Below are 275,215 nucleotides of genomic sequence, written 5' to 3'. Positions count from 1 at the left end.
GTCCAATTGATAAAGAATCAGCTAATAACTCATAAAATCATGAGGTTGAATACCGCTGCCAATGTGCCAAAGGCATAGCATATCTTGAACGTCGCTAATAATAACTAATAATTGTGTAACAAATCGCATATTGCATTAAATCAATTTGTTCTGATTCTCTTTGTCGATTCCACCTATCTTTGTTGCCCCCATCGTTTTGGCTGTACTTATGGCCTGCATTGCATTGCAAAAAGGTGCTTTAAATGAAACGAGTCTGCATACCAAGCTTTAGAAAATACATGACTTATGTTAGTTAAAAAAAAACAGAGAGAGAGAACAAGATAACTTGGACTTTTGTCAGATGACAAATTTGGTTTAAATAATGAGTCAAAATACTGACCTAAAATTTGAAATAAAAATGAGAAGCAAGTGAAAAAAAGATGGAATTTCCTTTTTTTTTTTCTGTAATAATGGTGGTTTTTAGCCATTGTACATTGATTATATTTAATTACACAAATAAGAGTACATTTACCTAAAATCATACTAAACATATCCACCATAATCACCATTAAATTACATTCCCACATTTTTTTTTAAATAAAACTGGATACTATATATTAACCGACAGAAATAGAAAAGGAGCAACAGAACCTAAACCAGTCTAAAAAACACACCTATCTAAGTTCTCTCATCACCCACCGCCTCTTGAATAAAAAGATGTGGTTGATCAAAGATACAAAAATTCCCTGGAATCGTATGAGCTAAACTAGCTAAAGAGTCAGCGATTAAATTACAATCTCTGTATACAAAGTGAAAGTTAACTTGCCAGTCTCTAAGGAGAAACAGTTTAGCATCTTCAATGGTGTCTCTAAAAGGGTGGTCATGATTACAATCTTGAATCAGTAAGTTAATGGCCATGATTACATTCCCCCATATTTCATGAACTAAACGGCATAAAGTAAAAATGTTTTTAAGAGGGAAAAAATGCAAGCCCCTAAGTGAAAATCAAACAATAATTTTAAAAATAATTTAAAAATAAGTATATGAGAAAAATTTTGTTCCTATTTATATAAAAACACTTTTTAAAAGTGTTCTCTTGTTTAGCCAAGCACCCCTAGTTATAGAACTTTCTCTTGCTGTCACTGCCGTTTTGTGCTTCAGCCCAGTGTAAAAGCATTTGAGTCACGCAACTCCCACATTGAGCCAAGAAAGTATCACATTTTCATTAAATAAAGGTAAATTAATTTCTTGGTGCACGCAATCTGGTAATTCTGACTATACCATTTGACACCAAGTCTCCGTAAAAATGAAGTACTGTTATTTCGCAAACAATACAAGGAGAAAAAGATTGCAGAGTTAGATGTATTAATCCAAATGACTATCGTAAGGTCTGCCTGATTAAAACTACGTTACTAGGATTGGCATTCAAATACAAACCACACACAATTTACAAAAATGTCGTATTTACATCCTAATCACAACTTTGACACAATCTGGTTGTTTTAACAGCTCCAAAGCTTTGTCTATATCTGTCAATGACACTTCATGAGTTAGAAGTTCATGAAGAGGGAACTCCTGCGAAAAAGGAAATTAAACGGTTAAATATCACCACAGATTTGATAAGTAAATAGAATGTGCGTGTGTACTTGTACTGAAAATAATGCTGACCTTTTTCAGGCATTTGTCAACCACGAAAGGAAGGTCAGATTTGGGTTTTAGCCCTCCAAAAGCAGAGCCTTTTAAAGTTCGCCCAAATAAAAGTGAGCGAAAGTTGATGTGCACAAATTCTTCAGTTACTGAACCAATTACTATTGTCTTTCCTTTCCCCTGTATGAACAGAGTATGCCACCAAAAGAATTAACACATCACTTTAGAACGACAAATGCAAATAAAAGGGCCATGACAAATTGGTTCACATATTGCTTTGGCTGAAACCTGCATGCTGCGGTTGATTAAAAAAAAGAGACCATAAAACAACTTGAACTCTCTATTCCTGCAAGAACTCATTTGGAAATAGAAGTCTAAATGCGCCATACTAATGCTGGAGAGTATGCCCTTGAGGTCATTAAAGAATCAGATTTAGTCGGCATGAAATCTAGAAATAATTGCTAGGATGAGTTGAAATATACCAACTTCGTGGCTTGCAGGGCTTCAGTAAGACAAGGGGCAGCTCCAGTGCACTCAAAGGAATAATCCACACCCATTCCACCACTTAGTTCCTTCACCAATTCTGATGCTGATTTATCACATGCATTAGGATTGATAAAATCTGTCATTCCAAAATCTTCTCCTTTCTCCTTCTTCATTTCATTTTTGTCAATCCCAATTATCTTAGTTGCCCCCATCATTTTCGCTGTGCTTATAGCCTGCATTGCATTGCACAGATATGCCTTAAATGAAACCAGTCTAGTCTACATGCGCTGCCCTTGAAAACAAAACAAAAAAACGAAAAACAAAAAAATAATGTATAAAATTCTAACAACTACGTGGATCTCTTTGCACCAAATTTGACAGTTTACAAACTACTTAACTTACCCTTTATCAGAAGAAAAATTAGACTCCAATGGTGAGATGAAATAATGACTAAATTCAAAGACTATTAGGTTTGGCCTTAAATTCTAAATAAAACTGAGAAGGAAGAGTGACATTGCAGTCATTTTAGTGATTGAAAGACTAAGCTGAAAAATAATTTGCAGAAGACTTCATCTGTCAGATACTAAAATAAAAGTATTCTCAAGAAAAAGAAGCCATACCCCTAAACCAACACCACCAAGGCCGAAAACAGCAACGGATGATCCACTTTCAACTTTGGCTTCCTTCCAAACAGCCCCAAAACCAGTTGAGAACCCACATGAGATGAAGGCAGCATGGGCTGGTTCAATGTTGGGATCAACTTTGACGAGGTAATTTTCTTCAGTCACCATGTACTCTGCAAATGTGGAACAACTAAAGAGATGGAATATCTTTTGACCTCTTATGGACATCCTTGAAGTGTTATCCAGCATTAAGCCATTTAATGTAAGAGGGTATTTCAGGCACAGGTTGGATTCCCTTGAAATGCAGTTCTCACATCCTTGACATTCACCAACAGATGTTGGGATCACAACATTGCCAACTTCTACAGCTGTTACTTTCTCCCCAACGCTCTCAACAATACTGCAATATGTTCAACACTGGGAGGTCAAACGTATTGTCATCTTGATTTTTGAGCATATAGTAGATCAAGTTAGAATGGGAATTTGCTGCTTACCCAACCCCTTCATGCCCCAAAACTCGAGGAAACAAAGGCTGCACATAATATAAAGGTATTAACTTTCTCAAAGTTGATTTCTTGTAAAACGGAGAAGCAAGGAAAATCTCCCTTTTGGCAGACTCATTCACTGCTTCTTCTTCGATAAGTTTGATCGAGAATTTTAAATTCTATTATATCTATTATCTTGATATCTTCTCTTGCTGTAAACAGTTTAATACGCCAGCGATGGCGAACAGGATAAGAACATTATGATCGATATGGCAGACTTCTATGGGTATTTGATTATAAACTTTGAATTAAATCTTCCTTACTAGAACAAGTTCCAATCTCTTGCTCAATCAAATGTCATTGCAGAAGATCTTCTTGTTTTGATTAATTTCTTTGCTGACTTTCGTTTTTATGTTTCAGAAAATATTTCCTTCTTTCTGAACTTTAATGCCCCGGTTTCATAAAATAGGGGTTTATTATGTTGTATCATTTTATTTAATTTTAAAAAAATGACACTCTCTTTAAACTATCTGCGACTAAACCGAATGTTTTCGAGATGGAAGAATAAAAGGAGAGAGAAGGCGAGTTACGATTGGAAATCCTGAGGCCCTAAGGAGGTCGGTGTGGCAGATACTGGCACAGATCATCTTGACTCGAGCTTCAGTTGGTTTAGGAGGATCCACTTGTATGTCTTCCACCGTCACATCGTTTTCTCCGCCTCCCCACCATACTGCCCCTGCATTTCCAGAATCCGCAGAGCTTGTTCAGTCTCAACTCAACCAAATTGCAGAAATCAAGCAGTCTATTATGCCATTTTGAAACTACAAGAGAAAGAAGAAGAATACCTTTGCATGTAATAACTTGTGATGCTGGGGCCATAGTCACTCACTTCCCACTGAGACTGAAATTAATAAAGCAGATAATCCATATATGGCCTGTAGTTTGTGGAGAAGATGACATATAGGGATATGGGATAGTGCTTTGTTCCCCGGGGGGTCCGCGCGGGACAGTCACGTAGAAGGTTGCTCCTTAGAAAGGACAGCTGCGAAGGGAAAGCTGAGGGCGACGAAAAACAGCCATTTGGTTCTTTTTGATTGTTTGTTCTTTTACCTTAGCGATGCTATGGTACGAGTCACTTGTCTCCTTCTTCATCTTCTTCTGGTTGCTGCCTTTCCTTACTTCTGTAAAAATGTTTGGATAAACTCGAATTATAGCTTAGATAATAACTTCTTTTCTTAATAGATTTCTGAGAGAATAAATTTTATAAAGAATAAATTTTATGAAAAAGTGATTATGATAAAATAAGAATGTTTAGATAGTTGTTATTAGAAACACTTTTTATATATACAAATTACTAAAAAAAATATAAGTTAATATGATGATTACATAAAAAATATATTTTATAATATATTTTAATTTGAAAAAATGAAATTGTTAATAATATATTTTTTACCAACATAATTAATAATATATAAGATAATATAATTAGTAAATAATTAATATATATTTATAAAATATAAGATTAAATATGCTCATAAAAAAATAATTGAGAGGTGTTAAAGCCATATTATCATTGAAATCTACTCTAATAGGTACAATCATACTCTTTAATTTGAATCAGAAGCAAAATAGATTTACTTTTTCTGAAACCATGTTTTTGAGTCCAAAACCATAGTTTGTTAATTTTCCTTCCTATTTGGCAAATCTGGGACTCAAACTATGGCTTGGATCCTAAAACCATGGTTTCCTATGTTACCCAAACAGGCCCTAATTTTTTTTTTCTTGCTGCCAGACTATACAAAGCATTCAAAATGAGAGATATGAGTTAGGGTTGTGATTAAAAATATCTATTAAAAAAGTATTTAATATGAGAGATTACTTGTTATATAGAATTAAACAAACCTATGTACATGAGATTAAAGAAGTGGTATTCCTCAATCCTACCTTCATAGGTTTGTCTAATGTCATATAACAAGTAATTATTTATATTAAAAACTTTTTTTAACTATTTTTTTTAATTATAATCATAGTTCTTATTCTTATTTTTAATGTTTCGTATCAAGAACCTTAGTTCTTCTAGTCATTAGTTTTTGTTTTAGCCAGTGATTATTAGATCAAGAGAGGGTACTTCTTACATTCTATTTAGAAAAGAAAAAAAAAAAACGAAAGAAAAGCTCCCATGGATAAGGTAGGCATTTATTTTAGTTTTTAGGGGATAATTTCAATTTATTTTCTCTCTTAAGTTTATAATTAATATGAGCACTTTTCAGTGTAAACGATTAAACAGAATCTTTTAAATAAAACAAAAACACATTTTTAACGCACAAATAATTTAACTATTTTTTAACGTTCACAAATTAGTCATATATAACTCATGCATTTATTTTAAGAGAGGAGTGAGTACTTCTTATGTTTTTACTCATAGTCATTACTCATCACACAACATGCTTTTATCTTTTATATAAAATTAAGAATAATTACATTTTCTAGTATTCAATTATTATTAATTATTTTAGATTTACCAACAATTTACAATTATATCATATTCACATCCTAAATCCTAATCACAACTTTGAAGCAATCTGGTTGCCTAAATAGCTCCAAAGCTTCGTCCACATCTTTCAAGGACACCGCATGAGTTTCAAGTTCATGAAGAGGAAACTCCTGTAAATGGGAAAACAGTCAATTAATATCACACATTTAGCCGGTAAATAGTGTGTGAGAGTGTGCTTCAATTGTAAAGGAGCTAACCTTTTTCAGCCATTTGTCAGTTATGAAAGGGAGGCCAGATTTGGGTTTTAGTCCGCCAAACATAGAACCTTTTAATGTTCGCCCAAGTAAAAGGGAACGGAAGTTGATGGGCACAGATTGTTCACTTACTGAACCAGTTGCTATCGTCTTTCCCTTGCCCTGTATAAATACAGTATCTCAATAACAGAATTGACCCATCTGCTTCTAACGCCAAATCAGAAAAAGGGCCGTAACGTAGTGGTCCATGAGATTCTAAATGCACAAGATCATTAAAGAAGGTGATTTAGTATGCATAAAATCTAGAAATGCTCTTCACTGTAATAACCAAAAATGAATTGGTTTAATGAGTTGAAAATGCCAATTTTGTGGCCTGTAGTGCTTGAGAAAGCAAGGGGACAACTCCAGTGCACTCAAAACAATAATCCACACCCATTCCACCACTAAGTTCCTAGACCAACTCTGAGATTGATTTATCAGATGCACCAGGATTGATGAAATCTGTCATTCCAAAAGCCTCTCCTTTCTCCTTTTTCATCTCATTTTCGTCAATCCCACTTATCTTAGTTGCCCATATCATTTTGCCTGCACTTATAGTCTGCACTGCATTGAAGAGAGGTGCCTTAAATGAAACCAGTCTACATACTAAGATAGATCAAATTTCTAGCAGCTATGTGGAGTTCTATTTTGATTTTCAAAAAGATTGTTTCCATTGATTTGCACCAAATTTGAGAGTTAATTAACTACAAGTTTGATTCAAATTATGAGTTGAAGAAATGACTAATTCATAGACTATTAGGTTTGACCTTAAATTCTAAATAAAAATGAGACGGAAGGGTGACATTACAATAATTTTAAAGAATGAAAGACTATAAATTGAAAAAGAAAAAATGATCTGTAGAAGACATCACCTGTCAGATACTAAAACAAAAGTATTCTCAAGAAAAAGCATACCCCTAACCCCGCACCACCAATGCCAAAATCAGCGACAGATGAGCCACTCTCAACCTTGGCTTCCTTCCAAACAAGCCCCAAACCCAGTTGAGAATCCACAAGAGATGAGCCAGCATGGGCTGGGTCAATGTTGGGATCAACTTTGACAATGTAATTTGCTTAAGTCCCCATGTACTCTGCAAATGTGGAACAGCTGAAGAAATGGAATATCTTTTGATCCCTTATGGACATCCTTGATGTGTTATCCATCGTTAAGCCGCTTATTCTCATAGGGTATTTCAGGCAAAATTTGGATTCCCTTGAAATGTAGTTCTCACATTCCAGACATTCGCCAATAAAAGTTGGGATCACAACATCGCCTACTTCTAGATCTGTTACTTTCTCCCCAGTGCTCTCAACAACACTGCAATAAGTTCAACAATGGGAGGTCATATATATTGTCATCTTGATTCATAATTTAGATCAAGTTAGAATGAGAATTTGCTGCTCACCGAACAACTTCATGCCCAGATATTCGAGGGAACAAAGGCTGCACGTAAAATAGTGATATTAGCTTTCACACATGTAGTTGGTGTCTTGTACAACTGAGAAACAACGAGAATCTCACTCTTGACCAACTCATATTCACTGCTTCTTCTTCGATAACTTTCGTTGAGAAATCTAAATAGTATGATATACTATATATCTTGTTATCTTTTATCATTGTACAAGTTTAATATAATAGTGATGGCGTGTGAGGAGTAATTTTTTATTTTCAAATCATCACTAAAACTTCAAGTTCAAACCTTTTCAAAATCGGTCTCAAGATCACCCCCTATTCTTTCAATGACTCTGGATCAACCAACTACCTTACTATTCAGAATAAATAGAAAGATTTAATACTCTATATATAATAAGATCACTTCTGGGACCGAACCAATTAATCTTTGTTCGAGATGAAATAGAAAATAGGGATAAATAAAATGTGGAGAGTGTTAGGACTTACGAGGGAAAATCCTCTGGCCCAAAAGAGGTCGGTGTTCCACTCGTATGTCTTCCACCTTCACATCGTTTTCTCACGCCTCCCCACTACACGGCAGCTGCACTTCCAGTTCCAAAGTCCGCAGAGGTTCTTCAGTCTCAACTCAACCACGTTATTGCAGAAATCAAGCGTTCCATAGTGGCATTTCAAACTACAAAAGGAGGAGGAGGAGGAGAATGCCTTTGCACGTAGTAAATTGTGGCGTCGATGCCATAGTCACTCTCACTCTTACTCGCACTGATACCGAAATGAGTAAAGCGGACGACCCATAATCCATATATGCTCATAGCTTGTGGAGAAGACGACATGTACGGATATTGGACCGCCCTAGAATCGCCGTGGGGACCACGTCCCGCGGATGCTGGGAAATTGAGATTGGTCTTGTATATGTAAAACTCAAGTAATTATTGAGTTAATTTTGATATTAAATATAAAATTTATTTTTTATTTTTATTAATATTTTTTTAAATTATCTCTATGGGTACATCCTTAATCATAATTAAATAGAAAAGAAAAAGGGTATTAAGGAAGATGATTATGGTGTTTTAGGAAAAACGTGTCATATTTATTATAATTATCTAATTTACTTAACTTTTTTAATCTAATTAAATTAATTAATTAAATCTTACATTAAGGATCAAAGAAGTATCTATTTCTCATTTCACGCATCTATCAATTTTTTTAAAATTAATCTCATTAATATTTTTCTTCAAATAATCAAGTAGTAAAAAGAGAAAAAAATTAAGAAAATTGGCATGCAATCTAATTAGTGCAAATATTTGATTTCCTCAACATGTAATTGATGTTTGGTGAAAAAAAAAAAAAGGAAACATATAATTGATGGAAAATTGGTAAAAGACAAATCACGCAAATAATAATGACAAGCCATTTGCTTTTGTTGTTATCTTTCAGATATTGAAACAAGGAGTTCAACAAGCCCAAATTTATACTCCTGTTCTTTACAAAATAGTTTCAAATATTTCCACCATTCCATACAACGGAGGAGGCTTTTCTAGTGAGATTATAATTATAGTTTATACTGACCAACGCGATTAAAAAAATATTTTTAAATTTATTTAAAATAGAAATATTTTTATAATGTCCACGTGTCTAAAAAATTTCAATCGAGAGGTGGCTAGCAGTTGATATCTAATATTAAATAAATAATAAATGATTGATAATGTGGATTATTTTTGTAAGTTATTATGTTTAATTCTAAGAATAAGACTACATAATTAATTAAATTATTTAATTAATTTGTTTGCAGTAGTTATTGACCCTGATTATGTATAGATTTTTCTGAGCCCTACAAGGACTAAAATTCCTTGGTCATAACTCAAATCTTGATTAAAAGGAGAAAAAACGGGCCTTTCTAACATAATAGGAGACAATATCCATTTTCAAAACAGAAGTATTATTAGACGATGGTATTGCTTGTGTAACGTTAATTATTGAAAGATCTGCCTCATTAAACGAGAATTGATAATTTAATTTGCTTGGAAAACTCAAATACAAACCACACAAAATTCACTGAAAATAAAGTTGCTTCATACGCTTGCATGAATTGCTTTTATTTATCTTCTATACTTCATATAGATATCCTTATGATAACTTTGACACAGTCTGGTTGTTTTAGTAGCTCCAAAGCTTTACCCATCTCTTCTAGTGACACCTCATGAGTAAGAAATTCGTCAAGAGGGAACTCCTGTAAACAAGAAAATGGTCAATTAAAAAGGCCTTTAAATTTAATACTCACTTAACGCAAATTTTTCAGCTGCACAATGAGTATTTACCATTAGTGGTCCTTAGAAATTTAAAAAAAAAATTATAAATTTGTTCCTTAGACACAATTGACCCTGAAAAATACTCACCTTTTTCAAGCATTTGTCAACTATGAAGGGCAGATCAGATTTAGGTTTCAATCCTCCAAAAATGGAACCTTTTAAAGTTCTCCCAAATATAAGCGAGGAAAAGTCGATATGCACAAATTCTTGAGATACCGCACCTATTGCTATTGTCTTTCCCTTTCCCTGTATAACACAGATTATTATATCACTACCAAAATCAACCCACCTACTTCAGAAAAGAAAGAAAAAAGAAAGGGTCATCACATAAAGAGAAAGAGAAGGTATCTTTCTTTAAGAGTGAAACAGAGTGTGTATAAAATTTAAAAAAATACCCCCCTCTAATTGTTATAACCAATAATGAATTGCTTGATGAAATAAGAATATACCAATTTCGTGGCTTGAAAGGCTTGAGTAAGTAAAGAGGCAACTCCAGTGCACTCAAAGGAACAGTCTACACCCATTCCATTACTCAGTTCCTTAAGCAACTCTGAAACTGATTTATCACAGGCATCAGGATTGATAAAATCTGTCATTCCAAAAGCTTCTCCTTTTGATTTCTTCATTTCATTCTTGTCAATCCCAATTATCTTACTTGCCCCCATCATCTTGGCTGCGCTTATAGCCTGTATTTCATTGCAAAGACATGCCTAAAATGAAACCAATTACTGAATCACACAATGTTTTAGAACACAACAGAAGATCTCGGTTCTAAAAGTTCCAACATATGGGAAGGTGAAACTAAAAGAAATGATCCGGAGAAGGCTCAATCTATCACAGACCAAAATAGAAGTTTTCTGAAGAAAAAGATACTTACACCTAATCCAACACCACCAAGGCCAAACACAGCTACGGATGATCCTCTTTCAACCTTTGCTTCCTTCCAAACAGCTCCAAAACCAGTAGAAAACCCACACGAGATGATGCTAGCATGGGCAAGGTCAATGTTGGGATCAACTTTGACGAGGTAATTTGCTTCAGTTACCATGTATTCTGCAAACGTGGAGCAGCTAAAAAGTTGGTATATCTTTTGACCTCTAATGGACATCCTTGATGTGTTATCCAGCATTAAGCCATTTAACGTAAGAGGGTATTTCAGGCACAGGTTGGATTCCCCTGAAATGCAGTTCTCACATTCTTGACATTCACCGATAGATGTAGGAATAACAACATCGCCTACTTCCAGATCTGTTACTCTCTCCCCAGTGCTCTCAACAACACTGCAAAATGCTAAAAATGAGAAGTCATATGCATCATCATTATCATCTTGGGCAGTCCATCATCAAGTTAAAATGGAAACTAGATTAAATTGGGATCCATGCATTATACACAGTCCAGAGTCCAATTTGCTACACACACACAGAGATAGGCAGCTTACCCAACTCCTTCATGGCCTAATACTCGGGGGAACAGAGGCTGCACATAAAATCAGAGTTGTTAAATGATATATAGTTATTTACGTCCAACAATGAAGATATTGAAGGTAGCTACATGAAATCGGTAACTAAAAATTTCAGAGATATCAAAGATGCTTGAAAACTGAAGTGATCAATCATGTTGTTAGTTTCTCATGATCAAATCAGATATTGCGGAGAAGGAATGTGTATTTCTGAAATGAAAGAAAATCGGAAGAGAGTTTTACTAATGGCTGTCCTCTGGCCCTAGTGAGGTCGGTGTGGCAGACACTAGCACAGAGCATCTTGACCCGAACTTCGGTTGGTTTCGGAGGATCCACTTGTATATCCTCCACCTTCACATCGTTTTCTCCGCCTCCCCACCACACAGCCCCTGCACTTCCGTTTTCCAGATTCCGTCGATCTCCGATCATTCTCTCGATTCAACGATATTGCAGAAATTAAGCATTCAATTGAGACATTTGAAGAAGGAGAAGAATACCTTTGCATGTGATAACTTGCGGTGGTGTTGCCATGGTGCACTGCGACTGTTACTGAAAGAAACAGGTTGGATTCAAAGCAGATAATTAAGAAGCGCCTATAGCTTAGGGCTCTAAATAGAAGAAGTGAGGAAGATGAAATGCGGATCGCTCCGTTCTTAGCGTGGACCTCGTGGGACTTCAGATAATAATGCTTTGGGTTGCTGAAAGTGCTGAAACTGTGAAAGAGATATTTTGGTCTCTTGGAAAGAAGGGGAGTCAACACCTGTCTCCCTTGTTGATAAAAGAGCGTGGGGATACTATTTATTTGTAGTATTGATCAAAGCTTTTTTTTTTTTTTTGCCAGGAAAAAAATATGGGATGCATGATATTTAAATATATATATATATATACATATATACACACACATCAAACGCCTGCATGTCCGTCATGTAGGATTTTTCTGTCAAGCTTCAGTTGATTCAGTAAGGTAATGATCAAACAAAACTTTTATGTTAACATGGGATATAAAAGCACTGTTTTAATTAGTTCGAGACACTGAATGCATTAAAAATTACTTTAAGACATTGGGCGCAACTGGAAAAATAATTCGGGGTGCTGGGCGTGCTTTAACTCATCAAAATAATACACATCAGACGTTTACATGTTTGTCACGTAAGATTTTTTAGTCAACCTTCGGATGAATCAGTAAGGTAACGGTCAAACTTAACTTTTCTGTTAGCCCGAGATATAGATGCATCGTTTTAATTAGTTTGGGGCACTAGATGCACCGAAAATTACTTTAAGATACTAGGCACACCTGGAAAAATAGTTCGGGATACTGAACGACCTTAATCTTAAAAAAAAAGTATGCACAAATATGCACTTTGATTTTTTGCCTGTTCAGTCATATATTTGCAAAAGGACGGAAAAAAAAAAGCAATTTTATTATAAACAGGAAGATAAAAAAATTAAAAATACAAGTTGCCGCAATGAAAATGGACGGGAAATTGTTTTAACTGGAGACTGAAATTACAATAATGTTGGGTCTAAATGAACCATGAAGTGAGGTGTAAAGGTGAATGCAAGGAATTTATTAACAAATACTATATCCTATCTTTAATATAACATCTTGTTTGATTTTTATTTTGGTCTTGATTATTAGACCTCAATCCACTTTATCTCTCATATTTATGTATTTTTTTCCCCAAAATAGTCCCTCTAATAATGTAGTTCTAACCCATAAATTTGATTAGTAAGGATATCTTAGAAAAAGAAAACATATATTTATTATAAATAACTAACTTAACTTATTTTATTAATCGCTTCAAATTAGTCAACTAGCTCTTATAATTAGGATCGGAGGTAGTACTACCTCCTGTCTTAATTATAAGATCTCATTATAAACTACAAATAAAATCTTATATGATTTATAGACTATAAACAAGCTCTTATAATTTGAAGCGGAGGCAGTATATTACTCCTACTCAGTTGATTAATTTGAGAATGAGAAATGACGTTGGATCTTTGAGTGGGTTCATAAGATCTTTGTCCCTGGATCTTGGGCCTTTAAATAAAAGGATTTTCTTAAAACCTTGGGCCTAGACCTTAAATTCAGGCCCACTATCAATAATCCCAAGGCATAGTTCTAGAAGACCCTGAAGCCGACAAACCCAGAATATGGGCCCAAATAGAGGGTTCCAATCTTTAAAGGATATAATTTTGTTCCTAAGCGAAGATTTCGGGAAGATATTTTTCTGTCGGAACTTCGAGATTTTTTTTGGGACCTGAAAGTTCGTCATAATTCTACCGAAGGTAGGAAAAAGAATTAATTCCTTCAACATGAAAATATATAGGGCTACACATTAGGCTGAAGATTTGCTGGTGGTTTCTCCATACATCTTAAAATTTTAAATACTGTAATTCTTAATATAAAGCTTAATTATTAAATTAATATTAGTTTTAAATATAAGACTTATTTTTATATTTATTAATTTTTTTATATTATTTTTATTGATATCATATCAATCATAATTAAGTAAAAGAAAGTTCCATGATAATTTTGGTTTTCAGCAGTATAAGAAGTATTTCTTACATGAAGAAGGGATAATAAGTGTTTTCAATTTTTTTTAAGGAATTATAAAAATATTCTCTTAAAATTGGAGGGTGCCGTAACGAAGAAGCAATAATGAAAAGACATGGAAGATCCGATCTAACCTCCACACAGAAGGGAACATCTTTTTGACCCAAGAACCAAAATATCCAACCCCTCTTACTATCAAAAAATATCCAAGCCTCTTCGTGAGTTTACCAAAATGCCCTTCCTTTGCCACTCTATTTACGCCCCTGATGGCTACGTGTATTATCAAGAACTTTGAAGGATTAAAAATAAAGTAGGGAAAAAAACAATACAAACTATAAAAAGATAATTTAGTTTATGTATAAATGTAACGGCTATATAATTTATGTGCAAATTCTAATAAATTATATTATCTACTGTAGCTCAGTATTTACTTGTTATAGGAGTATGATTTTTTATTCATTCAAATAGAATTTGAATTAGAGATGCAAAATTTAGAAAAAATAAAAAAAATTAAAATTATTTATTTATTTTTCTATTTAAGTCTCCAATTTCCATACTGTTTAATTATGATACTCCACGTTTAATACAATATATTCAAATTTCAATTAAAATATTATTCAAATTCAAAATTAATTAATAATTTCTTCATTTGAGCCTCAAATTAAAATTTTATTTATTTATAATGTTTCCCGTTCAATTCAATACATTTAAATTTCAATCAATATGTTATTCAAATCTCATTAATTGAATATATTCGGATCCAATAATATCATACCCGACCCATTTTCAAACTAATCAGGTATTATAGTTGATAATTGATTGGTATAACAAGCATAAGATTTAATTTGAGTCGCATGAATACCAAAAAAAATAGTTTTTTTTGCGTTATTATTGATAAATCATATTATTACCTATTTATTAAATAAATAAAAATTGAAAATATTAAGAACTGCACATATATAAAACTTTCCTGCAATGATTTAACAATTTGGATGTTCATAAAAAAGGGCAGATGGAATCTACGAGAATATTATAATATTACTTTTATGCGCAATCATTATTTTTGAGAAATAAATAAATTGTTGTTGACTGAAAATACAAAAAAGGGCTGATTGGTCAAGTGGGTGTGGATATGAAATTAAAGCGCTCAACAAAAAGGACAGGGCCCCTATGATTAATGAAGAATGCCCCCCTATGGGCCATCCTATTGACTTCCTTTATTTTAAAAGGAAAAAAAAACTAGTAATATCTAAATAATAATAATGAGGACAATGATAATAATCTACACATTATATATGAGGAAACACCAATTCATTTGAATTAAAAAAGGTGAACGAAAATTGAGAAAAGTTGCATCATTTATGTTTTAATTTGTTAAAAATAGACACACACTTAGAAAGGCTATACATTTGAATCTTGTGATTGTACACAATTTTGGATCAACGATACACAGTACTTTTAGATGGAAAGAAAGTTAGGGAGAAAAGAATATTAAAAAAATATTTGGGTGAAAACAAAATCATGATTTTAAAAATAATTTTATAATATGCAAAAAGTATCTCAGAAGAGTTTTATTTTGACTTATTTGAAAACACTTTTTGAAAGTATATTTTTTGTTTAACCAAACACCTCCCAAATGAGAAACTATCTAAAATAGTTTTTTTTAATGTGCTTAAGAGTTTTCCTTCATAATATTATCTCATATTTTCCTCCCACATTTCTCTCCATCTAATTATCCTAAGTTTTAACCTTTTAAGTTGTTTTTTTATTAAAAAAAAAAGAGGAATTTTGGGGGAAAAAATCACCACTTGAATAATTGCAATTTTTTCTATAAGAATTTCTAATAGAAAAATCATAATGTGATTTTAAAAAATATATAATTATTGAAAAGTTTTATAATAAATGAATGACAAATTTTATATTATTTAAATTTTATGTGTGTTTATATTCTTTTCTCAGGATCATAGTTTCCTTTCTAATAGCCTATGAAGCTAAAATAACCAATTGTGTATTTGAATGTTCGGTAATATTGGTACTTGTTTTCTACATTTCATATTAATACGAATTGATGTTAATATTAATGATAATGATGTAAACGTCGCATAAGTAGATGGGTGGCGATGAGAGATTGTAAGAGGAGACAGCAATTAATGCCCACTAATATATTAAATTAAATTCCTTTTCTATGCCAACATTAAATTAAATTCAACAACCCTTGAATGTAAAAAAAATGAATTAATAAAGAAAACATCTTCTGCCCAAAAATCAATAAAAAATACCTTATGTTCGTATACTGAAAAGATAAGAAGCAATAAAAGATAAAAGTTGCTGGCAAAAAAAATAATAGATAAAATATTAATTGAAATTCGTTTTTTACTATACACTCCTATGTGTCGAATCAATAAAAAGCGTGGCGTAAAATAGTAGAAGTGGAAACTCACGCTTTGCATTTACGCTTTTCTATTTTTTTATTTTATATAAACTATTTACTTATTAAATACGGAAGAACAATGATTGTATAATATTTAAGGGGTATTTGGAAGGGTATAAAAGTACTTTTGAAAATATTTTTTTGTAAATCGAGACAAACTCTTTCATATATTTTTTGTAAATCGTAAAATTACTTTTAAAATCATGATTTTGTTTTTATCCAAACATCTTTTAAGCAAACTTTATAAGGGTAGTAATCAATATGGAAGAGCAATGTTTGTATAATATTTAAGCAAGCTTTATAAAGGCAGTAATAGTAGGTTGGAGAAAAAAAAGAATAGTTAAGATTTAGTCAAAAATTAAAAGCAGTAGTTAAGAATTTTAAAAACTAAAATTATTGCCTATAACTATAAAAAATAAAAATAAATTAACACTGAAATTTTTTTTTTCAAAGTAGCTATTTATTTATTTTTTAAAAAGCCGCCGTCATGGTTAAGAAATTACCTTTTTAATAATTCACAATGGTCAAATTTGATAAAGTTTGAATCTTTGTTTAATATTTTCTTAATCCATACCAAACACCCATAGATTGAGAGCCAAGTTTGCCGCCAAAGCGTGAAAAGTGCAAAACCTAATCCGAAAAGAAAAAAAGAAACTTTTAAAAAAACATCAATTTGTCCAGCTCACCCAGAGACGATGCACTTTTTGGACAAAGTTCAATCACACTAGGACGATGAAATTAATAATTCAATTTTTTTTTTAACATTAAAGAAACAACATCAGCAATCACATGGACACAGATGGATAGAGCGAGAAAGTCGTATGAATCAATGTGAATGTGGAGTCCTGTGCTGTGCCTTGCCTGTAGGTTGAGCAGTAAACACCGTTCTTTTCCTTCTTCTTCTTCATGTGAGTGAGGGACCGATAAAAAGGAAAGGCCTAACCTTTTCCCTTTCACCGAGAAAAGGACTTTGGCCCCACCTGCATTATATATCTGTTTTTTAACTCTCTGCGATGCACTTTTTATCGCTTTACTTCTGTCACGTTACCTATATACAAATTATAAACATACACATCATCACAAAAATCCCAATTCCATTATTCTCACACCTCACACCTGCACACCCACTTCCCCATAATCTAATCTACACATCCTCCTCCAATTCATATCTATCTGAACAGAGCAGAGGAGAGAGAGAGAGAGGAGAGAGAGAGAGAATCAGCAGTGTGTTGTGGCGAAAAAGTCCTGCTTCTACTTCTTCTAGGGTTGTTCTTCCCTTTGCCTTCTAATATTTTATATCTTAAATCTCTGAAAAAGAAGTACCCTTTACCGATCTTGTCTTCTCCCTGCCTTTCTTGCCTTGAGGTAATTTCCCCCTCTCTGTTCTTCGCCTTTTTTGCTTCTATCTTTCTTCTGTGTATTCGTTGTCACTGCTGTTCGTATTTTTCTGGGTTTTTGAAAGGAGCGGAAGGGGTAAGAATTTACGATTTCTCTGGTTATTGGATAAGATTTGGTGGTATTTGATGCTGTGTTATAGATGTTTCTAATTTTCTGGTCATTTAGAATTGATCTGCTTTTTGCAACCGATCCCTTAGCGTTGATGTTTGGGAAGCTTGCTTGAAAGATCAGGTTGAATTTTTAATTCAGTGAGACTTCAGCTCGAATTCTTGATGATGATGAAAATGTCCTATTTTGAGGTGAAAAAGGTGTTTTATTCCTGTGCTTAAAAATGATAATTCATCCACATCAAATTCCGTTGAAGCGTAAAATGTTTCCCCCCTCTAAATCTGAAGTCATATTGTCTGTGGAAGTCCTTCACAGGAATCAATATAATTATTTTCTTAACTATGATTTACAATCGATTGTCTAGAAAGTATCATTCTCTCTTTCCACAGACAGTTTCTGCGGAAATCGTTTTTGTGGTTTTCTTTTCAAGTCCTCCACCTTTTTGAAAAATAATTCGGATACTTTTAATTTTTTTATACTTACAAACACAAACTCTTCATTCTCTGTTTTATTTGGGGTTATCGGCTGCAACTTCTATATTGTAACCTTTTTTCTGTCTTAGACCATGACACCGTTCCTATGTTTAATACTTTAAGTTTGAAATCGTACGTATTTCTTTTTTCTCTTATATTTATATTGCTAACTAAATTGCTTCTTGGCAGCAGTAGAATTTGCAGCTTCAAATTTTTGGCACATTGTGGGAGTTCTTTTGAGTTGCAAGAGACAACAAAATTCTGCTTCATTGACTCAGGAAACAAAGACAATTTTGTTTGGTCATCCGATATTGCTGTTGGATAGAGGTTTGCTAATTGAAGAATTCTTTCTTTAGATAGCAACCTAAGAGTCATCTTAAAGATGGGTTATATATGTGACTTCTGTGGAGATCAGAGGTCCATGGTGTACTGCCGTTCTGATGCTGCATGTCTATGTTTGTCATGTGATCGGAATGTTCATTCTGCTAATGCTCTTTCTAAGCGCCATTCTAGAAACCTTTTATGTGAGAGATGTAATGCACAACCTGCTCATGTACGGTGTTCTGAAGAGAGGATTACGCTATGTCAGAACTGTGATTGGTTAGGTCATGGTCCCACTACATCTTATTCAACACATAAGAGGCCAACGGTCAATTGCTACTCTGGCTGTCCTTCAGCAGAAGAATTTTCTTCAATATGGCCATTTGTCTTGGATATCCCCTCTATGCGTGAAACTACCTGTGAGCAGGAACTAGGTTTGATGACCATTAATGAGAACAGCAACAAGAGTGCCTGTGTTCCTCCAGAAAGCCAGAATTTATCTGGTTCTGCTCAAGTAACTGATTTGCAAAGCTTTGACAAGTCTTGGGTTGGTGCCTCTGCCATACCTGAGTCAAGCTCAGAACGTCGTATTCTAGGCCCATCAACTGGACCTACCAAGGAGTGTTTGCCCAAGGTATTAACCCAAGACCATATTATGAATTTAAGTATGAGCACCACAGCCAGCATTTGCTTTGTTCGGGAGCCTCGAGGGAAATCAGTTCTTTGTCTGTTTGTTTGTCGTTTGATTTTTTTAGTTCCTGCATAGTAGTGATATTGCAGTATTATACATTGCTTTGCTTTGGTTTTTCCTACCAACTCTTTCATTGAAGATATATATGTGGAATTAACAAAAGTTTGTCTCTCCTGTTATTTTGGTGACTCAAACTCAACTGGGTACACTTGGTCAAATTTTAACCTATTTAGTGCATGCCAGTACCCAATTTTGTTGGGCAAGCAAACTGTGCCTCTAAGGACCAACTTGCCAATGAAGGATGTCACAAAATATTGTTCCTACATATGACCGAATATCATACTGTCTCCCCCCCCCCCCCTTTTTTTCCTTGGGTAGGTTGAAGGGGTGCAAGTAATTTGACTGTGTGCTTTGAGATGGATCCATTTAGGCTACTGTCCTTAGAGGCAAACTGTGTCTCTAAGGACCAACTTGCCATGAAGGATTTCACAAATATTGTTCCTACATATGAGTGAATATCATATTGTCTTTCTTTCTTCTTCCTCCTCTTCTTCTTTTTTTTTTCCCCCTGGGTTGGGTTGAAGGGATGCAAGTAATTTGACTGTCTGCTTTGAGATGGATCCATTTAGGTTACTGCAGTAGTGTAGGGGGGTATCATGTCTTGCTGAGTAAAATTGCATGATCCATTTTAGGGTTGCAAGACATTCTCTCTCGACGGGTGCAAACTGTTTCTCAAATGTTTGTTCATGGATTTCAATGACAACGGATGGCATTTGATTTCTTTGTGGAAGATATATTTGTATAATTACCCGTGTAGCTTATAAACATGATAGTTGCTCCTTACCTGGTATGCCTTTCAATTATTGCCAATTATTTATATGGTTGACTGAAGTGAATTACATGTTTTGTAGCTTCTTATGGTGAAATTCTTGTAGCCTCATCTATTCACTTCACTAATCTTTTGCATTTAATATGTAGTTATATTGTCCCAGTACAAAAGATCCTGTGCCATATGAAAATGAAGATGATGATTTGTATGGTGATTTTGACATGGATGAAGTGGATCTGAGTCTCGAGAACTATGAGGAACTTTTTGGTATGACTATTAGTCATTCTGAAGAACTCTTTGAAAATGGTGGAATTGATAGCTTGTTTGGGACAAAGGATGCGTCTGCTGCTGATTCCAATTGTCAGGGATCTATTGCTGTTGAGGTAGTCTATTTTATTTTCCTCTTCGTCTGTGATGGCCTTTTTTTTTTTTTTTAATCAATGAAGCTTCTTCACTTGATTTCCATTTAACTTTGATCTATATCCTACAGTGGGTGTTTTCTTTAAATAATATGAGAAAACTGAACCATTCCATATTCCCATTACTTTTTGATATTGACTATAGCTTTTGGTCTACAGATTCAAGCTTCAAATTTAAAATCTTAATGTGATTGTATTCTTTACATATAATGTTCTAGTGCATCCGCTCGTGTAAATTCTTGTTTGCCTGCATTCATGATTAAAAATAGGCATATAATCTTTGGTTGACTCCTTGCTTTTATCTGATAAAGGATTTAGGTCACTCTGCACGTTTTTTGCCCTCATCTCTTTTTGTTGAACTTTGAGGTTTTGGCACTTTAATTTGATTTTGGTCTGTGCTGAATATGCATGTAAACAAATTGAACTCATGAAGAGCATTTTAAACCTGTACTGTATTTTCTATCTTCTGAGAATCACTATCGTAATATGAGGGGAAAATATCACGTGGAGGTCTGAACAGTGATATGCCTGGTTGTTTGCAACCTTCAAACTTCAATTAATAGCGGTCATGTGATAGGAAATGGATAAATAATGGGAACATCAGTATTTTGGATTACGGGGGTGTTTGGAACACCTCAAAAGCACTTTTCATAAGTACTTTTCTGCAAATCGAGGCAAACTCCTCTACATATTTATTTCATATACCGTAAAAGCACTTTTAAAACTATGGTTTTGTTTCTATCCAAACACCCATGTACATCAAGTAATTTACGAAATAGTATGATGTTTAGTTTGCCTATTTTAAGGATTGACATACTTTTGGATTTTGTTTAGCTGACTTGAATTATATGACATTTTGACTTATTTATTTTTTCCTCCTTTCTCTGTCCGTATTCTACCTCAGTACTTTGTCTGCTTTATCTCTCTGCCTTTTACTTTTCTCTTTGCTTCCTTCCTCTTAGTAACTGTGGAGAGACATGGATGGCAAAATTGGGGGGGGGGGGATCTCTTGCTTCACTGTTGTGTCTAGGCTTTTTCATGTTGCAGACTGTTGAACATGGGCCTAAATTTACTCAGTACAAGGGAAAACCCAATGTTTGAATACAAGTGCATATCATGTTAGTGAGGGGTTTTAAGTATTTCTTAATCGGTTCAGTTTTGCTGTGTTTGTTCCATCAGAGACTCCTGTGAAATTGAACAAGATAGATGCTAGGGTTGAGGGGTACTATAACTCTGCATTCCTGTCTGGTCTTTTAGGGAGAATGTTGATGGAATAAGTGCCCAATTATTTGGTGAGATTGAAAAGAGTAACTTAGATCGTAAAATCAAAAAGATTCCTATTTGTGTACAAGTCCCTGTTGGATAACTGAGCTTGTGACTAATCAGGTTAGGATTGGATACTTGGATGATGTGGTTATTTGTGTATTTTCCTTCCATATGCTTTTATTTTTTTCCCTTTAAATAAATAGCATGCAAATCAGTTTGAGCAATAAGATGGTCAGTTGTTCACTGTTCAGCATTAAGTTCGGTCTCATCCTTGTCATGTAGAACTCATGCTGGAAAGAACATGTTTGTGTGGGCTGTGTTAAATGGTGCAGTATTTGTTACATTACTTAATAGTCAGAATGTGTCCAGGGTTCATCGGCTGGACTGGTCAATGCGGTGCAACCAGCATACAGCAATGCAGCATCTGCAGATTCTACTGTGAGCGCCAAAACTGAACCGATTCTTTGTTTTGCGGGGAAGCAAGGGCAATCGAATCTCTCTTTTTCTGGGGTCAATGGAGAGAGTGGTGCTGGAGATTATCAAGACTGTGGTGCCTCTTCAATGCTTCTCATGGGGGAGCCTCCTTGGTGTCCTCCTTGTTCTGAGAATTCAGTACAATCTGCCAACCGCAGCGATGCTGTCATGCGTTATAAGGAAAAGAAGAAGACACGCAAGTAAGCATATTCCGATGAAAATCTATGTATATGATAATTCTGGTGCAACTTCATGCATGGTTGAGAATAAATTACAATGGTCATAAATCCATAAGCAAGTTTTGTAGATATTCTGGTCATAAACTGTAAAGATCAAGCTGAAAATTGAGTGACACACTGGGGGTCATCATGATTATTTGAACTTGGAAAAAGGAAAAGAAATAAGCTTTCTGATTAGAACTTCTTTCTTAGCACCTGTAGTTTGTTTAGCAAGTTCACTGATGAGGCAAGTAGTGTTCCTTGCTAAATTTTAGTGTAATACCCTACATCTATATCTTACATGATGATGTTTTGTGTAGAGAACCTTTCAAATTGTTATGCTGCTATAGTTATTTAGTTTGCTCACCTTACAACTTTTGCTTCTTCAGCTGTATTTACTCACCTTACAACTTTTGCTAGATGATTGAAATGAATTGTGGTTCCCTTTTTAGGTTTGACAAGAAAGTGAGGTATGCCTCTCGCAAGGCTAGAGCCGATGTCCGAAAGCGCGTGAAGGGCCGGTTTGTCAAAGCTGGGGAAGCTTATGATTATGACCCTTTGAGCCCAACCAGAAGCTACTGAGTGTACAACTTTTAACTATCCTCTATAAAAGGAAAGAACAATCATATAGCTGCAAAACAAAAATATTATCCTTACCTCAGAAATCAAACACAATATCTGATGCATTGTTCTTAGACCGTTCAATGACAAACTATCTGGTTTGATCACAGGACCTAGACTTCTCTTCGAGGGAAAAAAGGAACATAAACGAGGTGGTCCGATGCTTCCAGACATGTAAGCTCCGGAGCGGACTCGGTGACTGTTCTTCACTCTTGAAGGGTATGCAAGATGTAATGTGAACTCACAATATCATATGCACTGCACACCTCATAGGCAATAGGTTCTTATTGCCTCTCTGTTTTAACTCCACAAATCACGCCAAAAAAAAGCAAAAAAGAATCCTCCTTCTTCAGCCTTAGTCACCCCCCGGGTTTGTCGACACATTCTATTTCTATTCTTCTCTGGTGTAGTCATAATGTTATAGACAAGCCTGCCTGTGGCATTATACTATAAGTAGCTCTACTTGGTAGTTGTAGACAAGCTACAAGGTTGTAAGTTGTAATGTTATTTTTGGTTCCTTTTTTTGCTTTGATCTGTACAGCAGATTATGCAGTTGAGGTATAATTGCAGAACAGGGGCTGGGGTTGGAGAAACTGTAAATTCAGTGGACATGTATAGAGTAGGATGAGATGCTACATCATATGCTTATAACATGGAACATGGAACAGTCTACAGAAGACTTGTACTGAATAACTAATAAATATGGGAATAATCTACATTATTTATGACTTTTAAACAGTGTGGCTTTTTTAAATATAAAGGAATACTCCAATTTGTATTTTTCCTTTCCATTCGATGATTATTGATTGAATCACTTGAACCGGGATGCTTGAACGGAGCCTCTCTCTTCAATTCTATTTTACTAGTTCCTGCGTACTTTCCTAATGATTGCATTCCAATGATGATGTACTCCTCTGGTCCTGTAAATTATACTAGAAAATGGGTTTTATATTTAAGATCAGAAGGAGTATTTTATTTGATGGATCAAAACATTTCCGTAGAATAATATTAATTTGTGAAAATTAAAAAAATTAATTAAATTAATTATTTGTTAAAACGTGGATTGACTTTCTTAAGGTATTTTTTTTTGTTTACTATTCTCTGTATAATTTTTTTTTAATATGCTCAATTAATAGGAAGGGTTTAGAAAAAAAAAATTATAAATTTAAGACACAAAATGGATAGAAATCTTACATTTAAAATTAAGATAATTTTTTTATTAGTTCTTACATCAACAATTAAACGTTTCTGCGATTGTATGTTTGGTCCGTGTATAATTTGTTGGTTTTGATTGATTAATGAAGTTAAGAACTGTTGTCACGATGTTTCTTTGAAATTGACTTGACTTTGACATGATCTCATGCTATTAACATACAATTAAATCAATCTATTTGTTTATTTGCCGGAATGAATCAATCTAATTGGATAGGTTAAATTCGATCCAATTAATCAACTAAACTAAGTCGCTGTTATAAGATACTGCTTCCCGTTTGATATTTAATTTGATCTTAAATATAAGATTTTAATTCACTTTATCTCTTATATTTATTTTTTTAAAAAAAATATTTCTTATAGAAGTTGCACATGTTAAAAGTTTTATCAAATAGCAGTTCTAACTAATACACATGATTAGCAAAGATATCTTATAGAAGACGATTTCTATTTATTACAAATAAATAAATAAATTTTTTTTTAAAATCTATTTAAATTAGTTAACTAGTTTTTATATTGAAAGAATCGGAGATAGTAACTTTTTTGTGTGTCTAACATAAATTTAATTTTAAACCATGTGAAAAAAAAGTTAAGATTTTTAGAAATGGAACAGGGATATGAGATATTTTAGTTACGCAAGGGATAATAAAATTTAAATTGGCTGGTAATATGATGAGACGTTATTGGAGTTCGGATAGAGAGAGCAAAATTGGTGAACAGAGATCTGATTTGGATAAGATTTTGTTTTGTTTTGGGTTCGGGATAAAAGCGGAGTCCAGCTTCGAGGAAACAGCATGCACATGAAACCAAAATTCCATGTGATTCTTGGATTCAACACGTGTCATATTCTAATCCCTCACCAACCCACCTACTTTTTAAAAAAAAAAAAACCACAAAATGAGATTTTTATCTTAAAAATCTTGGAAAAAAAAATAAATCAATCAAAAATTAACAAAAGAAATCGCGCGCGTTCTACATTGGAAGACAACAAATGTCGACCTACTTAAACTTATTGTCACAAATAGGTTCTTAGTATAGCAACTAGTAAGAATTGAATTTAATTTTAAATATAAAATCTCAATTTATCATTTTTTTAATTCAAATTAATTGTATTAGTTGTATATGTTAAGAGTAGTTTCAATCTAAATGATTTAAGAGGATCTTTAAAAAAATAACACATATTTTTGACAAATAATAAATTTAACTACTTTTTTTAATTCGTGTAAATTAGTTAAATATATCTTATATTAAGAATTGGAAGTAACATGAATTTTTTTCCACATAAAATTTCTTCATGCTCAACTCACTTGTGAATACTCGCTCTCATACTAAATATAGAAATCAAATACTCTTCATGTTCTTAATATAAGACCCATTTAACTAATTTGATTACATTAAGGTAGTTAGGTAAATTAGTTAATTATAAGAAAAGTGACACATTTTTCCTAAAATACCATAATCATCTTTCTTAATACCCTATCTCCCTCTTCTACTTGATTATAGTTGAGAGTATCCATAGGGGTAATTTAGAGAAAATTGATAAATATGAGAAATAGATCTTATATTTAGGACCAAAATCAATTCAAGAATTGGGTTTTTTATTAAGGATGGGAGGAGTAATTAATTTACAGAAAGTAAGAAGATCGATCAAATTTAATATTTTATATATAATAAACAAGTGCCGATTTCCTCAAAAGCAATCAGTAAGATTATTTTGGGGGAAAAAACATAAAACAGAATTGATTAATATTTTATCCTTAAGATCAAAATAAATTAATCAATTTATATTTATATTTAGAACTGAAAATAAGGTATAGATTAGACACACAGAAACACGTGAAGGGTGTGAAGAGAAAGGGCTACATGATGAGGAGATTGAGGGAGAAATTAGGTGGAGATGGGATATGTTATAATGGACAAAGTAGAAAGCAAACAAAAGAAAAGGAACCAATAATGGCTTATTGTCTCACCAAGTGATAACACGCGCGTGACACTTTAAGACATTCACGTACCCACTCTCTGTACTTGTTTGTGTTATGTGGCATTCCTTGTTTGGAGATTTGATTTCAATGGCCAGTGCGAATCATAACGTGTTCCTTTCCACCCATCTCATATCTCGTGTTTCCTTTTTAAATCCTGTATCTCATGCGATACTGTGACCATCATTTTAATAAAAAAATCCTTGGAAATATAGTGAAAAATGCCTTATTAGAAAAAAAAAAGAATTACAATCAAATCCTACATAAGAGAAATAATTACTAAAAAGTTCTAATAACGACCTCAACAGCCTATAATGACAAATCTTATAGTGAGAATGATAACTTCTGGACTTGTTTTTTAATTGTTTTCCTTATTTAGGAACTCATTGTAATTTTCCCATTAGAATATTACTTGTATAAAAACACTTGAAAATTGTGAAAGCATCAAAGTGTAATTTACTTCTAGAAGAAGCAGCTCCTTTTTGGTGATATGCAACTTATTTTCAAACTGCTATCTCCAATCTTTAACATAAAATCTACTTAATAATGTAATTTAATCAATTTTTATAAAGGAAATGACCAGAAAATCTTGAAATAGGAAATTCCAAAAAAAAAAAGTTAACACTTCTAAATGATAAGGAAAGAGAAAAAGCTTAAAGTGGACTTATAGAAATGCGGGGCAATTATCCATATGTCAGTTTAAGAAAATGAATGGATTTGATGTGAAAACAACAATATTGCAACATAGATTAATAAGTTTAGAATAGATAATAACAACATCCTTTCCTCATGTGCAAGCATATGTCCATTTGAAAAAATAACTATGGGAGTGTTTGGATGAAAACCAAACTATAGTTTAAAAGTGCTTTTAACCGTTTACGAAGTAAATATATGGAGAAATTTGTCTCGTTTTGCAAAAAAGTAGTATAAAAATAACATTTATTTAGGACAAATAACTAACTCAACTTACTTTTAATCTCCTCAAATTAGTCAACTGGTTCTTATAATTAGAACTAAAGCCAGTATAAAAATAACAAGATTAAAATATGAATTAGCAAGGTCAGAATACAAAATAACGACTTTCTTCTCTGAGCATCACACAAAGGCATATTGATTATTTTCTCATATTTTCATAATACCAGTTCAGGCTTTTCCTTCTTTTTTGTCGTTTGTTGGAAGCGTTAACTGACTTTTTTTAAATTTTCTATTTTCAAAGTTGTTTCGAATTAAAACTAGTGACGAGAATTGGATAAACCGAGGACTGCACCGGACCACCTTGACATGACGAAAGAGAATCAGATAACAAGTGTGTGTACACTTATTAAATAGAGGTATTTTTTAAAATATTTGCTGGGGATGAGGTTTTTCCATTTTAAATGCTCTGCACAAAAATTTAGGATATATCGAAGTGTTTTTCTGTAGATAATTAGAGGGCAAAATTGCCTTTAACCTTGCTATAAACGGAATACTACCATATCGTTGTTGGTGACTAAGAGAGAAAAAAGATAAAAGATAAAAAATTTGGATAGGGTAAGAAGAGATTAAAAATAAGGAGAATTATAATAAGATTTTAAAAAATAAAAATATTATAAAATAAATTATAGAGGCTGTTATTTTTTACTCTAAAATCTATTATTCTAAATCTTATTGTTACATATTATTGAAATTGTTATTAAAATTTATTAGTAATTATTTTTTTTATTTGAAACCCTTAAAACACAAGGGAAGGGAAAGGGACGCGACTTGAAAGCAGGGAGAGGGGCCAGGAACAGGTGTCACGAGTATGGTTAAAACAGGAAGATGGGTTTTGGTTATAAAAGCGACACGTATGGATGTGTGGGGAGAGTCTAATGATGTACTTATCCATAGTGGGGACCCCTCTCAGATGCCCAATCAACGATTCGTATCTTCTGCACTCGTCAGACTCTGCTCATCATCTGCACCGCCAGATCCATCCATCCACCCACTCGTCTATAATAGTAATACCGCTTCACATGGTAAGAGGGTGTTTGGATAGAACCAAATCATAGTTTCAGAAGTGTTTTTACAGATTATGAAATAAATATGTGGAGGACGTACCTCGTTTTGCAGAAAAGTGATTCTGAAACCTAGGTTTTGATTTTGCCAAACACCCCCTAAATCTCTTCATAACTTTTGAGGCCCATTCACCACAGGTCATGCTTCACGGAGTATCTGAATAGAGTTAAAATCATGATTTTAAAATATTTTTACAATGTACAAAATAAATATGTGAAGAAGTTGTTTTGTTCTGTAAAAAAGTATTTTTTATATGCTTTCAAAGACCCTTTAGTATAAGAGGGGCGTTCAAAACGTTTTCAGAAATATTTTTATATAAACTGAAACAAATTCTTTTATATATTTATTTCGCATATCGTAAAAATACTTTTAAAATTATGGTTTTGTTCTTATCCAAATACTATCAAAACTCTCTTTTTAATTTGCAAGGCATTATCAATCTAATTGGATCTAATAGAAAGGCGCTAATCTTTTTATAACATGACAAACTAATATTAAATTATAGTTGAGACAGAAATCCCACAACTCCCGTGTAATACCTAATAATATCTAAAATAGAATTAGAATTGTCCTAATAAAAAATATTTATACAGAAATTATAATGATTTCTACCGTTTTGTCATTTTGTTGTTGACCTCTAGTGATAGACGGGACTGTTGGGAGCGAAAATACTCCTCGGTCCTAATTATAAGACCCAATTGATTTATTTGAGGAGATTAAGGAAGTAAGTTAAGTTGGTTATTTATAATAAATAAGTGTTGTCATTCCTAAAATATCCTTGCTAATTAAGTATATTGGCTAAAACTATTATTATTAGAAGGATTATCTTGGAAAAAAATGCATAAATATAAGAGATATAAATGGATGGGGTCTTATAATTAGGACCAAATAAAAAGTCAAATTGGGTCTTATAATAAGACCGGAGGAGTACTATGCAACATATGTGGATATTTTGTTGAACCGTCAATATTAATTAATTTAATAACCGTATCTCTTTGCACAATTTGAGAAAAATTATGTACATTTTCGCATCGCGGACATGCTTGTAAAATAATCAATAACATTTAATTAACTTAATGACCATATTATTTTTGCATTCATTTTAAAAAAATTATATGCATTTTTATACCCGAGAAAATTGATAACATAAAGCGTCCATGATAAAATACTTTGAGTAGATTTCTACGTTGAGCTCTTTAAAAATCATGTAACATTTATATGAATATATACTCCTATAAGTCTTATTTATAAATCAATCCTCATTTTGCTCATATAAATATTACCTCTGATCCTAATTATAAGACTTTATTTGTAATTTATAAACAATATCTTATAATTAGACTGGAGGCAGTATATCTTTAAAAATATCTGTATTTTTTCCACATCAACATTGAACATAGGTAAAATAGAAAAAACTGTAGTAGATAAATAATGTGGTGTCTTATATAATAAAGAACCACATAGCATATTTTCCAAGTGTTATATAAGATTAAATTATATATATATATATATAAGGTACGTATGGTCAACAATTATTCTTTTTATTCACAAAATTCGAATTCAAATATTGTTCAAGGAGAATGAGTGTTAAACTACGTTAAATAAATCGTAGTTGATTTTTATTTCTATGATTTAATTTGCATATTATTTATATATTTGATTATTTTAATTTTTTCATCGTTCCCTTTTTTTTTAATAATTTCTCTTTCTTCCCAGACCCACCACCGTGACTGGTCATCCAAGTGTTGCACAAGACAACGGGACACCTGTCCTTACACTTTTAATTGATGACGTTCAGAAGATTCCCCAAATATTGAATATTTTGTTTTATTCCTCAAGTTATATGTTTTCAAAAAATAAAATAATTAAATAGTCATCTTTGATTTCTTTCTTTCTTTTTTGGTTACGAACTTAATTCAGCGAACTGTAAGAAATAATATCTTCTTCTAAAACAAATTGGCTAGTTGTCATCTTTAATTTCTAAACAAACACCCACGATGAAGTTTAAATATACATAGTCCATGAGTAAGAGCTGCGAACAATTTGCCTTGGACGCTAGCTGTATTTATTTTATATTTATTTAATCCAATAATTCATGTACGTATGTATATCAATATATGCCAATGAAAACGTTTAATATGGCAAACGTTAATTCGGTGGCAAAAAAAAAAGTATAAAAATTTCTTTAGTGTATATATACTGAAATTCATAATCTTTTTGAAATCTAACAAGCACCACCAAGATATAAAGGTATCCGAGACCATCTTCTCAAGTTTTGCATTGATAGTCCCGAAGGAATGTTTCTCATAAATTAATTTATTATAATTTTTTCTTTTTAAGCAGAAACGTCCTTAATATATACACACTACCTCTAATCCTAATTATAAGATTTTGTTTATAGTATATAACATAATCTTATAACTATGACCGGAGGTAGTGAATATATAAAGATGAGGTTAATTTAATTTGTGCCACAATTGTCATTGTCTTATTATCACAGCCTTTTTCAATACTTACATTACATCTCTTTCACGATTTAGTAGAGTCCCCGTCATCAATAAAAGGTTCTGAAAAATGACCTTTTTTTTTTACAATTTTTTCTGCCAAATTTTTTTTTTTACAAGTTTTCACGAATCAATTATTTTAAAACTTAACCCAAGCCAACTGAATATAGCTAGTCAGTTTTATTAAGAGTTTTGAATGAGTTAATTGAGATGAATGTCATATTTTTTTCCTCCTTATTAAACTTGTAATGACATTATCTTCAGATAACTAAGAAAATAATAGTCTGTCAAATTTGTAATTCAATATTTTGACCAAAAAATTTTGTACTTCAATAACTCTATCTTGCTGCATTATATATGGTTTAATTTCATGCTTAAATATTTTATTTACTTGTGAATTAGTAATATCATTTATTTAAATATTACTTTTCACAAAAAATATTATTTTTTCCGGGTCGCATATGGATTATTGACTCTTGAATTGAATTATTATGTTGATTAGTTTAAAGATTAGTCCAATTTTTAATGTCCTAAGATTTTTGTCAGAAGAGATGCCAATATTCAGTGCTAATAGATAAACACTTGTTCTTTTATTTTCTGTTTATTAATTACAAAATGAATTAAGGGTAAATTTGCAATGTGAAAATTTTTTTTCCATATGAATTATATTTTTTAATATATGTACTGAAATCTCTTAAAAGATAAATATAATAAAAAGGAGAGATTATATATAAAACGATTTTGATATTATGCATTGTTTGAGCAACCCGCTTAACAGAACAGGAAAGGCGAAGGAAATGCACAAATTTCATATTTCTGTTCAATATTTTGATTTGTTTTGAATATTTTTTAGTAGGGCCTGTATAAATACTTGCTATGGATTAACTTTGTATTCCATTTACTTTTCTGTTATATCATATCAAAATTTATTGGATGTGATATGTATGTATAATTTTATTAAGTAGATCATAATTTACTTCAAAATGTAGTAATAGTTTCTGATTAATCAATAATCATCCATCAATTTAGAATATAAATTTCATAATGAGTTGTATGATTAACAAACTTTAAATAGTATCTTTTACTTGAATTGTAAATAATATGATTTTTTCTGATTTCTTCCTTCTAGTTATTTAAAAAAAGTAAACTTTAAAAAATGTTGTTGGATTAAATAATTTTTGTGCTTTCTCAAAATATATTTTATTAATCAAGTGCCATAAATATTTATGGTTCATAAAATTGGTTCAGGCGGTGGCAAGGAAAAAAAAAAAATTCAGGCACCTATGGACCCATTGAATGAACTACTTATTGCTAGCTGTTAACAAGGTGATTGTCTAACCAATTGGAGTTGAATTTACTTGGAGGGATTAATTTGTTACAACGTGATAAATTAAGATTATAATTTCTGCAGAGAAAGAGGCTTATATTTGGTAAATAGCAGTGTCTTGAATAAGTTTGTTTCTAATAAAAAAAATTTGTGCCTAAAAATATATTATCTCCTGTCTTTAATATAAGATTTGCTTAATAATTTTGTTTTGATCCTAAATATAAGATTCTAATCCATTTTGTCTATCATATTTATCTATTTCTTTTAAAGTAGTCATTATAATAGTTATATATATTAAATATTCAATCAAATAGTAGTTTTAGTTAATACATATGATTAGTAAGGGTATTCAAGGAAAGACAATACTTAATTATTACAAATAACTAATTCAACCAACTTTTTTAATTTATTAAATTAATTAATTAATTTTATATTAAGTATTGGAGGTAGTTTGATAATTATGTAGCCTTTCTCTAGGGGAACCCTTTTCCTACCTAACTGCCAAATAAATACTATATGCGTGTCTTTCTTTGTTTGTTTCTTTGTTAGTTTATCTTTCCCTTTCTTTCATTATTACTTTTTCACTTCTTTTTACTTACTTACCAAACGTTATTAAAGTAAATGTTTACCCAAATTTAGAACTAATCCATCCCCCGTTTAGACAAACTAGAAGACAAAAGAGAACATGGCAGAGACAGAGACAGCAGCTAATAATAATAATTATTATTATTATTTATGACGCAAGCTTACCTTTTTAGAGTAAAATTAAAAGTTTAAGACAGCGAGAAAATACCAAATTCTATATTTACAAGATTTTGGACAAATTGTATTGTCAATAGCTATATATGAACATAATTAAAAAAAAATCTTTGAATTTAGCCCTGTATTTTTTTCCCATTAGAAAAATGATTATTTCTCAAAAGATGAAAAAAGCTAGGAACTAGAAGAAGCAACGGATGATGGATGATGGCTGATGTCATAAAGAGGCATTGGTTCTTGAAAAAGGTTTCAGCTTTAACCATGGTTAGTGACCACCATGCCTGGGAAAGCACGATGCTGTAACCATGGTTAAACCTCTTGGGTTAAACTCAGCTATTATATCAATCGCTCGCTGCCAGCGTGGGGTTCTTCAGTAAAGCTTACCCAATTGCCCATTATCAGCTATCATCCTCTCTGAGTTTCTTCATTGAGGAAGCCTAATCCCTAGCTTCTCTTCCTGCTTACCCAGAATCGCAATCTTCAAATCTTTCTTTTGTAAGTCTCGAAATGTATTCCTTTTTCTTTTTAATGTCTGAAAAGCTTGCGTTTCCATCAACCAAAATTGTTCTCTATAATGCTAGATCTCTTCTTCGACTTCTGGTGTCAAAGTAGGATTTATATTCTCTGGAGTGTGTCATTTCTTTGATTCTGCAACATTTTCTAGATTTGATATAATTAATTATTGGTTTCTAGTTCCTGTTGTGCTTCATAAACTTTTGGTCCGTGGTAGATCTCGATGGTGATGAAGCCAAGCTAGTTATTATCATTTGATTTCTGTTCCTCATCTTACAGTTTCGACCCTCGGATGTAAAGTTAGATATTACTTGGGCTTAATTTTGTCTAGTTTTCGTTCTGTAATAACTTGCTTGTTCTTGTTTGTTTTCCGGAATCCTGATATTTGTTGCTCTAATCTAATTCGGTTTGTAGATGAATTTTCTGAATAGTTATTCTTTCCCTAGAGGAAAGAAACTATCATTCTGGATTTCGATTTTAGTCTTCCTTTTTTGGGGTGAGATTATGTTCCTCTTGATCATCCAAATTCTGAGTTCCTTTGGAGACGTTCACGTCCTTTCCATCACGGTCTATGCAAATAACTTGTGCGATCAGACACTTTAGCTATTTTGTCAGTATTTAACCCTATGCTGTTTGTTACTTCGATGCTTGATTTTTTTTTTTTTAATTCCACTTCTGGTATCTTTCCATTTTAGTTTTTGCGTGATTGATCATGATTTTGACTAATCTTCCTTCTAATGTATTTTCAGGTCACAGAAAAAAGAGACTCAGAGACTCCGGTCTTTATGCATTTCCATGTCTGCTGATCCTCCTTGACTCACTGATAATCCTTTGCACAGTCTGTCAAGTTTCTCCTGTGGGATAGCATTTATATCAGAAATTCATATCTCTCTGATCAGAATGGGCCTCTCAAGTCTGCCAGCTCCATCTGAAGGGGTACTGTGTGTGCTTCTGGTTAACACTGCATTTTCCATATCCTTAGTTAAAGGCATTGTTAGAACAATCCTTCACATTGTTGGTATCAGTCTTTCATCATCTCCCACCACACCATCATCATCAGAATCATCCCCTTCTCAAGACCTGCCTGAGTCTCTCCAGTTTGACCTCTGTTCGCCGGAGAATTACATCGAAGAGTTCAGAAGCCGGACACCGACAATCCGGTTTGACAGTTTGTGTGGTTGTAAACATCCTGAAGAACATGACTGCTCTGTATGTCTGAGTCAATTTGAACCAGAATCTGAAGTAAATCGCTTGTCCTGTGGTCATCTCTTCCACAAGGATTGCTTGGAGAAGTGGTTGGGCTACTGGAACATTACATGCCCACTTTGCAGGACTCCATTGTTGCCTGAAGAAGAGGTTTCTTCTTGCTTTTGGTAAGGGACATGGAGCGAGAGCATCATGCGTGCATATAAGGAAGAAGAGCAAGTTTCCTTGTACAGTATATATATTGGGTGTGTAAATATTGTGAGGTTTTTGGTGTTACTGCGAGTCACCTGGCCTTTTTCAATCTTTTAGCCTTCTATAATCTTGAATGGTGGAGGCTTGTTTGGCCACCCCTTTGTTTATGGTCTTTTACATCAACTAAGGAATATACTTTTCCGTGTTGTGTTTATCTTCTTCTTCTTCTTTCTTTGTTTCTCCCTTCCACTTTCTGAGGCCTAAACCTAAATTTCACGTTGGTATATGTCTCTCTCTGTGAGGATACGGATCCTTGGAGAGATGCCCCAACAGATGGTAGATAAATTGATATGGTTACCTGCATCCAATATTTTATTGAGCGAGTTTGTCAATTCCATAGGGCTAGTGTTAGGATTTTTTTTTAATATTACTGTACAAGATTGAATTATTGTTGCTCTGTGAAAGTACTTCTAAATACAATATCCTTATACTAATATGTGGAAGGGTTTATATTTAAGACTGGAGGAGTAGTTTTTAAATATGATTTGCTTAAACATGATTTGCTGGCAAGAAAACAAGTTTTTTAAACATTATTTTTTTAAAAAAAATCGTAAAGTTTAAATACTTAATCTTGTTTAACGAAAATAGAATCTTCCTCTTGATTCATACATCATGATATTTTATTTATCACCCGATGATGCAGCATTAAAGTGTTGTGGATGTTAGCACCGTTTGAATAAACTGTTAAGAGTTGTTTTAATTTAATAAAAAATCATGGGTTTGATCCTTTATGAACACAACGCTACAGGTGGTAAAGTCGCTATCTGTATGGGTCTCACCATGAGTTGATCCGGATTTGTCTTATATGTAATTTCCTCCTACTGTAATCCAACTCAGATGAGCCTGGTTTGTAATTTCTCAGTGAGTTGACCAGTGCATACGAAAAAAAAAAAAAGTGTTGTGGATGCCATTGGCAGCTTTTTTTTTTTTTTTTTCCTTGTGTGAAAAATTACAAGAGGCCCCTCTTTAGAGTTATGTGTGTGCGTATTAATTTTTGTATTACTCCTCCTGTCCTTAATATAAGATATATTTAATTAATTTGATTAGATTAAAAAGTTAGGTAAGTTAGCTAATTATAAGAAATGTGACACTATTTTCCTAAATAGTAAAATATCATAATTATCTTTCTTAATACCCCATCTTCTTCTTCTACTTGATTATGATTGAAGGAGTATCTATAAGGGTAATTTAGAAAAAATTGATAAATATGAAAAATGGATATTATATTTAGAACTAAAACTAACTCAATAATTAGATTCTATATTAGGGATCGGAGGAGTATTTATTAAAAAGTAAAGCGCTAGTTGCTTAATGAGGGCGTTATGGACTAAACTTGGCAATTTACTCAAAAGAACAGCATTTTGTTGCTTGTAAAGTTGGCCTCTTTTTTCTTTAGCCAAAGATGCCAGACGTAATGCTTGTCAATTCAACTAAACCGCGTATGAAGTTTTTTTCCAAGGGATAAGTCGATCAAATTAATTGTAAGTAAATGTATAAATATGTTATTCATATGCCACTGGGATCATTAGTATAGTTACTTGTAGGAGAAATTTTTTAATTTTAAATATAAATCACTTATAGAATAAGTTTAAATTTTTTATCAATTTATAGTTTTTTTTGTTATGAAATTACGAGTGATTTATTAATTATAATAAGGATCAGAATGGCAGTTGTTTTTGCTAAATTTTTTCAGTTATTGTATATTTTCTAAATTGAATACTATCGTTTTAAAATCGCTTCATTTTTGTAATTTACTCCCTCCACCTTATTATAAGAGACAAATAACCGAATTACGTTGTTAAAAAAAACAGTTAAAATTAGTTAAAAACAATCAATATGTAAAAGTATAATTTTTTTTCAAAAATACCCTCATTAATAAGAAGAGAGAGTATGAGAGAAAACAATGATAAATTATTTAAAGAAAGAGAAGTGGGAAGGAGAGAGAGTGTGAGTTGGAGAAAATAAATATGGATGAAATAGGAAATCAATACAAAAAAGTAGAGACAACTTTTAAGTGTCTCTTATATATAGGAACATGCCATAAGCATCAAATGTCTCTTATAATAAGAAACGGAGGGAGTATTTTTTTTTCTCCAGCCTTTTTTTTTGTAATTTATAAGTCTACGGATATTAATAATTGGTTCATTTCCAGCCGTGTTATCTAATATAATAATTGCGTTATTCGTACTGCCACAATCGTATGGTTGACTCTGTTCAAATTCAATTAAAATTTTCAATTATCAATAAGATAATGGCTCAAATAATCACAGATATAATCTTTAGATTTTGGCGTCGATAATATATTTAGAATTAAACTAGCAAAATGAATTTTAAATTTCTTTTTTTTCTCTCTACTCCTTTAATTTTTTTTTATCTAATGAGGAGCAAGAATGAAAAAAATATTTAATATCATTTAAATCTTGTAATATATAATCCTTTGATTCTATTTATAGGGCAGAGAGAGAATGTATTTTTGGTCCTATTTATACGGTATTGAGAGAGATTTTTTGTATAGATGTACAATTTTACCTCTTTTTTATTATTGTGTTGATTTTGTTTATACGAGGTATAACGTATCTTAAATAGAGATAAAATTAGAAAGTCATTAAATTTTAAATGAGAGTTAATGAGATTTAATATTTTTCTTAGTCTATGTGAAACATGTTCGAAGTGCTTTATAAATAGGATAAGAGAAGTATAACTTATATTTTAGATATGTAATATATTCTAAAATGTGACTTGCAATTGAAGACAAAATGCGGAGCATCCAAAGTAGCACTATTTTTAGATTTATCGAAAATAACAAAGAAGAAAAATCCAAATCCATCATGCACACTTTTCTTAAGAACTACCTCATGGGAAATCAAATCAAGGTATATGTAGGCTAAAAAAAAAAGCTGTAGAAGATCAACCACTTCCACAAATGTCAATTACTAATTGAATTGAAGGCATCTAACAATATTTGCACATCCCAATACAGAAATTGATGATTCTATGAACAATTAATTAAGCCATTAGTTACTAAGTAGGTGAATCAATTTGAAAGTAATAATAATTTATTGGAAGCTGCCAATGAGTAGGCCAACATAATGGAGCTCAAGGAAACAAAGCAACACAAAAGGAGGAGGATTGAGGGGGACCATGTTCCTTCCTTCCTTCCCTATTAATCAAGGTATCATTTTTTTTTGGATTACTCCATCCGGTATCCCAGGATAATAGGCGTCTTTCAGACGTGACAACGACCCCAGACTAGTCCGGATTCGGGGGCTTGTAAGGATCTTTTGACGGCTCCCCCTGGCCCCTTGGAGTGCTGTGTTCCCACGTCTCGAACCCGAGATCCGTAGTTAAGTTAGGACAGCCCCAGCCAGCTGACCTAACTCCACGGGAGTAATCAAGGTATCATTTTATTGTACACTGAATAGTTTGGTGTTAAAATGGCCATTGCCTCCACTTGTTTATTTCTCATATGGCAGCTTGCTATCTTACTGTTTTCATTTTATTTATTGGGAAAATTTATCTGTTTAATTAAAAGAAAGCAGTGTCATCTTTTCAACAAATGTTGGCACGTGGTTGTAAGCTTGTACCATAGAAATTTAATTTAGTATAAATTCAAGCAAGCGTGGCCATTCTAAATATGTCCTCTTGTAAGTTCTAGACCCCCATGTTACAAAAATGGGGTACGTGGTGCTTGGGTTCCTTGGTGGGGAAAGTTTTAAAGTGTCCACAATCAACGTGGAACTCTATCAAAATTATCATATGGATCAAAATCAATGAATGGTATATTTGAAAATTAACTTGATAGAGGACAACAATATAGTGTAATTTATCTAATTAACGCCATCTAATAAGATAAAGCTTGATATTAGTATTGTGGGGAATAACATTTGGGTTTTCTTTCTCTCTTTCTTTCTTTTTTTTTGCTAGACAAAAGTATTCTGGTTTGAGGCCTCTCAAATATTAAATGTGACACCTCTCTCGGTTGGAATTTAAGTCTCTATCCATCATGTGGTGAATGATTAATTTTTTTTTATTAGACTGGCCCCTAACATTAACATTCAGGCTTTCATATAAAAAATTTTGAAAATTTTATTTATGATTTTCTTGGGCCAGATCATTTATGACCTCTTGAAAGCAAGGGCCACAAATATTGTTGTGTTACCTTTTCAATGGAGACTTGACAAAGTGGGGTTATAAAAATATGTTAAATGTTGTTGCCCCTTTAATAGACAGCATTTAATTTAAAGATGGTTATCTTCTAGAGAGGAACCAGTTACGGGCAGCGTGATACTAATTGCTGCCATGAAATCTAGATTTAAAATTTTTAACTAATAATTTTTAAATAAATATTATTTTTTTATCTAAAAAATTAAATTTTGGTCGTCCGTATTAAATTGAAACAGTTGAGATTTGATAAGCATTACAGTACTTATTACTGTGATGAGTACTGAAACTGGTTCGGTAAGAGATTATGGACCTACAACTTCCATGAAACAGTTTTGATAATTATGGCATTCATGTTGGCCAAAAAAAAAAAATCATTGTATTCACATTCCAATTAATGAGAGTAAAGTGCATTCTAGTTTTCAGAATCTTAGGTATAGGAAGAGAAAACAATTTATGAATTAAAAATTGCCATGTTCCTGTATATATATAAAAAAAAAATCAATAAAAGATAGATAGGTAGATATTATTCATTGATAATGGCGGTGATGTTTGACATGGATCTTCTGTCATCTCATCTTAAAAGGCTATATAAGGAAGAATGACAATCTGGAACCCTTTAAAGGAATAAATATAAAATAAAAACCTATTTACAACAAAATTTTCAAATTTTACATGATTTTTAATTGTCATTCTCCCTACAAAATATTTACCGTTAATTTTTGCGTCTTTTATAAAAGGATCAAAACACTTTAGTTGCCTTGGTTAGAAAAATTATTGAATAATTCAAAAGCATCATGTCTTTAACCTTATAAATGTTAAAAATATTCGAAATTATGTAAATTAAAAGTATTTTTAACGTTATTTCTCTACCTTTGAAATGTCACTGTGGATGATGAAAGGAGATTTATCTTCAAGTTGACTTACTAATTTTTTAAGGAAGAAAAAACTAAGTTTTTTTTTCGTAATTTATTCTGACTAATGGACCCGTATTTTTATTTCAAAGAAGTCGCTATTGGGAAAAATTTGAATGGCCTAACGTTATTAAAAATATATAATACTCTTCCGAATCTAAATATAAGACCCATTTTGTAGTGTAAAAATGGGTTTTATGTTTATAACCCGAGGGCGTAATTTCTTATCCTACCTATAATCATGAAAAAGTAAAGTTTGAATGGCTTTGGTTCATGGCATGAGCAGCACATGGATAGTTTTTTATATGAAATTTTGCCAATTAAAACTTAACTTTAACCATTTTGCACTGTAAATTTTTTAATTTGAATTTATTCAAACTAACAAATAAAAGATTAATTTACTTTATGTTATATTTCTTTTCGAATGAGGTAAGGTATGACTGGTTCAAAAATTAAATTTAGAAAGCTAATCACATAGGCAATATTTATAATCAAACGGATTGAAGTTTGTTCCGTATTTACAAAGAACGACGAAATGGAGCCCATTTAAAAGCTAATGATGGGCCAATCCAGCACATACTTCGGACTTCAAAAGGCCCAATTTTCCCTGTGGGCCTCCACCGGAGCCCAACACTTCAAATTCATATTTACTGTTATTTAGCACGTAATAAATACAGGCGCCGTAGTTTGCAAACTGAGCCTATTGGAACAATTCCCTCTACTGTTTCGGTAGCAGATTTGGGACCACCTCTGCTTGATTTGCACTATCTAATTTTTGAAATTTTTTAATATTTAAAAATTAGTAGTATTTTAATTTCAAAAGATGATCGCATATGATAGAAAAACAGATGATATCATCTGAATGTCTAATGTTTAATTTGAAACAAAGCACAAGGTTTGTGAAACTCATGCATGACAGTTCGTTAGTCACTGTTTACACTAAGCTTTAGGTTAGATTTTTAATTTTTTTAATATTAACATTATTATTTTTATTACTGTTTTTAAAATGTAAGTACTTAATTGCAAAATTATTATTTAAATTTGTTGAGTTAGCATTTTTTCTTAAAAACACAAGTACCCTTAAAAATTCAACCGTCTAAACTAAAACTTGTACTCCTTTTGATTCCTAACGTAAGAAGTCGGTTAACTTTTCCAACATATCAAAAAATGAAAGTTTAGTCATTAAATTTCTACTAGAGTTTTCTTATTTCACCCCTAAAAATGATTGATTTGCCTTTAATGCTATACTTTTATTATCTTTCATCTCTCTTATCCCTCTCTCTCTTATATTTAATACGGGCGAAAGTAGAAAAATGACATTTGTCCCAAAAATGTCTTGTATTTCCGACCATAATTTTCTTCTAAATAGCACCTTATATTATGATGCAGAGAGAGCATAAATTTAGCAGACATAATTCTGTAACTAACATGGGCCCACAAAGTATCCTCTACATTTTCTGCACCATACTGTCAGTTGACAACTGAGATGAGGAAATCAGGTGATGCCAACATGCATTATTGCAGTTTAAGCCAGTCGACAATGAAGTTTGTGAAACTCCCCATTAAAGTCCAACAAAAATTGAGTGGAACAAAACAAGCATGCAATCACCAAGCATAGATAAAATTCTTAGATGCCTTGCTCAAGCATTGCTCGCACCCTCATTGGAAGGCCATAAAGCCGTATGAACCCAGCAGCATCGGCTTGATCATAAATCTGACCACTTCAAATGATGAAATGTCCTGCCTATACAAGCTGTAAGGGCTCTTCCGTCCAGTCACAGTAACAGAGCCTTTGTATAATTTCAATGTCACAGAACCTGTTGTAGTTGCTGTGATCTTCTCCATGAAGGCATCCATGGACTCTCGGAGAGGATCAAACCACCTTCCGGCATACACGAGCTCAGCATATTTAAGAGCTAATGAATCTTTGACCTGGATTGTTTCTCGGTCAAGTGTCAAAGACTCCAACTCCCGTCCTGCGGTGAAAAGAATGGTTCCCCCAGGAGTTTCGTAAACTCCTCGGCTCTTCATACCGACAAGCCGGTTTTCAACCATGTCAATCCGACCAATTCCATGCCTTCCACCCATTTCATTAAGTTCAGAGAGTAAGGATGCTGGTGAAAGCCTCTTCCCGTTGACTGCAACGGGTAGTCCAGATTCTATCCCGATTTCCACATATCTGACAGATAGAAGAACATGTGCTGTAAAGTGTCAAGTCTGGCAGAAACATGAACACTATGAAGCACCAACATTAAAATAAAAAGCCACATGATAAAATATTCAGTATCTAGTTGCAATTCCAAGTGTCACGTTGCATCTGATACTTGTGTGGGATGCTCATCAAACATGATCCAATGTTGTTTTTGTAACTTTTGGTGCTTCACAACATAAGAAAAGCATAAGGATATGCTTACTCTGCTTGATTTGGAGCATCCTCTGGATCCACAGACATCATGTACATATCCTTTTTTGGCTCGTTTGCAGGATCTTCCAAAATATCACCCTTTGCCATCACATATTTCAAAAGTGAGAGACAGAAATATCAATACACACGTCAATCATAATTTCTAGTTTTGGAATAAGAATCAGGTAGCGCAATCAATTTGATGATTCAGATTCCAAAAGTAATCAAACCATTGAAATACACGATCATCCCGTAAAGTACACTTCTGATGACTTCTGTTAAAATTTCGTATACTCTATTCTATTTTCAAAAATCATACAAACCTATCATAAAAACAAAAACTAAATTACATAAACCTCATGAATTTGGCTAAAATTACACATAAAAGCCTGCTTTTTAAGAGGGGTTGGTATATATTTTAAAAATAGATGAGAGACTTGCACAGTTTCAACAAGATTCAATTGAAATTTGCGTCAAGCACTCTTTCTTTCGAGGGAAGTCCATGCAGGTTTTGATTAGACAGGAAATTCGTGTAACTTAAGCAAAATTCAATGAACGTCATGCAATTTAACTAGAAAACACAGATTAGCATATTCTGCAATAATGGGGAGAATAGCCATGACATGTCATTTGATGCAGCTAATTTTCACACTAAACATTTTACCTCGTGGCTAAGGTGCCAAAGGTTTCTGTCTCTGCTGTATATAGATTTCTTGGTCACAGGAACAGGCACATTATGCCTCTTTGCATACTCAATCGCATCTTCCCTCCCTGTAATGTCCCACTCCCTCCATGGAGCCACAACATTTAACTTGGGATTCAGAGCGAAAAATGTGAGCTCAAAACGAACCTAAATGATACAAACTCGTGTCAGAAGGCAATAAAATGGAACAGCTAAATCTAAGTGTAATTGTAAACATGCCTGATCATTTCCCTTCCCAGTACAACCATGAGAGACAGCATCTGCTCCAACTTCTTTTGCAACATCCACCATAGCCTATCAGAACATATGGATTAGATCATATTTGTTACAAATAAAGTATCCTAGAAGATAGTTCATGACTTTTTACACTTTTTGCCTAAAGACTCAAGACTAAAAAGACATCAATGATGCACTAAAAGCTAACAACGATGTGACACTAGAGAAGAAAATTGAAATTAGAAGGTCAATCTTTAATGTAGGGGCTAAAGTTTTATCAACTATTAACTGCAGAAATGTGATCATAGCCAGTACAATATTTATTTCTAAGACAAAAACTTATCAGCTAGATCAAACTTAGAAGACAGAATGAAAAAAATACCTTTGCAGTAACTAGAAAAATGAGAAACATACCTTTGCAATAACAGGGCGAGCCATTGAGGTCCCCAGGAGATACTTCCTCTCATATATTGCACCAGCACGCAAGCAAGGGAATATGTAATCCTGGACAAATTCCTCCTTCAAATCCTTCACCACCAACTGAGAGGCTCCACTGGCTTTGGCCTTCTCTTCTAAACCTTCAATTCTTTTAAACCCTAGTCATAACTTTACAACATCAAGTCATCATTTTCAATAACACAATAATTGTCTTGAAACCAGAAATTGAGGTCATAACATACTTGGCCAACATCCGCAGTGAAGCAAACAACATCGCAGCCATAATTCTCTCTGCAATTCAAAGGTCATCAAAGAAGGAAATGATGTTGAGAAGATCGTATTAAGCATAGGCCTAATACATAGGCTTTTAATTGTAAATACTATCATTAAAAACATCTCAATAAAAATATAAAACACTGAATTGATAATGTTATCTAATGTTCGTTATCCCAAATTACATCCAAAAGTCCTTGAAAAGAAAGACCCCCCCCCCCAAAAAAAACCAAAAAAAAAAAAATGTTATCATCTCATGCTTTTACCTGCAGAACTACAAGTCTATAGTCTCTTCTAGCGTCTATATCCAGATACTATATATAAAATCATAGCAAACCATATTTTTCACAGATATGACTCATTTCTCATATTCCATGCAAGACAAAGGGAAATGCACCTAGCTCTTTTTAACAAATCAATATATTCTTTTCTAAAGATGAATCAATGCCTTAAAAAAAATTTCTCCAGCACCCTCAAAGTTATTCAAGATACAAAAAATGAGATAGGGAAATCAAATTTTGCATACTTCTGATGAAAGGCTAGCCTTTTTTTTTGGGGGGGGGGGGTGGCATATATACCTTAACCACGGGACAATGACTGACGTGTCTAAGCCACCACTATAAGCCAGCACAACCTTATTTAATTTTCCACGAAGCCCACTGCTGGCATTGGAAACTTCTGTCTCTGTATTGCTGCTTAAAACTGCTTTTAATACTGCATATAAAAAAAATACTTTTTGAGACCAACAAACATGATGCTTCAATCTTGAACAGCATCAAATGTTTTGATTTGCAATATCAATATATCAAAAAAGATTTTCTCAACTAACATTAAATATTAACCCTGGATCTAATAGTATAAAATTACAGCCAATGTAGCCCTCAATTCTCTTTCTTCCCTTTCTTTAGTGGCACGAGAACAAATAAGAGGTAAGAAGCCAAAGTGTTCATACTCATTCAGAAGAGATGAAGTGTTTGGTATATACCATCATAAACTAAATTGCATGGCTGTTATACCATGATTTTATAACAGTCAAATACCATCTTCTTTGCCAATAGCCAATGGGTTAATTTTATGAGTTTTCCTTTTTGTGACAATGTTACTTGATGAGGAGTTATATGAATTTTATGTATGGGTAAATATTACTTGAAGAGCAGTTACAGAGACAGAAAATCCATCGCTAAATAAGGCATTGATTGAAAGCTTTACCGCTATGAGAATCACTGAAACGGAGATAAACAGCTAGCTATTGATGCGAAAGCACTGCGTTTACTTTATTAATTATTATGAAATATGAACGCATAGTAGACACTTCACCAAGATAAAAGATTAATAAAGGGATAATACTTGATGAAGAATTTATAAACTTAAGTCAACACAGGAATCTTTACAGTTACAATGAGTGGAAGAGCAATAAACCTCACCCGGGAGTTTGGTGATACCAATGCTTGTTCTTGGTGGCCTCATCTATATTTAGAAGTCCAAAATAAGACCATCAATACACACGCCAAAACATAGAGATAGGTTCAGACAAGAAAATTGTATAAAAATTGAAGGAGAAAGCTTTCAGCCCACCTCTCTGTATGATGATGGCTTCGCGTTCCATGTTCGGGGAAGCAGTAAATGCCCTATGAATTAAATTAATTGCAAGCAATTAGGAAATCGCCAAGAGCAACCACAATTCGCGTAACTAAACCATTTTACTTAAAGCTCTCAAATTTCCACCATATATGAACCATCAAACTTCAATAGCGCATAGAAGTGGAATATAATTTCTTCCCAAAAAAAAAAAAAATTTCCACAGCCCATTGAAAAAGATCGTTTAGCCGCAAGCAAAAACTTGTGGATTCTGGATTTCCAGCGACAAGGAAGTAAAAACAAGAAGACCCCACAATTTTCAAACGGAAGATATAACATGGGAAAGAAGAAATTAAAACATGCAGCCAAAATTTCAAAGGAGAGAAAAAAAGACAACATAAAACTTAACCAAACGCACCTGTTCCATGTCCCAAAGAGGAGAGACCGGAGCATGAATGAGGAGAAACTGCTTTCAACTGAGCCATTACCGCAGAATCAAGTTCCTGCTTTCAACTGGGCCTTTCTGTGACAAAGGCAACCACCGGCATTACTTGACTAACCTTGTATCACTTGCCAAAGAAATATCCACAAATGCTGACGTTTAAAAAGTATTAAACGAAGAAATCACCACTTACAACAATGAGTACGAAAAGAACGAAGCTAGAGATCAGCTGATCCTGACTGCTGAGATATGCGAGAGAGCCGAGAGAACTTCTAAGCAGGAGAGAAAGAGTGGGAGGCGAGGGAACTTCTATGCTGTGTCACACTCACGATGTTGGTAAGGCTGCTGAGCTGAGAAGAGGGAGAACCCAAGTCGAGTAGTGAGAGAGACTGCCGCTGCCGCACTGTGACAAGGCGGCTGAAAAGAAAAGGACAGCGAGGAATCAAGGAAAGGGTCTTATCCCCTCCCCGGGGGGGGGGGGGGAAGGAAGAGGAAAAGTGCCAAAAAGACATAAATACCCTCAATCTTACCTGATGAAAAAATTGAACAAGCATGTTAATGGGTGTGTTTGGATGAAATCAAACCATGGTTTGGAGAATAATTTTTGAAGAATAGATTTTGAAAAGAATAGATTCTGTGAAGAATAGATTTTGTAAAAAAGTAATTCTGAGAATTAAGAGTGTTTAGATAGTTGTTATTAGAAGTATTTTTTATATATACAAATTACTAAAAAAAACATAAGTTAATATGATAATTATATAAAAGATAAATTTTATGATATATTTTAATTTGAAAGAATAAAATTGTTAATAATATATTTTTTACTAACATAATTAATAATACATAAGATAATGTAATTAATAAATAATTAATATGTGTATATATGTTTATAAGATATAATGTTAAATATGTTTATAAAAAATAATTGAGAAATATTAAAGTCATATTATTATTGAGATCTACTTTGACAGACACAATCATCTCTCCAATTTGAGTCAAAAGCAGAATGAATTCACTTCTCTTGAAACCATGGTTTTGGATTCCAAAACCATAGTTTCAGATTATTGACCAAAAATTGATGCTGTTTGGATGACATCTCATCAAAACCATGGTTTTGCCTCCCAAACCATGGTTTTGAGGGTTACCCAAACAGGCCCATATTATTAAAGGCAGTACGAAACGAGTACAATTGATCTTTAAAAATAAAATTATTAAAATATACTATTTAATAGTAAAAAAATATATTAGTCAAATAGATATGAAATATTTCTTTTATTACATAAGTGATAAGCATAAAACAGTTTATCAAAAATTTGTGTAATTATAACATTTTTTTGTTAAAAGAAATATCAGTATAATAAATTTTTAACAACTTTAGGACAGAAGGCGAATGCAACTAAACTGGAAATAGTAATAATAAACGACATCTTGTCTCGCTTGGATTTTGAGCGCTTTTTTATCAATGAGAAAAAGAGCATGTTTGAAATTTAACACATTGAATGAGGATATATTTGACTCTTTGCATGGAAAGCTCCACCCCTTTTTGAGAGGAAGGCCCTTTCCCATTCCCAGATATTGTTGCACATTTACAAAAATGAAGCCCATTAAAAATCAAAAGATGAGCTTCGGGGTTGAAAAGGTCCATTTTTCCTAGTGGACCTCCATTACTGCCCAACACTTTTTTTTCCCGCCACAAAAAAAATTTAAGTGAGTTGAGTCCGAAGACTCACCAGGACTAGAACATGCCTCCAGGCTCGGAGAATACTTACAAATCACCTACCAACAAGGTCCTCATATCTGCAACGGGATTTAAATTCACGATCTTATGAGTTATGAGCCGACTCATTACTAATTGGACCAACTCTTAACATTTTTATTGCCTAAGCAGTTTCCATCACCCACTTAATCCGAGTTCAAAAGAGTTCAGACATGGGAAGCAAGGAACTGCAAGTAATAAACATATGCTTCGAGCTTATTGGCCTCTTCTAGGTGATAAGGGAACTACATTATTAGAATATCGCAGAAATCTCAGCAAATAGAAAATGACAAGCTTGATTGTACTATGAAAGAAGGCGGAGACTGTTAATTCTCTGGGAAGGAGTATTGGCCTGTTTCCAGAACTATCCAAATGGGATGTTTTTCAATAAAATTTTCTGCTTCTTGTTATGTGAAATTCAGGATTTGGTTCATTTCTTCACTTTTGGAGCTGAATAAGAAATGTTTGAATTATCTTATTCATAAACTAACATACTTAATACCATTTGGAGGAAGAGAAACAATTTACAATTTGCTTCGTGAAAGGAAAAACGATTACCTTATCACTATGAATCTATGATTCAAGAAATCAAAACACTCTTTCTTTTACAGATTATGCTTTTGATAATTTTAAATCCTCCTACTGTTTTAGACAGTACCCTCTTCATGATTATTCTCGCCTGAGTCTAACAAAAATAGTTGGATGTGTTGCTTTTAAAACATATTGTCATGGTACTATTTGCTATGAGGGGATGCCCCTCAAAGAATTCTTGTGACAAAACAAAGTTTTTGTAAGATCTTCTTTCCAAGCTACTCTTCTATAGATTTATAATTCCAACCTACATATCATTACAAATAAGCCCTTTGTACAAGTTTATTTTGTTTAAAAGAGATTTCTTCAGCTTCCTCTTATTGGCTTTTTGTCCTCAACATCATTTGGTACTTGTGTTTTATCCATAATTTCTCTTTTTTAATATTGTTGTTATCTCCAAACCTTATTTTCTTAGTTTTAATTCCGCTAACATAGAAATGTGTATTTGTGAATTGTAAATATTTTTATTATGAATGTCATGTTTTTTTTGGTTGAAACAAAAATGGCTTCAAATCTTTCAAAACCAGACTTGAGTCTCTCTGGGCTAAGAAAGGCGCGGTTAGTTAAAATGATTTATACCGGCCATTCTTATTATGCGGTCAAGCTCTTCAATATGAAGACTGTTTTGAAGCTCGCAGAAGGACATCATGGGAGATGTATGATTACCACTAAACTGTTAGGTGACAGGAAGATTATCCACCTATAAGTTATGATCTCAAAACAATTTAATGATCAGCAATTTATTTTAAATTATAGGAACAAGCGGCAATAATTTAAAACCAACTTTAGTGTTATTAGACTACAATATCATTGATAAAAGCAGATGTTTCTTGTCAGTCCTTTATGACGCATCCTCAATTTGCAAGGTCCCACTCCTCACTGCTATAAGGGTGTTGGTATAATTTGCAAAATTGTCTATAGCCTTATATTGGACATTATCAGTATTCAGTAGAAGTCTCATAAATTTAATCTTGTATTTTTAAAATTTTTATTCTATAGCTCTTCTCTATGGTAATTATATTAAAGCTCAAAATTAGTTGATGATTTCGTTTTGATAATTTTAAAGTTTAATTTAGCCTTCTTTTGACCAAATATTTTTTTTATAGAAAAAATGACATAAATAGAAATTAGAAATTGTAATATTCTAATGCCAGCAGCTAAGAGTTTAAAATCTAAGAGGAGGAAATGGTGTTGATTTGATATTTTACAAATATAGTCAAATAACTAAAATACCATTATGTCAAATTTTAAAAAAAAAAAGCTATCAAATTTGCTATTACTAGTATGTTTCTTAATATGTATTATCGTCAGTTCATAATTTGTTAATAAACCTTTTGATACAGGGGTATTTTTATCATTTAACTATATTTCCAAAATACCCAGTTAGGTATTACTTCCTTTTCTAGGATTTGAGTCGTAGATACCTTGACTGAAATATTGCAATTTTTAACTTGTTTTTTTCATTTTCCTTTTTATTTGTTCACCTTCCACTAATAAAACTATGACCACTTTTGTCAAAACAAAAAAACCATGGCTACCTTTTGCTCCAAAAAATAAAGAACCATGACTACTTTACAATAAAACTTACTCTAATTAAGATCCAATGATATTGTTTTCATGAAGAAATATTAGGAATACAGTATTCACTTACCAATATTTAACACAAAATTAAATGAATAACTCTTCATATTTTGGCTATTAAATTTTAAAACTAAAACATAACATGTATATGAACCTTTACTAAATCATATGATGACTATACAGTTTAACCAATAAGTTATATTGAGGTAAAAAAAAAGTTTTATTTTATAAAATTATACAGTTGTCAAGTTATTGTAAACAACTCGTATACTTGTTAAAACCTGATGAATGGAAAGGCTCATACTTTCTCCTGGGACGCCTGCCACAGAAGGCGCCAAGCAACCCATTTGCGTATTGCAAGTAATCACGCTGCTTATCTTTTCCCTCTCAGAACAGCGCCTATCTATCTACAGTTTTAGACTCTATCCAAAACACTATTTCTTACTCACTAATCTTAGCACCAACGTGCCGAATTCTATTTTCCTCTTATTTTGTTCACTGAAGCATTCTTTTCTCCTTCATGTTTTGATTTCCTAGCTTCTCCCAGTTCAAGCTTCAAGTTCAAATGAGGAATTTGAACCGCTTCTCATGCCTACTTTAGCAATTCCTCCTGCGGGGCTCATGGAAGTGGCCATTGCTGAAGTTTGTTTTATGGACCACTTTCAGCTTCTTCGTCGGGACAGTCCCTTCTCTTGCTCTTCGCTGTTCCCCTTTAAGAGGTCTCTGTCGCTGTAAGTTTGCATGGCTCAGTCGCTCATCTTGCTTGAAAAGTGATAACGTTTGTTAACTAAATCTTGTACTTACCCATTTCATTTGGGGGTGTTTTTTGTACTTGTTTACTGTCATCTTACGGAGTTCAGCTTAAGAGGAAAAATTCCTTTCTTTATACCCGGTTTAATAAATGTCATTATTTGGATAGTAGAAAAATTGTATGGGCAGATTTCAGAATCCAGGTTTATTGATGGTTTCACCTTTGAAAGATAGGATATTTACTGATTGATTTGGCATGTAGCTCAATACATCTAGGAAGGCTTCACATTCTTTGCATTGTTTATTTGTCTGGACTCTTAGCAGCACTTCGTATGATAATGTTGAGACAGGCACATATACCATCAAGTGCCACCTCGAAATATTTTCAGATTCACATGTTCTGTGAAGAGTCGTAAATCAGTCAGAAGACTGGCTACATTATCAACGGGTAACTTCAATATTTGCACTGTTAGCTTAGCTCTTTCCTATTAGTTTATTGTGCTCTTTCTCCACTTATCTTTGTGCATGTGCATGCCCCTCTGCACATATTTTTTTTCCTTTTAAATATCAGATAGAACTCCCTTAGGCTTGAGTTTTCTTGCAATATTGTTCATTGCTGTTGCATGCTTACCTCAACTGTTCATCTGTCTTTAATCTTCTCTGCAGCGTATGTCAGTATGAAGATTTTCTCTAGTATATCTTGCCAACAGTCAATAGCATAGGAATCAGATGCTTGTTTGAATTACTTTCTTCCTTCAGCTTTATGTACTCACTCTTTGAGTATGCGGGGCCGTTTAAGTGGCTGGACTACCTGGGAATCAAGATGCTCCAGCTTTAACCCTATCTTCTGCTCCCCCTTAAGCTTGGCTTTTCATGTCTTCATGAGTTCATTAGCCTTGCTTTCTTTTTCTTTTTTTTTCTTTTTGGTATAACTTAGAGTATCCTCGAGTTACTTTGGGCTTGAGACTAATATCCTCAAGTCACTTTGCGCTTGAGACTAATCTCCTCAAGCCGGGAGCGCAACAAGTGCGCTTCTTGGAATTTGAATTTGTGTTCTCCTCCTTGCGGAAGTGACACCGTTTATTGTCTCAACCAACAGCTTGTTGGTAATTCACCATGCTTTCTTATTCCTCTATTTCTCTGGAGTTTAACACAGCTCATGAGTGAAATATTAATGTAATGAAACCTCAAAATGGTTCCTACATTTGTTGAAGTTCAATCATTGAAGCCCTTTATGCTCCAACTTCACCAATTTAGTCAATCCCCCTGCTGTGACTTCTGATTCTATTTCTCAACAAGCATCCAATCTTCCCATTTAGAACAAGCTTTTCATTAATTAACAACAAGAATCTCCTGTTCTTTCCCTGTTCTTTTCTTGAGCTCCCTTATCTCAAGTCTCAATCTCAACTCATCACTTTTGCTTCTAACTGCGTTGAACTAATAGGTCATTTTATGTCTTTTCTCTTTTGAGACTATTTACTTGTTTCCTGCCCTTTAGATTTTGATTTATGCATAATGAATATGTTATTGCCATTAATTTTTAATTACTTTTTTCTCATATTTTGATGCACCTAAAGTTTCTATTGAGTACATGTAATGTCCAAAAAAATGGGTATACGTACTTCCTTAGCTAGTTATTGAAGGCCTTAGACTCTTACAAGTTAAGTCAAATACAGAGTTAACCAGCCTCTCGTGAGTCAACTTTACTTTAACTTACAAGTTTGATCACAATGCTTAATTAAAATGCAAAGGTCAGTAGTTAGATTGTATGCTTGATGTTATATATATAAATATATATATTCTCTATTCTTGTAGTCATATAATTGCCATGATATATCCTTCTCCTGCAAGGTGCAGTGAAGAAAAGATTCAATTTGATGGATTCCTCGGTGTATAAATCATAATTAAGATGATTATATGAACTATGTTTATAAGCAAAAATCTTCATCTGTTACATAGAGTGAGATATAGACATATCTGCTCAATTGTACTTCAAGCCAAAATTATACAAACATACCGGCATTATTCTTGTTTGGACAACATTAATTCTAAGCAAGTGTCTATCAGAATTGAACATCCATTCTCTTTGAGCATTACATCTTATTTTTAACCCAGGCTTCTCTCTGTTACTGCATTTTAGGGTTTTCATGTTTCAAGTCATAAATTTCAAATGTATTTTCCTGTATTTTAGACTTGATGATGAATCAGTCGACAAAATTTTTCAGGCAAGCCGAGCAAAAGTGCTGATAAATTGTGCAAGATCATCTGGACCATAGAAGCTGATTTAGAAGATGGTCAGGTCCTTTACATTACTGGTGATCCTGCTGTACTAGGTTGCTGGAAGTCAGACATGGCTTTACTGATGTCTCCTACAGAGCATGCTAACATATGGAAGGCTGAGTTCAAGGTAATCTGAATGGATTGTTTCTTTAAGCTCATTCATAATTTTTTTTATTTGTCTTGAAAGATAATTTAGTTTGGAGATTCTTCTATGTACAGTTTGTGTTTACCTTTCGTATTGATCCTTCACAGGAGCTGAATGACTTGAAATATCTTATGCCAAAAATTGCATGCTTGCAAACACAGAAATAAATGAAACAAAAAATATTGAGATCCATAAAGCTACCCTTTTGATGGGAGTCTGACTTTCTACAGCAATACTTGTAACTTTCCTGTGGATCACCATGCAAATAAGCGCTATAAATGTGACTGTTGTCTAACGTGTTATTAAGAATCAAAAGGATATGGTGGAAGTATATGTGTCAAGAAGAAAAAGACACCCTTGCATACATCTTGGAACTTTAATATTATTGAAGAATTCTGTTCTAAGTCTCTAGGAGAAGGACTTTATGTTGTCAAATCAGGTATTGTGTCTCGTTAATGATTTGGATAATACATATATTTTCAGGCATCTTGGACAATGGCACTGCTGATATGTCTTTTGTGTCAAAACCCAAAAAAAAAAAAAAGCAAAAAGAAATTAGACATGTGCTGAACATGGGCCAAATTTGTGCAATCCAGGGCCCGAAGATAAGGGTAGATTACCATAAAAGAAAAACAACCAGAATGGGAAAGTAGGAACCCATCTTGACCATCTCGAGATGCTTAAAGTTATTTCTTGTTCTTTTGTTGTACATGATTTTTTTGGTGAGACTTGTACATTTATATTTGAATAATATAGTAACATCTTAGTATTCACTACATTTCTTCTATAAAATGATTTTTTAAGATACTTAGAAATTAGGATAACATTTCCTGACTGAAAAGCTGTTATCTTGGAATATGATGTGAACATCAAATTACACATTCATAAATGTTCATTGTAACTCAAACTGTTTATTCTTGCAGATTGCATGTGGCTTGAATTTCAAATATAATTACTTCGTTAAGGGAAAATCAGGCTCCTCAAGTGACATAATTTGGAAGCCTGGACCAGAGTTTTTTCTGTCAGTACCTCCTACTGTTCATGGAGATGCTCCAATTCTAGTGAGGGATTCATGGATTAGATCTGATTCCCAGATATCTGCAGCTCATGCATGTGCTCACTATATAGAAGAAATGTATCCTCCAGAGCACGCCCCCATATCTTTACTAGTCAAAGGTGTTTTTCCCTTTTCTTGTCCATTTATATTAACTTCTTTGCATAATATTTTTCTGAACACTCAAATGTTTACAGTGGTTTGACAGATGAAGCAAAGATTATGAATCAGCTTGAAACTGACATAGTAAAGTTGAAGGCACTTGGGGTAGAAGATCCATTCTATTATGACAATGAGGATATGGTAAACGCAATCAATATGGTTTCAAATTGTAGTAGCATCTGTACTGATAACTACCAGCCTATTGAGGAACCCTGGTTGCTCTATCTGCCTTCTTCCCGAGTCTCCAAGGATAGATTAGAATCTGATGAGGCAAGAACTGGTTCCACTGTAGAAAATCAAGTGAAGTTAGCTGACACAGACAAGTTGTTGCCTGAAGAAAGTAGTGATATTATTCCAAAGGACCCTGTATCTACCGTTATACTGATTAACTCTTCAATATGTACCATGCAAAGGATTGCTGTGCTGGAAGATGAGAAACTGGTTGAATTATTACTAGAACCAGTGAAGAACAATGTGCAATGTGATAGTGTATATATAGGGGTCGTCACAAAGCTTGTTCCCCATATGGGTGGAGCTTTTGTAAATATTGGTAGTTCCAGGCCTTCTCTAATGGACATAAAGCATAACAGGGAGCCATTTATATTCCCTCCATTTCGTCAAAGAACAAAGAAACAAGATCTGCAGGCTTCCTCCTTTCCCAATAAAAATGATTTCATGTCTAATGATGTTGAAGTCACTGATGGAATGTCAGACACACACTCTGAGCATGGCTCTTTACAATCACCAGACAATGACTATGATGAGCAGGAAGGAGAAGATGATTTTGATATTTCAGAAGTCCTTAAGGAAAATGTAAATGGCAGCTTGGTTGATGATGGTGAAGTAGAAGCTGATTTTGAGGATGACATTGATGGAAATGAAGTCCATATAGAAGAAGAAACCAATAGCATGTGCCTTTCCACTGGCATAAATGGGTCTGTCAGTTATCAAGTTATGCAAGACAAAGATACAAAGGGAAAACACGCACCACCTGAAGAAAGCAAATGGACTCAAGTTCGGAAGGGCACCAAAATCATTGTACAAGTTGTCAAAGAGGGTCTTGGTACTAAAGGTCCCACCCTTACTGCTTATCCAAAATTAAGAAGTAGATTCTGGGTATGTTTTTACGCATGCACCTGCCCTTCAACATTGCAGTTATATCATTCCTGGTCTTTACCCTGGATTATCTTTCAAATATTACTTGTCTGAACTAGACTTTCTGGCTCGCAGATATTAGTGACTCGTTGTGATAGAATAGGCATCTCCAAAAAAATTTCTGGTGTTGAGCGCACAAGACTGAAAGTTATCGCAAAGACATTGCAGCCTCAAGGCTTTGGCCTCACTGTAAGAACTGTTGCTGCTGGTCATTCATTAGATGAACTGCAGAAAGACTTGGAAGGTTTGCTTTCAACTTGGAAGAATATAATGGAACATGCAAAATCTGCGGCACTTGCAGCAGATGAAGGTGTAGAAGGAGCTGTTCCTGTTATTTTGCACACAGCAATGGGTCAAACTCTCTCTGTAGTCCAGGATTATTTCAGTGAAACGGTTAGTTCTGTTGCTCATTCGAACTCCCTCTCTTCATCCATCTCTGTAATATCACTTATAGAAAGTGCAGTTTATGATATGTCTCCTAATTACTTGTGGCTATGATGTTATCTTCAGGTTAAGAAAATGGTGCTTGACTCCCCGAGGACATATCATGAGGTATCTACAAACTTTTTGCTGCAAATGACTATGTTGCCAGAATAGGTCTCGACCATTTCTATCTGTGTGTGAACTTCAAGTTATGTTCCCCCCAAGAGTTTATATCTTTACGGGGAGAATTTTTTTTTACCGTGAGCTTGCTCTGCCCTGCTTTAACTTGGGTTCTCAAATTTTGGTTTACTATAGTATCATGTTAAATTTTGATCAGACCTTGATTAAAGCAAAGATGTTAGGAACTGTGTACTGTGTTTACATTATTATGATAACTAGTGTAAAATTGTTACTGATGGTCATAAGCGTGCTTATTTTATATCATCTAAGGCTGCTATATGAATGGCATATTTCTGATGTAGTTACAGCACTTAGATCAGTAGCTTATTGAAGATTCCATGTACAGACTTTCATAGTTCAACTTCTGTTTCGGTTCTTATCCTCTTCATTTACTATTCAGGTGACCAGTTACCTCCAGGAAATTGCCCCTGATCTTTGTGATCGAGTTGAGCTATATGATAAAAAAGTTCCACTTTTTGATGAATTTAACATTGAAGGAGAAATTGACAATATCCTTAGCAAAAGGTAAAGTTGCGTTATTCTTCATCTGCCTATAACTTTCAACATTTTCATTGCATTTGGCTTTGTTTTTAGATAAGCTTCTTAATGATTTTTTTATCAAACTGGTTACACCAAATTAACATTTGTGGAATGCTGTAGGAACATTGATAAAGATTATATGAGGACCATTTGCATTGTAACGAGAAAAGACTTTAGGTTTCCATTAAGGATTTTATTGGGGTTGTTTGGAATTCACTATGCTTCTAACTAACACTTGGTGTTTGAAAAAAAGTGAAGAAGGAAAGTGAGAGATAAAAGTGAGGCAGAACCAAAAACAAATATCATTCAAAGACCCTAGAGGGTGAGTATACCCTAATCTTTATTAATACTAGGCCATTTAATGACTCTAATATCCTTGGCATTGGTTGTGCTGTCATGAAATCCTTTCTCAGTACATAGGACTGTTTTGAATGCTTATGCTCCTTAAGAATTGGAAATTATGGGTTTATTAGTTTTAGAAAAATGTTGAGAAAATTCCAAAGTTTCTTAAGTCTCTGAAAATAAAAATTACGAATGTTTCTGGTAATTTTTGAACAACTGTGTGTAGGGATCCAGGAAACTCATATTGTCATTGATTGATACACCTTACATTATATACACTGCATACATTTAAAACAGAATGAAATCTAGCCTAGAAATCAGGGAGAACAATATCAGATCTTATCTGACTATTTCCAAGGAGAAAAGGAAATGGAAAAAACTTAGGTCAAGTTCCTTAGATCCATCATGTCAAGTTCTTCAATTACACATGGCCATGTGTCCCTTTTTGTTTCATATGAATTTGTAATTAAATGCCATTTAATGTTAATAGTTCAAAAATATGACACGTGGTCATATGTGATGGGAGAACTTGACACAGTGAATATAAGGAAGTTAATATAATTATTGTCCAAAGGAAATAAATACTAGCCTTTTGTTCACAAAAAGGAAAAAAAATGCCTTTTAAAGCTTATAACCATAGGGATTTCCACAATAACTTTAAAAAATAATGTGCCCTATGGTTTCAACTTTCAAGCATTTTATGTCCGCAACACTGGTCTAATTAATTAAGGTTTGCTTCTATCCCCCTTTTGAAATGAATTTAATCCAGAGGACCAGGAATCTCATGAATGTATAGAAGACGCTAGAGAAAATCAGCATGCATCACTCGAATGATCTGAATTTTTCTCAAAAGAATATTATAAAACAACAAAAGCAGGGCCTTGTGGTGAACCGAAAATAATCTGATTGAAGAACATGGTTTCAAAGGTTCCATCAGTTCATTCCAGAAATACACCATAACAAGTCACAATTTTTCCTCTTTGTGAAGGTCTGTTATTTTAAATCGAAGAGACTCTTTAATTATACCTTCTTGGTATCAAGTTCTTGATCTTTTACTCACTTTAGTGGATCAAATTGTGGTTTTAAAGACCAACATATCGATTAAAGAAAGTCACTAGATAAAACTGTAACTCAACTGACAGTCTCTTTGCCAACTCTTTCCTGAGATGTGAATTGTTCTGGCCTTCTTTGCAGACTTGGTAACTTGAATGACTTTCCTGCTTTCTTTTAATTTTTTTATTTTGTAGGGTTCCACTTGCTAATGGAGGTTCTCTAGTCATTGAACAAACTGAGGCATTAGTTTCTATTGATGTAAATGGTGGGCATGGGATGTTTGGTCATGGAACCTCACAGCAGAAAGCTATCCTAGATGTCAATCTTTCTGCTGCTAAACAAGTATGTTGGTTTCTGAGCTCTATATTATTGTCTATTTGCTGATCGCATAGACTTTGATAAGATAAATATTGGCATTATTCTCTCCTGTTCTGTGAAGACGAGTATGGATATTAGTAAAAGGCCTCCAAGACCAATCCCAAAACCAGTCTGATAGAGAAGTTCTGTAAATAAAGACTTTCCATGAGAAATCATAAACACCACGTATCATTGACCTTATCTGTTGTTTCTTTTGCGTTTCTCTTGCCACAAGGCCTTATATATAGACACGTACCCCTAAAAGTCATTTATGTTGATAGTTTCACCCTTAAATCCCAAGATTTTTCTTTTCCTTTTCCTTTTGTGGGGGCCAGGGGGAATTGAAGATTTCTTTCATAAGAATTTTAGAAATATTTCCAGTGTTTTTAATATTTATTATTTGTTATTAACGTTTGAGTCCAATTCACTGTCACTATGAAACTCTACTGTAAATAAACAGGAAATTATCACATCACCAAAATAAGTAAAAACTAACTTGCGATGTGCATGATAAAGCTCAAACAGCATGGAGTCCCCTAAAAAGGGGGAGGGGAAGGCCAAAGAGAACATTGAGCAAGATCTTTCAATTCACAACGTACCCAAAAATTTAACCTTGGATAGAGCTCAATGGCATCATGTGATCGATGTAGCCGACCCCTCCTAATAGGATACGGCTTTGTTGTTGCTACTGCTGCTACTACATGGTAAAACTCATGATGATAATCTTTACAGTAGTTGAAAGGTGCTGTTTCTCAAGGAGAAAATCTGAACCATTTAGCATGCAAAACTATATCCAAGTACAGCCTTTGCTTGTATCTTATCACTGAATCCTCTAAATCACCTCCTTTGATAAACATTAAAAGAGTGTAAATTTAATAAACAAATTATAAAAATAAAATGTCAAAGGAGAGACAAGAGTAATACTTTGCTTATGGACCTGGTGTACACAATTTAGAGAAAGTTTTATTTACTCTGATCATTTTGTGTGTTGGATGATTATGTTGTTGTCTTTCAGCCATAGTATTGATCCTAATGTTCTTTCACTCTTGAAGATAAATATTTACTGGTGCTTTTATCCATTACAAGTTGTCTGTTTAATAGAAACAGTATGTTGCAGATTGCTAGGGAGTTGAGGTTACGGGATATTGGCGGCATTATTGTAGTTGATTTCATCGATATGACAGATGAGGGTAAGTAGAAAACGTTCCCTTGTTTCTGCAATTCAAGTACATATCAAATAATGAGTTCCATTGAAGATAACTTCTTCCATTTACTTTTTATCTGTGTCTTCTGTTTTATTATAATGACTTTCCAAAGATCTATATAGTCCTATGAGGAGGTGTTATGTAATTATAATTATAAATAAGAAAATATTTAAATATGATATAAATAGGATTTAGATAGTATTTAATTATATTAGTAGGATTTGGATAGGTTAGGATATTTAGATAATATTAGGATATTTATCTAGATTGATATCTATTAGGCTTTTACTTATAAATAAGTACCTACCATCCTTTGTAACTCAGTTTCGGAATGTGATTAGAAATTATTCAGTTTCTCTTGGTCTTCTACTCTTCTACTCTTCTCTAATTCTCCTCTGTTTCTATTACTCTTTTCCCTTTCTCTTTTCTCTTTCTCTCTCCTATTTCTTTACTTTCCATAGCAGTGGTATCAGAGCCTTGTGCTTCTTGGCCACTATCACTCAAAATATGGATTCTATTGCCGCTGCCATACCAAAAATGAATTCTATGGTGGAACAAATCCAAAACATGGTTCGACGGCTTGAAAAAATAAGTGGGGTAGGCATGAAACTCTACCAATCTTAAAGCAAGAGGTAGCAGACTTGCGAAAAGATTGGGAAGCTGAAAAGGCAAGAAAAGCCTTAGAAGATCAAGAAGAAGGTTTGGAAGTTCAAGAAGCAAATATGTCGTACCAAGAAGAGTCCATCAAACTACAAGAGTCAGTAGGATTCAACAATCAACCAACGACCACCACCCAAGAAGTGTTTGGCAAAGTGCAAGAACCCCTTGAGCATGATAATAACGTCAAGAAAGATTGTCCATGCGAGTATGGAAGTGAAAAAGAAGGTTCCGATGATCGAGCAAAAGACTTGGCAGTTCAAGATACGATGAAAACATCCTCCACCATACCAATGACAGAATTGATAAGCTTTATAAAGGAAAGTCAAAGACACAACTCCCAACATGCAGAAAAAAGTACACTTTAACAGGTTTCGCTTTTGTGGGCCTTGTCTCAAGAAAAGAGCCACAAGTCGTTGCTACCATCGATTAATTGGGTTTCTCTTGTTCATCTTTCTCCTACAAGATGCTTGGTTCGAATTTGGTCTAAAGGAAACTTAATCAATATGCTTTTTGGTGCTGGTGCGGGACAAATTTTTGTGTACTTGACCCTTGAGGGCAAGGGTCTTTTAGGAAGGGGGTATTGCTATGTAATTATAATTATAAATAAGAAAATATTTAAATATGATATAAATAGGATTTAAATAATATTATTAGGATTTAGATAGTATTTAATTATATTAGTAGGATTTGGATAGATTAGGATATTTATTTAGCTTGATATCTATTAGGCTCTTACTTATAAATAAATACCTACCATCCTTTGTAACTCAGTTTCGGAATGTGAGTAGAAATTATTCAGTTTCTCTTGGTCTTCTACTCTTCTACTCTTCTCTAATTCTCCTCTGTTTTTATTACTCTTTTCCCTCTCTCTTTTCTCTCTCTCTCTCTCCTATTTCTTTACTTTCCATAACAGGAGGCTTAAGGGCAATAAACTTTTAAGGGATATTTCCTGAATATATGAGAATTCGCTGCTTGTTGTGTTCCCCTTTCAAGTTCATCTATCAGTATTATGTTCTGCTATGCAAATTTTATTCACCTAACTTGAAGATTATTTATGCTTTTATGCCTATAATTGTACTGTAACATGGTGATGACGAGAAAGTTAAATCATTGCCTATTGATCAATAATATTGCTAGCATTTGGCACAAAATTTTTTTATTATTATTATTGAATTATACTCTTGGGTTTGCTAGTCTCTCGCTGATTAAACAATATTCTTTCAGTTTATCAAATAAAGAACTTTACTCAAGGTTTCATAGAGCGAATAGGCCTTTTTCCCCCCTCAAAACCGACAATTATCCAAGTATAGTAAAGGACATTTTCTCTTTCTCTGCTTCTTTATCTTCGTGTGTTTGTGTTTATGCGTGACATGATGTGACATATTTTGGCTAACTTGAAGTGCAATTTCCTCAAGATGGCTTCTAAATTTTCCCTCCGACCATCTCAACTTGAACTTCTGAAAAATTGCAGAAATTGCCTTTCTTTTTTTTTTTTTAATCAAAGAAATTGCAATTCTTATTCTGACTGAGTTCCCCATTTTAGTTGCCATGTTACACATCTTTTTGTTACACATCTTTTTGGCAGAGCTCATATCCTTTTTCTATGAACCACTTGACTTAAGAGATGTAACTACTAACCAAGGTCCAAGAATGATTTTATAACTATTAATTTGGTCCTTCAAGTGCAAATCTTTCCATAAATCATGGACAAAGCTGAATTGTCAATTGCTTAAGTCATCAAGCCTCTAGGTAAATCTCCCGAGTATAGTAAATGTTTTAATTGGTGCAACCATAACTAGCTTAAGAATGCAATTGTTGGTCATTTTCTTGTTACTTTGAAATGGAGCCTGTTCTTTGGTGATCAGTCCTAAAGTTTTTGTCAATACGTTTGTTTATTGAGCCTGGATTCTTTGTGATCAGCGAATAAAAGGTTGGTGTATGAAGAAGTCAAGAAGGCAGTTGAGAGAGACAGATCCATGGTTAAAGTCTCTGAATTGTCTAGGCATGGACTCATGGAAATAACACGAAAGAGGGTATATTCCTCAGCTATAGTGTAGCTTCTTCTGTTGATTGTTTGCACAACTTCCAGTCAAATTAAATCAAGATTAATTAAACAACCTAACAAATGGTTACTAATATTCAACAGGTTCGACCTAGTGTAACTTTCATGGTTAGTGAACCATGTTCCTGTTGCCATGGCACTGGCAGGGTTGAAGCTTTGGAGACATCGTTCGCAAAAATTGAACAACAAATCTGCCGGCTTCTTGTGAGTACAAAATTGCATCTTTTTTATTTCTCTTTCATACATATAATCACGACAAATAGCAATACAAGTTTCAAAGACCTTAGAAAAGATAAGCCATGATATTGAGCTAAAAAGCATTGCTGATAATTAATTTAATTTGACAATTAAAGGAACCCACACATCGCATGGGATTCTAAAATTAATAATCTTGATAAAACATACCAACAAAAAAAATGGTAAAAAATTCTTATATTTATGAAGGAGATATTTTGTAAAAGTACAAATTTATGTCTTATTCAGTATACTGTACTTAAAATTTTCCCGATTAATATGATGTCTTGCATATTACCTGCTGTTATTTCTTCTTCCAGCTATTGCCGAATATCTCTCTCTCTCTGCTTGTTTTTCCCCACCTTTCTGAATGTTTCTATAATCTCTAATGTACTGACTTGTGATTTCTTGTTTCGTCCCACCCTTTTCCCAGGCAACAATGGATGGGAAGCCAGACCCAGAAAACCCAAAGTCCTGGCCAAAGTTTATTCTGAGAGTTGACCACCATATGTGCGAGTATCTGACTTATGGGAAAAAGACGAGACTTGCAATATTGAGCAGCTCTCTTAAAGTCTGGATTCTCTTAAAGGTAAAGCTGATTTCTTTGAACCGATTATGCCTGTGCTGAATTTATGGTGGAACAGTGAGGCATGCTGATGGTGATTTAGCAACATGGGATACTAAGTCCCACATTAAGTAGTATAGGATGCTCAATGAAGTATTTAAATGAGTTGATTCTCACACCCAAACAGTTAGCATTGGGGTTTCTTATCCCCTTAGCTACCCATCACTTGGTATTGAAGCTAGGTTGTTGGCTCTTTAGAGAGCGCTCTCCGTGGATGGTTCTAACTGAATCTTCATAAGAATGAATAAAACAGAGTGTCTTTCAATTCAAGTGGACAATTTCTAAATTCCAGCTTCCAATAATCCGAGCCAAGTTCAAGCTTTGTAATTCGACAAGCTCACAGAATTGCCTTTTTAATTTGGACATTCACATATAGATATTTTTCAATTTGATCCCTTACAAATAAAACTAAATATCTAAATATCATATAATAGTGACTAGTTAAAAAAGCATGCAAGAATACTCTATGTCTGTTGACTTCATTTACAGTAGATTGACAGAAGACATCATTAATAACGTATTTGTTTGTAAAGGACCAAATTGATCAATACTACTATGAAAGATCGAAAATGGGTTTTTAGTTAACGCTATGCTGCAGTCTCTTGTGTGCTCCGTTAATGAGGACTACTTCTTAGGAATGCTTCCTGTATATTATTATTCTGCATAATACACTGTTGCATGTGAATGATCCATTAAGTGATGCACCGCCATATATACCAACGCTGGGCTGTGATTTGCATGATGAGATCTCTGTGTCTTCTTATTAGATTGAAGGAGCAAAATCTAAAATGAATATGCTTTTCGATAAATTAATCTTTGCTTCAAAAATAATTGACACATCAATTATCATTCTGGGATTTATCAACTAAGAGTTGGCTGTTTTAAATTGGCTCAGGTTGCTAGAGGTTTCACCAGAGGAACATTCGAGGTGAAGCCATTTACAGATGACAAAGTGGAGAAAAATCGGCATCAACATCAAGTCGCCATTTCAATGTTGAGATCTTCCGAGGCCAGTACCAAAAAACCTGGCCAAAACGTGACCCTCGTTCCTGTCAAGAAATTGAAGGGTAGGAGGAAATAAAGTAGTCATCGTGATATGTACAAAAGTTCTTTTTTGAAATAGCAGGCAATAAATCAGTCACCCTGATCTGTAAAGTAGTTTTCTTGAAATTGAAATAACCCTCCTTCCCTTTTTTCCCTTGTGTTCTAGTTTTGATTGTTTGGGATGGCATACATAGGTTAGGGAGAGAAAGTATGGAAGACCAGAAGTTTGAGGTTTCATTTTGAGAGGCCCAAGGACAAACTTCTGTATAAATTCTTTTCCGACTGAAAATATCAGAGGTCCAAAAGTTCTTTAGATTTCATTTGTGCAATGTACTCTAAGTAGGTTTTAGTTATTAATTGACATTTAGAGAGAACATTTTGTATTATCCAGTCATAAAAGTATTGAAATACAGAAAAATGTTTATACTCTTTCTTGTCCTTAATATAAGAGTTAAATAATTAATTTGCGAATATTAAAAAAATTAATCACATTATTTGTAATAAATGAGTGATGTCTTTTCTAAAATATTATTATTAATCATGTGTATTACAATGGAAGCCTTTTGATGCATGCAATCATTATAGGGACTATTTTGAAGAAAAGTATAAATATGGGAGGCAATATAGATTGGAGTTTTATATTTAAGATAAAATTAAATTCCTAACTAGTTTTTATATTTAGAATTAGAGATTGTAATATTTTATGAAGTTGATATGAAGCACCCTAAAAAAAAAAAATGCTTGACTTGCTTTTTCACTGTAAATCAGAAGTAACCCATATGGCCATGTCCATGCCTCTTTTGATTTCATTGAGATATTTTACCAGAATAAAAAAAAATGAAAATCTCATAATATGAAGTTAGGCATGAAAAATGTTTGATATGTACCAAAATCAAATATTTTGTTTTATGGCACTTGCTAAAATAATATAAGATCTACTTAATTAATTTGAGTAGATTAATGAAGTAATTAAATTAGTTAGTTGTCAAAAATAGATATTTATTTTTTTAAAATACCCTCTTAAATTATTTGGATTGAAATTATCCTTTGACTCAAACTCCTATAACATATGTAATTAATAGGGTTAGTTTGGATAAATATAAGGAAAAAAATAGATTGGTGTGTTATATTTAAAATGAAATTCACTTCCATACTACCTTTTTTTTTTTTAATTGAAACTGTAAATCATTACAAAAGAGCCAGAAAACAAAGCAGTTCAACCCTTCCTCCTTTTTCAAATAGGTGGAGGGTGGTCAAAAATACAAAAAGGATTATCTTGAGTATGAGACATTTTAGCCAAAAGATCAGCTAAAGGAATTTCTTCCCTAGGAAAAAAGGTAGGTAAGACCCTCCAGTTGTAATTGAGGAGTATCCTAGTGTCCTCAATAATGTCTTGAAATGGGTGATTCTAAGAACAGCCTCTCAAAATGAGATTAAGAGTTTCAGTACAATCAGAATAGAGAATGACACTTCGAAAACCTCTTGACCAGTAAAGCTTTAGGTCTTGAAACATGGCTAAGACTTCAGCAATAGTTGAGGGAGCTGAACTGATTTTACAAGTGAAACCACGTATCCAAGCTCCTTCACTTTCATACTATCTTTTATATTACGGATCGGAGGTAGCTAGTCATGAAATCATTTGTCTTCTCATGGTATATTGTAACTTTGCTCTGTATCAAAGGGAAGAATAATAATATCACAGGAGCCCAATTGATCACGAGAGAAGGAAATTCCGTATTTGAAGATATTTATCACTGACATAATAATAATAATAATAATTGATTTTTATTTCAAAATGCAAATAATATATTTTCTTTGCGAATGTTTTGAAAAGAAATTTATTTTCTTCATACCTTTTCTATTATGCACAGACCAAAAAACGCTACTCATTGGCTGCTATCAAAAAAGTCCCTGTATAATTATCCACGCAAGTATTCAGTGTTGTTATCTGAGGTAAAATCTAATTCTTAATAGTTAGCAGACGCTTTGCAATTGCAATCCCCTTTTGATTTTTTTTTTTTTTGGGGGACCAAATAATCCCCTTTGAATTAAGAGAAAGTAGTTTAACAAAACAATAGCCTAAAATCATTGAGCACGGCCCATGGCAATGAAATTCTAGAAAAAGGACTGACTACAAGTCCTTAGTCCAATCATAACGAGGTTGATCACACCGGCGGATAACGGATCTTTTCTGTGAAAAAAGGTATCAAAATCAATATCTCCACCAAGCCACCTCGTGTGTATGAGCCTTTATTTTCTTAGTCAGATGGCTTTCACTACGCAGGGGGGAAAATAAACAAAAACAACACGAAAAAGAAAAACATAGCAGACCCGCTAATATAATCTTTATCGGGAAAATTGGAGTGAGGACCCCCCATAAAAACTTTTACAGGTAGTGCTTTTGTACATTTTGCGTTGTACTATACTTTGCTCTACATCCTTCTCACTAATAAAATCTTAAATATGGAAAATTTCCCCAATTTCCCCAATCCTTATATAGCACGGGCTCTCACTCAGAACAAAAGAAGGAATATCCTATGAAAAGAAAGCGACACAGTAAGAACAAAGAGACAATACACCTTAATACAACCTAAACAAGAGACAGCAAGAAAATAAGCAATGTTACTTACTAGCATTACAATCGAAATAAATAGTAGAAGAAGCAAACTTGAAGATCCTCAGAGAGGAAACACGTCAATTCAACCTGTACGCTAGTTTTATTTTATCTACTAACAAAGCTTTTCATGAAGAGAATGATGGCCCATATTAGGTTTTTGAGTGAGTAGTAAGACCATAAATAAAAATACAGAAGTTGCATCTTTCCAACCATAAACAGCAGATTATACAGATGAGATTCAATCACAGAACAAATTTTAATCGAGTGGGTTCATAACTTCTGAGGAAGCACTATTCTTACAACACAAAACTGGATGATTTTACTCCTTACTACAACGAGTTGAACAGACAAGCTACAATATATCGAATGCAACACAGATAACAGCTAAGAGTACAGATGCCGGAAATTCCACTATATGAAACAAATTAAAATCTCAAATGTCACAGAAATCAGTTGGTTGCAACGCTACAGGTATTGATTCCATCCTTGCAATCATTGGTCAAATCGTTGAAAGTTTCAATCTGCTTTTTCCCCCTCAAGAACACTTCAGTGTCAACAGAGACTCTCATGTAACCATCGAATTCTACAGGAACCCCATTATTAAGCTTTGTTGTCTCAGAGTACCATTCGCTATTTTCATCCCAAAGATCCTTGTATTCATCAAGAAAATGAGTGGCATACTTATCTTTCAAAGGGTCAAAGAAAGATGTGTCTGGTTCATTTGTTGCTATGTAGAGGTTCCTTCCATCATCAACCTTGTCCCGCAAGGTTGAGAGAAGTGCATCAGGAGAGGTATCTGCATCTAGATTAGGCCAAAGTTCCTTGTTTCTTGCCTTTTCACCTCTCACAATATGAACAGAGTCATAGTCCCAATTCAACCTTGCTGCTATTGCCGACACTATTTCCATCAACCGCTTTGACTTCCATATCAAATGCCATGGCCTTTGAACAACAGATTCAGTCTCTCCTTCACAGACCCTATACCAGTAGTTATCTGGCTCTACAGATCCAAACTTTCTCATAATCAAAGCATCTTTAACTTCTGCAAGTTTCATGGGGGTGATCCTGAAATCCTCCACAAGATGAAGATTCAACCTATCTTTCTCTTGCCATTTATTCCAATCTGACCAAAACTGTTCCTGGTCCAATACAGAGGCTGCCTCCTTCAAATGCTCAAAATCAAAGTAAAACCTGAAATCCTTGCCTTCCTCATTCTGCATTGAAGAAGTATAAATCGAAGAAAGACATATGCTCAAATCCATAACCAATGTCCGATTAAGGTATTGAGCTTCACCAAGAGCACACAAGAAACTCCAAAGATAGTGATTCATGCTCTTGCACCTATCTCCACCACCCACATAGATCAAGTACTTTTGATGACTAAACGAACTTTCAGACTCAACTACAGGAAGGCTATCATTAACAATCTCTCCAACAACAGGCATTGAGGTCATTTCCTCTGGCTTTGACCCAGGTTTCTTATGCTTCTTTCTTTTCCTTGCATTTACACCTGTATGGTATTCCCCAATGCTAACAATACTAAGTGTACAATTCTCGGACCTAGAAATCTCAAACCTCCTATAATCCTTATAAAATGCAGCAGCTTTCCCTTCCTTGGGCCTGAACCGCCATGCCATATCACAAGTATGATCATCCGATCCTCGCACAGGTTTCCCAAATCGGTAAAAGTGAATATCCTTAAACTTTTCAATAGTGGTTGTCATCATCAAATGGAACACCTCAGGGTCCTTACAATCGATAGGAGCATTGACATCACAATCAGATGAGACAGCCTCTTTATTTCAAATTCAACTGAGTTATTAACATCTGTTATATTAAGAGCAGTGCCAAATGCAGTTTCGTTGGTAGCCATAAAATCCTCTCCGGTTTTGACAACAGTGTCATCAGATTTAAAAGTGGCATTGGATTTGGAAGTGAGGAAGTTGGTGATCTTGGTCGAAGGATGAAACAAGGGATCCTCAGGTTCATAAGTGGCAGCAATAATTGTAAAGACCAACACTCCAATAACAAACAGGGAGAAGCATACATTCCCAATCATGGCCAACGCATTTTGGCCCAAATTCTCCGGCCGGAAATTTCCGGTTCTTAACGCCGCAGAGCGACCCCACATTCCTATCTCCCTATCAGATTACTCCCAATATTAACTTCCCTACATAAACAGGAGAAAAGCAAAAATACCCAGTAAAATAAAATGACAAACAAAGCAAGTAGAGCGTCAGGAAATTAAAAAGGAAAGGCATTATAAATGGTGACATAATTTTCACCAGTCATTTATGGAAAACGAAGAAGTTAATACTAGATCCGCAACCACAGCCTTCAATATCAACCAAAAACAAAGATCGCCGACAAACACACTTATCCAAATTGCAAGACTAGCTCTGATCTGAATGCAAATTGAAAAATAATTCACAAACCTGTTAACTTCCAGAAATGCAGCCGTGAGCGTCACTGCCAGCTTCCCTGTCTCTGAACCCCAATCTCAGTCTGTGAGTGTCGGAAAGTCTGATTTTTATACTAAACAAAACTAGTAAGTGAAAACAGAAAAATGGATCTATCGTCGGCGGTGATGATTATTATATTGTAAATGTTACAGTAAGCGGTGGGCGCAATGCGCACACAGAGTAGAAATTTATGCCGACGCACACGACGAAACTGAAGTGGGAAGGGTTGAAGTTGAAGCGGTGGCGCAATTGGCCCTTGTCGCCATCGAATTCAATCCTTGTATTTTTCTGATAAATCAATTTGTTTCCAGGAAAAAAAAAACCAATGAATATGATAATGAATAATGATATACATAATATTTATAATATTGTTTTTACTATTTGAAGTCAAAATTATGAAATTTATAATTAAAAGTTTACAATTTAAAACTGATTTATGTTGTTAAGCACGTAAAGACATTTTCATTTATTTATTTTTTTCCTAAATATCATTAGCCGTTTTCTATCATGTTTTAATAATTTAATGTCGGTGTTCTTTTGCATCTTTCTCCTCATATTTGCCACATCTCAATCACGGTGACGTGTTTGTGACCTACACTTTTTGTATCTCTGTGGTATACAACTTTTGCACTCTTCAAATCTTTTTTCTATAAAATCACATATAAACACATTTTATATAAACTCAGACAATTTTTATTTATATTTCATAAATCATAATTAAAAAATTACTTATAAATCAATTTAAACGAGCCGTTAATCTCATGCACATCTTACACAATGGTATATTTCTGGCTAAAATATATTTTTAGTTCTCTAACTCTAAAAGTGTTAACAAAAAATAATGATATTGAACTTTTAAATGCTAATAAAATATTACTAAATACTTAATATATTAAGTTTAATTTTCAAACTGACTATGATTGTTACAAAAAATCATGATTTAATATTAACAATTTCGGAGTTCAATAACTAACAGTCTAAAAATATATGTTTTAAAATTAAGAGACCAAATTAAAATCTTACATAAAATTAAAAAACTAAATATACATTTTAACCTGTATTTCTTTATGGAAAAACCAAGTCAAGGATAAGAAAACATAAGATTACATTGTTTACAGACCACAAACAATCCAACTTAATTCATCGTTGCGACATGAGAAAAACAAATTTGTCGTGCGGGCAGTCAACAAATTTTCTGTGTCAGATGATGATAGACTACTGTGCATCGTCCGATCTCTCAACTATTTTTCTCTTTTTTTAGCCAAAAAAAAAAAAAAGAACAGCGAAGTACGAATGACTTTACATACAGCCATATTGCAGGTCTCAAGTCTAATCATAACATAAACAGGCGGTATTCATCTACAAAATGAAATCTATATGTATTAATTTCAATTGCCCAAATAATTTTTTAAATTTTTATAATCATTCTCTAACTTAGCAGCTTCAATGGTTCCATTCTACATTATATTCTCTTAAAAGTTAAAAAAAAATAAAAACATTAAAATAATACAGAATCTACATTCCAATGTTGTAATCAAAGGCCTAAATTTAGATAAGCACTGTCTTGCTCATCTTCAAAGACCAGGCAAATTATCCCAAACAATTCATTCCCCTAAAACTAACAGGGAAAAAGCTGGAGGGGGTTAATAAATACTGGCCAATCAATGAGGGAAATTAAAGGGATATAATATAAGAAATAATTTCACAAACCTATTCCTATTCCCCACAGTCTTCCTGAGTGCCACAGCAACAATATTTGCTCCAGTAAATAATTTTCTTGCTATCAAAATTCACTTTACAGGTAAAAGACAAAAGGCGTCAAAAACTTTCCCCACCAACCTATACCTTCCCAACCCTATTAAACAAAAAACAAAGAATGAACAACATTTCTCGCCACTCAACACTGCTCCTAAATAGAGAGTTCAAGGCCCTCAATAAAAGAGAGGGGAAAGGGTTGGAGCTATGAAAGAAAAAAGAGGGTTCATATGGTAACACAAAATAGCAGGAGCAAGAAAGAGAAGGCCTGCATATGTTTCTACCTTATCATCTAACTTTTCAATGGTTACAGGCGGACTGTACCTTTCATGTCATCAACCCAAGCAATCAGAAGGTTACTGGCAAATTTTCCAGCTTCTTACACTCAAATTGCATCATCCAATTGCCATGTCTTCCTCGTGAAACTCCGACTACATTATGGAGTTTCCCAAAATTTTTCCCCAGAAAGGACTCAAAATATCTAGCAGTCAGGAAGATGTGATATCCGAGTCCAACTCAGTAGTTACTCGGCCAATTCATTTGCGAATGCTGAGGCTGCTGATAAACACTGCCTCCAGGTCCCACCATGTCAACTGCTCCAGCAATTGTCTGCGACTGTTGCAGCAGTGGATGAACCGTTGTGGCTGGTACTGCTTGCGCAGGGTGGTAGATGCCAGCAAAGGTGCCATGGCCAGCCTGCGTTGGGGCAAAAGTCACATGCTGACCTTGAGGTGGAAGGCTGTAGAATGAGCTAGTTGGCAAACTGGACATTTCTCTGCCAGGCGCTGCCACCCAAACTGCTGAACCTTCGCTCTGCAATGAAAAGGCATCACCAAAGTTGATTTTATGGGAAACAAGAATATAGATAGAATTTATCATAGCAAATTTAATTTGCCTGTTCTTCTAGATCATTATGCTAAACTAAAGAGATCTCTCAAGTGTTGCTGTTCTCAAGTGAAATAAAAGGCCGTATAATAGCATAACATGCTAACTAATCAAGTTGCCAAGATAAATGCCAAAGTCAAAAAGGATTAAACCTGCTGCCCATTGATGTATACGTTACTTTCCTTGAACTGGGAGGGACCTAGATCTTCATTAGAGTTTGAATTTCCTGCAGTTGCTGTGGAACTAGGATTATAACCAACTGGAGAGGAGCCATAGGCTCCGTAGGCACTCGGCAATACAATGTGACCTGGGTTTGTAGCATTGGTTCCGGGTTTGTATGGAGGAAGTGGATATTTCATTCCCGCCGCAGCAGCTGCTGGAGGAGGTGGATATACAGGACTAGCCTGAGGTTGTGGAGGAAATGCACCATTACCCAAAAACTGGTGGATTGCTGGAGGGGGAACATAAAATGGGGAGAAATAGTGACCATAGGGAATATAATTTGGGGGATAATGGGATATATGAACCCCACTTGGGGGTCGAAAGACAGTGACAGGCTGCTGAGTCACCGCTATGGAGCTTTGCATCAGACCAGCAGCTTGAGTAACAAGGGGGGTTGGTCCTGCTGTAGAAAGGACACCACCCTACAACCATAAAATGGCATAAATTTTCAGCAAATCAGTCTGATAAACAAAAAAGCATAAAACATGGGATAGCTATCACAGAAAGCAGCAGCACACGGAACTAGATATGTTTCAGGAAAACATAGCCAACACAGAGTGCTCGCATCTAGACTCTAGAGAATACATTTATAAACAGAAAGAAAACTTGATGACCACAATTACCCCAGTTATATAACTTGATATTTCGTCAGCGTCATCATGAGTAGAGCACCATAGCACCCACAACAAATGATGACCTTCTAGACAGTCATGGATGATTATTTGGTGCTCCATTTCTCATATAGATATGCATCCAATGATCCAGAACATTGCATACGAGATTTAAGTGATGAAAAAGTATTTTATCATATTCCACCAATTTGACGGACTCGTGTATGCGTTGAAATGTAAAAAAGTTAATACAAATTTTGGTTCTTCAAGTTTGATCCCATTTGAGTTTTGGTCCCTCAAGTTTCAAACCATAGGTTTTGGTTCCTCAAGTTTCTTTTCATTTAAAATGTCGGTCCCTATAATCTAATAAAAACTTGGACCATTTTGCCTCTTGAGGGACCAAAACCTATGGTTTGAAAGTTGAGGAACCAAAACCAAAATGAGGACAAACTCAAAAAACCAATGATTATATTAACCCAAATGTAAAATAGAAGAGGATGGAAAAACTCGTGTGCTGAGAAAAAACAGACTTCAGCCCTAAGCACCTCCTGGACATACAGATAAGTGATAACTACTGCTAGGCTATGATAAATTCCAAACTATGAAAAAATGCCAAGATTTATCCTGCACAACTGATATTTTTCAACACTCCCTCCCCAAAAAAAAAAAAAAAAAACAAATATTTCAGACTGTACAAGTAAAATAAAATAAGAGAATAAAAAATGTCATCCCTTTCTCTAACCCAGCCAAATAGTCACCTCAATCCCCTGAGCAACATAAGCTCACCATCACAGTCAGAGTACTAACACTTCAGAAACAGCACTATCAGCAAATGTGAACAGAAGCAATCACATCTTCTGGCAAAACAGAGAACAGAGAGAAAACTAAAGACACTTACAACACAGATATTCGAGCAAGATGACAGCACAACACCCACCTCATGCACAGAGACAACAGGACAGCAAGGCAACAGGGGCATATAAGAGTACATTGAGTACTACAAAATGCACTATTTTCAGTTTGTCTGGCAGGGACACTACATTTTTGATGGTGGAGCCAAATCCTCTACTTTTATGAACAGAGGAATAATGAATGAAGACAGCAAATACCAGTGACACAAACGAATTGGATAAGCAAACTAAACGAAGGAACTAGTTTGAAGACAAGGCAGGAAAAAGTCATGCTGGTTGAAACTGTTTCGATACCATGATGAAATTTACAGTAGAAATAAGGTTGTAAGAATTTAGGGACTGGAAAAAAAATATTTTCATCTTTTTATACCTATAATTTTTAATATGCTGAGAAGAATTTAACCTGAAAGGTAAACTAGAAATGAATATACATAAAAACTGCAGGAGTCCTAGATACTCATGAACTTCTAATATTCCTACTTGATTAGCATCATCCTTGAATAACTGATAAGTTTTTAAGCAGTATGGTCTGCTTGATTCCAGTCATTTCTGATTTTTTCAGATAAAAGTAAACTAATCATGGAATAATTTTGACTCCCATTGTCGTGATAAGTTATTTAAATGAAATCTATAAAAATTTTGTCAATACTCGTTGCTCAGCCTCAGCATTCGTAACACACTCAATGTTGGAAATATTCATAAATACACCCTGGAATGAAGCATTTCTGTTACTCTGTCATATCTTTTCAAGATGCATTTTTAATCAGATCATTGCACAGACAATTAAACATGATCAGATTTACTCCAGAATTATAATGTCTAGCTACACTATGGATATGCTTACTAGGAGCGCAAACAAGAGGATGTAAACAAGAGAAGCCATCTAGGCACATTAAACATTTGGCAGTTTGTCAGTTTCCACTCCTACTTCCACACTAACACCATTTTCAATCCTACTCCAACAAAAAGAACAATGCACCTAACAACAGAGATTTCAAGCTTGACAATTGGACAGATGCTCAATGGAATGAGAGCTCAGGAGAAGTCTTAACAAAGAAAAAAAACACTCGACAATTTATGGATGGATAAGGGCACTTAAGTTTTTCACCAAGAATAATTAAATAAATAAATTGAACAGATAATAAAACATGAAACGTTTTGACAGTTAAAGCCACAGACTAAAAAGATAAGGCAAAATATCAACCAATAGAATAATCAATGACTCTTCCAAGATACAGCCATGAAACAGAAGAACAAGATACATTTTCCAGCAAGGACATTTGTCAAATGATATTCTAATGAAAAGAGTAAGCTGCAAAATATTTAGCTCATACAAGCCAATCAAATCAAATTTCAGGTAAAAGTAAAGGCCACAGAAATAATATTAAGATCAAAACGGATGCTGAAGATAGAATAGCAATCTATATCATTTCATAAGGTTTTTCAGAAATAAAATTCAAATAGAAAAAATGTTGTATAAAAATACAGAACTCTATCTGCAAAGAAACATATATCTGCCTATGAAATGCAAACCTCTTGAGGAGACTGAGAGTTTGGTGCAGGAAGAACTGTAACATTGCCACCATACTTGGCAGAGACCCCAGCAGACTGAAAAGGGGAAAGACGGCCATCACCATCAGCACCTGAGCGGTAAAACTGGGCATAATAACTAGTTGGATCAAATGGTTGATGGACCTACAGCAACACAAAAAATAAATATAAATTCCTTTAACCAATCAAGAAGATGTAAAGAGTATGCAAATAATGTAGAAAATCTAATAAACACATCTAAGGGCTCACAACAAAGCTTGGAAGCCGAGAAATATCAAGTGCTTGAGACTCAGAATTATCAAATGGTGGAAGTTGGGTTCCCAGCATCGGGGGCACAAAGCCAAAACTGTAGTTTGGAGAAGTCTGCGCTGCTGAGTGTTGATGTCCTCCCGATGGCAAAGCAGCATCTTGCTTGGATTCATTGTACTCCTGAATAGCGCTGGATGACACATCCACCTCACTAGATGGCAAGTTCTCGGGTGCATTAGTGGGTGATTGTGCATGGTCAGGATAATCTCCATCCTCAGCAGTAACTGCAGCTTTTTGACTGCAGAAACAAATCGCGTGCCTTTTAGAAGCTCAAAATGGAATTTATGAAAAGTTAAAATAAAATAATTTCAACTGCAGAGGTTTACAGAATGTAGCAGGTATATGCAGCTCGGAATGCATATGGGAAACATGAGTCATCTGTTCCAGTAGAAAACAGTCGAGAAAAAGAGATTAAAAACAAAAACAAAAAAAACAAAAATTCAAGGAGTTTGCAAATTTTACCTAGAGACAGTCCATGAAATGCAATTTAGCAGTTTAAACATTTTTACTTTCACCATTAAAATCCTTTCATGAACTTACTTTTAAAGTTATGATACACATTCTTTAAGTTCTGATTTCAAGTCACCATTTAATTAAAAAACAATAAAAACAGAGCCAAAAAAATACATCGGAATTAGATTCCAAGCTTGAGACAAATTAAACACAATTAGCATTAAAACCTTGAGGTTTGCTCATCCGTGGTTTCTTCAACACCCTGTGATGTTTCTGAAAGAAGTGTAGAACTCTTCTCACTATCTGGGGTGCTAACATGGCTCGTATGAACCCCAAATGGTGTTCCCAAACTCCCAAAACTAAATTTTGTCTTCTCAGAATCAGGGACAAAGATATGATTGGGTAGTATAACATGAGGTTGTGGAAGATGTAAATCCTCCAGCTTCCTTCGTAGTTTAGAAGAAGCTTCTTCAGAGTCAAGAACACAAGGTGCTGACTGCAGCTTCCCAGCTTCCTCAGCCAAGACAGGAGCAGCCTCAGATGAACCGGCTGCTACAGAACCCTGATTAATTGTATTTGTTGGCTTCGGTTTCCACTCTTTGTTAGAACCAGCTGTAGAAGACAGTTACAAATCTTGCAAACCTCAATCAATCATCACAGATGGTTACAGCACTCAGCAAAGCAATACACATAAGTGCATCAATAAAAGCACGCTCCAACAAATATTTAAATTTCAACATACCCATTAATCTAGTTACAGATATCAGGATACAGTCATTAACCAGATAATGGCAATCATTGCAGTCATGTTATAACTGGCAAAATAAAGATATAAAGTAAACATTAAAAAAAGTAATTATTAGGCATTGGAAATTGGAAATATGAAGGTGTGAATGCTTTAATACCAAATTAGTAAATGCAAGCATCATCTTCAAAACAAAACGAACTTCAGCATTATAACATATGATGTCAATGAGTGCTTAAAACATAAACATCAATCAATTTACATGAATGACAAATTCAAGGAAATAATGGAATCAAAATAAGAAACAGTGAACAGAGAATATGCAGCAGCTAAAAGCAAGCTAAACTGCAGAGACATACCTTTCTGAGAGCCAAGTAATTGTTGTGAGCGATTGCTATAATTAGATGATGGGCGACTATTTGAAGTGTTTGCGTTTGTTGCTGTCGTCGGAGATGGGGCTGACTCAGAAAGGTGATTTTTTGTCGCTCCAGGGGATTTGCCAATAATTTTTCCTTGCATAGAAGAGCTAACAGTCTCAGAAACTGGCACACAGTTATTGAGTAGGAAAATTCCTGAGTTAATTCCATTAGGAAAACTTTGAAATCGATAATTATTAAGTAGGAAGACGTAAAATGTCCTAACCAGCGGTTGCCTTGTTATCAGCCAAGTTACCAGCATAGAAGTCACCAGGAGGCCGTTGGTTTCCCACTTCATGTCTAATGGCACCAACAGCACCAGAAGACCGCAAATCATTGGGAGGAACCAGCACTTGACCTGAGGGGTAAAAAAACCAAAGATGGTGCAGAAGTGTAAGCAGAGCAGTTACTGGAGGAATGCATTGATCAACTTCCAAAAGCAAGTGCAGTACCTTTGTTTAAAGTATCAGAAGGTAAATTACTACCCAAACTATTTTTGCCACCAAAAGATACACCTGTTCCTTCACTTCTACCAGATGAGGAGGAATGATTCACGCTGCCAGTATTTCCAGAAGCAACAATTGTAGGACCATTGGCAGTAACAGGAACAGAGCTACAGAGACAAATCGTTATGAAGTTTTGAGCACACTCTCTTAAGACATTCATCCAAATTGCAGAAAGATAATTGGCGATCTGAGAGACAGCTGCAAGTTATTAAAACAAGAAAAAAAATTATCTAATTTACTCACTTAGCTTCAGAACCTCTTTCTTTGTTCTTTGTCTCTTGAGAAGCTGGCAATGACAGTGCACTTTTCTCAGTGACTTGATTGGTTCCATTATCTTTGCCTGTATCAGAACTCTTGCTTCCAACAGCATCTGAGAAAAGGTCCATGGAAGACAGTTTCTGTTTAATTATTCTGATTGGCCATCATAGTAATTGAATTTAAATTTCAGCAATAAAAAGGAAAGCAGCAACATAAGCTACAAGTTATAGATGCAGGGCCAGGAAACAACGTCCAAGACACACAAGATCAATGGGCTGAAAATAGAAGATGCATAAGACAGCCAAATGTAAAATATTGCTCAGACTCATCCACCAATTTCTCATTTCATTGCTAAACACATAAAACCAAAGTAGTCAAAGGAAAATACTATTTGATTTGGCACAAAAGCAAATTTATTTAACTCGTTGAAAGGATGAAGGAAGTGAAAAGGGAGATGTGGGTAATAAGATGCAAAAAGAAAGTATAACAGGCAAATAATGAAGAAAATTGGACTAGTTGTAGTTAAGAAAGTTAGTTCACCATGCGACACATGATGAGATGAAAAACTTGCTCGACCACCCCCACCCCTAACACCCCGTCCTTGAGTGCCAGGTTTCCAGCGTGACTCCCCAGACTCTCTGTTGTTAAGATTCTGCAAAAGGATGAAGAAACGAGATGAAAATTAGTCAACAAGAAAAAAAATAAAGACAATCTTTCAAAAATAAAAAAGCAAAAAGCGGCATGCAACTTTAGAGATTTACCTATAACCCCATCTATCTTAGTACAAAAGAAAAAAAAATAGTACATTCCTTACATGCCAGAAATGAACAATTAACAGAGACAGGAAATGCTCCTTTATCAACAAACTGAACTCGAATAAGAATATTGGAACAAAATAAGAAACAAACACATAAATCAATTCCCTAGCGCAGTTATGTTCTGCAACCAAAAACATTTTTACATCATATAAAAAAATGGTCTTCTTAACAAATAAGAGGTCCAGTAATACCCTGCTAATCTGACGCATAAGGGTAATCAGTTAACAAACAGCACAGTCTAAAACATGGTTAGGAGATATTATATAACGAATATAATTTAACTCTGTTTTGGACATAACAAAGACTTTTTGCATGATAATGGATGGTAACATGACCAACATGATTACTACAGTTTGCTCAGGAGTAAGAACAAAAGAAACAAAAGATAATCAACCAATAAAACCAATGAACAGTCGAGAACACAACTGCCTTACTTTAAAAATATCTTACCTCCTTTCTTCTGTCCTTTTTCTTTTGACCTCGTGAAAAGTGTCTGCAAAATGGATATCGTTGTCACTTTCTTTGCGGAGAGATATGAAAAGAATAATAAATACAAAAAGGCCAAAAAAAAGGTACAAATTGAATAGCATTGAGGACTAATAAGCACAAATATGATTCATGAATGACGGGAACATCCAAAAGTTGAACCTTGAAAACTTAAACTATTAGTCCCAAAGGCAATGGAATGTTTCAGCTTCAAAAAGGTATTAGTATTATAACAGCCACACGAGAATGATGAATGGATCTCTCCTTAGTAAGCAAAAAGATGACAACCTCATATTGCACACTTCAATTGAGAACTTAAATCTTAACCCATAAGAAGGCAGTAAAATCTTGCAGCTACTTCAATGATGCATGAATGGATCAAAACAAATACAACACGAATTTCACACTGCAACCACTAAGTCAAAATGGGATAGAAGCTTTTCCAGCAGCAAATGAGCATTCATAGAAACAACACTATCAAAGATGAAGTTACCCTGCACATTCAACAAATCTGATGATGTAAAATGAACCAAGTTAAAATCTTAAGTCCATCATTTGGCCCAAAAAAAAAAAAAAAAAAGACACTCATTCATGTGCAACTCGGTCTCATTTGAAATAAAGGCAAAACTGACAAGAATTTCATCATATTGTCAAAGAGAACTAGCATAGTAAAAGAATTTTAAGCTCATTTACACCACAGCCAGGGACTCCAAATGGAATATAATGCTTTCGAGATAGTCAGACAATTTTTATGGATGTATTAATGAAGTAGAGCCACTCTGATAAACCGGCAAATGTCCCAAATATAATGAAACATACATGTGACACTGGGGCTGAACCACTCAAGTAAAATGTAACCAAATTTCAATGATATGTCAGAACTAAAAATAAAGAACATGAATTGGAGAAAAAAAAAAGATAACTATCAGAATGCTCAATAAATTTGCGACCCTCGCTGTATTATTCCCAAAAAGACTGGAGGTGATTGTTGGGTGTATTAAAAATGATCAATTTCCTGGTTAGACAACATCAATGGGAAGCTACAATTTCCTCTCTTGTGACAACAGGCATGAGTAATGAGAAAGGGAACTATCCAACAGTCAGAGTAAGAGGTCTGGACAGCACTGATCAGTCATTTCAAACAACCTCAAGGATCGGCGGAAGTGAAGCATACCATAATTCCATCACCATTGTACTGTATCAAACTAGTAACCCTTGATTAAAATTTAGAATGCATTCGTCCCTAAATATACTATTATCAAAACATGGAATATCCTCTAGATAAAGACCCAATTTTAGTGGTACCTGCCAGAACTTTAGTAAGAAAAAGCAACCATTATCAAGTACCCCATGCCAGTGCTTTGCCCAAATGATTAACACTCCAAACTTAATAGGAATCAAAAGAGCATGAAGCAAAATTTAACATGGGCAGAAGCGAAAAATTGTCCATGGAATTTTAAAAGACAAAAGCATCCCAATCCCAAATTATTACTACAGAAAAAAGTGGTACTGATGGCCGAAGTCTATAACTCGGAATAATAAACGACGCAACAAACGCATTTAAGTATGAAAGCGGAAAGCTTTCTACAGGCAACACTACACGAGCTTTCTCAAAAAACCGGAGGTGCCAGTGTACCACAAATTATAACTTATTCTAACCAAAATCTTCTCAACAGTAAAAGGTCATCATAGCAAACTCAATCATACAACGTCCTACTCCACAGTGCCAAAAAAAAATCAATTTAAAATGAAATCCCAACAAAAATTTCTCCCGGAGCAAACAAACCCAGGTAATAAAATGCACAGCTTAGACGAAGGATCAAAACAAAACAAAAATTAAGATCAAGATCGAATCCACTCAGCAAAGCGGTGGAACTGGAGAGCAAGAAAAGTAAATGAAATAAATCATACCCTGAAGGAGAAGCTTCTGGGTGGTCTCATCGGGATCCATAGAACATTCCGTAAGCATTGCATAAATCTCTTCTTCACTATGATTACCTGTGATCTCCTTGATGTTCTGGATCAGCTTCCTCGTATTGTTCGGAATCGAAGCCCTAATCCCACCACCGCTCATCTTCACAATACAACCCAAAAAGCCACAAACTTGCAAAGCAAAAAATAATGGGCAAAAAGGAAAAGAGCGAGAGGGAGAGGAATAGATGAGAGGGGTCAGTAATTGGTGACAGAAGACACTAAAGAAGCATATACTTCATAAATAATCAGGAAGCATGATCTATTTCGAATGGCTTTTAAATTGATCTATATGAAGTAGAAAGGGGAGGAAGAAGGAGAAAAGGGAGGGTGAGGGAGGAACCGAGGAAACAATAGAGGAGGGAGAGCAAAATTAAGTGTGTTTTTACAGTGTAGGGCTTTTCGATTTCTATTGCTCTCATTATGTTTTTCTTTTTAAATTTCTTTTCCTTTTGCCCTCCTTTTCCTTTCTTTCCTTGCCTTTTCCTTTCCTTCCCTTTATATTATTTTTTTTTTCATTTTTTACTACAATATAGTACATGCTATTGCCCATAACGTCGTGAAGCAAATCAATCCCCACAAATTTTATTTCAGCCCCATTTGATATTGGGCCAGAAGGATAAACACAAAAGTACTTTTTTTTACTTAACTAAAGCTTAATAAAAGTCACTAACACAGGTTGAGTTTAACAAAAGACACTAGTCTTTCACAGGGTGACGAACTAATATTTGAATCCCCGTTTGAAGAAGTGTTCACATTTAGTGCCTGACAGTGTCTCAAATAAGATTGTCTCTAATAGAAGGATATTTAGCAAAAAAAATAATAATAAAAGTCGAATTTATTTTACCATACCTGCCATATTGGTTTCATTTGATAGTTTTGGGCTTGTTTAAAATGACGATTCATATAAGAAAATGTTTGCGTCAACTCGCATAAACATATTTCTGATAAGTAGCTCTAACCAAAAACTTAGGCCATTCTTGCCGGTTCTTATTTTGGAATCTCCAAAAAAGATATTTTTAATTTTTTTGGCCATTTTCTTTTCTAATGCGTCATATGATCCCAACCTTACTCTTTCAAATTTGTTAAATTGTAAGAGTTCAAAAGGGAAAGGTTAAAGTGCGTACTAACACTTGTTAACAATGAAAGTAGAGTAATTTCCTATTTATTACCAGAAAATTGTTAGTAATAGATGATCAATGTTCACATTAAAAGATAAAATTTATAGCAAGTTATACAGTTCCCGTGCTATAACAATTTGTCTCATTGATCGAACTTCTTGCCATCTAACTTTTTGTACATTAGTTAGTATAATAAAAGCAATTCAATGAAACTTGGAGTATTAGGAATATAATCTTTTTCTTAAATTAAATGCAACGTGAGTTAAAATATTGGAATTTTCTTTCTTTCTTTGGAAGGTAAGCCCATCATCAATGCTTTAAAAAATATAAAATTTAATGATAAATCAATGATAAAGATGCAATAAAATAGTTAAAATAATTATTTGTAAAAAAATATAAAATATTCTTTTTAATCATTTACATTAGAAATTACAAAATAGAATGGGTTTAGGAGAAAATTATAAATTTTAGAGATTAAAATCAAAATAACCCTCTCATCAACTCTTATATTTAGAATCGGCCAGCAAAAAAAAAAATTCTTATAATTAGAACTGTATAGAATATTTATTAAAAAAAAATATCATCACTGTATTTACCTAGAAAAAGGATACCAGATTACTAAATAATAATATAATAACATTATTTGTGAAAATTGGAGGGACAATAATTTTTTATTCTTTGATATGTGAAAGAGGTTTTGTGAGAGTAATTGGGTATAGTTCATGATTGCCCATGTGTGAATTCTTTCTTCCTATTTGGACAAACATTCATGAAAGTCGCCATTATTGTTGTTGTTTATGATTGTTTTTTTTCCATAATCATGTGAAAGAGTAAACTGTTTTTTCCAATGTCCAAAAGTGTGATAATCAATGCGTTGCCTAGAACAAGAGTCAAACACCGAATGCTTCTTTGTTAGTCTCAAGGACTACAATTTAAGACAAGTCCCATGATTGTAGCATTATGAAAAATATCTTTTTTTTTCCTAAAGAGTTTATTTTTATATTAAACATATGATTTCTCAATTTATGAGAGGGATTAAATCCATAACCTTCTACTTATAAGGAGCATCAATGCCATTAGCCCATAAAACTACAAACCTACAAGACTTTTGGCCCTTTTATTGTAGATGATTAAAGAATATTTCTTGGGAAAATTTAACCTTTTTTTCATTGATATATGGTTAATTTCATCAATTTTTTTAATATCTATAAATTAATTATGTCACTCTTGCATTTAGAATTTGGGAGCATAATTTAGACACTGCTGTGAAATTTTCAAGTTTGGCCTAAAAAATGTTAAAATTAAAGTCAAACTCACGCAAGGATTACATATAAAATAATACAAACAACTGCAAACCAACAAGACTTTTGGCACATTTATTGTGGATGATTAAAGAATATTTCTTGGGAGAATTTAACTTTTTTTCATTGATGGTTAATTTCATCAATTTTTTTAATATCTATAAATTAATTATCTCACTCTTGCACTTAGAATTTGGGAGCATAATTTAGACACTGCTGTGAAATTTTCAAGTTTGGCCTAAAAAATGTTAAAATTAAAGTCAAACTCACGCAAGGATTACATATAAAATAATATATAAACAACTCATAAGCGATATTAACCTTGTTTTGTGGTCAGATTTATGAATCATATGTCCGAGGGGGTCATCATTTGGTGCTCAAGAAAACAAAAAAGAACCGAGTCGCTGATTTAAATACATAAAAAAAATAATACTACATTATTTTTCTACTAATCAACGGCAATACTAAAATTCATTCACCCACATAGCCAATTGAGTATGAGATAAGATGGGAGTGGTTAAAAATCTTACAATTTTTTACTACCTCCGGTCCTAATTATAAAAACTGGTTGACTAATTTGAAGAGATGAAAAAAATAAGTTAAATTAGTTATTTGCAATAAATAGATATTGTCTCTTTTAAAATGTCTTTAATAATCAAGTGTATATGATAGAACTACTATTATTATAAAGACTATCTTAAAAAATTATACATAAATATGAGAGATAAAATAAATTAGAATATTATATTTAAAATTAAAATTAAAATCAAATAAGATCTTATATTAAAAATTGGAAGTAATATATAACAATAAATTCAAGATAACATATCAATGCGCTTTCGTGTGTGTCTGGGTGAGCTTCGAAGTTACCTCCTCGACTTCGGTCGTCAATGAGACTCCGAGGCATACGCCAAGAATCCTTCGCTACTAAGTTTCAACCATAAAAGATCCTATATTGTTATCAGCCATATTTTTCTAAATCCTTTTAAAAAAAACTTATTTGAAAAGTTCATTACACGTCAAAGATTTTTATAACCCTTTAAAATCACCCTTAATTACGATTAAGGATGAAGGAAATAAAGATATTTTCAAAAAAAAAAAACACGTTATACATACTTTGTTAAATTTTGTAAGAGTGTACAAATTTCAAAGGTAGCATCAAATAATGCATAGAGCCGATCTGAGTCAAAATCTATCCATGCGACAAGTTTAAGGTTTTAATTTTTAAAAAAAAATAACGCGGAGAGGCCATAGAGTAGAGGAGACTATCCTGTTTGCATATTTCCACGAAAGTATTAACAATATTCCGAGCATCACAAGTCTAGTTAATTTTGACCGGGCATTGGTCCGGTCACTTGTGTTTTTTTTAATGAAGATTCAAGGGACCACCTTGTGTCCTTCTCATTCCACTTTATGGCTTTTAATTTATTGGGATTATCATCAAATAGGAATAAAAATGACTACCTCCAATATTTAATATAAGACATAGTTAGTTAATTTGAAAATATTAAAAAAAACTAGTTAAATTAATTATTTGTCATAAATATGTATTGTCTTTTCTAAATTATCCTCACTAATCAAGTATGTTAGTTAGAACTACCATTATTACAATACTAGTTTGGAAAAAAAAAGATAAATATGAGAGACAAAATAGATTAGATTTTTAGATTTAGGACCAAAATAAAAATTAAATTAGCTCTTATATTAAGTACTATAGCTATGTTAATTCATGCGATCATGCTCACACTCTTTGATCTTGACCCTAGAGAAAATCTAATCAAAATATCAAATCAAAATATTATCTCAAATCAAAACCAGCCACTAGTATTTATTTATTACTTATTGATTAGTAACGTCACATTAATGTAACGGCTAATATATTTTTTTATTTTTTAAATTTACTTTCATTTTGATTTTAATCATGTAAGTTTAAAATCATAGGTTTTGATCTCTCAATTTTTTTCATTTGAAATATTGGTCTCTATACTTTAATAAAAATCTAAACCATTTAAATCATAAGGACCAAAACTTATAATTTGAAGTTTGAGAGATTAAAATCCAAATCTGTATAAACCTAAAGGACCAAAGATTATATTAACATTTGATATAAAGTCAAATAATCTATCATTAGTCATTCACTATTCACTAAAATAGTAGCCATGTTACTTAATATATGAGTTAACTGGGAGTTGAATTTACTTTAAAATATAATATCTTAATTCACTTTTTTTTCACAGTTATCATTTTTAACTTTTTTTCAAACTAATTTATCTTAACTTGTAAACTAATACTACCTCTAGTCCTTAATATAAGAACTGTTTAATTAGATTAAGAAAAATAGTTAGTTATTTGTAATAAATATAAGTTAATTTTCTTAAAATATCTTTTTTAATCATGACTATCCTTATATGTCAGCCCCTTGATATGAGTAAACAATAGAGATACTTTAGAGAATAAATTACAAGTTTGAGGGGACAAGTAGATTGAGGTTTTATATTTAAAATTTCTAACTAATTCTTATATCAAGGATTGAAAGTAATATATAATATAATGTTGTACATGAATATTATAAGGAGAGAAATTCACATTTATTATAATCAATTTAGTTATTTAACTTTCATGTTCTAGTTAAATTAATTACGTAGCTCTTACATTGAATATTGAATACAGGATGTATTGTTATTTTTTAAGATTTGTGTATTCTTCCGAAGAAGAATTTAATTATTAGTTGATTTAACTGTACTGATATAACCTACTAGAAACCTATTTAGTTTTATTGTAATCTTTAGAATAAGTACTCAATTAGGGTGATATGCATATCCGTAAACATTACTCTTCCGATCCTAAATATAAGACCCTTATATTAATTACTCCTCCGGTCCTTAATATAGGACCCAATTGTTGAGTTGGTTTTGGTCTTAAATATAAGACCAATTTCTTATATTTGTCAATTTTCTCTAAATTACTCCTATGGATACTCCCTCAACTATAGTCAAGTAGAAGAGAGAGAGGGGTATTAAGAAAGATGATTATGGTATTTTAGAAAAAATGTGTCACATTTTTTATAATTAACTAATTTACCTAACTTTCTTAATCTAATCAAATTAGTTAAATGGATCTTATATTAAGGATCGGAGGAGTAGTATAAAGGTCTTATATTTAGAACCCGATGAGTATTTCATTGGATATTAACAATGAATACTACCACATCATTTTGAGTGTCCTAGAAATAGTAATATTTAGTCTAGACTTAATATAAGTATTAAAAAAAAAATCCCTCGCATTCACGCTTTCAAGCATTATGTGAGATTTTGGCCTTGCTTGTCACCATATTTAAAATTATTTACAGGCACATTTTATATAAGTTGAAATAAAATTCTCTCACATACTTATTTTATAAATCATTCTAAATAGCCCTTTAATCATTTTCATTTAATTGCTTTTGTAATTATTTTGTCATATGTTAAAAATATGCAACAAATTCGTAACCAATCAATATTAAAATAACTTCTATACTTGGCAAATTAATCGAGTATATTACTTGCCTTGACAAGTCACTGTCAACATGTTTTTGACTATTGACTAGTCAACGTATCCTTGCCTAATTTCTAATTATCGACATGTTCTCATATTATATTATTGAAGATATTGCGTCTGTCTCTACTCTCTTGATTATTTCATCAACAAGCCCAACTCTGTAAGAATTCTCTATTGAGTTGATGTTTAAAATGCTAGACACAATATTGGTTAATCCAAGATATTCCTCTGACCCTAAATATAAAACTCATTTTATAATTTAAATTATATTACCTCCGGTCCTTAATATAAAATCTCATTTGACTTTTATTTTGATCCTAAATATAAGATCCCAATTCACTTTGTCTCTCATATTTATGCATTTTTTCCAAGATAGTCCCTCTAACAGTGATAGTTCTAGCTAATACACTTGATTAGCAAGGATATTTTAGAAAAAACAATACATACTTATTATAAATAACTAACTTAACTTTTTTTTTTAATCTCCTCAAGTTAGTCAACTAGCTCTTATAATTAGAACTGGAGGTAATACTACAAAATAGATCTTACACTTAGGATGGAGAAACATTTTGCTTTTTCAGTAAATGAAATTTCCTATAAAAACTCCAATCATTGGTATATACCGCCTTTAAACCATAAATATCTATGGGCAACAACTTAAAAGAAAAAAAAAACTATATAATTCAGTGCCATCCAAACTCAGATTCCGCAATCTTTTGCATATCTAACTCAAATGCAATTATCTTCTCTAGAAGGAGTAATAATTATATAAAAGCTCCCCAATTAAAGGTTACAATTCGATGCGGTTTATAACCTTAAGCTGTTAGTTTCTGGCCCTCTAACTTAAATAAAAATTAAAAAAAAAACCTCAACCATTCTCTTTTCGGCCCCTTGGAATTGTTTTTTTTTTTTACCAGCAAAGGAATTTCATTAACTGAAACGAGATAGAAGAAATAGTTCACTACAAAAGATAAAGGGAAAAGAAACCAAATGACAAGCTAACAGGTCAAATGCAAATCAATCGATCCCTTCCCTGTCATCCTCGTCAAAACTGAATTCATTAGCAACAGTGGCTTCACGAAAAATGATGTCAGCTAGAGGAGGTGGAGATACCAAGATCAGACCGTTAGGTCCCAACTCCTTTGAAGCTATAGCAGCCAAGAAATCGACAGCACCATTTCCCTCATGAGAAATGAGAGAAAAGCAAATAGAACTTCGATCATTCACCATTGCAAACAACTCAGCAAGCAAGCCTTGGAGTAGCCACAGACAAAGATGCAAAGATCTTTGAGTAATAGCAGAGAAAAGATCCTTACAATCCATTTCAATAATCACCGGGAAGTGTTGCCATTGAGTTGCTAGAGAGACAGCCTTTAGAGCAGCTAAGAGTTCTGCTTATAATGCCGATTGAACACTTACTTTCTCAGCCCAGCCTTTAATGAATAACCCCTCAGAGTTTCTACAAACAATTCCTATACCAGCTCTTCCATTAGAATTATTAAAAGCACCATCATAGTTTATCTTGAATGAGTTAGCTTGTGGTTTCCTCCACTTAAAGGAAGCTTTGGGCGCCATAAAGCTAGGTGCTTTAGGAAGCAAGGAGTTTGCATTCCAGTATTCTTGCATAGTTCAATTAGTCATCTCGATAGCTTCTTCTGGTTTTGGGAAAACCTATTCAAAAATCCATTTACACCATAATTTCCAAATAGACCACAGCATAGTACTTATATACGCTTTACCATAGTCTAACTCAGTATCGATCATCAATAGAAACTACTCAAGCCAGAAAAAGATATTCTGGATGTTTAGAGGGGAGATATTGAGGCCCATAATACTACCAAACCAAGCAACTTTAACCCATTGACAAAGCAGAAACAGGTGTTCTAAAGTCTTAGTATCATCTCTACAAACTGGACAGAGTGGGTTTGTGGCACATTTCCGTTTGAATAAAGCTTCCTTAGAGGCCAAAGCATTATTGAGGATTCTTTAGATAAAGCCTCTGATTTTTGGCATGACTTTCAGTTTCCATACAGCTGACCATATACTTGGCTCTATTTTCCTGGAGACAGAAGCTCGGGTAACCATAATTCTGCCATCAGTAGCAACATGGCTCAATCTATAACCAGCCCTGACACTATAAATTCCATTCTTAGCAGGGGCCCATAATAAAGAATCATCTCGAGGGGTGCTAGATAGGAGAATCTAGATTGGAGATAGCATGAAGATTCCATTGTATGTCTTGAATCAACTGAGCAACCATCATATCTTCATTGATAGAAGGACCATTATCCAGTGGCATTTTAAAAAATTTCATACTAGGAATCCAAAGGTCTTTCCAAACATCAATATAATGCCCAGTACCAACCTACCAACATAGATTTTCTTTTAAGAATTCACGTCCTGCAAGAATGCTATCCCAGACCCATGAAGCCTTGGATCCTTTCATTGCTTTCATGAATGAGGAGTTGGGAAAATAAATGCTCTTCAGTAATTTAACCTAGAGACTATCAGGATTATGCAAAATATGCCATGTAATTTTGGTAAGTAAAGCATTGTTGAAACCCATGAAGTCTTTAAAACCCAATCCTCCTTCTTTTTAAGATTTGGTTAAGGCTTTCCAGGATGTCCAGTGGATTCTACCAGTACCGTCCACATCACCCCAAAAGAAATTAGACACCAAACTATCTAGAGCACTATATGATTTTTTCATAAATTTGAAACAGCACATTGGGTAAATAGGAATAGCAATCATAGTTTCACGGCCAGCAAAGGATAAGCATTTCTTCCTCCATTCTTGCACTTTCCTACCCATCTTCTCATAGACACAGGCTAAAGCAGCATTTTTAGATTTACCTAAGGATAGGTAAACCTAGGTATTTACCAGGTTGTCCACCTCAGCAATATTCAAACATTCCACAATATCAGTCCTTACTTCATCCGGAGTGTTCTTTGAGAAGAAAAGGCTAGATTTATCATAATTCACTCTCTGTCCCGAAACATTACAATAATCCTGCAACAATTTCATAACCCCTTGGAATTATCCCATGTATTATCATGCTCTTTTATAAACTTTGATTAATGTACTTATTTGAAGAAAGTGAATTTTTCAATTTTCTCCATACAATTGGACAACCTTGGATTAGCAATCGGTGTGAAGTGTCATTCTCCGACCCCCCACCCTGATAAAAATGTTCTATATATTCATGGTGATTCTATCTCATAAAAAAAAAAATTGATTCACAAATAAAAAAGTAATATCATTCATTTATTTAAATAGTACTGATACTAGTTACAGAATCTATCATATAAATTTCTTAAATTTTAACAGGGACCTTTGTTTTTATTTATTGTCAAACTCAAAAAATGTTTTACGTTATGTTTGTTTGCCAACAAAAAGGAGTTTTACCTTAATATTGGCTTCTATTTTTAATATAAGAATTAATTTGATATTTAATTTTATCTTAAATATAAGATTCTAATATATTTTGTCTCTGATGTTTATCTATTTTTTTTAAAATGTCCTTGTAGTAGTTGCACATCATCAATTAATAATTCTAGTTAATACTCAATATACTTTTTGTTTCTTACAACTAATGCTTAATATTAGTAAAAATATTTTAAGAAAGATAACATATATTCATTACAAATAATTAATTTAATTAATTTTTAATTATTTAAATTAATTAACTAGTTCTGTGAAGAAACTAGTAACTTAAGTATTATAAAATAAAGCACATTAAATAACTTCAAATTAAGTTTTGAGATTACGGCATGATTTCATTTGCTTACCGCCTTACCCGTCTGGTCTCCAGCCACACATGGCGCGTGATACAACGGTCCGAACGGCCGTGAGTCTCTTGTTCTCGTTCTGCAGATAAGGTTCTCAGTTCACAGCCATGGCTGAAGCTTCAAGAAGCCTTTACGCCACCGCTGTCATTCCCAGTTTCAGCCCGACCAACAAAACTCATGTGATTCAGCGTCATCTAACTCTCCCGCGAAAGCCCCAATTTCAGTGTTTGGTTTCTGCAAGTGATGCCGCGAAAACTGCCGCGAAAGAAACCATCCCATGGGGCTGTGAGATTGACTCCCTGGAAAACGCATCGGCTCTGCAGAGATGGTTGTCTGAGTCAGGCCTCCCGCCACAGAAGATGGCCATTGAAAGGGTGAATGTCGGGGAGAGAGGACTCGTTGCCTTGAAGAATATAAGGAAGGGAGAGAAGTTGCTCTTTGTGCCTCCTTCACTAGTCATCACTGCGGATTCTGTAAGTCTTTCATTCCTTTGCCTCACTTGTTTCCTGCATATGTCTGAAATGAAAAGATGAAACGTTTAAACAAAAAAAAGGGATGGAAGTGGACTGGAACATAAGCGTTGGGTTGAGAATTTTGGTTTGTTTGGTTATTTAATATTGATGTGATTATTCTTTTGGGATTTAATATTTATGTAGGTAGTTTTAAATTTTACCGTTAGTTTTTTATAATTTAGCAGCCTTATCTTACAGTTGTTCCATTGGTAGTTACTCGGATTTGCCTTTCAGTATTTCACTGAAGCTGAACCACATTTACGTGTTTAGTATTTCCCATTCATGTATCACGTCATGGAGTTTTTCTCCGCCCTTTTACATAATTTATTGGTTAAATTTAAGGTGATATCATTTTTTGTCCAGAGTTCTGTTGCCGCTTTTCTCAACATATTATCCATTTTAATTGAGACTTAAACATCATTCTACATGAAATTTAATCATGCTCAGTTTCCGTTATATGTCATTTTGTTATTTGAAGTCTCTAAAATGTTGTTTACTGGTCGGGGAAATGGTTCTCTTAATCTTATTAAATTGTGCTTCAGCATGTGCGTCTGCGTCTGCGTCTGGTGCTTACGATTCTGTTTGTGCTTGTGTTTGTGTTTGGTTACAAGCAATGGACCTGCCCTGAAGCTGGTGAAATTTTGAAAAGGAATTCGGTGCCAGACTGGCCACTGCTTGCGACTTATCTCATCAGTGAAGCAAGCCTCATGAAATCTTCAAGATGGAGCAGTTACGTTTCAGCCTTACCACGGCAACCCTATTCACTTCTTTACTGGTAAATTATGTTCTCTAAGAATGCTTCCCTTGAATTATTTTCAGAGCTTGTCTGGAAATGACGAGAGTAATGAAAATCAACGAGTGAGGAAGCAAACTCTAAAAATGAGGGAAAAATCTTCACGGGATAAATTCTTTGCTGTGAACAGAAACCTGAGTATATGGGAGACGCATTTACCATAATTCCACTGACATTAAGCTTTTGAGTGAAAGTGAAACACATGACCATTAGTATTATGAAGTACTCAATCGCCCTCCTTAAAAGATGACTTTAACATGATGCCAGGGGTGAAGTTTTACATTTTTCCCAATTTCAAACTTCTCATATATTTAAAATTCTTCCCTTTTAATATTTTCCATCCCAATTCCAGGTCACAAGCAGAACTAGATCGTTATTTGGAAGCTTCACAGATTAGGGAGAGAGCAATTGAAAGGATTAATAATGTTATTGGAACGTACGTGTCGCTGTGCCTTGCATTCTTCAACTAAACTTTTTTCCCCTTTTTATTCATCTTTCCCATTCTTAATGTATACTTTATCTTGGGTAATTCATTCTGTGTCTTGCTACTAAATTATATACTTCTCCTTCTACAGATACAACGATTTGAGGCTCAGAATATTTTCCAAGCATCCTAGTTTATTCCCTGAAGAGGTAATTATGTGTCGTTGGACCTGGTTAGGATTCTTAGACCATGATAAACTCTTACTTTTTTGGGGAAAATAATGTGAACTGACAAGCATGAGGGCTCTGTTAGGATTTTGGTTGTGTGGAACAGTGACTTTTGTGATTTCCAAAGGTTGTTCTATTCGTTACATAGTGTTGAGATAATTTCCATCTTGATTGTGCTGATCCTTGCTAGTTAGTATAATGTTGACCTGAAATGTTCACCATTTTCAGGAATGCGTTATTGTAGGAAACTATTATGTTAGTCCAAATGATTAATTTTTATGAGATATTGCTTATTTTATATTTGTCCAACTCACAGGTGTTCAACATTGAGACCTTCAAGTGGTCATTTGGTATTCTTTTCTCTCGATTGGTGAGTTGATGTAGCTGTAGTAACATAAATTGTATTCTTCCTCTTTTGCAAATGTAAAGGCTGAAAACTAAATGAAAGGTTTTTCATCTTGTCTATATTGTTTCAACTGACAAGCTTGTGTAATATGAAGTCCTAGGTTAGCTAGTTTTGAAAGAGAGTTTGATTCCAGAACTTATTTGGATGAGTATTATAATCAATTATAAGAGCCAAAATCATGATTTTCTCGAAACTATCCAAACACCCTTTTACATGTCAAAATCAATTATGAACCCAAAACCATGGTTATCTCATAAGAGTTATCAAACACTCCTTTAATAAATCCTGAATTCATGACAGGACCAAATATGTTACTTCTCGAAACTGTAGTTTTAAAGGGGAGAATAATGACTATGTTCGCAAAATCTGGTCCATACGTAATTGGCAGGTGTCTATAATTTAACCAGTCATATAATCTGCTGAGACTTTATTTTTTCCGTTTTGCATGTGAGGACATATTATTATTTGTAAGAACGTAAATTCATTCTCTTGGTACCCTGCAGGTCCGACTGCCCTCAATGGATGACAAGTTTGCCTTGGTTCCCTGGGCAGATATGCTGAACCATAGCTGTGATGTATGATGTGGTCTGTTTCAAAGATGATGCCTAATAATATTTGCCTCTGCATGGTTAACACTGAATAGCCGCATTTTCTCTGGTTTAGGTGGAAACGTTTTTGGATTATGATAAATCATCAAAGGGAGTTGTCTTTACCACAGATCGTCCCTACCAACCAGGTGAGCAGGTAAATATAAATTGACAGATCGACCTTTTTTATATTAGGTTTGAATCAAGATCCTTGATAAGATTCATTCACTGGAAGTAGATAAGTTCTAAATTACTCCCAGGGCTTTGCCGAAATGCATTATGTTATAATTATTGTTAAATAGATTGGGTCTCTTGAAGATTTTAATTCTTCCTTAGAAAAATCAGGTCATAGTAAACTGAAGCTTGGTTTCATAGATGGTATTCTTCACCATGAATCTCAGCTCTTAAATATACAGATCTTGTGATTTATTGCTGCATTACTCGACCCAGGTGTTTATATCGTATGGCAAGAAATCTAACGGAGAGCTTTTGCTCTCTTACGGATTCGTTCCAAAGGAAGGCACTAATCCTAGTGATTCGGCTGAGTTGTTATTGTCACTCAGGAAATCTGATAACTGCTACGAGGAGAAGTTACAACTTTTGAAGAAAAATGGACTGGCAGCGTGAGTCCCCAATTTCATATTTCATGAGTACTCCTTGAACATTGAAATTTCTTTTGTATGCTGTCTTGATTAAAACTTTTTCACTGTATACATGAGCACTTGAAAGGGCACCCACGCACCACCTTTATTTTAGCTTAAATGATGGTTTTGCCACATACTTCAAGAGACATCTCCAAAACATCTTTTGTTCTACAGTGTAAAAATGCACAAAAATTTTATTTCAGCTTTCATTTCAGTAGATAAGGGAATCTTTTAATTTCTAGAGTGTTCTACTTTGAAATGCTTATACTTTTGACTGAACTTGTTACTAGCTAATTGTGTTCAATTTTAACAGATCACAGTGCTTCCCTGTAAAAGTTACTGGTTGGCCATTGGAGCTAATGGCATACGCCTATTTGGCTGTGGGCCCGCCAAGCATGAGAGGCCAATTTGAAGAGGTCTGACACTTGCTAAATTTCTGAACGCATCTGTAACTGTCGTTTAACGTAGTGGGTGACTCTTTTTAACAGATGGCTGCTGCAGCATCGAATAAGACAACTGTAAAGAAGGATTTGAGATATCCTGAAATAGAAGAGCAAGCATTGCAATTTATTCTAGACAGCTGTGAATCCAGCATATCAAAGTACAAGAAGTTTTTACAGGCAAGGAAACCATATATGAGGAACTTCTATTTTAGTTTTCTTACTGTATATGTAACTTTGAAAGACCACATTTTATCAATGTCTACGTTAAGCTTGGCCTTCTCTGCTTATCAAAATATCTCATCAAGTGCTTATATGATTCCCACAGGAAAGTGGATCACTTGATTTGGACGTGACTTCTCCAAAACAACTCAACCGACGACTCTTTTTGAAGCAACTAGCTGTGGACTTGTGCAATAGCGAGCAAAGAGTACTATTTCGCGCTCAATATGTAAGTAGCCAAGGCACGTTATGCTAATTTCGTCGGATACTTCCCCCACCCCACTAGGAAAGATTAAAAATGCCACAGTACATCCACATGTCCTTCTTTCAGCACTCATTTTAATACCGTAATTTCATCAATCTGAACTCTTTACTGTCACAGAGATGACTGCCTAAAGTGCTGTCAATGAAAATGCAGGGGAAAAAATTATATAGACCTTTCTTTCTAGTTAGCGTTTAGAAGCTTCATAATTTAGAGAAGAAGTAGAGAGTGACGACTAGCAACAATGAGCTCCTGAACGAACGTGATCCCTTGTTTTGAACTTGCTTCCTCATGAGTGGCATGGTCTGCGTCCATAATGGAATAGATGTTAGCTACTCTTTCTGATTGCTGATCGCTTTTATTGGCATATGCAGATACTGCGGAGCAGACTGAGGAATATGAGGACCGGTGGATTAAGAGCCCTACAAATTTTCAATGGGTTTAGGAATCTTTTCCAATGACAAATTTTCAATGGGTTTAGGAATCTTTTCCAATGAAACCAATTCTTAGTGCAATATTGTCCCCCGTTTCTAACAGGATATTCTGTCACTTACATCATGAACATTGGTCTTTGGCCTAGTCCTCACTAGATGGTCTTCTTTGTAACATGGTTAAGGTTGTCTGTAATTATACTGCGCATTGACAGAGAAAGAGAAAAGGGAAGGAATTATAGAAAGATGAGGAAAGTAATTATTGCAGCATGAGCTTCTTACCTTCTTGTAGATTTACAGTAAATAGTAATTGATTTTGGGAGTATGGTTTCTTTCTTTTTGGTTTAGAATTTGGAGAAGAGATCAAATTCATGAACTTGGAACGTGCTTAACTAGCTCTTTTAAACAGTGGAAGCCTGCAAGTGATAAACAGTTCTATGGTAGTATGGTCATATGGTGTATGACAGACTATGTAGGAGCCTCAAAAGCCCAGTTTGGGTTAACATACTCAATCCGGCGTCGCTGCTCCGCCCAAGAACCTATTTATGAACATCGGCTTCGGTTTTGACCTAAGGTGGTAGGCCACACGAGATTCTATTCTCATGGGCCGGTTCATTTCGAGATTCGGGCCAGATCTGCTTCGGACCATCCCAAAAGGCCGGGCCATAGGTCGAAAATGATGGCCCCAGCCTCCAATCTGCATTTCAAGCTGAGTAGCGAGCCCGTTTGAAACCCAGCCAAATCTGACCTATGTGGAGACCATACACTTGGCTTTCCAAATAATTTTTCTTAGGGAAGTTTTGAATTTTATTCTTACTTTGATTTTCTCAATTAAAAAGGCAGATATTAACAGCACGGAATTATAAGTGGAATGTTGAAACTGTAATTTTTAATACAGCATTTTAGCATGTTACTTTTTTTTTTCTTTCAATAATCATAAGAATAAGTGGGATCCAAGTATTTTGATAGAAAATATTTTATGGAGATACTTCAGTCACTAATTCTTAGTAACAACGAGTAGCTTAAACTTTTGATACTGAGTATTTTGAAAAAAAATACTTTAAAAACAAATTATTTAATGATTCTAGACGCTAACTAAAAAAATATTTAAAGATATTGAATATGAAAAAAATCAGTTTATGATATTAGGTGCTATGTGGTATAAGAAAAAAATTTGGATGTTATGTAACCTTTTGGAAAGTTAAGGAATATGAATATGGTGGTCCAGCTGGTATAAGACAAGTGAAAAATATTCAACTGGCACGTCGAATGTGGGAATATAGAATTGGGATTGAGCTTATTGCTGAAGCGGGACAAGATTAGATTTGACTTCATGTTGGACCCGTCTAGGGTAATCTTGAAAATCCAACGGCCAGCAGCACTTCATGTCCTCGACATGCTCTAGTTTGCGTCATTCTAGACATCACTTCTTCGCCGTCTTTCACAAGAAAAACAAGTGCCTCCAATGTAGGAAGAATTACTAGGAGGTCCCAAACAAAATATATGTGGAAATATGCTATAATTACTTAATTGATTAATTAAACATGTTTCATTAGTCATTTATTTTGTTTTATTAATATTAGGATATCATTCATGATTATATCTGAATATTATATTATCATATCTTAGAAGAATAAATCTGAGATATTAAAATTATATTGTATGAAATAAGATTTTAGGGTTAATCTATTTGCTTGTGGTTTGCCTATATAAAGGATTATTTGTATTTTCTTATTCAATGATTAATATTATTTTTAGGCTCTTTCTCAACTTTTAATCCTTCAAATTCTAATATAATATCAGAGCCAAATTTTTCCACAGCCTCTGAGAATTGAAAAAGGAAAAAAAAAAAAAAAAAAGGGACGTGCTCACCCCAATCTAGTCGCACCTATCAGTTTATATGTTCCACTCACTTGAATTCCATGCAACGATAAGTGGGACAACCTCAAGAAATTTTATCACAAGAGGACGGCCCGGGACAACCATGGTCCAGCGCCTAGTTTTTGGCCGCTCCTTTTTGAATTCTAACATGGTGCACGTCCTTTTAACTCACCTTGAATTCCAAGCAACATATAGATCCACATCAAGTTACTTTCCAAATCTCTAACATAGTTAGAAGAGGAAATAAAAGCAATTAAACCATATACCATTCGTATTGTAAGTGGATGCAGTGACAAGAAAAATCACCTCCTCACCAAGATATCTAAGTTTTCTTTAGCCGAGAGATTGTGCCAACAAGAAATGCTTTACCAGCAGTGGTTGGTCCAACATTAGAGAGAGATTTAGAAGCCTAATGTCTATTAAAAGTGTAACTAAGCAGAGTCAGCGACCTGTATTCAATTTCAGTTTGCACCACAGATTATCCTATTAACACCACTTACGTCAGTTTGCATCATGGAACAGCCAAAAACGAGGCGCTGGTGCATGGTTGCCTTGGGCCATCCTCCTGTAATAACATTTCTTAAGATTATCCCACTTTATCTCTGCAATTCCTCGGCCTCTCTGCAAAATTGAGGCTGACCACCATGTTAGATACTACCTTCGGTCCTAATTATAAGAGCCAGTTGACTAATTTGAGGAGATTAAGGAAGTAAGTTGAGTTAGTTATTTGTCCTAAATAGGTGTTGTCTTTCCTAAAATATCCTTGCTAATCAAGTGTATTGACTAGAACTATCATTGTTAGAAAGGCTACTTTGGAAAAAAAAAAGTATAAATATGAGAGACAAAGTGGATTGGAATCTTATATTTAGGACCAAAATAAAAGTCAAACAGGGTCTTATATTAAGGACTTCCGTATAATGTTATGCACTGTTCCCTTGCGGTTGGGGTAAAATATGACCAAAGCGCAATAAGAAGTTTCATCTCCTCGTCAGTCACTCAACGAAGTGCAGGGCAACGTGATGTTGCACTTGTGGTACAGCTTTAGCTCCGACAAGTTGTCCTATTTCATCGTCAACAATGTCTCTGTGTTAGATATGATTTTAGGGTTAATTTATTAGCTTGTGGTTTGCCTATATAAACGCTGATTTGTATTCTTCTTATTCAATGATTAATAATATTCCAAGAATCTTTTTCCTCTCAACTTTTAATCATTCACATTCTAAAATGGCGTCAGAACGAGGTTCTTTCTCAACCCTTATGAAAAACAAAAAGGAAAAGAAAAAAGGGATGCGTTCACCCAGTCTAGTTGCACCCATTTATTTATGCATTCCAGTCTCTTTCCAACTCGCATAGCTCTCTCCCTGTTGTGAAAAAACGACACGAAATGGTATTACCATGCTAATTTTATATCTAAATCACTTGTACGTGATTCTCATATATAAAAAAAGTATTAAATTAATAAAAAAATTTGCATTTTTTATTCAAAAAAGAATATTGAAAAAAATATGTTGCACGTGTTCTATCACATATTTCTTTTATTGCCTTCAGAGTAAAATTGAATCAAAGTCATTCACTACCCTATAAATGACTTATTTTTAGGATTAAACATTTTTCTTACAAATAACTTAGATATATCACTAAACTGGTATATATTTTGGCCCCCAAAAATTTACAAATATTTACTATAATTTAAAAATTAAAAGCACCCTCAAAATTTGCTGTTGATGCTTGAAGAGTCCGAATTAATTAAATCTAATACTTCTCCGGTTTTTAATATAAAACCTATTTAACTAATTTAATTAAATTAAAAAAGTTAGGTAAATTAGTTAATTATAAGAAATGTGACACGTTTTTCCTAAAACACCATAATCATCTTTCTTAATATCCCATCTCCCTCTTGCAATTGATTATGGCTGAGGGAGTATCCATAGGGATAATTTAGAGAAAATTCATAAATATAAGAAATGGGTCTTATATTTAGGACTAAAACCAATTCAATAATTAGTTACTATATATATTAAGAACTGGAGGAGTAGTACAGTTTTTAATTTCCTGTTTCACAATTGCGCATACCCATATGGAAGATCCGATACTTGGATAAATAACATCTTTTTTATGAGCAATTCTATTAAAAATCAGAAATTTTTTGTGGATTCCCAAAAATGTAAACCGGTTGATTTGGTTCCTAAAGTTTTCAATCAAGGGGTCATCTCCCAACCAATTGGTAAGAATCAAATTTTCCGTAACCTCTATAAACTTTGTCCCTCCCCCTCTCTCACAATTTTAAGGATTATTCTAGCCAGCTATCCGAAATTACAGAAGTTGAATTTAGAATATTGTTATTATTTTATATATGTAATATGAGAATATTTTATCATTACATGCACACACATAAGAAAATTTTTCCTATCCAAGAATTTAAGAACCTAGCAGCCACGCTGTTTTGATTTGTGGAGAGAGTTTATATAGAAATCTTTATCCATATTTATATAAAACGATTACTCTCATGTATTAATTAAACAATAACATATCAGAAAAATATTATTCAAATTAGCCCTTAAATTTATTTTCGGTAGCTTCTACTCCTTCGATCCTAAATATAAGACCCTTATACACACTAGTATTTAGGACCGGGGGAGTATTATTTATCTACTGTGGCGTTTAAATGTATGCAACTAAACAGAATACTCCCAATCAAGAGAAGCATGATAGTCAAACCTCAAATTTTAATTTATGAATTAAAAGCTTTGTGCTGATATGTTAAAATATTAATTTAATTATTTGCTTAATTGTTAAAATTAACTTAAGCAAGCTGTCCACTCTTGACACTTGACAGCACGATAACATATTAAAATGGGCCAATTAAGTTGATAAGTCATTGATTTTTTTAATTGCTATGATTTAACAATAAAAATGATATAATATATAATACGAAATTAATCTTTCCTTGATAGGAGAAACATGCAAATTTCTTTGGATTTAGGTGATCAATCTCCTAACGTGGACGGAACTTCAATTTGATAATGACGACGATTTCCTTTGGTTAATAATGTATAAATATCACTCTGAATATATACTACTTTCGATCTTTAATATAAAACTTAGTTGATTACTTTTGAGAGATTAAAGAAGTTACATAAATTGCTTTAAAATATTATATTTATTGTTGGTTTCTAAACTAATTTGTTCGACTAATAAGCTGATATATAATCTAACGTACGCACAAATAGTTTAGAGAAATCATGTAACATGTTATAATTGAGTGATTTTTTTTAGTTTCCTTAATTTTATCAAATTATTAGTTAATTACGTTTCATATCAAGGGGCAGAGGTATTATTAGATTGTAACTCTTGCTCTATATATATAATTAAAGCAACAAAATTGTGTGTGTATTGATGTAAGAGGAGGTTAAATTACTAAACAGCCCCCTTAAACCTTGAATTATTTGTAAAGAATTTCTTTAATTTTTAAAACTCAGCAGCCTAATCTTTTATTTCAATGCCCGTTGGCAAATACACATAACCTCCTGCCGTTGATTAAATTGTGAAATTATTATAACAGAATCTGCCGCTGTCTGTAATTTAAGAATAATATTTATTAATATTTTCAGATGAGAAATTAATGGCTCCAAAATATAAAAACCGTTGTCTGGTGGAGATTTGCGGTTTAAATTTTTAGTAACAATTAATCAAGCATGCTTCTCCCAAGCATTTTGAAATAGCTTTCAGTCTTTCACCACTATTTTAGATGATATATAGGAAGGGCTGGGCAAAATACTGAAGGGTTTTCCAGAAAATTAACTAATGGAGATATCATTATGTTTAAGGAAGCTTTCAACAAATATTTAATATAATGATTATTATTGCGGCGTCGATAATTAATCAAGTTGATTTATGACCCCTGACCTGTTGGCAAAAAATTAATTATTTCTGTTTTTTTAAATTTTGAAGAAGAAACATAGCGAAATAATTGTCCAATCTTCCAACTTCCCAAAATATAATATTATTAACATTATAATTCAAAATAATTCCACGTTATGAACATTAATATTTCAAATCTTAGCATATACATGCAATGTCAAGCGTATACAATTAGAATGAGCAAACAATATTATTAATTAGTCGATCACTTTGAATTCATAGTCCCAGCAAAAAGAAGAATGCCTTTCCTTTATAAATAACATTTACAGTAAACTGATATATAGGAAATAATTAATTTTAATTGTAAGGGGTAAAATTATAAAAACGTTATCTGAGAGATTAAATTAAGAAAATGAAGGATTAATTATAAATTGAAAAAAAAAAAGCTATATATGTGGATTGTAAATTAATTGGGTCTCAACCAAAACAGTGATGTCAATGTGATTTTAACAAATTCTTACAGCTATGAGAGCTCCATTTAAACAAAAGTCTATGTGCAAACTCTGATCTTTTATGAAACAAACTCTTGGAAATCCATTTGGTCTAATCAACTTTAACATTTGACAATTCTATTCACTCTTGAAAGTTTGTGTTATTTTTTACTTTGACAATAATATAATTAATATTCCATGAATGCCAAAGTAGAATGTTAGTTTAATTTCATTGCTTTTTCACATTCACTTTTACACGGAGATGTATGAACTTTATATATATTCATATACTACCTCCGGTCTTAACTATAAGATCTCATTTGTAGTTTACAAATGAGGTCTTATAATCAGAGCCGAAAGTAGTGTGTGTATGAATCGCATACGTGAGATTTAATAAATTTAATTATTGTCTAATGTAACCTCCAAAAAACCAATCATCTGCGTTTGATCCCTTCTCCCATAATTAGAAACTTAAAGAAAATATTGTCCTTGTCAAAAGTAATAATACTACCTCGGATTTCAAAAATAAGACATAATCTTATATTTAGGACCGAAAGTAATATAAAATAATAACATACATGCAGTTTGGCAGTATATAGTAAAAGTATTTTCTATGAGAGAATATCCGCATTATTTAAAAGTGAGGTAAATTATGTGGCATTAGAGAGAGCTTCTTACCGAGTGATACATAATATTTAGAATCTGATTCTGCCGTGTGAAGTTATATATATATAAATATATATATATATATATATATATATATATATATATATATATATATATAGACCCACACACACACACTCATACGTTATGATAGTTACTACTCAAAAGATGAGCAAGTAGCTTGGCTTTCTAATCCTAAAGCACACAAATTCACGGATTCCCCTTAGCTTCATCCACAAGCCACCCAAGGCTAGCTAGTTCTTGTGCTTGGTCCCAACACGGTTTCCGTATCTAGTTAGGTATTTGTTAAAATATATGTTGATTATTTAAAATATCCTTTTTTTTAATTATTTGTATTGAAATTATCTCTAAATAAAAACTTCTTTAATATATCTAATTAATAAGGCTAATTTTAAAAAATTATATTTTAAAAAACAAAATGAATTAAAATCTTACATAAAAATTAAAGTAAATATTTTAACTAGTTATTATCTTTAAGACGGGATGACGTATTATTCTCATTAGTATAATTTGTAATTCTTAAAAGTTATATATATGATTAAAATATTCTTCTAGAAGATACTACCTACTGTCTTTAATATAAGATCTTGTTTGACTTTTATTTTGATCCTAAATATAAGACCTTAATCCATTTTGTCTGTCATATTTATGTATTTTTTTCCAAATTAGTTCCTCTAACAATGGTAGTTCTAGCCAATATACTTGATTAGCAATGATATTTTAAGAAAGACAACACATATTTATTACAAATAACTAACTTAACTTCTTTCCTTAATTTCTTCAAATTAGTCGACTAGCTCTTATGAGCCGCGGGATAGTACATACATATAGTCATGAAGCTGCTAAGAATTTTGACATAGAAGTATGTTTATACTTTATATTATTATATTTATTTTTCATATGTTTTTATTCATAACAAAGAACTCTGATGATTCCCACGTGTCGTTTCGAATCAGAGACACATCCATCTAATCTAATATTATTAAATTCATTTTTAAAATTTTCTGAAATTTTACTGTACCTGCTAACCAATTTTTGTGCGAGCAAACAAAAATATCTTTATTTTATTTGAATTGCAGATCATTAAATTGCTAAATTCTTGTTAAAAACCTGTAAAATTTATAAGGATTTACAACTCAAATTTAGTTACTTACAACAAAAATTCAACAGTTTCTAATAAGAATTTGACTATTAGTAACATAAATTCGGTAATTTACGAAGGGTATTTTTATCTTCTCACGTAAAAAATTTTGGTGAAATTTCAGAGTTTTTTAAAGTCTGGCTGATATTAATTCACCATCAACGCGGTTTATTGAAAATTCTTCCATCGTCGGAAGTGTTCCATCTGCACACGCATGAAACATATGCCCGAATTCAAACCCGCCTGACAGAAGTCTCTGTCTGTATATCTCCGCATATAAGTTCAAGATTGAAACAAAGCTGGTCGATCTATCGTTCTTGTGTTGTCACAGGATTGTTGAATTCTTCAAAGAAACCTTATAATAAATCGTTGTGGCTATGGCGCATGATCAGAACGTGCTTAATGCTCTCGATGTCGCCAAGACACAATGGTATCACTTCACGGCCATCGTCGTCGCCGGCATGGGCTTCTTCACCGACGCATACGATCTTTTCAGTATCCCCAACGTTACCAAGTTGCTGGGGAGGATATACTACACCAAAGAAGGGTCGCCGAAGCCCGGAAGCTTGCCGCCGAACGTGTCAGCTGCCGTCAACGGCGTGGCTCTCTGTGGGACGTTGGCCGGTCAGCTTTTCTTTGGGTGGCTCGGTGATAAGCTGGGGAGGAAGAAAGTGTATGGGATGACTCTTGCTCTTATGGTGATCTCTGCTCTTGCTTCTGGTCTCTCTTTTGGTCACACTGCAAAAGGTGTCGTCACCACTCTCTGTTTCTTCCGATTCTGGCTCGGTTTCGGAATCGGCGGCGACTACCCTCTCTCCGCCACCATCATGTCGGAATACGCCAACAAGAAGACTCGTGGAGCGTTCATCGCCGCCGTCTTCGCCATGCAAGGTTTGTTAAAGTTAATAATTTCTCACTCTGTTCAAAATTTTGCTTTTACCAGTGATCATTCACACTTAAACTGGTCTCTTTTGGCATGTAAATGATGGGCACTTTTTTTATTTGATTGTATTGATTCGATTTCAACTATGTTGAAGTTTTATTATTATTACATCTAAATCATCGTATTTCAGTTGACCGATTATGGTTGTTGTGCAAAACAAATTGAACTCTGATTATTACTGACTCATATTACACAGATAAAAACGATTGATGTTCAGTCAAGAGATTCTTTTCCCTTACCCATGACTTTGAATCAGGATTTGGAATATTGGCCGGCGGGATAGTTTCTCTGATCGTCTCGGCTGCGTTCGACCACGCGTACAAGGCTCCGCCGTACAACGTAAACCCGGCAGCTTCTCTTCCACCTGAAGCCGACTACGTTTGGCGGATAATCCTCATGTTTGGAGCGGTGCCCGCCGCAATGACCTTCTACTCGCGAGCGAAGATGCCTGAGACGGCAAGGTACACAGCTCTGGTCGCCAAGAACGAAAAACAAGCAGCTCTCGACATGGCCAAGGTCCTCGAAGTCGAACTCGAAGCCGAACAGCCAAATAAAGAAGAAAAACCAAACAAAAGAGACAGAACCAGCTTCGGTTTGTTCAGTAAGGAATTCGCTCGAAGACATGGACTTCACTTGCTCGGAACATGTACCACCTGGTTCTTACTGGACATTGCATATTACAGTTCGAATCTTTTCCAGAAAGATATTTATTCGGCGGTGGGATGGCTTCCTTCAGCCGGAGAAATGAGCGCGATTCAAGAAGTTTTTAAGGTGGCCAGAGCACAAGTACTGATCGCTCTTTGCGGCACCGTGCCGGGATACTGGTTCACGGTGGCGTTTATAGACATATTGGGACGATTCTTCATCCAGCTGATGGGTTTCTTCTTCATGACCGTCTTCATGTTGGCTCTGGCAATCCCTTACGATCACTGGACCAAGAAGGAAAACAGAATCGGGTTCCTTGTGATGTACGCACTGACCTTCTTCTTCGCCAACTTCGGTCCAAACGCCACCACTTTCGTCATTCCGGCGGAGATCTTCCCGGCTAGGTTGCGGTCGACTTGCCACGGGTTGTCGTCGGCGTCTGGGAAGGCCGGAGCCATCGTCGGCGCTTTCGGGTTCTTGTATGCTGCACAGAGTAAGGATCCGAAGAAGACAGACGCAGGTTACCCACCTGGGATTGGGATGAAGAATGCTCTGATCATGCTCGCCGTGATTAACTTTGTTGGGATGTTGTTCACTTTCTTGGTTCCAGAATCAAAGGGGAAATCGTTGGAGGAATTGAGCAGAGAAAATGAAGAAGAAAATGATGAACATGGAGCAGAGTCGTCTTCTACTAACAGAACAGTTCCAGTGTGAGAATGTAAATTCAGTATCAAACTTTTGGAATGGTACTTGGGATTGATTTGAAGGAAATAACATCAAAAACACAGTCTGATCTATCAGCTGGCATTGCGTATGGCAGAGATGATGGCTTAGCAGAAATAAGGCGAGAATCCAAATCCATTATGATCGATCGGTTTTACTGTAACATATATTATAGGCGGACATATGTGATGAAATGCTTGGGGTGGCTTTCAAATTATTGGTTCAGAATGATAATTAAATATATATATATATATAATTTTAAAGAAGTACAGCATCTTAATTTTTCTAAACTTTTGGGTTTACTGGCACCGAGTTCTGTTTGGGAGATCACAGGTCCAATGGTTAGATTGGAAGAAACGTGTTAGCATTGTGATCGCGGAGATTATGACGTATGATGCATTGACACGGGTAATTATTAGTGTCAAATTGGACAATGAAATAATAAAAGGCATAAAGGATTATAGGTTAAAATACAAGGCAGTTTGGAGTAAAATATGTTCCCATTCATTGAGATATTCTGTTATTAGAAGCAATCTTATTTAAAATATTGTCAGATATTAATGTAATGAAAAATTAGCCTATTTTACTAAATCTAAACTTCGTTGATTCCTCTCTCAGTTCTTGTATGGAAAGAAGCCAATTGCATAAATTTTGAGGGATTTGGAGTGCTTCTGCTCCACACTATTCATTCAGAATTATGATTTGGTTTTCTTGAAGACTCTCATGGATCTCTTGATGAAATTAGAGGGAAGATGAAAAATTAAAAAAAAAAGAAAAAAGAAAAGACAACATGATACTACCTCTTGTTCTTAATATAAGATCTTGTTTGACTTTTATTTTAGTCATAAATAGAAGACCCTAATTTACTTTGTCTTTCATATTTATATATTTTTTCTCAAAGTAATTCTTCTAACAATGGTAATTCTAGATAACAAATTTGATTAGCGAGGATATTTTAGGAAAAACAACACCTATTCATTACAAATAACTAATTTAACTAAATTTCTTAATTTCTCCAAATTAGTTAACTAGGTTTTATAATTAGGACTGAAGGTAATATATGCAAAGCATATTTTTGTAGTTTACTAATATATACGTGTAAAATATCATTACTTTTTCAAAGAACCCACATACAGTCACGAAGCACATGAAGAACATCCTTTTTTTTTTTTGCCCCCGCATAATACAATTTAAACATACATATGCACCCAAATATATCAATATCATGATGGATTTTTTATTTTTTATTTTTGGCCTGAAAGTACAAGCATGACGGATGGCTGACAACCGTTGACATTTGCAAGCATCTATGGCAGACTGGGACCCCAAAGCAGCTCGATCGACTCCTTCGATATCAGACATAAGAAGCCCATCCCTTGCAGCCGACAAGATGGATCCTGCGAGGCCCCTTCCACCTCGAAAACTATTATGTCAACCTATTAAAAATATCTCATTACTTAAACATTGCAATTATATAGTGGAGTATCTAATCTATGCATTTTTTTGATAAACTCTCTAATCCATGCATAATTAATCCAAAAAAAATCTAATCTATACATAATTATATATAAAGGATTATGATTTGGCAATGCTGATGATTGGCATTCTCACTCTCACTCCCCGACACTTCAGGCTAGAATTTTAATTCTCCTTCGGTGCTAAATATAAATTTCATTAAATAGATCTTATATTTAGGACATGAGGAATACTATAATTTTAGCAATATTTTATCTCTCCATAAAAAATGTCAAAATGCCGTTTCTTTTCAATTATATTGTAGTTTATTAATTATCTTAACTAATATTATTTATATATATATAGGTTCATGTAATTGACTTGAATATATAATAGGTCCAGTCTTATCTGTAATCTTCTTTTATCCTATAAAATTAATCAATCTCTCGCTCCTATGTCAGAATGCCCTCAATCATGCAAGCATAATAACAGTCAAATTTCTTGGCCAATAATAATAATAATCAAGCCTCAAATGTTTATTTTATAAGTCAAACAAAATGTTCTCATACTAATTAATTAACACATTTTAATTACTTAATTATTGAAATGACTTGAGCAGGCTTTTCGCATGTTGACAGCATGAGTTGTTAACTTTTCTTTATTCTTTCGTGCAAGCAATGAAATATTAACTCTGACTAAATGTTTTCCCCGTGATAAAGATTTTTTTTTTTTTAATTTAAGGTGACAAGTATTAATAGTCTAAAATTATAAACGGAATCCGCAATTTTTTCACTTACAGTTCATATAACTAAGTTAATTTTTTTTCATAAGCCAGAATAATAAAATTTTATCAGATCTCTTTTTTTAATTTTAAAAAAATGTGACGTTTTGATTGAAGAAGCCCGGTGACTGACCTTGAATTTGCCGTCACACACAGGACCAAACTTAGTTAATAGTTGAAAATATTCAAAATAAAAAAAAAATTGTTCATAGATAATAAAAATAAGTTGTTACTAGTATTATTTATGTTTTTCGAAGTTATAATTCAAATTCCGTTAAATCTTGACATTTTGATAATGTTTTATATTTTTGTCTACTTTAAAGAAAAGAGTACCAATAGTAATTCAATCAATTTATTTTATAGTTCTTCACTGCAATTTGAATTCTTTAAGCTCTTTTTTTTTTATTTTCATAATATATTACCCGTTGACTGTGAGTATTATTTTTCCTAAATCATATTTTTAAGCTTAACTTTGCCACTAATAATTTGTTCCCTATATTTTTAACATTCTCTCATAAGAGAATTACAATCAAGTTCCATATAAAAGAAATAACTACTAAAAGTCCAATAACAACTTGAACAACATGTAATGACAGGTTCTAGGGTAGGGAATAACAACTTCTAAGACTTGTTTTGTAATTTTTTTCTTACATGGGACCTCATTGTAATTCTCCCTTCTCTTATCTCTCCTAAGAAAACCATGTCAACTTAAAAATGCCAATTTCTTTTTATATTTGTTTATTATGTAATGTAACCGTTAGGGAGCAAGAAATTAAAATGGGTCTTGCAGGGCCTACTGTATATGTTCAACACTTCACCTGAATAATTTGAATTTAAATAATTAATATTTCCGATGTTATTTGTTATTTTATTTTATCCTATAAAATTAATCAAGCGCGCATGCTCCAAAGTCTCTGAATATCCTCAGTGATAAGCAAGATTGTCAAACTTCAAATTTATATTATTAGAATATAAAATGTTCAGGCTATTAATCAGACTCCCTTTTAATTATTTAATAATTGAATTGACTTAGCAGGCTTTTTGCTGTTGACAGCATAAATATTAAAGTTTATATATTATTGTTTTTGTTACAACAATAAAATATTAATTATAATGTTTTGTTCATAATGAACCATGGTTTTTCTTGGGCGAACATAATAAATTAAACCATGAAAAACCCAAAGCAGAGTTCTAAAGTTGGACCATACTCTCTCTCTCTCTCTCTCTCTCTGTTTTCAATAATTATAAAGGAAAAGCACAATGAGGCTTTGGAGCATTCCTGAGTAAATGTTACCCATGCTTCTCGGATAAAAAATTAAACACAGAAACATCTCAAAAATTTATATTTATGAGGTCAAACTTGCATACACACGCACAAATTAAACTTGCATATTTATAAGTCAAATTTACTAATTTTATGTTTACCAATTAAATTTTCATATTTAATTGTAAGTGGAGTTGCATCGCTTATATAACTCAAACTAATAAAAATGGAGTCTGCATTTATTTTTTTTAATCTGATACATATGAATAATTTTCTCATTCGTCAATCTGATGTAGATTTTGATTTGTTCATTTGTTTGATTGGCTGTAATAGTTCTTCTGGAACCTCTATATGAACTTTATTGTACATAATTGGTGATTTATGTACGGGTATTAATATTTTCTATATTATATTATATATACATATATATATATATATATATATATTCGACAATTGTAGAGGGAAAAAAGGACAAGGATTAGGATAAGCCCCATGTTGTCGCCGCTGAAATCAAATTGCACTAATAAATCTGCCATATATCTCAACAAGGCCTCAAAAAATATTGTGTGCGTTTGTGTCGTCTGTCTACAGGCAACAACAAAAAAATATGTGTGCGTGTATATATATATATCTATTATATAGACACACACAATATAAAATCATTCTATAATTAGAAGCTACTTTATTCATAATCATAAGTTACGAACAATATAAATAATTTCAATTTCTATCACAAACTGCCAAGCAACATTAATTGATGGTTTTAGTAAGCAAGAGAATAGTTAATAAAAAAGCTGTAATTTTAAAAGAAAAAAATTCACAAACTTTTGATTGAATATATAAGTGATACTTTTTTAAAAATATTTAATTATCACTCTTACAATTGGCATAATTAACCTTTGAATTTTGTGTTACACATATGGTTGGCCAAAAAAAATGTAGATATATGACACATTGTCCACAAGTCCTAATTTACATTGCTGCTAAATTTAAGTTTTTTTACCACTTAATTTATGTTTTCTGGTATTCCTTTCATTTATCTAATATAAATGATGAATGGGGTTAGGTTGAAAATAAGTCAGACAATTTTTAAAAAAATAAGTAACAGATTCAAGTTACGGTCAAACTTAGTTAGACAAACAGACAAATCTATTTTCACAAAGTGGGAGCTATGGGCTAATGTATAGGATAACATGGTTATATATAAAAAAAAACAGAGAGAAAGATTATAATGAGGTTTTTTTTAAAAAAAAGTCTTAAAGAATGTTATTTTCTATTTTAAAACTTGTATTATAAGCTGCTCAAATTGTTATTAGGATCTTTTTAATTAATTTCTCTTCGGTAAGACTTGATTATAATTCTCACAAAAAAATATTTATAAATATAAAAAATTATCCATGTAATTCAAATTATACCTATGGCCTGATCATAATCAAAGAGTCCCATAGTTATAATTATAAAATGCTTCTTGTTTTCCCCCGCTACCAGCATAATTACAAGTAGGGGTGTGCAAAAACCCGGTGGTCCAGTCCAGTTCAGTCCAACCCGAAGTGGTCTTGTCCGGTCCAATCCAGTCCAAATTAACTATATAATGAAATTAGACTAGACTGGACCAGACTAGTTGGTCGGGCTTGACTGGGTTTCAGACCAAGTGGTCCAGTCCAGTCTAGGTGAATTTTTTATTTTTTAATAATTTGTAATTTAGATGATGCCTTTGATTGTTTTTAATGTTTTTAGATATTTTTATGTATTTATGATGGAGTCTTAACATTTTAGGAAGAGTTTTATATGATTATAGGTAGTTTTTATTGTCTTAATTGTACTTATCATGTTGAAATCTTATTTCTCATAAAGAAAAAAATTACAAAAAAAAGAAGAAAATTGGCCAATTGGACTGCCTCGACCAGTCCACCAGTCTGGTAGACCAAGTCCAGTCCAACCCGCCCTCGGGTCATCATTGGACTAGACCATACCACAGACTATCAAACCTAGTCTGACCAAAAAATCAGACTAGACTTCGGGTTGAGCTTTGGTCCAATCCGGTCCGTCCATTGTGCAACCCTAATTACAAGCTTCTTAAATGTACCTAGCTGTAAATTACATTAATAAATTTTATCTTCACAAATTAAGTTTGAATTGTGAAGATTTTAATTTTAAAATTAATAATTATTGAGACCGTAATTTTATCTCCACATACTTTATGGTTTATAGATAACGTAAGGTATATCGAGGCGACTTCTAAGGAAGGAGCAAGAAAAAAAAGGCATATAGGTGGCTTGGATCGATGTTGACTTTCTTTCATTAATTAGTGTGCATAAATAAAAAGTTTTGTCAAAGAAATAATTAAAAAAAGAGTAAGATTAACTATTTGAAGCCGACATTTTAACACTTTTGACAGAAAGAGCAACGAAAACATCACAAATGACTAACGTTTTTTCCCTTTACCACTTCTTTTAATTTTCATTTCTATATAATATTATATTGTTTTATAGTATTACATACGTATATTTAATATTGGTCAAATGTCTGCATGCATCACTGAGACAATTATGCGTTTGGAATGAGGGAAATGGGAAAGGAGAGAATAAATTTTTTTAACAAGTTTGAATTTAAAAAATTAGAGAAGTGAGTTGAAATCTTTTAATTAATTTTTCTTTTTTTTCTATCTCTTACTTTTTTTTATTAAAATTTTACAATCACAAAATTTTAATCTTTTTTTCAATTCAAACTCATTAAAATTTTCTCTCGCATTTCCTCCTTTCAATTCGATTTCCCCTCAAACCAAACAGATGGCAAGGGGAACTTACAACCTTATAATTGACGCATTCTAAATTGCTAATTCATTCGTTGGAAATAAAATATTAATAATTTACTGATTAATGAATGATTATTTTAGTCTTAATTGGAGTACGTACTAGGTGATAACTCTTATCTGCATATGATTATTTAATTAATACTGTCAAGTAATCAAAAACAAATAAGTGATCCGCGAAAGCCGGAAGAATCTTCATTCTTAATAATCAATATAGATATTGGACGGCTAAACTTTTCCATATTCAAATTAATTAAATGATAGTATCCATCGATTTGATATATAAAATCATTGTGTATTTTTCGGATGCGAATCGAATTTGCTATTCCTAGGATATACTATTATGTTATATTCTTTCTTCTGTTCACATTAAGCGGGATTATTATAAGAACTCTTTGGGCATTAATTTTTCCAAATTTATTATTCAAACAATTCAACATCACATACGATATAAAAGTCAGAATGCGGGTAAAATTACAATCCGCAACCAACGGGGTTAGGTTTAACTCTCATGACGTGACGAGCTAAGGTTGAATTTTCACTGAGAGAGGCATTACATTTAGTGCCGGCAGTATATATCTCGAATATGATTGACTTTAATAGAAAGATATATATACTTTAGCCAAAAAAAAAAATACAACATGCAAATTATTAAGTCCCACTCAGAGATAATATTCTTGGAATAAAGTAAAAGGTTAGAACTTTGTAAATGTATAAAAGTTATTTACGTTAGTCTTAGTCACTGTATAGTTACATACTTACATCCATGGGAGAAAAAAGCGCATTATTCTGTTATCCTATTATTAGATATTGCCGCACATATTCTTGTATTTCTTCGTCATCCTTCATCTAAGAACGGAAAAAACTCATACATCTATCATACTTACAGAAAATGAAACTTGTAATAATTTTTTACTTAAACCAAAATTCAAGAGATGTTTGGTGTCAGTTTAGCCAAACAATTCTGACTGGTACTTATATTATTTCAGTTAACCGTGCTGCACTTGCTTAGCTATTACTATCTCGGTTCTAAATATAAGAACTAGTTGATTAATTTGAATAGATTAAGAAGAAAAAAAGTTAAATTAGTTATTTATAATAAGTAGGTGTTATCTTTCCTAAAATATCCTTTCCAATCAAGTTTATTGGTTAAGACTACTATTATTAGAAGGACCATCTTGAAAAAAATAGATAAATATGAGAAACAAAGTAGATTGAGGTTTTATATTTAGAACAAAAATCAAACGAGGTCTTATATTAAAGATCAGAGGTAGTATTATATTATTCTCTATAATTCTGATATGGCAAGACATGAAGATCTTTTTAAGAATTTTATCTTATTAATTCATCATAAATTTGCCTATTTGAAGGCTCCTCACCATGTAAAAAAGTGCATATCAATTCATTCTTTCATTTTTTCCCCTCTTTATTTTTACAATTTCTATTTATCAATATATAAATCAATGGTATTGAACTACTATTGATATGAATTAGCATATAAAGAAATTTGATATGATAACTTTAATTCAAAAAATTAATAATTTAATTTGTTTTCTCCGATTTAAATGTATATTCTTAATGATGTTTGTTTTTAAATCACAATTCTTCTAGCTGTGATTCTACACGAAAGCATGTCACAATTATTTTCCAAACATAACATGACATAACTCGTTTGCGTGAATAATAATAAACAGTAATTAAATATAAATGTGTACTATTCATTGAATAGTACCTTGATTAGGGTTATGGCAAGCATGAACGAAATATATTATTTAAAATTGTGGCATTATAAAATTATTATATGGTGTGAACGCAACGTGAAGAAGGGGGTGCCCTCAAGTGAAAGGGCTACACGTACCCCAAAATTAAAGTCCAATTATTCCTTCCAACCCATAAGCTCTTCCTACATCAAACAAAATTCTTGAAAATATAATCCATGCACGCCCTCCTAAATTTAACTTATAATAAAAAATTAATTAAAAAATCCGTCATTCTGAAATTTATTACTCAAATATACCTAACATTTGTTGAAGGATCCATAATGCAACTAATTTTCAGCGAGTGTAAGTTTTTCTCAACTTTGTATACAAGCTATCTTTAATTATGTACAAAACAAAAAGCATTATTTATATATATAGGTTGAAAATATATGATACATAACCGAAAGAAATTTGCACAATAAGTTGCACCTGTTCAAGAATGAGTTTTTAAGTACTAATGTTTTAAGCAATACTACAAACATGATCTTATAATTAGGACAGGAGATAGTATTTAATCTGTAAACAAATCTTAACGTGTTGGTTGTTTTTTTTAATACACCTTCTAAAAGACACGTGTTTAGCCTTGTATTCTTCGTAGGTAGAGGTAGAAACTAGTTTTGGTAATCTTTGCAGTGATCCACGCTCTAAACTTATCATAATCATCCAGATCTGATTTGTATGGTTTAGATTTAATTTTTTTATTCTGATTTTTTAAAATAATTATTTTAACGAGTGTAAAATTTAAAATAAAGATAATCTCTTAAATATCATTCTGTTGAAAATAATTTTTATTTGAAAATAAGAATAAAAAAATAAATTTAAACCATTCAAATCAAATTTGAATGGTTTAGATATAATGAGTTTATAATTCTCATCACTCCAATGAGTAACAAAACTCGCTTGGATAAAAGTGTATCAAGCACCCCAATTTTATTTCTTAGGTAGATTTAGTATCTTGATCTTTTTGTAATGTATCCAGCACTCTGATATTATTTTTTAGTGTATTCAAAATCATAATCTTATTTTTAGTGTATCCAGCATCCTAAAAATCAGGGTGTGACTGAAAAAGTAATATCAGGGTGCTAGACATATAAAAAAATAAGAGTAGGATATTGGATGCACCATATAAAAGATCAGGGTGCTTGATATATACCTAGGGAATAAGATTATGGTGCTCTTTTTTTTTTTAATTATATCTGATTATCTGGTTAATATGGCCATATCATTTTTTTTTTCTCTTTCATGTCCCGCAATTGAACCTCCGAACTCAACCCTTCGTTCCTCGGTAAAATTTCTTTTGAATAAAATAAACCTAGGCGTAAATCTAGCAGTCTTTTTTGCCTGTGATCTCTCTCACATCGCGCTAGGGTCAAACGGAATCTAATTAATAATTATACAATCAAGGTGAATTAAAGCAATAATATATATAATTGCTTTAAATGGGTTTACCGTTTGGTATAAAGGAAATGGAAAGAAGGGGAGAAGAGGAAAAATTTTAATGAACCCGTTTTCAAAATGGAAGAAATACGGTTAAATTTTTTTGATTAATTTTAATTACTCTTTTGTTTTATATTTTCTCTTTGTCAAAATTTTATAACCCCACTTGTTCAATTTTTTAAACAAACTCATTAAGATTTTTTCTCCCCTTCTTTTCTCTCTATTTCCATCATGCCAAACAGACTCTACATGAGATTGAGAAATTTAGAATATCCTAATTAAGATAATATATATAAATATGTGTGTGTGTATATGAGATGTTGCGAGAGGGGCCACTAAAAAATGAGTAAAATAACACTCAACACTTTGATATTATTTTTCAGATGCAGTCATTATCTTGATGTTATTTGTGGCGCATCAAGCACCAGAATTTTTTTTTTTTATATCTAGTATCATAATCTTGTTCACAGTACATTTAGTATCTAACCTATAAATAAATTTTTTTTTTTTTTTGGTCAAAGAACCTATAAATAAAATTAAAATACTGAATATAACTAAAAACATAACATTAGGATATTGGTTGGGCATACGGGGAGGGGGGGGGGGAAAGAGTTTCGAATGCATTAGGATGATCGATATTACTTTACCCGGCTTTAGTTTCGAACCTAATGAAATGGTTTTTTGACTGTGTCTCTGAGAATTAAGCTACTGATCATTGGTGATCTGTTCTATGTCAGTGACGATGCCCCATAAAGTTCGTGAGGGCATTGATTACCAAAACTTTAGGTAGGTGATTCTTATTAACTCTCTAATATCATACTAGCTATTAGGGTTCCTTTAGAGGGTAGGGCTTTGGTAATAAACATTGGATTCTTTTCTAATTCTGCACGTGTTGGGATTGTAGAAACCTATGGATGGTGTGAGACAAAACCACGAATTTTAGGAATTTGTTGTGCGTGTGTGGAGACAAAATTATATCAATTTTTGATAGGGAGCTAGTGAAGACAAAAACATGAATCATTTAATTAATCTTTTATTTTTTTCCCGCTAAAACACATGTATCTTTCTATTGAAGATAATCCTATTCAAGACACTGTCGGGTACTAAATATGGACACCTCTTTTAATAGGAATTCCAACTTTAATTCCTCACAAATTAATTCGTCACTTTGTGAGGAACTAGTTCTTTTCACTAGACCCAATCTCTATTGGTATTAATCTTTTAACTTAAAAAGAAGTGTTATATGCGCGAGGGATGCAGATAGGCTCGGGACCAGAGTTTTGAAGGTTAATGACGAGCTGTAAAAGAACAAATTAAGCTAAAAAGATTAAATTGATCCAAGAACTGAATATAAAAAATAACATACAAGGCTAAGTATTTAAGTGATGATCTTTTTCTTAATTCTATTGAAATAAAATTTGATTCTTTATCTTATGTATGTAACAGGATTCATTTTATGCATCTACTTAAATTAATTGGTTGACTTGCGACTCTATGTGCATGAACCAAATTATGATTTGTAGATGGACGGAGTTATATATGCGTTGAAACAATTAGGAAAAAGAGTGATGATGAAATGATAACACATTTAGGGAGATTAATTTGGCATGTGAACACGATTGAGAGAACAACTGGCTTATAGGAATCAAACCGTTGGGCGTTTATTGACTTGCGATTAACAATAATAAAATGATTTCAACATGGGAGGAATAATCTGGGCATATGCTCTTCTTCTTCTCTCTCTCTCTCTCTCTCTGTATATATATATATATATCCATATCATATTCAAATCTCCCCCTGCATCCCTATCCCTACCATAACATAACCCGCCGGCAACGGGCTACCTCACTTCTCTCTCTCTGTCTCATCTCTCAAAGCTTCCTCTCCTTTGGACGAACCAGGTAACTCTCTCTCTCTCTCTCTCTCTCAATGTGCTCTTCTTCTACATACAGCACTTGGTTCTGGGCATTGACATGTAGCTTAGCTGGGTATGAAGGCTTCCCTGCAAATTAATTAGAAGATTGGGTACCCATTTGAAATATCTTATGAATAGCTTTTCAATCGTGATTTACAGAATACGAGATAAGTATGTGAGAAGAGTTTTATCTCGACTTACCTGAAATATGCTTATATATATTTTTAATCAGCATTCCAAATGAGCCTTGAGAGTTCAACCCTATTTGTAATTTTAAGTTGTTAGTACCTGTCTCTTTTAAGTTGAAAAACAAATAGAAAAGAATCCAATTTGCTGTGAAGTAGCTAGCTAGCTGACCAACGATAGTAACTATATGTGGGGCAAAAGAGGGAATAGGATATGAGTGGTACAAGATGTGTAAGAGTTTTTTTGGTTTTTTTTTTTTTTGGGGTGGGGGTAATCTAGATGGTGATGAGGCAGTGAAAACAATAGCTCACCAACAGTTAACCAAATTATTATTATTCCTCATGTTCTAAATATAAAACTTTTTTTGGTATAATTTATACTATAAAAATAGTCTTATATTTAGAATCGGAACAGTATTATTTTTCTCGATTCGCTAGTTGATAATGTTGACTTCTTCTTTCTGTTTCATTTTCCCCGCTCTCATCACTACCCGTTCTTGCTTTTCTTTGTTTCCTACCTTCTCGGCGACTTCATTTTCCACACTCTTGCTTCACATTCAATCATTCGAATAAACAAGAGTGATACTCTCTGATCTTATTCATAAAGGAGCTTTTTTTTATACAGTTTAAAAATTTTTAAATTACATTAAATTTTTTTATTAAAATAGAATAATTTTTAGCTTTATTTTTATTTAATATATATCTTAAAAAAATAATTATTTACACTATAGTAAATAAAGAATAAAATAATACATTATTGCTAAAAATTTAATGAAGTGATTTATAAAGACCATAAAAAAATTATTCCTCTATCTTATAGATAGGATCATAGGAGTATTAGTTTTTTTTTTATATTCCTTAATTCTTAAATATAAAACCCTTTTATATTTAAGAAAGGAAGAATCCCATCTTTATTCAGATAACTCCTTTGAAGACAAAATGGTCAATTTACAGAAATATAAAATTATGGTATATAGCCGAACCAACGACGTACAAACGCAAGGAAAAGTTAGACACAGGAGTATAGGACCATCATATGTTGCTGTTTATGTCAAAGTCTTCCCTTCAATAATGTGAAAAACAAGCCCGCCGTGAACAAGTTGGCTTCACACTAACAACAACATCAATGGCATCTTCTTTCTTCTATCCTAACAAGAGAAATAAAACAAAAGAGAGGGAGAAATTTTTTTAATAAGTTCAATTTAAAAAAATTAAAATAGTAGGGCTGTAAAATTCTAATAAAAAATATAAATAAAATAATAATAAAACTTAACTAAAAACTTTCAACTCTATTTTTTTTAAGTAGGGTTAGTTAAAAAATTTTTTTCCCTCCTCTCTGTTTCCTCCATTTTCCTCTACCAAAAGGGATTCGTTTGTGAAATTGCAGTAGCCATAAGTATACATTTGTCCCTTTTCACAGAGATCTTTAATTGACGCGCAACCCTTCGTTACCGTGTCAGGATTGTTGAGGATTCAATAGCAGTCTCGTGGTCATGGCGAGGGAACAGGCGAGTGTGCTGAACGCGCTCGATGTGGCCAAGACGCAATGGTACCACTTCACCGCCATCGTCATCGCCGGCATGGGTTTCTTCACCGACGCTTACGATCTCTTCAGCATCGCCAACGTCACCAAGTTGTTGGGACGTATCTACTACACCCATCCAGGCTCCGACAAGACCGGCAGTTTGCCGCCGAGAGTGTCGATGGCCGTTAACGGCGTGGCTCTCTGTGGAACGTTGGCTGGTCAGGTTTTCTTTGGGTGGCTCGGCGACAAGTTGGGGAGGAAGAAGGTGTACGGGATGACCCTCGCTCTTATGGTTATTGCCTCGCTGGCTTCTGGTCTGTCTTTTGGTGACACCCCAAAAGGCGTCATCTCCACTCTCTGTTTCTTCCGATTCTGGCTTGGCTTCGGAATCGGTGGCGACTACCCTCTCTCCGCCACCATCATGTCGGAATACGCCAACAAGAAGACTCGTGGAGCGTTTATTGCCGCCGTCTTCGCTATGCAAGGTTGGTTTTCCTATGACCACGTACTGAATTACTCGCCTTCATTTGCTTTAAACAATTAAACAGATACTCATGTAGCATGTTTCAAAGCGTTTTCGAAAATGCTATTTACGATTACGATTCTTCAGGGTTCGGAATTTTGGTTGGAGGAATTGTTGCTCTGATCGTCTCCACGGCGTTCGATCACGCGTACAAGGCTCCGCCGTACAATGTGAACGCAGCCGCTTCTCTTCCAAAGCAAGCCGACTACGTTTGGCGCATAATTCTGATGTTCGGAGCTGTGCCGGCGGCCATGACGTTCTACTCGCGAGCGAAGATGCCGGAAACGGCCAGGTACACCGCTCTTGTGGCCAGGAACGCAAAACAAGCAGCAGCCGATATGTCGAAGGTCCTCCAAGTCGAACTCCAAGCCGACGAGCCGACAAAATCAACCGAAAGAGGCAGCAACAACAGCTTCGGTTTGTTTAGCAAGGCATTCGCTCGCAGACATGGCCTCCACTTGCTCGGAACATGTGCCACCTGGTTCCTACTTGATATTGCTTTCTACAGTTCGAATCTTTTCCAGAAAGATATTTATACGGCAGTGGGATGGATTCCTCCGGCGGCTGAAATGAACGCTATCCATGAAGTCTACAGGGTGGCAAGAGCACAAGTACTGATTGCGCTGTGCGGCACCGTGCCGGGATACTGGTTCACGGTGGCCTTCATAGACATATTGGGACGATTCTTCATCCAGCTGATGGGTTTCTTCTTCATGACCGTCTTCATGTTGGCGCTCGCAATTCCCTACGATCACTGGACCAAGAAGGAGAACAGGGTTGGGTTCCTTGTGATGTACGCACTGACCTTCTTCTTCGCCAACTTCGGTCCTAACGCCACCACTTTCATCGTGCCAGCCGAGATCTTCCCGGCGAGGCTGCGGTCCACTTGCCACGGGTTGTCAGCGGCTGCCGGAAAGGCCGGAGCGATCGTCGGCGCGTTCGGGTTCTTGTATGCAGCACAGAGTAAAGATCCAAAGAAGACTGATGCAGGGTACCCACCTGGGATTGGGATGAAGAATGCTCTGATCATGCTTGCCGTCATTAACTTTGTGGGGATGTTGTTCACGTTCTTGGTTCCCGAGGCTAAGGGAAAATCTCTGGAAGAGATGAGCAGAGAGAACGAGGAAGAAGAAGATGATGCAGCAACCACGGCTTCAAGAACTATTAATCCAGTCTGATCATATGTGAATTCAATTAGCGATATGAAATGTTTTCTCTATCAAGGTAAGTGAAGAAAGTGAAGGTGTGTGCGCCTGCAAGTATATAAGCTTGGATGATATCACAGGATCGAAATTAGTGGCAAAAGTATAAGAGAAATTCAGTTTTTTTGGGGTATACTTTGGTTATATATGTGATTCCAAGTAGAATCAAATTTCAAATTAAAGATTATTGTAAGAAAACGTATTACTTTGTTTAATCTTGATTTTCTAATAGAGGGAGGTTTGTTTATATATTCTTGAGCTTCTAGGCCAAAGGCAAAGGCCAATATAACATGCGAGTGCTTTTTTGGGTGATATATTTACATTTACGTGTTTTGATTGCATTGACTGAATGGTAAATTTGAAATTATTCTTCCCATTATAAATATAAGACTTATTTTATAATATTCAAAGCATTAATTTCATAAGAGGAATTATTGAAAAATTGTATAAAAGGAATATGATGACTTTAGGGATATGACAATATCGATGGGTCATATGACTTGCCAGCTGGTTCGGGAAATCTAATATTTGACCATAACTGAAATCTTTTTAATGTGAAAATAGAGAAATAAATAAATAAATTCAATCTTCAATATTTTTTGATAGAAAGGCAAAATAATATACTCCTCCGATCATTAATATATGACCTAATTATTGAGTTAGTTTTGATTTTAAATATAAGACATATTTCTCATATTTATTAATTTTTTCTAAATTATCTCTATGGATACTTCTTCAATCATAATCAAGTAGAAGAAGGAAGGATGATATTAAAAAAGATGATTATGACGTTTAAAAAAAAAGTCATATTTCTTATAATTAATCAACTTACCTAACTTCATTAATTTAATTAAATTAGTTAAATAGATCTTATATTAAAGACTGGAGGAGTACTAAATAATAATAGAGGTTTTACAGTACTACAAATGAAATTGGAAAAATAAAAAGGAAGACACATCAGAAGAAAAAGAAGAAGCATGAATAACCCTAACAACTATGGAAAAAAAGTGGCAAAGCAACTTTGAGATACCTCTATCTAGAATAATAACTTTAGAAGATGCGACTTTAGATGAGAAATATATTGAGGGCAGGGCAGTCTAACTGCTAATAACTTGTAACTCAAATTTTCAGCACTAATGGTATGATGTCAGTAGAATCAAACTCGTGAGATCTTTTATAAAGTAGCTTTCACGCTAGCTGCCAGATTACAATGTCGACTGGGAGACTGTAGGGGTGATGGCAAAATTACAAAAAGGGTTTGAAGATAAGAATAGTGAGTATTCACGTGGTGCTTTCATTGTGCCATGAACTTGAAATTAAAATAAATTTAATACTCCTTCGATTCTCAATATAAAACCTATTTAATTAATTTGATTAGATTAAGGAAGTTTGGTAAGTTAGTTACTTATAAGAAATTTGACATGTTTTTCCTAAAACACCATAATTATCTTCTTTAATATCGTCCCTCATTCTTTTACTTGATTGTGGTTGAGGGAGTATCCATAGGGATAATTAAAAAGAAATGATAAATATGAGAAGTAAGTCTTATATTTAGGATCAAAATTAACTTAACAATTAGGTCTTATATTAAGAACTAGGGGAATATATTCATATAGGGGCCTAAAAAAACCATTAACCGGCATTACACAGGATCCACCAATTTAATTATACCTTGATCGCGGCACGTTCACATGATTACACCAGGAAAAAAACTTAGGTCAAGTTCATTCTCTAATCATATATGGTTATGTCTCATTTGGATGATCCTGATTTAATTTTCTTTTTATTTTTACTTGTTCAAAATAGTTATTCTAATATGTATAAAATCTAAAATAAAGATAATCTCTTAACTATCATTCTTTCAAAAAATAGATCTTTTTATTTAAAATTAATTATTTAAATTTAAATCATTCAAATCAAATATAGACAGTCCAAATCTAATAAGTTTAAAATAGTCATCAAGATAATAAGTACCAAAACTGATTTTTGTCTAGTCTTGTTTGTGATCGCTTGCCCATGACTTCTGGCTCACACTATTTTTTTTCCCCGTCATCTCGCGTATTCAGCCAAATTTCTGATGCGACTAACTAGGGAGGCGTGTAGAAAATTGAACGCATCTTTTCCCATTGTTGTTTTCTGTTTAATTCTTTGATCCAGTTATGTGATTTCATTACTAATATATATTGCACACTAGTAAAAGGGAAAAAAAGAAAATTTACAGTGGGACTTTTACCGGTGGCATTTTCGCAAAAAAAAAAAAAAATATCCCATCTCTTAAATTTTCCAATTCTATTTGGTGAAATATTTAATCTATACATAGTTTTATGTAAAGGATTATAATTTGCCAATGATGAACTGCTATGGCCGTCCACTTTCCCAGCCTTCTTCTGGCTAGAATTTTTAAATATTTTTATTTTTAATAATAAATAATATCCGTTGACTCAATTATTATTTTAATTTCGTTTCGTATTTTTAGCATTCTTTCATCTCTTGCATAAAAAATATTAACCTTTAGAAATGCCAGTTTCTTTTCAAAAATCATTTATAATGTGTGACATGTATATGTAGCCATTCTGTAATACGAGCTAATATATATATATAGGGTTGAAAAACACTTATAAAATTTAGACAAAACTTTTAAATTATGATTAAAAATTTACTTAAACTATTCCAAACTGCGGATACACTGCAAAGAGAAAAATTTAACTGCTAATTAAATTTTGAGTTCACGTAATAATCAGACTGGATTAACAGTTCTTGAAGCCGTGGTTGCTGGATCATCACCTTCTTCTTCCTCGTTCTCCCTGCTCATCTCTTCCAACGATTTCCCCTTTGCTTCTGGAACCAAGAACGTGAACAACATCCCCACAAAGTTAATGACGGCCAGCATGATCAGAGAATTCTTCATCCCAATCCCAGGTGGGTACCCTGCATCAGTCTTCTTTGGATCTTTACTCTGTGCTGCATACAAGAACCCGAACGCGCCGACGATCGCTCCGGCCTTTCCAGCAGCCGCTGACAGCCCGTGGCAAGTCGAACGCAGCCTCGCCGGGAAGATCTCGGCTGGCACGATGAAAGTGGTGGCGTTAGGACCGAAGTTGGCGAAGAAGAAGGTCAGTGCGTACATCACAAGGAACCCAACCCTGTTCTCCTTCTTGGTCCAGTGATCGTAGGGAATTGCGAGCGCCAACATGAAGACGGTCATGAAGAAGAAACCCATCAGCTGGATGAAGAATCGTCCCAATATGTCTATGAAGGCCACCGTGAACCAGTATCCCGGCACGGTGCCGCACAGCGCGATCAGTACTTGTGCTCTTGCCACCCGGTAAACTTCATGGATGGCGTTCATTTCAGCCGCCGCAGGAAGCCATCCCACTGCCGTATAAATATCTTTCTGAAAAAGATTCGAACTGTAATATGCAATATCGAGTAAGAACCAGGTGGAGCATGTTCCGAGCAAGTGGAGGCCATGCCTGCGAGCGAATTCCTTACTGAACAAACCGAAGCTGTTGTTGCTGGCTCTTTCGAATGATTTTGTCGGCTCGTCGGCTTGGAGTTCGACTTGGAGGACCTTCGACATATCGAGAGCTGCTTGTTTTGCGTTCCTGGCCACCAGAGCGGTGTACCTAGCCGTCTCGGGCATCTTCGCTCGCGAGTAGAACGTCATGGCCGCCGGCACAGCTCCGAACATCAGAATTATGCGCCAAACGTAGTCGGCTTGCTTTGGAAGAGAAGCTGCTGCGTTCACCTTGTACGGCGGAGCCTTGTACGCGTGATCGAACGCCGTGGAGACGATCAGAGAAACAATTCCCCCGACCAAAATCCCGAACCCTGAAGAATCGTGAAGAACGTCTTCAAAATAGGCTTAATGGATTGCTATTAATCTACAGTGATTAATTGATTGTTTAGAGGAAATATTCAGACGAGTAATTCAGTGGTCAGAGTAAGACCAACCTTGCATGGCGAAGACGGCGGCAATAAACGCTCCACGAGTCTTCTTGTTGGCGTACTCCGACATGATGGTGGCGGAGAGAGGGTAGTCGCCGCCGATTCCGAAGCCGAGCCAGAATCGGAAGAAGCAGAGGGTGGAGATGACACCTTTTGGGGTGTTACCGAAAGAGAGACCGGAAGCCAGCGAGGAAATGACCATAAGGGCGAGGGTTATCCCGTACACCTTCTTCCTCCCCAGCTTGTCGCCGAGCCATCCAAAGAACACCTGACCGGCCAAGGTCCCACAGAGAGCCACGCCGTTGACGGCCATGGACACGTTCGGCGGCAAACTGCCGGGCTTGTCGGAGCCTGGATGGGTGTAGTAGATGCGTCCCAACAACTTGGTAACGTTGGCGATGCTGAAGAGATCGTAAGCATCGGTGAAGAAGCCCATGCCGGCGATGACGATGGCGGTGAAGTGGTACCATTGCGTCTTGGCCACATCGAGCGCGTTCAGCACACTCGTCTGTTCCCTCGCCATAACTACCACACTGCTACTGAATCTATCCTTAACAATCCTGACACAGTTACGAGGAGTTGTATGTGTCTCAATATAATATATATATATATATATATATATATATATATAAGTAAAGTATTACTTAAAACGCTAAGAAAAGAAGGAAGATGCCAGTGATCTTGCCGGTTGTTTCAAGCCAACTTCGGTGTGGCGGGCTTGATTTTTTAGGCCGAGACTTTGACGTAAACAGCCAGATCATGGCCACCATTTTTTCTCCAACCACCATAAGAGTTAATTCAATTTTTAATTTGATATTAAATATAAGATCCAAATCCATTTTGTTTCTCATATTTATCTTTTATTTTTTTAAGATAGTCATCGTAGTATTGCACATGTTAAAGGTCTTATCAAATGACAGTTCTAGTTCATACACATAATTAATGAGGATATTTTAAGTATTACAAAAAAACTAACTTACTAATTCTATCTTAATCTATTTAAATTAGTTAACTATTAATCAAGGAAGGGAGCTAGTATTAATTTTCCATGCGTTTGCGTCATGGATTCTCCTGTAAATCATATTTTTATATTTCTGTGGATTGACCATAATATAAAGACTACATAAAAAGAAAAACTCATTCATCTTTACAGTGTGTGAATTGAAAAGGATGCGGAGAGTGAAGTCAAGAAGAAGGTGGAAAACAGAAAAGTCAGAAGAGTTGTGCGGGAGTAGTGAGAGGGACATGAAAGTGAAAGAGAAAGGAGTAGTCAACATTATCAGCTAGCGGAGGATAGAGCAAAGTAACATACATGTATTAATTTCATTGCCCTCGTCACCTTTTAGATATTATATATATATATATATATATATATATTTTTCTGGCTACTTCCCAGGGACCTAGATGTGAAAGAGAGAGAGGGAGAGAGAGAGTACCTGGTTCATACGAGGAGAAAGAAGCTTTTTTGAGAGATGAGAGAGAGGATGGAGAGGGACAAGTTTGAAGGTGATGATGATGTGGATTTATATACAAATACATATACAAAGAAGAAAAAGAGCATATACCAAGATTATTCCTCCCAGGTTGAAATCATTTTATTAGTCAATAATAAACACCCAACGCTATGCCTCCAATTAAGCAGTTGTTCTCTTAATCTTGTTCACATGATGAATTAATCTCCAAATATATATATATATGTTGTCATCACTCTTTTTACTACTCTATTCGATTCTAAATATAAGACCTATTTTGTAATGTAAATTATACTATAAAATAGGTCTTATATTTATTACACTACAAAATGGATTTTATATTTAGGACCAGAGGGGTATTATTATTTCACCATATATATATATATATATATATATATAACCTCTGTCCATGCACAACAATTTGATGCATGCACAAACGCTCGCTATAATTTATAGTTTGTTAATAATATAGAACTTATATTTTTATATTTATACAATATATGCATATGCGTATTAAGTAAACTTGAATCCAATTTTGTTTTCGTATAAAATTAAGAAAAGAGAGACCACTTACGTAGATATTTAGCCTTATATGCTTTTGACATTCAGTTCTTCAATTTAATCATTTTTTTGGGGGTTCTTTTACACCTCATCATTAGCCTTCAAAAGCCTGGCATGACCTTCCTATATTTACTAAAATTTCTAACAAAAAAAATGTAAAAATAACAGACCTATATCTGCATCCTATGCCTTCTTATATTAAGTTAAAAGATGAAATGATTCATGGTTTTGTCTTCCCTAATTCCCAATAAAAAATCCTAATTATGTCTTTATGCTCTTTATCTTTGATAACAATCATAACATGTAGAACACACACATCCCTAAAATTCGTGGTTTTGTCTCCTCCTGAAATTTACAGAAGGTATCTTATATATATAATCTTAGTTTTGTCAAAATAAACCCATTTAAAGCAATTCAATGATTGCTTTAACTCATCTTGATTTGCAAGTCAAAACATAATTATATATTCCTACTTGCCGTCACACTATATAATAATTTTATAATGCCCCTTCTCCACGTTGCATTCACACTATATAATAATTTTATAATGCCTATTTTAAATTATATGTTTTGTTCATGCTTGCCGTCACATTTATATTTGATTACTGTTTATTATGATTGAGGCAAAGTTGTTATGTTTGGAAAATGATAGTGACAAGCTTTCGTGTAAAATCACACGTAAAAGAATTGTGATTGGAATTGTTATTGGAATTTATTTTTTAACAAAAAAAATCGTTAATTAAGATAGCACTTATAAAAAAATAATTAAGAATATACATTAGAGAGGACAAATTTAAATTTTAATATTTTTTTATTGAGTTATCGTCTCAATTTTTATATACTATTTGAATGATATCTCCTTACCAGCGACTTAATTAATTAGATATAACTACATAATGACTCATCATAATTCTAATCAACGTTATAAAGTCTATAACTTTTTTTCTTCTTAATTTACAAAGTTCGAACTTTTTACTTTATTCAAAGATATTATACATCTCAAGTGGGTCTTATAATTTCCGTGTTGTACGTAACTTTACCGGCATCCTAACTCTTAATATTGTATGTGATGTAATGTTGTTATTATTCAGGCCAAACGAAAATGTTGTTATTAGAAAAATATAATAACGTGTGAAAGATGTGTTGAGTTATTTGAACAATAAACTTGGCAAAATACCCAATTATTCCTTATTGTTCCGCCTAATTTGAAAAGAAGGAATAACATAATATAGCATGTTCTATGAATAGTAAATTCGCATATGAAAAGTACACAACAATAATAACAAAGTTTTTATCTCACTAGGTGAAGTCAGTTATAGGCTTGTTTGGAACAGCTTATAAGTAGTTTTTCAATCGTGATTTACAGAATACAAGGTAAGTATATGAGAGAAGTTTTATCTCGATTTAAATAAAATGTGTTTATAAAAGATTTTTACCGCTATCCCAAACAGGCCCTATATAGATCTGAAAAGTACACAATGAATTTATATATATCAATTTGACTATATCCATCAACATGGCAATTATCACTAAAATTAACTTGAATATATGGAAGCTTAATTCTGTCGTCCGATGTATTTTGATTATTAACAATGAAGATTCTTGTGGCTTTCGTGCATGTATCAATTATTGTCTTTAATTACTGGACATTAATTAAGTAATTATATACAGAAAATAGTCATTATCAACTAAACTAAGACTAAAATAATCATCCATATTTGACTGTTGCTTGCTTCCTTAATGGCTACATCATACTTGCGTGCCATTCATATTATAAAGAATTTTTAAAAAGGAGCCAAGCTTTTCTAAAGTTTGACATTTTTTATGCTAGAGTATACATAAAGAATGCCAACAATAGTAAACGAAATTATAGGTCGTGGAGTTAAAAGTGTTCAAAAATAATAATTGAAAGTGGGCGATTTGTAAATACCTCTATAAGAGTTTTCTGAGCTTGGAGGTATGTCCTGACCCTGGTGAGCTCCCGGCTCAACTCACCTAAAGTTTTCCTTTCACCAAAAAAAAAACATAAAAAATTTTAAAATTTTTATCCAGAATCGCTGAATTTATTTTTCTTTTAAAATTACAGCTTTGTTATTAAAAACTCTTCCTTACTAAAATTAACCGATTAAAATAAGGGAGTGGTTCGCTAATAGGTTAGAAGATAAACGCTAACGACAGACAATTTTGTTTTGCATGAACTGTGAAACGCGTAGATCAACTCCGCGTAGAATTTGAGACGTAAGTGTTAAGTTGAACAAAGACCTAAATGTATATATCACTATCGAAGAGTATAATAATACCGTGCTTGATATAAATCAGTGAGGTTAATTCCTCCTGTCTTTTTCATAGTTTATATTATTACTCTCACACTCTTTTATTCTCCTTAATTAGTCATTGTCCAAGGCATTGCGTCTTTTTCACAAAGTGTGAAAACTAGCTATTTTGGGACAAAAATAAATAAAATAGAGAAATAATATACTGCAAAATGATTTTATAAATGAAAATATCTTCTATATCATCAAATTGAAAATAAAAAAAAACAAAATGTATATAGCACGGGTGGTGCACATTCCATATATCAATTTGACTATATCCATCGACGTGGCAATGATCACCAAAATTAAGTTGAATATATGGAAGCTTAATTCAGTGGTCCAATGTATTTTGCTTATTAACAATGAAGATTCTTGCGTCTTTCGTGGATGTATCAATTATTGTCTTTGATTACTGGACATTAAGTAATTATATAAAGACAATAGTCATTATCAACTAAACTAAGACTAAAATAACCATCCATATCTGAGTTTTGCTTGCTCCCTTAATAGCCACATACATACATGCATGCCATTCATATTATAAACCATTTTTAAAAATGAGCCAAGCATTTCTAAAGTTTGACATTTCTTATACGAGAGTATACATAAAGAAGGCCAACAATAGTGAACGAAATTATAGGTAGTGAAGTTAAAATAGTATTAAAAAATAATAATTGAAAGTGTACGATTTGTAAGTACCTCTATAAGCGCTTTCTAAGCCTAAAGGCATGCCCTGACTCTGGTGAGCTCCCAAGGCTCAACTCATCTAAACTTTTCCTTTCATAAAAAAAAATTAAAAATTTTAAAAATTTTATCCAGAATCGCTGAATTTATTTTTCTTTTAAAATTACGGCTTTGTTATTAAAACTCTTGCTTACTAAAATTAACCGATTAAAATAAAGGGAGTGGATTCGCCAATAGGTTAGAAGATAGACGCTAACGACAGACAGTTTTGTTTTGTATGAACCATGAAACGCGCAGATCAACTCCGCGTTGAATTTGAGACGCAAGTGTTAAGTTGAACAAAACAGAGAACTAAATATATATCACTATCTCATACTACCTTCAGTCCTAAATATAAAAGTTAGTTGACTAATTTAAATAGATTAAGAATATAAGTTAAATTTATTATTTGTAATAAATGTGTTATTTTTTTCTAAAAAATCCTTACTAATCAAGTTTATTGATTAGAACTATCATTATTAGAAGATTATCTTAAAAAAATTAAATATGAGAGATAAAGTAAATTGAAGTTTTATATTTAGAACTAAAATAAAAGTTAAACAAAATTTTATATTAGGGACCGAAAGTAGTATAATAATACTGTGTTTGATATGCATCCCTCAGTAATAATTTTTTTACTTATATATTCCAGCACACTCCCTCTATATAATACTGTTAATTATTGATGAGAGAATCGTACAGTTGAAGTTATTATTGGTATTATAGAGCTCAGCTCAGAACCCTGACATTTCTATCATGTTACCTCTAGTCTTTAATATAAAAGTTGGATAACTAATTTAGAAATATCAAATTTTTTGGTGGGGGAAGATTTAATTATTTTCTTCTCCATGAATAATATGCAAAGAACCAGTAGGGTTGTTCACGGGACGGATCGGGACCGGGATAGGCCCGTCCCGGTTCTATCCTGATGAACAGTAACGGGACTCGTCCCGGTGTTGTCCCGGTCCCGGTCGGGACGGAACGGATCCGGGATGTCCCAAATTTTTTTTTTAAATTTTTTAATAAAATCTGATTTTTTTAATTATATTTGTTTGGGCTTAGACCTTATAAAAACATCTTTTTATTTTCTTTTTTATTTGTTTGGGCACTCTTAAACAAAAGCCCAAAATATTACATATAATAGTCATTAAAAACTCTAAATAAAAGCTTTTAACACAATAAAAACTTATTAAAAATTCTAATAATCAATAATCTCAAATCATTAACAAATATAAAAACTCTAAATAAATATATCCATAGTTCCATACAATAGTCTTAAATCTTAAAATAAAAAATAAAAAATGATATTATATAAATAGGATAAAAAATTAAAAAAAAGGGAATCGGGATGGGACCAGGACAGGACGACCCTGTCCCGTGTCCCGTCCCAGTCCCATTCTTGTCCCGTCCCGAAAAATTTCGGAATGGGTCCATCCCGTCCTAATAAGACCAGGACTGGGACGGGTCGGCCTTGAACACCCCTAGGAACTACTAAGCAATCCGTTAGGTTAATTCCTTTTGTTTCTTTTTTTTATTTGTAGTTTATATTACTCTCACACTCTTTAAAAATAATAATTATTTTTAAATAACTAATTAAACATACAAAATTTTAAAAATTTTATCCAGAATCGCTAGATTTATTTTTCTTTTAAAATTACGGCTTTGTTATTAAAACTCTTGCTTACTAATATTAACCGATTAAAATAAAGGGAGTGGATTCGCCAATAGGTTAGAAGATAAACGCTAACGACAGACAATTTTGTTTTGCATGAACTATGAAACGCGTAGATCAACTCCGCATAGAATTTGAGACGTAAGTGTTAAGTTGAACAAAGACCTAAATGTATATATCACTATCGAAGAGTATAATAATACCGTGCTTGATATAAATCAGTGAGGTTAATTCCTCCTGTCTTTTTCATAGTTTATATTATTACTCTCACACTCTTTTATTCTCCTTAATTAGTCATTGTCCAAGGCATTGCGTCTTTTTCACAAAGTGTGAAAAACTAGCTATTTTGGGACAAAAAATAAATAAAATAGAGAAATAATATACTGCAAAATGATTTTATAAATGAAAATATCTTCTATATCATCAAATTGAAAATAAAAAAAAACAAAATGTATATAGCACGGGTGGTGCACATTCCATATATCAATTTGACTCTATCCATCGACGTGGCAATGACCACCAAAATTAAGCTGAATATATGGAAGCTTCATTCAGTGGTCCAATGTATTTTGCTTATTAACAATGAAGATTCTTGCGTCTTTCGTGCATGTATCAGTTATTGTCTTTGATTACTGGACATTAATTAAGTAATTATGTAAAGACAATAGTCATTATCAACTAAACTAAGACTAAAATAACCATCCATATTTGAGTTTTGCTTGCTCCCTTAATGGCCACATACATACATGCATGCCATTCATATTATAAACAATTTTTAAAAATGAGCCAAGCATTTCTAAAGTTTGACATTTCTTATACGAGAGTATACATAAAGAATGCCAACAATAGTGAACGAAATTATAGGTAATGAAGTTAAAATAGCATTAAAAAATAATAATTGAAAGTGGGTGATCTGTAAGTACCTTTATAAGTTCTTTCTAAGCCTGCAGGCATGCCCTGGTCCTGGTAAGCTCTCAGAGCTCAATTCACCTAAACTTTTCCTTTCATAAAAAAAATAAAAAATTTTAAAAATTTTATCCAGAATCGCTGGATTTATTTTTCTTTCAAATTACGGCTTTGTTATTAAAACTCTTGCTTACTAAAATTAACCGATTAAAATAAAGGGAGTGGATTCGCTAATAGGTTCGAAGATAGACGCTAACGACAGACAGTTTTGTTTTGTATGAACCATGAAACGCGCAGATCAACTCCGCGTTGAATTTGAGACGCAGGTGTTAAGTTGAACAAAACAGAGAGCTAAATATATATCACTATCTCATACTACCTCCGGTCCTAAATATAAAAATTAGTTAACTAATTTAAATAGATTAATAATATAAGTTAAGTTAGTTATTTGTAATAAATGTGTGATTTTTTTAAAAAATTCTTACTAATCAAGCTTATCAGTTAGAACTATCATTATTAGAATTATTATCTTAAGGAAAAAATAAATATGAGAAATAAAGTAAATTGAAATCTTATATTTAGAACTAAAATAAAAGTCAAACAAAATTTTATATTAGAGACCAAAAGTAGTATAATAATTCTGTGCTTGATATGCATCCCTCAGTAATAATTTTTTTATTTATATATTTCAGCACACTCCCTCTATATAATACCGTTAATTATTGATGAGAGAATCGTACAGTTGAAGTTATTATTGGTATTATAGAGCTCAGCTCAGAACCTTGACATTTCTATCATGTTACCTCTAGTATTTAATATAAAAGCTGAATAACTAATTTAGAAATATCAAATTTTTCGGTGGGGAAGATTTAATTATTTTCTTCTCCATGAATAATATCCAAGGAACCAATAGGGCTGTTCACAGGACAGATCGGGACCGAGACAGGTCCGTCCCGGTTCCGTCCTGATGAACAGTAACGGGACAGAAAATCTGTCCCGTGTCCCGACCCGTCCTGGTGTTGTCTCGGTCCCAGTCGGGACGGAATGGGACGGATCCGAGACGTCCCGAACTTTTTTTAAAAATTTTTTTTAAATAAAATCTGATTTTTTTAAAATTATATTTGTTTGGGTTTAGACCTTATAAAAACATCTTTTTATTTTTTTTTATTTGTTTGGGCACTCTTAAACAAAAACCCAAAATATTACATATAATAGTCATTAAAAACTCTAAACAAAAGCTTTTAACACAATAAAAACTCACTAAAAATTCTAATCATCAATAATCTCAAATCATCAATAAATATAAAAACTCTAAATAAATATATCCATAGTGTTGGAAATTGTGCCCTAGGGGCCAATCATTGTGTTTTGAACATTGTTAATTTATGAATTTATTAATTACGTTATCATATTATTTGCATGTTTACTATGATGACTATCCTTGGATAACTCATGGTTTATCCTAAATATCCCTGGTCGGTCATCTATGTGGGAGCAGAGATGAAATAAGACCAGTATGACTTTAAAGATATATAGAGATATAAATTAAAGTCATAGGCACATGTAAGAGTACAAGGTGTTGGACCGACCCGCTATGAGAGAGCTGCATGGGTTAAGTCATAAGCTTATCTCATATATAAACCATGTCACTGTGCCCTTTGACCTGAGATCATCATGGATTCCTACATGAGAAACGCTTAGCTTTGACCTAGTCAAAAGTCACTTTTGACCGAGTGATCATAAAGACTATGTTCAGGCTTAGTGGTTTTTCATGCAGAGGAATGTGAATGGTCAAGATGGAATTTGTCCCTCACATTCGTAGAGAGATATTACTGGGCCCCTCGATGAGTGAGTCTGAGAAATGTATGGCCATACTATAATGGAAAGGTAGTTCCGTTTCTATACTCAGACTACTCAGGGATCGAGAAAGTAACGGTCATGAATAGGAAGATGACATTCTCCATGCCTCATCCATGACCAAAATGTCGTGTGACAAAAGGGACGCGATATGGTTCTATGAAAGGTTACATCGTTTAACGATCCTCATATGATTTGGGTAGTCGTGATGTCTTGCTAGAAACCGCTTACGACTTGTGAGTCATTATAGTTAATGACCCACTGCCAACTTCATATGGGCCTACAGGATCGCACACAAAATAGCCCAACACGAGTTATGATGTCTAATTTCATTGAATCTGAGATATGTCCAGATTCAATGAATAATATAGGGTGGACGTGTATATATATAAATTCGTATATATATATTATATAAATATAAGAGATAATTGTTAGATTTAATTTATAAGGATAAATTAAATCTATATAAATTAATTCCGTCATATCTTTATTTTGAATTAAATAAATAGGTGAATTAAATCTGTGAGACGGATTTAATGTAAACCATATTTATTTAATTGTTCTCTTATCTGATTAGGCAATATTTGATATTGTATTAATTTCAGAATTAATTTAGGATTAATTTTGAAATTAAATATCATTCATTAAACCTATAGCATCCTATATATTTGATATGAGGAGCTAGGGTTTTAAAGCGTGAGAGTACCAGCAGATAAGAGACAGCCTAAGAGAGATAAGAGTGGACGGATTCTCTGAAAACCCTAGACGGACAAAAGGGCGCTAGCACGCCGTTTGTGACTAGAGAGCTATTCGTGTGGATACCGGTAGAGGAAGCCGACCGGAGTTGTCGACTTCGAACGATAAAGGAGGCGAGCAGAGGCATCCTGAATGGCGGAATCACCGAGCCACCTGGAAATCGAACACCGAAGGTAATGCTTCTTACTACCTGACTTAAACGCGATTGGTAGATCCGGGTAAGGGGTTGAAAGTTTTAAAATTTTAAGTTGATTTCCGTTGCGCGTCATCTTTCAATTCCCTTCACATAGTTCCATACAATAGTCTCAAATCTTAAAAAAAATGATATTATATAAATAGGATAAAAAATAAAAAAAATAAAAAAAGAGAATCGGGATGGGACGGACCCGTCCTGTGTCCCGTCCCGTCCCGGTCCCTTTTTTATCCTGTTCCAAAAATTTTTGGGATGAGTCCATCCTGTCCTAATAAGACCGGGACCGAGACGGGTCGGCCTTGAACACTCCTAGAAATCATTGAGCAATCCGTTAGGTTAATTCCTTTTGTTTCCTTTTTTTTTGTAGTTTATATTACTCTCACACTCTTTAAAAATAATAATTATTTTTAAATAACTAATTAAACATAAAAAAATTTTAAAATTTTATCCAGAATCGCTGGGTTTATTTTTCTTTTAAAATTACGGCTTTGTTATTAAAACTCTTGCTTACTAAAATTAACCGATTAAAATAAAGGGAGTGGATTCGCTAATAGGTTAGAAGATAAACGCTAACGACAGACAGTTTTGTCTTGTATGAACTATGAAACGCGTAGATCAACTCCGCGTGGAATTTGAGACATAAGTGTTATGTTGAACAAAGACCTAAATGTATATATCACTATCGAAGAGTATAATAATACCGTGCTTGATATAAATCAGTTAGGTTAATTCTGCTGTCTTTTTTATAGTTTATATTATTACTCTCACACTCTTTTATTCTCCTTAATTAGTCATTGTCCAAGGCATTGCGTCTTTTTCACAAAGTGTGAAAAACTAGCTATTTTGAGACAAAAAATAAATAAAATAGAGAAATAATATACTGCAAAATAATTTTATAAATGAAAGTATCTTCTATATCATCAAATTGAAAATAAAAAAAAACAAAATGTATATAGCACGGGTGGTGCATATTCCATATATCAATTTGACTCTATCCATCGACGTGGCAATGACCACCAAAATTAAGTTGAATATATGGAAGCTTAATTCAGTGGTCCAATGTATTTTGCTTATTAACAATGAAGATTCTTGCGTCTTTCGTGCATGTATCAGTTATTGTCTTTGATTACCGGACATTAATTAAGTAATTATGTAAAGACAATAGTCATTATCAACTAAACTAAGACTAAAATAACCATCCATATTTGAGTTTTGCTTGCTCCCTTAATGGCCACATACATACATGCATGCCATTCATATTATAAACAATTTTTAAAAATGAGCCAAGCATTTCTAAAGTTTGACATTTCTTATACGAGAGTATACATAAAGAATGCCAACAATAGTGAACGAAATTATAGGTAGTGAAGTTAAAATAGCATTAAAAAATAATAATTGAAAGTGGGTGATCTGTAAGTACCTTTATAAGTGCTTTCTAAGCCTGCAGGCATGCCCTGGTCCTAGTAAGCTCTCAGAGCTCAATTCACCTAAACTTTTCCTTTCATAAAAAAAATAAAAAATTTTAAAAATTTTATCCAGAATCGCTGGATTTATTTTTCTTTCAAAATTACGGCTTTGTTATTAAAACTCTTGCTTACTAAAATTAACCGATTAAAATAAAGGGAGTGGATTCGCTAATAGGTTCGAAGATAGACGCTAACGACAGACAGTTTTGTTTTGTATGAACCATGAAACGCGCAGATCAACTCCGCGTTGAATTTGAGACGCAGGTGTTAAGTTGAACAAAACAGAGAGCTAAATATATATCACTATCTCATACTACCTCTGGTCTTAAATATAAGAGTTAGTTGACTAATTTAAATATATTAAGAATATAAGTTAAATTAGTTATTTGTAATAAATGTGTTATTTTTTCTAAAAAATCCTTACTAATTAAGTTTATTGGTTAGAACTATCATTATTAGAAGGATTATCTTAAAGAAAAAAATAAATATGAGAGATAAAGTAAATTGAAGTCTTATCTTTAGAACTAAAATAAAAGTCAAACGAAATTTTATATTAGGGACCGAAGGTAGTATAATAATATTGTGCTTGATATGCATCCCTCAGTAATAATTTTTTTATTTATATATTTCAGCACACTCCCTCTATATAATACTGTTAATTATTGATGAGAGAATCGTACAATTGAAGTTATTATTGGTATAATAGAGCTCAGCTCAGAACCCTAACATTTCTATTATGCTACTTCTAGTCCTTAATATAAAAGCTGGATAACTAATTTAGAAATATCAAATTTTTTGGTGGGGAAGATTTAATTATTTTCTTCACCATGAATAATATGCAAGGAACCACTAAGCAATCTGTTAGGTTAATTCCTTTTTTTTTTGTAGTTTATATTACCCTTACACTCTTTAAAAATAATAATTATTTTTAAATAACTAATTAAACATACAAAATTTTAAAAATTTTATCCAGAATCGCTGAATTTATTTTTCTTTTAAAATTACAGCTTTGTTATTAAAATCTTGCTTACTAAAATTAACCGATTAAAATAAAGGGAGTGGATTCGCTAATAGGTTAGAAGATAAACGCTAACGACAGACAGTTTTGTTTTGTATGAACTATGAAACGCGTAGATCAACTCCGCGTCGAATTTGAGACGTAAGTGTTTTGTTGAACAAAGACCTAAATGTATATATCACCATCTAAGAGTATAATAATACCGTGCTTGATATATATCCCTCAGTAATAATTTTTTTATTTATACATTTCAGCACAGTCTCTCTATATAATATTATTACTCCAGTCTTTAATATAAGAGTTAGTTTAACTTTCAATTTGGTCATAAATATAAGGCTCCAATCTACCTTGTCTCTCATATATATTCATCTATTTTTTCAAAGTAATCCTTATAGACTATATCAGTTGCACATGTTAAAGGTTTAATTAAATAGTAGTTTTGTTTTTGTGTGACCAGAGATACAAAAAGACAACACTCAAGACACTAACTTCTACTACTACCAAAGGTTTCTAAACCAATGAGATCATCACGTAACAGCTTTTGAAGCTCATCCGGGGGGACCTGCCATTAGCGTTTTTCTCCAACTTGTTCCAATCCTATAGTAGCCATTTTGTCCGCACATTGATTGCCCTCTCTGTACACATGGCTGAATTGTACTTGCCAATCAAACCGTAACATCTCACGGATTCTTGCAAACGTGTAGCAGTTTCCTTCAATATTTCTTCTGTACTTGATAGATTCAACAATTAACTTTGCATCAATCTCTCAAATGGTAATTTTAGACAGTACTACCTTCCGTTCTTAATATAAAATCATATTTGACTTTTATTTTGGTCCTAAATATAAAATCCTAATTCACTTTGTCTTTTATATTTATACATTTTTTTTCAAATTAGCCCTTCTAATAATAAGAGTTCTAGTCAATACACTTGATTTGTAAGGATATTTTAGAAAAAGACAACACCTATTTAAGACAAATAACTAACTCAACTTACTTCCTTAATCTCCTCAAATTAGTCAACTGGCTCTTATAATTAGAACAGGAGGTAGTCTATGATTAGCAAGGGTATTCTAGAAAAGACAACACCTAATTGTTACAAATAACTAATTTAACAAACTTCTTTAATATGTTCAAATTAGTGAACTAGCTCAGTAATAATTCTTTTATCTATATATTTCAGCACACTCTCTCTTTATAATATTATTAATTATCGATGAGAGGATCGTACAGTTATAGTTATTATTGGTAGGGACTTGGCATAGTAGAGCTCAGGCCTCCGGTCCCTAACATTTCCATTTTATCACCACCAGTTTTTAATATAAGGGTTGAAGAATTAATTTAGGAATATAAAATTTTTAAGTGGGGAAGATTTAATTATTTTCTTCTCCGTGAATAATATGCAAGGAACCCCCAAGCAATCTGTTAGGTTAATTCCTTTTGTCTTGTTTTTTTTTTTTCTTTTTATAGTTATATTACTTTCACACTATTTTATTCTCCTTAGACATTGCGTCTTTTTCACAAGGTGTGAATAACTAGTTTGGGAGAAAATAAATAAATAAAATAGAGAAACAATATACTGAAAAATAATTAGGAGATAATAACTCACATCCTAAACTATTAACAGCTGCTTATAAATTCATCAAATCCCATCCATGTCTAGATTTTCTTCATAGAAGTAGCAAGCCTAATGCACGATAGCCCATTTATTTTCACAATCATGATGCCCAATGATTTTTGCAATCAAGGCCACTCATAAAGCCCATTTTATTTTCGCACTCAAGGCCTCTCATTCACCATGCTCTAAAGACTGCTCTAAACACCAATTAGAAGAACATACTAACGAGGATTGAGCCTAGCAAAAATGATCAGTCTCTTATGACATAATGAACTATGGTTAAAATTTTTACTGGGAGAAATGCCTGTATTTGGTACTTGACAGTGCATTTAATAGAATTGTATCAAATAACCATGAAAAAAAAAGTGACAACATAAAATAGAATGTTCTGCTGCAGTTTTCATTAAGAATAAATTTGCAGAGAGGTGGAAAAAAATAGAGACAAACAAACAGAAGAGAAGGAGAAAGGAAGAAATAAAGATAGATGTACTGGGGGATTAAACATTTCAATACTTATTATTAGGACTAGATAATAACATGAAAGGGCATTGCTTTCCTTCTCCTCATCAAAGCTATGGACCAATGACTGGAAATTACATAGTAATCTACTATCTTTGTGCCATTGACCCAGATCAGTTATGAGATCATAACTCATACTAAACTATTACCAACTGCTTTGCTTATCAGAGCCTTGAATAACCAATAAGGTTGGATCTGGTGGAAAGAACGGGACTATTCCTGTAAGGTTTGAATTGCCATTAGAAGTGTCCATATTTAATATCTGATAATATCTTAAATAGAATTGTCTACAATAAAAAGATATATACAAAGCATAAAAAAAAAAAAAAGAGCCTTGAGTAAATTCATGAAATCCAATGGCTAGGGGTTTACTTCATGGAACTAGCAAAGCCTAAATGCCTAATGCACGCCAGCCCAATCATTTTCACAATCATCAAGCCCCAGTTATTTTCGAAATCAAGGTGCCGCTCATTAAGCCCAATTATTTTCCCAATCAATGCCTCTCATTCACCATGCTCTAAACACTGCTCACACCATTAGTTAGAAGCATACATCAACGAAGATTCGATATGATAAAAAGGGTTAGTCTCTCATAATATAGTAAAATTCTCCCTTGAGAGAGATGTTTTTTTTTTTTGAGTGAAAACCCTTGAGAGAAATATGTTCATATTTCATGCTCGACAGCATCTCTAATACGAGTGTATCTATGAAAAGAAGAAATAATGTACCAAAAAAAAACGAAAAATAAGAAGAATACTTATGCTGATTCAATTGTAATTTGCTTACAATTTGACGTCTCTCTCCCCCAACCCTTTTCTCAGGACGTTATGCGGCAGTTTCCATTAAGCATAAATTTGCCCCGGGGGGGGGGGAACAGGAGAGGAGAAGAAAGGAAAAATAGAGATGATGTAGGAGTCGTCGGTGATTAAACATTTCAATACTTACTCTTGGGGTGATAAGGACTTCTTAATAATCAATGGCTTCTCGTGGCCATAGTCAACATATGCATCGCGGAATCTTCAAATTCAAATCTAACTGCACTATTTTTGTCCTCATCGTCAAAGCCCTCTTCCCAATATTCTTCTCTGCGAACCCATAATAACTGAACAATATGAAGTAAAATTTGACTTCAACATGGCAACATAATCCAATGCCTCATGTTGAGCAACCCAGGAAGATTTGATTACCTTTTGAACAAATTCTGGATAGTTGACAGGATTTCGATCATTGTAGTTGAATCTGATCTGAGTATTGATCACTGGAAATATATATACATATACATATATATATATGTGTGCGCTATGTATTAATGAATCTGCTCTCCACCATTTTAGCTCTTCGAAGCTTCAGATTCACTCAACCCATGCAAGTGGGCTTTAAACAAACAGCAAGATCAATGGCATCTTCTTTCTTTTTCTTCGCTTTGATTTTTAAATAATATACATTTGTCGCTTTATACACACACACGCACACACATGTAATATATTAAGACATAACTCTTCGTGGCTGTCTTAGGATTCTTGAGGATTCAGTAGAAGCGTCGTGGTTATGGCGAGGGAACAGGCGAGTGTGCTGAACGCGCTCGATGTGGCCAAGACGCAATGGTACCACTTCACCGCCATCGTCATCGCTGGCATGGGCTTCTTCACCGACGCTTACGATCTCTTCAGCATCGCCAACGTTACCAAGTTGTTGGGACGTCTCTACTACACCCAACCAGGCTCCGACAAGCCGGGGAGTTTGCCGCCGGACGTGTCCATGGCCGTCAACGGCGTGGCTCTCTTCGGGACATTAGCCGGTCAGGTGTTCTTTGGCTGGCTCGGCGACAAGCTGGGGAGAAAGAGAGTCTACGGGATGACCCTCGCGCTAATGGTCATTGCGTCGCTGGCTTCTGGCCTGTCTTTTGGAGACACCCCAAAAGGCGTCATCTCCACTCTCTGCTTCTTCCGATTCTGGCTAGGCTTCGGAATCGGCGGCGACTACCCTCTCTCCGCCACCATCATGTCGGAGTACGCCAACAAGAAAACTCGTGGAGCTTTTATTGCCGCCGTGTTCGCCATGCAAGGTTGCTTTTACTTTGGCCACTGAATAATTAGTAACCTTAATTTGCCCTAAGCATGGTTAATTACTCTAGATAGTAATCCATTAAACTTGCACCGTACAATATACGTGTGGCATGTTTTAAAGCGTTTTCAAAAATTTTATTTATGATTCTTCAGGGTTCGGAATTACGGTCGGAGGAATGGTTGCTCTGATCGTCTCCACGGCATTCGATCACGCGTATAAGGCTCCGCCGTACAATGTGGACGCGGCAGCTTCTCTTCCGCCGCAAGCCGACTACGTGTGGCGCATAATTCTGATGTTCGGAGCAGTGCCGGCGGCGATGACGTTCTACTCACGAGCGAAGATGCCGGAGACGGCGAGGTACACCGCTCTAGTGGCCAAGAATGCAAAACAAGCAGCTGTCGATATGTCCAAGGTGCTCCAAGTCGAACTCGAAGTCGACGAGCAACCAAAATCATGCGAAAGAGCCAGCAACAGCTTCGGTTTGTTCAGTAAAGAATTTGCTCGCAGACATGGCCTTCACTTGCTCGGAACATGCGCCACCTGGTTCTTACTGGACGTCGCATACTTCAGCTCGAACCTTTTCCAGAAAGATATTTATACGGCAGTTGGATGGCTCCCTCCGGCGGCTGAAATGAACGCCATTCATGAAGTTTACGCGGTCGCAACAGCACAAGTACTGATCGCACTGTGCGGCACCGTGCCGGGATACTGGTTCACGGTGGCCCTCATAGACACGTTGGGACGATTCTTCATCCAGCTGATGGGTTTCTTCTTCATGGCGGTCTTCATGTTGGCTCTCGCAATCCCTTACGACCACTGGACCAAGAAGGAGAACAGAATCGGGTTCCTTGTGATGTACGCACTGACCTTCTTCTTCGCCAACTTCGGTCCAAACGCCACCACTTTCATCGTGCCGGCCGAGATCTTCCCAGCGAGGCTGCGGTCGACTTGCCACGGGCTTTCAGCTGCTGCCGGAAAGGTGGGAGCGATCATCGGGATGTTGGGGTTCTTGTACGCTGCACAGAGTAAAGATCCGGAGAAGACAGATGCAGGGTATCCACCCGGGATTGGGATGAAGAATGCTCTGGCGATGCTGGGTGTGAGTAACTTTGTGGGGATGTTGTTCACGTTGTTGGTTCCAGAAGCTAAGGGGAAATCGTTGGAAGAGATGAGCAGAGAGAATGAGGAAGAAGAAGGCGACGAGACGGCTAAAACCTCGGCTTCAAGAACTACTATTAATCCAGTCTGATGTTGTGAATTAAATCAGCGATAATAAAATGTTTAATTTTCTACGTGAATCGGGTTTAGTGAAAGTGATGATGTGGTGTGCCTGCAAGTATATCATCAGCTCAGATGTGTTTCCGAAAAATGCATGATTTTAAGGATGATGATTCGAGTTTCATCGATCTGGGGCATGACCAGACCACAGCTGAATCAAGAAACTTAATATTTGACCATAATTAACAACAATTTTTTTTCAAGTAATAAGTTAAGGGGGGCAAAAAAAAAAAAAACAACAAAGAGAAAGGAAATCCAATCTTTATTACTCCTCCATTTTCATATATAGCATACAAATAATCGCATCATGTTAATAAAAATGTTAGCTAAAAGTAATTAAAATTAATAAATACATTAAAATTAGTTTTTTTTTAAAGTAACATTACCTATGGAGGGGAAGCGTGAGAGAAGTAATGGGTAGGAAAATTGTGATAATTAATATAGTAATAAAATGAATAATTACGAAGAGCACAAATATAAAATGTTGGTTAAAATTTGAAACATCCTTTTAAGTGTATCTTGTAAATAGGATCAAATGCGTACTAAAATTTGTAGTTGTATGTACGTTTTTGTGCGTGGTAAGTGTATCCCATGTGTATGTGTGTGCATATATATGATCATGCGGAGTAAACAAGCGTCTCACTGCACTTAAATTCAAGATCACATTGTACCTGAAAATTAATTTTTAATATTATGGAGGGACTCAAAAAAGCCATTAATTGGCATTACAGTATTACACAGGATCCAACCAGTTGAATTATAATTCATCGTGAACATCTCACATTCAAAATCTGATAGGAAGTAAAGATTTTGAATGGAATGGGATGAAGATAAGTATGAAAAAACTCATTTTTTATCCTTTTAAAAGATACATGTAGTTGCAAGAAAATGTGGATAAAAATATGTAAGATATACGCACATATTATAAAGACTGCAAATTATTAAACAATACTATTTGGTGAAATATTTAATCTATATATAGTTTTATGGAAAGGTTGGCAAAAAAAGAGTTTATGTAAAGGATTATAATTTGCCAATGACGAACTACTATGGCCGTCCACTTTCCCAGCCTTCTTCTGGCTAGAATTTTAAAATATTTTTATTTTTAATAATAAATAATATCCGTTGACTTCAATTATTATTTTTAATTTCGTTTCGTATTTTTAGCATTCTTTCATCTCTTGCATAAAAAATATTAACCTTTAGAAATGCCAGTTTCTTTTCAAAAGTCATTTATAATGTGTGACATGTATACGTAGCCATTCTGTAACATGAGCTAATATATATAGCGTTGAAAAACACTTATAAACACTTAAGTTTAGACAAAACTTTTAAATTATGATTAAAAATTTACTTGAACTATTCCAAACTGCGGATACACTGCAAAGAGAAAAATTTAACTGCTAATTAAATTTTGAGTTCACGTAATAATCAGACTGGATTAACAGTTCTTGAAGCCGTGGTTGCTGGATCATCACCTTCTTCTTCCTCGTTCTCTCTGCTCATCTCTTCCAACGATTTCCCCTTTGCTTCTGGAACCAAGAACGTGAACAACATCCCCACAAAGTTAATGACGGCCAGCATGATCAGAGTATTCTTCATCCCAATCCCAGGTGGGTACCCTGCTTCTTTAGCCTTCTTTGGATCTTTACTCTGTGCTGCATACAAGAACCCGAACGCGCCGACGATCGCTCCGGCCTTTCCGGCAGCCGCTGACAACCCGTAGCAAGTGGACCGCAGCCTCGCCGGGAAGATCTCGGCTGGCACGATGAAAGTGGTGGCGTTAGGACCGAAGTTGGCGAAGAAGAAGGTCAGTGCGTACATCACAAGGAACCCAACCCTGTTCTCCTTCTTGGTCCAGTGATCGTAGGGAATTGCGAGAGCCAGCATGAAGACGGTCATGAAGAAGAAACCCATCAGCTGGATGAAGAATCGTCCCAATATGTCTATGAAGGCCACCGTGAACCAGTATCCCGGCACGGTGCCGCACAGCGCGATCAGTACTTGTGCTCTTGCCACCCGGTAAACTTCATTGATGGCGTTCATTTCAGCCGCCGCAGGAAGCCATCCCACTGCCGTATAAATATCTTTCTGAAAAAGATTCGAACTGTAATATGCAATATCGAGTAAGAACCAGGTGGAGCATGTTCCGAGCAAGTGGAGGCCATGCCTGCGAGCGAATTCCTTACTGAACAAACCGAAGCTGTTGTTGCTGGCTCTTTCGAATGATTTTGTCGGCTCGTCGGCTTGGAGTTCGACTTGAAGGACCTTCGACATATCGAGAGCTGCTTGTTTTGCGTTCCTGGCCACCAGAGCGGTGTACCTAGCCGTCTCGGGCATCTTCGCTCGCGAGTAGAACGTCATGGCCGCCGGCACTGCTCCGAACATCAGAATTATGCGCCAAACGTAGTCGGCTTGCTTTGGAAGAGAAGCTGCTGCGTTCTTGTATGCATGATCGAACGCCGTGGCAACGATCATAGAAACAATTCCCCCGACCAAAATCCCGAACCCTGAAGAATCGTGAAGAACGTCTTCAAAATAGGCTTAATGGATTGCTATAAATCTAAAGTGATTAATTGATTGTTTAGAGGAAATATTCAGACGAGTAATTCAGTGGTCAGAGTAAGACCAACCTTGCATGGCGAAGACGGCGGCAATAAACGCTCCACGAGTCTTCTTGTTGGCGTACTCCGACATGATGGTGGCGGAGAGAGGGTAGTCGCCGCCGATTCCGAAGCCGAGCCAGAATCGGAAGAAGCAGAGGGTGGAGATGACACCTTTTGGGGTGTTACGGAAAGAGAGACCGGAAGCCAGCGAGGAAATGACCATAAGGGCGAGGGTTATCCCGTACACCTTCTTCCTCCCCAGCTTGTCGCCGAGCCATCCAAAGAACACCTGACCGGCCAAGGTCCCACACAGAGCCACGCCGTTGACGGCCATGGACACGTTCGGCGGCAAAATGCCGGGTTTGTCGGAGCCTGGATGGGTGTAGTAGATGCGTCCCAACAAGTTGGTAACGTTGGTGATGCTGAAGAGATCGTAAGCGTCGGTGAAGAAGCCCATGCCGGCGATGACGATGGCGGTGAAGTGGTACCATTGCGTCTTGGCCACATCGAGCGCGTTCAGCACACTCGTCTGTTCCCTCGCCATAACTACCACACTGCTACTGAATCTATCCTTAACAATCCTGACACAGTTACGAGGAGTTGTATGTGTCTCAATAATATATATATATATATATATATATATATATAAGTAAAGTATTATTTAAAAAGCTAAGAAAAGAAGGAAGATGCCAGTGATCTTGCCGGTTGTTTCAAGCCAACTTCGGTGTGGCGGGCTTGATTTTTTAGGCCGAGACTTTGACGTAAACAGCTAGATCATGGCCACCATTTTTTCAACTAATTATGTACAGAAAATAGTCATTATCAACTAAACTAGGACTAAAATAATCATCCATATTTGAGTGTTGCTTGCTTCCTTAATGGCTACATCATACTTGCATACCATTCATATTATAAAGAATTTTTAAAAAGGAGCCAAGCTTTTCTAAAGTTTGACATTTTTTATGCTAGAGTATACATAAAGAATGCCAACAATAGTAAACGAAATTATAGGTCGTGGAGTTAAAAGTGTTCAAAAATAATAATTGAAAGTGGGCGATTTGTAAATACCTCTATAAGAGTTCTCTGAGCTTAGAGGCATGTCCTGACCCTGGTGAGCTCCCGAACTCAACTCACCTAAAGTTTTCCTTTCACCAAAAAAAAAACATAAAAAATTTTAAAAATTTTATCCGGAGTCGCTGAATTTAGTTTTCCTTTAAAATTACAGCTTTGTTATTAAAAACTCTTACTTACTAAAATTAACCGATTAAAATAAGGGAGTGGTTCGCTAATAGGTTAGAAGATAAACACTAACGACAGACAATTTTGTTTTGCATGAACTATGAAACGCGTAGATCAACTCCGCGTGGAATTTGAGACGTAAGTGTTAAGTTGAACAAAGACCTAAATGTATATATCACTATCGAAGAGTATAATAATACCGTGCTTGATATAAATCAGTTAGGCTAATTCCTTCTGGCTTTTTTATAGTTTATATTATTGCTCTCACACTCTTTTATTCTCCTTAATTAGTCATTGTCCAAGGCATTGCGTCTTTTTCACAAAGTTTGAAAAACTAGCTATTTTGGGACAAAAAATAAATAAAATAGAGAAATAATATACTGCAAAATGATTTTATAAATGAAAATATCTTCTATATCATCAAATTGAAAATAAAAAAAACAAAATGTCTATAGCACGGGTGGTGCACATTCCATATATATCTCAATTTGACTATATCCATCGACGTGGCAAAGATCACCAAAATTAAGTTGAATATATGGAAGCTTAATTCAGTGGTCCCATGTATTTTGCTTATTAACAATGAAGATTCTTGTGGCTTTTGTGCATGTATCAATTATTGTCTTTGATTACTGGACATTAATTAAGTAATTATGTACAGAAAATAGTCATTATCAACTAAACTAGGACTAAAATAATCATCCATATTTGAGTGTTGCTTGCTTCCTTAATGGCGACATCATACTTGCATGCCATTCATATTATAAAGAATTTTTAAAAAGGAGCCAAGCATTTCTAAAGTTTGACATTTATTATACGAGAGTATACATAAAGAATGCCAACAATAGTGAACGAAATTATAGGTAGTGAAGTTAAAATAGTATTAAAAAATAATAATTGAAAGTAAGCGATCTGTAAGTACCTCTATAAGTGCTCTCTAAGCCTGCAGGCATGTTCTGGTCCTGATAAGCTCTCAGAGCTCAATTCATCTAAACTTTTCCTTTCATTAAGAAAATAAAAAATTTTAAAAATTTTATCTAGAATCGCTGGATTTATTTTTCTTTTAAAATTACGGCTTTGTTATTAAAACTCTTGCTTACTAAAATTAACCGATTAAAATAAAGGGAGTGGATTCGCTAATAGGTTCGAAGATAGACGCTAACGACCAAGGAACAAAAAACCGAACCGGACACTAAACCGGTTGAGGTAGTGATTCAATGGTTAATGGGTCAGATCATGGTTAACTCGGGATCAAACCGGTCATATTAAAATAATATGATTTAATTAAAAATGACAAAATATAACAATACTAATAATTACTAATAACAAAATATAAAGAAATACAATAAGATTTTGATTGTAATAATAATAAAGTACAACAATATTGAGAATTTTGATCTTTATAATTTTTCAATAACTAAAATTAATAGTTATTGATACCAAACCCATCATCAAAATTCATTTAAACCTATAATAATTGAGATATTAGGAGCTAAATGAGAAAAAATAGGATAAATATCAATATATTTATTTAAACCTGTTTATTACCGGTTTTCACTGGTTCACACCAGTTTGACCGTTTAATCCTGTTTGAACCGGTCCCCGGTTTAGCCTATGAACCAGACTGGACCACTGACTGATTCACCGGCTTACCGGTTGAACCGGCCGGTCTGGTCCGGTTTTTTTTACACTGCTAACAACAGACAGTTTTGTTTTGTATGAACCATGAAACGCGCAGATCAACTCCGCGTTGAATTTGAGACGCAAGTGTTAAGTTGAACAAAATAGAGAACTAAATATATATCACTATCTCATACTACCTCTGGTCTTAAATATAAGAGTTAGTTGACTAATTTAAATAGATTAAGAATATAAGTTAAATTAGTTATTTGTAATAAATGTGTTATTTTTTCTAAAAAATTCTTACTAATTAAGTTTATTGGTTAGAACTATCATTATTAGAAGGATTATCTTAAGGAAAAAAATAAATATGAAAGATAAAATAAATTGAAGCCTTATATTTAGAATTAAAATAAAAGTTAAACAAAATTTTATATTAGAAACCGAAGGTAGTATAATAATATTGTGCTTGATATGCATCCCTCAGTAATAATTTTTTTTATTTATATATTTCAGCACACTCCCTCTATATAATACTGTTAATTATTGATGAGAGAATCGTACAGTTGAAGTTATTATTGGTATAATAGAGCTCAGCTCAGAACCCTGACACTTCTATTATGTTACTTCTAGTGTTTAATATAAAAGCTGGATAACTACTTTAGAAATATCAAATTTTTTGGTGGGGAAGATTTAATTATTTTCTTCACCCTGAATAATATGCAAGGAACCACTAAGCAATCCGTTAGGTTAATTCCTTTTTTTTTGTGTAGTTTATATTACCCTCACACTCTTTAAAAATAATAATTAGTTTTAAATAACTAATTAAACATACAAAATTTTAAAAATTTTATCCAGAATCGCTGAATTTATTTTTCTTTTAAAATTACAGCTTTGTTATTAAAATCGTGCTTACTAAAATTAACCGATTAAAATAAAGGGAGTGGATTCGCTAATAGGTTAGAAGATAAACGCTAACGACAGACAGTTTTGTTTTGTATGAACTATGAAACGCGTAGATTAACTCCGCGTTGAATTTAAGACGTAAGTGTTACGTTGAACAAAGACCTAAATGTATATATCACTATCTAAGAGTATAATAATACCGTGCTTGATATATATCCCTCAGTAATAATTTTTTTATTTATACATTTCAGCACAGTCTCTCTATATAATATTACTACTCCGGTCTTTAATATAAGAGTTAGTTTAACTCTCAATTTGGTCATAAATATAAGGCTCCAATCTACCTTGTCTCTCATATATATTCATCCATTTTTTCAAAGTAATCCTTATAGACTATACCAGTTGCACATGTTAAAGGTTTAATTAAATGGTAGTTTTAGCTAGTACTACCTCCGGTCCTTAATATAAGATCCTGTTTGACTTTTATTTTGGTCCTAAATATAAGACCCCAATTCACTTTGTCTTTTATATTTATATATTTTTTCTTCCAAAGTAGCCCTTCTAATAATAAGAGTTCTAGTCAATACACTTGATTTATAAGGATATTTTAGAAAAAAGACAACACATATTTAAGACAAATAACTAACTCAACTTATTTCCTTAATCTCCTCAAATTAGTCAACTGGCTCTTATAATTAGAACCGGAGGTAGTATATGATTAGCAAGGGTATTCTAGAAAAGACAACACCTGATTATTACAAATAACTAATTCAACAAACTTCTTTAATATGTTCAAATTAGTGAACTAGCTCAGTAATAATTCTTTTATCTATATATTTCAGCACACTCTCTCTATATAATATTATTAATTATTGATGAGAGGATCGTAAAGTTATAGTTATTATTGGTAGGGACTCTTATTGGTATAGTAGAGCTCAGGCCTCCGATCCCTAACATTTCCATTATATCACCACCAGTTTTTAATATGAGGGTTGAAGAATTAATTTAGGAATGTAAAATTTTTAAGTGGGGAAGATTTAATTATTTTCTTCTCCGTGAATAATATGCAAGGAACCCCTAAGCAATCTGTTAGGTTAATTCCTTTTGTCTTGTTTTTTTTTTCTTTTTATAGTTTATATTACTTTCACACTATTTTATTCTCCTTAGACATTGCGTCTTTTTCACAAGGTGTGACTAACTAGTTTGGGAGAAAAAAATAAATAAAATAGAGAAAAAATATACTGCAAAATAATTAGGAGATAATAACTCACATCCTGAACTATTAACAGCTGCTTATAAATTCATCAAATCCCAGTCTAGATTTTCTTCATAGAAGTAGCAAGCCTAATGCACGGTAGCCCATTTATTTTCACAATCATGAGGCCCAATTATTTTTGCAATCAAGGCCACTCATAAAGCCCATTTTATTTTCGCACTCAAGGCCTCTCATTCACCGTGCTCTAAGCGCTGCTCTAAACACCAATTAGAAGCGCATGCTAACGAGGATTGAGCCTACCAAAAATGATCAGTCTCTTGTGACATAATGAACTAAGGTTAAAATTTTTACTGGGAGAAATACCTGTATTTGGTACTTTACAGTGCATTTAATAGAATTGTATCAAATAACCATGAAAAAAAATGTGACAAAATAAAATAGAATGTTCTGCAGCAGTTTTCATTAAGAATAAATTTGCAGAGAGGTAAAAAAGAAGAAGAAAAGAGACAAACAAACAGAAGAGAAGGAGAAAGGAAGAAATAAAGATAGATGTACTGGGGGATTAAACATTTCAATACTTATTTTTAGGATTAGATAATAACATGAAATGGCATTGCTTTCCTTCTCCTCATCAAAGCTATGGACCAATGACTGGAAATTACATAGTATTCTATTATCTCTGTGCTATTGACCCATATCAGTTATGAGATCATAACTCATACTATACTATTACCAACTGCTTAACAGAGCCTTGAATAACCAACAAGGTTGGGTTTGGTGGAAAGAACCAGACTATTCCCCAAGGTTTGAATTGCCATTGGGAGAAGTATTTTTGTTTAATATCTGATAATGTCTTGAATATGATTGTCAACAATAAAAAAATGGGGAAATGGCAAATAAAGACCCTTGAAAATATAAAATGGCAATTTGGGTACTTCAATTCATAAAATTGCCATCAGAGACCGGGTCCTAGATTGCAATTATGAAATGAAGCCCAAATGACTAAAATGCCCTTCCTTTTCTCTTTCTTCCAGCACCTCATTTCTTTCTCTTTCCTTCTTCTCTTCCTCTCTCTCTTTGTCCTACTCTCCCTCTCTAGAAATGTAAATTTCTGACTTTCTTTCTCTCTCTCTCTCCCCCTCTTTCTTCTCTTTCCTTCTTCTACTCTCCTTCGATTTCATTCTTCTTCTCTAGAACCGTGACATTCTTCTATGTTTTTCCCAACCCATTGATTTGCAATGGGAAAAATGAAAACATATTAACCGTGTAGCTTCCATATTTAATTTTCTGCAAAACATGTAATGCTAATAGCCTAATATAGTACTCTTCATATAAAAGCTCTCATTCTCCATAATCTCTCTTTATTCTACAACCTCATCTCCTACTGATATACTCGAATTAACAACTGTTACCTCCTTTCATTGTAAAAAACTGGTTGTTGTCAAAGAATTCTGGAAATTATCATTTACGAAGAGAAATGTAAACTTGTATAAAAACCTTATCAGAAGTGATAAGTTCACTATGACAAATGATAAGCTGAGTATGATAAATAACAAGTTCTCATAAGGTTTTCATACAATTTCAAATTTCTCTGTTAAAATGACTAAATTTTCATATTGATTTATGAAATGACAAGTTTACTATGGTAGATGACAAGTTGAGTTTGACAAATGACAAGTTCCCATAAGGTTTTCATACAATTTCAAATTTCTCTGTTAAAATGACTAAATTTTTATATTGATTTATGAAATGACAAGTTTACTATGGCAGATGACAAGTTGAGTTTGACAAATAACAAGTTCACATAAGGTTTTCATACAATTTCAAATTTCTCTGTTAAAATGACTGAATTTTCATATTGATTTACGAAGTGAAAAGTTTACTATGACAAATAACAAGTTGAATATGACAAATGATAAGTTCCCATAAGAATTTCATACAATTTTAAATTTCTCTATTGAAATGACTGAATTTCCACATTGATTTATAAAGTGACAAGTTAACTATGACAAATGACAAGTTGAATTTGGCAAATGACAAGTTTCCATAAGGTTTTTATGCAATTTCAAATTTCTCTATCAAAATGACAGAATTTTCACGTTAATTTACGAAGTGACAAATTTACTATGGCAAATAACAAATGAGTTTGGCAAATGACAAGTTCCCATAAGGTTTTCATACAATTTCAAATTTCTCCATTAAAATGATTGAATTTCTATATTGATTTACGAAGTGACAAGTTTACTATGGCAAAAAACAAGTTGAGTTTGGCAAATGACAAGTCCCCATAAGGTTTTCATATAATTTCAAAAAAATGAATGAATTTTCACATTGATTTATGAAGTGACAAGTTTACTATGGCAAATAACAAATTGAGTTTGGCAAATGACAAGTTCCTATGAGATTTTTCATACAATTTCAAATTTCGTTTTAAAATGACTGAATTTTCATATTGACTTATGAAATGACAAGTTTACTATGGCAAATGATAAGTTGAGTTTGGCAAATGACAAGTTCCATCAGGTTTTCACACAATTTCAAATTTCTCTGTCAAAATGACTAAATTTTCACATTGATTTATGAAGTAACGAGTTTACTATGACAAATGACAAATTGAGTATAGCAAATAACAAGTTCCCATAAGGTTTCATACAATTTCAAATTTATCTGTTGAAATTAAAATTTGCAGATTTTTGACAGCAACTACTTCTGATAAGCAGTAAATGACAAGTTTAGTAAGATTAATGACAAGTTCAGTGAGTTGAACCCCTTGTACAAGGAAACTAATTACGAGCTACACCTCATGCAATCTTGAGTCTTACATTCCATCATAAAGTTGACTTCCCTTCCTCATTCACATGCAATGAATCATCCAAGCTTTCATTCTTTAAGGAGGAGTAGATTATGAACTTGTCACCATCAAATTGAAATGTATTTCCTAATCTAACCATAGTTCTCAAAGAATTTCTCGACACCTTGTTCCATTTGGAAGAATTGTCCTGTATGCAAGACAAAATCCAATATGATCTTGGTATGTTTTCTGGGTATGTAAACACATAAAAGTTCAAACTATATATAAAAAAGACACATACACATTAAAATAGCCTTTGACTTTCTCCATGAAATTGATAAATTGACTAATGAAAGTTAATCATGAATTTTCATTTCTTGATTTCCTCCATAACTGTTCTGATATATCCAAGGTGATAAAAGATGAATCAAATAATGTTGCAGATTTGGTACTTAGTTCAAGCAAGGGCAGAATATCACACTCTGTAAGCATTACACATAATCTTAAACAAGCATAAAACAATGCTCCAACATGCTTTGCTACACTGTTCCTTCTCTCTCCGAGACAAGGAATAATAATTTCAAAGTAGATTTTCTATTCAAAATCCAACAAACCATCGCAATATTATTTTGTTACAAGAGATAATAGTACAAGCTGAAACTTTACCAAATATTCTAAGGTACAGATCCTTCTTCGCTGCACCAAGTTTGGTGGCTATGGAAGGTGGAAATGGAGATAGGGTTTTGAGCTATGGTGGAAGAATCAGAACATAGCATCGCCTTTCTCTCCCTCTAAATTCTGAAGTGAGAGACGTGGCTGAGGTGAGGACTAGAGTGCTATGCTTTGAGCTTGATTCAGTAGCAAGTAAAGAGAAGGACGAAGAGAAGAGAGAGAAAGAGAGAGAAGAGAAGAAAGAAAATGAGAGGCTGGGATGAACGGAAGGAAGAGAAAGGGAATGACATTTTGACTTTTCTCCTGCATCATAATGCAATTTAGGACCCGGTCTCTGATAGCTATTTTGTGAAGGTCTTAATTTGCCATTTTCCCCTAAAAAATAGATACATAAAGTCAAAAAAAGAAGAGCCTTGAATAAATTTATGAAATCCAATGGCTAGAGGTTTCCTTCATAGAATTAGCAAGCCTAAATGCCTAATGCACGCCAGGCCAATCATTTTCGCAATCATCAAGCCCCAGTTATTTTAGCAATCAAGGTGCCGCTCATTAAGCCCATTATTTCCCAATCAAGGCCTCTCATTCACCATGCTCTAAACACTGCTCGATCACAGCATTAATTAGGAGCATACATCAACGAACATTGGATATGAAAAAAAAAAGGTTAGTCTCTTATAATATAGCAAAATCCTCCCTTGAGAGAGATGTTTTTTTTTTTTCCCCCTAGTGAAAACCCTTGAGAGAAATTTTTATATTTCATGCTCGACCTGCGTCTCTGATACGAGTGTATCTATGAAAAGAAGAAATAATGTACCAAAAAAAACGAAAAATAAGAAGCATACTTATGCTGACTCAATTGTAATTTGCTTACAATTTGACGTCTCTCATCCCCCAACCCTTTTCTCAGGACGTTATGCGGCAGTTTCCATTAAGCATAAATTTGCAGGAGGGGGAGGGGGGGAACAGGAGAGGAGAAGAAAGGAAAAATAGAGATGATGTAGCAGTCGTCGGTGATTAAACATTTCAATACTTACTCTTTGGGTGATAAGGACTTCTTAATAAACAATGGCTTCTCGTGGCCATAGTCAACATATGCATCGCGGAATCTTCAAATTCAAATCTAACTGCGCTATTTTTGTCCTCATCATCAAAGCCCCTCTTCCCAATATTCTTCTCTGCGCACCCTTAATAACTGAACAATATGAAGTACAATTTGACTTCAACATGGCAACATAATCCAATGCCTCATATAGAGCAACCCAGGAAGATTTGATTACCTTTTGAACAAATTCTGGATAGTTGACAGGATTTCGATCATTGTAGTTGAATCTGATCTGAGTATTGATCGCTGGAAATATATATATATATATATATATATATCTCATGTATTAGTGAATCTGCTCTCCACCATTTTAGCTCTTCGAAGCTTCAGATTCACTCACCCCATGCAAGTGGGCTTTAAACAAACAGCAAGATCAATGGCATCTTCTTTCTTTTTCTTCGCTTTAATTTTTAAATAATATACATTTGTCGCTTTACGCGCACACACACGCACACATGTAATATAATTAAGACATAACTCTTCGTAGCTGTCTTAGGATTGTTGAGGATTCAGTAGAAGCGTCGTGGTTATGGAGAGGGAACAGACGAGTGTGCTGAACGCGCTCGATGTGGCCAAGACGCAATGGTACCACTTCACTGCCATCGTCATCGCCGGCATGGGCTTCTTCACCGACGCTTACGATCTCTTCAGCATCGCCAACGTTACCAAGTTGTTGGGACGTATCTACTACTACACCCAACCGGGCTCCGACAAGCCGGGGAGTTTGCCGCCGAACGTGTCCATGGCCGTCAACGGCGTGGCTCTCTGCGGGACCTTAGCCGGTCAGGTGTTCTTTGGCTGGCTCGGCGACAAGCTGGGGAGAAAGAAAGTCTACGGGATTGACCCTCGCTCTAATGGTCATTGCGTCGCTGGCTTCTGGCCTGTCCTTTTGGAGACACCCCAAAAGGCGTCATCTCCACTCTCTGCTTCTTCCGATTCTGGCTCGGCTTCGGAATTGGCGGCGACTACCCTCTCTCCGCCACCATCATGTCGGAGTACGCCAACAAGAAGACTCGTGGAGCTTTTATTGCCGCCGTACGTGTTCGCCATGCAAGGTTGCTTTTACTTTGGCCACTGAATAATGAGTAACCTTAATTTGCCCTAAGCATGGTTAATTACTCTAGATAGTAATCCATTAAACTTGTACCGACAATATACGGTGGCATGTTTTAAAAGCGTTTTCAAAAATTTTATTTATGATTCTTCAGGGTTCGGATTACGGTCGGAGGAATGGTTGCTCTGATCGTCTCCACGGCATTCGATCACGCGTATAAGGCTCCGCCGTACAATGTGGACGCGGCAGCTTCTCTTCCGCCGCAAGCCGACTACGTGTGGCGCATAATTCTGATGTTCGGAGCAGTGCCGGCGGCGATGACGTTCTACTCACGAGCGAAGATGCCGGAGACGGCGAGGTACACCGCTCTAGTGGCCAAGAATGCAAACAAGCAGCTGTCGATATGTCCAAGGTGCTCCAAGTCGAACTCGAAGTCGACGAGCAACCAAAATCATGCGAAAGAGCCAGCAACAGCTTCGGTTTGTTCAGTAAAGAATTTGCTCGCAGACATGGCCTTCACTTGCTCGGAACATGCGCCACCTGGTTCTTACTGGACGTCGCATACTTCAGCTCGAACCTTTTCCAGAAAGATATTTATACGGCAGTTGGATGGCTCCCTCCGGCGGCTGAAATGAACGCCATTCATGAAGTTTACGCGGTCGCAACAGCACAAGTACTGATCGCACTGTGCGGCACCGTGCCGGGATACTGGTTCACGGTGGCCCTCATAGACACGTTGGGACGATTCTTCATCCAGCTTATGGGTTTCTTCTTCATGGCGGTCTTCATGTTGGCTCTCGCAATCCCTTACGACCACTGGACCAAGAAGGAGAACAGAATCGGGTTCCTTGTGATGTACGCACTGACCTTCTTCTTCGCCAACTTCGGTCCAAACGCCACCACTTTCATCGTGCCGGCCGAGGTCTTCCCAGCGAGGCTGCGGTCGACTTGCCACGGGCTTTCAGCTGCTGCCGGAAAGGTCGGAGCGATCGTCGGGATGTTGGGGTTCTTGTACGCTGCACAGAGTAAAGATCCGGAGAAGACAGATGCAGGGTATCCACCTGGGATCGGCATGAAGAATGCTCTGGCGATGCTGGGTGTGAGTAACTTTGTGGGGATGTTGTTCACGTTGTTGGTTCCAGAAGCTAAGGGGAAATCGTTGGAAGAGATGAGCAGAGAGAATGAGGAAGAAGAAGGTGACGAGACGGCTAAAACCTCGGCTGCAAGAACTACTATTAATCCAGTCTGATGTTGTGAATTAATCAGCGATAATAAATGTTCAATTTTCCATGTGAATTGGGTTTAGTGAAAGTGATGATGTGGTGTGCCTGCAAGTATATCATCAGCTCAGATGTGTTTCCGAAAAAATGCATGATTTTAAGGATGATGGTTCGAGTTTCATCGATCTGGGGTATGACCAGACCACAGCTGATTCAAGAAACATAATATTTGACCATAATTAACAATTTTTTTTTCAAGTAATAAGTTAAGGGGGCAAAAAAAAAAGAGAAAGGAAATCCAATCTTTATTACTCCTTCATTTTCATATATAACTTACAAATAATCGCATCATGTTAATAAAAATGTTAGCTAAAAGTAATTAAAATTAATAAATACATTCAAAATTAGTTTTTTTTTATAAAAGTAACCTTACCTATGGAGGGGAAGCGTGAGAGAAATGATGGGTAGGAAAATTGTGATAATTAATATAGTAATAAAATGAATAATTAATAAGAGTACAAATATAAAATGTTGGTTAAAATTTCAAACATCCTTTTAAGTGTATCTTGTAAATAGGATCAAATGCGTACTAAAATTTGTTGTTGTATGTACGTTTTAGTGCGTAGTAAGTGTATCTCATGTGTATGTGTGTGCAAATATATGATCATGTGGAGTAAACAAGCGTCTCACGGCACTTAAATTCAAGATCACATGGTGATTTATTGGGCCATGAACCTGAAAATTAATTTTTAATATTATGGGGGGCCTCAAAGAGCCATTCATTGGCATTACACAGGATCTAACCAGTCAAATTATAATTCATCGTGAACATCTCACATTCAAAATATGAGAGGAAGTAAAGATTTTGAATGGGATGGGATGAAGATAAGTATGAAAAGACTCATTTTTTATCCTTTTAAAAGATATATGTAGTTGCAAAAAAATGTGGATAAAAATATGTAAGATATACGCACATATTATAAAGACTGCAAATTATTAAACAATACTTCCTGATCCTATTTAAAGGTAGAGAGAGAGGTTTTTTTTCTATTTATAAGTCACTTCATTAAATTTTTACCATGAATGTACCTAATCTCCTTTATTTTATATAGTTATAGATATTATTTTTTTTTGAAAGAATTATATATAAAATAGGGGGTAAAGTTCAAAAAATTGCTATATTTTAATGAAGAATTAATATAGTTTAAAGTTTTCTTCTGGTTTGTGGTGTGAAAAAATATTGGAAGTGCCTTATATAAATAGGACTAAGAAGAATAGTAAATTATTTGTTAAGAATATAACCCAAAAAACTAACTAAAAATCACTCTCAATAAAATTTCTATAATACTATTAAAAATAATTTTATTTTTTTAAGTGGAGCACTTAAACTTAATGGGGACAGCTACTATTAAGAAAAGAAGAGAACATGCATGGATGATCAGAAAGAGGAGAATAGAAAAGCTGGGCGTGATCCATTATATCATTATATATTCAATAAAAATATACATATATTTGTTTTTATTCAGATTCTGTTTTTTTCCAAGGAATTCCCCCACAAAAAGCCAATGGATTAGGATAGAAGATAACACTACAGATAGTATAAGGAGAACTAAATATGAACATGTATATAATATAATAATAATTCATGATGGTGAAAATATATATATAATAATTCATTACTTACTATAATAATAACTTGGAAACGCAAGTTGATATCTTTTTATATATAATTTTATTAATTATTTGTGGGAGTCTAAAAGCATTCATTTTATATAATGATGGATCATTGCTAGGTCTACTTTGTGACCGTTTGCGCATGATCTTTGCACACGTCTTTTTGTCGCCTAACGTAGACAGCCTAGCCTCGGATTGGACTGTTGGGGGCCGTGGAGTCATCCTTCCTAATTTATGATAAAGGTTAATGTTATTTTAATTTCTGAAATTTAATCTTGTTTTGATTTAGGCTTTCAAATTTGAAATCAGTAATTTTTTGAGAGACCAAAAATCTTTATGCCAACTAAAATGAAGAACGAATATTTTAAATTTTAGCCCCCGCTTGAAGAATTAAAAATGATATTAACCCTTATAATAATAATATATAGTAGTAACAATGTCCTGAATTCCTGATAATTACTTGATGAAGAAGGAATATTTTAAATTTTAGCCTGTACTTGAAAAAAAAATCTAGTACTACACTTTCAGTTCTAATTATAAGAACCGGTTGAGTAATTTGAGGAGATCAAAAAGTAAGTTGAGTTAGTTATTTGTCCTAATAGATGTTGTCTTTCCTAAAATATCCTTGCTTAATCAAGTATATATTGATTAGAGCTATAATTATTAGGACTATCTTTCAAAAAATTGAGTAAATATAAGAGACAAAGTGGATTGGTGTCTTATATTTAAGACCAAAATAAAAGTTAAATAGGGTTTTTTATTAAGGATCAGAGGTAGTATAAGACTAGTATTTTATTATATGATAATGAATGTGAGTTTTAAAAAGACAACAAGACTATATAAAATTAAAATAGTAGAGAGGAAGATACTAAAATAGATATGTGGTCATACAATAAAAAAAATAAGATTCATAATAATTGTATTGTTTCCAGTCTTATTTATAAACTTCAAAATTGGACAAGAGATAGACAGTATAGCCCATTTTCTGAATAAATGCATATTTAAATAAAAAAGTATATTTGTTAGCTATTTATTACATTTAATTAATTTTTGCTGTTTTTTTAGTTATACATAACTCGATCATCATTCAAAACTACCAGGACCATAGCCAGTATCAGAGAAACAGTAGGCGTGACATCTCATGAAATGAGGCTTGTTGCAGTTGACAATAAAATAATGTTTGCATATTCTAGTCCGAGGAATATGATTCTCAGTCGCCCCATTTCAAAGTCCAGATCTACAAGTTATTCTTGCAGAAATTAAGGCTAGCATATACATAATCCTGTTTTTTATCTTAATATTTTAATACGTCAATTAATATTTAAAAGATTTGTCCTCCATGCATGATTGCAATCATATTGAAATTAACAAAGATTCAATATATCACAAAAGACCTTACTTCACACACTTCCAACTTACTTTCATATAAAGCTACTTGGGTATAGATTTGAACTTAAATATGAGATTTTAATTCATGGGTTTTTTTAAATTTATTTTTTCCCCCTCAAAATATCCCTATTGATCTTAAGAGATTCCCACTAAAAGAAAAGACACTGAATGTTAAATTAGTAATTAAATTTTAAAGGTATAATAAAAAATTTCAAATTATCTCCCCAGTCCAAACTAGTCACTAGAAGATGAGTTAAGAATCAGAAGAATTGTTGCAAACTTGGGGTTAATGTCATAAGGACTTGGACATAACAAAGTAACATGTCATACATAGCATTTTCACTAACATTTTATTTTTTGTAAGCTTAACTTATTTTTGGTACAGAAAAGTTTGGAACCTCAAAGCTAGGAAGATTGCTGGCTTCAGACTTGAAGAGATATATCTTTGCCGAAAAGATTGCTGATTCCTTTCCCAGGATCGCTTTGTTTTACAATAGACTCTCCAACCAAACCTGCAAACAAAAAGTTATATATATACATATAAATAATAATAATAATAATAATAATAAAATAAAAAAAATCGTAGTTTGATTTGATATTATATTATAGTCATATATTGGCTGCATGCACTGTTCACTGATTTGTAGATCAGGTTTGATTATAATATCCAAATACTTACAGCTTTGACACCAGCTTCTTGTACATAGGCAATGTCATCGGAGTAAACAGGCCAGATCCCCAACAACCTTAACAAACAATTCATGGAACAAGATCATCATTAGCAGCATAATCACTACCAAAAACAGAGATCTTTCAAGGAAGTCTTAGTAAAGATATAGAGGACATACAATTAAGTCTTTCTCACGGATTATTCTGCCTCGCTCTCCTTCAAGAAGCTTCTTTGTGTTACTGATGTCCACCTCAAATGTTCCTGCAAACCAAAATAACAAAGCTACGATAAGTCAGTCTCTCATTCAAATAAGATGAGAATGAGAATATTCAAAGATGAAGTAGAAGATTGTTTATGTTTTAGTCAAATGAGTATCGAAGTTTGAGCAAGAAAACATATTTTTTTTAACACCACAAAACTTATATATCATATAATAATCTAAATGGGACTACCGACACAGGTACTCATGGGTTAGTACATTTAAGACAATTCAACAATGAGGTCTTGCACAATGATCACAGATTTCAACAAATAACAGACAACTTCTCAGAAAATCAGACTCGTTAGTTAAGTTTCTGATATCATACCAAGTCAAAATTCATAAGGGAATAAGAGATTTCATGGGCAGAAGGCTTATTACTAAAGCAACATCCAATTCTCTACTCCAGAAAATGATAACGGATATTTTGATCTTTACATATGAGTAAGGGACAATCATCCTAAAAAAATAACAGAAATCTTTATCTTTAGATAAAGAAACAACAGAAAGAGCAGAACTGTTTTCTTAACAGAAAGAAAGAAGGCATACCAAGATTACGGTTGTTGATCCCAATAAGTTGAATCCCCTCTATTCCAAGAACACGATCAAATTCATTCTCATCATGCACCTAAGGGCAAACAGCACAAAGATTCAAAATATATGGATATTTTCTGCTGGTTATCACCAAATAAAAAAATGAAGAATGAACGTAAAATACAACAGATCCCAAAATTCTGAGTTGGCAGTAACAAAACTAGAAGCCATACCATGCACATTCAAGGATTAGGCAAATTGAATTGAAGTTATTTACATCATTGTAATATGCATGTAATTTCTTTGCAGTCTAAATGGAGGGGAAAATACACTAGGAAAGCGGAAAGCTCATAGTCTCAAATAGCATAGAGCTGGTCCCAAAATAGGTTCGGCTTTATTTGCCAATGTAAGGTGGTAAGTAAAAGGTTTCAGATTTGAGCACCAAAATGATGGAGTTTTACTACACATTTGCTTAACTGTAGAAACTAGAATTAAGCGCAACATAAGCAACAAAACAAACGAAGAACCATCAACTCTACCTCCACAAGAGCAGTCAGTCCAAGTATCTTGCATATCTTAATCATGTAACCAATGTCAAGATCCGGTAAAACAGCAGCAATAAGAAGAACTGCATCTGCGCCTTTAATTCGAGCATAATAAAGTTGCCATGCATCTACTATAAATTCTTTGCACAACAAAGGGCACTGCATATTTTTAGGCAATTAAGACACAAGACATACACCATTCTTTACGTAATACAATAAAACCAATATGAAAGAGCAAAACAACTCAGCAAGGAAACCTTTACTCCAGCCTTCCTTATCAAGTCAAGATTTTCAAAGCTCCCCTGTTTTGATAGGATGAAAGGCATGTTAAAGATAGCTAACACTGAGCTGCAGGTTCACAAAAAATACAAGATAGATAGCATACCTTGAAATACTTTTCATCTGTCAAAACACTTAAACATGCTGCTCCACCTTTTTCATAAGCTCGAGCTATTTCAACCTATCACAAAGAACCTCTAGAATAGTGCCATATACTGTGAAGAGAAAATAACAAATAAACTAGAGGACTGTGGTGATTATTGCTCATTGCATAGGGTGTTTAGAAGGTAATGAAGATGATCCGTTCAATGAGAAAACAAGAAATCTTCCAGAAGCAACAAACTAAGATTAGGTGTGATATGATATTGTAATAAATAAATAACAGAAGTAACAGAATGAGTAGTTACAGATATGAGAGGCAGTTATAAGCATTGTCGCCAATAAATAGATATTAAGTACCGATTTTTAAAGCAGGCTTTGATATGACATGGATTAGTGCCAGTTCCTATTCTCCGTTTTTGTTCTCTATCTTTCCCTCTTCTCCTTTGAATCCTCTCTTTCTCTCTGTCTCTCTTCTATTTCTCTCTATTTTCGCTCTCTTCTATTCCCTCTAATCTCTCTTGTCCTAATAACAATAATCTAACAGTATAGATATGAGAGGTAGTTGGAAGCATTGTTGCCTATAAATAGATATTATTTACCATCCAACAAGTTGCAATCCTGGAGGGAAGAGAAGATAACAAGCAAACTAGCAATGGTGACAGCCAGTTGATATAAGAATTCGCACTGGCACCAATAACAACTACACGCATCTTTTAAAAATGTTGAGAAATCACAAACAGATAAAAACAGAACAGAGTTAAAAGGGAAGGCACACTTACTGGATCGAAGTCCTCTCTCAGGACACCTCTACTCGGCGAAGCTTTCTTCACTTCAGCTATCAGTCCCGGAAGTCCTGTTCGCTCATTGGCCTCCCTCAAGGAACCAATGAAATCCCTGGTAGCAGGAGCATTTTCAAGAGCTTTCTTCAGTACAATGAGAGGCATTTTCTCTTTCATCTGAAAATCAAACAATTTACAGTTTATTTGCGTAAAAAGTATATTTATTTAAGTAAATTAAAATGAGAAATCAATCAGTCGTCATACCTGTGCGACTTCTGTATCCTTGTACCATATAATCTCTTCCAAAATATTACGAGGAGTATTTCCCTCATTCTGCAACCGGAATTCAAAGGGACCTACATAATGCAAAGGGGGCCCAGTTGGCGGTCTTCTCCTTATCCTTATACCATGGCTGGCAGCAACTTCATTCTGGAGCATGCCCACTTCCAACTCCTTAACTTCTAGGGAATCTGTCAAAGATTCACTAGATGTATCTATTGCAGGCGAAGTATCGGTTGAGCCCATCTATGAAAACAAACCAGAAAATGACATGAGCTTAAATGAGTATAGAGTAGGCACCAGGTTTCCGCATTATATAACCATTGCATCTTTACACTGAAAAATGAAGTCAAATATGGATAAAACAAAAGTATTAATTCATCATATACTCTACTGCCAATGAGATATGAACATTAAGGGAATCAATAAATGTGTGGAAGAAAGTGTGCAACTTTATGCAAAACGAGATAAAAGAAAATTAGAACAAGTAATAATCAAACCACAATGTAGATAGCAATGCAATCAATTAACTGGAGGTCACAAATCCAATTTCTCCCTCGATTTTCATCGAACTCATACAAACCCAACTAACCTCCGTAGTCATAGTCTAATACAAACGAACCAGGAGAACGAAAAATAAAAATAAAAAACATGAATACAAATCAGGCATGAAGAAATTTTGACCTGGGATCGAACAGAGAAAGCGGGAAAAGAGTGTCTTGCGCACGAATTCACTTGCGCTGGCGGCGGAATCCAGTTTGGGGTTCTGGAAGAGAGGGAAGGGGAAACCTGAAACGCAGGCTTGAGAGAAAGCGAAGAGTGCATTGTGGAGTGTGAAATAAAGATTGAGAGTGTAAAGAATGAATTTAGGAGGAGAATCCAAAGGAGGTTTGGCAAAAGACGAATTGATAAAACAGGAGGACAGCCCCTCTCTTTGGAGCCAAGATCTTCTGTTATTCTGTTACTCTGTTTCCCCCGGCATCAATTTTTGCGGTTTCTATTTCCAAATATCTAATTCTAGTGGACTCTGCTTTATTACCATCATCGAGGAACCTGTCTTCCTTGAAGCTATGGCGCGTACCTTCACGGCATCCCACAGAGCCACATGCAATTAAATTGCACTTTATTATTATTCTTTTTATTTTAATCATCAAAATTTTCCCCAATCTGAAGCTCGGTGGACATGAATCAGTAATTTTGTGATTACAAATTACCCCCTCACTTTAAAATATAAGCTAAATTTTGTTCAAATACTTAATGAGTTTTTTTAATTTTATTCTCATATATTCTATTTTCTCTTTAATTTATTTATTACATCTTTTACTTATTCTCTTCATTAATAAGGTATATTAAGAAAAACAAATATATACCTTACACATTTATTGTTTTAAATTGATTTTAATTAGTTTCTTGATAAACATAATGGATAAAGTTTAGTTTATATTTTGAACCCGAGGGAGTACTATGTATTATATACTAAAAAAGAAATAAAAACTAATTGTAGACAATAAATCACGAATATAATCACATTCCTTTTCAATTTCTTTAAATACATGGTCCTATGAATCCATGGCCAGAAAATAGAAAATAGAAAACAGAGGCAAAAAAAAAAAAAAGAAGAAGAAGCAAGTTTTCTATTCTTATGCTCAATTACTTTTTCTCCCCAAAATACATAAACTCTTAAAGATAACTAGTTGCTTGTGATTTAATATTTTATAAAATTGTGTGTATGATAATAATTGTATGAAATGTTAAATCTCGCCATTTTCTGCCCTAAAACAGACAAAAACTGTAATACTTAAAACAACAAGACTTACATGATGTGGTGCATCCGTGTACCTTTCGATAATTTTGATTTAGAACAACTTTATTTAATTATTTTTTTAACTTAGAATATTCATAACCACTCAATCATGTTAATTTCTTAATTAGATAAACCAGAACTGAGTTACTTAAAGTCAAAATTCAAAAAATGAATAAAAAATTTACTTAATAAAAATTATATTTTTTTCTAAATTTAATTTAGGAACATAAAATAAATAAAAAATGCAGTAACTTTAATGTTGACAAAGAAAAACTTAATTTTGGGTTAATCATCAAAAGGCACCATCAACCCATCAATAGTAGCGTTAGATCATCGCCCAAATTATTCTCTTCTTTTTTTTTTGGCACAACTCACCCACTTATTATATCCCCCATAGAGAAGTTATAATTGGCCGGAGAAAAATATATATATGTACAGAATTGTTACGGACCATGGCTAGATTTTGATGAGCCTGCACTAAGCTGAGTTTTGCAGTAGGGGGAGGAAATGAGTAGGGAAGCTTCAAGTTCGTAGCTTCTTGAAGTCCCAGGAATCTCAACCATAACCAATTTGCAGAAGAAGAAACAAAGCTAATTAAACAAGCTGCCATAAATGAAGAGAGCTGAGCTGAACATCTTCGCCTTAAAAAAGAGCATCTTGTGTAAAGCCTGCCGCACCATATCCTGAACCCAAAGCACCATAGGCAGCCCCAATCATACCATTCCCATGTTGAGGTGAATAAGTTGAAAATACACTTGTGTTCTATGAAACTGGTGTCTATTATGAGTCCTGAGGAGCCTCACAAGTGTGATAGGGTTTTTAAATTCAAGTGGCTCTCTGTCCTGATACTCTGATATGCTTGTTATTTTAAAAGTCACCACCCCAAAACTTGGCCATGCTTATCCACACTGCTGTTTGAGAAAACTAGGGAGTGGACATTGGAAATATTATGTACCGTCAATTTCATGTTTTCAGTATCTTGCCAGATGACTTCTCAGCAAAGTGAACAAAACCAAATCTGCTCTTTTCATGTCCAGCTTTAGCAGGAAGGAGTATGATATGATATAGCTGCTGGGTTTAGTCAGACCTATAAACAGTAAGTCAAAGGGACGCCAAAGTCAGGGGAATAAAGGGTAGGGTGGCTGTAGACTTTGTACATGTGACAGGGTAACTTTCGTCACTCTTCGTTGTTGCTTATATTATGGAATTCGTTGTCTTTTGGAGGGTACGATGTTTCTTTTTAGAGAGGGATAGAGATTAGGAGGGGAATGGTCTCACGGATCCCAGTGAGCACCTTGCTTTTGACTTTAGTTGTGTTCTGTTCTTTGTGATTTCAGTATGTAATAGGGAATTGATCAGAATCAGTGACTTCTCTGCTATAACATTGATTATGCTTCTCATATTAATATCAAAATCTCAGTATTTTCCTTATTTTGCCTCGTTTGCACTCAGTATTTATCATGTCCAGTAACAGTTGCTGAGGCTCCTATCAGAGTACCACTTCAGTGATTTTTCCATGATCCTCAAACAACTCCTTAAGGCGATCTCTAGTAACGATTTTTGGCAGATTTTCTACACATTACACTGCCTTTACCAGTATCAATCTGCTACCATCAGTCAAACAGAGATCTAAAGTATGTATAGCACGGTTCATGGATATGCTAAAAATAAAATTGACAAGAATTTTCTTGTGGAGGCCATTAAAACAATATAAAAGAGATAAGGTGTTTAAATACCCCTCCATGAACGAACACCCAGCATCTAAAATTTTTTTGGCTCTTATATATTCTGAAAGTTTCCTAATTATTATCTGCCATTAAATTTGACCGTTAAATTATGTGAATGATCAAACTTAACAGCAAATAATGGTTCATGGGAAAAATGCTACCAAAAAGACTTTCAGGGTATAAAAGGAAAAAAAAAATTTCAGGTGCTAGCTGCTCCTTCATGAATACTTCCTAGGTATTTAAGCACCTTATCTTGAACAAACTAAGCAAAATTCACTTTGATGTGAAAATCATGACTATGTCCTCCTCACATTTCACGTGAGATCACTTTCATTACAGATATCTTAATGAGCAGGCCGTTGAAATTGGTTGAAAATCTAGTTCTTACATATCTCAGCACCCAAAGTTCGCCACTTTTTGTTGCTCGAGATCTCATGCAGGTGACGAGACACGCAGATTTTTTGGAAACATATACGTTCTGTGCTTGCAGGGTATTTCAAGTCCAACCATTGTTTCTCAGTAAAGTGCTTTATGTAGCGTTAGCTTTGAGTACTGATGATTTCTGAAATGATTTATGTGAAGCTCTTTTTCAGGTCACATCTTCAAGAGGGTCTTCGATTTGTTTCGCGTGGTCTATATCCATGCAACCTATATGCTCAGATTTAAATATAAAAGAAAAATGATGCAGAGGCGCAATAAGACGACTGTATTCTACAATCTTAAATTTAAACTGTGGTAATCTTTTGATTCATATATCATGGTTAGTAATAATGTGATAAGTTGCGCATAGGTGCGTTCTATTTTTTTTTTTTTAACTGATTTTTTTATCTCACCACAAGAAAATCTGTCACTTTCAGATAGATTTTTGCAAGTTCAAAAGACATCAACAAAGCATCATAAATAAGTTGATATTCAAATCCGATAAATAATGTGCCCAATTCTTCATTTGAGGCAAATAAAGAGACGCTAATCAGTTTAACACATGTAATAAGATGTTATTTTCAATATGCAATATGCTTCAAATGTCACCAGAAATCTCCACATGAGCAAGTACCATCCCTAAAATGATGAAATCTCTTTAGGTCTCTCAGTATAATTTCCCTCTGGCTCATTTTGCTAGCATATTTCATTATAAAATGGCAATCGCCACATATTCTCAAGTTCTTCACAATCCTAATGGTCGCCCTTGGAGCAGTACTGATGAGACCAAAAGCAAGAGCCAATTTCTCACTATGCCTTCCTAATGATTCTTCCTTCTCTTCCTCCTCAATATTATGAAGTACCCAATCAGTTTCAGGCACATAACCTTCTTTCCTAGCTCCTGCCATTATTTCCTCTAATTTCCCATATATCTCTTTAGCATGCTTATGATCTTGATCTCCGGCAACAAAACTGTGAACTTGGCCATCTACTTCAATATAACTCCATCCAGGATCCTTTCCTGCTCCACTGCTTTGCATCAAAACTCTTACTCTCTCTACATCATCCCATCGCCCCACTGTGGCATAAACGTTTGATAAAAAGACATAGCTTCCAGGGTGCTTTGGTTCAAGCTGCAAGAGTTTGTTTGATATTAATTCTGCCATTTTGATATTTTTGTTAGCCTTACAAGCACAAAATAGCGTTCCCCATATGACGAAATCAGGAGCCATTGGCATGCTCTGGATGAACTCAAATGCTTCATCTAGTCTACCTGCTCTACCTAAAAGATCTATGACTAATGCATAATGTTTCATTGTTGGCTCAATGGCATACTCATATCTCATCCTGTCAAAGAAGCGTAACCCTTCATCTACTTGCCCTGTGTGTGAGCATGCAGTTAAGATGGCGAGGAAGACAACACAGTCAGGTTTCACGCCTGCATAGGTGGCAATATTCAGGCAAATAATAATTTAAAATAACAAAAAAAAAAAAAAAAGAACTGAGATGCTGGTTAATGGAATAAGAATTGGAAATTTGTGTTTGCACCTTTAGACTTCATCAATTCAAAGCACCGCAGAACTTGCCCATGGTGACCATGGATTGCCCATCCCCATAGCATAGTACTCCAACCAAGAAGGTCTTTTTGTTTCATGTTAGAAAACACTTCACTTGCGGCCTCAATGTTCCCACATTTGGCATACATATCCACTAGAGCATTTCCAATTGCTTTAGTGATGAAGAAACCACAATTTGAGATATAATTGTGAATTCGAATTCCAGCCTCTAGTGCACCAATTTTTGCAGAAGCTGATAGAGCAGAAACAATAGTAAGATCATTCGGTTTCACGCCTTCTTCAAGCATTTTAGAGAAAAATGACAATGCCTCTCTATGGTCTCCATTTTGAGAAAAACCTTTTACCATTGTGGTCCATGAGACCACATTCTTCTCCTTCATTTGATTAAATAGCTCTCTTGCGGCATTCATATCGCCATTTTTTGCAAACCCATTTATTAAGGTATTCCAAGACCCAACATTTTTTTCAGGCATACCTTCAAAAGTTCTCTAGCCTTGTCCAAATCTCCCATTTTACAACATCCATTAATAGAAACATTCCACAACAATATGCTTCCACGCTTCACAGTCTGCGGCGTTTCATCAAACAGTTTTAGTACAGAACCCAACTTCTCTACTTTAACGTACATATCCGCCAAGGAAACTCTAACAAAGTTATCAAATTCCACGCCAAATTTCAAAATCGCCCCATGAAGACAATCGCAGAGATCGCCCGCGACCAAAGCCGCGGCTGACTTTAGGATGAATGGAAACGTTAGCCGGTCGGGCCTAACATTCAACCTCATCATGAGACCAAAAAATGAAATTGCACCTTCGAACTCGTCATTTTCACAAAGCCCACGAATCAAAGCATTGCAAACAAACAAGTTTTTATCCTGATACTGCTCAAAGATCGCAAATGCATAATTAATGGATTTCAGGAGAGAACAGGAAGATATGAACTGGGTTGTAACTCGACTGCTTGAGAATAAGTTGGAAATGAGTATCTGAGCATGAATTTCTCGGAGTTGCCGGCTAGTTCTTGAGGCATGAATAAGAGAAATTAGATGGGTTTCGGATCGGTAAGAAGTAGATTTAGTATGGAAGAAGATGCTAGTGACTGTCTTGGGGCGAAACCATGACTTCGAGAGATCTAGGAGTGCTTTCATTACGGATCCAGTAAAAAAGGGCGTAGCAATGCGTGGAGAATCAAACGAATAAGACGTACCATCGTCTTATGGACTTCGCTTACTACCAAGATCCCTGTGTAACTGAAGCTCGTTAGCTTTTCTGGTTTCTCTAACCAAAATCCATGTGCGGAAGTCAGATTAAGGGGGTGTTTGGCTATCTCCCCAAACCATGATTTGAAAAAAAATCAGCCAAACACCCCATTTTAATTTGAAACCATGGTTTTGATCCCCAAAACCTTGGTTTGGGAAAAAGCTATCCGGAGCTGCTTCTTGCTTCAAATTATTGATTGTTGGTGGTGGGCCCAGGGAATATTACAGAGAGCATGCGTCAATTATTATTCCTTCACTCTCGGTTTCGCTCTGAAGAAAACAGAGCTTCGGTCCTTCACTCTCGACACTTCGCTCTGAAGAAAACTTCGCTCTTCAGTCCTTCGCTCGCCGGTCCTTCGCACATCAGAAAACAAATTCAGCCAGAACACGTTGCCTTCCTCCTTTGCTCCTCCTGAGTTAGAACACGGTGCTGCCGGTGAAGTCGTGGTCGAGTTGCGGTTTGAAGGTGCCGGTGAGAGAATCCTCTGCTCTGTAGAAGAAGATCGCCCCTTGGGTTGTGATCCGTTCATTTCATTGCCGTGAAGCATTTTGTCGGTGGTGGTTTCATCTTGGTGAGGTCGTCGTTGGTGGTTCCCTGGCGCAAATCCGGTGCTCAGGTAAGGTGTCTCCTTTGGAAAAATGAATTGTTCCTCATTCCTTTTCTTCTTCTCCATTGTGTCGAAATCCTGGCTTCAATTTGCTGCTTGTCTCTATTTCAGTTGGTTCATGCCTATTCTGCCAACATGGAGTGCATCGTCTGGTGGTCTTTATATGTTTTCTTGGTTCATACATTTGTTTCTTTCTCAAAATTCTCACCGTAGTCCATTTTCGTTTCATTGCTGGCTTGAGTGGTTGTTTGCTTGGTGCATAGCTGCTTGAAGTTTTGCTTCAGGTGTGGGTTCATTTATGTTGAAACCGAAACTTCATGCTTGCCCTGGGTTAATTTGATCTCGGTTTGCCTCCTCTGCTGAAATCGAGACATCGTTCATCTGATTTCAGTTTGGTTCCTCTGTTGAAACCAAAACATCATGCTACTTCCATGGACTGACCGAAATCTGGTATAGAACATGTACTCAACGTTTTGATCAGTTAACCAAAACGTCTTTGTATTTCTTTTTATTCGAGTGGTTACCGACATCTGTTAGGGATTTCAATTAGTGGTTGTACTCACGTTTTGGTCAGTTAATCGAAAAGAATTCCCCTGAATGGTGGGAAAAAAAATCATCATTAATTTTGGGATTTTGATTATTAATGACACCTCATTTTGCTGGAAAAAAAAGTCATTATTTGTAGTTTATTAGAGATAGAGGATATGTTATTTTGACCTGAATGTTGTACTTCAATTAACTTGACATGAATGGCATAGAACATGTGGCTATACTTGTTAAATACTATACCTGTTATATCATATCTCCAGGACTGAATGGTATGCTTTTTGGGTTGAACTTGTGATGATTGAAATGTTGTAATTGGTCTATAGCATAATGAGTAAAAAAAAAAACAAAGCTTCGTGGGATATAAGAACCACAAAGGTCTTTATTGACCTATGCATTGAAGAAGTTGAAAAAAGGGGAAGAAAAGGAACTAACTTGACAAAGCTTGCTTGGACAAGTCTTGTGGACAGCTTCACTGCAAAGACTGGGAGAGTCTATACGAGAATCCAATTGAAGAACAAATATGATACCCTGCGAAAGGAGTGGCAGTTATGGGTAGGCTACTCCGTGAGACAGGTTTGGGGTGGGATGCTGAAAGGAATACTGTTAGTGCCCCTGATGATTGGTGGGAGAAGAAAATAGTGGTAATGGTTTAACTTTTTTTGAGCTTGCATTTTCTCACATGTTAACGTTTTTTGTATAATGTATTATATTTTTGGTGTTGAATGCACAGGAAGTTCCAGGCTACGAGAAATTTAGAGAAAAAGGGCTTCAATTTCGGGCTGAATTGACTCAACTCTTTGGGTCTGTAGCTGCAACTGGACCACAGTCATGGGCACCTTCTTCCATGACACTTCCAAGCGAAGGAGTTCCTGAAGATGATATAGAAGAAGGGTCTGGAGATAGTGATGAACTTTTAGGGGCACAAACTGGCATAAGCGGAGAGTTTAATTCGGTCACATTCAATGACAATAGTGGAGGAAGTGAAGGCAACACTGGGATGAGACAGGAAACCAATCGTGGGGGTAGAAGCACAGGTGGCAGTCGACCTAGTAGCTCATTAAGGGTTAGAAAAAAAGGTGAATCCATGAAGAAAAAACCCACTACCACTATGAAAATAGCGGATGCACTAAGCAGGATAGCTCAAGCAAATGAAAATGATTCTCAGTGTGAACATGAGGAGATTTCAGAAGCACGTGCTTATGAGACGTCAATTGCGGGAGTCATGGAGCACCTTAATGAAGTTGATGAAGTTGTTGATGATCCTGATCTGTTTGGCCGGTGCACAACACTCCTCATGGACAAGCCAGCTGCAAGGGAGATGTATGTGGCTCTAAAGAACAAGAGGGAAAAACTCCTGATCTTCTTGAAGCATGCAACTAAGGATTGAGACTTCATTTGTGTTGCTTATTATATTATTTGACTACTTTTTGTGTTGCTTAGAAGATGACTGTGATCATTTGTATATATTTTTAGGAATTATGTAACCAGCACTATTGTATATATTTTTAGCATGCAACTGGCCCTTTTTCAAACATGCTATTTGAGCAATTGATGGAACACATATTTCGTGCGTTGTTTATGCAATTGAACAAACAAAATTTATTAACCGAAAAGAAAGAGTGACGCAAAATGTAATGGCGGTTTGCGATTGGGACATGTGCTTCACTTTTGTATTGGCTGGATGGGAAGGTAGTGTGCATGATGCTCGTATATTTGACCACACCCTCACAACTCCTTCCATGAACTTTCCCCATCCGCTTCAAGGTATATTTTAAATTGCTACAATTTATTTATGCTTAACTATTAGAAAACAAAGTTTATTAACACCAATCATATATTTCATGTAGGCAAATATTATTTGGTGGATGCTGGCTATCCGACACCCATGGGATACCTTGGTCCCTACAGACGTGAACACTACCATCTCCCTGATTTTCGAAGGTCATCTGCATTTGAAAATGAGAATGAGGCGTTTAATTATTTGCACTCAAGTCTACGGAGCACTATTGAAAGAACTTTTGGAGTTTGGAAGAGTAAGTTTGCAATTTTAGGAAACATGTCGAGCTATGACTTTCCAACACAGGTTCAAATTGTTTGTGCAACGATAGCCATACATAACTTCATTAGATCAACATCCATTTCTGATCCTGGTTTCATTCAGTTTGAACAAGAAGGTTTTTATGCAGAAGAAAATAATAATGATGATGGAGTTGGATCTTCACATATACCTTCATCAATAGAATCTTCATCTCACATGGCTCGACTTCGTGACTCCATAAGAGATTAAATTGTTCACTATATACAAGAATAGCCATGTCTTTCTTATTTCCTTTTTCTTTTCAGATAATGTAATGTGTTGTTAAAAAAAACTACTTGGACAAATATATTTCGTTGCAACCTCTATTATTAAGACAATTAATATGAAATTTTTTGTGTGGTTATTTAATTTTGTGAAAAAAAAATTATGGGATTTCATCTTTAAGAAATAATAATATTTTTTTTGGCAAAATAAATCATTTTCCTAAAAAACATATTTAATTATATTATTAATATATATACACATTAATTTTTTATTATTTATATTATTTATGTCTTATTTATTATGTTGCCAAAATATATATTATTAACAAATTTATTACTTCAAATAAACATATATTATGAAATATATCTTATATGTAATTATCGTTTAAACTTATGTCTTTTTTAGTAATTTCTACATATCAAAAAACACTTCTGACAATAATTATCCAAACACTCTTACTTTATCAGAATCACTTTTCAGAAAAGCTATTCTTTCAAAATCTATTCTCCAAAAGCTATCCTCCAAACCATGGTTTTGCCTTATCCAAACACCCCCTTTGGATGCCTATGCGTGCCTTGCGAGCTTCGGATTTCAAAAATTAGAGATTTATTGCTTTTTGAGTACTACCTGATTTTATGATATTCTGAATATAAATACTACCTCTTACACGTCAAAAAGAATATAAATATTACTGATTAAAAAAACTAATTAAATTAGTTATTTATAATAAATATGTGTTATCTTTTTTAAAATAATACTCCTCCAATAAGGGTCTTATATTTAGGACCAGAAGAGTATTACTAATCAAGTGTGTTAGTTAGAACTATTATTATTACAAAGACTATTTTTCTAAAAAATAGATAAATATGAGAGACAAGATGGATTGGATTTTTATATTTAGAATCAAAATAAAAATCAAACAAAATCTTATATTAAGAACCAGAACTCGCATCAAATAACTAACTTACACTAAAATTAGTTAAAACACACTTATTCATGAAGAAGGTGAATGGAAGAGTGAATGAGTAAAAATAAGAGATAAAAGAGAATGTGTCAGAGAGAAAATATGAAAGAAATATATAATTAATTAGAGACATAAAAATGAAAAAATGTATTAAATGATGCTTATAACAAAATCAAATCCTTTTAAAAATTTGATGCTTATATTTTCAACTGGGGGGAGTAAAATATTAGAATGTATATTAATATTGTAAAATAAATTAATAAAACTTTAAAAATTGTATAACTTTTTAGGTCAAGATAGGATCCGGACACCTCTTTTCACATCTCAAGTTATTTTTGTCCAATCTTAAAAATTTTCATACTAAAGTTAAGACGAAGTTACAGGGATGAGACATGTTTAAGTACCTTTACATTTTGTCATATTAAAACCAAGAAAATGGGTTAAACTCATCAGACCAGTTAATTTAAAGGAAAATTTTCAAAAAATATACTCCTAAAATTTTAAAATTTTAAATAAAAAATAACTATAAAAATATGTTATTATTTGTTTTTTTAAATATTATCAATTATTATTAAAATATAATAAATAAATCTGATTTGAAAATTTAAAATTTAAATATATTTTCTTGTAATTCCCCCTTATTTAAACTCGAAAATTGCAAAAGGCAGACTTGAAATTTTACCCTTCAAGTTTGCAAACCCCCTTAAAAAAAAAAAAAAAGGGAAGCCTGATGTCAAACTTGGCCTGATTAAAACAATAGCCCCTATAGTCAACGCTCACTGAGAAATAGGACAAAATAGGCTTTGAAAGGCCAAATTGTGCAAGTGAGCATACCAAAGAGGGCCCTTGCCCCTTGGACTTGGACTGGATTGTTTTTAGGAGATTTTTTCGCTCCGTCTCTATCCTGCCACAGTAATCTTTTTTTTTTTTACCAGCATCCTGCCACAGTAATCTAAAAAGTGAAATATATATATATATATATATATGTATTACGAGTTTCCGGAGGTTCTCTAATTTTTCTGCCATTCTTAAATAATCTTGGAAAAATGATTAAAAAAAACCGTCAAAATAAAAAAGTTGTAAATAAAGACTCATAATAATATTAATATTGATTTTGACAATAATAATATAAGTTTTGATAATAATTTTTGTAAACCGATCTCTGTGGACAATAGTCTTTCATTATATTTTTTTAATGATTTTGTCCGGAGTACACATTATTAAGAAAAATTAGACGAAAAATTTAATTGAAAGCCACATCTCACAACTCTGAGAGTGTTTGGAGACCATAAAAAGTACTACCTCCGGTCCTTATTATAAGACCCTGTTTGACTTTTTGTTTGGTCCTAATTATAAGACCCCAATCCATTTTCTCTCCCATATTTATGCATTTTTTTTCCAAGATAATCCTTCTAATAATGATAGTTCTAGCCAATATACTTAATTAGCAAGGATATTTTAGGAATGACAACACTTATTTATTACAAATAACTAACTTAACTTACTTCCTTAATCTCCTCAAATAAGTCAACTGGGTCTTATAATTAGGACCGGAGGTAGTACTTCTCAAAAAAAATTTTATACAAATTGAGATAAATTTTTTTACATATTTATTTTGTATATTGTAAAAATACTTTTAAAATTATGATTTTAATTTCATCCAACTACTTTTCGTTGCTCACAAAGTCACTGGAAAGATTCATCACGTGTCAAGTTTAATTGACACGTGTTGGATATCAGAGCTGGTAGAGGCGGGGGCGCAGGCACACCAACCACCTCATGCCCAACGAAATTTATTAATTACCTTAAGAATTTACGTACTCTTTGGGCAAAAAAAAAGTGACAGAATATAAGAATAAAATATTTACATTCCTTTTTTTCCCTCTTTTTTTCTCTCTTTGTTAATTATTTTGTTTTACAGTATTTTTTTAATATTTTACTGCTGTGTTGATAACTGCAGAAATTGGGAAAAAAAAATAACTGCAAAAATTGATCCAGTGGGAAGCAGAGCAGCAGTATAACAGACGATCTCGGCTGAAAGCAGAGGGACTGTCCTCTTGTTTTATCAGTTCGTCTTTCCAAGCCTGCTTGTCATTCCCCTTCTAAATTCTTTCTTTACCCTCAGTCCACAATGCATTCTTCCCTTTCTCTCAAGCCTACGTTTCTGGTTGCCCCTTCCCTCTCTTCCCGAACCCCAAACGGGATCCCGCCGCCAGGTCAAGTGAATTCCTGCGCAAGACACTCTTTTCCCGCTTTCTCTGTTCGATCCCAGGTCGAAAGTTCTTCATGGCTGATTTAAATTGGTGACTTTTTTTGGTTCTCCATGTTCGTTTGATTAGACTATGATTTGGGAAGTTAGTTGGGTTTGTAGGAGCTTGCTGGAAATCGAAAGAAAAATAGGATTTATGACCTCCAATTAAGTAATGTGATGTGAAAATTCTAAGCCATGTATAAGCTAATTATTGTTCAAATTGATTGATTGCAATGTCATCTACATTGCTTTTTGGTTATTATTTTTTTCCCTTATTTTCTTTATAACGTTTTGCTTACAATTGGACACCTTCCGCATAGTTATTGATTCTCTTAATTTTCATATCTCATTCGCAATGGAGTGTGTTGAAATGATACTGTTGTTTTATCCATATTTGACTTCATTTTTCAGTGTAAAGATGCGATGATTATATAATGAGGAAACCTAGTGGTTACTCTATTCTCTTTAAGCTCATGTCATATTCCGGTTCGTTTTCATAGATGGGGTCAACTGATAGTCCGCCTGCAATAGCTACATCTAGCGAATCGTTGGCAGATACCCTCAAAATTAAGGAGTGGGAAGTGAGCATGTTACAGAATGAAGTTGCTGCCAGCCAAGGTATAAGGATAAGGAGAAGACCGCCAACTGGGCCCCCTTTGCATTATGTAGGTCCCTTTGAATACCGGTTGCAGAATGAGGGAAATAGTCCTCGTAATATTTTGGAAGAGATTATATGGTACAAGGACACAGAAGTCACACAAGTACGACAACTGAATGATTTTCCTCTTTTGATTTACTTAAATATATTTTTTTGCGTAAAATAAACTGTAAATTGTTTGATTTTCAGATGAAAGAGAAAATGCCTCTCAGTGTACTGAAGAAAGCTCTTGAAAATGCTCCTGCCACCAGGGACTTCATTGGCTCCCTAAGGGCGGCCAATGAACGAACAGGACTTCCAGGATTGATAGCTGAAGTGAAGAAAGCTTCGCCAAGTAGAGGTGTCTTGAGAGAGGACTTTGATCCAGTAAGTGTGTCTTCCTTTTTAACTCTGTTCCGTTTTTATCTATGATTAAGATTTCTCAACATTTTTAAAAAATGTGTGAAGTTGTTATTGGTGCCAGTGTGAATTCTTATATTATCTGGCTGGCACCATTGATAGTTTGTTTGTTAGTTTCTCTTCCTTTCTGGATTGCAACTTGTTGGATGGATACTACTTAATTTTATATTTTCATTTGGCTTCCTGCAACCTATAGCCTTTGTAATACTCTTAATTTGTTGTTTCTGGGAGATCTCATATTTTTTCATTTAATGGGTTGTTCTATCTGTCGGTATTTTCATTACCAACACCCAAAGTAATGAGCAATAATTACCACGGTCCTCTAGTTTGTTTGTTATTTTCTCTTCACATTATATGGTACTATTCCAGAGATTCTTTGTGACAGGTTGAAATAGCTCGAGCTTATGAAAAAGGTGGAGCAGCATGTTTAAGTGTTTTGACAGACGAAAAGTATTTTAAGGTACCCTTTGCGTCTTGCATTTTTTCTGAATCTCCTCGTAAGTTTATTGTTGCTAAGTGATATTTAGTTGTTGATAAGCTGGCAATATTGCAGCTCAATGTTAGCTATCTCTTACATGCTATTGATGTTAACAAAACAGGGGAGCTTTGAAAATCTTGACTTGATAAGGAAGGCTGGAGTAAAGGTTTACTTTCTGAGTTGTTTTGCTATCTCATATTGGTTTTATTTTATCACCTAAATCTGTGGTGTATGTCTTGCGCTAATTGCCTAAAAATATGCAGTGCCCTTTGTTGTGCAAAGAATTTATAGTAGATGCATGGCAACTTTACTATGCTCGAATTAAAGGTGCAGATGCAGTTCTTCTCATTGCTGCTGTTTTGCCGGATCTGGATATTAGTTACATGATTAAGATATGCAAGATGCTTGGACTAACTGCTCTCGTGGAGGTAGAGTTGATGCTTCTTTGTTTGTTCTGTTTCTTATGTTTCGCTTTAATTCTGTTTGCTATAGTTAAGCAAATGTGTAGTAAAATTCCATCATTTCGGTGCTCAAATCTGAAATCTTTTACTACCACCTTACATTGACCAATGATGCCGAACCTATTTAGGGATGAGCTCTATGCTATTTGAGACCATGAGCTTTCCACTTCCCTAGGATATTTTTCCCTCCATTTAGACTGCAGGGAAATTACATGCATATTATAATAATGTAAATAACTTCAATTCAATTTGCCTTAATCCATGAATGTGCATGGCATATTTTCTAGTTTTGTTACTGCCAACTCAGAATTTCTGGGGTCTGTTGTATTGTACGTTCATTATTTTTATTTTATGATAACCAATGGAAAATATCCATATATTTTGAATCTTTGTGTTGTTTGTCCCTAGGTGCATGATGAGAATGAATTTGATCGTGTCCTTGGAATAGAGGGGATTCAGCTTATTGGCATAAATAATCGTAATCTTGGTATGCCTTCTTTCTGTCTCTTGATAACAGTTATGCACTTTTGGTTACTTCTTTTTCTAACAATAAAGATTTCTCTCTCTCTCTCTCTTTTTTTTTTTTAAAATAAATGATTATCCCTTACTTCTATGTAGAGGTTAGGATATCCGTTATCGTTATATGCAGTAGAGTTGAATGTTGCTTTGGTGGCAAGTCCACTTGTCCATGAAGTCTCTTATTCCTCCATGAATTTTGACTTGGTATGATACTGGAAACATAACTAACAAGTCTGATTTTCTGACGAGTTGTTTGCTGTTTGTTGAAGTTTGTGATCATTATGCAAGCAAGAATTCTTATTTTAATGAATTTTCTTATTGTTCAATTGAGCTGTACGGTCATTGTTTGAGCACACATTTGTTGGTGGAGCTTATAGAGTATTTAATTTATGGGTTAATGTTGTATAGCCTATTGAAATATTGTTAGCTAAGTACTACAGCTTGCGTCGATAAAGAAAAAGGATTTTATTGTATTTTGGACTGGAGATTAAGAAATTAAGCTGTCATTTCCAGAACATAAGCATATCATTTTGCCGTTGTCTAAATATTCAGATCTTGTAGTTAGTCTTCTATTTTGGGTCTACCATCTTGAATGGTAGTATATAAAACCTTCTGGTTCATTACTTTCTGTTTTTAACCATGCAATTGTGAGCCCTCTCATTTGTTACTACATGAGTTCTTTCTTCTGATAGGTTCCACGATTTGTAGAGTTATGAGCAAGGATCTTGAACTCATATAACTAACAAAGTTCAAAGGGTATCTCCCAAATTACAGTGAATATCAAAATCTACCTGCCTATCCCCTCTATCACATAATTTAATGTAATGTAAAACTACATATTAAGTGATAAATAAATAAAGAACAAATCCTAATCGAGATGTCTATAGGCAATATCTCATCATTATTTGGGACTGAAAATAAGTTAAGAACTCGTAAAAGTATGCCAACAAGTGATCCACTAGTACTTACACCATCTATCCCATGATCCATGAAACTCCGTCAGCCTCACATGTAAACTTAATGTTATTAAATATATATTTTTTCCAGTTAATCTATTTTGGCAAGAACATAAATGCAGTGTTTCTTACACTTTCCTCTGGTTCTATCTTTCTGTGTGCATGTGCGCACGTGTTTCTGTGTGCAGGGCGGGGTTCCTAGTTTTAGAATGGTGTGTGATGGTTAGGTCGAAACAAATTTTTTATTCACTGTTTTGTTGATTTGATTATAAGTGCTGGTTTTGTCTTAGATGTCCTAACCCTTGTACTTCATCGAATTTACAATTTTAAATTGACTCATTGAATGCCTGTCTCTGTAGTCCCATTTAGAGGTTACTACGTGATATATTAGTTTGGTGATGTTAAAAAAGTATGTCTTCTTGTTCATAAACAATCTTCTATTTCATCTTTGAATATAATCATTGTTGTCTTATTCTGAATTTATGTGCATGACCGACCTATTCTTGACCTGGTATGATATCAGAAACTTAACTAACGAGTCTGATTTTCTGAGAAACTGTTTGTTGTTTGTTGAAGTCTGTGATCATTATGCAAGTAAGAGTTCTTATTTTGATGAATTGTCTCATTGTTGAATTGACCTGTATGTTTGAGCACACGTTTATTCACCGGTTTGTTGAATTCATTGCAATTATTCGATTTGTCTTCAATGTACTGACCCTCAAGTACCTGCCTCGGTAGTCCTATTTAGATTATTACATGGTAAATTAGTTTTGTGATGTTAAAAAAGTAAGTTTTCTTGCTCAAACTTCAATACGTGTTTGACTAAAACATAAACAATCATCTACTTCATCTTTGAATATTCTCATTCTCATCTCATTTTGAATTTGAGAGACGGACCTATTGTAGCTTTGTTACTTTTGGTTTGCAGGAACATTCGAGGTGGATATCAGTAACACAAAGAAGCTTCTTGAAGGAGAGCGAGGAAGAATAATCCGTGAGAAAGACATAATTGTATGTCCTCAATATCTTTACTAAGACTTCCTTGAAATATCTGTGTTTTTGGCAGTGATTATGCTGCTAATGATGATCTTGTTCCATAAATTGTTTGTTAAGGTTGTTGGGGAATCTGGTCTGTTTACTCCCGATGACATTGCCTATGTGCAAGAAGCTGGCGTCAAAGCTGTAAGTATTGTGGATATTATAATCAAACCTTATCTACAAATTCAGTGACCAGTGCATGCGGCCGATAACTGTAATATAATCTCAAACTACAATGTTGGTTTTTTGCAGGTTTTGGTTGGAGAGTCTATTGTAAAACAAAGTGATCCTGGGAAGGGAATCAGCAATCTTTTCGGCAAAGATGTATCTCTTCAGGTCTGAAGTCAGCAATCATCGTAGCATTTGAGGTTATAAATTTTGTCTGTACCAAAAATAAGTTATTGAGCTTACAAAAAATAAAAAAGGTTAGTGAAAATGCTTTTGGATCAGATTGTGGATGACAAGTTAATTTGCTGTCAAGTCCTTGTGGAATTTAGCCCCACGTTTGCGAGAATTCTTCTGTTTCCCAACTCATCTTTCTGGTGATTAGTTTCGACTTGGTAGATTAATTTGAAATTTTTAATTAAATCTTTAAAATTGAAATGATAATTTAACATTCAATTCAACATGAGATGTATATGTATTGGGTATATAAGAAATGTTGCATGTATTTAGAAGAGTGGAAAACTCGGGAAAATGTTCGAATTCTAAATGTTATGTTGTCTTTAAAAGTTAAAAAATAATAATAAATAATGTTTTTTGTAGGTAGAAATATCTGTGTAGAGTTGATGCAGGGAAATGTGGGGAGAAGGGTAGAGAATTGAACCTCCAGGCATTATTCAAACCAAATATTTTATGAAAATAAACAGTAAAGAAAATATTATCTGCATCAACCCAGTTCTTACAAATTATTCTACGCCTAAGCTTTTGAGGCTTTGCCTGGTATCTTCGTGGAAAAGTAAATTCTTTTCTCTGGTAGGGAGATTAAGACATGTAATATTCATTATATTTTTGTTCCATTATTCATCATTCAAGAGTAACAGTCCTTCCATTTAATTTAATTTAACGATATAGAAGATATTAAGGTGTGATTATGACCTAGCAAGAGTGAAAAAGACGCAATGCTGCGACGTTGACTAGGGAGAATACAAGAGCGAGTAGTATAAACCATTAGACAAAAAAAGAATCAACCTAGCAGATTGCTCAGTGGTTCCTTTAATTTCATTCATGAAGGAGAAAATAATTAAATCTTGGGACAATCTCAGAAAAAGCCCTTAAAATATATCAAATTCTTGATTGGGTCCTTGAATTTTGAAAACGACAGGATGGGTCATTGACCCAATTTGTCATTTGTGAAATTAAGGCGGATTGACAATTTTGCTCCTGACTAAGTAAAACTGAGTAATTATTCTCTAAACAAATCTAAGTAACACTTACACTGTTCTAGTTATTACAAGATTAGTTGTAGTTAATAATAAGGTACCTGACAATAATAAAATATCTGATTATGAAAAAATGAGTAGTTATTCTCTACACAAATTTAGGTAATACTTATATTGTTCTAGTGATTACAAAATTAGTTGTAGTTAATAACAAGACACCTGACTATGAAAAAGTGAACAGTTATTCACTACACAAATCTAGGTAACACCCAAACCCTTATAGTGATTCTTTAAATTATTATAGTGAATGAATACAAAAGAGGGTAAAGTTGTCAATTCCTCTTGATTTGACAAATGACACATTGGGTCACTGACCCATCCTGTTATTTCCGAAATTTCAAGACCCAACCTAGAATTTCTTCTATTCCAAGGACCTTTTTTGGGATTTTCCCTTAAATCTTTAGCTAGAAATTTGATACTCCAATCAAACGCTTCACAAATTACAAGTGGATGCTAAAACTATCTTTTATGTTAACATTGTTAATTAACTTTTAAACATTGATTTGACAGCTAAGGTAAGTTGTAAATACTCTTCAAAAATACTTTTTCACAAATCGAAACAAACTTTTTTATATATTTATTTTGTATATTATAAAATCATTTTTAAAATCATGGTTTTATTTCTATCTAAACATCCCATAAGTATAGGTAAAAGTGTGGTTTTGATACTAACCTTTTTTTACAGATTTGATGTTTGATCCCTTAATTTTATTAAGTATTTTTTGAGTTATTTAATCCTAACGATAAGGTTAAACTCCCAATCCAATGACACTCGAAATAACTCAACGAAACCAAGAGTATCAAAATGAAGATGAAAATTGAAATTGAAAACCAAGAGTATCAATTTATAAAACAACGACTTGAAACAAAATTGCAATGCCTACTCAATTCCTTCTCAAAGCTCCATAAATTTTCACAAGGTCTACAAATAACGAACGTATAGTTCCTAAGATTAGAGGAGATGATACAAAGGAAACACAGCATAAATTAAGTACATTAAATCATACTAACGAAAAGGATCTCTTCCTGCTTCGCATACTTGGCTGCATTTCTTGAGTGCCAATACTCCCCTCATCCTGCGAGAGAACCAACAACCATTAGATTTTCATTCACCAAAGCAAATAAATGTCCTACTTCCATTTCCCTATGGACGCATATTTTTTCTCTTGGCCTTCATGCCATATGACGCTTTTAAGGTCCAATGCATCAACAGTATCTACCAATCAGTCTAACTGAGAACGTTAAATTCGTATTCAATTTCAAAAGTCAAACCCATACAATAATTAAGTAGAATCTACATATTTAAGAAATTCTTTCAACAAAAATTCCGTCAGTAAAGATTATGCGTGAACAAGTAACATTTTCATGGGGCATATAACATGATAAAATTATGCATCAACTGGATTTGTATCTACGTATGTATGTGTATGAACACACAAACCCACCAACCCACCCATATATATTTTTTCAGAGTCAGGATCTCCCAATCCCCCTTGCAACTTGATCTTTGCAACCCCGTGGTCAACCTTAAGGTAAAATTTTGATCTCAACATTCTTGTATCCTTAGTCATTAAAGAAGGACTCCTAAGCTAATGGCATAAGCAATTGAATAGAGTAGATATGCCAAGACCATTTGTCCATGTAACTGCACTCTCTGATGTCTTACTAAAGATAATGACTGACTACATTTTGTGAATTGCCATTTATGATTACCACCCAACAGAAATCAATCTAAATAAAGGGCAGTAACCACCAATTATCACCCGTGTTTTTTTCAGTGAGAATTGTTAAGGTTCAAATCTTGTAAAAAGAAATTATAAACAGCCGGCCAAAAGAACAAAAGAAAAGCAAATACTGGCCTCGATTTCGAGGAAGAAGAAGCTCTATGAATTCTAGAGCACAATGTAAAACAGTAAAAGAAAAGTTTCATTTAAATTAGCATATTGAATACATGTAGAAGTTTGGCTACATGAATAGCGATTGGATCCAAATAATTAGAAAAACATGTGAAGCAACAAAACATCAAATTTTCAATTGCTTCCCTCCCATTCATTCCCTAATATCAAATCGTTCCAGCTAAAACACCGTCATATAGTCAGAGTGTCAGATCATTCCCCTCTACATCCAGCACCCAATAGAAAAGAAAATGAAGGAGAAAATTGCACATAGCTCCAACAAGTACATATACCAACTCCTTATTAGGCAGGAAAATAAAATCAAAAGGCCACACGGACTACCGCATAATTCGTGGAAATCAAAACGATGCAGGCGAAAACGGTAGAGGAAAAAAAGATGCTATAATATGCAAAAAGTTAACTTTACCTAACCAGATCCGACGATAATGTTGTTGATGGGAATGAAGATCAGCTTCACAAAGAAGCCCACAAATCCCATCACTACGAAACCGATCGCTGTGCGGACCGCAACTTTGGAGAACTCTACAATCAAAAGCTTCCAATAAATACCCAGGCAAAAAAAAAAAAATCAAAAGACGGGAAAAAACAGAGGATCGGTAAGAATGAGATTCACCTTTGCGATCAGGCTTGTGGCAGCGCTTTACGAGTCGAACGCTGTCCTTGGCGAAATCTCTGAGAGGATCGAAGACGGAATCAATGGCGTCCATTCCTGATCTCTCTTTCTCTCTGTTCTCTTTGTTCAGATCGAGGATCTGAATGCAAACGGATATTTTTTGGATCCCCCCGATGGAATTCTGAATTTGGTTTCACAATTTTGTTTTATTTATCCATGCAACACGCGTATGAGAAGGAGATTATACACGTCGAACAGCCCAATAGCGTGCTGCCACGACATCTCCTATTGTGGACAAGTTTGCGTTCAATTCTTATTCAATTTAATTTTATAATTTTAGCGTTTTTTCTAGTTTCATAAAATTTAAGATATAAATAAAAATACAATATATGCGTTACATAAATTTAAAATCAAATATTTGAAAAATTATTTGATTATTTGATTTGATATCATTTTTATCTTTTTAAAATACCTGTATCTATATGATATATAATATATAGTATTGAATAAAATTTTTAAAATGCATAATCATATAAAATTTAATTACATTATATATTTTATATTATCATTCAATTAAATTATTTTAAGTTATTGGAGTGTAGTTATCATTTTACTTATCATTAGGTGGGCTATGAGGTCGAAATATGAACTGTTTTTTTTTTTTGGGGGCCGAAGCTGGTTATTTTGTAAATGGTAATATGAGTTATTATAAATTTTATTAATTCATTGATCATTGTGTTCATATATTATATTGATATCAGTAACATTGATATCAAATTATTAACATCAACATTATACTAATGACATGTACCTACATACATATATTTGTATATAATATTATTAAATTTAAAAAAAATGTCATACAATATACATATATAAACTAGTTATTTATAGCATGAACAATATCATATGAGTATGAGCCTACAATCAATCTAGTTATTGTTTATTTAATTAAAAAAAACAAGTTGGCAAAAACAATCTAATAAAAAGTATAAAACTTTAGATTCATTTACTTCGATAATGATCTAATAGAATTTTAAACATTTATTCATATAAATTTTTATCCGTAAAAAAAGTTCATGGGATAATATTTAATTAAAGAATTTAATCAGATAAATTAGAGAAAATGAATTTAAATTTTTGTGTGTGTAATTTAGGATATTCCTAAGTCACTTTAGACCTGAGACTAATACTTGTCAGGCCAAGAATATTTAAAATTAAAACTTTTTAACAAATGTGTTTCCCAAAATTTAAACCTATGTTGTTCTTCTTATTTGCCAACAATTTGTTGGTAAAAATAAAGTTAACTTTTTTACAAACTCAAATTATATTCTTTTATATGATCACCTTATCTACGGGATTATTGAACCTCAACCTTATCAGAAGGAGTTAAATTCTTTTTATTCTATTGTTAGCTTATCGTTATTCTTTTTTTATTTTATTTGGAAATTATGTCAAATAAAATAACGCAGCGTGTTCAACCAACCAAAAGGGAGGAAGTCCTGTGGCAAAAGCTGTAAATTTTCCAATTTTCACTCGAGAAGGGTACTTTTAAACTTGAATCAACAAAACTGTTGGCCCAAAAATTCTCAACAGCGAAGTTGGCCCTAAAAAAACAACCTTAACAACGAATCGCATCCTACCTGTAAACCATCTATTGGCCTCCGTATCTATTTCTCCAATCATACGCTGACACATAACCCAAACTCCTTTACCAACGACGCCGTTTCTTCCAACCAGTCCTCAGGAGAGTTCCGCCTCTCCACGACGACTACACCCTTGAACTCTTCATCTCCGATTCCTCGGTGAGATCGATAAGTTCCGAAGTCGTACGACTTTCTCTTGCTCAACCTTAGTCTCTCTACAAGCTAAAAACAAAACCTCGCTTTAGTTCTTCTCAGTTCTGACGTCCTCATCGCCTACGCAAGGGTTTTTTTTTTTTTTTGTCTCTATATTTTGGTCTCTGCAAAACAAGCTATTTGATTTTTTTTTATTTTTTTGGGTTTTGACTTGTGCAGATGGAATTGTGGCGGTTGGGATGTTGGGGGCATATTTTGGTGTTGATGATGGTTGGGGTGTTATTGAATCTTAAAGGGTCCGAAGGGATTAGGTTTGTCATAGACAGGGAGGAGTGTTTCTCCCATGATGTTAAATATACAGGTGACACTGTCCATGTTTCTTTCGTTGTTGTCAAGTCTGACTCTCTCTGGCGATTTGGCGGCGGCGCCGGTGAAGGAGTCGATCTTGTGGTATGTTTTGTTTGTATTCTGCTTCTGCTCTTTTTTCCAATAACGTGTATTTCTCTCCTTAGAAGGTCTAATGGGTAAAGGTTTTTTCTTAGATGGCATCAATTCAATATTTGAATTGTCCTGAAAGTATTCTTGGAGTCCTGAAAATTTCAATCTACAGACAATTTAACATTAGACTATTAAGGATAGCTCTGCCTGCAAGTAGAAATAAAAGGATACCCATTCTTTGCAATGACAAATTGACTGCATATTGCTTATAGTTGACATGTTTTCTCTTACAATTCCCAATGCTTAAACGTTATGATAAGCATCATCACTTGCAATTCCTCATTGGTTGTTCACCTTTTTTCTTTCCAACTTCATTATATGCAGTCCCTCTTGTGACTATAGACCATCCAAATTGTTCGGTGATTTGTTATAAAGCATGGTTTCTCTCACAATTCTACATGATTGAAATTTATTATAGGCTTAATCACTTGCAAGAGAATTCATGATTTATCTTGCTTCAAATTCCCTGTTGGAAATATTTGTATTAACCGCCCAGAATTTTGACTGATCGGGCAGTTTGTGGACCTTCAAGTTCAAAACTTGATAAGATTGCAGACTTGCAGAGATATTATGCATTGTATCAAGGAATCCCTATATGATATTGCCATCTTAATGCCTAGTTTCCATATTATTTTGGCATTCATTCCCTAGGCATCTTGAAAACATTTGTATATACTAATGTAGATTCAAACATTTTTTGGCTCTAATACTAAGTACCGCATCAAGCTCTTACCTCTAGGTCCAAAGTTATGGTTATTAGGCTGGGTGGAACTCTCTTAGCTTGTAGGTATAAGCTACATTAGTTGCTTTTTATCTGAGAACAAACCACAAATAACTGATGTTGATGTGATTTTTCCTTACATTTTTTTCACTGATACTATCTGTATCACCATGTTAGAGTCTTATTGCTGCTCTTTTGTGAGAACTTTCAGGTAAAGGGACCTTCAGGCGAGCAAATTCAAGATTTCCGTGACAAGACAGCTGAGAAGTTTGAGTTTACCGCTCACAATTCAGGAGTCCACAAGTTCTGCTTCACCAACAAGTCTCCTGCTCACGAAACCATTGACTTTGATGTACATGAAGATCACTTCTCTTACTACGAGCAACACGCAAAAGACGGTAGACAATTCCACTACTAAGCCCTCTTAAGTTCTCATATAGTTTGTTTGGGATTCTATTAGGAACCCCAAAACTGACCTTTAGATCCTTTAAAAGCCAGTAGAAGCCAAAAATGCATGTTCGGTATGATTTTGAGGGCCAGTGAAACTTTTTGCCTTCATTGAAGTTGAAGCGACTTTTTATGGTTTTTTTTTGGCTTTTCTTCATGTTTGAACCTTCTGAAACTGATTTTTCAATATATCATCCAAAGAAGATTCTGTCAAACTGACGTTTTTCACATAACATTATTGAACTGAAATATATATATATATATATATATATATATATATCAGATTACGCCCATTCATTTTTACCCCACCTTCAGTTTGCAAAAATGAGTTTAAATAAAAGTCATTCTTGCAACTAGTCCTAAATGGAGCTTGCAAAAATGTTTGCAGAACATCTGAACCCTTTGCTGGAGCAGATAGAAAAGTTGGATCAAACTCTATACAGCATTCAGTTTGAACAGCACTGGCTAGAGGCTCAGACTGATCGCCAAGCAATAGGTAAGGCATTAATTAATGAAGATTTAGTTTTCTCTGTTCATAATTAAAAAGGCTAATCACACTGCTTCATGCTTCAAAATCTAATTCCTTTACGGGAAAATGCAGTGAATGAGGCAATGAGCCGAAGAGCTATTCACAAGGCAATTTTCGAATCAGCTGCACTAATAGGCGCCAGCGCATTGCAGGTCTACTTTCTGAGGCGCTTGTTTGAGAAGAAGCTTGTGACCAGAGTTTAAGTTTTTCAATTTCTTACGGCATTGTGATATTATCATAGCATATCAGTGGTTTTTCTTTGTCACTTTGCCAACGTATCTTCATAATTTATTTCACTAATATATAGTTTTCTTCTACATTAGCTATTTTTAGAACATAGCTGTTTGTTGCTACTGCTGCTTATTGTAATACCATCTCTATTTCGGCGACCCCATACCTAAAGATTTAAGAGAAAATCGCGAAAAAAAAAAGACTGTTGAGATTGAAAAATTACATTATTAAGGACTGTTTACAAAAATTGTTTACAAAAATTGTTATCGAAACCCATGCTATTGATATCAAAACCCGTATTAATATTGTAACGGATCTTTTTTTAATTTTTCTATTTGGCTGGGCTATTTTTTGCAATTTTTCCAAGATTCAAAGTAAAAAATTGATTTAAAAATTTTTAAGACGAAAAATTGTCAAGAGCAAATCATGTGTTAAACTTCTTCTCATGCACACTCTTTTTAGGTGTACATAAATCTAGATGTATAATGCACACTCTTTTTAGGTGTACATAAATCTAGATGTATAATATTTTTAGGCTAGAAGATACAATTAGTTCTATAACTTTGTATAAAATTTAAATTTGGTTTTAATTTTAAAAAGAATATTTTAGTTTTGTAACTCTAATTTTTTTAATAAAAAATGATGATATTAATATCTTAAATGATAGTAAAATATTTTCAAATACTAACATATTAAGTTTAATTTTCAAAATACTATGATTGTTGTAAAAAAATCATCATTGAAACCTAATGATTTTAGAATTAAAGGACTAAATATATGTTTTTTAAAGTTAAGGGATAAAATTAAAACCTTCTAAAAATTAAGAGTCAAATCTGTACTTTAGCCATATTTTTATTAAGAAATAATTATATATGTTTGTTTTTTTTATTTATTTGAGCTTCTTTACTATTTTAATTCTTTTGGGTACCAATTATGATTAAGGTGCGAAATTCTCCTACCCTACATTAGGTTCCACCAACTACAACGGCAAATCAAACCGATAATTGTAGTGTCTATATTCTTCTCCAACACTCCCTTATCTGTATATTCATAATAATTTAAGTTGTTTTTTCCAGCAATAATTTGGATTTTATATTAAAAAAAGAAAGAAAGAAAGAAAAGAAAACCGCATTTGGGGGTAAAATGAGCTGTAACCGTAAGGATATTACTTCAAAACGATGACGTCTCTTTCCTAGTCTTGCATGAGAGATGTAGTTCGACAATAAAGTGAGAGATCCCTATCTTGGCATTCCCATCACAAGGAATAGACAGTTGAAGAAATCCAAGCAACTCGAAATTATGATAAGAGCACAAATATCCGAAATTATATTCATGACTTGTTAAAAAATAGAAAAAATCATTTAGCACGTATCTATATTTTTTTTTCAATTTTTAATTTGATATATGTTTTTTTAATTAAATCTTTAATTTTGTTTTATTAACATCCTTAACCCTTGCATGGAGACTAAAAATGTTAATGGAACAAATTACAAGAATAATTTACTAAAAAAGTAAAATTAAATGGTTAATTAAAAGTAAAATAATATATAGACACCAAATTAAAAAATTGAAAGAATATGTGTACCTTCAAAAAATAATATTTATTATGAACTTTGTATCATAATATATATTAAATGAATATTGATACAGCATGTCATATTAAAAAATTAAAAATATAAATCTCACTGTGAATGTGAAGAACTGAAAACTTCTTCATGCATGACCTGTAATCTATAAGTATGTCTTAATTTCATGAACTCTCCGTATTTAACTCACGTCCTGTAATCTATAAGTATGTCTTAATTTCAGTGAACTCTCCGTATTTAACTCACGTCAACTTTCAAACACAAGGAGAGAAAAAAAAAATAAAAATATATATTCTCTTTCGCCCTAAAATATAAGATTCTCCTATCGACCTAACCTAGGTAACTGGAGATGCACTTAACAAGGCCCAAAACAGATCTTGCTCCAAGGCATAATAATTTAAATTCGATAATCTTTTCAATGTGATAATGTCTTCTGCTCTGATATTATGTTTATCGTTGATTTTTTGACACTCCGTGGGAGATAATTCAAATTAATTTATAAAACCATTTATTACATACAATATGTTGAGAATATATTAATGAAAAGCCGACAAGTTATACTCATATCGAGAAATTAAAAAATCATAAATAAAATTATTCATATACGGGCTCTCTTAATTAAGGGGAAAAGGAAACACAAATGGAAATATAGAAATACTACTTGTATTAATTTTATTAATCTAATAAAATAAGAATATTTGATATTTTTAAATTTAGTCCCGTCTTGTTTTGTTTTATTACTAGTCCATTTCCTTCGAATTTTCATGAATATTTTATTAGAAATTTAGTCCCGTCTTGTTTTGTTTTTATTACTAGTCCATTTCCTTCGAATTTTCATGAATATTTTTAATTAGTGGTTAATGTTTACGTCACCTTCCTTCCACACCCCTCACTCCTCAGCTCACACAAGTGGGTTCGTTCGCTTTCGTTTTGACTATATAAGAAGGAGCCGGCGCACCATTGAAGAACCAGGGAGCCATATTTCCATGGAACACAGAAACTTCCTGCGCTTCTTCTTCCTCTTCTTCTCCGGAGCCTTAGCTCTGCTCGTCACTTGGCTGAATTCAACCAAGTCCGATCCATCCTCCTCCCGCTACCCCCTCCTCAAATCCTCCTCTTATATTTTCAACTCAATAACTCTTGAAGAACCCCCCCAAGAAGCTCGTCAAGCAATGGAAACCCGGCGACCCTCTCTTCCCCAGAAAAGCCTCCGTCATGCCCGCGTCAACGGCGCCTCCACTGTTCTCCTCACCGTTGACCTCTCCACCAACAGGTTACAAGACATGAAGTAGGTCCAGTTTCCGGGTACCCAATATGACTGTGGAGGACATGGTGAGGGGAGCAACATCGCGCCACTGAAGAGCTTCGAGTTCAACCGTACGATCACGGCGCGTGGGCGCGTTAAGATGGCCGACGTGGCGTGCTTGCCGGTGTCGTCGGGTGGTATGGGAAGATAAAAGAGGAGCAGAACTTGAGGCTGATCAAGGTTCAGTGCTATTCGTCGGAGGGCACTGCCAACTTCTACATGAGACCCATCGAAGGACTCACCGTGCTGGTTGATATGGATAAACAAGAAGTCGTCTCCATCTCCGACAAGGGACGCAACATCCCGATTCCAACGGAATCGACACGGATTACCGTTACTCCGTTCAGAAGCTGAGAGGTAAGTTGGACCTGTTAAACCCGATATCCTTGGAGCAACCCAAGGGCCCGAGTTTTACCATCGACGGCAACCTCGTGAAGTGGGCGAACTGGGAATTCCACCTGAAACCCGACCCGAGAGAGGGCAGGGTATATAGTAATATGAGGTGAAGTTCCGAGACCCAGAAACGTCGAAGCTAAGGGAGGTGATGTACAAAGGATTCACGTCGGAGCTGTTCGTTCCGTACATGGGACCCCACTGACGCCTGGTACTTCAAGACCTACATGGACGCGGGCGAATACGGGGTTCGGGTTACAGGCCATGTCGCTGGACCCGCTGAACGACTGTCCCCGGCATGCGTATTACATGGACGGCGTTTGGTCGTGCCGACGGCACGCCGTACGTCCGACCAAACATGATATGTGGTTCGAGAGCTATGCTGGCGACATCGCGTGGCGACACGTGGAGTGTCCTATCACTGATTTACAGGTTAGATGTCAAAAATCTGAAGATTCCATGTGTGGTTACTGCATCATGTACCTCAGCTCTCTAATCATATCGTTGTCTTGTTGTACATATAATGCAATGAGACATGTTCTTTCTTTTGTATGTTTTTTGAGAAAGATTACAGAGAAGACTCCATCCTTATCACTACAGCTGCGAATGGCTGAGACATACGTGTGATGTTTTTCTCCCTAGGAAATGTAAAAACTCTTGGGGTTATTATAAATTGAAATTTTGAAAGTTTTTAATAATTAGTTTATGATAATTGATAAGTAATAATACCATAGGGAATGTGTAGGTGTAGAATTAGTTTCAGTGACTGTGATAGTGATTAGTACCATAATACTCATTATTATGATAAAATATAAACCTTAATGATTCGGATTTAAAATTTTCAACTAGTAATTTTTAAAAAAGCTTACTGTTGAGATATCACATTTATTTTTCATTAGGTATTTATTGAAAAATATTTTTTTAAAAAAATATTAAATATTAAATTTTAATTCTCTATGTTAAATTTGAATGGTTAAGATTCGGTGAGTATTATGATTTCTGTGCGTAGATAACGGAGGCGAGACCGAAGGTGACGCTAGTGGTGAGGATGGCAGCCGCAGTGGCCAAATATGACTATATAAGGATTGGGAATTTCAAACTGATGGACTAATCAGACCCAAGGTTGTGCCGTTTCCACCACTTTTCAACTATCTACCTATCACTTGTTTATTGTTTGTATTCTTGTTTTCATTGTTTTATTCTAGTTTTCATGGTGTTCATATAAATCAATCTAAAACAATGTCATATTATTATTTATACAAAAATATTATGGTTTCCCGGGGAAATTGGTGGATAAAATTTCTAGTTAGAAAATTTACTTTATGGTAAATTTTTTCAAAGAGACAAATATTGTCTTGTGTGAATCAATGGGCGTGATGAGTAATTTCCAAAGACTTAGAAAATATGAGGGAAGGAAGTGACATATGAAAACCAATCAACGACTGAGCAGGTAGGACTGAGTGGAATCCTGATGGTGAAAGGAACACCGTACGATCACACCAACCAGATTCCACCCCAAGAGTATCTCTACGGCACCCTCCTCGCCGACAACCTCATCGGAGTAATCCACGACCACTACATAACCTACCGCCTCGACATGGACATCGACGGCGAGCCCAACTCCTTCGTCAAAGTCAACTTAAAGAGGCACCAGACGTCGCCGGAAGAAGACTCCCCGAGAAAAAGCTACCTGAAAGCGATGAGGAAAGTGGCCAAGACGGAGAAAGACGCAGAGATAAGACTCAAGCTGTATGACCCATCTGAGTTCCACGTGATAAACCCTAACAAGAAGACCAAGGTGGGGAACCCGGTGGGTTACAAGGTAGTTCCCGGAGGGACGGCGGCAACCTTGCTGGACCCGGAGGATCCGCCGCAGAAGAGAGCGGCGTTCACGAATAATCAGATATGGGTGACTCCTTATAACGAGACCGAGCAGTGGGCTGGTGGGTTGTTTGTTTATCAGAGCCAAGGCGATGACACTCTCCAAGTCTGGGCCAACAGGTCAGTCTTCTCCCTCTTTGGCTTAATTTTTTAGTTCCCGTTTGATACAAAGTATTAAAAATAATAGATAAAAACTAGAATTATAATTAAAAAAATATTAAAAAAATCTTTAGCATGAGTAATTACTTCTTATATGAGATTAGCCAAGCCTATGAAAATAGCATTGGAGAATATTACTTTTCCCCGTATCCCACGTATATAAAATTGTCTAATTCTATATAACAAGCAATCTCTCATACTAAACACTAATTTTTTAATCTTAATATTAATTTTTATTCTTCATTTTTAATATTCCGTACTAAACAACACCTTAGCTTGTTAAGCTAAGATAAGATCTTAACGGAAGGGTTTAATATGTGGCTGCAGGGATAGAGAGATAGAGAATAAGGACATAGTGGTGTGGTACACAATAGGGTTCCATCACATACCATGTCAAGAAGATTATCCAATAATGCCAACTGTGTCGTCAAGCTTCGATCTGAAGCCTGTGAATTTCTTCGAGAGGAACCCTATTTTCAGAATGCCACCAACTTTTGAAGATGACCTGCCCGTTTGCAAGCCTAGCGACTCATCAGCCTGAGATCCAATGATTAATCTAATGGCTACCACAGATCAATGATGTGCTGATGCATGTGTGTTCACTAATTAGTAATTAATCACTAGCTAGTTCTCTTGCACATTGTAACGATCCAATAAATTAGGGTTCGTTTGCATATTTATGTAATTCAATGAGAGAAGACATAAAGAGTCGTTTATCCCAAATCTCAGTCGGAATATTGAATCACTACCAGAAAAAAGGTTTTTCACGGAGGTTAATAATGGCTTTTTACGGCGGTTTTGAAGGCGAAGTTGATAAAGGCGACGTTGAAAAGTAAAGAAAACACGGCGGTTATGAACCGCCGTGAAAGTTGATTTTCCATGGCGGTTTTCTACTTAACCGCCGTGGAAAATCCCCATTTCCACGGCGGGATTTTCCACGGCGGTTAAGTAGAAAACCGCCATGGAATATTATTTTAACGACCGTCGTTAAAAATACATTTTTTTTTAAAAAATTCTGCTTGATTTTCATTTTTACCACCCTGCAGTTTACAGTTCCAATAAATGTAGGCAGTGCAGATCACGCAGAACAAAATCAATTAGCTAGTTGATATATATACAGCATTGAAATTTCTTTTACACAATTCGAAAATAGGAAACCAGCCAATATAATAGAACTAGGTGGTTAATTAAGACCAAAGAACACGTATTGGTTAGGTCCAACAATTCTGAAATAGAAGTAACTACTTCTCTGTACAATGGAAATCATGAACATGTACATATAAGAGGGAACCAAGAGAAAACATCTAACAATGAATTTTTTGAGAAATAACCTATCTATTTGAAAGCTAAATTTCAATTTTTTCTACCAATGTTGTTGACAAAGTGTCCCTCATCAAGTTGATGTCATCCATGAGATATGGCACAGTATTTTGAAATATCTGTTAATCAAAAATAACATAGTAAACTTAGTCAAAAATATGAAATGAATTGAAGAACGTCATGCAACGTAACTCATCTTTACCTCGTCTAATTTCTCAGTCGTTCCTGTCTCAATTATGTCATTCATGTAGCGGATGACATAATATCCACACTCAACATGTCCTTGTTGACAACGGTACTAAAAAAATAAGATATAAAATTGAATATTAGACATTATTGATTATAAACATTAACTTTAATTCATCCAAAAATGTTTAAAAGTTAGTTCAAAACAACATATACCTTTGGAAGAATCCATGTTGGTGCTTGTCTATTTGTTTAATCACCACAACATTAAAAGTATGAAAAGCCCTATCAACATTATAAGAGAAAATGATATTAGAGCATGCTTGTATAAACTTCACAAATAATAAATATAAAAAAAAACTAACGTGTCGATGACATCTTTGGTTTCTTCGGATGGACTTCCACAGAGTGAATCGAACCAGTAAATTTGTTGTCAAAAAGGGCACAAACAATTAGAATCCAATGATAACTGCAAAAGGCAAACCATGTTAATTATAACCCGACACATACAACTTGTATATCTCAAATACAATAATACACTTACCCTTCCACGTAAGGTGCAAAATATATTAGCTTTCTGGTCTGAGTCATTGTGGTCATAATGTAGATTGACCTTGCTTACAGTATTAAATTCTTTCTGCACCCTTTGAGGACACATAAAGCCATATGTTCCTTCAAGTCCTCCATTTCGACAGATTTGATTAAAGTGCCTGTTGTTCAAGTTAAAAACATTAGAACATGCATGAAGTATAATATGTAATAAGAAAATGATATTATAACTTACAAAATAGCGAGCTGCATGAAAACTATATCAAGCTCCTCAAAGTTGAGGAACTGAACGAGGTCCCTCTTGTCAATGGTGAAGTCGTATGTTATATCTGAACCCACAACCCCCAACGGCATCTTGAAAGTCACAGGCTTATCCATGTTTGGCACCATGGAATGAAGAACCTCCAAACTGGAATACATAAGCGCAACATCACCAGGAAGAGGCAAGAGTACAGGATCAGATGATGCGCTCGTTGTGGCCTTCTTTGCTGCCGCCTTCTTTACCATTGGCTTTGCAATAAGTCTCTTTGGCCACAAAATGAAATGTCCTTTAGCTTGGGCCAAGAGTTGAACCTCATCAGTAAGATTGGGCACTGGTGTACCCCCTGACCACGAACAATCCTCTCCACTGTCACCCTTGCTTGATTGCTCGGAATTTTGTTGTCGTGAATCGTTGTGCCCATGAATGCTCGACCACTAGCAACATGAATAGGTGAATTTTCATAATCCACATAGAGAGAACACGGCATCCCATTGTCTTCGACAGGGTCAGGGCTAGGGTCAGGGTCAGACACTGTCAGTGGCTGTGTCTGATTATTACTGCCCTTCCCGCTTTTTATCACAGGTGAACCCTGAAACATAATAGGAAATTAGTTAAGAAACATTAAATAAGTTTAAATGGATCAAATGAATCTTTAGAAATTTAAAAAGATGTGTGATTATTACCTGGGAAGGTTCAGATACTCGGGCATCTGGAATCCACTCGTACCCATCATCATCAGAGTCCGTTGAAACTTGGCATCGAATTCGTCACGTATCTTTTGCATCTCTGCCATGTGTTGTTGACTTAGTTCAGCTCGAACTCTCTCTGTTTCTTCCTGTAGTCGTTGGTCGAGCTCCTCTTTAGATACCATGTTAGCGGAGGATGATTAGTGCTTCTTCGTGAAGCAAAGCCAAAAAATTCTTTAATACCAATCCCTTTAGGGGTCCCTCGGACTCTTCCGGGATGGTCAACCTTTCCAATAGCAGTGGCCAAGATATCCATCCGTCCTTGAGGGATGAATGTACCTTGAGATAATTGCTCCTCAAGTGTATCCTATATCATTAAAGCAACAAATTCAATTTAAGATAATTGAAAAAAATAATTAATGAAGCATAATTCTTAAATATTACTTAAAATCCTCTCAGCAACAGCAGCAGACTGTGGAGTAATGTATTAACCCTTTTTAATCCTCGCCGCCTTCCATTTTTCTTGGCGAGAAGGACGCTCAATAGGTGGCATGTAGCCAGTAGGATCTGAAGTAGCAGCCATCTGTGCATTCTCAGCCGTTCCTCCATCATACTTCTTTCCAACCTACCATACCCTGCACGAGACATGGTATGTGGGTATACATTCTGCTCAGATATTTGTTTGTTCTTCTGACTCAATGCCTATGACAATGAAACCAAATCGATAAAATTAGTTTAGTTAAATAAAATATGACCTGGTTAAAATTTTTTGAAGAAACCAAACCTGAAATGCAGGGTCTTCACGTTGCTTCACAAAACTCTCCCATGCCTCTTCACTAATAAATGAATATCGTTCCTTAGGATGCTCACCCTTTCTTTTTCCACGAATATAATGTTTTGTAAGCGTGGACTTAAAATCCCTCCACCGTTCATCAATTTGCTTCAACAGACAGTCTCTCATTTGCTTAGTGGCAGGAATATCAAATGTCAGCTGCAATACAATAATAGCATAGAGTTATAAAGTAAATAAACAATTATAATTGAAACAAGTAAAGAAAACAATGTACAATATACCAATATATCCTCCCAAAGGTTTTTCTTCAAACCTTTGTCCACCTTCTTCCAGCTAGGAATGTCAATGCTAATCTTACTGCATGCGAGATAACCCACATAACTAGTAAATTGAGCCCCAGCCTTTCCTATAGGCTTCAGATCATCATCAAACTCCACTGTAATCCTCATAGGCTGTGTGCTCTCATCACGTAAAGCTAAATGCCTCATATGGGTTGGCCCTCTACCCTTTCTCCCGCTAATAAAAGAGCTGTCGTCACCAGAACCCTGTTGACCGAATCTGTCCATTTCCTGTTTAAAGAACAACGAATTAATAAATGTAAGAATAAAAAATATGAAGTTAAGATAAAACATTATATTGTTAAGTATATTTAGCAAAAAAAAAATCAAAGAATTCATTTGAGGCTTACAACGATTATCCTCCCAAATTCCTTCACAATGATCATCTCTAACAGCATAGTCATCATCTACCAAATCTAATTCAACTGCTTGTCGAGTAGCTGTGAAAGGCGGGGTTTCATCAATATTAAGCTCTAAATCACCATCATCTCCACCAACTCCTTGCCTTTTACCTTGAAGCACGATAGACAATTTCTTTTTTGCTAGATCGGGAACAAAGAACACTTGTTTTGCTTGACTTGCCAAAATAAATGGCTCGTCTCCATATCCAAACCTCTCAAGATCGACCGAAACAAATCCAAATTCTTCATCCACTTGCACAGCATTACTATTAACCCACTTACATTTGAAGATGGGAACTTTAAACTTGGTATAACTAACCTCCCATATCTCTTCTATTATTCTATAATAGGACATTGCCGCCAACATTGGGTTTCTGTCTTTAGAACTAGCAAAATGCATGGCTTCCGCTACTACCATCACCCCACTATTCTGCATAGTACTCTTATCGTCTTGGGTTTTTGTGTAAAAAGAATAATCATTTATATCATATCCACCCCAACACAAAACCTCAAAAGAAGGCCCTGCAGCTAGCCTCTGTATTGTCTCAGAAGGATTGCCATCTTTTAACACTTCTTGCTTGAACCACTCTGCAAATGACTTATTATGTTCATTAGCTAGTTGCATATCACTCTTTCTTGGATTCAAGTTCCTCAGCATATTCTTGTGAGCATTTAAGTAAGGCAAAACTTCATCTGTGTTGTTTAAAATGTATAGATGTGCCTGCATTACAACTTCTCTTGACATAGACCTCACTATGACACCCCGTGTTCCCTTGCTTCTTCTCCCCTGATCATGTCGAGATTGAGGAAGACCAACTGCCTTTACCCTATCAAGATATGCGTTACAAAACTCAACTGCCTCCTCAGCTACATATCTCTCAACAATTGATGCCTCAGGCTGATAAGGATTCTTAGAGTACCCTTTTAGGATTTTCATGTATCTCTCAAAAGGGTACATCCATCTTAAACACACAGGGCCATAAAGTCTTATCTCTCGTACAAGATGAGCTATCAAATGGACCATAATATCAAAAAATGATGGAGGAAAATGCATTTCCAATTGAGAGAGGATCACATAACCTTCATTTTCTAATTCATCCAACTTAGCAGGATCAATGATTTTGCTGCAAATGGCATTAAAAAACATACAAAGTGTTGTAATAGTATTTTTCACATCGGTTTTCATAATGCCTCGAATAGCAAGTAGAAGTAATTGTTGCATCAACACATGACAATCATGAGACTTCATTCCCGTTATCTTCAAATCTTGCATTGAAACAAGTTTGCTTAAATTAGAAGAATAACCTTGTGACACCTTAATACTATGGGAAAACCATATTGAAGGTACCTATACTTTCTCTCAATTTTTAATTTGGTACCTATGTGTTTTTTTCCATTTAATTAAACATTTAATTTTATCTTTTTAGCAACATTAGCTCTTATAACTTTGTTCTATTGACATTTTTAGTCTCTACATAAGGATTAATGATGTTAATAGAGGAAAAATAAAGATTTAGTTAAGAATAAAAAACACATAGGTACCAAATTGAAAATTAGAAAAAAGTATAAGTACCTCCAATATGGTTTTCCCTAATACTATTGACAAAACCACAGAAACTTCTTTTCTCTTCTTTTGATAATGTGTGCGCAGCTGGATGTAAATAAGCCTTCTTACCATCTCTTTCTTGTGGGTGAAGGACATTTCTTATTCCAATTTCGACTAAGTCTCGTCTTGTATTGATTCCATCTTTAGTCTTTCCACTTATATGCAAAAGTGTACCAACAAGGCTCTCACATACATTCTTCTCCACATGCATCACATCTAGACTATGCCTCACATCAAGACTTTGCCAATATGAAAGATCAAAAAAGACAGATCTTTTTTTCTATATATTTCTCTCACCGGCAGTCTTCTTCTTCTTCTTCTTCTTCTTACCGAAGACCACATTAATTCCCTCCACCCACTGATAAACTTCTTTTCCAGTTAATGGTCTTGGAGCCATTTCATATTCTTGTGAGCCATTAAATGCCTTTTTCAATATACGACAAGGGTGATACCGACTAAGAAACCTTCTGTGACCAAGGTATACTGTCTTTCTGCCATGTTTAAGTTGCATATAGTGGGTGCCTTCTTCGCATATCGGGCATGCTTTATGCCCCTTAACACTGTATCTTGACAAATTTACATATGCTGGAAAGTCATTTATTGTGGTGAAGATCATGGCACGTAAATTGAAGGTCTCTTGTTTATATGCATCAAACACATCAACAACTTCCTCCCATAATTTCTTCAGATCCTCAATCAAAGGTGCCAAATACACATCGATATCGTTTCCCGGTTGTTTTGGCCCCGAGATCATCAAAGATAGCATGATATACTTTCTTTTCATACATAACCAAGGAGGCAAGTTGTAAATTACGAGGAGCACTGGCCAAGCACTGTGTGTGCTACTAAGATTACCATATGGGTTAATTCCATCCATATAAAGCCCTAGTCGAAGGTTTCTTGGCTCGCCACCAAATTGAGGAAATTTTTTATCTATTGTTTTCCATTGAGAAGAATCTGCTGGGTGACAAAGCTTTCCATCACATATTTTCTCATCGAAATGCCATCTCAAGTTCTTTGCATCTATGACATTAGCAAATAGACGCTTAAATCGTGGTATTATTAGAAGATACCACAGAACCTTTGAAGGAGAACCTTTGGTCATCTCATTATAATCACCATCATCTTTCTTCATTTTGTATCTTGAAGTCCCACATTTAGGGCACTTATTCAACCCTTCATAATCATTTCTGAATAATATGCAGTCATTAGGACACGCATGTATCTTCTCATATTCCAAACCCATCGGACACAAAATCTTTTTTGCCTCATACATTAGTTTCGGAAGTGAATTCCCTTTGAGAAAAATATCACTCAGCAATTCAAGCAATTCCGTAAAACTAGCATCGGTCCAACCATTTCTTGCCTTCAAATTCATTAGTTTCAATACGGTTGTCAATCTTGTGTAATCATCTTTGCACCCCAGGTATAAAGGTGTCTCTGCATCACTACACAAAGTTTCAAAGGTGGAAGAAAACTGTGTAAAGGATTCAGACCTTATATCACGAAACATATCCGAAATTCTATCACCAAAGTCTTCATTCACAACCTTCTCATTTGCAGACAGTGTAGTCTTTCTAATTTCTCCATGCCATATCCAATTTGTATACCTCAAATTTATCCCATCACAGATAAGATGTTCTTTTATCTCAGAAATACTCCGTCGACTATTGTTTAAACATTTGACACAAGGACAATAATACAATCCATCTCTTTTACTATGGGCATTTCTCTGAGCAAACTCAAGAAACTTTTCAACCCCATCCTCATATTCCTTGCTAATTCTCTTAGCTTTCATCCAACTACGATCCATTGTCTTACAGATTATTTAAACAACACTTTACTATCAATCAAAATTCATAACGAAGAAAAAAAATACAAAATAACAAACAGATTATTTATTACTAAATTCTTATATTTATTACAAAAAAATTACCAAAAATTCGAAATAAATATCAAAAAATTATTAAAAAAATTAAAAAACTTCACAACTAATTAACTCCAAACATTTAAACATGTTTCTAATACAGTATATAAAAAGGAATTAATGTTTTCTCACATCCAATGCCCACCAATCAACACCAATTAACGGTTCAACCACATAAAAAATGCAAAATGAACAATACAAGCCAACCACAATGTAAAACTAACAAACCCATTTCATATATAACAGATTTTCACGGCCAAAGCATTCAACAAACCAAGAAAAATTGAAAAGAATGAAAGAAGAGGATACTCACAGAGCAGAGAAGCTTCAAACGCAAAGTGAGGGTGGTGGCGGACGGTGGCAGACAGCGGCAAGGCACGGTAGACAGAGGGATGGTGGGGGTTATGACCGGTTTTCGGTGGTGGGACAGAGGGACCACGGCTGAGCAAGAACCATGCGAAATGAGAGGCGTTCGACCACCGCGGACGGCGGCGGATGGCGGAAAGGCACCACAAGCTCAATGGAGGAGTTTAAATGGTGGGATAGTGGCGGAAATGGCCGGTAATGGCAGTTTTTCGGTAGTGGGGCAGAGGGGGACCACAGCGCACTGAAGAAATGAGAAAGAAAGTGACTGAAGTCGAAGCGGAGAAAGGTAAACGGCGGTTCTTTAAAGAACCGCCGTTAAAAATAATTTCAACGGCAGTTTTCTTAAAAACCGCCGTTGAAAGTGTAGGCCTCTTCAACTTATTTACAAAAATGCTACTGCATTTTTTTTTCACGTCGTTAACCGCCGTTATTTTACCACGTTAAAAGTCTTTTTTCTAGTAGTGAATATAATAGTATCACGAGTACTATTTTTGACTATCTAAGTTTTTATGAAATTTTGGGTATTTATACACATCGGAAGTGAAAAGAATGGCAAACAAAAGGTGTTGGAAAAGATTTTTCTGAGCATATTTTTGTCTTTATTTTGTGGATTGAATATTCAATGCTGCTCATCATAAACCTGCCAAAGAAATACCTATACTGCTCTGGAAATTGCTCAGTGAAGCTATCCCCTGGAGTGATATTCTGGTCAAACATCATCCAAATGTCTCTCTCTCTTTCTCTATATGTGTGCGCGTGTGCACGCTCCGGCCTTTTGGTTGTCAAAATCCAGAATCCCTGGAGCATATCTTCACAATATATATATATGTATACTACCTCCGCTTTTAATTATAAGAGTTAGTTGACTAATTTGAAGAGATTAAAGAAGTAAGTTGAGTTAGTTATTTGTCCTAAATAGGTGTTGTCTTTCCGAAAATATCCTTACTAATCAAATGTATTGGCTAGAATTATAATTATTAGAAGGACTATCTTGAAAAAAATTGAATAAATATAAGACACAAAAGGGATTGAGGTCTTGTATTTAGAATCAAAATGAAAGTCAAACAGGATCTTATATTAAAGACCGAAGGTAGTATATATCTTGTCCCTTACCTAGATCACCGCATTATCATTCTCCTGATCGAACATGCATGACATGGAATAATCTGGTTCATTCTTCAAAAACCATCTATCTGTCCTAAAATGCTTATAATACAAGTTAAGCCTTCAACACAGTGGCTCTCAATTCAGCTCGAGGCTTAGAAGGCAAAGGTAAGTTTTTAATTACTGTCGATCGAATCCTCAAATTAATCACTGTGATTTTAGCAGAAGAAGAGGAGGTTGGACTGTTATTATATTTTATATACATATATATATATATATATGAAAGTAAAGGAATATTTGAAGATGGTTCTGCTCCACATGGTGGGATTCAGAAAATTTGTTTGGAAAAAATAAGGAAATTGCAATAATGGTAATTTTACGAAGAGGGTACCAAGTCTCCTTCAGATGTATCTGCATTAAGAAGCAGCTTGTTCCTCCAGCAGGAGCCAACATTAAAAGTGGACATGTGTTGTGGGCAAAGACATTTACCACCTTCTTAGTCTTTTAACTTTCAAAAATGTAATTATTGTAGCTAGCTAGTAGCACTAAATGTGATATTTTAGCAAACAACTGTCCCAGTTTATTATGGTTAATTTTATGAACGCTTAACTGTTTGGTTTTTCATTAATACATTTTGTCTTTTTATTAAAAAAAAAAAAGAAAGTGTAGGCAAATTTTGACCAGAAAATATCTGAAAATATGCACCACATCTTATCTTAATTATAAAATATCATTGTAGTTTATAAATAAGATCTTATAATTAAGATTGAATAAAGTATTTAGTTTTGATAAGGAAGTGGAATCTCACATGGCGTGTTGAAGTTGCCAAACTTATGCAAATGAAATATCCCAACTTAATTCCTTTATTACTGCTATTATCATGAGGACCTTTGGCCTTTTCAGAAGGAAATGGAATCCGACCTGCACCCACCTTCAAGAAATACCGACACGTATCGGATATGATCCATCATGATGATGCATCAAATAGCACAATTTTCAAAATTTTAACATACACGTATGGAAATGTGTGTCACCACCTCACTTTACGCTTATGTAAAATCTACTTAATCAATTTAGAAAAAATAAAAAAAATGATTAAGTTAGTTGTTCATAAAAAATATATATATTAATATTTTATCTAAAATGCCACTATCTTAAATCATTTGCATTAAAACTATATTTTAATACAAATTTTATTAATATGTATAATCAATAGGAATAGTTTGAAATAAAAAAGAACATGAGTGTAGAGACAAAATTAATTTTTTTTGTCAAAAATTAATTAAAATCTTATATTTAAAATTAAACTCAATCCCAACTAACTTCTCTGCTAAGAAGTGGAGGTAGTATATGTTTTAATATTTTAAGGACTGGGTGTAGGTATCTCGAGCTTTAAATAAGTAATATAAATATATTTATAATAATCTTTGTCAAACAAAAATTACAATGCAAGGGATAGAATAATACATGATACGTGTCATGAGGTATTTGTACATATCGAATAAGGACACATTTGGGGTCTGTTTATTTGGTACGAGGAAAATGACGGGAAAAAAAGAAAAAAATTTTAATAAACTCATTTTAAAAAATTAAAAAAGTAGGGTTATATAAATTTGTTAAAAAAATATAAGATCAAAAAATAAAATTTAATTAGAAAATTTTAATCCGAATTTTTTAATTTTTTGAAACGATTGAACGAGCTCATTAAAAAAATTTCACCCTTTTCCTTCTTTCAATTTCTTTTACACCGAAATATCGATGCTTTTATTGCCTGATAGTTTGTTTTATGTTATGGAGGATTAATTAATTAATGTAGATTGAAACATTATTAGGCTCCACGCGGTGTCATTTCTAATTTCTCCAATTACCAAAAAAGCTAAATCAGCTAGCCCCCTGATTAAGAAGCATCGGATACTTCTAGATTTTTCCGGCCTGTCCCTACTAAATTTTAATATTATATTAATTTTTATTTTTATATTATCTTTATTAAATCAAAAGTTTCTTCTAAAAGTAAGTCACTTGTAAAGAAAAAGTTTTGATTCTAAATATCAATCATTTAAAGTATATTTAATGCTTGTTTTTTAATTTTACTTTTATTGAATTCTCATAAAAAGAAAAAAAAAGAAAGAGATATAAGAATAATTTATAAATATAGAGAGAGAGAAAACTTTAATAAGACTTTGAAAAAAGAAAGAAAGAAAAGAAAACCTTAATAAGAATAAAATTAAAAATTTTGTTAATTTAATATATTTGTTCATATACGAGAATATGTTATAAGTAACATATACTTCCTCCAGTCTTTAATATAAGACTTTATTTTATTTTTATTTTGGTCCTAAATATAAAATCCCAATTCACTTTGTCTCTTATATTTATGTATTTTTCCTTAATGTAATCCTTTTAACAATAGTAGTTCTAGCTAATACACTTGATTAGCAAGGATATTTTAGGAAAGACAACGCTTATTTATTACAAATAACTAACTTAACTTTTTTTCTTAATCTCTTCAAATTAGTCAACCAACTCTTATAATTAGTACTCGAGGCAGTATTGAAGATCAAAGTAGTAGGATCTTGTAACAAGGAGCAGGGACTAGAGATAATATAAAATTTTGTGTTCATGCTCCCTTCTCTCCTCCCTGCCTTCTCCTCCAGAAGTGAGTTTTTTGCGATAAGGAAAAAAAAAAACCACGTATTCACCCATTGACCAGTTTAGTCATGCCCTATTCTAACGTCTCAATTTTGCCTATGACAATTAAACCTTTTCGTTTCTCCTGCGTCTGATGTTTTTTAATGAAATGGAATTATGCATTCATCCTCTCATGCCATCAACACAGTAATGTGCCTTTTTTTTTTTAACTTTTTATCTTTTTCAAAAAAACAAAATGTTTGTCACTTTTTTTGTCTCTTCAATTTTTTTCAAGGATAACTTTATGACTCGTCGATATCCTTACACTTTATCTCATGCACTTACAGTTGAAAGGGCCAAATTGAGCATTGACGGACTGAAGTGCTAAGCTAGAGACTGGCCCCACTTATTGATACAATACCACTTTTTTTTGGGGGGGGGGGGCAATTGGGTAAATGAAAACCAAAGCAGGAGGGAAAGTAAAACTTGTATTAAAATATATATATATATATATATATACACACACACACACACACTATCTCCTATCCTAATTATAAGACTAGTTGACTAATTTGAGAAGATTGAGGAAAGAAGTTAAGTTAGTTATTTGTAATAAATATACGTTGTCTTTTTTAAAATATCCTTACTAATTAAGTGTATTGGTTATAACTACTATTATTAGGAGGACTATCTTAAAAAAATATATAAATATGAGAGATAAAGTAGATTAGGATCTTATATTTAAGACTAAAATAAAAGTCAAATAAAGTCTTATATTAAGGACCGCATGTAGTATTTGTCAACTTCTGGTTAGCTTCCCTTTCTTTTTTTTTTTTTTCTTGAACTAGGCAAGAAAGCTCCCCTCATTTCATCCTCCCCCACAACCAGACAAAGCACATAATCTCTCATCCATTAAACCAAACACAGAGTTAATGATAATCTGGAAAAATCATAATAAAAGACTGTAAAAATTGCAAAGTTATAAATTAGGACCCGTTATAACACTTGCATAGGTTTTAATAATAATTAGATCGTGAATGGCAACACATTTTTAACAAAATATCTTATTTACCATTTCGCAATTTTTATGATTTTTTTGCGATTTTTTCTGATAAATATTGGTGGTGGGGGAGGACTAACTCTCCTCTTGAAAAAGAGCAGACATAAAGAAGAGCAATCAATTTTATATAAAGGTTAAAATATGCAGACTCATCACTTAAAAGAGCAAAAACCTCTGTTATTTTCCCGTTTATTATACTCATAGACATGTCACCTCTCAAAACAATAGGTATTTGTTCACTATATACCAATAGACAGCGAGCTTTTCTTTTTTTTCCCCCACAAAATAAAAAAAAATTAACCTGACAAAACTGCTTTGATCATATGACTAATTAAATAAGAGTTAATACAAATTTTGGTCCCTCAAATTATGTCCGTTTCAGACTGTTGGTTCCTGGTATCTTGGCACCATTAAATTCTGCTGACATGATGTTAACACCGTTAATCGATGAGTTGGACATATAGGTGGCATATGACCTGGACATGAACTGATGAATTGGCATGTAGGTGGCGTATGACCTAGACATGACCGGTAAAAAAAGGGGTTAATATAAATTTTGGTCCCTTAAATTTGAGGCCATTTTGATATTGGTCCTTGAAATTTAAAAATGATAGTATTGGTCCATGAAATTTAAAACCAATAGTATTAGTCTCTCAAATTATATCCGTTTCTGGCCATTAGTCCCTGATAGCTTTAGGCTGTTAAATTCGTCTAAGTTGACACTAACTTTATTAACCTATAATGTGGCATCTGACTTGGTAACTAAAGCTTGATGATGTGGCATGAGAAATGGAAAGCCGTGGTCGAAGAGACCCTATGCAATCTAGGATTCACTTTTGTCAAAACACAAAGCTTATACTCCTATATTAATGTGAAGGAAACGCAGTGCATTCTCAGCCAAACCTTCTACCTCCTCTGCTACCTTTGGCCAAAAAGGTGACTTAATAGTTCATGAGAAGAAGAAGCCAGCTTTAGATACAAAACCACCCCCATTGAAACCATCTTCTTCTGATACAGACAATGATGAGCCTTTGACAAACTCAATTATTTTTATATATTTTGGTATCTTTTATATGAGTTTTGTCAGCTTAATTGGTCCCTTTTTGCCTTAATTGATTTATTTTGTTTTATTTTGAATTATTATTTTATAGGGGCAAAATTGTCATATTTTGATTTAATTGTGATTAATTGATTTTTGAGGACAATTAATGCTACCTTATCCTTGAATTTTGCTTGCAGGTTCTTGGAAGATTCAAAAATATAAAAAAAAGAAAAGAAAAGAAAAGAAAAAAATAAATTAAAAAAAAGAAAAAAATAATAAAATAATAAAAGGGGGGAGCAAAACGTTGCGTTTTGCTCCACCCCTAATATATATTATTATCTTCTTCAATTAGGAGAAGCAGAGACGCGAAGCGGCGCGGAAAACACACACATACACAGAAGACGCCGAACGGAAGGGAGACACACGAAACAGAACACGCCGAACGGGAGAGAACCAAAACCGAAGAGCTGGGCGGCGGCAACGAAAGAGGAGGCCGAACGGAAGCTGAAGACGCACGCCGGACGGAAGCAAAGACGGAAGGCGCGGAGCGGAGGCGCAGCGGGAGAAAAACAGAGGAGGCGCACGCACGAACCAGGAAGCAGACACCAGAACGAAACGGAGGAAGCTGGGGGCGGCGAACAGAGCTGAACGGCGGCGACAGAGCACGCCGAACGAGCTGAACACGGGGGAGACACACACACACGCTGAGCCGGAGAAGCTTGCACGTACCTGAAGAAAAACAGAGCCGAACCATTCAGCGTGAACAGTGTTCTTCCATGGGATCCTGTAGCAAAATACTGATTGCAGCGAATTTGATGGCAAACCGTGGCTAATTCCTAATTCTCTAATTCAACAATAATGGCAGGAGCTTGGATCATCAAAGGGGAGTTTTAGTTGCTTTAATTTCCTACTCAATAATTGTTTAACAATTCCTAGGTCTTAGGATAGTTTTTTCTAATTGTTGGGATAATTGTATTGCTTAATCTGATTATATTTGGGGATTATTGTGACTGGATTATTGCTTAGTATTTGACATTGGGCTGTTTATAGTTTTGATCTCAATTATAATGTTGTGGTTATGACATTTGTATTGATTTTGGAATTAATATATTGTGATTTTCTAAGGTGGCTTAGAATTTTGGATCATATAGTCTCTTGCTAGCTTTAATTCTGTTATTTTGGATTTAAGAGTTCTAATTAAGCATTGGTTTTTAGCATCCTTAATCCCATTTTACTATTCTGGTTGCAGTTAGTAAGTTGGGATTTTAGGAAAATATTTTGTGGCAACTCGAGGTGGCTCGGTTGTTGGATCAAAAGCTTAATTATAATTCTTAATTCATTGTTTTTAACTCCCACATCTTTTAGAGTGATGATTGCCTGCGTTGTTGAATTGGAGGATTGATTTTTATCAGTGTTATCTGTGTCTCATTTTCATTTCTTTAATCTCCATTCATTTTAATCACTTTTATATAAAAACAAAAAAAAAAGTATTTTAATTTCAATTTGATTCGTAGTATTTAATTAACAGCTTTTCAAAATTGAAAATCTCTTTTTATAGTTTAGGTTACTTGCATTTATTTATTAGGTTTAATTTCGTTTTCGGCTCCTCAAAGTGAAACGACCCGAGTTTTGTACTATATTGCATTACTTGGATTTATTTTTGATTGGGAACCCCAAGGCAAACGACAAAGGCTCTCATCAAGTGGCGCCGTTGCCGGGGAGCCAAGAAATTGGTTCCCTAGTAATTAAGTGTCAAGTAGCCTTGATTGGGGTTCATTTGTTGAGCCTTTTTAGTTCTCATTTTTGTTAGTTTTTTTTTTTTCTTTTTCTCAGTAGTTTGCATTTGTTTTTGGTTTTTTGTTTTCATGGCTTGGTTTAATAGCAATCATGATCTATTCTCGCATTCTCACTTTTATGCCGGAAATAGTACGTGGAATGAAGCACCTTCTAATTCAACATGTTCTCAAGAAATTGAAGAGTTGTTGCAACAGTTAGACTCCTTCCAAGCTCAGCTAGAGTCTCAAACGCCTAATCACTTCTCTACCCATGACCCTTCTTGGATGAACCATCCTCCACATCAATCACCTAACCCATCACTCCAACCTCACCAACCATACTTTAATCATATATCTCTACCATATGCACACCACCAAGAACCACCTCCTTTTCCATATGAATACCACCACCAACCCTTGTCCCAATCCATATACCAATCCCTTCCCCAATCTTATGAACATGAATTCAATGAACTTGACCCATTTCTTACTATTCCTAAGAAGGAACAGATACAATTTTTAAGAGAAGCTTACGACCGCTTAAATTCATACTACCATAGATTACTTGAAGAGGAAGAGATATCTGGGATCTCTAAGGAATTAGAGGAAGAGCTAGAAGAATGTCAAAGTGCATTGGCAAAGTTCTTGAGTGATATAGCGCGAATTGAGTCTGAGATTGGGAAAGATGAATCAAAGTGTCTAGATTCACTCATGCAAGAGGCTGAGAGGAAGCAAGAACATCTACAAACTCACAAGGACTCGTGCCCTACATCAGGTAATATTGCTCCTCTTCTTGAGGAGATTGACCCTTATGCTATAACTACTATTCCTGTTGAAGCTTCTGATAATATGAGTGATATTGAGGTGGATGAAGAAATTGTCTGTGAATCCCCTCATGTTTTTGAACATGCTAATACTCATCTTGTTGCTCTTAGTGGTAGTGATTTGGATGAAGATGTTGTTTTGTGTGATGATTTACATGCCAATCATGTTCCTCTTCACAGTGGTGGAAGCGTTGTTATTGATAAGTATGAGAACATTGAGATTGCTAAATCTTGTTTGAGTGCAATTATTGATGACAAATGTGAGAATGATCATTGCCTTGAGAACCAATTGCATGATAATTCCTTTGAGTTAGTAGCTTCTAGTGTTGTTGAGAAAGACTCTGAAATTTTGATTGACAAAATTATGCATGTAGATGAGTCTTTTCAACAAGTTTTGTCTTGTGATTTGCCTCCTGATTTAGTTAGCTGTGTCAATAGTAGTATTCTGCATGAATCTTCTTCTGCTTTCATGTTTTTACCTCCCAGCTCTTGTGAATGTGATAGTGATGTGCTGTACTCTAATAAATGTCAGTTGGATGCTTCAGTTTCCACGTCACATGAACCTAAGTGTTTTGAAACTTTAAATGATTGTTTGACTCCTACTGATGGGAGTATCATTGACTTTCTTGGATGCTGTAGCTACTTGAAGAGCCTAGATCATAAAATGTTTTACTTTATTTGAAATCTCTTGAAGTCTCTATTGCTAGATTTGGTACTGCTGCTGGCTTGTTTTCTGTGCAGGCACATAATTGGAAGGGATCTCCTCAACACCAAACTCCACCATATGCTCTTGGACCTCTTTCAATTGACCCTGAGCCACCACCAAGAAAGTGCAATCATCAAGAGCAATCCTTTTTGCTAAACTTCATGTTTCTCATTATTGATGAGAATTTCTCTTTTAAGAGTCTAAGGCGCTTTAAGCACAAGGTTGTCTCTTTCCTCACTTATTCTCTCTTAACTTTGCATCAATTAACTGTGCTTAACTGAATTATTGAAGAGGATAAGTGTGGGGGAGCTATTCTAGTAGAAAAGTAACTTTGTTTTGTTTACTCCCTTATTGATCCTCTTTTTCTCTTGTCATTACCTTGTCCTTGGATTTTGCATTGAGGACAATGCAAAATTTAAGTGTGGGGGAGGGATTGTTGTTGAGCTTTCTCTTGAAAAAAAAAAAAAAATTTGCCTTTGGATTTGCACCTGTTTCCTAAGTATTGCTGCTATAATTGCTCTCTTCTTTGCCTTATTGGTTGATTTCTGAATTGCATCGCATGATTTGAGAGTGATTCTTGCTTGGGAATTTTGCTGCTGGTTTCTATGTCCTCTTGCTTTCATTCGCCTCAGTGTTTGCACTGCTGTATGGGCGAGTTGTTGTTCTCTCTGTTGCTGACTCTTGACTTTTGTAATCCTTGGGCATCTCTTTTAAAATCTTTTTGAACAATGCTTGTGAATATTGCACGGCTGAGTTTGATTGCATTTGATTCGAGTGATTTCTGTTCTTAGTTGATTAGTATAGTAGAATGCCTTTAGTGCAGTGTTATTAACCTTGTTTCATAGCTTGATCTTTAAGGAGGAAACATCTTGGAGAAAGCCTTAATGGAAGGATTGTTGAGCCATATATTTTCTCATCTTGTGTGATTTTCACCTAGTTTTGGTTAACCTCTAGAACTTGTCTAGATTCTTTTTCAAAGCTGCATTAATACCTAGGTTTGTGAAGATGATAGGGGCATTCATTTCTAAACCTTTACCCAAACACAAACCACTTCATTTAACCTTTGTTCACCCCTTTGAGCCTTCACTTTCATTTCATTTATTTTTTTTAGCAAGTGTTTTGCATGAGTTACATTTGGTTTTTCATTTTGAAAAGTACATCATTAAAGTCTATATCTTTGCTTTTTGGGTTTGGATGCCAAACAAAAAAAAAGAAGAAAAAGAAATAGAAAAAGGCAAAAAAAAAGAAAATGTTTAGAAAAAGCCAAAGAAAGAAAGTTAAAAAAAAAAAAAAAAGAAAAGAGAAAATAAGTTGCAACAAAAGAATAAATTTGAAATAAGGCATTCCATGGTGGTTTGAAGAGCAATGATTTCTGTCTCAAAAGGTTAAAATCTGCACTTTGGTGTTCTTTTATGATTGTACTTAAGCTCACTTTGAGTTGATACTTTATTACTCATGCATTTCACTTTTTAGTCCATCCATTCATTTGGCCTTGTTTTTCGACATTACAACCCTTCAAGTCCCCTTGATCATGAGTCTAAGGTATGTTAGTGGTGGAGATATTAGAATTTCTACAAGCTTATGGTAGGTGCTAATCTAGGTGGATTGAGTGAAATTTTTCCCATTTGAGAGATGAGTGAAACACTTGTACCCTATGTGAGCTCTATTATGTTTCTCTCCCTTTATCATGTTATGTTTCAAGTGTTAATTTCTTTGCACTGAAGTATTCTTGATTGTTGATTAATTAGGAATAAAGATTACTTGAGTTAATTGCACATTCATGCTTAGTTAGTTTTATGTTTGCTTGCATTGAGTGTCTCTATTAGATTCTTCTTTAATGATGTTTTGCCCAGGAGTGCAAAAGGCTAAGTGTGGGGGAGTTGACAAACTCAATTATTTTTATATATTTTGGTATCTTTTATATGAGTTTTGTCAGCTTAATTGGTCCCTTTTTGCCTTAATTGATTTATTTTGTTTTATTTTGAATTATTATTTTATAGGGGCAAAATTGTCATATTTTGATTTAATTGTGATTAATTGATTTTTGAGGACAATTAATGCTACCTTATCCTTGAATTTTGCTTGCAGGTTCTTGGAAGATTCAAAAATATAAAAAAAAAAAGAAAAGAAAAGAAAAAAATAAATTAAAAAAAAGAAAAAAATAATAAAATAATAAAAGGGGGAGCAAAACGTTGCGTTTTGCTCCACCCCTAATATATATTATTATCTTCTTCAATTAGGAGAAGCAGAGACGCGAAGCGGCGCGGAAAACACACACATACACAGAAGACGCCGAACGGAAGGGAGACACACGAAACAGAACACGCCGAACGGGAGAGAACAAAACCGAAGAGCTGGGCGGCGGCAACGAAAGAGGAGGCCGAACGGAAGCTGAAGACGCACGCCGGACGGAAGCAAAGACGGAAGGCGCGGAGCGGAGGCGCAGCGGGAGAAAAACAGAGGAGGCGCACGCACGAACCAGGAAGCAGACACCAGAACGAAACGGAGGAAGCTGGGGGCGGCGAACAGAGCTGAACGGCGGCGACAGAGCACGCCGAACGAGCTGAACACGGGGGAGACACACACACACGCTGAGCCGGAGAAGCTTGCACGTACCTGAAGAAAAACAGAGCGAACCATTCAGCGTGAACAGTGTTCTTCCATGGGATCCTGTAGCAAAATACTGATTGCAGCGAATTTGATGGCAAACCGTGGCTAATTCCTAATTCTCTAATTCAACAATAATGGCAGGAGCTTGGATCATCAAAGGGGAGTTTTAGTTGCTTTAATTTCCTACTCAATAATTGTTTAACAATTCCTAGGTCTTAGGATAGTTTTTCTAATTGTTGGGATAATTGTATTGCTTAATCTGATTATATTTGGGGATTATTGTGACTGGATTATTGCTTAGTATTTGACATTGGGCTGTTTATAGTTTTGATCTCAATTATAATGTTGTGGTTATGACATTTGTATTGATTTTGGAATTAATATATTGTGATTTTCTAAGGTGGCTTAGAATTTTGGATCATATAGTCTCTTGCTAGCTTTAATTCTGTTATTTTGGATTTAAGAGTTCTAATTAAGCATTGGTTTTTAGCATCCTTAATCCCATTTTACTATTCTGGTTGCAGTTAGTAAGTTGGGATTTTAGGAAAATATTTTGTGGCAACTCGAGGTGGCTCGGTTGTTGGATCAAAAGCTTAATTATAATTCTTAATTCATTGTTTTTAACTCCCACATCTTTTAGAGTGATGATTGCCTGCGTTGTTGAATTGGAGGATTGATTTTTATCAGTGTTATTGTGTCTCTCATTTTCATTTCTTTAATCTCCATTCATTTTAATCACTTTTATATAAAAACAAAAAAAAAAGTATTTTAATTTCAATTTGATTCGTAGTATTTAATTAACAGCTTTTCAAAATTGAAAATCTCTTTTTATAGTTTAGGTTACTTGCATTTATTTATTAGGTTTAATTTCGTTTTCGGCTCCTCAAAGTGAAACGACCCGAGTTGTGCACTATACTGCATTAATTCGGTCAATTTTTGGAGTAACCCCAAAGCGACAATTAAGGGCAGTTCAACTTCAGCCTTCCAAGAAAAAAGAGAAGCCCATCGTCAGAGTAAGAAGCCTGAGAAGAAGCAACAAGAACCTCACCAGCAACTCCAACAAGAAGGCAGGCATGACCAGCAAGCCATCAGAGTCGCCGAAACCAGATAAGAGCAAAGCAGAGGGTTCTACAGGAACAGATAACAAGAGGAGGGCCTAAAGCTAACAGGGACCAACAGTCAGAAAAAGATATAATTTGAGGGACCAGTACTATCGGTTTTAAATTTTAGGGACCAATACCAAAATGGCCCCAAATTTGAGGGACCAAAATTTATATTAACCCTTTTTTTGGGTCCATGTCCAAGTCATATGCCACCTACATGCCAACTCATCGGTTCATGTCCAGGTTATATGCCACCTATATGTCCAACTCATCGGTTAACGGTGTTAACGGCATGTCGGTAAAATTTAACGGTGCCAAGATGCCAGGGACTAACGGTCTGAAACGAACATAATTTGATGGACCAATACCACACATTTTAAATTTCAAGAACCAATACCAAATTGGATTCAAATTTGAGGGATCAAAATTTGTATTAACCCATTAAATAGAGGCTGACAAACATGAATAGTTAAATGGTAATTAATTATAACCTCTCTGCTGTATTCATTGGATGGATTTGGATCGCCACATTTCCCAATGTTAAATGATCAGTTTATGATAATATTGATACTAATAATACGATCAGACGTGGCTGGTAATCTGACATGGAAAGAAAGCAACAACGCTCATGAACCCTTTTGATTGAGACCTTCAACTAATCAACATGACCATATTATCATCATCATCTTTACTATAGCTCAAAATATTAGCATTTCTCCTAAAATTTGTTAGCATAAATCTTCATGTTGCCTGTCTTTTTATTTACTTGATTCGTAATTTTTATTCTCATTATTATTTTATTGATAAGTCATTTTGTAAAAATTTATAATGCAATTATCCTCCTTGATTTTAAATATAGAAGCTAGTTAAAGAGTTTGCTGTGACCTTAAATGTATTGCCTTGATCATTTTTTATTTCTTCTCATACTGTTATTATTGTGATTGCACACACTAATATATGCAATCAATATGATAGTTGTTTAAAAAATAAAATTGCCTTGTTATTAAAAAATATAATAGTTTTTAGCAAGGGGTATTTTAAAAAAAATAATATATTACCTCTAGTCCTTAATATAAGACCCCGTTTAATTTTTATGTTGGTTCTAAATATAAGATCTTAATCCATTTTATCTCTTATATTTACTTAATTTTTTTTATGATAGTACTTCTAATAATTATAGTTTTAACCAAATACTTGATTAGTAAGGATATTTTAGAAAAGACAACACATATTTATTACAAATAACTAACTTAACTTATTTTCTTAATTTCCTCAAATTAGTTAACTGGCTCTTATAATTATAATCGGAAGTAGTATTTTGTATAAGGGTTAAGGTAAAAATTTGTTTTGAATCACTCAAGAGCTATGAGTATCCAAAAGTTTTTTGGAGAACAAATTTGTACCGAAAAGTTAAAATTGTAACAATATTGTCCTGTACTGTCAAAACACTAAAGTTGACCATTAAAACAATAATGTTGACTGTTAATGATTTTAACGATGAGGGTAATATTGTTATGATTTTAAATTTATAAAACAAATTTCCTCCCAAAAAAATTACGGATACCCAACGCTTTTGAGTGAGAACTTCTAAGACAAAATACTTTAATCCTTTTTATAAATAATAAAATTATTTATTTAGCCTATACACTTAGGATTTCTTTTAAAAGATTGATAAATTTTAGAAGTATAAAGCCGTAAACTAATTTTGAGTACTTTGGTTATGTGAATTACTAGAGATGATTTATAAATAGAAGCGCAAAGAGTATTGTGGAATCTTTACTTTGAAATATGTAAAATAAAATAATTGAAATTATGATACAATTTAGAACATGGCAAGTGTTACGATACCAGAAGGTTCGGTGACTAGAAAATCAATTTAAAATTGCATGGCTATTTACGAGAAGAAAATAGAAGTAAAAAAATGGATCCAGAACAACATAATTAGTGTTCCAAGAAAGAAAAATGAGTAGAAAATATATTGAAAACAACGTGGCAGGTATCACGAGAAGAAGCGGGTTAAACTAGTGTATTTTTGCAGAATATACCATGGGGACCAGGGACGACGGGTCCCACGTGTTAGTGCAGAATCAGATTGGCTTGATGTGAGCTCAAGGACACTGTTTGGCACTAAATTGAATATCCCTCCTACTAAAAATTGCAAGCATTAGATCCAAACTTTTTTTTGCTAAAGTATAAGTTTTTTATTAAAGATAATTTTATTTGAGACAATATCGATTACTAAATATAGGTAGGACTAACCCCTTCTATCATAAGACCAATGAAGATGTGAGCTTTAAAACTGACAATGAGATAAGGCGGGAAATAAGGCCTAAATTGGGCTTACCATTGGACAATTGATATCCATCATTATTAGGCCAAGCCAGCTACGTTACATGTTTGGGCATTTGGTCTTAATATATGGGGCCCAATTAATCAAAATTTGCCAAAGTTATGACTGTTATGTAGTACCAATCATTAATATAAAAACTAATTAAAAATTTAATTTTATCATATATATACACACACATATGAAATCTTAATTTAACTTGTCTCTAAAATTTATAATACTTTTTCTAAAATATTTCTATTGATTGTAAAGATTATTATAAATAACCAATTTAGCTAATTTCCTTAGGGCCTGCTTGGTTTGAGGGGAGGGTAGGAGAAGGAGGGGAGGTTTTATCCTCACCTTGTTTGGTTTGATTAAAATGGAAGGAAGGGGAGGATATTTAATGATCTCTTGTTTGGTTCAAGGAGGGGATGGGAGGGATAGTAATAATCAATTTACCATTTTACCCTTACATATTAGTTTATGTTTTTTATTGATATATTATATAAATTAATTTACATCTTAATTTAAATTATATAATTTAATAAAAATTCAATCTTATCATGTTAATATGTGTATTAAAAAATTGGTACAGTAATTTTTTATTCTAATTAATATAATAATATATTTAAAATAATCAAATTAAGTTTATATGCTCTAAGAAAAATGAAATTTTATTCTCTTTAGGCTATCTTTTTTTCCAGCTTTAAAATATATTTAATAAATAATATATTTATAAAAAAAATTAATTTTATAATATTATAATTTTTTATTTTTGAATAAATTTTTATAATAAATTTTTAATTATAATAATGTATTTTTTTATTTTTTTACTTAGGATAATATATTTTTATTTGAAATAAATATTATAATAATATATTTTATGGATAAAAATGAAATATTAAAAAATCTATAAGGATATAATGGTCCAAAAATTTGGCTCCCCTTTAAAAACCCTCCAAAATTTTTAACCAAATGAGGGGAGGGGCTCATTTTCCCTGTCCTCCCCTCCAACCAAACAAACCCTTAATCTCCCAAAGTAAGTTATTTGTTACAATTAACCCAACATAAATTAGTATTCAAAATTCACGGCTTGATGCTGCTCCTTCTCACACGTGGAATCTGTGCCAAAATTGTTGTTCGGGATTTGAACCCCTCATGCTTTATAGCTTGTTTGGTTGGATTACATGTAATTATAATGTAAAGAGCTTGTTCAAATGTTTGGTTGAGTTTATGTAATGTAAACAAGATTACATTTTGTAATGCTGATTACATTAACTGAGTGCATCAGGATTACTTAGGGAGAACTCATGAATGAGGATGCAGACCTGTTATAATTGAATTAAAAAGACGATGTTACCTTTATAATTTTGAAATTGATTTTATTCACCCTTGAACTTCTTTCATGCATCTTGCTTCCCATACATTCACTCTCATCGACTTTTGCCAAACTCCTCACTATTTTCATCTCCAATGAAATAGATCTAACGACCTTCTTCACCTCTCCACCATCAAGAGTATCCCAGATTTGTATCGCCATTTTTTAGCTATAAGCTCAACCAGATCTGCGATGAGGGGGGATGGATGAGAAGCAAAGAATCTTCGTTTCCTCATTCGAACTTTCTTCTACCACCTCTATCTATCTCCTCCACCGTTGTCGACATCACTTATCCCACCGTCATTGATGGCGTCATTAACTCTAGGCCCCTCCTCCACCAAGTCATGAATGTCTCCTTCTCTCTGGCTCTTCACAGCTCACTCTTCATCAAAACCATTCATAGAATACAGATTTATAGGTAGGATATTGATGTTTCTGGTGTTGAGAGATGACGATAACAACTGAAGATGAAGGAAAGCAAGTGACGGCAGGAGAGAAGGTAAAGGTGAAGAGAATGGGAATGGGCTATTTTAGTCTTTTGACCTATATTATTATTAAATTAAATAAATAAAAGTTCAATTTATTATCATCATTTTTAATTTTAATATCAAACCAAATAAACTCATGTAATTCTTATTACATTACATTCCATTCCCTATTATTACATTACATTGTATCCCCTCTAATTCGATGAACCAAACGGACAGTTTATTTTATTGGGCTTCCTGCCCCCATTACCCAAGAAAAAATTTACTCCTATGACCCTAAATATAATATAAATTATATCATAAAATAAGTTTCATATTTAAAAACAGAAAAGTATTAAATACAGTCACACCTTAGATTTGATGCAACATAACCGGGAAAAAAATTGTGTTTAGTGTGAAAACATGGTTTAAAATGTATTATAACCAATTTTACCTGAGATTTTTCCGTACAATCGAGAGATAGATAACAAGGTTAAAAGAACGTGACTTACACGAAAAAAGGCAGTTAAAAAAGATAACCATGATTAAAAAGTGTAATTAACGTATAATTTGAATAGCAAGAGTTCACGAGTCATCTGGCGTTTAATCATATTAGCAGACATACAGGTGTAGATCTAGTTTCAACATTTTCATCTCAGCTTAAAGTTCATGAAATTATTTTATTATGTTTTATGTCCCGATTTTGCTATTAAAGCTTGAAAAGTACTCAGTCCAAAAAAAAAAAGGCTTGGAAAGTACAATAATCTTTACTCTCTCTGTGGGTGTCTTGTTGACTGAATAAATACAGCACATTCACGACATTCTGCTGAAACATATTTCTAAAAATTAGAATGACACAAGAGTCAAACTTTGTAGCTCTAAAACCCCTCCATGTAGCAAATTAATTCTTGCAATGCAGGCATGAAGCCTGAGAGAGAAGTAAATCCTAAGGCTTGACACGCCACTGACTTATTGAAGACAACATATTGCAGATAAAACAGAAATACTATATTGATCCTAATAGAAATCAAACTTTCACAAGATGTAACACCAAATCTAACCTCCCCTTCCACTATTGGTGCTAATAGCAAGTTAACAAGATTCCACCATACATTACCAAGGGGATAAATCTACCAAATATATCTTCTTCCTTGTGATCAAATTCTGAAACCCCAAACTTACCATAAGCAGGAAAAGCTAGTTGAAATTGCGCTGCTTTAAGAGGCAGTTATATAAAATGCAAGACAAACACCAAACTTGGAAAAGGCTTACAGGAGTTCCACAACAAGGGCAGATGCCCCACCACCTCCATTGCAAACACCAGCAACGCCATATTTGCCATTTTTCTGCCTCAGTACCTGCATTATAGTGATAATTGAACTAGGTGAAACTGGATTAAGAAAATCATCTGTCGCAAGATATTTATAGTGATCAACTAAAACATACCCCCAAAAGAGTCACCAGAATACGAGCACCGCTACAGCCAAGAGGATGACCCAGAGACACAGCTCCGCCATGCACATTTACTTTTTCCTGAAAATTAAAATGATTACATCAGTAAAATGCATAAGATGACAATTCAGAGCTAGTAATGACTATGTCGAAACCAGAGAAATATACGGGTGAGCACATAAAAGAATTCATTGCTATAGTCGAGAGAGCTCTTTGTAGATGCCCAATAAAGACAATGCACTGCCTTGAAGTTCCTCAAAATAGAGAAATGCACAGAAATGAATATGCTTACAAGTTTTGCCTAACGACAAAAGACTCACCCCGTTAAGCCCAAGAAGTTTCTGATTTGCAATTGCCACAACCTACAATTGGTAATGTTAACTATTAAAACCGACAGAATAAGTGAATTTAAGAAACTACTTCAACTAAAATATTCACATGATTCCTACCGAGAAGGCTTCATTAATTTCATAAAAATCAATTTGGGAGGCCTCCAACCCAGCATTGGAAATAGCTTTAGGAATGGCAAGAGCTGGAGCTGTTGTAAAGAACTCTGGTGCCTGTACATGTCAATCTCGTTAGCAGTAAGTGGAGCTACTGCACCAACCATGGAAAAGAATGCGAATAATAAAATATTTCTCTTTCTAATTCTAATCCTTCCATGTCCAAAAGTTCTAGTTCGTAGTTAAAATATTTTTTTATTGGTACCTGAGCAGCATCAGCATATCCAGTTATTTTTGCAATAACCTGAAGGCCAAGCTTTAGTGCCTTCTCTCCACTCACCAAAACCAATGCAGCAGCACCGTCACTGTCAGAGAGACTTTTTCTTAGTACAAACTAGGGGTCAAAGAAGCCTAATATTTTCACAATGAGAAGCTAGGGCAGGTCAATAGAAAGAGAAATGCTTGACTAAAGACATACGAAGATTTAGCATTCTTAAAAGTAACCAGAGAGGAAACCACGTAATATATTGTACAAGTAATGATAGCAATTCTGTGACTCAAAACAGTCAAGTTAGTTCATTCACCAGTGGCATGCAATGATATTAGGGAAAACAAAAATAAATTGAGTTGGACTTTCTATGAGATATATACTAGCATGTGTGGGAGATTAGCATTTGCCACTCTCCCTCTATATTCCACCACGTCTCCCAAAATATGGGTTGCAAAATATACGGCTGTCACCAGGCATTCAAGCTCTTCAACATTCAATTTCTAGATTACTTACACATTACGATACTCCCAGCACTTTCTTGTTTAGATCTTAACGTTACGTTACTCCCAAAATCTCACAGTAAACATGAAAGCAGAACAAGATGAACAGGTAAAAGTTGAAGAACAATTCCAGATAAAATGTTGATGTTACTTAACCTTATACTGGAAGCATTGCCAGCAGTAACTGTACCACCATTCTCCTTGAAACTTGGCCTTAGTTTTCGCAACTTGGCAGCTCAAACTAGCATATCAAAATGCCAAGGTAAATCTTTTTGGGAAGAAAAGAGCTAAATAAAATATCTACATTCAAATGCTTATGTGAAGTAGTGAAGAACCTTAAAGTACAGTAAGTTAACAGATTCTGCAACTAATACATGATAAATAGGACTGTATATTTGCAGAAAAAACTTGTGGATTGCAATTTCCAATATTCCAATTAATTATTTGTGTTAATGTCAAAATAAATGTATTTGATAAAGAATACAAGGCAGTATTCTCATGCTTTGAAAATCAATATTCTCATCAAGAGTTCAAAACTCTCTTGAAACTAAAAGTACTGCATAAGGCTTATAAAGAGCCCACAGATATGTATCTTTCTATCATTCTATGTCTCTGGATACAGTAGTGAGTTTTAGCCTGGTAAGAGTTTGACTTGCATGATTACCTTTCCCAGACCCTCATCCTTATCAACAATAGTGGATGGTCTTCCCCTGCCCCCGGAAACCTCAACTGGAACAATTTCCCATGTGAAAGCACCACTTTCTTGGGCAGTAATAGCACGCTCAAAGCTCTGAACTGCATAATTATCCTGCAGACCCAACAGAGACATCAATTAAGATCCAATATGACAATCTTTCTGAATTAATCAATATAGAAATTCTGTTAAGTGCCTGATTATCTCTAGTAATTTCATGTTTATCTGCACATAATTCAGCGCATGTGCCCATGCCGCAGTCATTATAGACATCCCATAAGCCATCTTTCAGCATCCCATCAACCAGAGAATCATGTCCAAGGCGGGATCCTTTCCTGAATTGTCAGTGTGATTCAGTTCAGCATATTTCAATGAATGGATTAAGCACAGAGAAGGAAACATTAACCTTGCTTCTGCCAGATACTTTGGTACATTAGACATGCTTTCCATACCACCAGCTACAACAACATCATTGATTCCTAGCTGAATACTTTGTGCTGCAAGCATTGTAGCTGAAATGACCAAGACAAGTTTAGCATCATTGTTCTTAAAATAATAACAGGCAAAAAGAATAAAATAAAAGGATTTCCATTGCAATAAATTACAGACCTTTCATCCCTGATGCACAAACCTTGTTCACAGTGGTGCAGATCACTGAATTCGGTATTCCTGCCCCTAGAGCAGCTTGTCTAGCAGGAGCTTGCCCCAAATTAGCACTGAGAACATTCCCAAAATATACTTCTTGTACAAGTGATGGATCAACATTGGCCCTTTTAAGTGCAGCTAGATATCAATAAAAAGGATGTGAGGACAAAGAAAAATAGATAATTATCAGAAATTTTAAAACGCTAAAAGCACAGACACAGGATTTGACGCCTACCTTCAATAGCTATAGAACCTAGCTTGGTGGCAGATAAAGATGACAGAGTACCAAGAAACCCACCCATCGGTGTACGGGCAACTCCAACGACGCAAACATCTGTATAAACAAATGAATAAACTAGTAGGATAAATTGAACTATCAAAAGTACAAAAGTTGAGACATTAGAAAATGATCAAAGTTATGGCATCTTTTCTCTTAATTATTACAACTGCTTAAATAAATGTTTACTTAATAACAGTGATGAACAGTAGAATGAGGAGAGCAAAGAATACATGGATTATCATTGTGACATAAAGTTTGAGCAAATGTTACGAATTTTAATATTTCTATTTTGTAAGCCTATGAGTATACTTATATTCATCTGATGGTCCATTTAAACAAGTTTAATAAAGACCTCTAGGCTTTATAGAATCTGAAGATGCTGCTGCCAACGGAGCCATCAATAGAAGAAATTGAATTCTGCAAACTGAAACATAAAAGCAGTGTACTTAGATATGAGAAATAAGATAATATTTCAAATCTCAAAAAACTAACTTCAACGATGATAACCACACCAGCAGCATCATAAACTGATAGGCCTCAAAAATACTAATTGCACTTGTCACAATATAACTTAAGAACTCTAGATGACAGAGAAGGGACCAAAGGACAGTACACAAATTGACAAACATTATATTCAACAATTTAGAAAATCTACAGAGTACTGTTAATTACTAGCTTCTAGAACTTAAGTATGGATTATAAAAGTGATTAGTTCACAAAAATAACAATTTATTACACGTCCCACCCGCTTCAAATATGTGAAGACATATATGGACCACAATAAGAAAGAAATCTCAATTTTATCTTAGATAATTCATTGTTCAAATATCTGGTAAAAAAATAGAAAGTCAAGCATTCTCTTAAACTGGACGAGCTGAGGCTTTTGTGTGTAGTTCTCCTTCCTTCCTTATTTCTCGCTTGCATAATTGTTTGATGAGAAATCTATCATTTTAAACCTTCGAAGATTTCAATACATCAACTTAGTCCGTGAAAGTTTATTATCGTTCATGTCCTAATAACAAAAATTTGGTCCTGTCAAAGAAGCTTGTTGCCATCAATTTGATCTTAGAAAAATTGCAACGATATCAATTAAGTGAACAAACACTACGTATTTTTAAAAATACTAGGAGTAAATCGGTATCAATGATTTTTCAAGGACTAAATTAACGGCGGCAGTAGCTTTCAAGAACGAAATGATCGTTTATCCTTCACATATGATCTCACAAAATTTACTATCTACCACTATGCAGGACTCCCGGCATTTTTCTGAGTAACCAAACAAAATACAGAAACCAAAGCAGCAAACGCAATAGAAGAGAGAAACGCGCAGAAGTTAGACAGATCTAAAACGAAATGAAAATCACGGAACATGCAATCATCAATGCCCCGAACATACCGAAAGTACAAAATCTCTCAAGATAAACAACAAATCTAACTTAATTTCAGCTAAGCAAGGAAGCAAAATGCGAGCAGGTTCGAAAGAAAGTGGAACAACACAAAATGCCAAGAAAAAAGCGCGAGAAATTGCAGACTCTGATTTGAGCCGAAACAAGAAGTAGAATCAGAAAGAAGTTCAAGTGCGTACCTCAGCTTCGGTGGTGGCGGAGGGATGTAAGGAACGAAGACGATGGCAACGAGACGAAGAAAGCAAGAGACGATTCTTCACTTAGTTAGGCGCAGCTGCACAAGCACGTCCGTGGCAGGGCCGCAAAATATATATACACGAGGAATTGCAGGAGCTTGAGCTTTAACTACTGCGAGGCACGAGGGACACGCAGCTTCGTGAATTTACCAACCACCCCAATAATCACAATCTTTTGATTTATACTTTACAAATGCAATGATACTTGCCATCTTATGCAACACTCCATCGGCTTCCAAATTAAAAATATATAATATAAGTTTTAATTTAAATTATCTAAACATTTAATGTATTTTTTTAATATTATTCTTAATTATTTTTATTATTTTTTTGACATATTCTCTTTCATCTTTTTTTCTTATTCATTATAAGGGTATATTCCATCTAGTCCTATATATAAATTTCAAATAATTGAATCATGTTTAACAAATTAGCAGTTAAAAAATAATACATAAGTAAGAAATATATATTGTTTTAAATTTGCCCTTATTTATTAAGAGAGTAAATGAGAGAGGCAACAAATGAAAAAATAATGAAAGAGAACATATGGAGTGATATTAATATGAGAGAGATAATACTAAATACAGTTAACTAAGAACAAAATAAAGAAAAAAAAAGTAATAAATATTTAGATAAACTTAAAAGTAAAGCTTACATTTTGGATCAGACCTCTCTCCAAAAATAAAACTTATATATAAGATTGGAGGGAGTATTTGAAAACAAAAACATAATTCTAACCTATTTATTGTTTTAAATTAATTTTAATTAATTGTTTATTATTCATGAATTAATTATTCGAAACTTATAATAACAAAAAGAATAATTAAATTAAATAATTAGTTGCCGTATAACCTAGCTTGTTTCCTCAAGTATCATAGATTTATAATTATAATTTCTTAATTTGACTCAATTATTATTTGTTACTATTAAACACGTATTTACAAAAACAAAAATTAACAAATATGAGGACTAACTTGCTTACTAATTAATTTAGTTATAAGGCGGTCAATATAACGATTTTATATGATTCATCTCTTGGATGTAAGAACTCATTGAGCTCTAACTTGATCTAATTATATTGTCTATCCCATGACCTTGTACGTGGCCTTGTATTAAAAATAATAATTTTTTAAAAAAAATTTATGATGTAATCGATATCAATGTGATATAAAATCTATGGGATTTAATGTATTGTAATAAAATTTGATCATTATATCAAAAGAATTAATATAAAATATAAATGATTTTTTGGTCATGAAAAAAAGAATCTGTTGTGAATTTTTAATTATAGGCGCATGCAAAGCGTGAAATTCTAGTCAACTCGTTATCTATTAAAGAATGTAATGTTCATGTTTACATTTTATATGAAATAAACTAATATTGATGCAATGGTACATGAATTTAAATATTCCTTTTTTTGAAAAAAATCTTGCCTTAACCTATATATTTAGTGTTTTTATTAAAAAAATATGTTAAAAAATTAATGACAAAAGTTAGTAATGTGATAAATAATACATAAGAAATTCATTGATCCCTGTTTAATTTAAAAATGGGTTAAAGTGTATCTAGCACTTCGAAATATTTTCTTAGGTGCATCCAGCACTTTGAAATATTTAGTGGTGCATTCAGCATCTTGAAATATTTTTCATATGCATCTAACACTTTGAATTTTTTGTTTTTGTTTTAGTGCTAGATGTACCAAAAAATATTTTGGGTACTAGAAGTATCTAAAAAAATATTTTAAGGTGCTAAATACACTAAAAATACTTGTGATACTGAACGCAGTTAAAAAATATTTCAGAGTACTAGATGTATCATAAAATCCTGAAAAAAATACTTTAGAGTATTTGACGCATCTAAATCCTTTAAAAATTACATTAATAGTATAATTTTCTAAGGCTTTTTTTTTTTTTTGCTGGGAATGCTATATAATTTGAAATGAACATATAAGTTTTGCTGGCCAAAAAAAGAAGAAGAACATATAAGTTTTAATTATTGCATTGGTTTTTTAAAATTCAAGGCTTTAATTTTATATAATTTAAAATGAACATATTACATATACGTTTGAGTCACATAAATTAACCGTTGAATTAGGCGCATCCTTTCTAATAAATCATACAAATAAGCAGATAACTATCCATCCGAAAACGACCCCTGTACCTATAAGAATTAGGGGAAATTGTAAAAAAGACTTTGGAATTGTAAAAACGCAGATAGGGACCCTTGACAACTTCACAACTATCTGAAGTTGTTGAAGTTGTCAAAGTCTTTTTTTGCAATTTTCCCTAAGAATTAATTAATTCATTAATTATCATTGACTAATTTTCATCCATGCAGGTAGGATTGTACAAAACAATTAATAGAAGTTGATATTTTCAATCCCTATTCGTAATTTTTTTTGGGCCAACGGAATCCTTATTCGTGATTTAATTCTGGGTTAATTTTTTTTACCAGAAAACAGCAGTCCATTTTATTGATAATCAAAAAGACAGAATACATGTCCCCAGTAGCCGAAGCTGAAGAAAGAAAAAAGAAAGCAGTAAAGCCATGGATACAGCCTAAAAAAACAAGAAATATATAATTTTATATGTCTAGACCTCTAAATTTACTTCAAATTTCATGTTAGTCTTTTAAATTTAAAAAATATGCTTTTAGTTATTTAATATTAGCACCATTATTTGACCGAAAAAATATGAACACCATTGGTTTTTTTATATTTATATGTAATTTTGAACAATCAGTATTAATTTTTTCATATGTTACTTATTTATAATTATAATTTTTTGGGACTTTTTCATAATCTTTCCATTCAACGTGTATTCAGTGGAGCTGCAATATTACAGTCTCTTTTAATATCCAATATTGTAAAAATATCTATTTAATTATTTAATAATTAATTTTTGTTTTAAATGCTCAGTAGAAAAGCCTTACTGTATTTATCTGCAATCTTCAGAAACCCTAAGGTGTGACTTGTGATCATCCAAATTTCCCTCCCAAGTTCCAGTACTCACACAAGAGCCACCTGAGCATTTTCTTTTTGAAAAGATCTAACTTTTGCCTTTTCATTTTGGCAAAGAAACTCTAATTTGATCATACAACATTAAATTCAGAAAATAAATTAATATTTGGCATTCGTATGTCCACTATAAACAATATAGACCGAGAGATGCAGAATTTATGCACATTAACCCTCGGAGGATTGGGGGAGAAGCGTGAGGACGACCAAGTCAATGGAGATCGTTTTTAAGGGTGCCGGTGTTTTTTTCCTCTGAAAAAACTAGTTGTGAGATTAAATTCGGTTGTGAATATAAAATTTTAATTTATTTTATTTCTTATACTAATCATATTTGTTAGAATAAATTTATCTTTGTTTTGCCAATTTAACTAAATTTATCTAATTTATAATCTAATTTATAATTCATCGTGTATGCATATTTAAAAAAAATATCATATTGATTATAATTAATTAATTAAATTAAGTTTTCCAAAATACGTCATGGATCAAGTGACTCTCATATTAATGATTGGGAAGTATATGATTTTTTTCAGTATTTACATATGTTGTCTAATCACGCATAATATTTATTCTATTTTTAAAATATTAATATTAATTATAAACTTATAAGAAAAAATAGCACACATGATTGATTAATTATATATGATTGGAGAACTTTTTATACAATGAATATAAAAAATTTGATTTAAATATTTTTTTTTAAAAAAAACCCGGAAAGAAACGACACTGGTAAAGTCACACGTGCCGACTGTCTGTCCCAGCAATTGAACGTGGAGAGATTCCTGTGGATCCGCAAGCCTGTAAATGCAAAGCGGTCCAACAATTTGAAATCTGATAGCAGTTGAGTATGGCTATGCTAGATATTTTATTTTATTAGTGACGAAAGCGCATCCTTGCTTCTTTAATTTTGCATTAAACTTTATCGTAATTTTTTAATTTTATAAATTTTTAATATTAATTCTAATACTATTAGTTTCTTTATAGAAAGTCATTATTAAAATTTTAAATATTAATAAAATATTTTTTAATATGAGATAGGAAACTCTCAAGTATCATTCTAATGGAAGGGAATTTTCTTACCGGTTCAGGCCGCAAAGAACAAGCTGTTCAACAGGAAGATTCGACAATTGCGGAAGCTTGGTTTGATTAAAGTCCTGAATATTGGAAACAAGTTATAGCTCTTATCTTTGGTAATTATATTGAAGCACAAAATATTAACATATTAGATTTGATTTTCTTCAAAAATAATGATTAGAACAAAAAATAATTATTTGAGACCAATAATATTAGGGGTGTACAATTGAGAAGATACATTATAAAATTAAGAAATTATACTAAAACTTTGTATAAAGTTCACTAGTCGCTATGTAAAAATTAAAAGAAAAAATATTTTCAATTTTTCATGATTTTTTAAAACAAAAAGGAAAAAAAACGAGTTATTTTTTATTAAGCATACATATCTTTTTATTTGAAACAATCTTATTTGAGATACTATGTGATATTAAATATGAACACTTTTTTTAATAAAGATTCAAACCTTAATTTTCTATTCAGAAGAACTAATTATATTATTAAACCCAAACCATGTCCGTATATAAAAACGAGTTGGTTTGGATTCCTACGAGTGAAGCCATCTTCTGGCCTAGCATATAGGAGTTGGGCCTCATAAACTAAAGCTTATTTTAAAACCAACCTTAGAGGCTGTTTAGATAATGTGTTCAAGTTTTAATAGTATTTGGAATAGGCTTTTGTAAGTAATTTTAGGGAGTTTGAAAACTTAAGTGGTAGAAATTTTGTTTCAATTTATATAAAAATATTTGGAAAAACCATATTGAAGGTACCTATACTTTCTCTCAATTTTTAATTTGGTACCTATGTGTTTTTTTTCCCTTTAATTAAACATTTAATTTTATCTTTTTAGCAACATTAGCTCTTATAACTTTGTTCTATTGATATTTTTAGTCTCTACATAAGGATTAATGATGTTAATAGAGAAAAAATAAAGATTTAGTTAAGAACAAAAAACACATAGGTACCAAATTGAAAATTGAAAAAAAGTATCGGCACCTCCAATATGATTTTCCCAAAATATTTTTTAAAAATGTTTTTGGAGGATTTAAAACACCCTTTTAGACTTTCTAGAGATGCATATTCACACCAATTGAGGTTCGATTTATAAAAGCATCCTTGATTGTTATAAAAGGAAAATTATTTTTTCCTCAAAATTTTAGATCACTTATACTCTTCCGGTCCTAAATACAAGACCACTAGTATAAAGGTCTTATATTTAAGACCGGAGAAATACTTTAATCTATCAACTATAATTAGACACAACTTGATTTCTTAATTTATGCCCGCACTTAAAACTCATTTTCTTATATTTTCACATTTAATAATTTAATCTTCATTATACATCACTTGTTTTGAGTCATCAATCAATTGAAGACATTGCTGACAGAGGGTGATGAAATCCAAATGCTCTCTCTTTTTTTCTTTTTTCTTTTTTTGAATTTCTTACTAGATGCACGACTTGAGTTTGAATGCAAGAAGGCAATTTTTAATGACATTAGGGAATTTTTTTTGCCACATAAAATAGTTAGTTGATGACTCAAAACAAGTCATGTACGATAAGAATTAAATTATTAAACGTGAGATGAAGGACCGAATTTAGACTAGTAACAACTTAATAATCGAGTTACATTAAATCATAATTGAAAGAACCAGTCTTATAAGTCAAAACTCAAAAGACGAAAAGATTAGACTTTTCTTGAATTTTTTTTAAAAAAATGATAGTTTAATTTTCAAAATTTTAAAATTTTAATTAAATTTACAAAATTTTAAATATTGATATTTTCAAATGTTGGTAAATTTACAATATTATTATTTAATTTTTTATTTTTAAATGTTGATAAATTTTTTGGAATTTTTTATTTTATTATAAATTTATTAATATTTTTAAATTCTAACTTAGTTATTAAAACTGATTTGAAATTTTATAAATTTAGTTGATCTTTTAGCCAGTGTCTATCTAGAGTGGACAGAAAGGAAGGTAGTGGGGAAAAGAGATGGCAAAGCTATTTGGTTTAGAAAAATGGAAGAAAAAGGAAGGAGAATTTTTGTCTTTTTCTGCTTTCCTCTCCTTCTTTCTTATTCCTCTCAAATTTAACCCATTATGAAGTAATTTAATTTCCACCATTCTTCATGAAATTCTGAAACTCATTTTAGCCCCTTTGGCCAAAATAAAGTTAAATATTATAAATGAAATACAACTATACCCTTGCATTATATCAACCTCACTGGAGTTTTGACTGTTGGAACCCTTGATGTTGGTGGCTGGAGCTTCTTTTGCCAAAGATTTGTTTTTAAAAATAAGGTGGCCAAGAGGGTTTGAACTCATAGTCCCTTTGTAAAGATTCCCCCCCCCCACTCAAAATAATGTGATTAATGGGGTTTGAACCCATGACTTTTTGGTATACAAAATATATTATAACCATCAAGTCATCTAATTTATTTAGTTATATGATGTAAAGAAAAATATATATAACAAAATACATGCAAATGCTCATGTGTAAATGAACAACCAAAATAAGATAATTCAAAACACATATTAGACTATTTGCAAAAGATATGTGGGAATTCACAACTTCATTTTAGGTCCTATAAAGAGAAAAATGAAATGTTAAAGGTTGCATGAACAATTGAAATTAGACAATTGACATTACGAATTAGGCAATTTGTAAAAGATATATAGCAATTCACATTTTATTTAGGGTCATGTTGAAAGAAAAATTAAATGTCAAAGGTTACATGAACAACTAAAATTAGATGATTTACAATACAAATTATGTAATTTACAATAGGTATACATGAATTTAAAACTCCATTTAAGGTCCTGTGCAGGAAAAAAATAGATGTTGAGAGTTATGAGAGTTGTATGAATAACTTAAATAAGATGATTCACAATACAAATTAGACAATTTTTATTTCTTTTATTGTGGATCCTATACTCTAATGATTGAATCAATTTTTTTTTACTGGTTGCAATTTATAATTTTATATACATATTTTTTTATAATAAATTTTAATTGCGCTTGTCATAATTTTACAACACAAATTTCGTCTTATTTTAGTTGTTCATACAACTCTTAATACTTAAATCATTAGAGTGAGAGAATTTGCATTGTAAAATTATGACAAGCACAATTGAAATTTATTAGGAAAGAAATATGCATATAAAATTATAAATTGCAAACAATAAAACAAATAAAAATGCTTCAAATTAGAGTAAGGGATCCACAATAAAAGAAATAAAAGTGTTTAAATTTATTTTGTAAATTGTCTAATTTCAGTTGTTCATATAATCCTTGGTATTTAATTTTTCTCTTCACAGGACCTTAAATGAAATTGTAAATTTCTATAGACCTCTTGCAAATTGTCTAATTTATGTTATAAATTGTTTAATTTCAGTTTTTCATGCAGCTCTTGACATTTAATTTTTCTCTCCATAAGACCTCAAATAGAATTGTGAATTCCCATATACCTCATAAAGATCGTCTACTATGTATTGTTAATTATCTTATTTTAGTTCATTCACACATTTGTATTTGTTTTGTTATATATATATATATATATATATAATTACATTACATGATTAAATGGATTGGATGACCAAATATTTATTGTAACATCACCACTCATCTCATTAGAACCAAAACCAACTATGATAGAAAGGAATAAAACCAGTAAACATACCATATCATGGTTATTTAGAAGTTATCACATCTTTAAGGGGGCTAACCATGATGGAAAGATACTTAACCTCAACTAAGGCTATCATGGTTAAAAAAAAAAAAACTTATCATCTGTAATCAACATATACTATCATAGTACATTCACACGCAAATCATGTTAGGAAAGATTAGTCATAGCTAACATGGTTATAAAACAACACACCTCTAATTGATAAATTATAATAGCAATTTAGATTTGATTACCTCAATCGATATTAACAATAACTAAACTTGCAGAAATTGTTATTATTGTATTATAGATCCACAAATACTTCAATCACATGCAATTTAAGGGCCTCCGGCTTACTACTAGCACTTCAAGCCATTGTCTAGATAAAATAAATCAAAGATAGAATATGTAATATGTTCATTAAAACAAACAAAATAAAAATATGATAGAGTAAAATAAGTTCCAAATAAATGCAGTCCTGATGCGTGGCAATCTACTAAAAGATACTCCCTCCGGTTCAAAATATAAGCTAAACTTTATCCATTACGTTTATCAATAAACTAATTAAAATCAATTTAAAATAATAAATGTGTAAGGCATATATTTGCTTTTCCTAATATACCTGTAATAATGAAGAGAATATATAAAAGATGTAACAAATGAATTAAAGAGTAAAGAGAATATATGCTAGTAAAATTGAAAAAAACTTATTAAATGCTTGGATAAAAGTGAATGTTATCTTATAAAAAAACAACGTCTTTAAGAAAGTTTAGCTTATAATTTGAACTGGAGGGAGTATTTATATATAAATTTAATTAAATTTTAGGAATAAAAATAATGATGTTATGGTTTTAAATTTTTTGGTCTGTCAATAGGCATGGAATCAAATTCTTCATTTGCCATCCTATTTTTGAAAAAAATTCTTTGGCTGGAGGAGCTCTAGCCATCAGTGGCTGGAGCACCAGCTAGCTGGCTACTGAAACTGGAAAAAAAAAATGCAAGGGCATAATTATATTATAGGGTTAAGGTGCATCCAGTACCCCCAAGTATTTTGTCAGGTGCACCCAGTGGCTTAAAGTAATTTATGGTGCAATTTTGCCCTCAAAGTAATTAAAATAGTGCACCGGTATCCCATGCTAACAGATCTGTTACTTTGACCGTTAAATTGATGAGTCAGCACAAGTTTGACCAAAATAATCTGACGTGGCATGTCTAATAAGCAGGTGATGTGGAATTTTTTTGGGGTTAAAGTGCATCCAGCACCCCCAAGTATTTTTCCAGGTGCACCCAGTGGCCTAAAGTAATTTATGGTGCAATTTTGCCCTCAAAGTAATTAAAATGATGCACCGGTATCCTATGTTAACAGATCTGTTACTTTGACTGTGAAATTAATGAGTCAGCACAAGTTTAACGAAAATAATCTGACCTGGCATGTCTAATAAGCAGGTAATGTGGAATTTTTTTTGTCTGCCACTGCTTTGTTTTCTCTGTTCAGTAAATGCTCTCTTCGGCTCTTGGAATTTTTTTCAGAGTAAGAAATTTTTTCAGAGATACTCCTCTGGTCCTATTTATAGGGTAGAGAGAGAATATATTTTTTGGTCCTATTTATAAGGCAATGAGAGAAATTTTTTGTATGGATGTATAAATTTACCCCTCATTTATTATTGTATTGACTTTGTTTATATGAGGTATAATATATATTAAATAGGGATAAAGTTGAAAAGTTATTAAAATTTAAATGAGAGTTAATGAAATTTAAGGTTTTCCTTGATTTGTGTGAAACATACTGGAAGTGCCTTATAAATAGGACCAGAGGAGTAATATTCAGACAAAACAATGGAATTAACAAGAAAAGCCATGTCACCTGTTTATTAGACATGCCAGGTCAGATTATTTTGATCAAACTTGTGCTGACTCATCAATTTCACAGTCAAAGTAACAGATCTGTTAGCATAGGATACCGGTGTACCATTTTAATTACTTTGAGGGTAAAATTGCACCATAATTTACTTTAAGCCACTGGGTACATCTGAAAAAATATTTAGGGTGCTGGGTGCACCTTAACCCTATATTATATTAGTCAAAGGGGATGAACGAAGTTTCAGAACCTTACGGGGCAGTTGGAAATTAAATCTCTCTAGAGGGGCTAACTGAAAATTTCCCTACTTGTAAGCCCTTCTCGTTTCTTTCGCTTCGGGGTTCAGCCGCTCTTCTGCCCGCATCGGTGCCTGTCGCATCTCCTCCTCCAGTCGTCGTCGGCGCCACCTGGTCCCTCTGCCGCAGCCTTTTTTCTTCTATCCATTTTTATTGTCGTCAGGTGAGTATTTCTTCTAGATTATAGATATTCTTATGTTCTTCGTCCTTGTTTTGCTCATGCTTGTCTCAACTATCTGGTTTCATGTTTCTGGTTTTATTCCTTTTCTTCTTTGATTCAGATTTCCCATTTCTTCTTTGTTTCTAGTTTCTCTCACAATTAATCGAACTTAAAATTCTCTGACTTGCAATGTAGGATAAACCAAGAAGCGTCGAAGTTGTTACATACATTAGAAGTTGAAGTCTGACTAAACAAAACCAAAAAGCTGAAGTTTTTAAATGCAATACATATGTCGGGAATATCGATATGCACTTTAAAGAAGATTAAGTTCAAAATTGATATAGCTTTTTGGTTAAGGCATCCTTGATTGAGTTCCATATAACAGTATTCATTCCATAGTGAGCCAACCCCGACGTCTTCGCCATGAGGAATGCAATATAGTATATATAATGAATGTGGATTTTGCCTGTGTAGCTACAGCCTTTGGTAAATGTGACTTCCCTGTTCGAGGGGGCCCATCCAAAGTGATTGTTTTTGCGTTGGAATCTTGTGGCTTTCTATTTGGTCTACTTTGTTCCTTGTCTAATTTGATGGTTATGCTCAATCATTTTTGAGACCGTACTGTGAGGCTGTATGGCATGTTTGAAAGTTCAAGTTAAGGATGCTGTTGCATTATTAGTACAATTAAGGTCCCAATCTAATTGCTTGAGGTGCTGCGTGCTTGACTCTCACAATCAACTAATCTTGAACAGTTGCTTTTTCTCTGTGTTTACTGTTTGTGCGACTTCATGATCACGTGGGACATAGATAGATTGATTTGTATTACCAGTCCTATGGTGATCTTCATTTTCATTAAACTGATTGCTTGTGACTTTGCCTTTCAGCCTTGTAGAAGTTTGATGTGCAACCTTATGTACTCAGTTGATACCCCTCATTATATTCTTATTGTTTAAAGTATTAACTTAGAAGGGATTGGCCCGTGGCTCTGAAATTCACATCATAGCATTCTCCTTGCAATTAAGGTTTTGAAGGGGGTTGTTTCCCCATCGATTATGTAACTTACAAAATTTACACTTGCAGTGAGCTACAATTTTGTGTTTTTAATTTGCAACTTACCAATAGAGAATTTTCTCACAGTTCATAGTCTTGCGGCACTCCAATTCCAACATTGTTTTGGTCATTATTGTCTAAAATGGAGGTTTAAATATAATTTCCTAGTGTATGGAGGATCTTGTATTGTGGTTGGGGTCTTGTCTCTTTTTATCCAACTTAATTTTCTAATTTTATCATATTTTAGAGAGGTAAAAGATTTTAAAAAGCATATTAAAATTAATGACATATTAGGTTATTAATAAAATCATCATTTAAAATGCATATAAAAATAATTTCTGATATTTGAGTAAGGTAACAAGTTTCTGAAATTTTAACTAATTAATAAAATTAGTAAGCATATTAAAAGGCATATAAAAATATTTTGTTATATAAAAATAAAATAAGGGCAAAGTTGGTCATATAAAAATCTCTCCCCTCCCCTTCCCTCCTGAACCAAATAAGGTAATATTAGAACACCTTCCCTCTCTTCCCATTCATTAGAACCCCTCCTCTCCTCTTCCCTTCCCTTCCCTTCCCTCCCCTCCACTTCGTTGAACCAAACACACCATTAATTTTCTCCTCGTCTTGGGCTCGCACATCACGAGTCGTCCTCTAATAAAGTAGAAGAGGAAAGGCAATGTGAATGAAGAGAAAGCAGAAGCAATCTGTATTCTGTGCCACTGCCTTCGTCATTCGCTGGCTTCCCCCCATTCCAAGTGAAGACATCATCCCTCACTTTCCTGGAAAAACAAAAAGAGGAATTTCTGATTCTGAGAGAAGGAGGTGAAGAAGGTTACAGGCCAACGAGGGCATATTTTCCGCTGCATCAAGGCTTTCCTGTGTAAGATCTGCCGCTGCCCATGTATTGATGTGCTTCTTGTTGTCTTGCTACAAATGAGTGAAAAATGTTTTCTACTTCCCTGGATTGAAATTGGTTTCTAGTTGTCTATGCTTGCCTTGCTGTGTTGTCTCCAAATTTATGAACTTTTATTATTGGTCGTTATTTTGATTCTAGGAACATCTTGAATGTTTAAAGTTTTGGCTTTTTCCCCCCCTATATCTTCCATAAAGACTTCTTTTACTTCGCCATTTCATTGGACCATTAATTTATTGGAAGAAAATGTAAACCTGCTGCTCGCACAAGAACAAATATGCCCTTTGTCCTAATCACTTATTTATGCGTTCAACTCTTCCGAGCCTGATAAACTTAGTTTTTTCTCTTCTCGATTTCTCCATTAGGATGATTGCCGCTTTTCATTGGGTTCTATGTCTTCGTTAAAGGGCTTTTTTTTGGGGGGACTTTGTCTCCTGTCTTCTGTCAAAAAGGGAAATATTGAAGTTGTGGTAAAATGTTGCACCTACTTCATATCTGCGTTCCGTGATGATAACTAGATGCATTTGTTTTGGTAAGAAGCCTAGTAAAACGTTTCAGATGATTATAAAGTAGTTGCTCAACATTTTGGAATGCACATGTGATTTTGTATATTTGTCTGGTCATCTTCAGGAGATATAATTGGAGAGGTCAAAAGGGTCACTACAGAAACTAATGTATCGGTCAAAATAAACCTGGATGGTTCTGGGTTGCTAACAGTAATGCTGTGATTCCCATCCGATACCTTTAAGCTTGGGGCTTTTTCTAATAAGCGACGGTACTCCTAAGCAAAGAAGCAAGGCCTTTTTAAATAGAGTAGGTGATCGACTGTAGGGAACATGTAACTGAGATGTGGTTGGAGCGAATGTAGGAGTTTTGGCTAGGGGCAATTCAGTATTTTTAAATTTATATTTTGGTATTTGGTACTTTTACATAATTACAATTTTATGATCTTCTCTAATAATTATTGTTTCCTCTAGGTCCTTCACTCTAATTTTCCCGAGAATTTATGAGCGGCTTATTCCTCTTCCTCTCACATTTTGCATAGCTCGTCTGAGTTTAATCAATTCATCTATTCAAGAGCAAAATGTGGAGATTTTTACATAAGAACCGTAATATTCTCGCAAGATGCCACTATTCTTCTCATAAAGCAGTGTACTATAGCATTGCACAGACCCAAGACACAGTGCAGGAGATCACAAACATTCTCAAGCTTGACAATTGGCACCTTCATATGGATTCCCCAAGCATCTTATCCAAGCTGAATCCGGATGTAATCCAATCTGTCATACACCAAAACCGTAGGGGTGACCCTCGGCGTCTTCTCAGCTTCTTCCATTGGTCCGAACAAAAAATGGGTACACTTCGAGATTTGGATACCTTATGTATTCTTGTTGTTGCTCTCTGTGATTCAAAGTTTTATGGCCCGGCTTCTGACATAATTGGCCGTATGGCACGAGATTTCAAGCCTCCATTTGATATTTTGGATTCTATTGATGGTTGTTATCGGGAGGCAAGTAATCAGAGGTCTGATTCAGTGGTCTTTGAAATGTTAATTGATAGTTACAGGAAATTGGGTTTGTTGGATGAGGCTTCTCATGTGCTTTTGGAATCAGAGAGGATCAATTTTGTGCCTCGTTTGTTGACTGCCAACTCATTATTGAGTGACTTGTTAAAGGCGCGCAAATTTGATTTGTTTTGGAAAGTTTGTGATAAAATGTCAGCGATGAATATGCCATTTGATGCTTACACTTACACATCTATAATTAACGCACACTTCAAGTCTGGTAACACCTGTGAGGGGAAAAGGGTCCTCAGTGAAATGGTAGATAAAGGTTGCAGACCTACTAAAGTGACTTATAATGTGATTGTTGATGGTTTGTGTAAAGCAGGTTTACTTGATGAAGCAATGAAAATTAAAAAATATATGGTTGAGAATCAGATGGCCCCGGACAAATTCACTTATTTAGCTCTTATTAATGGTTTTTGCATGAAAAAGCACCTCAGTGAAGCAAAATTAATTTTATCAGAAATGGTTAATGTGGGATTGAAGCCTGATTCTCTCAGCTATAATGCTCTCATTGATGCTTTTATGAAGCAAGGTAATGTGGAAGAGGCTTTTAAAATGAAGAATGAAATGTTAAAAAATGGTCTCGTTGAAGATGTGGTCGTATATAACACCCTTCTTAATGGCTTGTCTAAGGCAGGTAGGATGGATAGGGCTGGAGAAATTCTAGATGAGATAAAAAGCTTAGGAATTAGATTGAACTCAAGAACTTATACAACTTTGATTGAGGGATACTGCAGGAAGGGTGATATGGATACTGCCTTTAAGTTATTTGATGAGATGAAGAAACAAAGCTTGAAACCCTCTGAGATAACTTACAGTGTTATTATTAATGGGCTTTGCAGATGTGGTAAGCTTCCTGAGGCTGATGCTTTCTTGGAGGAAATGGTCAGAAGTGGTTTAAAACCAAATGTTGTTATCTTCACCGCCCTTATTTCAGCTAATGCCAAGGAAGGCAGAGTGAAAAAGATGAGAAAAATACTGGAGAGCATGAAAGAGCAGGGGATCCCGTTAGATGTCTTCTGCTACAATTCTATTATCGTGGGACTATGTAGGGCCCAGAAGATAGAAGAAGCAAAGGTTTATTTAGATGAAATGTTGAAAAGTCAATTAAAGCCTAATACGTATACATATGGAGCTTTTATCCAAGCATACAGTAAGTCAGGAAACATGCAGATGGCTGACTTGATTTTCAATGACATGATAGAGGATGGTGTCATGCCAGATGACGTAATTTATACGCTCTTAATTGATGGCCACTGCAAAGCTGGGAATGTAACAGAAGCCTTCACCATATTTAGGAGCATGCTTGCAAGAGGTGTTTTCCCAGATGTTAAAACATACAGTGTGCTCATTAGTGGTCTTTCAAAGAATGGAAAAATGCAAGAAGCAATGACCCTCTTTTCGGAGCTCAATAGCAGAGGGTTGGCTCCGGATGTTTTTACTTATGGTTCTATCATTAATGGCTTCTGTAAAAAAGGTGAAATGGAGAAAGCTTTTCAACTTCTTGAAGAAATGAATGAAAAAGGCATAAAACCTGAAATTGTTATCTATAATGTCTTGATTGACGGGCTGTGTAAGGCTGGTGAACTTGAAAGGGCTAAGACCTTATTTGATGGCCTATTGGAATCTGGTTTGGTACCAAATATTGTGACATATACGACAATTTTTGATGGATACTGCAAGTCTGGAAATCTGGATGAGGGTTTACGGTTGGTGAATGATATGACTCAGAAAGGTGTCCAACCTGACAACTTTATCTACAATTCCCTTCTCAGTCTATATTGCAGAAAGGGTCTTTTAGAAGAGGCTCAAAATCTACTTGAAGAAATGTTGCGCCAGGGAATGGCCTCTACTGTCTCTTACAACATATTACTTGATGGTTTTTGCAAAAATAATAAGTTGCAAGGAGCCTATCAATTGTGGGAAGAGATGTCGGAAAAGAAGATCTCACGCAATCATATCACTTACACAATTCTGATTGATCACCATTGTAAGGATCAAAATATGGAGAAAGCTAAGCAGCTCTTCATTGAGATGCAGGCGAGAGATCTGAAACCAACCGCTGTAACATACTCATCATTAATGCATGGTCACAACTCAGTAGAAAATAGAGCTGAAGTTCTTGCTCTTTTCGAAGAGATGGTGGCCATGGGGATTGAGCCAGACGTAGTTGCCTATAAGTTGATGATTGATGTCCACTTAAAGGAAGGGAGGCATGAAGAAGCCTTGCGTTTGAAGGATGAGATGTTGAAGGAGGATATACCCGTGACTATGGATATGAATAGCTGTCTCAGCAGCGTTGTATGAAATTTAAAAATAACGAGCTCGTCAATTTGCTCAATGAGGTGAACCATCTGAGTTTTGCTTTGTGTACAAGAAGGAGCAAGAGACAGTCATGGGTTTCAAATTCCACAAGTTCGAGTTATTTATTGGGGATGAAAATGATATGAAACAGAGAGTATAAATGACTCCCAATTATCTGAGGGAAATGACTTGGGTACTAATTAATGTTTGTACCAACAACATTGTCATTCTGTTGCCCGCTCACTGGTATGAATCCATCCTATCTGGCTGCATGGAGACCTGAAAGAGCCACGGATAGACGAGAGCTGTCTATGCTTTGCAGCAACTGACAGGTTTTCACAATAAACTGCCTGGAGCTATGCTTAGGACAACTGCAAAGCTTATAGGTAAAAGTTTCTAGTTTCTTTAAGCATGGCTCCTGTCGCGTTTGAAAAGGAGGCTCAAATGTATGTATGGATACAGAAAATGCCTCGAGTTTCCTAATTGAATTGCATAATACTCAAATCTAACCAATAATGTTGGATATCATATGATAACTATGAACAAATGTGTAATTTTATGTTGAATTTTAGATATTTTGGCTTATCTTGCAGGTCAAAGATAAAATGAGGTTGTTGAAGGTGTCGTTTTGGAGTAATCCGACTCATCCATCTGGATCTATGAGGCTTTGCATTTGATGGATTGAGTGAGCTCAGGATCAAAAGTAATTTATTATTTTTTGTACAATTGACAGGTGTTCTCCTATGTATGCAAACGAGAATACAAAATAAGGCTATTTTATGTTCTTTTACAATGTCATTATATTATTATATGCCGTTATTATGTTTGTTATAATCTTTTTTTTTTGTTACAAGGAACGGGATCGAACCCGCACATGCGCACTCCACGCACACGCATGCCACTGGGCCAAACGGCCGGTGGTTTGTTATAATCTACTAATGGGTTATTTTGTAGTGTATCTATTATTTTGAAGTATTTTTTTAGATGTGTTCAGCATTATAAATTATATTATAGTGTATTCAGTACTATAAAATATTTTTTTAATGTGTATCCAAAATTTTTAATTATTTTGTGTGCATTCAGCACATTGAATCATGAAGTATAAAATTATATTAAAAAAATATTTTAGGATATTTGATACACTTAAAAAAAATTAGTTTATAATGATGGATATACTATAAAATACTTTAGAATATTGGATGTACTTAGTAAATTACTTCAAGTTACCTATTATTAATTAACATTAATTTGAATTAAGGGGTTAACATGTGTTTAGCATTTTAAAGTATTTTATTAGATGTATCTAATACTTTAAAGTATTCTGTGGTGTATCTAGTACTTTGAAATATTTTTTCAGGAGCATTCAGCATCCAAAAATATTTTTGAAGTAATTTTGCTATTAAAGTATTAATTTTTTCAGAAGCAATTGTGCTTTTAAATATTGTTTTATGAATAGTTTTAATTTCATCATTAGCTCTTCAAAAGACTCGTTAAATGAATGTATATCAAGTATTATAAAGTATTTTTAGGGTGTTAAATGCATTTAAAAAAAATAAGAGTAAAATATACCGATTATCCTTATATTTTACCTCAATTACCGAAACCTTCTTTTTATTTTGAAAATGTATATAAACCTCCCTTACAATTAAAACATACGTTATACAAACCTTCTTCTTATATTTAAAATTTTATTTTCATCTACCCAAACCGTTAGTTAACTGTTATGTTTGACTTTAAATTAATTTTTTGACCAAAATACCCCTTTTTAAATTAATAATTATTCAGACATTTATAGTTTCCAAAAAATGTTTTATGAAATCAAAAAATAATTATCTTTAAAATTTCTAATATGGTATAAAATTTATTAATTTTGATCCAAATCATAAGATTTTATAATTTTCATATTTTACTTTAAATCATAAAATTAGTTAAATTTTAATCAAATCTTTTATGTTTGCCTTAACTGAATGAAATTGATGTAACTATAGAAATATAATTTAGAAATTCATTAGAATGAGGAATAAAATAATAAATAAATTTTATTTTGATATAAATTTCAGTTTAAAATAATATTATTAAAATATTCCTAAAGGTGTTAACTAATTGAACTAAACTGTATGTTTTTAAAATAGAAGAGAGGTTTGTGTAATTAATGCAAATTAGAAGGGTAGTCAGATTATTTTACTAAAAAAAAAATTCAAGGTATCAGCACATCACAAAATATTTTAGGATACAGAACACACTTAAAAAAATATTTTAGGATGCTAAGTACATTACGAAATATTTTAGGATGTTAGCCATACCTGGCAAAATATTTGATGTTACTAGATACACCTTAACCTTTGGATTAATGTTCTTTTGGTTAATTTTTCTGGTTAATTACTTTCTCTGTAAGAAGTGACTTTAATAATAAGAGTCCTTCCCCCCCTCCCCTCCCCAATAACTTGGGATTTGTTTTTATTTCACTCGAATCAATTGAAACCGTTCGATCTAACTCGATGAGAAGTCTCCTCCGATCGATTCATGTATTTTGAGACGTGTCTCCTCAAAAGCGCGGGCGGTTACAACATGTGAGTGGTAAAGCAAATACTACCTCCGGTTCTAATTATAAAAATTAGTTAGCTAATTTGAGGAAAATTAAGAAAAGAAATTAAGTTAGTTATTTGTAATAAATAAGTGTTATTTTTCTTAAAATATCCTTACCAATTAAGTGTGTTGGTTAGAATTATCATTGTTAGAAAGACCATCTTGAAAAAAAAAGTATAAATATGAGAAACAAAATGGATTAAGATAGTATATTTAGGACTAAAATAAAAGTCAAACAATATCTTATACTAACTCCGATCCTATTTATAAGACCCAGTTGACTAATTTGAGGAGATTAAGGAAAGAAGTTAAGTTAATTATTTGTAATAAATATATATTGTCTCTCATAAAATATCTTTACTAATCAACTATATTGGCTAGAACTACAATTATTAGAAGGACTACCTTGGAAAAAAATGCATAAATATGAGAGACAAAATGAATTGGAGTTTTATATTTAAAACCAAAATAAAAATCAAATATAGTCTTATATTAAGAATTAGAAATAGTATTAACTACCGGAGGTAGTATTAGTATTGGGTCTTTACCCCATAAAAAGTGTTTTGCGTGTATGCCTATTGTCCTCTGTGTATTGATTAGGTCAATTAATTATTTTTTTAAAAAAATATACTAGTTTAATATGACTTTCTTTTTATGATACTCCTCCGGTCCTAATTATAAGACCCAATTGACTTATTTGAGGAGATTAAGGAAGTAAGTTAAGTTGGTTATTTATAATAAATAAGTGTTATCATCCTAAAATATCCTTGCTAATGAGTATATTGGCTAAAACTATCATTATTAGAGGATTATCTTGGAAAAAATGTATAAATATAAGAGACAAATGGATTTGGGTCTTATAATTAGGACCAAATAAAAAGTCAAATAGAGTCTTATAATAAGGACTGGAGGAGTATAACTATATGATTGGATCAAATTCGAATATTATCGAATCCAGTTAAACAATCCCAAAAATGTTTTCCATATTCATGTGCATTCAAACTTGATACTTTGTATCTAAACAATCAAACTTCCACTGAAACCAACGTTGATTTCATTATAATTTTCTTGACCAATGATGTTTCAGTTTAAATCATACGGAATATTACAGGATTTTCCCCGTTAACGCGTACGAACACCACGCAATGTGCCCAGCCTTGATATTTCCGTCGAAATTCTTGTCCAAAAATTTACAAAAAAAAAAAGGATCCGTTAGGAGATTTTCCTTTGAATTAGTACTAATCTTTTGCTTCCAACCTTGCCTAGTTACCTACTTCAAGTAATGACACACAAAAATAAATAGCGAATTTGACTTTGAAGGTTTGAACTAAAATCAAGTCAGAATTTCCATTCAAATACTTCATCGTTTTTTTCACTCAGATTCTCATTGTTCAAAGTTCAGATTCTTCCTCCTTTGGCTTGAGTTAAGAGCAAAGCGTGTGTTAATTATTGACTAATTGTGGAGGATTAGTATTTCATAAACTTTTCGTAGTTATGCTTTGCATTTGCACAGAATGCAGCGTGAGCTTTACGTGCTCCATTTGTTTCTTTGACAGAAAACTTTTGTTTGACGATATGAATTCTTGTTGCTGCCTCCGATATAGTTAACTGATTTCAACGAGAAAGTTACTAAATTATTTTAAAATATTTATATTTATTATTTTATCTAAATTAATTTATCTTACTTATAAATTGATATATAATCTAATAGTATACGCAAGTATTTTAGAAAGATCAGGTAATATGTGCTATAATTAAGTAATTGGATACTTTCTATTATTTAAAATATGAGATAAAATTTATTAATTTATGTTTATTAAATAGGTAAGGCATGTATTTTTTTTAAAATATGCTCTTATTAATAAAGAGAATAAGTAAAAGATATAATAAATGAATCAAAAAAGAAAAAAGAATATCTAGGGTAAAATTGAAAAAAAAAAACTCATTAAATGCTTAGACAAAATTGAATGTTATCTTATAAAAAAATCAAGTTCCTCCAACAAAGTTTAACTTATATTTTGAAACGGAGGGAGTACTTTTCTTAATTTTTCTAAATTAGTTAATTGGATCTTATATTAAGAATGTGGGGTAGTATTGTCTTACTTATAACCTTATCTTCACTTGTAAAAGAAATTTATGGAGACAATGGATTAAAAAAATTAAAGACATATTAAAAATTTTGAAAAAAAAAATCTGACATATTAATACTACCTCCAGTCCTTAATATAAGAGTTAGTTGACTAATTTGAGTATATTAAGAGTTGACTAATTTGAGTATATTAAGAAAATTAGTTAAGTTAGTCATTTGTAATAAATATGTGTTGTCTTTCTTAAAATATCCTTCTTAATTAAGTGTATTGGCTAAAACCACTATTATTACAAGAATTACTTTAAAAATAGATAAATATGAGAGACATAGTAGATAAATAGATGTTGTCTTTTCTAAAATACCTTTGTTAATCATGTATGTTTGAATTACCTATAGATACTAACTCCTTAACATATGGAACTAATTTATGAATTACTTGAGGGCAAAATAGATAAATATTGGAGATAAAGTGGACTGAGGACTAAATTATAAGTCAAATTAGCATTACATCCGGAGGTAGTATGTGCTTTAATAATCTCCTTTACATTTTATCTTCTTACACTGACTTTGCTTCTATTTAAATATACATTTAAATTCAAATAATTAATATCGATAAGAATACGATAAAAAGATTTTTTTTTTTGCGAAATTTATCTTATATTTGAATAAATTTTATGTACTAATTCATCCTTCATAAATCCTAAACTATAAAAGATAATTTAAGTTGAGAATGGTATTTTATATTTTGTTATAGGAAAAAATAAGTTCTCTTATAAATAGTATGAAAAATTGCTAAAAATTTTCCTATTAAAAATTTTAACATACAGTTATGTATAAATGTCTTCAATTTGCATATAATTAAAGATAAATTACATACAAATTAAGAAAAGTCATACAAGCTAAAGATCAATTGCATAGCCCTATTTTAGGGGGAAAATGAGAAATGTTTGGACATAGTTGAAGATATGTTACGCAAAACTGAAAAAAATTATACTCGCTAAAAATAAATTGCACAATCCTACACAGTAAAAAAAAAAAAAATTACCCCTGCTCAAGAAACTTACGAATTTTAGGTACCATTGTCAAGGGAGAATTACCGTAGAATAGAGATTTAATTACCTAAAAGTCTAATAACAAGATATAATTACAAATTTCAATGTAAAAATGAGATCGGGTTTTTTTTCTCACTCATGATTGAAATTTTAGTAATTAAATATCTTCATTATCCATGGGTCTCAGTAATTCTCTCACATTTTAAAAAGGGAGTTTTTAGCCATTTTTCTTAAATAATACTAGTAAACTGTAAAAAAAATATTTTTTTAAAAAAGTCTTATAATTACTATTCCTTCCATCCCTTATACAATAAATAACTATAATTTCTATCTTATTCCTATTAATTATTTATAGGAAAAATTTGCAAGATATCTCAAAATTTCTTGATTATTTTCATATTTTGACTATATTAATACTTATTTAATACTCAATATATTTATTATCTTATTTCTTAAATTAATTTTTTATTTAATAATATACGAAAAAATAAAATTTTATGTATTTATTATTTTTATTTTACTAATTTAATTTTAACTAACTTTTTATTCATATGATTTTGTCAAATATTTCTTATAAAAAGAATATTAAAAACGTAATCCGACCCAAATAATGCGCCGGGTCGCATCGTCTGCGGTTGGATGGGAGAATTAATGAAATATACGCGGATTCGGTGTTCATCGAAACTCTTCAGAAGACGGACCAGAAAGGCTCATGCATTTCCTTGATTGGCTGAACAACTTAAAATGTAATTTTCGGGTGTCCGTCTACTTCCATTCGTTTTTCGTTTATTCCTGTACTTTCTTGTTGCTTTCTGGTTCAAATTTGTCCCTGAAGGAGACCAAAGCAGAAAAATTCAAGGACCCGTTCCAAGTCCCACAGTCTAATTTTGCATGGAAATTTCCGTCTGAGCTTCAAGGTGACCCTCCTATAAGAATGAAAAGGTATCATGCGAACTCGAAGACAAGGTCTCAGAACTTTTCAGCATTTTGCCTTTCCGTGTCTCAGGTTTGATTTAAATGCTCAGAGTCAGAGCTTGCAACCTATATTCTTGCCTTTTGGCAAATCCGAAATCATTTCTCTCATTTTCTGCAGTCCTTCACTTCCAAAGACAACTCTTGGTTCCATTTACCTTCCTGCCCTGTCTTCCCCAAAGGTGAGGTCTATATATTTGTAGTTATATATCCAACTGATTTAAGGCAGCGCCTTTGGGTATTTGGAAACAAGTTTAAGTGCTGGCATGAGTTGTTTATGCTTTGACTTGAGCATTGTGATTTGGTTTCTGTGTATAATTGAGTTTTGAAGTTAATCCTGCTTGCATTGGTATTCCTTTAGGTAACAGCATGAGTAACTGTTTGATCCCAAGGACATTCATGTCGGTTTCCACAGCTATAGAGGTAATGGAAGATAGAAGCACTAATTTACTTAATGCAAAGGAGGATAATCATGGAGGAGTTACAGTTAACGTGGACCAGCCTATGGATTCCATGGTCTTCGCTTCTTTGCTGGAATCATCAATGTCAAACTGGCGGGAACAGGTAGATTGTCAAATTTTTAACTATAATACCTCTTTTTGATTGAGTATATAAGATTTCTTTCCAGCTTTATACAAATAATCAAAATGGCTTTTACAGGGAAAGAAGGGGGTATGGATCAAGTTGCCCATACGACATGCAAATCTTGTTGAGGCTGTGGTGAAGGTAAGTGCATTTGCTGCTGAATCAGTCTTGGCTAATCTTAACATGCTGACCTCCAAGTTCATGTGGTCATGCTGATGTTTGATACGGATCTCTTTTTGCAGGCTGGATTTAGGTACCACCATGCGGAGCCAGATTATCTGATGCTTGTACGTTGGATTCCCGACACTGCTGATACCCTTCCTGCAAATGCTTCACATCGTGTTGGAATCGGTGCATTTGTCATGAATAATAATAGAGAGGTATTCCTTTTTGTGTTTCTAGTTTTCATTGGGTCAACATTTTGTCTTCTAGCGCTATCTAACCAAAGTACCATTGTTCATGTCATGAAAATGGTGTAAACTTTACTTTGAAGAAAATTGAAGAAGCAAGACTTCCATTTTTTTTTTTTTGAAACTTGTCATGAATACTTCGGCCTTGTTATCTGTATATGAATATAAAATGCTGCATGATACTTGCCTTCTCACTAAAACAAGTGGATTGTAAATTTAGTGGCTTTAATGCCTGTTCTTTTAAACATCTTAAGCTTCAACAGTGGCTGGTCTTAAGGCACACGCAAATGTAATTGTCCACATATAATGATGTGTGTTGGAAAATATTATTAGCTACATTTCTAGACTCATTGAGGCCTTAGCCTTTGGATTGGCAGAGATTCATTAGCGACTGAGGAAAAACAAAACATTTACTTTATCAAGGGGAGAAATCCGGGTTTTTTGTTTTCTTATGTCAATAATATTTTCTTGAGGACTTGTAGATATAGAAAAAACCTATTTTCCACAATGAGGACCTTTTCGAGTACGTTTTCATTTGCTCATCAAAGGAACCTGTGTCAGCCTTCATTCTGTGATTATCCAACTAGTTTTTGGGCCAAAAATTTCTATTTAGTGCTGTGACAGTGTACCCTTATGATTTATTTGATGTATCATGCTAATGAAATTATTTTGTTTCACTCTATAGGTGCTTGTGGTTCAGGAGCGCAATGGGTGGTTCAAAGGTAAAGGTGTATGGAAGTTACCTACTGGAACTGTTGAGGAGGTAGGCATCTTCAATCCAATTTTGATGAATTATTTACTCTGTTTAATGTATATTTCTGTACATAATTTGGATTGCATTTACAGGGTGAGGATTTTTCTGCTGCTGCTGTTAGGGAAGTTAAAGAAGAAACAGGAGTAAGTTTACTTAACCAATCTATCAAGTTTTCAACTCTGGTTTTTTCGGGGGTTTGAACTTTCTCCAGGTGAAACGGTCCTGGCTTATCTAAGTGTGAACAGACCGGGACCAAAAAAACTTGAGAGATGTTTGACCCAGTTTTTGGACTCATTTGAAGCCTAACACCTCTCTGCTTTAATTCTTCTTTCAGATCGAGACAGAATTTGTGGAAGTTTTAGCTCTCAGGTAAGACTAAGACATCCATTTAATTAGCGTATTTACGCGTTAGTTGATAGCCATTAGTCGTCAAGGCACGGACTGAAATATTTTTCTCTTTTCTATCTTTCTTACATTGCATCAGGCAAAGCCACAAGGCTTTCTTCCGGAAATCAGACATGTTCTTTGTTTGCATGTTGCGACCACGTTCCTTCGATATTCAGATGCAGACCTCTGAAATTGCAGCTGCTGAGGTATGTTCCAAGGCCAATTAATCCCTTTTTTTTTTTGGGTCTAACTCCTACTCAGTTGCTTTCAAACTCATGATGATGTCTAATAGATTTCAACTTTTATTCAGTCAACTGGTCTTATGCTTATATTCTTATTCTGGTCAAGTGAACTAGTGTTTTCAATGTCTCACATCAGAAACTCAGGAACATATTTCATCTCTTTTATCTGTGGATGAGAAATGTCACTCATATTCTGATATAAAAAAGAAAGTAATTAGAAGTTACATATAATGTCAACAAGGACATAATGGATATTGCATCTGGTACATATCGTTCAGGGTCGGATGTAATTGTCCTTTTTATTGATGCAGTGGATGCCAGTTAAGGATTATGCAGCCCAACCCTTTGTGACACAAAACTCGGGCTTTGACTCGGTTGCAAAAATATGCTTAGAGAAGCTGGATGGGAACTACACTGGCTTCTCTCCTCTGCCTATAGTTTCATCTTCTGGGAAAAAGACTTACCTATATTTCAACAAACAGCATGCTGGCCATTTGTTTGCTTCCGAAGATCACCAAGCTTGACTTGCAATTGCAAGTGCAATAGAACTTTGAAACCTTCATAGACTATTAGGTTGTTAATGGCATTACACAGCTAGCTAGCTATCTCTAGCTCTCATAGTTTCTGATTCTGCATGCATTTCTTTCTATAACCATTTAATAATGGATTCAGTAATTTGTTGTTTGTTCATTTATTAGATCTCTCTACCATGTAAAGCTTTCTGATTATAGTATCAAAGTGTGATTTTATTTATATGCTTATCTGATTTCCTTTAGCGTTAATTTTAGTGTTCTACTTCCAGGTATTGTGTCCCTAATTTTATGCCCCTTCTCCCTAGTGCCTCATTCAGTCAGCTGAGAATAAGGCGTTCATCGTGAGATCAAATTAATCAATGTTGATGTCACACAAAGAAATTTAATACTATCTCCGGTCTTAATTATAAGATCTAGTTGACTAATTTGAGGAGATTAAGGAAATAAGTTAAGTTAGTTAATTGAAATAAAAAGATGTTGTCTTCCCTAAAATATCCTTACTAATTAAGTGTATTGGTTAGAACTAATATTGTTGGAGGATTATTTTGCAAAAAATATATAAATGTAAAAGACAAAATGGATTGGGGTTTTATAATTAGAATCAAAATAAAAGTCAAATAAGGTCTTATATTAAGGATCAGAGGTAATAAGAGTTATGTGAGAATAAGGAATCAAATAGGATTAAAAAAAAATCCTCAAATTCAGCTGTTATAAGATTGATTCATAAGAGTATGTATATCTTTATACGTTCTTTTTATAATGTATTTTTAGAATCAACACGTCTAAACTCTCTTGTATACGAAATAACACGTATAAGATTATAAACCATGTACGAATAGTATAATTTATTCTTTAAACTGCGTATGATGAAAGAAATCTGATTATAAAAAACAAATCTGGTGTTTCCGGTGTTCTGTGATTAATTTCATTGGCTGACTTTTTATAAATGATAAGAACATCTCAATTAAAATTAAAATTATGATAATATTAGATTAATATTAAATATAGGTGGCTGCCTCACTATAGTGTAAAAACAACCTAATGGATTATAAGTTGATATCCAATATTATTAAATTAAGTCAACTTTAAAGTTAGATGAGGAGACATGATGCAGGCATCTAAAGAGAATCAAAATTTAATATCTAACTAAAAAATTTTGTTATATGTAAATGCAAAATAATTCACATACAAATTGCACAGATCCCACTCATCACATATTTATTTATTATTAGGTTATTTATTTATTCTGAAATTCATTTGATCGGGACATTGTGGCCTTGTAGGATTTTCGTCCGTTTCCTTGATGTCATTATCAGTTACAAAATAATCAATCTTTATCACTGTTTATTTATATAATTACAAAATCTCTAACTTAGTCTCGTTGTATAAATTTTTCCTGTCACACGGCAGCTTCAATTACCTAATATTCCCGTAGGAATCGAGATGTTGGTTCGTCTGATTCTATTAATTACTCATTGGATCCTTAATATAAAACTCATTTAACTAATTTGATTAGATTAAGGAAGTTAGGTAAGTTAGTTAATTATAAGAAATGTAACATATTTTTCCTAAAATACTACAATCATCTTTCTTAATACTCCATCTCCCTCTTCTACTTGATTATGGTTGAGAGAGTATCTATAGGAGTAATTTAGAGAAAACTGATAAATATAAGAAATGGGTCTTATATTTAGAACCGAAACCAACTCAACAATTGGGTCCTATATTAAAGATTGGAGGAGCATTAATTAATTTATAATCAAAATATTTAGGTGAAATTAATTTTTTTTATCCCTATGGTTTTGACTCAACTGCAAATCAAAACCCTAAACTTTCACTCCTTATAACTCAATTCTTATAATTTTATCTTGATTAGTCGAATAATCTTAACTATTTAAAATTTTAGTTTTTTTTTTCTAAATTTTTTTTTTGCCAACTTCAAAACTTTAGTTTCTATATTTTAGAAAATAAAGTTATACTAAATAAACATAAGCTTCATAGAATATATATATATAACTTCATTTTCAAAACTGTAGTTTCTATATTTCAGAAAATAATCTGTTTAATATAAAGGGAATGGAGGGGAGGGGATGAGAGTTTGCCTCGCTTTTCTAATTTTTTAAATCAAACCTATTAGATTTTTTTTTCACTTCCCCTCCTTTTCTCTCATATCAAACATATAGTTAGGAATTAAAGTTTTAAATAATTAATATTATAAGACTTGAGTTATAGAATATCAAAGTTTAGGGTCGATGAGGACTAGGCGTATGCAAATTAAAACGATAGGGATTTTTTTTTCTCGCCAAAAAATTATTAATTTTCTAAATGCTAAAAATACAATAACAACCATTTTTTCCTTCAAGTGGCCAAAAATTTTTTTCCCCCCCTCAAATTAGGGGTCAGCACAAACCTATTACCTGCCAGCCCACCCGTGGCTCATGAAATTTTTTCCGTTTAAACCCATCCAATTAGTCCAAATAAGAGATTATAAATGGGCGGGCTTAAATGGACGGGGTAGGCTATTAAACAGGTTGGGCTACGGGTAAGGTATTGGGCTACCCATACCCGCCCGTTTAAGTTTTAATTTTTTATAAATATTTTTATTTTTCATTCAATTGATGATATTGTTTCTCATTCATCTTTTATCAAATATTTATGCTTGTCTAAACTTTTATCAGCCCAAACAGACTGCCCCATAGCTCATTTAATACGGGTTAAATGGGCTGCTACCGGGTTATAGGTTAGTCCATGCCTATTTATTCATAAATAGGCGGGTTATGGGCTAACCTTCAGGCTAGCCCACCCCGCTCATTGCTCAGCCCTACCTCAAATCATATGGATTAATTGACCTGATCTCAAAAAAGAATTGATATAACGAGAGAATGAGCTCTGGGGTCCCAAGTGGCTGGATCAAGCAAGTGGAGGAAAATCTTACAATTCCCTATTCCGTCTGAATCCGTCTCTTTTTGGAGATACCCGAAAAGATTCGACCTTTTAGTTGAAGTCTAAGGATTTGTAATATACGAATTGCGTTTTTCCTTGACTACATTATTTCTTACTTCCTTAAGATTGTTTTTTCCTAATTTAAATTGCCTCAATTCGTATAATACATTTTATTGAATTAGAATATGGCTGATTTTTCAATAAATAAGAGAGGTAATGCAAATAAAAAATGATTATTATATGAATAAAATTATTATTTAATGCTAGTAACAAAAATAGTAAGATAGTCAAGTATTCATTTCTTATTTTTCTTCAACTTTCAAGTCTCCATCGACTGATTTATCCAAAAAGATTTATAAAATTTCTCATGCGTACCATTTTTTTAATATTCTTTCTATTTTTAATATAAGACTTATTTAATTAATTTGATTAGATTAAAAAAATTAGGTAAGTTAGTTAATTATAAAACATATGATTTTTTTTTTAAAACACCATCATCACTTTCTTGATATCCTTTCTCTCTCTTTTACTTGATTATGGTTAAGGGAGATCCATAAGGTGAATTTACAAAAAACTGATAAATATATAAAATAAGTCTTATATTTAAAAATAAAATTAACTCAATAATTAAATTTTAAAATCCGACAGAGTATAATAAAATTATTTTTAAAATTATCATCCCGGGTCCAACGCCAAACACCTATAAAGGCATATGTACCAATCAGTTCCGCTCGCGAACTATTTAGAGGATCCATCATCAGGAATCTCCTGTCCTCGGAGATGGCTGTGGCAGAAGGCAACTGGGTTAAGGTCTCTCTCTTATCCCTCTTCTTCTACATCGCCATGTTATTCTCCACTGTGTACGATTGCGATTTACTATCTTCATTTCTGCCGAATTGTCTTTCTATCATTTCTCACTTCAATTTGTTCAGGGATTCTCAACTACGTATTTGTTTCCCTGTGAATTGGCAAGATCATCTTTTCTGTTCTTATTCAATATTCACCCGACACTGTAAATTTCGCTCTAAAATTCCACTCTCTATTTAACTGGCACTTGTTCTTGCAAATTTACGATTTCCTGCATCTTTTTTACGGCACAATCAATCCATCATTCTAAGTAACTGAGGGTAGAAGATAGGATAGGGATTTCTTGTGAAAATCAGGTATTCTTACTTTTAATGAAAAGCCCTTTATTGATAGTTTCACTGTTAACTTTATCTCTAATATGAAAATTTTCCTGATATTTGTCCCTATCATCAACAATTTCAAGCTATCACCTTGCTCTGTTCTGCGTTGTACCTGGAGAAGTATGAACTTATATCTTGTCTTCAGAATTTTTGGGGGGAAAAAAGAAATTACTATAGAATTTATATTGCAAAATTTGTTTTTGGGGGTTATTTTCCACCAGCTAGAGCAGAATGGAACAGGGCCTGGGGCAAGAAGCTCACATGCAATTGCCATAGTAGGACAGAAGGTGTATGCATTGGGGGTGAATTCGTGCCTCGTGTTCCTGTGGATGACAAGCTCCACGTCTTCGATCTTGAAACTCTGACATGGACTGTGGCTGAAGTTTCCGGCGACAACCCACCGCCGCGCGTCGGTGTTACAATGGCCGCAATCGGAGATACCATCTATGTGTTTGGCGGTGGGGATGCTGAGCACAAAGAGCTGGATGAGCTGTATTCTTTTGATACAAAGACTAACAAGTGGACCTTAATCTCGAGCGGAGACGCCGGACCACCTCACCGGAGTTACCACTCAATCACCGCCGATGACCGGCATGTTTATATCTTCGGTGGCTGTGGTGTCTCCGGCAGGCTCAATGATCTGTGGGCATTTGATGTTGTTGAGGACAAGTGGGCACAACTTCCTTCAGCTGGGGAAAATTGCAAGGGGAGAGGTGGGCCTGGGCTTGCTGAGGCCCAAGGAAAAATATGGGTTGTTTATGGGTTTACTGGGGACGAAGCCGATGATGTGCATTGTTTTGATCTGGCCCAAAAGAGCTGGGCCCAGGTGGAAACAACTGGTGAGAAGCCCACTGCTCGCAGCGTCTTCTCTAGTGTTGCCGTTGGGGAACACATATTCATATATGGTGGTGAGATAGATCCTAGTGACCAGGGTCACTTGGGCGCCGGAAAGTTCTCCGGCGAGGTTTATGCCTTGGACACAAAGATGTTGGCATGGAAACGATTGGACGATAAGCCGGATTCCGGTGGCCATCCAGGACCTCGGGGGTGGTGCGCGTTTGCCGGTGGTTGGAGGCACCGCAAAGAGGGAATGTTGGTGTATGGAGGGAATTCGCCGGGTAATGATCGTCTTGATGACATTTTCTTTTTCACTCCTCTCTGAGTTTCATGTATGTAAAATTGGGTCATGTTGTGAATGTATAGGATACTGGTGGCAGCATAATGGTAATTGGAATGTGATCTTAGTTACGAAAGTTTGGTTTGTAGTGACATATTTTGAGACGTGTCTCCTCAAAAATAGGAGCGGTTTCAATATGAGCGGTCAGGCAAATATTACTGTTAGGCCTTTGCCCAATATGATGTGTTTTGCGCGTGTGCCTATTTGTCCTACACGCATTGATTATGTCAATTAGTTATGTTTTTAAAAAATATATATTACTTCTGGTTCTTAATACTACCTCCTATCATTAATATAAGATTTGTTTTATTTTTATTTTGATCATAAATATAAAAATTTAATTTATTTTGTCTTTTACATTTATCTATTTTTTAAAGATCGTTTTTGTAATGATGATAGTTTTAACTAATATACTTAACTAGTAAGGATATTTTTTTTAAAAAGCAATGCATGTTTATTATAAATAACTAACTTAATTAGTTTTTTTAATCTATTCAAATTAATCAATTAGTTCTTATATTAAGAACCGGATGTTATACTAGTTTAGTATAACTTTTTATGCTATGACTATTTGATTCAATCAAATTCGAATATTATTGAATCCAATTAAATTATCCTACAACAGGTTTCTATATTCATGTGGATTTAAACTTGAGACTTTGTATCCAAACAATCAAACTTCCACTGAAATCAACGTTGGTTTCATTATAATTTTCTTGATCAATGCTGTTTCAGTTTAAATCATATGAAATATCACCACGCATTGTGCCCAGCCTTGATATTTCCCTCAATTCGTGTCCAAAAAAAAAAATTGGGATCCATTAGGAGATTTTCCATTGAATTACTAATCTTCTGCTTCCAACGTTACCTTCTTTAAACAACGAGACACAGAAATAAAAATATATGTGCAATTTTTAATATCCAACATTGTGAAAGGCCATAAATGTGGAATTTGACTTTGAAGGTTTGAATTAAAATCAAGTCAGAATTTCCATTCAAATACTCCATCGTTTTTTTACTCAGATTTTGATTTTTCAAAGTTTTTAACATACAATTATGTATAAATGTCTTTAATTTACATATAATTAAAAATAAATTGCATACAAATCAAGAAAAGTCATAGCCGCTAAAAATCAATTCCATAGCCCTATTTTAGGGACAAAATGAAAGATGTTTGTTTGGATATAGTTGAAGACATGTTACGCAAAACTGAAAAAAATTGCACTCACTAAGAATGAATTACACAAATCCTATTTCAGAGGCAAAATGAAAGATATTAGTACATAATTGAAGATGTTAGTACACAGTTGAGGAGCAATTACTACTGCTAAAAATAAGTCATATCTGCTCAAGAACTTACAAATTTCAGGTACCTTTGACAAGGAAGAATTACTATACAAAAAATAGATTTAATCATCAGAAAGTCTAATGACAAGCATATAATGACAAATTTCAATTAAAAAAAATAACATCAGGTTTTTTTTTGGTCACTTATGATTGAAGTTCTAGTAATTAAATGTCTTCATTGTCCTTGGGACTCAGTAATTCTCTCATATTTTAAAAAGGGAGTTTTTAGCTATTTTTCTTAAATAATACTAGTAAACTGTAATTTTTTTTATAAAAAAAGTCTTATAATTGCTACTCCTTCCATCCCTTTATATAATAAATAACTATACTTTCTATCTTATTCCTATTTAATATTTATAAGAAACATTTGCAAGATATCTCAACATTTTTTGAGTTAATTATTTATGTTAAGTACTTAATATATTTATCATTTTATTTTTAAGTTTATTTTTTATTTTAATAATTTTCTTATACTTGCCCTATAAATAAATAAAATATTTTTGAGAAAAAAAACTTAAAATTTTTATGTATTTATTAGTTTTAATTAACTTTTATTCATATGATTTTGTCAAATATTTCTTATAAAAAGAATATTAAAAACCGTAATCCGACCCAAATAATGCGCCGGGTCGCATCCTGCCGCGGTTGGACGGGAGAATCAATGGAACATGCGCGTATTAGGTGTTCATGCGAAACTCTTCGGAAAACGGAGTGGAAAGGCTCATGCATTTTCGAAGTGACGGGTGTCGATCCTCTCAGAACCTTCTTTCAATAAGAATGACAAGGTATCATGCGAACACGAAAACAGCGTCTCAGAGGACTTTTCAGCATTTTGCCTTTCCGCGTCGCAGGTTTGATTTAAATGCTCCGAGTCAGAGCTTGCAACCTATATTCTTGCCTTTTGGCAAATTTGAATTCATTTCTCTCATTTTCTGTAGTCCCTTCACTTCCGAAGACAACTCTTGGTTCCATTTACCCTTCCTGCCCTCTCTTCCCCAAAGGTGAGGTCTATATATTTGCAGTTATATATCCAACTGATTTAAGGCAGCGCCTCTGAGTATTTGGAAACAAGTTTAGGTGCTGGCATGAGTTGTTTATGCTTTAAGCTTGAGCACTGTGATTTGGTTTCTGTGTATAATTGTGTTTTGAAGTTAATCCTACTTGCGCTGGCATTCTTTTAGGTGACAGCATAAGTAACTGTTTGATCCCAAGGACATTCATGACGGTTTCCACAGCTATAGAGGTAATGGAAGATAGAATCCCTAATTTACTTAATGCAAAGGAGGATAATCATGGAGGAGTTACAGTTACCGTGGACCAGCCTATGGATTCCATGGTCTTTGCTTCTTTGCTGGAATCATCAATGTCAAGCTGGCGGGAACAGGTAGATTGTCAAATTTTTAACTATAATACCTCTTTTTGACTGAGTATATAAGATTGCTTTTCGGCTTTATACAAATAATCAAAATGGCTTTTACAGGGAAAGAAGGGAGTATGGATCAAGTTGCCCATACGGCATGCAAATCTTGTTGAGGCTGTGGTGAAGGTAAATGCATTTGCTGCTGAATCAGTCTTGGCTAATCTTAACATGCTGACCTGCAAGTTCTTGTGGTCATGCTGATATTTGATATTGATCTCTTTTTGCAGGCTGGATTTAGGTACCACCATGCGGAGCCAGATTATCTGATGCTTGTACGTTGGATTCCCCACACTGCTGATACCCTTCCTGCAAATGCTTCACATCGTGTTGGTATCGGTGCGTGTGTCATGAATAATAATAGAGAGGTATTCCTTTTTGTGTTTCTAGTTTTCATTGGGTCAACATTTTGTCTTCTAGCACTATCTAACCTGAGTACCATTGTTCATGTCATGAATATGGTATAAACTTTACTGTCAAGGAAATTGAAGAAGCAAGACTTTCAATTTTTTTGGAAACTTGTAGTCAATACTTTGGCCTTGTTATCGGTATATGAATATAAAATCCTGCATGGTACTTGCCTTCTCACTAAAATAAGTGGATTTTAAAGTTAGTGGCCTTAGTGCCTGTTCTTTTAAACATCTTCAGCTCCAAGAGTGGCTGGTCTTAAGGCACACGCAAATATAATTGTCCACGTATAATAATGTGTGTTGGAAAATATCATTAGCTACATTCCTAGACTCATTGAGGCTTTAGCTTTTGAAATGGCAGAGATTCATTAGCAACTGAGGAAAAACAAAACATTTACTTTATCAAGAGGAGAAATCTGGGTTTTTTGTTTCCTATGTTAATAATATTTTCTTGAGGACTTATAGATACAGAAAAAACTTATTTTCCACAATGAGGATCAATCTTTTCCCTTTTCAAGCTCGTTTTCATTTGCCCATCAAAGGAGCCTGTGTCAGCCTTCATTCGGTGATTATCCAATCAGTTTTCCGGCCAAAAATTTCTATTTAGTGCTGTGACAGTGTGCTCTTATGATTTATTTGATGTATCATACTAATTAAATTACTTTGTTTCATTCTATAGGTGCTTGTGGTTCAGGAGCGCAATGGGTGGTTCAAAGGTAAAGGTGTATGGAAGTTACCTACTGGAACTGTTGAGGAGGTAGGCATCTTCAATCCAATTTGATGGATTATTTACTTTGTTTAATATACTTTTCTGTACATAATTTGGATTGCATTTACAGGGTGAGGATTTTTCTGCTGCTGCTGTTAGGGAAGTTAAAGAAGAAACAGGAGTAAGTTTACTTAACCAATCTATCAGGTTTTCAACTCTGTTTTTTTTCGGAGGTTTGAACTTTCTCCAGGTGTAATGGTCCTGGCTTATCTAAGTGTGAACAGACCAGGACCAAAAAATCTTGAGAGATGTTTGACCCAGTTTTTGGACTCGTTTGAAGCCTAACACTTCTCTGTTTCAATTCTTCTTTCAGATAGACACAGAATTTGTAGAAGTTTTAGCTTTCAGGTAAGACTAAGGCATCTATTTAATTAGCGTATTTACATGTTAATTGATAGCCATTAGTCGTCAAGGCACGGGCTGAAATATTTTTCTCTTTTCTATCTTTCTTACATTGCATCAGGCAAAGCCACAAGGCTTTCTTCCGGAAATCAGACATGTTCTTTGTTTGCATGTTGCGACCACGTTCCTTCGATATTCAGATGCAGACCTCTGAAATTGCGGCTGCTCAGGTATGTTCAGGGCCAATTAATCCTTTTTTTTTTTTTTTTGGTGTCTAACTCATACTCAGTTGCTTTCAAACTCATGATAATGTCTTAACAGATTTCAACTTCTATTCAGTCATCTGTCTCATGCTGATATTCTTATTCTGGTCAAAGTAAACTAGTGTTTTCAATGTCTCACATCAGAAACTCAGGAACATATTTCATCTCTTTTTATCTGTGGATGAGAAATGTCACTCATATTCTGATATAAAAAAGAAAGTAATTAGAAGTTACATATAATGTTAACAGCTTAACAAGGACATAATGGACATTGCATCTGGTAGATATCAACCAGGGTCTGATGTAATTGTCCTTTTTATTGATGCAGTGGATGCCAGTTAAGGATTATGCAGCCCAACCCTTTGTGACACAAAACTCGGGCTTCGACTCAGTTGCAAAAATATGCTTAGAGAAGTTGGATGGGAACTACACTGGCTTCTCTCCTCTGCCTATAGTTTCATCTACTGGGAAAAAATCTTATCTATATTTCAACAAACAGCATGCTGGCCACTTGTTTGCTTCCGAAGATCACCAAGCTTGACTTGGAATTACAAGTGCAGTAGGACTGTGAAACCTTCATAGACTCTTAGGTTGTTTATAGCATTACACAGCTAGGTAGCTATCTATCTATCTCTAGCTCTCATAGTTTCTGATTCTGCATGCATTTCTTTCTCTAACCATTTAATAATGGATGCAGTAATTTATTGTTTGTTCATTTATCAGATCTCTCTCCCATGTAAAGCTTTCTGATTATAGTATCCAAGTGTGATTTCATTTATATACTTCTCTGGTTTCCTTTAGCGTTAATTTTAGTGTTCTACTTCTAGGTATTGTGTCCCTAGTTTTATGTCCCTGCTCCCTAATGCCTCATTCAGTCAGCTGAGAATAAGGCGTTCATCGTGAGATCAAATTAATTGATGTTGATGTTACCCAAAGAAATTTAATAAGAGTTATGTGAGAATAAGGAAATTTAATAGGACCAAAAAAAAATAATCTCAAATTCAGCTGTTATAAGATTGGTTCATAAGAGTATGTATATCTTTATACATACTTTTTATAATGTATTTTTAGAATCAATACGTCTAAACTCTCTTGCATATGAAATAACACGTATAAGATTATAAACCATGTACGAGTAATATAATTTATTCTTTAAACTGCGTATGATGGAAGAAATCTGATTATGAAAAGCAAATCTGGTGTTTCCGGTGTTCTATGATTCATTCCATTGGCTGACTTTTTATAAGTGATAGGAACATCTCAATTAAAATAAAAATAAAAAGACCTGTTGATAATAGTTACTCCTCCGGTCCTAAATATTAGATCTTTTTATAGTGTAATTTATACCATAAAAGGATTTTATATTTAGGACCAGAGGAGTATGATAATATTATATTAATATTAAGTATAGGTGGCTCACTACAGTGTAAAATCAACCTAATGGCTTATTAGTTTATAAGGGTGTTTGGATACCCTAATAATCACTTTTCTGCAAATCGAGGCAAACTCCTCCACATATTTATTTCGTATACCGTAAAAACACTTCTGAAACTATAGTTTTGATTTTATCCAAACACCCCCTATATCCAATATTATTAAATTAGGTCAACTTTAAAGTTAGATGAGGAGGCATGATGCAGGCATCTGAAGAGAATCAAAATTTAATATCTAACTAAAAAAATTTTATTATATGTAAATGCAAAATAATTCACATACAAATTGCACAGATCCCGCCCATCACATATTTGTTTATTATTGAGTTATTTATTTATTCTGAAATTCATTTGATCGGGACATTGTGGCTTTGTAGGATTTTCGTCCTTTTCCTTGATGTCATTATCAATTACAAAGTAATCAATCTTTATCACTGTTTATTTATGCAATTACAAAATCTCTAACTTAGTTTCATTGTATAAATTTTTCCTGTCACACGGCAGCTTCAATTACCTAATATTCCCGTAGGAATCCGAATGTTGGTTCGTCTGACCGTATTAATTATTAATTAATTTATAATCAAGACATTGAGGCAAAATTAACCTTTTGTCCTTATAGTTTTGACTCAATTATGATTCAAAACCCTAAATTTTTACTCCATACAATTCAATTTTTATAATTTTGACTTGATGTGACTTAGTTTTATTAAAATTTTAGTTTCTTTTTTTTTTCCAACTTCAAAACTTTAGTTTCTGTATCCTCAAAAATAAAGTTATAGAATATGTAACTTTAGTTTCTATATTTTAGAAAATAATATGTTTAATATAAGGGAAATGGGGGAGGGGATGAGAGTTTACCCCACTCTTCTAATTTTTTAAATCAAAACCAAGTTTCTCTTCACCACCCTTCATTTCTCTCATATCAAACATATATTTGGCCATTAAAGTTTTGAATAATTAATATTATAAGAATTGAGTTGTAAATACTACCTCTGTTATAAATAAGGTTTTATAATTATAACCGGAGATAATATCAAAGTTTAGAATCCTAATAGATGAGGCTGGCCAAAAAAAAAAAAAACAGAATCCTAGTAGATGAGGACTATTAAAGACCAAGTCAAAGTTTAAGAATTAAGCTGTTAGGTGTCTGCAAATTAAAACGATAGGAATTTTTTTTTTCCACCAAAAATGATTAAATTTTCTAAATGCTAAAAATATAATAACAAAGAACCATTTTTCCCTTCAGCTGGCAAAAAGAAAAGCTATTTTTTTCCCTCTTCAAATCATATGAATTAATCGACCTGATCTCAAAAAAGAACTGGCATTACAAGAGAATAAGTTTTGAGATCCCAAGAATTAAATGGCTGGATCAAGTGAGTGAAGGAAAATCTTATACTTCTCATGATCTTATATTTAGGATCAGAGGAGTATTTTCCTATTTTCACTGCCGTCTCTTTTTGGAGACATCCGGAAAAGATCCGACCTACCAGTTGAAGTCTAAGGTTTTTGTAATATACGAATGTGGTTTTTTAACTTTTTTTTTTGGCCAAATGTGTTTTTTAACTTTTTTAACTACATTATTTCTTACTTCCTCAAAACTACTTTTTCATAATTTAAATTGCCTCAATTTGTATAATACATTTTATTGAATTAGAATATTGCTGATTTTTCAATAAATAGAAGAGGTAATGCAAATAAAAAATGATTATTATTTCAGGAAAATTATTATTTAATGCTCGTAACAAAATAGTAAAATAGTAAAATATTCATTTCTTATTTTTCTTCAACTCTCAAGTCCCATATCTAGAGCCAGAAAAACAGGCTGAACCCGTCGGGTCGACCCGTTTAAGCCTTGAAATTATGAGGGCCGGACTTAATATTTTTCCCTTCAAATGGGAAATGAGCCCTGGAGGGCCGCGGGCCAGTCTTTTTAAACCCTTTTATAATTTTTTTTAAAACTTTTTTAATATAATTCTAATGTTATTAATTTTTTTACATTGTTAATAATATTTCAAATATTTAGGTATTATTATCATTTTAAAATTAAATTTAGTTTTAGACAATAATTTATCCAATTAAATTTTTAAAAAATGGATTAATTTGGACTTTAATAATGATTTGATTTATATTATATGCGTTGATATTTTTATACTATATATATATATATTTGATAATAGAATATTTTTTATACTTATATAACATGTGATTCTATAATTTGAATTAGAAATTCATGAGGTTCAACAATAATGTTTCTCAAATTAAAGTAAAATAATAGCTAGATTGCAAAATTTAAAAGTAAAATTCCTATAAAAAAAGAAAAATTTGATATTTTTGTTATGAAAGAAAAACATACTTATGAAGAAGAGCAATTAATTATAGTGATGATGAAGTTTCAAAAGATTAATGATGGTAGTTATTTATTACACAATTGCACTATAGATAAAACTTTTGGATGTTGTTATCTTGTTCATGAATGTTTTAGATGTTCTTAGATGTTGATGGATATTTACATATGATGATGTTTTATATTTGTAATTTAATTTTATTCATATTTATGTCTTTTATTAATAATTTTATTGGTTTATTTTTATTTTTTATAAAAAAAATATGATAAATATAAAAATAATTTTTTTTCTTAAACTAGCCAAAAGCTCGCGAGTCGGCCCTGAGCCCTGTAGTTTAAAGGCCGGGCTTAATAAATTGAGATATTTTTAAAATTTTAGCCTGGAGGGTCAGTCCTTTTAAGCCCACCAGCTCTAAAAAGCCAGTCCTGGAGGGTTGGGCGGGTCCTAATTCCCACCTCTACCCATATCATAAAATTATTTTTAAAATTATGATCTCCGAGTCCACCCCCAAACACCTATAAAGGCGTACGTACCAGTTGGTTCCACTCGCAAAGCATTTAGGGGATCCATCATCAGAAATCTCCTGTCCTCGGAGATGGCTGGGGCAGAAGGCAACTGGGTTAAGGTCTCTCTCTAATCCTTCTTCTTCTCCATCGACATGTAATTCTCCTTTGTGTACGATTGCGATTTACGATCTTCATTTCTGCCGAATTGTCTTTTTTCCATTCCTCACTTCAATTTGTTTAGGGAATCTCAACCACGTATTTAGTTCTCTGTGAATTAACAACATCAGCTTCTCTGTTCTTATTCAATATTCACCCGACACTGTAAATTTCGCTCTAAAATTTCACTCTCTATTTAACTGGTATTTGTTCTTGCAAATTTAGGATTCCCTACATCTTTTTTATGGCACAATCAATCCATCATTCTTAGTAACTGAGGGTAGAAGATAGGATAGGGATTTCATGTGAAAATCCGGTATTCTTACTTTTAATGAAAAGCCCTCTATTGATAGTTTGAGTGTTAACTTCATTGCTAATATGAAAATTTTCCTGATATTTGTCCCTATCATCGACAATTTCAAGCTATCACTTTGCTCTGTTCTGCATAGCACCTGCAGAAGTATGAACTTATATCTTGTCTTCAGAATTTTTTGGGGGGAAAAAAGAAATTACTTTGGAATTTATTTTGCATAATTTTTTTCGGGGTTATTTTCCACCAGCTAGAGCAGAATGGAACAGGGCCTGGGGCAAGAAGCTCACATGCAATTGCCATAGGAGGACAGAAGGTGTATGCAGTTGGGGGTGAATTCACGCCTCGTGTTCCTGTGGATAACAAGCTCCACGTCTTCGATCTTGAAACTCTGACATGGAATGTGGCTGAAGTTTCCGGCAACATCCCACCGCCACGCGTCGGTGTTACAATGGCCGCAATCGGAGATACAATCTGCGTTCGGCAGTAGGGATGCTGAGCGCCAAGAGCTGAATGAGCTGTAGTCTTTTGATACAAAGACTAACAAGTGGGCCTTAATCTCGAGCGGAGACGCCGGACCACCTCACCGGAGTTACCACTCAATCACCGCCGATGACCGGCATGTTTATGTCTTCGGTGGCTGTTGTGTCTCCGGCAGGCTCAATGATCTGTGGGCATTTGATGCCGCTGAGAACAGGTGGGCACGCCTTCTTCCACGGAGGAAAATTGCAAGGGGAGAAGTGGGCCTGGGCTTTCTGAGGCCCAAGGAAAAATGTGGGTTGTTTATGGGTTGACGGGGAACGAAGCCGATGGTGTGCATTGTTTTGATGGCCCAAAAGAGCTGGGCCCAGGTGGAAACAACTTGTGAGAAGCCCACTGCTCGCAAGGTTTTCTCTAGTGTTGCAGTTGGGAACCACATATTCATATATAGTGGTGAGATAGATCCTAGTGACCAGGGTCACTTGGGCGCCGGCAAGTTTTCCGGCGAGGTTTATGCCTTGGACACAAAGACATTGGCATGGAAACGATTGGACGATAAGCCGGATTACGGTGGCCATCCAGGACCTCGGGGGTGGTGCGCTTTTTCCCGTGGTCGGACTGTCGGAGGGATGGCAAAGAGCGAATGTTGGTGTATGGAGGGAATTCGCCGAGTAATGATCGTCTTGATGACATTTTCTTTTCCACTCCTCTCTGAGTTTCGTGCATGTAAAATTGCGTCGTGCTGTGAATGTATAGGATCGTGGTGGCAACATAATGGTAATTGGAATGTGATCTTAGCTAGGAAAGTTTGGTGTGTAGTGTTGCATATGATTCCACTTTGGATAGTGCTTTCGTGTTGAAATGAAGTTGCCACAATGACTTGAAGTTGAAAGTTTATGCTTGATATTGGAGTCCCACATTTTCTTTAAATTTCACTACCTCTAATTATTATATAAGAGTTACAAAACTAATTTGCAAATTATTAAAAAAAATTAATTTAGTTATATTTGTAATAAATATATATTATTTTTTAAAATACTCTTATTAATTATGCGGGTTAAAAATAGCATTAGAAAAAAGGCGGCCCGTCACGGCCTCACGGCCTTGGGCTGGTTTAAGCCTGAGTCCCACAAATATGTAAATTTCTCAGGCTCGGTTCTTGAAATGACGGGTTCAGGGTCAACCCGTTAGCTTTTGGCCCATTTAATTAAAAATGTGATTTTTTATGCTTCTTATATTTTTTATCAAAATAATAAAAATAAAACAATAAAATTACTAATAAAAGGTAAAAATATTTTAAAGAGATTAGGTAGTATATGTTATAATTAAGTAATTTGATACTCTCTATGGTTTAAAATATAATATAAACTTTATTAATTTATGTTTATTAAATATGTAAAGTAATACTCTCTATGGTTTAAAATATAATATAAACTTTATTAATTTATGTTTATTAAATATGTAAAGTATGTATTTTTTCCCAAATACATCCTTATTAATAAAAAGAATAAGTAAAATATGCAATAAATAAATTTAAAAAATATAAATTGGATAATTTTGGAAAAAAACTCATTAAATACTCAGACAAAAGTGAATATTATCTTATAAAAAAATTAAGCACCTCCAACAAAGTTTACTTTATATTTTGAGCTGGAGGGAATATCTTTTTTAATTTTTTTCAAATTAATTAAATGGGTCTTATATTAAGAATCGGAGATAGTATCACCTTACTCATTAGTATTATCTTACCTATAACCTCATCTTCACTCGTAAAAGAAATTTATAGAGACAATGGATAAAAAATTAAAGACATTAAAAACTTTGAAAAAAGAATCTGACATATTAATACTACCTCCTATCCTTAATATGACAACTAGTTGATTAATTTGAGTATATTAAAAAAATTAGTTAAATTAGTTATTTGTAATAAATAGATGTTGTCTTTCTTAAAATATCCTTCTTAATCAAGTGTATTGGCTAAAACTACTATTATTACAAAGGCTACCTTAGAAAAAAAATAGATAAATATGAGAAACAAAGTGGATAAATAAATGTTATCTTCTCTAAAATATGTTTTTTAATCAAGTATGTTTCAAATACCTATTGATACTAACTTTTTAACATATGCAACTAATATACGAGTACTTGAGGGCAAAATAGATAAATATTAAAGATAAAGTGAATTGAGAACTAAGTTAAAAATTAAACTAGTATTTATATTAAAGATCGAGATAGCATGTGTTTTAATAACCTCCCTTACATTTTATCTTCTTATACTAACGTTGCTTCTATTTTCAAAATATACATTTAAATACAAATAATTAATATCGATAAGAAAATTATAAAAAGATTTTTTTAGCAAAATTTATTTTATATTTGAATAAATTTTATATACTAATTCATCCTTCATAAATCCTAAACTATAAAAAATAATTTAAGTTGAGAATGGTATTGTATATTTTGTTATAGGAAAAAATAAGTTCTCTTATAAATAATATGAAAAATTGCTAAAAATTTTCCTATTAAAATTTTAATATACAATTATGTATAAATGTCCTCAATTTGCATATAATTAAAGATAAATTGCACACAAATTAAGAAAAGTCATAGCCGCTAAAGATCAATTGCATAGCCCTATTTTAGGGGCAAAATGAAAAATGTTTGGACATAATTAAAGATATGTTATGCAAAACTGAAAAAAAGTTGTACTCACTAAAAAATGAATTGCACAAATCCTATTTTAGAGGCAAAACGGAAGATGTTAGTGCACAGTTCAAGAAAAATGACCCCTGCTAAAAATAAGTCATATCTGCTCAAGAACATACAAATTTTAGATCCCTTTGACAAGGGAGAATTATTGTAAAAAAAAAAATTAATTACCTGAAAGTCTGATGACAAGCATATAATGATGAAATTTCAATATAAAAAATAACATCAGGTTTTTTCTCACTTATGATTGAAATTTTTAGTAATTAAATATCTTCATTCTCCTTGGCACTCACAGTAATTCTCTCATATTTTAAAAAGGGAGTTTTTAGCTGTCTCTTAAATAGTAAACTGTAAAAAAATATTTTTAAAAAAAAAGTCTTATAATTATTACTCCTTCCATCCCTTTATACAATAAATAACTATAATTTCTATCTTATTCCTATTTAACTATTTGTAGGAAAAATTTGCAAGATATCTCAAAATTTCTTGATTAGTTTCATATTTTGACTACATTAATTAATTATTCTAATACTCAATATATTTATTATCTTATTTTTAAGTTTATTTTAATAATTTTCTTATACTTGGCCTGTAAATAAGAATATTTTTTTAAAATTTTTTTATATTTATTATTTTAACTAATTTTTTTATTTATACGATTTTGTCAAATATTTCTTATAAAAAGAATATTTAAAACCGTGATCCGACCCAAATAATGCGCCGGGTCGCATCTGGCTGCGACGATGACATACAGTACGCGTGTTCGGTGTTCATCCGGAACTCATTTAGAAAACATTTCATAAAGGCTCATGAATTTTCCTTGATTGCCTGAACAACTTAGAATGTAACCGTCTAATTTTATTCGTTTTTTCCGTTTTATTCCTGTACTTTCTTGTTGCTTTCCTGGTTCAAATTTGTCCCTGAAGGAAGCCAAAGCAGAGAAATTAAAGGACTCGTTCGAAGTTCCACAGTCTAATTTTGCATGGAAATTTCCGTCTTGAGCTTCAAGGTGACCCTTCCTATGAGGATGGAAAGGTATCATGTGAACCCGAAGAGAAGGTCTCAGAGAACTTTTCAGCATTTTGCCTTTCCGTGTCTCAGCTTGCAACCTATATTCTTGCCTTTTGGCAAATCCGAAATCATTTCTCTCATTTTCTGCAGTCCCTTCTCCTCCGAAGACAACTCTTGGTTCCATTTACCCTTCCTGCCCTGTCTTCCCCGAAGGTGAGGTCTACATATTTGCAGTTATATATCCAAGTGATTTAAGGCAGCGCCTTTGGGTATTTGGAAACAAGTTTAAGTGCTGGCATGAGTTGTTTATGCTTTGAGCTTGACCACTGTGATTTGTTTTCTGTGTATAATTGTGTTTTGAAGTAATCCTACTTGCATTGGTATTCTTTTAGGTGACAGCATGGGTAACCGTTTGATCCCAAGGACATTCATGACGGTTTCCACAGCTATAGAGGTAATGGAAGATAGAAGCACTAATTTACTTAATGCAAAGGAGGATAATCATGGAGGAGTTACGGTTAACGTGGACCAGCCTATGGATTCCATGGTCTTTGCTTCTTTGCTGGAATCATCAATGTCAAACTGGCGGGAACAGGTAGGTTGTCAAATTTTTAACTATAATACCTCTTTTTGATTGAGTATATAAGATTTCTTTTCAGCTTTATACAAATAATCAAAATGGCTTTTACAGGGAAAGAAGGGGGTATGGATCAAGTTGCCCATACGACATGCAAATCTTGTTGAGGCTGTGGTGAAGGTAAATGCATTTGCTGCTGAATCAGTCTTGGCTAATCTTAACATGCTGACCTGCAAGTTCTTGTGGTCATGCTGATATTTGATACTGATCTCTTTTTGCAGGCTGGATTTAGGTACCACCATGCGGAGCCAGATTATCTGATGCTTGTACATTGGATTCCCGACACTGCTGATACCCTCCCTGCAAATGCTTCACATCGTGTTGGAATCGGTGCATTTGTCATGAATAATAATAGAGAGGTATTCCTTTTTGTGTTTCTAGTTTTCATTGGGTCAAAATTTTGTCTTCTAGCACCATCTAACCAAAGTACCATTGTTCATGTCATGAATATGGTGTAAACTTTACTTTGAAGAAAATTGAAGAAGCAAGACTTCCATTTTTTTTTTTTTTTGGAAACTTGTCGTGAATACTTCGGCCTTGTTATCGGTATATGAATATAAAATCCTGCATGATACTTGCCTTCTCACTAAAACAAGTGGATTGTAAATTTAGTGGCTTTAATGCCTGTTCTTTTAAACATCTTAAGCTTCAACAGTGGCTGGTCTTAAGGCACACGCAAATGTAATTGTCCACATATAATGATGTGTGTTGGAAAATATTATTAGCTACATTTCTAGACTCATTGAGGCCTTAGCCTTTGGATTGGCAGAGAATCATTAGCAACTGAGGAAAAACAAAACATTTACTTTACCAAGGGGAGAAACCTGGGTTTTTTGTTTTCCTATGTCAATAATATTTTCTTGAGGACTTATAGATATAGCAAAAACTTATTTTCCACAATGAGGATCAATCTTTTCCCTTTTCAAGTACGTTTTCATTTGCTCATGAAAGGAACCTGTGTCAGCCTTCATTCTGTGATTATCCAACCAGTTTTCGGGCAAAAATTTCTATTTAGTGCTGTGACAGTGTGCTCTTATGATTTATTTGATGTATCATACTAATTAAATTACTTTGTTTCATTCTAGAGGTCCTTGTGGTTCAGGAGCGCACTGGATGGTTCAAAGGTAAAGATGTATGGAAGTTACCTACCGGAACTGTTGAGGAGGTAGGAATCTTCAATCCAGTTTTGATGCATTATTTACGCTGTTTAATATGCTTTTCTGTATATAATTTGGATTGCATTTACAGGGTGAGGATTTGTCTGCTGCTGCTGTTAGGGAAGTTAAAGAAGAAACAGGAGTAAGTTTGCTTAACCAATCTATTAAGTTTCAACTCTGTTTTTTCGGAGGTTTGAACTTTCTCCAGGTGAAATGGTCCTGGCTTATCTAAGTGTGAACAGACCAGGACCAAAAAAACTTGAGAGATGTTTGACCCAGTTTTTGGACTCATTTGAAGCCTAACACCTCTCTGCTTTAATTCTTCTTTCAGATAGAGACAGAATTTGTAGAAGTTTTAGCTTTCAGGTAAGACCAAGACATCTATTTAATTAGCGTATTTACATGTTCATTGATAACCATTAGTCGTCAAGGCACGGACTGAAACTTTTGCCTCTTTTCTATCTTTCTTGCATTGCATCAGGCAAAGCCACAAGGCTTTCTTCCGGAAATCAGACCTGTTCTTTGTTTGCATGTTGCAACCACGTTCCTTCGATATTCAGACGCAGACGTCTGAAATTGCAGCTGCTCAGGTATGTTCCAGGGCCAATTAATCCTTTTTCTTGTGTCTAATTCCTACTCAATTGCTTTCAAACTCATGATAATGTCTAATAGATTTCAACTTTTATTCAGTCATCTGGTCTCATGCTTATATTCTTCTTCTGGTCAAGTGAACTAGTGTTTTCAATGTCTCCCATCAGAAACTCAGGACATGTTTAATCTCTTTTATCTGTGGATGAGAAATGTCACTCGTATTCTGATATAAAAAAGAAAGTAATTAGAAGTCACATATAATGTTAACAAAGACACAATGGACATTGCATCTGGTAGATATCAATCAGGGTCTGATGTAATTGTCCTTTTTATTGATGCAGTGGATGCCAGTTAAGGATTATGCAGCCCAACCCTTTGTGACACAAAACTCGGGCTTCGACTCAGTTGCAAAAATATGCTTAGAGAAGTTGGATGGGAACTACACTGGCTTCTCTCCCCTGCCTATAGTTTCATCTACTGGGAAAAAGACTTACCTATATTTCAACAAACAGCATGCTGGCCACTTGTTTGCTTCCGAAGGTCACCAAGCTTGACTTGGAATTACAAGTGCCATAGGACTGTGAAACCTTCATAGACTATCAGGTTGTTTATAGCATTACACAGACAGCTAGCTCTATCTCTAGCTTTCATATTTTCTGATTCTGCATGCATTTCTTTCTCTAACCATTTAATAATGGATTCAGTAATTTATTGTTTGTTCATTTATCAGATCTCTCTACCATGTAAAGCTTTCTGATTACAGTATCCAAGTGTGATTTCATTTATATACTTCTCTGGTTTCCTTTAGCGTTAATTTTAGTGTTCTACTTCTAGGTGTTGTGTCACTAATTTTATGTCCCTACTCCCTAATGCCTCAGTCAGCTGAGAATAAGGCGTTCATCATGAGATCACATTAATTGATGTTGATGTCACCCAAGGAAATTTAATGAGAGTTATGTGAGAACAAGGAATCAAATAGGACTTTAAAAAAAATCTCAAATTCAGCTGTTATAAGATTGATTCATAAGAGTATGTATATCTTTATACGTACTTTTTATAATGTATTTTTAGAATCAACACGTCTAAACTCTCTTGTATATGAAATAACACGTATAAGATTATAAACCATGTACGAGTAATATAATTTATCCTTTTTAAACTGCGTATGATGAAAGAAATCTGATTATAAAAAACAAATCTGGTGTTTCCGGTGTTCTATGATTCATTTCACTGGCTGACTTTTCATAAGTGATAGGAACATCTCAATTAAAATTAAAATTAAAAGACCTGTGGATAATAGTTATGATAATATTATATT

General features: G+C 33.9%; 23 protein-coding genes, 2 long non-coding RNA genes and 7 pseudogenes across 45 annotated transcripts; 19 read left to right on the top strand and 13 right to left on the bottom strand.

The window, feature by feature from the left end:
• Positions 1-1,443: 1,443 nt before the first annotated feature.
• On the bottom strand, positions 1,444-4,273 carry LOC114737034 (alcohol dehydrogenase-like 2). The gene is made up of 7 exons (XM_028924931.1): positions 4,066-4,273; positions 3,811-3,956; positions 3,230-3,267; positions 2,733-3,135; positions 2,109-2,345; positions 1,648-1,806; positions 1,444-1,554 (listed from the first exon to the last, which is right to left on the bottom strand). The coding sequence occupies exons 1-7, from the start codon at positions 4,097-4,099 to the stop codon at positions 1,444-1,446; spliced, it is 1,128 nt and encodes a 375-aa protein (XP_028780764.1). The 5' UTR covers positions 4,100-4,273.
• A 1,500-nt stretch (positions 4,274-5,773) lies between these two features.
• LOC114737040 (alcohol dehydrogenase-like 2) lies at positions 5,774-8,251 on the bottom strand (annotated as a pseudogene).
• A 1,136-nt stretch (positions 8,252-9,387) lies between these two features.
• Positions 9,388-11,890, bottom strand: LOC114737033 (alcohol dehydrogenase-like 2). Of its 2 annotated transcripts, none has more exons than XM_028924930.1 (7): positions 11,684-11,890; positions 11,430-11,580; positions 11,166-11,203; positions 10,605-11,007; positions 10,177-10,413; positions 9,815-9,973; positions 9,388-9,648 (listed from the first exon to the last, which is right to left on the bottom strand). In XM_028924930.1, exons 1-7 carry the CDS (start codon positions 11,689-11,691, stop codon positions 9,532-9,534), a joined length of 1,113 nt encoding a protein of 370 aa, XP_028780763.1. In that variant the 5' UTR covers positions 11,692-11,890; the 3' UTR covers positions 9,388-9,531. The 2 variants fall into 2 exon arrangements, with proteins under 2 accessions (XP_028780763.1, XP_028780762.1); XM_028924929.1 differs by having other exon boundaries at positions 11,430-11,575.
• A 5,470-nt stretch (positions 11,891-17,360) lies between these two features.
• On the top strand, positions 17,361-23,728 carry LOC114737030 (zinc finger protein CONSTANS-LIKE 9). 3 transcript variants are annotated; one of them, XM_028924924.1, is made up of 6 exons: positions 17,361-17,539; positions 18,346-19,108; positions 20,144-20,377; positions 22,049-22,353; positions 22,824-22,955; positions 23,103-23,320. In XM_028924924.1, the coding sequence occupies exons 2-5, from the start codon at positions 18,536-18,538 to the stop codon at positions 22,951-22,953; spliced, it is 1,242 nt and encodes a 413-aa protein (XP_028780757.1). In that variant the 5' UTR covers positions 17,361-17,539; positions 18,346-18,535; the 3' UTR covers positions 22,954-22,955; positions 23,103-23,320. The 3 variants fall into 3 exon arrangements, with proteins under 3 accessions (XP_028780757.1, XP_028780756.1, XP_028780755.1); XM_028924923.1 differs by having other exon boundaries at positions 18,343-19,108; XM_028924922.1 differs by lacking the exon at positions 17,361-17,539 and having other exon boundaries at positions 18,536-19,108; positions 22,824-22,984; positions 23,103-23,728.
• Positions 23,729-33,238: 9,510 nt separating this feature from the next.
• LOC114737024 (probable E3 ubiquitin-protein ligase XERICO) lies at positions 33,239-34,936 on the top strand. Its single transcript, XM_028924916.1, has 2 exons — positions 33,239-33,305; positions 34,073-34,936. The coding sequence occupies exon 2, from the start codon at positions 34,224-34,226 to the stop codon at positions 34,698-34,700; it is 477 nt and encodes a 158-aa protein (XP_028780749.1). The 5' UTR covers positions 33,239-33,305; positions 34,073-34,223; the 3' UTR covers positions 34,701-34,936.
• Positions 34,937-41,253: 6,317 nt separating this feature from the next.
• Positions 41,254-46,332, bottom strand: LOC114737000 (argininosuccinate synthase, chloroplastic-like; annotated as a pseudogene).
• Positions 46,333-50,204: 3,872 nt separating this feature from the next.
• LOC114737018 (ribonuclease E/G-like protein, chloroplastic) lies at positions 50,205-64,533 on the top strand. Of its 4 annotated transcripts, XM_028924906.1 has the most exons (14): positions 50,207-50,569; positions 50,939-51,036; positions 52,814-52,995; positions 53,937-54,189; positions 54,276-55,345; positions 55,460-55,777; positions 55,895-55,936; positions 56,388-56,512; positions 58,117-58,264; positions 59,397-59,469; positions 62,065-62,177; positions 62,291-62,410; positions 62,874-63,029; positions 63,961-64,533. In XM_028924906.1, exons 1-14 carry the CDS (start codon positions 50,427-50,429, stop codon positions 64,144-64,146), a joined length of 3,027 nt encoding a protein of 1,008 aa, XP_028780739.1. In that variant the 5' UTR covers positions 50,207-50,426; the 3' UTR covers positions 64,147-64,533. The 4 variants fall into 4 exon arrangements, with proteins under 4 accessions (XP_028780741.1, XP_028780739.1, XP_028780740.1 ...); XM_028924907.1 differs by lacking the exons at positions 50,207-50,569; positions 50,939-51,036 and adding an exon at positions 53,121-53,452 and having other exon boundaries at positions 52,929-52,995; XM_028924908.1 differs by lacking the exons at positions 62,065-62,177; positions 62,291-62,410; positions 62,874-63,029; positions 63,961-64,533 and adding an exon at positions 59,949-60,194 and having other exon boundaries at positions 50,205-50,569.
• A 2,393-nt stretch (positions 64,534-66,926) lies between these two features.
• On the bottom strand, positions 66,927-68,896 carry LOC114737025 (uncharacterized; annotated as a pseudogene).
• A 1,759-nt stretch (positions 68,897-70,655) lies between these two features.
• LOC114737039 (actin cytoskeleton-regulatory complex protein pan1) lies at positions 70,656-81,188 on the bottom strand. Its single transcript, XM_028924935.1, has 13 exons — positions 81,026-81,188; positions 79,520-79,625; positions 79,079-79,121; positions 78,351-78,462; positions 77,796-77,922; positions 77,499-77,659; positions 77,273-77,404; positions 76,990-77,172; positions 76,113-76,497; positions 75,373-75,670; positions 75,106-75,267; positions 71,981-72,472; positions 70,656-71,756 (listed from the first exon to the last, which is right to left on the bottom strand). The coding sequence occupies exons 1-13, from the start codon at positions 81,186-81,188 to the stop codon at positions 71,460-71,462; spliced, it is 2,661 nt and encodes an 886-aa protein (XP_028780768.1). The 3' UTR covers positions 70,656-71,459.
• A 9,664-nt stretch (positions 81,189-90,852) lies between these two features.
• Positions 90,853-96,131, top strand: LOC114736999 (ribulose-1,5 bisphosphate carboxylase/oxygenase large subunit N-methyltransferase, chloroplastic). 2 transcript variants are annotated; one of them, XM_028924879.1, is made up of 13 exons: positions 90,853-91,306; positions 91,957-92,120; positions 92,491-92,574; positions 92,714-92,771; positions 93,106-93,159; positions 93,699-93,770; positions 93,859-93,939; positions 94,233-94,405; positions 94,740-94,842; positions 94,915-95,046; positions 95,195-95,317; positions 95,725-95,789; positions 95,826-96,131. In XM_028924879.1, exons 1-13 carry the CDS (start codon positions 90,941-90,943, stop codon positions 95,845-95,847), a joined length of 1,497 nt encoding a protein of 498 aa, XP_028780712.1. In that variant the 5' UTR covers positions 90,853-90,940; the 3' UTR covers positions 95,848-96,131. The 2 variants fall into 2 exon arrangements, with proteins under 2 accessions (XP_028780712.1, XP_028780711.1); XM_028924878.1 differs by having other exon boundaries at positions 95,725-96,131.
• Positions 96,132-104,093: 7,962 nt separating this feature from the next.
• On the top strand, positions 104,094-106,699 carry LOC114737026 (probable inorganic phosphate transporter 1-5). The gene is made up of 2 exons (XM_028924917.1): positions 104,094-104,730; positions 105,039-106,699. Exons 1-2 carry the CDS (start codon positions 104,217-104,219, stop codon positions 106,139-106,141), a joined length of 1,617 nt encoding a protein of 538 aa, XP_028780750.1. The 5' UTR covers positions 104,094-104,216; the 3' UTR covers positions 106,142-106,699.
• A 10,799-nt stretch (positions 106,700-117,498) lies between these two features.
• LOC114737032 (probable inorganic phosphate transporter 1-5) lies at positions 117,499-121,254 on the top strand. Of its 2 annotated transcripts, XM_028924928.1 has the most exons (3): positions 117,499-117,560; positions 119,220-119,769; positions 119,895-121,254. In XM_028924928.1, exons 2-3 carry the CDS (start codon positions 119,253-119,255, stop codon positions 120,983-120,985), a joined length of 1,608 nt encoding a protein of 535 aa, XP_028780761.1. In that variant the 5' UTR covers positions 117,499-117,560; positions 119,220-119,252; the 3' UTR covers positions 120,986-121,254. The 2 variants fall into 2 exon arrangements, with proteins under 2 accessions (XP_028780761.1, XP_028780760.1); XM_028924927.1 differs by lacking the exon at positions 117,499-117,560 and having other exon boundaries at positions 119,136-119,769.
• Positions 121,255-123,632: 2,378 nt separating this feature from the next.
• On the bottom strand, positions 123,633-141,710 carry LOC114737005 (probable inorganic phosphate transporter 1-5). Of its 2 annotated transcripts, none has more exons than XM_028924883.1 (3): positions 141,641-141,710; positions 124,964-125,486; positions 123,633-124,840 (listed from the first exon to the last, which is right to left on the bottom strand). In XM_028924883.1, the coding sequence occupies exons 2-3, from the start codon at positions 125,478-125,480 to the stop codon at positions 123,747-123,749; spliced, it is 1,611 nt and encodes a 536-aa protein (XP_028780716.1). In that variant the 5' UTR covers positions 125,481-125,486; positions 141,641-141,710; the 3' UTR covers positions 123,633-123,746. The 2 variants fall into 2 exon arrangements, with proteins under 2 accessions (XP_028780716.1, XP_028780717.1); XM_028924884.1 differs by lacking the exon at positions 141,641-141,710 and having other exon boundaries at positions 123,633-124,403; positions 124,497-124,840; positions 124,964-125,537.
• LOC114737004 (probable inorganic phosphate transporter 1-5) lies at positions 141,581-143,348 on the top strand. Its single transcript, XM_028924882.1, has 2 exons — positions 141,581-142,097; positions 142,252-143,348. The coding sequence occupies exons 1-2, from the start codon at positions 141,581-141,583 to the stop codon at positions 143,346-143,348; spliced, it is 1,614 nt and encodes a 537-aa protein (XP_028780715.1).
• A 1,286-nt stretch (positions 143,349-144,634) lies between these two features.
• LOC114737006 (probable inorganic phosphate transporter 1-5) lies at positions 144,635-156,296 on the bottom strand. Of its 6 annotated transcripts, none has more exons than XM_028924890.1 (4): positions 156,253-156,296; positions 146,011-146,245; positions 145,860-145,887; positions 144,635-145,808 (listed from the first exon to the last, which is right to left on the bottom strand). In XM_028924890.1, exons 1-4 carry the CDS (start codon positions 156,271-156,273, stop codon positions 144,809-144,811), a joined length of 1,284 nt encoding a protein of 427 aa, XP_028780723.1. In that variant the 5' UTR covers positions 156,274-156,296; the 3' UTR covers positions 144,635-144,808. The 6 variants fall into 6 exon arrangements, with proteins under 6 accessions (XP_028780723.1, XP_028780721.1, XP_028780722.1 ...); XM_028924888.1 differs by having other exon boundaries at positions 146,011-146,306; positions 156,260-156,286; XM_028924889.1 differs by having other exon boundaries at positions 146,011-146,306; positions 156,263-156,285.
• LOC114737003 (probable inorganic phosphate transporter 1-5) lies at positions 156,059-157,832 on the top strand (annotated as a pseudogene).
• A 3,747-nt stretch (positions 157,833-161,579) lies between these two features.
• LOC114737038 (indole-3-glycerol phosphate synthase, chloroplastic-like) lies at positions 161,580-165,315 on the bottom strand. Its single transcript, XM_028924934.1, has 9 exons — positions 164,998-165,315; positions 164,299-164,559; positions 164,035-164,211; positions 163,260-163,334; positions 163,132-163,176; positions 162,869-163,033; positions 162,345-162,423; positions 161,715-161,797; positions 161,580-161,612 (listed from the first exon to the last, which is right to left on the bottom strand). The coding sequence occupies exons 1-9, from the start codon at positions 165,136-165,138 to the stop codon at positions 161,580-161,582; spliced, it is 1,059 nt and encodes a 352-aa protein (XP_028780767.1). The 5' UTR covers positions 165,139-165,315.
• A 3,412-nt stretch (positions 165,316-168,727) lies between these two features.
• Positions 168,728-171,109, bottom strand: LOC114737002 (pentatricopeptide repeat-containing protein At1g04840-like). The gene is given in 3 exon segments (XM_028924881.1): positions 168,728-169,702; positions 169,813-170,331; positions 170,334-171,109. Coding segments are annotated over 3 exon segments (2,007 nt in total). The 5' UTR covers positions 170,989-171,109; the 3' UTR covers positions 168,728-168,869.
• A 1,695-nt stretch (positions 171,110-172,804) lies between these two features.
• Positions 172,805-173,643, top strand: LOC114737036 (uncharacterized). Its single transcript, XM_028924933.1, has 2 exons — positions 172,805-172,897; positions 172,987-173,643. The coding sequence occupies exons 1-2, from the start codon at positions 172,805-172,807 to the stop codon at positions 173,641-173,643; spliced, it is 750 nt and encodes a 249-aa protein (XP_028780766.1).
• Positions 173,644-177,538: 3,895 nt separating this feature from the next.
• Positions 177,539-182,952, top strand: LOC114737008 (indole-3-glycerol phosphate synthase, chloroplastic-like). 2 transcript variants are annotated; one of them, XM_028924893.1, is made up of 10 exons: positions 177,539-177,794; positions 178,277-178,534; positions 178,621-178,797; positions 179,216-179,290; positions 179,430-179,474; positions 179,572-179,736; positions 180,178-180,256; positions 182,173-182,255; positions 182,358-182,426; positions 182,535-182,952. In XM_028924893.1, the coding sequence occupies exons 1-10, from the start codon at positions 177,654-177,656 to the stop codon at positions 182,622-182,624; spliced, it is 1,182 nt and encodes a 393-aa protein (XP_028780726.1). In that variant the 5' UTR covers positions 177,539-177,653; the 3' UTR covers positions 182,625-182,952. The 2 variants fall into 2 exon arrangements, with proteins under 2 accessions (XP_028780726.1, XP_028780725.1); XM_028924892.1 differs by having other exon boundaries at positions 178,274-178,534.
• LOC114737012 (uncharacterized) lies at positions 181,326-182,257 on the bottom strand. The gene is made up of 2 exons (XR_003739382.1): positions 182,142-182,257; positions 181,326-181,741 (listed from the first exon to the last, which is right to left on the bottom strand). It is a non-coding gene; the product is annotated as an uncharacterized LOC114737012 (long non-coding RNA).
• A 1,570-nt stretch (positions 182,953-184,522) lies between the features above and the next one.
• Positions 184,523-186,421, bottom strand: LOC114737010 (protein transport protein Sec61 subunit gamma-like). Of its 2 annotated transcripts, XR_003739380.1 has the most exons (4): positions 186,254-186,421; positions 186,047-186,162; positions 184,737-184,800; positions 184,646-184,662 (listed from the first exon to the last, which is right to left on the bottom strand). XR_003739380.1 is itself a non-coding variant. In XM_028924895.1 (3 exons), the coding sequence occupies exons 1-2, from the start codon at positions 186,345-186,347 to the stop codon at positions 186,047-186,049; spliced, it is 210 nt and encodes a 69-aa protein (XP_028780728.1). In that variant the 5' UTR covers positions 186,348-186,421; the 3' UTR covers positions 184,523-184,800. The 2 variants fall into 2 exon arrangements, 1 of the variants encoding a protein (XP_028780728.1); XM_028924895.1 differs by having other exon boundaries at positions 184,523-184,800.
• Positions 186,422-188,268: 1,847 nt separating this feature from the next.
• On the top strand, positions 188,269-190,636 carry LOC114737009 (transmembrane emp24 domain-containing protein p24beta2). The gene is made up of 4 exons (XM_028924894.1): positions 188,269-188,502; positions 189,483-189,669; positions 190,107-190,214; positions 190,320-190,636. The coding sequence occupies exons 1-4, from the start codon at positions 188,272-188,274 to the stop codon at positions 190,448-190,450; spliced, it is 657 nt and encodes a 218-aa protein (XP_028780727.1). The 5' UTR covers positions 188,269-188,271; the 3' UTR covers positions 190,451-190,636.
• A 127-nt stretch (positions 190,637-190,763) lies between these two features.
• Positions 190,764-209,934, top strand: LOC114737011 (uncharacterized). The gene is made up of 3 exons (XR_003739381.1): positions 190,764-190,774; positions 200,141-200,146; positions 209,857-209,934. It is a non-coding gene; the product is annotated as an uncharacterized LOC114737011 (long non-coding RNA).
• Positions 193,008-196,546, top strand: LOC114737001 (primary amine oxidase-like; annotated as a pseudogene).
• Positions 209,935-222,115: 12,181 nt separating the features above from the next.
• On the bottom strand, positions 222,116-227,265 carry LOC114737035 (acetyl-CoA acetyltransferase, cytosolic 1). The gene is made up of 13 exons (XM_028924932.1): positions 227,134-227,265; positions 225,901-225,972; positions 225,504-225,602; positions 225,233-225,406; positions 225,030-225,135; positions 224,820-224,958; positions 224,566-224,737; positions 224,086-224,164; positions 223,424-223,523; positions 223,165-223,275; positions 223,036-223,077; positions 222,710-222,796; positions 222,116-222,621 (listed from the first exon to the last, which is right to left on the bottom strand). The coding sequence occupies exons 2-13, from the start codon at positions 225,944-225,946 to the stop codon at positions 222,532-222,534; spliced, it is 1,245 nt and encodes a 414-aa protein (XP_028780765.1). The 5' UTR covers positions 225,947-225,972; positions 227,134-227,265; the 3' UTR covers positions 222,116-222,531.
• Positions 227,266-237,122: 9,857 nt separating this feature from the next.
• LOC114737027 (pentatricopeptide repeat-containing protein At5g61990, mitochondrial) lies at positions 237,123-243,931 on the top strand. Of its 2 annotated transcripts, XM_028924918.1 has the most exons (4): positions 237,123-237,263; positions 238,145-239,193; positions 240,204-243,483; positions 243,691-243,931. In XM_028924918.1, the coding sequence occupies exon 3, from the start codon at positions 240,311-240,313 to the stop codon at positions 243,098-243,100; it is 2,790 nt and encodes a 929-aa protein (XP_028780751.1). In that variant the 5' UTR covers positions 237,123-237,263; positions 238,145-239,193; positions 240,204-240,310; the 3' UTR covers positions 243,101-243,483; positions 243,691-243,931. The 2 variants fall into 2 exon arrangements, with proteins under 2 accessions (XP_028780751.1, XP_028780752.1); XM_028924919.1 differs by lacking the exon at positions 238,145-239,193.
• Positions 243,932-249,755: 5,824 nt separating this feature from the next.
• Positions 249,756-263,386, top strand: LOC114737019 (nudix hydrolase 7-like). Of its 4 annotated transcripts, none has more exons than XM_028924911.1 (10): positions 249,756-249,830; positions 260,300-260,362; positions 260,543-260,745; positions 260,842-260,907; positions 261,009-261,146; positions 261,868-261,945; positions 262,028-262,078; positions 262,271-262,305; positions 262,421-262,529; positions 262,891-263,386. In XM_028924911.1, exons 3-10 carry the CDS (start codon positions 260,581-260,583, stop codon positions 263,101-263,103), a joined length of 855 nt encoding a protein of 284 aa, XP_028780744.1. In that variant the 5' UTR covers positions 249,756-249,830; positions 260,300-260,362; positions 260,543-260,580; the 3' UTR covers positions 263,104-263,386. The 4 variants fall into 4 exon arrangements, with proteins under 4 accessions (XP_028780744.1, XP_028780746.1, XP_028780743.1 ...); XM_028924910.1 differs by lacking the exon at positions 249,756-249,830 and adding an exon at positions 260,135-260,212; XM_028924913.1 differs by lacking the exons at positions 249,756-249,830; positions 260,300-260,362 and adding an exon at positions 249,960-249,978 and having other exon boundaries at positions 262,891-263,347.
• On the top strand, positions 249,941-252,698 carry LOC114737017 (nudix hydrolase 7-like). Its single transcript, XM_028924905.1, has 9 exons — positions 249,941-249,978; positions 250,158-250,360; positions 250,457-250,522; positions 250,624-250,761; positions 251,477-251,554; positions 251,638-251,688; positions 251,880-251,914; positions 252,030-252,138; positions 252,486-252,698. The coding sequence occupies exons 2-9, from the start codon at positions 250,166-250,168 to the stop codon at positions 252,696-252,698; spliced, it is 885 nt and encodes a 294-aa protein (XP_028780738.1). The 5' UTR covers positions 249,941-249,978; positions 250,158-250,165.
• On the top strand, positions 256,396-258,038 carry LOC114737022 (nitrile-specifier protein 5-like; annotated as a pseudogene).
• A 3,520-nt stretch (positions 263,387-266,906) lies between the features above and the next one.
• LOC114737021 (nitrile-specifier protein 5-like) lies at positions 266,907-268,592 on the top strand (annotated as a pseudogene).
• Positions 268,593-271,334: 2,742 nt separating this feature from the next.
• Positions 271,335-274,686, top strand: LOC114737023 (nudix hydrolase 7-like). Its single transcript, XM_028924915.1, has 9 exons — positions 271,335-271,801; positions 271,905-272,107; positions 272,204-272,269; positions 272,371-272,508; positions 273,237-273,314; positions 273,398-273,448; positions 273,638-273,672; positions 273,788-273,896; positions 274,239-274,686. The coding sequence occupies exons 2-9, from the start codon at positions 271,913-271,915 to the stop codon at positions 274,449-274,451; spliced, it is 885 nt and encodes a 294-aa protein (XP_028780748.1). The 5' UTR covers positions 271,335-271,801; positions 271,905-271,912; the 3' UTR covers positions 274,452-274,686.
• The last annotated feature ends 529 nt before the right edge of the window (positions 274,687-275,215 follow it).

Source organism: Neltuma alba, unplaced genomic scaffold (assembly GCF_004799145.2).
Source record: "Neltuma alba isolate B1F8T4 unplaced genomic scaffold, ASM479914v2 tig00013398_pilon, whole genome shotgun sequence".
NCBI classification, from domain to species: domain Eukaryota; kingdom Viridiplantae; phylum Streptophyta; class Magnoliopsida; order Fabales; family Fabaceae; genus Neltuma; species Neltuma alba.
This window is presented reverse-complemented; position numbering and strand designations above follow the sequence as displayed.

Bases quoted from the DNA above. Each gene is read 5' to 3' on its own strand.
- LOC114737034 (XM_028924931.1), bottom strand. From the start codon at position 4,099: ATGGCCCCAGCATCACAAGTTATTACATGCAAAG. The intron at 3,136-3,229 runs GTAAGCAGCAAA...AACATATTGCAG, and splicing joins TTGGGGCATGAAGGGGTTGG to TATTGTTGAGAGCGTTGGGG. The intron at 1,807-2,108 runs GTATATTTCAAC...CTGTTCATACAG, and splicing joins CCCTGCAAGCCACGAAGTTG to GGGAAAGGAAAGACAATAGT.
- LOC114737033 (XM_028924929.1), bottom strand. From the start codon at position 11,717: ATGGCAACACCACCGCAAGTTATCACATGCAAAG. The intron at 11,576-11,683 runs GTATTCTTCTCC...ACGGAAGTGCAG, and splicing joins GCAAGTTATCACATGCAAAG to GGGCTGTGTGGTGGGGAGGC. The intron at 9,649-9,814 runs GTGAGTATTTTT...TCTTGTTTACAG, and splicing joins TTGACAAATGCTTGAAAAAG to GAGTTCCCTCTTGACGAATT.
- LOC114737030 (XM_028924922.1), top strand. From the start codon at position 18,536: ATGGGTTATATATGTGACTTCTGTGGAGATCAGAGGTCCATGGTGTAC. The intron at 19,109-20,143 runs GTATTAACCCAA...TTTAATATGTAG, and splicing joins CCAAGGAGTGTTTGCCCAAG to TTATATTGTCCCAGTACAAA. The intron at 22,354-22,823 runs GTAAGCATATTC...TTCCCTTTTTAG, and splicing joins GAAAAGAAGAAGACACGCAA to GTTTGACAAGAAAGTGAGGT.
- LOC114737024 (XM_028924916.1), top strand. From the start codon at position 34,224: ATGGGCCTCTCAAGTCTGCCAGCTCCATCTGAAGGGGTACTGTGTGTG.
- LOC114737018 (XM_028924906.1), top strand. From the start codon at position 50,427: ATGCCTACTTTAGCAATTCCTCCTGCGGGGCTCATGGAAGTGGCCATT. The intron at 55,937-56,387 runs GTATCTACAAAC...TTTACTATTCAG, and splicing joins CCCCGAGGACATATCATGAG to GTGACCAGTTACCTCCAGGA. The intron at 62,411-62,873 runs GTGAGTACAAAA...CCCTTTTCCCAG, and splicing joins AACAAATCTGCCGGCTTCTT to GCAACAATGGATGGGAAGCC.
- LOC114737039 (XM_028924935.1), bottom strand. From the start codon at position 81,188: ATGAGCGGTGGTGGGATTAGGGCTTCGATTCCGAACAATACGAGGAAG. The intron at 79,122-79,519 runs GTGAAATTCGTG...TCCATTTTGCAG, and splicing joins TTTGACTTAGTGGTTGCAGT to ACACTTTTCACGAGGTCAAA. The intron at 77,923-78,350 runs GTGAACTAACTT...ACCTTTTCTCAG, and splicing joins ATCTCATCATGTGTCGCATG to ATGCTGTTGGAAGCAAGAGT.
- LOC114736999 (XM_028924879.1), top strand. From the start codon at position 90,941: ATGGCTGAAGCTTCAAGAAGCCTTTACGCCACCGCTGTCATTCCCAGT. The intron at 93,771-93,858 runs GTATGATGTGGT...TCTCTGGTTTAG, and splicing joins TGCTGAACCATAGCTGTGAT to GTGGAAACGTTTTTGGATTA. The intron at 95,790-95,825 runs GTTTAGGAATCT...AATTTTCAATGG, and splicing joins GCCCTACAAATTTTCAATGG to GTTTAGGAATCTTTTCCAAT.
- LOC114737026 (XM_028924917.1), top strand. From the start codon at position 104,217: ATGGCGCATGATCAGAACGTGCTTAATGCTCTCGATGTCGCCAAGACA. The intron at 104,731-105,038 runs GTTTGTTAAAGT...ACTTTGAATCAG, and splicing joins CGCCGTCTTCGCCATGCAAG to GATTTGGAATATTGGCCGGC.
- LOC114737032 (XM_028924928.1), top strand. From the start codon at position 119,253: ATGGCGAGGGAACAGGCGAGTGTGCTGAACGCGCTCGATGTGGCCAAG. The intron at 119,770-119,894 runs GTTGGTTTTCCT...ACGATTCTTCAG, and splicing joins CGCCGTCTTCGCTATGCAAG to GGTTCGGAATTTTGGTTGGA.
- LOC114737005 (XM_028924883.1), bottom strand. From the start codon at position 125,480: ATGGCGAGGGAACAGACGAGTGTGCTGAACGCGCTCGATGTGGCCAAG. The intron at 124,841-124,963 runs GTTGGTCTTACT...ACGATTCTTCAG, and splicing joins CGCCGTCTTCGCCATGCAAG to GGTTCGGGATTTTGGTCGGG.
- LOC114737004 (XM_028924882.1), top strand. From the start codon at position 141,581: ATGGCGAGGGAACAGGCGAGTGTGCTGAACGCGCTCGATGTGGCCAAG. The intron at 142,098-142,251 runs GTTGCTTTTACT...ATGATTCTTCAG, and splicing joins CGCCGTGTTCGCCATGCAAG to GGTTCGGAATTACGGTCGGA.
- LOC114737006 (XM_028924885.1), bottom strand. From the start codon at position 146,527: ATGGCGAGGGAACAGACGAGTGTGCTGAACGCGCTCGATGTGGCCAAG. The intron at 145,888-146,010 runs GTTGGTCTTACT...ACGATTCTTCAG, and splicing joins CGCCGTCTTCGCCATGCAAG to GGTTCGGGATTTTGGTCGGG.
- LOC114737038 (XM_028924934.1), bottom strand. From the start codon at position 165,138: ATGCACTCTTCGCTTTCTCTCAAGCCTGCGTTTCAGGTTTCCCCTTCC. The intron at 163,177-163,259 runs GTATGCTATCTA...CTATCAAAACAG, and splicing joins CAGATGAAAAGTATTTCAAG to GGGAGCTTTGAAAATCTTGA. The intron at 163,034-163,131 runs GTTTCCTTGCTG...AAAAATATGCAG, and splicing joins TAAGGAAGGCTGGAGTAAAG to TGCCCTTTGTTGTGCAAAGA.
- LOC114737036 (XM_028924933.1), top strand. From the start codon at position 172,805: ATGGGTAGGCTACTCCGTGAGACAGGTTTGGGGTGGGATGCTGAAAGG. The intron at 172,898-172,986 runs GTAATGGTTTAA...TTGAATGCACAG, and splicing joins GGTGGGAGAAGAAAATAGTG to GAAGTTCCAGGCTACGAGAA.
- LOC114737008 (XM_028924892.1), top strand. From the start codon at position 177,654: ATGCATTCTTCCCTTTCTCTCAAGCCTACGTTTCTGGTTGCCCCTTCC. The intron at 178,798-179,215 runs GTAAGTGTGTCT...TCTTTGTGACAG, and splicing joins TGAGAGAGGACTTTGATCCA to GTTGAAATAGCTCGAGCTTA. The intron at 179,291-179,429 runs GTACCCTTTGCG...TTAACAAAACAG, and splicing joins CAGACGAAAAGTATTTTAAG to GGGAGCTTTGAAAATCTTGA.
- LOC114737010 (XM_028924895.1), bottom strand. From the start codon at position 186,347: ATGGACGCCATTGATTCCGTCTTCGATCCTCTCAGAGATTTCGCCAAG. The intron at 186,163-186,253 runs GTGAATCTCATT...TTTTGATTGTAG, and splicing joins CCACAAGCCTGATCGCAAAG to AGTTCTCCAAAGTTGCGGTC.
- LOC114737009 (XM_028924894.1), top strand. From the start codon at position 188,272: ATGGAATTGTGGCGGTTGGGATGTTGGGGGCATATTTTGGTGTTGATG. The intron at 188,503-189,482 runs GTATGTTTTGTT...GAGAACTTTCAG, and splicing joins GTGAAGGAGTCGATCTTGTG to GTAAAGGGACCTTCAGGCGA. The intron at 190,215-190,319 runs GTAAGGCATTAA...GGGAAAATGCAG, and splicing joins GACTGATCGCCAAGCAATAG to TGAATGAGGCAATGAGCCGA.
- LOC114737035 (XM_028924932.1), bottom strand. From the start codon at position 225,946: ATGGCTCCGTTGGCAGCAGCATCTTCAGATTCTATAAAGCCTAGAG. The intron at 224,165-224,565 runs GCTAAAACTCAC...TGCTAGTTTGAG, and splicing joins GCAAGTCAAACTCTTACCAG to CTGCCAAGTTGCGAAAACTA. The intron at 223,078-223,164 runs GTAGGAATCATG...TACCAATTGTAG, and splicing joins AAATTAATGAAGCCTTCTCG to GTTGTGGCAATTGCAAATCA.
- LOC114737027 (XM_028924919.1), top strand. From the start codon at position 240,311: ATGTGGAGATTTTTACATAAGAACCGTAATATTCTCGCAAGATGCCAC.
- LOC114737017 (XM_028924905.1), top strand. From the start codon at position 250,166: ATGAGTAACTGTTTGATCCCAAGGACATTCATGTCGGTTTCCACAGCT. The intron at 250,361-250,456 runs GTAGATTGTCAA...TGGCTTTTACAG, and splicing joins TGTCAAACTGGCGGGAACAG to GGAAAGAAGGGGGTATGGAT. The intron at 251,555-251,637 runs GTAGGCATCTTC...TTGCATTTACAG, and splicing joins CTACTGGAACTGTTGAGGAG to GGTGAGGATTTTTCTGCTGC.
- LOC114737019 (XM_028924910.1), top strand. From the start codon at position 260,152: ATGCGAACACGAAAACAGCGTCTCAGAGGACTTTTCAGCATTTTGCCT. The intron at 261,147-261,867 runs GTATTCCTTTTT...TTCATTCTATAG, and splicing joins TCATGAATAATAATAGAGAG to GTGCTTGTGGTTCAGGAGCG. The intron at 262,306-262,420 runs GTAAGACTAAGG...ACATTGCATCAG, and splicing joins GTAGAAGTTTTAGCTTTCAG to GCAAAGCCACAAGGCTTTCT.
- LOC114737023 (XM_028924915.1), top strand. From the start codon at position 271,913: ATGGGTAACCGTTTGATCCCAAGGACATTCATGACGGTTTCCACAGCT. The intron at 273,315-273,397 runs GTAGGAATCTTC...TTGCATTTACAG, and splicing joins CTACCGGAACTGTTGAGGAG to GGTGAGGATTTGTCTGCTGC. The intron at 273,673-273,787 runs GTAAGACCAAGA...GCATTGCATCAG, and splicing joins GTAGAAGTTTTAGCTTTCAG to GCAAAGCCACAAGGCTTTCT.